At 32.9% G+C, this 232,055-nt stretch overlaps 1 protein-coding gene, 1 long non-coding RNA gene and 1 pseudogene across 6 annotated transcripts; 2 read left to right on the top strand and 1 right to left on the bottom strand.

Moving 5' to 3' along the window:
- Nucleotides 1-13,897: 13,897 nt before the first annotated feature.
- Nucleotides 13,898-230,110, bottom strand: LOC146995805 (charged multivesicular body protein 5-like). Of its 2 annotated transcripts, XM_085821817.1 has the most exons (9): nucleotides 229,345-230,108; nucleotides 215,170-215,206; nucleotides 116,610-116,747; nucleotides 28,371-28,451; nucleotides 27,072-27,176; nucleotides 26,938-26,984; nucleotides 24,148-24,232; nucleotides 20,382-20,473; nucleotides 13,898-14,036 (listed from the first exon to the last, which is right to left on the bottom strand). In XM_085821817.1, the coding sequence occupies exons 1-8, from the start codon at nucleotides 229,440-229,442 to the stop codon at nucleotides 20,420-20,422; spliced, it is 645 nt and encodes a 214-aa protein (XP_085677943.1). In that variant the 5' UTR covers nucleotides 229,443-230,108; the 3' UTR covers nucleotides 13,898-14,036; nucleotides 20,382-20,419. The 2 variants fall into 2 exon arrangements, with proteins under 2 accessions (XP_085677943.1, XP_085677944.1); XM_085821818.1 differs by lacking the exon at nucleotides 116,610-116,747 and having other exon boundaries at nucleotides 229,345-230,110.
- On the top strand, nucleotides 99,673-101,220 carry LOC146995807 (uncharacterized; annotated as a pseudogene).
- LOC146995806 (uncharacterized) lies at nucleotides 122,355-218,818 on the top strand. 4 transcript variants are annotated; one of them, XR_015042561.1, is made up of 4 exons: nucleotides 122,356-122,514; nucleotides 133,064-133,252; nucleotides 143,650-143,855; nucleotides 213,305-214,392. It is a non-coding gene; the product is annotated as an uncharacterized LOC146995806 (long non-coding RNA). The 4 variants fall into 4 exon arrangements; XR_015042562.1 differs by lacking the exons at nucleotides 143,650-143,855; nucleotides 213,305-214,392 and adding an exon at nucleotides 218,673-218,818 and having other exon boundaries at nucleotides 122,355-122,514; nucleotides 133,118-133,252; XR_015042559.1 differs by lacking the exons at nucleotides 143,650-143,855; nucleotides 213,305-214,392 and adding an exon at nucleotides 218,673-218,818 and having other exon boundaries at nucleotides 122,357-122,514.
- Nucleotides 230,111-232,055: the final 1,945 nt, after the last annotated feature.

The following is a 232,055-nucleotide window of genomic DNA, read 5'->3' as shown; positions in this document are numbered from 1 at the left end:
ACATATAATAAAAGAGTCTGTGTGTGTCTTTCGTTCGCGTTGCGCGTAAGCTAATAGACCCACGGCTACGAAATTTGGTACATAGGTGCATCTAGATAAAAGCCAGTGCACCTCGAAGCGATTTTTTCGAAATTCGAATTAGAATTTTTTTATGTTTTGTGACGAAATCGCGTCATTTTGAGACATAATGGGCTATAGGAAAGCGAGATTTTACTCTACACGCTCCATTTTTACATCGTCATGAAACGTAGGCACTGAGCTATTTTACGAACTTAAAATAAATTTCGTGTTTCAATAAATTGATTAAATACGAATTTATTTAACAAAGGGAGCTTAACACCTTTTCAACGGGATTTTTTCTGAAAACGTTTATTTAAAAAAATGTACAGTTTATTTTTCTTTGATTTTCGGACACCTTAAACTTTCATTCTTGCGACTGCTTTTGCAAAAAGAATTTTGAAAAAAAATGATAATATTTTGTATTTTTAAAAAATTTGTTAAATGAAGCTTCCGAGTACACTTCTCACATCTCACATCTTTAAAAATATGATTTTGGCAACAATTTTCCTGTCTTATTGTTGTAGATAGATTTTTGATGAAATCGCATTATTTTGAATAGTTTCATTCTTTTAGAAATATGCGTTTGGCAACAAATTTTCATCGTATTTCTGATGTCACTGTTTTTAAGAGATTGCCATACTTCATTGTCATTTTTTTTTATATAGATATAATACAATTTTATTTAATTATTTATTTATTTTTTATTTATTTATTTTTTTGATAAAGTTGTTCTGCAGAGTAAAATTCTGCGCGGAATTTTTTCTTTTGAGTTTCTTTCATGTTATTTTTTGCTTATTTCACTATTTGTAAGATATTGAAAAGTTTTGCTGATTTTTTTTCTTCAACGGAAAGTTGGTTAATTTTTTTATTAGGATAATAAGTATTTGTATTAAGGGATATAGCTTATTTCATTGTAATTTTTTCTCTTTATGAAGTTGTTCTGCAGAGTAAAATTCTACGCAGTTTTTAAATTTAACGTTTGGTGTTCCCTTCAGCCATTTTTTCGATACATTTAAAACCCAGACGAAGGCTGGCAGCGAAGCTGCTAGTAGATTATAAAGTAAATACAAAAATTTAAAATTCGGGTTTCCAGGTGTCCATGTTCAGGTGGAAGACTACGTTATTCAGAATTGGATGGTTGTCGGTACCGTCGTCTTTTCACAGTGCGCGAAACATGCATACATTCATGCAGATTCTTCTTTATTTAATTTCTTTAAAAAGAATGTAGGGCAGCAATAGTTTGAAAAGCGATATCCCGTGTAAACCTCGAAACGTAAACCCCGTTTCGAGAGCAGTAGTCCGTTTGGGCTAACGCCTCCTTTGGGCTAATAAACCAGCTAAAGATGAAGAAATAAACTATCAGACAAATGAGATGACATATGAAGTGACAAATGAGATCATATGAGATGTCACTTGAAATGGAGCGGCCAGTCCTGTTAAAGATTAATGTACTAAGAATGTACGAAGTTTTAAACAGGATATATGAAGCAGATGACGCAGCATTTAGCTTGAAATTAATATATATATATTTAAAAAATATGTATATAAAGTACGTAGCGTATTCGGAAACTAAGTACCGTTTCATTCTAGCGCCGTCGCAGCGCTGTGGTAGGCGTCCCGCGCATGGGCACTAGTCTTTCTTGTTCACTGACTTTCAATTGCGCCATTTTGGTTGCTCTATGTTGTGTTTTTAGTTTGGTGTGCACATTCAAAATGTTTAAGACAATTAGTTCTCCCGATGACTGTGAGATTCGTGCCGTGATTAAATTTTTGAACGCGAGGAATGTTAAACCGACCTAAATTTATCGTCAAGTGACAGAAGTTTACGGTGAATACGCGATAAGTGATGGAATGGTGAGAAAGTGGGTAAGAATGTTTAATGCAGGTCGAACAAATGTCCACGCCGAGGCTCGGAGTGGTCGGCCTTCAGTTTTCACCGATGATAAGGAAAGTTGATGAAGCAATTCATGAGAACAGACCAAAGAATATGTATTGTAAAGAATATGTATAGACTTTCTTTTAACAGACGCTTCACAATGACAACTCTTTCAGAGGCATTTCCACAAATGTCACGTACTGTTTTGTTCGGCGTTCCCGATGGGTTCCAAAAATGCTCACTGATGTTCACAAAACAAAGCGACTTGGTAGTGCCCTGACATTTCTCACGCGGTACAATGATGAGGGAGAAAACTTTTTAAACCAAATTGTGACAGGTGATGAAACTTGGGTGTGTCATTTCACACCAGAATCGAAACAACAATCGATGGAGTGGAGACACACTCATTCTCCGAAAAAACAAAAGTTCAAAGTGACAATGTCATCACAAAAAATCATGTGCACTGTCTTCTGGGATAGAAAAGGCGTTTTGCTTACTGAATTTCTTCCCAGAGGTGATATTGTGAGACTTTAAAAAAACTAAGGCGTGCCATTCAAAACAAACGAAGAGGAATGCTCAGTAAAGGAATTGTGTTGCTCCATGACAATGCTCGGCCCCATCCTGTTGGTGTCACTCAATCGTTAATTCGACAGTTTCGTTGGGACCCCCATCAACATTCCACAAATCCAACACGTGACTGAAACTGTCAATTTTGTCACTTGTACAGTAATATACTATTGCAGTTTTAGGTCATTAATTTCTAATTTTAAGACATAGAACAATGTGAAAATTATAAATAAGTAGAAGAAGAAATGAAAATGTCAAGTGGAAAGCAAGTAAAATGAACATTTATATTATGAAAAGAATGCGTCAAAACATCGTTTTTTCCTTTGTCTATATTTTCTTACTTCATCTATTTTCAGATACCCCGTGTAAAAATAATTGGTAATTGTAAAATTATTATAATAAGTTAAAGAAAAATCAAAAACTGCCAAAATGTTTGGCGACCCGCTGCTGCAGGACGCGACTCACAGTTTAAGAAACTCTGGTATAGATAAACAGTTAAAAATTGTACAAAATAAACTGATTTGGCGATATTGCCCTCTTTGGCAAACTTCAAAATGCAGGTTCTGAAAACTTGGAAAGTCGCCAAATTGACATATTCATGCAACGGAAATGTAAAAATAATGAAAGAAGAGCTAACAAACAAAAGTAAACATATTTTGGCTGTCAATGGACACAAATTTAAAATAGAAGGATTTAACAGAACTGCTGGAAATTTAATTTTTGAAAAATGAGGTCAGGATACAAGAAATTCTATAAATCATTTTACTGTGGACCAGGGCTTAATTTCTAAGATTAGAAGTGCCGGAGCCCTATGGAAGACCGTCAGCAGAGAGGAACAAGAGTAAATAAATAAATAAAATGACTATTAAACTCTCTAATACTTTTAAAATTAAATAGTTAGTTATTATCAAATTAATTAATAGCTATTTAATTAATGTTTATAAATTGTTATTTAATCAATAATTATTATATATCATTATAAATTAATTGATAATTATTAGATAATTAATTATTATTTATTGAAATAATTAAAGATTGAAGTAATTAACTAATTAAAATTAAATAAAATGTAAAGAGATAAATTAAAATTTAATACGCGATTTAATATAATTTTATTGTTAAAATGAAATTTTCGAGATAAAATTTCTACTGAAATTGTTATTCAACTACATAAAAGAAATGCCGAAGTCTTTTTATTCAGGGCTCCGGTGCGTTCCGGCTAGAATTATGATTTATTACAAAAACTAAGAAGCTCCGGAGCCGAGATACGGTGGGTTCCGGCCCAATTTAAGTTCTGATCGTAGGGGAAGGGGGAGTTCTTTTATCATCACAAAAATTAAACATACTTAAAGTATAGCTGATGAAAATTCCAAGGCGAAACAGAATGAGGGTATGAGTGGGTGGAAACAAAAAATGAGGGGAATCTTGGTGAGAGAGAACATTCTCTTTGACCGCAGCTCTCTGTTGGTATAATTATATCCATCAAGAAGATGGTTTTCAGGGGTAAATGAGTCCTGAATGGGACTCCTAAATGTAAAGTTGCGGGTTACGTCCCCCCCTCCCATTCGTGGATACTGTGGGAAAGACGATGTATAGGACGTGCTTGAGCAGTTTATCTCAGTATTTCACTCTTTTTGTATTCGCTGTCATTTAACGCACATTTAAGAACACGAATTTTCCTTCCTGGGAGGATAACTAACTGTAAACATCGATAACAATACACTAGATACGATGGCATGGCGAGAAATTTAGACGTTCCTAAACAAACTCCCCCAAATTTATTGCTTTGCGGAAAGGTTTCCGCATGTGAGTGAGGGGACTTTATTTGAACTTCTCATGAGTTTGTTTGTCTAGGGAAATAAGAATATTGCATGGTCTACTTATTGTTAAACTAAAACGTTAGGAATTCTAAATTTTGTTCCCTTTAAATTGTGATTCAGTTTTATAAAAAGAAGTACCGGAGCTCATCTTAATTAGGGCTGCGGTGCGCTCCGGCTAAAGTGGTAATTTATCTTAAAATTTTAGAAGCACTGCTGTGGACAGATGCGTCATATTTTTGTCATTTTAGTGTAATACAAATACTACTGCTTTACGTAATAATAAGAATGTAGTGGATTACGTACTGAAGTTATAAAGCGAACAAAATGCAATAAAAATGTGAACAAATAATTATCCGATTTACGCAATTATAGTCAGCGAAAGGAATCGAATTCCAAAAGTTAAAAAATTTCTAGGTCATCATTGGTCAAGTGCTTTTCCTCATGACTAAGGCAAATGCAAGACATTTCCATTAAAAATCCTCTCTTTCATTCAAAGTAAAAATGCTATACACTTTTCAGTGTTTCATTTTATTTTGAAGTATGTGAACTGTCGTATTGCAAGCTGCAAGCTAAATTCGATTTTTTTAAGAATCGCCAGAATTTTATCGCGTTTTCCCCTAACAGAGATATGATAAATTTTAGAGATAAAATACGATAAAATTTTCCCTTCGAATTTGAAGGGACTACTTCACATTTAAATCTGCCACCTGATTGCTTTTTAGAGCCTATCTCGTCAGCTGATGAGACGAGAATTTCTTCTATTACTTCCTCAACCGTAATCTCCACTGAACTTTCATATTCTTTCGAAATCTCAGATCAGATATTTCAGTTAAATATCATCTTCGGTAAAAGCTGTTAATTTCAAATGTCTAATGTATAATCTTGAAACAATATCCAGATCACGCTCTAGCCCACGAGGGGCCGAGCGGTAAAGTCGCTGAACACTGGAAGTTCGGTCTGAGGTTCGAATCCAGCAAACGGGTTCGCTGCATGGGTGTTTTCATGGTTTTTCCTATCTGTAATGTGTATTCGAGCCAGTTTCCCTTAGAAAGTCCTCGACGAAGGTATACCTGGAATAGGCACAACTGGACGAAGGCATTCATGGATGAGATTCAGTGCATTTTGTGACGAAAACTTTCTTTCCTTTTAGCTCGAAAGGACTACTAGTCTTCAACAGAGATGGACAAAACCTCTGTTTTCTGGGATCGAATCAGAGCCGTTTTCTCTCTGAAATGAATTAGCTCTTTTTTATGTCTCATCTTTTACCAGTAATAACATTAATGAAAAAGATCGAGAACAAGGGGTGAATCTGAGCAGTTAGCGAGTATGGATCCAAGGGCGGAAAGGATGGAATGAGCGGATCGGGACCAATTAACGAAGCTGGAGCGAAAAGAATTGCACGGGTCGTGGGATCTGAAAAATTGACTCATCAAATGCTAACTCTCTAAACTGATTTCTTTCATCTGTAGTTTTGAAGATTGCCTTTCTACACAGAACTAACAATAAAATGCTAGAATGAAAATGTTTCAAAACGTCGAGGATGATAATTATTCTTTTCTACCCTAATATGAGAACCGAACTTTCCTGACACGTTTCCAATAAGATCTCTGCTCTTTTTTTCCCGAATCCGATTGCAAAACTATATATTCCTAACACTATTCCAACTACAGCTCTCCGTGAACGGTAAAAGAGTTACGTTTTCTAGAATCGGAATTAAATTCACAAAGTAAAGTAAATTGATCCTTTGAATCCATTCCGGAGCGGATCAATCAATCCTAGCCTCGAACCTCAATTTTTCATCGAATCACTTTCGATGTCCGTATTACTTTCCAAATAAAAAGATGTTACAACATCGGTTAACCAAAAGGGAAAAAGCTTTTATCACATGAAAAGCGATTGAAAAAGTTATGTGTAAGAACAAATAAAATTGAAGCAACAAAGCATATTGGTCTGGAAACCAAACGTCGTATAAAATAAACAATTCAAGCGTCAGAATTAGAGGAGCTGACATCGAGGAAAAAACGATTTCTTTTGAGCAACGTTAAAACCTGAACCATTCCAATTTGTTTTAATCCCAAAGGGCGCTAGCCGAAGAGGGCTATTAATTTCGTTTTGGGATTTTGTGTCGAAAACTTTAAATGTCCGTTTCACTTTTCAAATTGTTGCCACCAAATAGTATCCCCCTGTGTTACATTTAAAGAAATAAATAATGAAGAATCTGCATAAATGTATGTATGTTTCTCTCATTGTGATAAAACAGCGGTAACTACAGCCATCCAGTTTTGAATAATGTAATCCTCCACCAAACATGGGCATCCGGAAACCCTAATTTGGAATTTGTTTTATTACCGATTTCATATTTTGTAAAACGTTAACGAATTTTTTATTAACGATCTCAACAATTTCAAAGCAAGCAATGGCAACGCTGTATGAAAAAAAATTACATCCAGCGTGCGAGACTGTGTATCGGAAATTCTAAAAATATGCTCATTTTAAAAATTATTTTGCGATATTGCTGTTGAACTGTATTTTATGGTGATATTTAATAAATAAATATACAGCAGTTTAACTCCTGATTGGTTCTGGGTGAGCATTGGTGTACTGCAATAACCCTCCCCAAGAGCATCCCAAGGATGTTCAGGAGGATTAAAGTCAGGATATTTGGCTGTCCAATCCATTCGGTGTATATCCTCGCTTTCCAGATAGTCATCAACTAGGTGGGCCCTATGTGGTAGTGCGTTGTCATCCATAAAAATGAACTCAAGGCAAACAGCTCCCCTGAAAAGTCACACATTGTGCTCTAGGATCTCCTATGTGTAACTCTGGGCGTTCATGGACCCAGTGTGAAACAAATGGAGCGGCTTGCGGGTATCTTGAATGATCTCTACTGAGACCATCACTTCTCCACCACCACATTGCTCCCTTTCCATTATGTTGCTGGAATGGCATCGGATCCCAGGTTCCCTCCATATCAATAATCTCTGAGAATTGGGTTGTAGGCTGAATCTGGACTCATCCATGAAGAAAACATTAGCCTACTGAAACTGTGTCCAGTGTTGGTGTTGTATGCACCATTGTAAATGCTTTCTTTTGTGAGAGGGAGTGAGTCGAATGCAAATAGCGAACTTTCTAGCATATCGTCCTGTCTCATGGAGCCTTCTGTTCTCTTGAACCTGTGGCAGTAATGAGGTCACAAGACAGGTTGTATGGCTGTAGACGTTCTCTGGCGCTTGGTTGAAGTACCAAATGCTGATCATCATTGGTCTTTCTGGCACTCGGGCAACCATGTCCTAGTCTTCTGTTTTTAAACTGTCCTCAAACTAGAGATGAAATTTGATGTTACATCCAGTTCCCTTGCAACCTGAAGTTTGGACTGCCCTGCCTCAAGCATACCCACAATTCTGATCTCATACCAGCATCCAAACGATGATGTGTTCTCATTAAAAAACAGCGAAAAACAATAAGATTATTTAAGAAAGACAATAAAAATCGTTACTGTGTTGCAAAGCGGAAAGAGTTGAGCAGCTGGATGCAGACTTGTATATCTCCTGCTGATGTAGCAACATGCACAGCAATACATAAACTCATCTCCCAGCACCACAGTGGCATTATATGGCAATAAACTGTCCAGGTTTTGCGTGGTATTTTAGGAGAAATGAGGGAAAATGTTTTCCATCTCTTAATTTTGTACACCAGTGTATTTACGAGTATTTTAGCTGAATTCGATGTGTTTTATTGTATGGACTTTTTTTATTGTTGCTTTCACCAACAGTCTGTTGTAATGCAAATTCAATTTATTGAATTTTGAAGTAACTTTGCTGTATGATCAAGTCTTGACGAAACCATGGCATCAATTGGTAGCTGAGAAAATACTGAAATACGATTGTAAATTTCAAAATTTTAAAATTTAAATTTTTAAAAACTAATTTCATAGCACAAACATATTGCTGCTGTTTAGATATGTCCTGTATTTACATTACTTTGTTTTATTTCCCACGTTCTTCTTTTAACACTATTCCTAAGCACTCCTAAACACTGCCCGCTACATCAACACCCTTCCAGGGATCTCTAGACCAGTGGTTCTTATCCTGTTTTGCCCCATGCACATCTTTCACCATTGTTAGAAGATCATCTCCCCTTCTTTCCAGAACATGAAAAATAACATATTTTTTATGAATTAAGCAGATAAAAGTATAGAAAATGTTGATAACAAAACTTAAAAGTAGTTTTTTATGTTTATAATGTAAAATTAAATATTTAATAGCCAAATAAAAGTCTGACCACATCTCCCTTGGTTGAGAACCCCTGCTTTAAACATTAAAATCCTTACCTGTAGAAGAATGGGATTTGTTGCGACAAGTTTTTTTATGGTTAATAACCTCATTTAAAGGGTGAAGGTCCATTGTGAGGCGTGTAAAGATACATCATATGGTCAAATTCTTTATTAGCCTTATCATTCTGAAAATAAAAGGTGTCATGTTTTGGTTTTGGTTTTCATTTACGTGTTGCAAAACTTTTACCTCAAATATTTTTATATGTTATTGCACTGGACCCTCTCTTAATTTTAGGGATAAATCATAAGTCTAGCCAGAGCATACAGGAACCCTAAATAACAGAGCTCTGACACTTCTTTTATATAACTGAACAACAAATTCAGCAGAAATTTGATCTCGAAAATTTTATTTTTAATAAAAAAAAATTATATTTAAAAATCGATTCTAACTTCTGAATACATGCCTTTCTTTATATGAGAAACAGTCAGTCTTTACAGTTTCGTAATGATTTTGTATCCTATGTAATTAACAAGAATTGAGAAAATTGCAAACAGAAACTGAGATGTTTAGAATTGTATCCTAAATATGCTTCATATTTTAAGAACTTCTGCGACATCTCATCAAGCAGCATTTTCCAATAAAACTAAGACTTTTAACAAATATTCATTTAATGTTGTTGTGACAAACTGAGATCTTAAGAGTTTTTGCAATAATAGCAACTTCTTTTTCAGGAGTTTCACAATACGAATATGAATATTAATACGAGTTGCGTGGCAAAAATTACTACAAATATATGGTGACATGTAAAGTATAAATCATGCAAGTTTTTAAGTAAGTACTTTTGTATGTCTAAAAAAACCTCAAATGTATAAATCATTTATCTTGACAAATTCCTTGAAGCAACTTATTGTGTAAATGTACATAGATTTGAAATGTAAAAATTTGTGTTTACTTATATTATGAAAATATTTATTTGTTGAATCACGATTCAATTACAATTATTACAACTAAAAAGTGTTTAATAGCAAATATTTATAGATGTATTTATTTTTTATGAAAATCAATAAAACTACGATTTTATAATTTTCTTTTCTGAAATACTTTATAATATTGTTTTTTAGTAAGACTTATAATCCAATATTATTCTTGTGGATATATGAATATCCCTAATTTCTGAAATACCGCAATCATTCACTTCTTCACATGATGTAAAACTGCAATCTATTAAAATATTCAGATAATGTTCTAACATCTCTAGTGAAAGCAAATCTCACCTGTCCAAATGCTCTGGCATATCATCTGATGCACTAGGCCCAACCTAGTATCTGAAATGTAAGAACAGTTCCTACTAATTTATATGAAGAAATAAGAATAATTTGTGACTCATTCACTTATCTTGGAATGTGCTGAGCATATTGTTCCATAAAAGGACTTTATTAAAAAAATTCAGGCAAAGAATACTTTCATAAAATAATATAAATCTGATTTAAAAGTTTAAACGAATGGATCTGGCAGAATCGGACAAAATATTTTCCATCTTAAATTTAGTGAATTTTGAAGGCATATGCTTGCACTCAGTTTGCCATGAGCTTTTCATCAGCTGCATTCAATGAAATTCCAGTAAAAAAAGAAAGAAAGAATATGTTCATAAAAATACATACTAACAACATTCAGAAAATTTGTAAGAATATGCTTAAATGTGCGAGTATAACAAAATGTTCGAACATTTTGAATAACATGAATGCCGTTAAGAAAGTAGTCATTAAATTGTTAACTTGGAATTCTAATAGCTTACTCTAGCATTTTCAATAACCTGTATCAGAAATTTTCCTTTTCAGCATAATATTAAAAATCAGTATTGGTTAATTATATTTAAAAGTCAATATATCAAATATATGACCATGTAGAAAAATCAAATCATAAGTTTTCCATCATATAGAACATAAAACTGTGTTATATAAAACTGTGTTAAATCCTGAACTATTCAGAATTGATTTTAAAACTATTTCTATGATGCAGCTGAGAATTTTGAAGATGATCTTTCACCAAAATTTAAATACAGTTTATCATCACAGAGCACCATTTCACTTATCCAACTAATCTGTTCGGCCTTTTGTTCTTTAGGAGGGGGAAAAAACTAATTTTGATTTGAATAGTGTTTTGTGTAAACACCTTGCATTGTTCTACTTACATATCTGACTTATCAAAGTAAATAAAAATAAATATATATTGTTTAGATTATTAATAAATTACCTATGCATATATATATTTTATTAAAATCTAATTTATTTTATGTTTATATATTACAAATCTGTTCATTATAAACCTTTATAAAATGTAATACATTGAAATTATAATACATTATAAAACTTAATCATTATGTGTATCAATGTACTTTAATCGCAATACATTGAAATAATTCAAATGTTTTAAACAGGTAAGAAACTTGCTAAATAGCTTAAAATTTTAGGAATTCAGTGATTGCTGCTGTAAGACAACTTCAATTACAGAATTATTTTTAAAATGAAAAATAAGTAATCATGATGTAATTACAAATGTTAGGTGGTTAAAAAATTTGTTATCCTAGAAATAAAATGCTCATAGTGTACTATCAACTCATCAGCTAGCTAATTTGTAATTAATCACTTAATGAGACTGTGTGCATTTGAATTCAGCATTTCACATTAAAAAAATTACTATCAATTGCTTAAGCTAATAAAACTTCATAGCAAATTAAAAATGTATTAATTTTGAATTTTAAAAGGCCATAGTTTAATCAGACTAATTTTGAAATTGAAAACTATCATGCATTTAAAAAAAGTATATTATGCTATCAAGAAGGGGAAGGAAAAAAAATTGGGAGAACCTGAAGATATATGAGAAATTTTTTTAAGTTAAAAATCAGTTTCTGCCATGTCATAAATTTAAAAAATTTTCTTTTTATAGTTATAGATGTATAAGTTGATTACATATTAAATTCTTTTATGTATTGTTTGATATTTTGATTGTACTTTTAGTACTTCTTGATCAGTTTTGAATTTTGGAAAAGTTTTGGTATTTTTCATTCTGACATACAATTTTAACAGGAGGGAAAAAAATGAATCCAGAAGAACAATTACAGTCCTGTATTTTGTAAAATGTTTCTAATCCATAATTTGTCTCCTTTCTCAGCAGCATTCACTAACTTTTAGACTTTATAAAAAAATAAGGATATTCCTCAAAACAGGTGAAAAACAGAAAAGTGAGATTATTAAGTCAAAATTAAACTAGCATATTTTTTGAACACTTTGTATATACTAAACTGACTGCTCCAACATGTGCATATTTTAGTATTTTAATATATATTATAGTTTTAAACTAAATTTATTGCAGATAAATCTTTCTATCCTACATATAAGAATATAAAACAAACAAAAAAAGAATCAGCTTCCAAAAACTATGATGTTTTCTGAAATTTTCCTTCATTATCGATACGAAGGTAATTTTTATTGATAATTCTATATTTTTCATTTCTACATGTAACCCATTTTTCATATATTTTCTATTAAATTTTAACTGATATAGAAAATATGTCAAGGAATCATAAACTGATGTATAATAAACACATTTAAAAATACTAGGGGGTGTAATTTTAACTTAATGCGCATCAATTATATAAATTCAGCCTTCTATAGATTTTTTTAGAAGTTAAAATATAAAATAAGAATGCATTAAGAAATATTAATAAATACAGAATTCATTCAGAAACTATAAACTAATATAAAAAATTAAATCACTTATGCACAGTCTACATTTTTTTAAATAAATGATTTGTATATTTTAAGGAATTTTTTACGACTTTTTTTGGTCACCAGTAAACAGCCAAACCAGCTCTTAGTTTAAACCAATCTGTCATACAGTAAAATAAATTTTCATTTTGCATCCTGTCCTCCGGACACACTCATGCATTTGCTATACCTGCAATGTACTTTTTAATTCATGACAGCCGGTATACAGCTTGCTATCAGCAAGCTACACACGGAAATAGTGGGAAAAGGAAAGGAAAGTAAAATAAACATTAAATCAGTCCTGTGTTAATTGTTTTTACACATTTAAGCGACAGTATACTAAGTAGAATCTGTTCATAGAGTTCATGAAATGGGAATGATTAGGTTTGGTACCTAAAGTCTAGGAGTAGATGTTCATAAAGGCACCAGAAAAATGAATTTTCATTCGTTTAATATTAAAAAACAAAATAGCTTACATCTGAATAGATATGAATTATGAAAATTATAACACATGTGATAAAGTAGGATGTATAAACAATACACTTATATAAATAACAGACATACAGATCATTCACGTGTACAGAAATCTATGGTGCTAAATAGCAACACAGAATACATGATACAAATCCAAAGCAGAATATTTTTTAATATACATATGTAATGGCAGCTTAACGGGGGAGAGGGAGAAAAGACATCCTTACAGATCCTTACAGCATTTACTACTACCAGGAGGATTTTGCATATTTACACTTCAAGTACCTAGCTGATACTTACCATTAGAAACAGTAACTAATAAACCCATTCCAAAAAGAACAGGACGTGAAAATAACCAAAGAATCGGTACCAATTTTGTAAAGCCATAAAAAAATGTCAAATCAATGTACAAAATATCAATAAAAAAAAAGACAACAGCATGAAATATAAAACTAGAAATAAAACATATTGCAAATATGATTTTATACATACAAGTTATCTACATTGATAAATGCTCTCTAAAATGCTGAATGGTAATTTACATGATTTAGATTTATTCTTGTGTGATGTATGAAACTATGTCAGTAACACCTGTCAGTTCATCTTCTTCGTTTTCGGGATTCCTAGCTCGTAACAAAGTATGGATCATAAATCCTCCATTAGGCTGTGGCACTGGTGTTGCTACATATGGATTTGAAATAAAAGGAGGGACTTGCTCAGGTGGACCATAGTTAGGCTGATACGATGGCCGAGAGTCTTGTTTGTCATCTTCTGATGAACTTTCCTCCTCTTCACTCTCATCTGAGACGATTTTGTTCTCCCGCTTCCTCGGTGCAGATTCTCGAGAAGTGGATTCATCATCATCTTCACTACTAATGGCTTTCTTATTTATGTTGAGTTTTATTCGATTCCCTTCACAGCTTTTATTGACTTTCCACTGATCTTCTGATTCTTGACTGCTTTCACTTTCTTCGCTGGAACTCATGCTCTTTTCAGATTCAGAATCGGAGCTGACCCATTTACCAACCTTGGGTTTTTTCTTTGGCTTTGTTTCTTTGAATGATGCTTCACTCTCTTCAGAAGATGCTGCTTTTCTTCGCTTTGGAGTTCTCAATACCAATACGAATTCCTCAAAACCAGCATTCATTTTTCTGCACTCTTTGTTCTTGTTTTTAACTTTTTTTTTCATAGCCTCAGTCTGTAATAAAAATGGAAATATTGTCAGTACTAAGCTTCAAGTTGTACAACGGAAACAAGAATTTGCCCTCAAGTTCTAGCATTGCAATTCATTGAATATTTTAGTATGATAATAAATATTACTACAAAGGCCAGTATTTGTTGTTTATCTAAATTATAGAATGATGCTAAAAATTATAGTTAAAATTGGCTACATCTGTATTAAAACAACTGTTTTATTATGCATGCATTAAAAAATTTACAAATGGTAGAACAAAACATATATTTCTAAAAGCATAAAAAAAAAGGTCAAGCTATGAAAGCAGACTATTTTCGTAAGTATTCAGAATTTTAATGAAGCGCTGACAATGTTACGACCTTATTGGAAGCATGACAAAATTTGACTTAGAAGCTAAGACGGCGGAAAAAGTTGTCTGTCTGTCTTTTGTGGTTGAAGGAATTAACATTCAGAGTAGATGGAGTTCAGCACACTAATGCCCAACATGCATAGTTAAGGATGCCTGAAGATTCCAAAAGTTTTAGTTTAGCCCCTGCCATATTGGAAGTGGGAGGAACGCTGGGAAATGCAACCGAAGGTTCAATTTGGTTTATTTCATTAATACAAAACACACGAGGACTATCTGCCTAAGGAGAGGAATACTTTCGTGGAGGAACTTTTTAAGGGAAACTGGCTCCTATTAACGTTACGCATAGTGAAAACAATGAAAATGCTCTAACATCAAAACCCAGGGAGACCTGACGGTGTTCAGCGATTGTATTACTCAACAGCTGGTGGATCCTAAGTGAAGGAATAGAGTACACTGTAGATGCCGTAAAACGATAAGGCTAATTCGATGAATCCAGCCTTCAGTTTTGATGGTAGAAGCTTTGCAATATATTTTGTGAAAGGGTTAGAAAAGTCACTTTCTATCGTATCTAGTTGGGGAGGCAGAAGATAGCAACATCAGCTTCCATTTTTAAAGGGAAGGCTCTGGGTTGATTTAAAGACATTGGTAAAAGTCTCTTAGTTCAATACTGCAGCGAGACACACTACTTTCATGTTCTGAAGGCCGCTCTAGTTAATGGCATCAGGTTGGAATCAGAATTAAACGAAAAGTATCAGGTGGTAGGGGAAGAATTAATATCGATTATATTACTGAAAGCGTTAAGTTTCTGTATGGAAGGAAGTCGTATAGTGAAGTCATTTACTAGATTATGTCGAGTTTGGCAGTACCCCAGTTTTGGGCGAGTAATTTTAAATTATCTTGTAAAAGATTTAAATAAAGAGCATGGTTCATTATGCCACCAACAAACACTAAATTACCTAATCCTGATGTGTTGACATGACCCCCCCCCACACACACAAGGACACCTCCACCCCCATGCTTTACTGTTCCAACCATGGAGGTAAGAAAGGACTTACTTCCTACCTCCATGGTTCCAATGAAGTTCTCGGGATTCGGTTCCTGATTTTCTCGTCTCCTTACAATTATACGCCCACCGGAATCCAAAACGTTAAATTTGCTTTCGTCTGCAAATAAGACGCTTCGGGCTTATTTACCATTAATAATTATTGCGATTGAAAGCCTAGGTTTTCTATATTTTCCTCGATCAGCTGATCTAAATAATCTAGCTGATCTGAGTACTCGTCGAACAGTTTCAGGTGAAACTGAAGTAGAAAACTTTTCAGTAAATTCTGTCGAAATCTTTACAACATTCAAAGATAGAGTTTTCACTAATTTTATAACTATAAATCTCTGATAAGACTTTCCCAGATGACCTCTTCTTATTTTATTTTCGATCCAATTTTCTTCTTTAAAGCATTTTATCACATATTGCACCTTAGAATGGGATAAATTTATTAATTTAGCGATATTCCGGATAGATTTTCCACTCTTATGATGAAACAATCAATTTTTGAATGCTACTAGTTGTTTCCTTATGACTACCACCCATTTTAAAATATTAAATGAAATATAAGAGCATAATCAAGCAAAGAATAAAGCGAAACACCTTTTTAAACATCTCCTAAATGCAAAAATTTTTAAAAATGGCAGACGATAATTTTATTTATGGAATTTTACGAAAATGTTTCGGTGTACGATAACTTTTCTGCTGTGTTTTATTTATGCCTCCTTATATTTTCAATTTCAGAAAAAGAAAATTTGCCAATATTTAAAACCAAAAAATTTGGTTTTATTCAAAATCAGCATGAAGATGGCATGAAAAATTATTTGAGCTCTGTATTCGAATTCAGTTCCGGGCTATAGCACTTTTTCTGCAAATTCTTAAAGTGGAGAACACTTTTGAGATCCACTGTAGGTAGTAATGTGCAATGTGAAATTAAAATATAATTTTTAGTTTATAATGAGGGCTTTTGTCTGCTTCTGAGTAGATTTTTTTCAGTAAATAAAAAATATCCCGTGATTGCTTGGATTAAAGAAAGAAAATCTTCTGACTAGGTAAGATTTTTATCTTGTTTATACTTGATATCTAGATCGGAAAACAAACGGTCTACTATTTTGGACATTATGCCTAGTATCTATTTGCGAGAAAGTCATTATTTACTCTATTACAGAAAATGTTTTTGCAGAAAAGCTGGAAGGCAGTCTCGAGAGACAAAATTTTCACCTAAGTTAATTCCTAAACATTATGATGTAAAATTTCTTTTTTTTTTTTTAATCATAGATGTAAAAGCTTTGTGAAACTTTTGGCTCAATCTGAATTTTATAGTTATAAAAATTCTGTACTTAAGTACTTAAGAACTTCATTTTCAAATTATTTAAGTTGTATGATAGCGATTGTAGTGTTTTATTTTTGCTAAACAATTATCCTATTATTTTGTATTTACTGTGACTTCTACTTTCATCAGCTCCCACTAAAATGGAAATTTATTAATACATTTAAGTACAACTAGATTTTTTGAGTTCAAGGGAAAACTTTTGGCAGCTATTGTTGGCTTTCTCCCTATTATCAATAGTGAAAGACAGTTTACATTTGAGAGCTTTAAGCGGGCTTTACTTTAGAATTCTCATGGGTTAAATTTACTTGAACATTTGTTTCTGTTTTCCCCATAAGATACATAGACTGCTTTCTCTGCTGTAACTAGGTAAACTAAAATATTTTTTTCTAAAACAACGACATTTTTTGCTCTGAACGGGATAATTTTGAGAAGACACAGAACAGAAAATAAAACTTGCTAGGATAAGTACATCAAATCAAAAGGGGGGCGGGGTCTATATCTCTCGTTCTACTCGGTCGAATGACGAAACTGAACTACAGTGTCTCACAAAAGTGATGGGACACTTGTGTTTTACAAAAGGAAACTGTAATAAAATAAATTAAAAAAAAGATGTAAACATTTTTGTGGGTGTGTTTCATACTTAAATTTAGTAACAATTATTACATAACATACATTTTCTCAAAGTATTAAAATATTAATTTAATAAAAATACAATTGTTTAGAACGGAGCAAAAAATGGCTCACATAAGTGCTGAGACACCATTAGATACTACTACGTACTACTATAAAAAATTTTTTTGGGGTATTTATTTTTACTAAAAAGCAATTGGCAATAATTTATAAAATCGTCTGCAGTATTTCTCTCCAGTTTGTTTCGGAATTTTTGTGTTTTTTAGCTCTGTACAGCCATGAATGCTAAACAAAAAGAAACTTTTCCTGAAATTCGAAAATTAGTTATTAATTTGGGTATTGAACGTGGAAAATCTATTAGAGAAACTGCTGAAACAGTTAACTTGAGTCATTCAACAGTTTTCAATATCATTAAACGATATAAAAAGAATCATATGATCCAGGATAAAAGAAGACCTGGCCGACCATCAAAACTATCCAATGGAATAAAGCGAATTATCGTTCGAAATATTAAAAAAATCCAAGAATAAGTGCTCCTTAAGTTACTGCTGATTTACAAGCATTATATGGAGTAATTGCTAATGCTGACACTATTAGAAGAGTAATTCGATCTACTGGATATCACGGTAGAGCAGCCAGGAAAAAATTCTTCGTAAGTGAAAAGAATAGAAAACTCACACTGGCTTTCACAAAATCCAACATTAAGAATTCTGATTACTGGAATGAAGTTATATTTGCTGATGAGAGTAAATTTAATATATTTGGTTCTGACAGTAGAATCTTGGTGTGGAGAAAACCCAGGGAAGAATTTCGCAAACAGAACTTGGTGCCAACAGTAAAACATGGTGGAGGAGGAGTTATGGTATGGGGGTGTATGTCGTCCGCTGGAGTTGGTAATCTTGTTTTTATCGACAGTATAATGGATCAGTACAAGTATATTGACATTTTAAATCAAAATTTGAAATCTTCAGCACGAAAATTGAACCTTCATAACGATTTTAAATTCTCCCAGGACAATGGTATAAAAAAAGCACACTGCTTTGAACGTCAGACACAGACTGCTGTATAACTGTCCTGAAATAATAAAAACCCCATCACAATCTGCAGACTTAAATCCCATAGAGAATATTTGGCAAGAATTGGAATCAAGAATTCGCAAACACACCATTTCTTCAAAACAACAATTAAAATCGGTGCTTCAGGAAGAATGGGGTAAGATCACTCCAGAAATCACAAAAAAAATTAGTCCATCTCAAGAAGATTAAATCATGTTTTAAAAGTAAAAGGAAATAAAACAAAATATTAAAACCTTTTAAAAAGTAAATTTTTTGGATAAATATTTGATGGAAAAGTAAGTGTCCCATCACTTATGCGAGCCATTTTTTGCTTCGTTCTAAACAATTGTATTTTTATTAAATGAATATTTTAATATTTTGAGAAAATGTATGTTATGTAATAATTGTTACTAAATTTAAGTATGAAAGACATTCACAAAAAATTTTTACATGTTTTTTAAATTTATTTTACCACAGTTTCCTTTTGTAAAGCACAAGTGTCCCATCACTTTTGTGAGACACTGTATGTCTTGAACGCGCGACTTATAGTATATTTTAGATTTATATATATTGTTTTAACATACGTTATTTTGCAAAAACTCTTTTTTTAGCTGTTTTTAATTGTATTTGGTATTTAATTTTTTTTTTTTTTGTATTTTACAAGTTTGAATGAAGATGTTTTGAGTTATTTATTTTTTGCGTAGACACGAATCGATTGAATGAGAAATGCATCTCTAATGGAATTCCAGAAAATAAGTTTAAATGAAGTGCAGAAAAAAAAATATATGTATATATATGTGTGTACTTTCCTAGATCTTTCAATGAAGTCGTGGGGTGCCCACATCAGATACTTTACTTTCTCCTAAGAGTTTTTCACTTGCCGACATAACCTTTCATTTTATGTTAACCTTTTCATTTTCCCATCTATTTTGCATAGTCGGAAAAAGCATTCAGTTTTTTCTTTCTTGGAGATATTTTTACTTTATCACATAAACAAAACTTTACTTTTTACCTAAAAATCATAAAAATGTTTTCACTTTTAGATATTTTTATTAGAATTTTATATTAATTATTGGAGTTGCGTGGTTGAATAATATTTCTTCAAATAATTGTTTTCAAATTTCTACTTATTCATTCGAACTTACTACTAAATAGTTATGAGGTTTACGAGAGCTATTAGCCGAATAATAAACATTTTCTCGCTGCCAGCATTCGTCAAAAAAAATTATTTGGTTCACTCTAATTGCATATACTATTCATTGTTCCTATTAGCGACCGTCACCACCTGGACATGCCGATGAAACAGCTCTAGTGGTAGACAGACTGTAGTAGTGTCTCAAAGAATGTAAACAAGGGTGGTGTGTGCAACGTGACTCATCGAACTCGAATCGTATTCCAAGCATATGTCGTAAACCACAACATGTTTGATAACTTATAACGGATTCTGTGCATCTATGTGGCTGACTAAAATAAAAAATGGTTTTTTTCAGACCTTTCTATGTACCGGTATTATTTAACTTGAAAAATAAGACGGACCAATAAATTGTGAGCTTGTTAAATTCTATAGATATGCTGCGTTTAAAAATTTTGTGTTTGTTAGGCGATTGATTTGTGAATGCGATGACCAGAGGATATACCACGATCGACGGGATATTTTTAAGTGTGTCAACTGATGTGTACATGAGCCCGTACAGTTACAAATATCCATCGTATGAGAGAATGGAATACTAAAAAATGAGTGATGTTTATAATTAACATTGAACCATAGGGTTTATAAGCCAATTAGATTTTACTTCAAAACCATCAACCAGAAGTTGATAGTTTACTTAAAGCTCGTTGCTATTCCACCAATTCTACGTCTTAACATGGAATTGGTCATTTTCTGGTCATATCATATTTTTTGTTCATGTTACGGAATAGCAAAATATAAATTTCTTACCTCAGTATCAATCTTTACTTTTCTTACAGTATTAGTCTTTACTTTTCTGGACAGTCTTTTCGTTCTTTTACTGTCATATTCATGGCATCAGTCTGTAATATAGATTGAAAAAAATTACCACTCCTAAACTCACATAATTGCACAGTCTGTACAAGAAAAGTCTGAAATAAGATTTGCTCCAAAGTTTAAAAAACTGCGTTCATTAACTATTTCAATGTGACAATAAATCTTGATACAACTCCTGGCAATTGTTATTAACATAAAATACTACGTATTTTGTTAGTCATGTGATCAAAATTTATAACTGCTAGAGCAAGAGATTTAACTCTAATAGCCTTGAGAAACTATAAGCAAGCTAATTTCAAGGCTATATTGGAGTATTCAAGGCTCTACTGAAAGATTAGCAATACCCTTTCATTTATCTCTCTCTCTATATATAAAGAAGAATGTCTGTTTGTTTGTTCATGATACACTCAGTCACTACTATAGCTATCGTCACCAAACTTTCTATAATTCTTTTCTGGGTGCTGGGAAAGGTCGACGTCCACCTTTTTTCCCAAAAAAGTTCAATCGCTTGCTACGGGCAGTCTATGGAACTGACCAAATTAATCGGTAGCGAAGGCGGCCGAAGACCATCTGAGTGCACATGCGTGGCATTCACATATTTTATCTATATTGCATATATATTTTCTCTACCTGAGTGAATACCCGCTTCTTCAAACTGCGCTTTTACCAATATTCAATATTTTTAATAATAATCTAATAATATAATCTATAATAGTTCTAATAATATAATCTATAATAATCTAATAATTTAATATAATCTCCTGTTTCTTTGATTTTGATTGGTGAAATTTTTGCTTGTCACTATCAATCTAATATATACGCATGCGCAAATACAAAAAGAAAAGAACAGTATAATAGCAGGAAAATTTTGAAGGAATGTGGGCTCAATCTGAAACGAACAACTCAAGATTCTAATATCAAAAGTTATGGAGGAAATAAAAATAAAACCACAGATTTTCATCGATTTCTAATTTGCTTTGAAACAACAATATGCAATGCTGAATTTGTATCCACTGTTTCAACTAATTTCGATTATGATGGATTAAACATGACCACAGATCATCAGTTATTTTGTCGAATTGTTTTACTGATTACTTATCAATTACGATAAATGTTTTGCCACATTTAATCAACTAAAATGGAATATAGGTTAAATACGATGGCAGATATTAATGGTGTCAGGATTTTAATAAATCATTAAAGACACCCTACTTATAATACACTCATGTCCAAAATTATGTTTACATGCATAAATTCACGGATTTCTCAGAGACTATGACTTATAATTTAATGAATTTTCGTGGAATCATACATAACATGATGACACATAAATGCAAAAGAAAAAATTGAAGATCACCTCATATGATATAAAATTGTAGCATGAAACAATAAAAATGGTAATAAAGTGTGACAAAAAGAGTTAAGAAAAAAAGGAATGATTCAGAAAAAGAATTAAGTCTTACGAATTTAATATGGAATATGATTTCCCCTGACTTGTACACACATATCACAACGTGTTTTAAGGCTGGAAATAACGTTGTTAACCACAGTTTGGGGAATTAATCTCCACTCTTCCAGCAATGCCATCTTCAGAGCATTTCCATCTCTAGGAGGAGGATGTATACATGCAATTGCTCTTCCAAGGTAGTCCCATAAGTTCTCTATCGGGTTAAGGTCAGGAGAGTTTGGTGGCCGAGGTATTCGCTTAATGTCTTCACTTTCAAGGAATTCATCAACGAGGTTTTCTCGATGTGGACGGGCATTATCATCCATAAATAAAAAGTCAGGTCCATATGCACCCCTGAAAAGTCTTACATAAGGATCTAAGACCTCATCTCGATATATCTGGCCTGTCACAGATCCGCTGCTGAACACGTGTAGGGGCGTACGTCCATCAATCATTATTCCACCCCATACCATGACACCTCCACTACCGAAACGGTCATGTTCCACAATGTTTGAGGGATCATTTCGTGTTCCTGACTCCCTCCAGATGTAAACACGTTTAGAATCACCAGTTAAACTAAACCACGACTCATCAGTAAAGAGAACATGGGACCATTGAAGTTCAGTCCAGTTTTGATGTTCTTTACACCAATTAAAGCGATCCCTCTTTTTCTGTGAAGACAGTAAAACACATACCCTTGGCTTTCTGGCATACAGGCCTTTTTCATTAAGCCTTCTGTATATTGTTTGCCGTGATGCAAGAGTTCCAGTGGCGGCTGCAAGCTCTGAATTTAACTGGCGAGCAATAGCCTTTCTGTTACGACGGGCAGTTAATGCCAGATACCGATCTTCAGAAGAAGTTGTCATTCGTTTCCGACCTTGTCCAGGCCTTCTTGCAACACTTCCATCATTTTGAAACTGTTTCCATAGCTTAGAGACTGTCTGTCTTGAAATATTCAAACATGTGGCTGTTTCCATGATTGACTGCCCTGCTTTTAAACGGCCGATAATTCGCCACTTTACAGATTCTTCCAAATGATACTTCGAAGCCATAACAAACCGCTTTGAGTCCCTACACACTGAAATCAAACGCTATGTTGCAGAAATTCACTCAAATATTCAGTTTGCGCAAAGCGCTTGATTCACCCTTGGATGACGTAACGCCTAGATTTGCATATCACAAACCGTTTGATTACTTTTGATTGGATAATGCTAATTAAGCTTGGTTTTCACACATTCCCTGCAAATACGGATCACATTAATTCGATATTTCATTGAATATCATCATTTTTGGGTATGTAAAGATAATTTTGGACATGAGTGTATATTGGTAAAGGCCGCACTAGGCCGATTGCCTCTTAATTGTGTTACGACATAGATATATAATTTCAGTTTCATCTTTACTGTTTACCCAAATATTTTAAAGCATTATTTTATTTTTACGATGATTTCTGCATTTTTACTACATTTATTTGCATCTCTATTTTATCATGATTTTGTACTTTGGTTAGTGTATAGTGATCACGTGCTACTTCCTAGGACTTACTCTAAAGTACATTTATGCCATATAAGCATTATACCTCATCTAACTACTGCTAAAACTTAAGAAAACTGCTTTTCCGTCCAAGAAATTACTTACCCGACGTATATCTTCATTGTAGTTTTTCGGAAAATTTAACTTCCGGAGTACTGTACGAACTAATAGGTGACCCTAGGGAATAGGAGATTTATGGAAGTAAAGACCGTGGTAAAAGTTTACAATTGGGTGCCCCTTGTTTTTTGGCGATTCTTTTTTGACGCCAAGATCGGCGCCAGGAAGACACAATTTTAAGATGGCCGCTACGCAGAACCAAAATAAAAAGTCAAACAATTGCATAAACTCTGTGTCCATGTACACATCGATCTATTTTCATTTAAAAAGAAAAAAACATCCCAGAATTGCACAAACTAGGCATTGCGCACTGTTTAAATTTGTCCATGTACACATCAATCTATTTTTATTTAAAAAAATCAGGAGGCAAAGTTACACTATCATGGTAACCAGAAATAAGATTTCATCGCCAAAATTTTACAAAAATTATCGCTAATCGAAGGGGCACCCAATTCTACACTAGAACCAAGGCCGTAAGGTCGAAAACTTGTCACAGATGTATTTTATTGTTATTATTATTATAATTTCAGTTTAGTTCCTTCGTTACGACAGATCATTAATAAATATCACTAAGCCTAACAGACATTAAAGAATAATACTCACAATAGCATTAAATCTCTGCACAAGAGATTTTATTTTCTCCAAACGAAAAGACTGATCAGCCAGACGATCCTTCTCCATCTCGTATCTATTAAGAGGAATTTAAATGTAATAAAATTGTTAAGAATAAAATATCAATATATTTTTAATTTTACATGTGGAGGTATTTATATCCACAGTGTACAGTAACCATATAACATATGATAAGAGTTTCACAATGAACTGTATATAAAAATATTGCTGCGTGCATACGGTTTCGTAATAGATTGAATGCACAAGTCTGATAAAAGGTTAATAAAATTTATTCTTATCACAAGTATTGTAATAAAATGCTAGATTTTTTCCCTCAAAGATATTCGTACAATATCACACAGTAGTTATATTTTAAACTAATAAAACGTTAAATAGTACGCAATCCAAAGCGCAAGGAAAGCTAATCCGATCTCACCGCGAATTCGCTACAATCAATAACAACAGTCAGTAGACAACTGAACTGAGATGTTTCTCTCCAGCTTTTTAAAGCCTTTTAATCAGTCACGAGAAGCTTCTGGTAATTTCCGTTTTCTCGAGATTTCTGGAAAGCAAAAGAATAGAATTACGAGATATCTAATTATTCATTGTTAAATGCGCGTGCTTCTGTATTTTTACTTTTCCAACGTAGCTTTCTCTTAAAAGTCTCCTGCTGCACTGTGATTGGATATAAAACAATTTTAATTACAGTTCTACTAAAAATAGCTAACTAAATACAAAATCCGTAATAATATTAAAATTCTACATGCTTTAAAAATTTCCCATAACGTACTTCCATGTTATACCTAAATACAATGGTGATCAAAAAGTTAAGATTTCAAAAAGGTAATTACACAGGATTGTTTCAAAATTTCACTTATTTATTTTAGGAATCAATTTAATCTGAGGAACGTAATATATGAATTTAGAATTACCGGTGGACTGGATTTAGAATTGTATGTATGCATGTACACTAGCCCCCCCCCTAAAAAAATGGGACATTTCTATATCTCCCGTTTGACAAATTTCAACTTGCTTTTTTCGGGTCTCAAAAGGGCGACTTAGGGTATTTATTAGATTTATATATAGCAGGCATGGTCACGTTTCTTTATTAATCACTTTTTTAATTAATTATTTATAATTCACTCAAATGAAAAATGTTTTACATAACTGTATTCTTAAAGACCAATTTATATTTTTCGGATTTTAGCTTATTTCTACTAAAATCAAACGGCAATTATAAAAGGAGGAGGATAAAGGAAACAAAAAGAAAATGTTTACCTTTTCCTGTCTGAACAGTACTACATAATACAGTAATTTCAAATTTATATTTCATTGGGACTTACTTTACTGAATACAGGCCAGCAGAAAACAAAACATGTATTTGCATTTATATGTAACCATGTTTAATTACATAAAAAATGCGAAATTCTCATTAATTTACTTCAAAAGTTTCTTTCCATTGAATACATGTCTTATTATTTTTGAAACGGTATAAATATGTATTTGCGGTTCTCGAACATTCATGAAATCTACTATGCGGCTCTTGTCGTTATGAAGTTTGACGACCCCTGATATATAGCATGGTTTTAATATAGGTATTTTGACACAAAATAGGACTTTTTCTGAAATGATATGCCAATTTTTTTTCGTATTTCGATTCCGCGACTCAAATTATGCGAAACTGCCAAGTTTTGTAAAAATCTCACGAGTACTTTTATAAAAATTAGTTCTAAAAATTTTAGCTCCTCAATGTTTAATTGAACTAGATACATATTTATTAATATCTCTTTTTTTTATTAAACTAACTTGATTCCTTCTTCCAGAATTCGAATTTAGGCTTAATCCAAATATAATTCGTACATTTTTATTATATCTTTTAAAAATTTGTATTTTTGAATACTTTTTATAAATTTTTCGAAAAAAGTTTGTATTATAACCTACAAAAATTTTAACATCATCTTAAAGTAGATGTATTTCTAAGCATATCAGCAAAAACTCAGAATTTTTTATTCAATATTTCCTAAGATATATGTAAATTTACATTTTGGTGCGTTTTGAAATTTGGCGTATTTTATATAAGCGATAATAACGAAAATGTGGTTCACGCACTTTGTTACACTTATTTGAAAGAATGAACGATGGACCTTTTTCCTCTCGTGCATCAATGAAAAATAAGGAAAGTAAGTAGGTTAATATAAATTAAGAATTCCGCCAAGTGAATTATTCTTGGCCAAACTCAAAAGAAATGCGCCAAGATAAATTTTTCAATTTCTCACCAAAAATTACAAAATTTAACATCTAAACATAATTTGTTTCGTAGAATCGAAATGAAAAAAAATGATATGTTTCTTTCGGAAAAAGTCCGAATTTGTGTCAAAATGTCTATGTTAGAATAATGCTATATATAAATCTAATATATGTTTTAAGTCGCACTTTTGAGATATGAAAAACGTAATTCTTTTTTGAAATAAAGTAAATAAGAAAAGTGGCTGGAAATAAAAAAAGTAAGATTGCAATTATACAAAGTCTGATATAAGATTTTCCACACTTAAGAGGAGATAAAAACAGCTCTATGACATATAGTTTACATTTTTATCTACTCCATATATAAATACCGGACAGGTTTCGTAGTCTCCAAAACCTCACATATGCATCCAGCTTATTTTTACATTGAAAAATGGCAAACATAAAAACATTTGTTAGGTAAAATTCAGTATGAAATATAAAAACAGGTTGTTGACAGATCATTGTATCTGAAAATTGGGGAAAAAAAGTACTTACAGTTTTTTTCTTTTTTGTACACTCGACTCTGCGATTTCAATACAAATCTACAAAAGAAAAAAATCATATAATTAAATAATCTTGAATCAATTTCACATATTTCTTTTTACTTGCAAAAGGGTTGAAAAACTCACTCTTGCTGGATCCTCTCTCATTTCTTCCAGATGATCTTTATAATTTACTAATATTTCATCTAACTCTGCTATTTTCATATCTATGGACTCAATCCTTTTATTAACCTGCATTATTAAAAAAAAGAAAAAAGGAATAATTAAATTAAAATAAAAACTTATATGGTTAATGTACTTTAAAAACGAATGAAAAGTAAATATAATTTAAATCGGGCTGTAACATACCAGACAGTTCCAATTAAAAAAATACCATTTCTGTCTGTCTTCAAGTTATCGAATCATTTCACACGAAGGACCACAGAAATTTTGTTTGTCACTCAAATATTATAACAGAAAAACTTTTTCGTTTGTAACTCACAAATATTATAACAGAAAAACAAATAATTTAATTAAATTCCCCCCTCAGAAATGAAATATGAAATATATTTTAGGTATTAAAATTTATGCATTAAGACTAAAAATTATTTTTTCAGAATTGTTTTCTTTTCATTATCAGGTGCACCTCATTCTTGGCCGAGTGATTAAGACCACTGAATTCGAGGAAGTTTGGGTTGGATCCCAGGCAAACAAACTGGCTTTAAATGAAGAAATGATAAGAACAAAATGGTGAACAAATTTGCTTCAGAAAGCTTTAAATGAAGGCATCCCTCCTGTCAGGCATATAATCCTCATGGCTTTGACCTACTTTAAATAATGAATCGACTATTATTAGGTACAAGTCTAAGTTAATGTGAGGGCTGTAGTCGTTTTGCCTGGACGAAAAGTCAATTGGATGTAGTTATATTTATAATTCAACTCGATATTCATTCGTAAGAAGGGATCGTGATTTTTAACCCTAACGGAATTTTAGTCTCGAAATGCGATTTTGATTTCTTTCACTTTAACGCCTTCTTTTACTTTTCATTCTAGTCTGTTGCCATTTGAAAAACATGAGATATTATTATTTTTTTTTATGTTCAATCTGTCTGCTGCTGATAAACAAAGTTGCTGTTATGAACATAATTCAAATAAAAATTGTAACATAATTTCAAAGAGAAATCCGTAAGTTTGGCAAAGATGATCCATAATTCCAAAAAACTCGTTTTGTCATTTTGTCTGTATTCGTTTCGACTCATAAATGAGAGCAAATATTTTCACACATAAAATTTATTTTTAAGTAAGAATAGGAATAATCAGATTATATAAAATATTAAATATGCCAATTATGGAAGAATTTCTTCAGTGAAAATAATAAGAGGCTAGGTTGATTATGAGGAAAACTTGAGTCATGTTGGAGGGAAAATTATGAAAAATGGTACTTACCATTGCCATATATTTTAACAGATTTGGTGCAACTTCTTTAGGTTTTGTCTTTCCAGATAACCGATCCATGGTTGAATTTACCTATATAAATGAGCAATAAATTAAATCTAAAATTACACGTTAAATGTAAATGAAATATAAGAAACTGGAAATGGTAGTAACAAACAAAAGCACCTGAAAAGAATATAATGTTGCTAGGTAAAGAAAACTTAAATCTGGAAAGAATAAATAGAAATATATATCAACAGGAGTATAAATTATTATAAGTAATACAATCTAGGTTACTACTCGAAAACAGGTAGAAGGTGGGAAAATGCAAAACCTTAACTTAAAAAATTAAGCAAAGGAAACCTCATATGAGAAAAATACCCTATTTGGGCTCGCGTATTTTCCCAACTAGGTGTTTTAGCGCTAGTTTCTGAAAGTTTTAAAAATATTCGCATAATTTTCTCCTTCCTTTATTGTAATTGCTAAACTATATTTCTTTGGTTATTTTTTCACTCTATTCAATTTCGTATCTGCATTTTTGTAACAGCATTTTATCCATTTTATTTTCCCTTACATTTATTATCTGAACCATTTTTTTCTGTAGATTCTTGTTAAGCTAACCGGACGTCGCAATTGTTCTCACACTTAGAAAACTTTCCAAACATGCGATTTCACCTTACATCTGTTATTTTATGCTCCAACTCATTGTAGCCTTATCTACTGCTCATGTGTTGGATCTTTCGAAATCCTGGCCCCCCTTTTTCTTTGTTCCTCCGATGTCCCTCCTGGGAAATGCCATCAAGATTCATGATTGTGAGGTGTCCCTCAGGCTTCTTTATATGGTAAATGAGCCGGATTCATGGCGCTCTGTGCAACGTGTTCGACTCAGCTACTATCGCATATTGTTATTTTAATATCACTATGTACAGAGGCTGTTCGCACATTTTTTAGACGATTTTGGTAAGCGGTAATAAAAAATCGTTTGCTGCAAAAGAAATAATTTCATTTGTACTATGTTTTTAAAAGTCAAAATTATCGTCTGTGGCTTGAAAGTTTTGTTTTTATTCAAAATGGCGAATTTAACAAAGCAGTGGTTCGAAGGTTACATTGACGCTCTTTCCGACGACAATAATGCATACTCCGTTATCCAAAAACGATGTGAGAGTCATTGTTTAGTGATATCTAAAGCGTCGATAGGTAATATCATCAACAATAAAGGAAAAAAGCTTCAAATTGGAGCCACAAGTGGGACAAAAATTCCAAACAAGTATCCAAAGAAAAAACGGACATCTTCGACTATTGCAAAGGTACGTTGTTTAATATTACAAGAAAATCCCCCTAGTCAAAGGACAGTTGCAAAATCATTAAAATGCCCGGTGTCCACTGTAAACAAAATGATAAACATTGATTTAAACCTTAAGAAAGCAAGAAAACGCAATGTGCATCGTCTTCTTCCAAAGCATATCGTTCAATGCAGGACACGCTGCAGAATTCTATATGAGAAACTCGTATCCCAAGAAAAATGGAAAATATTTATAACAATAGATGAACCATGGGTTATCTAAATGATTGTAACAAAAAAAAAAAAGCCATTTATTATCATAAAAGGGGAGAAAAAATTTAAGTACATGGTTCAAAGAATCGAAAGAAAGTTTTTCCTAAGGGATTCATGATTGTTGCTGGTTTTTCTTATAATGGCAAGTTAAAAATAAAGAGAGTGCAAAACAAACGTCAAGATTAACTCCAAATACTATCAGGAACAGATTTTATCGCCAATTTTTCTGAATGAAATACCATCGCTTTACCCACAGTGCCATCCATGTGTGAGACTCCATCAGGACAAAGCTAGCAGTCACACTACAAAATCCACTGTAAATTTCCTAAAAGAAATGGAACAAAAAACTGGTATCAAGGCCATACTCTTAGCTGATATCCCTACTAAATCTCCCGATGAGTCCCCTTAGTTTTGTGAATACAATATATATCGTCTAAAAAATGTGTGAACAGCCTCTGTATTCTTACTGCAATGTAGGTTTACAAAATAATAACTTTCTGATAGCAGCCGGTAGTTTATGCATGACTACTTTTCATTTATTATTATCGTGCTCTAACCATATCCTTCGGAAATTAAATTTCTGGCAAAATTTTCCTTTCCGAACGATAAAACTGGTTAAAATTTTGTTTGGAGCATCCCTGACTTCTTTTCCTCAGAATGTGGTAACCCCAATCTATGTTGTATTAAAAATGATGAGAATATTGATGAAAAAAATCAAGTATCTGCTTAAAATAAGAAAAATGTTAATATATGTTTAAAAGCGAATTTTAGAAACAACTTGAAGCAAATTCAGATTAAAAAGAAAGAAAGTTACACGTGCTGCACGTCCTCAAGAGTAAATATCTAATAATTGTATGTATGCGTGCATTGCACCGTTTCCTACAAAATCAATCACATACATTTGTATATCTATAGTTGCTTAATATGCATGCTAAGTTATTTCAGATATCAATCGGGTGTTGTCAGTGGATTGAGATTCTGACTTCTTTTAACAAAACTTTTCATAATAATAAGCCCCAAACGGACTTTTGTCCCGAATGGAATGTCTCGAAATGGATTTTGCATTGACTCATAGTAATTTACTTTTCAAATTGTTGTCACCAAATATTATCGCTTTAAAGAAATCAATAATGGAGAATCTGCACGAAGGTATGAATGTATTGTGGCTTGAACTTATACAGAAATTTACCTAACAAAGTCCAAACTATTGTTAATTACAAACTTCCAACAACCGTTCATGAACTCAGAACGTTGTGAGGTCTTATTAATTTTTATCGACGATATTTAAAAGAATGCATCAAAACCGAACAAAAAAAAAGCCCACTATGATAATTGCCCACGCGACAAACACCCACAACGATGAAAGCGCACATTGATAAAAGCTCGCACTGATAAAAGCCCACGTTGATATAAGCCCACGCTGATAAAAGCCCATACTGATTTAAAAGCGCACATAATCGAAATGGACATATGGTTTTTTATTACTATACCATGTATTTATAATATTAATTGTAATAAATGGAGTTATTCAGATCTGAATTTTAACGTCTCACACATATGTCTGTTTGTATACATATATTTGAGACAAATATTTGTCTGTCTGTTTATTTAATTTATTATGTTGAAAGCAAACTTTCTACTCTCTGATTAAGTGATTAGCTATAACGTTTCGATGATAAATCTGAAATTTCATTTTATTATTTATATACTTATTTAACTTTTGTATGTGTATGTGAAAATGAAAAATATCATTGTGGAGTTTCTCACATGCTATTTTTACGGTAATATGGCTGATATTAAATATAATTTTGTTTCATTATTAAAACTATTAACTTTTTAATTAAAAACAGTTGAATTTTATTTTATTTCTTCTTCGTTTTTCCTTTAGTTCCTTTTAGTTCCTTTTCAGTGTAGGAATATTAAAACAGTTAAGCACAATGAAAACTTGGTTAAGAGATATTTTATTCTTTACTTTACACTGAGCTTATTATCTAAGTTTAAATATATTTCTCATTGAAAGCTTTTTTGAATGTAACAATTATAATTTGGCGATTTCCTAGAGATATTTTCTTTTAGATTTCTGAATAAATTAAAACTATCAGCTGACACCCTGGCAGAAAATGAATTACAAATATAACCTCTTAATCTTTCAACTACAGCAATTTGGAATAGTGTTTTTAATTTTCATTTTATTTATTTATTTTTTTTGGGGGGGATGGAACAACTCTTAGAAGTCAACATCTCTACAAATTTAAGTACAATCACCTCAAAATATAGTAATAAATATGAAGCATTTTATTAGAGATTGTGAAGATTACAAAGAACTATGCATATAATAACATGTAATAAAATTTTGTAACTACATAAATATATATTTATAGAGTCATCAGATTCAAAATTCATCGTTTTTAGATTCTAAGTATACATATTATATAAATTCATCATTCATTAATAGTATTATGTATAGTAATAGAAAATTAGTATTAATGTTTCAAATTGTAATATTTTAATAATTTGTCTTGCATTTGCTGTATATTTGTTCAAGACGTATGAATATCTGTTATATAACGTGAAAAATAAACAGAAAGCAGCTAATCTTATCTAACAGCTGATTGTGAAAGAAAAATTACTGTGCTCTTAATTACAGTTACAGTGCTTTTAATTCTCCCTTTTGTAAATAACCGTTTTGTAGCTGACATTAGATTAAATTAATTCCATTATCCATTATAAAGTAAGCCCACCAGCGGCCGAGCGGTTAAGTCGCTGAACACTGGTAGTTCGGTCCGAGGTTCGAATCCCGCGAATGGGCTGGCTGCATGGATGTTTTCGTGGTTTTCCCCATGTGTAACGTGTATACGAGCCAGTTTCCCTTAGAAAGCCCTCCTCCACGAAGGCATTCTTCCCCTTAGGCAGATAGTCTTCGAGGCTTTGCCATAATCACACACACACATTAGAAAATAGTAATTATAGTGAATTATATCTGTTGAAGACATTTCTAAGACGTCGCCTTTTGAAAGAGACCTGTACTTTTTGTGAAGATAAACAAACATTGCCAGTGAATATTATATTTCTAAGACCACCATATGTACAACCAAAATCCTTTAAAACCGTGAACGGTTGCGTTTATAGAGGGCTCACTATATTTTTAGTAAAACATGTACATCTTCGTTATACACTTGCTACATTTTGATTTTCTGTCAAAGCAGAGGAACAGTGGTTCTATTTCTTTAGAAGTATGTAAAATTAAACAATGGACACTATAATGACAAAAATGGAATTAGATTCAAAAACACGCCTCTTGAACATGTCTGAAATTCATTATTCTGCTCGGAATAAATTTATTTAAAGAAAATGTTTAATAAATATTAGAACTCAAGGGCTAAGTCAGGTCAAAGTAGTAAGGGTCATTTCGTCTGAATATATCTTTTTTTAATCAAAAAGTGACTTTTTGAACAACGAATGAAACGGGAAAGACAGAATAAGATCGACAGGCCGCGGACAAACGACACTGTTTCGAACGCGGCATGAAAAGAAAACGGACGAAATGGCACTAAGCCAAGGAAAGGCATGCCTTCGTGGAGGACGTTTTAAAGGAAATTCGCTCGTATACATGTTACGCAAGGGGAAAACCACGAAAGCGCCCATGCAGTAAGCTTTTCCACCGAGATTTGAACCCTGGAATGAACTACCAGTGTTCAGCTTTTTTATCACTTGGTCGCTGGTGAGCCTTGTGCCTACATGAAAAGCTTAAGAATTGGATGAATGACGCTTTCTTAATGTACAGCTTTTAGACAGAATTAGTTTTTAATAGTGACTGAATGTACATATAATTTAATTTGTCTCACTTCTCTTATACTAACTTTTGTTATATAAAACTTCGTGCACGTTTTTTGAAAATAAAAGTTAAGACACAAATTTAAAAAAAAAAAAAAAAAAAAAAAAAAAAAAGAACTTATTTAATAAGGGAAAAAAATATTCAAAACGTAGCTCCATAATTAAGCATTTTTTTCTACTTGATCGCCAACACACGAGGTTTATAAGAAATATCTCCTAGAAGTTATGTGTCTACTATTTCTGTGTTGTCAGAATATAGAATTCGTATAGGGATAATAATACATTTCGATGTGAAAAAAATGACTTAAATTTGATAATTTTTCTAAATAAGAAATTTTTACGTGTTACGCGTTTCTTTTTCTTAATCTAGGTGAAATAATATTCAACATGTAATAACAGCATAAAACCCCCAAAAGAAGTGTTCCAGTGAAATCCAATTTTTAAATGCTGTTTAATAAATTTGCTTCATTGAAAGTTTTTGAATATAAATAATTACGGTAAATTAAAATGTACTGTTTTTTAAGTGTTTACAGTTAATCGAGTAACATAATATTTTTTATTGAAATAAAAATTATTTTTAATGCGCAAGATTACTTTTCTTACAATGGTTCATGGTTCTTAAATTCTCTTGTTCTTGAGTTCAGAAATCTTCGTTATTAAAATTATTCGAATAGTTTAACTTTTATATGGCTTCTTATTTTTCATTCTAACTTTCATATGGCTACATTTTCAACCATATGAAAGTTAAAATGAAAAATATTACTTTTACGTAAATTTTAATACATGTAATAATTTAACTTTTTTAGAAATAATTCAGTAGTTTTACTTTTAAACAATGGCTTTACTTCGATAGAACAAACAAGTTTAATTAGTTCATCAAAAAGTTGTTAGAAACACTATCGAATCAGGAGCTAGCATATTTTTCCACTCTGCAGTTTTACTGCAAAAACAGTGAATTATCCCTTTAAAAATGGTTAAGAAATATTTAATTCCTTTCGTTTTCCAGCTATTGAAATTTTTAAAATAATTGAAATGCTAACTAAATCCTTAGATAAAAAGTTATTCAAGAACTAGACTAAAGAAATGCAAGGGAAAGAGTTAACTTCAGTTACAAGCGGAATTTCAGATATTGTTATTTTCTAGTAATTAACAAAAAACATTTAAAATCCTCTTTAATTTATTCCTGACCACCCTTTAATTGCTCTTCTGCCATCCCGTCCCTTCTGAGGCCGTTCTTTGGCACCCTAGGCTCGATAGGGGATAAAGCAATTAAGCAAGGTTCTCCTCTCTTTAACTGCTTTTTCACACAGTTGGGGCAAAAGAAAAGGAACTCAATGGTTCCCCGCCTGAATAGCCAGCGGCCAGTTAGAAAGCTGCAAGAGAAAACCCCACGAGCGAATGCCCATTTATAAACAACACACATTTTCAGGAAATCCAAAATAGCTATGACTTCATGAAAAATTTTACAAGTAATAATTATTATGATTAAAAATGAAATTTCAAGTGGGAATGAAATTAATTTATTTAAAATCCAAGTTGTCAAAATTTAACTAGATTATTTGAAACCCTGCTTTTAATTCACTATTAAAACAGTGTTTGTGATAGCGCACACAAATGTTTACTTAATCATAATAGAATACGGTACTTTTATTTTTCTCCTTGAAATGAAAGTTAGGCTATAATTCTCCATAATTAATTCATTATCTGCAAAATTTTCTGCAGTGAAAATTATTCATAAATTATTCTCTGTATATGATGAAAATTTACATACATTTTATACTCCTTATAATTTTGTAGAATTAAAAGAAGCAGTGTGGCCAGTATTCCCTTTCATCTCCCTTTGTCGGACTTATACGAGGTTCACTTCCATTTGTCGCGTAAATATAAAAACAAAGTTACACATACATATATATGTTTTTAATTATATTATTTCCATTGACTCTCTGTTCTATATACATATAGGATTTTAATTCAGCCGGAGTCCAAAATGAAATGTGTTCTGCTACTTAAATTTATTGTTCAATTATTTTTATTAATTTAATTTATTTTTATTTTATCTTTATTCATGAACCTGCTTTGTGAAGCTGAAGAAAAAAGGGAAAAAATATTAATTTTAACGTAGCATATATATCGGTGTGGGTTTTTGTCAGTGTGGGCTTTTATCAGCGTGCACTTATATCTATGTGGGCTTTTATCAGTGTGGGCTTTTATCTGTCTGGGCTTTTATCAATGTGCGCTTTCATCAGCGTCCAATTACACCAGGAAGGCATGCGCAGTCGAGGGAGAAAATACCTTATAACGCACATATGCATATTTTTAAATACATTCTTTTTGTGTTTGTAATTTTTTTTTTTTATGTAATGTCAACTGGTGTCGAGGTTACAATCATTTTTCTGAATAGTTCAAAAAGGTAACCCACCGCCCAAATAAGAACTAAAACATTTTTCCCAATGGCAGATTGTGAACAATTACAAATGTAACCCAGTCCATTAATCTATACAAGACCAGATGTGGTGGTCTCTTTATTATGGAGGCACCTAATAGGTGGGCCACCATCGCCTATCCTATGAAGGGACGGACAGTTACAGTCATGCCTTCTCCGGGATTCGAACACAGGCCCTTCGGCATCGCAGTCATCTTCACTGACCACTATACCGACTGGGCAGCTTATAGTGCAAATACTGAGGTTTGCATTTCGAATGTTACATATATACGGAATATCCGAGTATATGAGAAAATAGACGCAACTCAAATGTCTTTCAATCTTTTCACGTTTAAGGACTGTTTACCAAATTACAAATACATTGAGGGTGGCTACTGTGTGGTTAATTTTCTAACGCCCTGTTTAATTGTTTTTGATTCGGGACTTCTAAAATAACGCAAACTAGTCTGCAGAAAATTCTCAAGAATTAAGTTATTCATACTGAGAAATACATTATTGATGCAATTTTTGGTTATATACATAATATGGAATCATTAAATTATATATATATGTATATAGGCATATATGAATGGAACAAAATATGTAACAAGGTATAAAATTACAAGAATTAAATTACCAGATGCCTGAAAACAAGTACGATAATTTTTATTAAAGTGGTATTATTTTATATTTGTGTAATTATTTTGCGTATTATTTTGTTTCTATATATTTCGTTATTATAATCGAATAATCAACAGATATATTTTTGAAGTATAAATCAAAGAAGTAACTAGGCATGATTCTAATACTTAATTTGGAATGAATTTTTCAAAAATAAAAGAGAACTTATGGTACACTATTTGCAGCTCTCAATTTTCAAAACATATAATTTCGAGAGTTTAATTTTGTTCATATATTTAATCTGTTACTGGCATTTCCATTAACCAACTCCAAAAATCAGTCCTAGTATCAAACTTAAAATTAAATTCATAAATGTGAATGATTCTTACAGTTTACAGTATAATACGCTTTGCTTTGGTTCACTATAAACGGCATATCCTTCATCAAACTGTTGCCGTCAAATATTATCACCCGCGAATATTTTTAAAGAAATTAAACAATGAAGATTCTGCATGTATGAATGTATGTTTCTCGCATTTTAAGAAAGCGACGGTACCTAGAGCCATTAAATTTTGAATAACGTAGTCCTTTACCCAAACATGTGCACAAATGTAAGATATTTATTTATCTTTCAGTTTTAATTAACAAAGTCGTCTCTTTGAAAGCAATCTGTTGCCGCTGCTAGAAGTAAAACTCTTTTGTCTTCCACGCGTTCAGAAAAGCCTAAGATACTTTCATATTTAATCTGGAAGGTTACTGAATAATAAACTAAGCGTTTTAAAAGCAACAAGCGCAGTTCCTAAAAACATTTTTTACCACTTTCTGATATGATTTATTTAAGTAAACGTGTTTAAAATCATGGCATGTTTAATTAGAAGTATTCAGTATTTAAAAATTATATATATTAGCTGACTCATTAAAATCATTATTCTTTTTTATGATAACTATATTATGCGGCTTGCCGGTGCGAACGGTTAGTTTTAAAAAAAATAATGTAGCGAATATAAATATGCTGTTTTTAAATATATTGTGATTTTGCTGTTGAACTGAGTTTTATATGGCGCAAGTTAGAGCGTATGTTATATGAACGTGATACTTAATAAATAAATTTAGTATATAAAAACTTAATTATAAAAAAAAATTTTGAGCCATCTTACTAAGAAAATTGGATACTGATATAAAGAACTGGAAAAAAACTGAAAAGACTATAAAAATGTATGCCAACACTTAATACTGCATCTAGAGTTCTAAACATATGCAGTTATTCAGCTTTTTAAAGAATTTTGTGATTTTGGTGTTGAACTGTATGTGGCGTAATTGCGAAGAAAACGATGCTTAATAATAAAACTAAAAAAACACACACATACAAAGGAAAAAAAGGTGCGAAAGCTAAGGTTAGCAGGAATGAGTACAACAGCAGACTGGTAGACTGCGTGCTCAGGGTAAAAAACTTTAACAAACCCTTTTGGTTGACCGTTTAAATCTAAAACCTTTCAGTCTGTTTTCTTTCCTTTTTTTTTACTACTGTATTTTTTTTGGGGGGGGGCAAGAAAATTTTTTGCATAGGGGCCCAAGAGTTCTACTTACACCACTGGTGAGAACAGGTGTAGAAAAAGAGAAAATACTCAAATTTCCCTCTATAGAAAAAACTAATTTCCTCGGTGCTTTTCTGCTACCAGAACCAGATTCAGAAATGTATATATGCATGTATATAAATGTAAACAAATTTAAATTTAAATTTTAACAAACACGTATAAAAGTAAAAAAGCAAATTTAAAGTCAAAATAAAGAAAAAAAAGCCAAAATAATTTTTTAAAAAAATTTTAAAATATGTGCAAACATATAAAAGATTTAATTCCCGAACTAATCTACAATACCATTTAAATTCATTTATATTCATTTAAATTTTAAATTCGCTATATTCTTACTTTTCTGTCATTTTTTATGTGCATAATAATGAGTACAAGAATGTTCCTTGAGTATTTTATTGAACAGTTGGGATTTACGGGACATTTCCTTTGTACTGAATTTCTACAGTTTTAAAATTTATATGAAGATACGTTTTGCAAATTCATGTCTCATTAATTGTTTGGAATCGATTATGTAACCATTCTTATTGAAATATTTTAAATTATGCGAAATTTTAATACCGACTTTCTTCCGAAGATTGACCATGCCGACGTGTATGGGAGTACAGCTCTGAGTACTGCTATAGTAAGGTTTAGATGGGATGCACTGAAATTTGTTCCAATATCTGAAAATCACTCACGTCTAGATCTGTGTATGTTTCTGATAGATTGTCAATGCAATGTAAATGCTGTTGATCGCTGGGGTCACCCTGCTTTATATTTTGCAATTGAGATTGAACATGAAATTTTAGTTAGAAAACTTCTGTTTTCTGGAAGTCATGCCGACATTTGTGACAAGTTTCGTCATACTCTATTATACTATGCATGCAAAACTAGAAACAAGAAAATTGTTGATTTACTCATCAATTTTGGTGCGAATTTACGACCACACGAATTTAGGTGCAGAAGATTTAGCCTGTTCAATTACGTTATTTGGAAATCGAAGTATTGTTCTTCCTTAGAAGACCTGTGTTATATCACAATCAGAAAAAACGTTAGATATTTGGAAAGAGATGCAACTCATCTCGGACTGCCTCTATTGCTTTTAAAGCGTCTGCAGCTTAAAGACTGATGGAAATATGTAATATGTTTTATTGGAATATACAGAAAAGTGTGTGTGTGTGTGTGATTATGGCAAAGCCTCGAGGGCTATCTGCCTAAGAGGAGGGATGCCTTCGTGGAGGACTTTCTAAGAGAAACTGGCTCGTATACACGTTACACATGGGGAAAACCACGAAAACACCCATGCAGCCAGCCTGTTCGCGGGATTCGAACCTCGGACCGAACTACCAGTGTTCAGCGACTTTACCGCTCGGCCGCTGGTGGGCTACAGAAAAGTGAGATTTAAATAGTTGAACTTCTTACGTTAAGTCTAATTATGTATAAATTACTGATTAACTTTTATTAAAAAGAAAAAAGTCATAATTGTCCATTGTCTTTTTCTACCATTAGTATCGTCTACGTTCTGTCCTTTTTTATTATTAAATGATCCTGCCAAAAAATAAAATTTTATTTTAAATTAATTTATTTTCCTAGAATTTTTTTAGATGAACTCCAACAGTAAACGTGTAATCGTTTTTACAGATCGCTTTAACAGATCTTTCATCTAAAAGGTATTTTTCACCTCCTTTCCGTATACCTTCATGGTATTGTAGAGACATTAGGCATTTTTTGTAAGCTGGAAAGATGAAAAATGAGGAAGGCCAGGAATCGAACCACGGACCTGTTAAATACGCACCCAGTATGCAGACCACTACATCACGAAGGCACTCTAAGAAGGCGGGAGAAATACATTATACTATAATTGGAAACATGTGTGACTCGTATTCGAGAGGTTCAGGATTTGGGCCCTGCAAGGGCATTACTCATTTTTCACGTCTCCTGCTTCAACAAAAACCCCAATGACATGTCTTTTAGACAGACAGCCGTCCTAAGTTTTCCGCTTTTTAGTGAAGAAATCATCAACAACAATTAAAATTCGATTAAAAATTCTATTTTCTTGCTTTAACATATGCATCACTAAATGTGACTAAAATTTGGACACACGCACAGACGTTTCATTCTTTACATTCACATCATGGAGTGCATAAAATTAATTATTTAATAAAATATTTATTTTCAACATAGATATCTGTTGACAACGCAGGCATTTTCAAATCCGTTCACCGCCTATCGACCATTTTTGGAAGGTTTAAGAATACTTTTGCATACATTATAAACAAATATTGCAAACATGAAGGAGAAAAATTCAAGAAGAAAGCTGTGGATTAAAAAAAAAAAATATATATATATATATATATATATTTGTGCTGATTTTTTTAATATAATTTCAACATTTTGCTTTCTTAATTATTATTTAATGTCATTTCTCATAAATCCTAGTGACACAAAATTTTTATCTCTTTGAATAAACTTTGTAACATTAGAAATAAAAGAAATGTACTTTTGATCAACGGCGGATTTTAAGTTAAAAGTATTACATTAGTTTAAAGTAAAAATTTAATTAATTTAGTTAAAAGTATTACATTTGTTATTTTCTATTTGTATTATTCGCAGCAACGCGCAAAAGTGTTGCTAAAATTTTTACAATTGTTCTGTAAAGACATTAGTTGCTTTGCATAAGCATTAATCCGGTCAAGCACATCTAGATTTATTTTGAAAGTAAACGCGGTGTAGTTTAGATCCTTTTAGTCAAATATGGTTATCAACACAAAGGCTACGGTAAAATTACTAAGCTGAAGTACTGCATGCCGTAGAAGCAGTTATTTAAGGAATAACTATACATTAAATTTGTCAGAAATACAGTTATATAAATAATACCTCAGCTTTGGTTTGGTAAAGTTATAAATCAAGTTTGCAATAAAATTTAGTTAAATGATATATTCTTTTTTAATCAGTTAAAATTGTTTTAAAAGTCATTAATAGATGGCGTCACATGTTAAATTGTCCTATTTGTGTTAATATTCATAAAGTAATTAATTGTGATGCCAGTTATAAATGACATTTTTTCCATAAATTATATTCGGAAGCGTTTGATATATTCTTATATGACACGGACTTCGCTAAACAGTGTCAGTATATTTTATTAAAGGTTCAAAGACTCAAAGAAAATGCTAGCAGATGGCCCCTTCTCAGGCTTACAGGAAAGCTTCCATTTTGGCTTTTAAATCAAGATATGAAAATAAGAAACTAATCTAATACTAAACTAAACTGAGCCGAAGGTAGACACAATTACTTAACGTAGTTGGCCTTAATTAAATTAGCCGGCAATTATCAACAGGCACGTACAATACGGCCGAGCGCACTTGGTTTAATAACGAAGTAGCCTGACGGCAAACACGCCACTAAGGATTCCTGAGCTCTCCTACTTAAGTAAGCTGAGCCTTCCTTAAATACTCCTTCTACCTGATTTACACGCAAAGCGATAATTAAAACTCAATCTGGTAGGACGTTGGAAGTGGAAAACAAGAATTTGAAAGAAAGGATTTCAAAATTAAAAATAACTATCATAAGATTAATATAATACTTACAGCGTTAATAAATTTATTTAAAATATTTTATAGTCACAAGGAAGAGATATTATGTCACAAGATAGTTCTTAATCGCATAATCCCCTTCACATCATTCCTGCGTGGTAATTGATTAGTTTTATATTTGGGCTCACTGGGCACATAGTCTCTTTTGGAAGAATTGTTAACGACACACGCATTTTTAAATCTTATTTTTTATTGGGGTCTTTTATTGCAATAGAAAAAGATTAATTTACTACCAAAAAAGAGGAGAAAAAGACATAGTATATTGGTTCAGAAAAATCAAGGACAATTTTTCTAAAGGTTTTATTCTTCTTATTGGATTCTTCTATAATGAGAAATTTAAAGTAAAGAAAGTAGGAACTATCAAAACTAATTCGGATTACAATCAGAAAAAACTTTAAACACCTATATTTAAGACGAAATTTCATCTCTTTATCCAAAAGATCTTGAATGTATTAAGTTCAATCAGGTAAAGGCTACAATTCATACCTCTAAATCTACTGCTTTATGGTTTGAAAAAATGAGATATGAAACCGGAATTAAAGCTGTACCTTCTAGATGCACATCCCCGAAATCTCCTGATGTGTCTCCTATGGATTAATGTGCATTTGCACGTTTAAAACAAGCTCTTTATACGTGGCATCCCCAAATATTGGATGGACTGTGGAACATTTTGAAGGAGAAGTGGCATAAAATCAACCTTGATGTTTTCAGGAATTTTCTATTGCTGATTTTAATTTTCTATTGCTGACAGAGTTTAGTAGGATATTATTTGTAGAACTTAAATTACTGTTTTGAGAGTAGAATTGATCTATCATGTGCTAATATATTTTTTTCAGTATCCTCCTGTACCGGGATTAAGGAATTCTAAGAATATCATTTAATGAGCTGTTGGGAGTTAAGCTACCATTTGGTTTTATGACACCGCGCGAACTGACATTATGTGACTTTCTTGTCAAAGAATTAAGTAGAAGTGTCTTTTCACAAGATAAAGACATAACTGTCTAGATATGAACTGAGTTTAGGATAAAATTATTGAAATTTCGTTGGATATCAATATCGTTGGATATCAATCCTGGGGCGATATGCTTCTAACTTTAAAAATATTAAAATTTAATTAATTTTGGTATCAATCGCCAGGCAGAGATTTTAAATAGGTCGACAACTGCAAATGCGGGCATGACCAAACTTTGATTCCAATTTATTTTAATTTTCAAGACATTACGACTTTTAACTTCCAGTATATATCCAATCGAGACATTTTTATAAAAATTATTTAAAACCATTTCTTCCAAACTTCATGTCATGACTGATTTGTTTGAGTAAAAGTCAGGTTTTTTGTAAAAGAAAAGAATGGTTACCTACCTGGCGCGAGGGAGGACTTTGCGGAGAACGTTCTAAGGGAAATTGCCTCATATACGTTGAGATAAGGGAAACTGCAGAAGCCAACCATGCAGCCAGCACGTTGCCGAGGATTCAAACAGGGTAAAACTATTAGCAATCTTAATGACAGAGCATATTGCTGTGGGACACATATTGAAAATACTTCGTTTGAAAAGAAAGCAATAAATTCTCATTTATTATTTCTAGTACGTTTTCACATACAGACCACAGAGAGAAAAAATCTAAAATAAAAAATAACATCCTTATTCGTGTTTTAATGATAATCTGGAGATTTTTTATGCGAAATGCCGACAAATAACTTACGAAAAACAGAAAGGAAGTGGCTGACGGTCACTTCGAATTGAGAGCACAGACAGCAAGGGAAAATATGCCTAAGAAAAATTTCAATAATAGCTACAGCTTCCCTTAATTCAATGAGAAGTTATAGTTAAAAATAGAGCATATTGGTAAATCATAACTGAATATAGTCTGTAAACTAGTAAATTAATTTAAGAACACAAGAAAAAGTAATTTAGCAATAGCATTTAACTGCAAATAATCATTTTAATTTCAGGTTAACATATAATTTCATTTTTATTTTACAGTTCTGAAATGTAGCTGCAAAAAAGCATTTTAAAATGACTTTCTTTTGTCATTTCAGCATGTTTGCATTTCAGCTGTAGCGAAATCGATTGAACTGAAAACATCCTTTCTCTCTCTTATCGAAAAAGGCAATTTTTTCCGTCAAAATCCAATGCTCAGTCAAGGAGATCGTCACTTAGTCAGTCATTTTTCAGTCAAAATCCAATTTTTATTCAGTCACTGGTCAGGCAAGGAGATCTTCCCTTTCTCGGTCCCTGTTCAGTGAATGCTTAATTTTTAGTCCGTCACTGGTCAGTCAATGAGATCGTCACTTAATCAGTCATTGCTCAGTCAATGTCCAATTTTTAGGTAGTCACTGGTCAGTGAATGAGATTGGTGTCATGGCAAACGAATTTTTGACGAATATGAATTGAAATTGTGTAAACTTATCTGAGATCTCGATAATATGCTATAAGTCCTTTGTTTATTTTTAATTTTTTAAAGCAGAAATATTTTAGTAATGGTTTTCTTAGGTTTGAAATTTTGAAACGCTTGCTATGATTCGAAGAAGGATGTTGAGTGTATTCGTCATCAATATAGATAACAGGGACGGTACCAAGGACAACATCAACAGGGTGCTCTTGAGAATCTTGAATTGGTTTGAGTTCTATTCTGTCTATTTGATCCACTTTGCCATTCATTCCTAGTTCATTATTTGTGTTAAGGAGATTACCAGAATCGATGTCACTTCGTGCTCCAAGATCGTTATGCGATACAATGCATTCAGCATAGGTTCAAAAACTTGTATAAAATGTGGCCAAAATGAAACTTTATAATATGACAGTGAAAAATAAAAATGCTTTATTTTAATGTTATTTCTTAAATATAATCCCAATATGTTACCATTTTTTAATAAAATTTATCAATGTTAGAATGTTCTAAAAAAATTGTCAAAAATTCCCAGATCTCGGAATTAAAAATTTTCTATAGAAACCGATCTTAAAATCGCCAAAATGTTGATAATCACCAAATTTAGAACCCTGTAATAGAATTCACATTCCCAAAAGCGGAAAGTTGTTTGAGGGCTCGTTCATTACAAAAAATGAAATACTTTTCAAATGCTTATGTTTCACTTCCTGCTCAGAAATTCGAGTATCCCACCATTATTTATATTACAAATAGGAACAAATTATAACTCATCAACCCATTCAAAAAATAGCCATATTTGTCAGTGAATCGCCAAAAAATATTACTCCAAAATGCTGATTCACACTCAGAATGGCAGTCATAAAACAGACAGAAATTTCAGCTGATTAAAATTAAGGACCTTCTGCTGATTTTGGCCAAAATTAAGGACCAAAAATCAATTCCAAAAACTTAAGGACTCTTAAGGACCGTACGAACCCTGCTGCTGTATCTTCAGCAGTAGTATTCCAGTTCTGTGGGGAAGAAAGCTTTAGTTCCTTAGACCTATGAAAAACCTCTTAGAGAAGTTTATCTTAATGGTATGCTGATAAGATTCAAAGTTTATATGTCATGGTCTTAGACTCTGATTGCATGCTGGCAAAATGTATAACACGAAAACAGCCGATGGACCAGAACATTTTTTTGAGAAAATTTAAATACAGTTTTAACAGAACAAAAATAAAGATTAAACTAAATTTTAAATTTCACTTATAAGGTAATTATTATTAAATAAACTTATAAAGTAATTCTAATAATAATCCATTTTGAATAACATGCAAAATTCATATTTATTTCCTACCTGAAGTTTAGAGGTTGAAACCTGCAAGAAATTTCTTTTGTTTATACTTTGAAATTGAAACATATTGATAGCAGCTATATATTAAATTTTACACTGATATTTATTTCAAGTCATTCCAGTTTATTAAAGTAACCACTAAATAAATTAAAAAAAAAAAATTAATCTAAACCAAAATCTGGGAACACCAGCATCCTGAAGCACTATTCACCTACACACTGTCAAAATAAATTTCCTTACTGTACCAAACCTGGAACATTTTAGAGCTTAGAGAATAAAATATTAGAGGAGACGAGAGTTCTGATTTTATCGTTGAAAGAGTCTAACACTAGTAGTTTTTCCAACAGATTCCAATTCTTTTTACTTAAAATAAGTTTCATTCAAAAACAAAAAATGAACACATAACAAAAAAATTAAGAAGCTTATCAGCCATACCATATATGAAAATAATTATTCTAGAACAAATAATTAGACAATCAAATAAAGCAAAATTTATTTCACTGCTGTCATATAAGAAATTTGTAATTCAAGTAATTTGTTTGTTTTGAAAGAATTTGTTTCACCTCTTTAATAACAGTTAACTTTTTCCTGAATATTCGAATACTCATCATGCAGTTAACCACATATTTTACTTAAGTTTACCAACTATATTCAGAGTTTCATGCAAATGTTTTGGTTACTTGAACAATAATCCCCATAGGATGGATTTAAAGCTTTTAAAGAACAATCCAGGGAATGAAACAATAAAAAATATGAACAACATTAATTTATAATGTAAAGGGAGGACAGTCAGAAAAGTTCTCGGAGTCAGCGAAGTTCTCAGAATGTCTGAGAATCAGCATCTTCAGGACATCCTCACATATCCAGGAGCATAGCGAATTAAACAAGACATCCTCGGTATGTTACATTACAGCGTCCTCAGGACATCTGAGAATCAACATACTCATATGTTGCGACTCAAATAGGACATCCTGAGAATATGTAAAGACATTTTGCTTTGCAATCGTACATATTTTTGGAGAATTAAATGCACTGTTATTGGATGACAATATATGTCTACCAATATATATAAATATTTATTTTGCTATTAAGCCTAAATCCTTGAAATTACCGAAATATCAATGCGTTGTTTAGTAATGTTCTATGGAGTATTTAAACAGCATATGCTTTATATTATATTTTTATAGATACTTTATTTACTTAAGTTATTTCTTGTTTAAATATATATTTTACACATTTTCACTATTTACTTACCATTTAATGACTTTTAATATTATATATCTGAAAACTAAATATGCTACTTAAAATTCTTTTTTCGTATGAAAAATTTGAACACAATTTATGTATTAGTGCCTCGGAGTAAACACAATTTATAAACTCATAAACACAATTTATGTATGAATTTAAAATTTGAACAGGGGGATCTACACACAGTACTACGTTACAGTCCTTGCATTCGTAATAACTCATTTGCCATTTGTAGGATTTTTCTTGTATTTTTTTATAAATTTAAAAGTTTAGTAATGTATTTCATCAGTTAAAACTTTGGAATAATTTAAATATCGCTTCCAAAAATTATTTCTAAATTTCTTTTTTATATATTTTCATGTAAAGGAAGAAGATACTTAAACGCTAATTTTAACATATATGATAGCTTAAAGAGCCGTCATAAAGCATGCCACTCGGAAACATTCCTTTGCCCTTATGTTTATATAATAAAAAACCACGTGTACGCTACTTTCATTTTGAGTAAAAGGTAAAATCTGCATGTATCTGAAACCATATGGACATACAATGCCATCTTGTGCCAAAAGTTATAGTTTTTAAAATGTTTTAAGACACTGGCACAAATTTGTGACGGCCGGGGATGAACGAGAAAACGCTCTGCCACGCCAGAGCCAGGTAGAATAGGTTGGCGTAGAATGGGCGATTTCTGAATCCTTTTTGGTAAAAGAATTTGGCTTATTTATTTCAAAAATAACTTCAGAATATTGTTTTAAAATTTTGTAGGGGCATGAAAAAGGAGGAGATTTTTCTGGTGTTAGGATATTGAATTTCCTCATACATTAGTAAAGCACCAGGTTTAAAATTACTTGTTACAGACCTTATCGAAAGAATTTTCCTAGCTTCTTCACTTGGTGGATACACAGCCCAATTTTTGATCACATGGTAATTTTCCATAGTAAGATGATGGAAATTTTGTTACATGCTTCCTTCTTCACTAACGTGAGGAATAATTTTATACATACAATATTGATAAGAATTTAAATTACACTTTAATCTAGTCATAAGAGTTTGATTAACTTTTTCTACTTTACCATTAGGTCTCTAGCTAATAGCTATGTAACATTATGGTTTCAAAAAAATGCTTAAATTTTGAGGTAAAGGTAGCATTTCAAGCATTTGAATTTTTCTTTTAAGTGCATATCTATTTATATTAAGTATAATGATCTGTAATAATGTGAATATACTTTTTAGTAGAATTATAATAATTCTGACTACCAACAGTATCGATAAAAAACAGTTCAAAAGGTTCACTAACAGATGAAGATTTTCACAAAAGCAATAAGAAATATTTTTTTCCTTTTTATTAAGCTCCTTACCCAGCTTAATGAAAGTTCCCTTAAAATTTTATTTTTATAAAAGGATTTTCAGTGCTACCATCTGCAGGACATTCATAAAACTAAAATGAAATCTTAAAAATCAGACAATTTTCATTTGTTTTCATTTTTAACATACTAGTACTAGCTTTCAAGCTTAAAAAACAATAAATAAGAAAATTGTTGTTATATTTTTAATTAGTACACTTATTATAACACTTTTAAAAATTTTAAATGAATTAAAAAGGTTCATTTAAGGATCATACGAAACTGCAATACGGCTTACCATCCTGGTTATGCACAGCTTCTACCACCATATCAGACGCATCTATACAGATCTCCAATTTCTCCTCCAGATTCGGAAATTTCAAGACAGCTTGAATCAAATATTTAATTGCAATTATTTGGCTTCATGTCTCAGTCCTTCGATGTGATATTTTGTATCTCAAGTAACGAAGTTGAATTTATGTTTAGACCCATTTACGTTTCAAATCAATTTCGCACTTTCTCAATGTGCCCATCAATCGAGTTATTAGTAACTATTGTGTCTTATGTCATCTAGAGAGATGAACGTTTACCTGTTTAGTTCGAGTCTTAGAGTTATGTTCCTCGCCTTCTTGAAGCGTAGTTGGAGCTTCGCATTATCCAAATGACCATCTTAGAAAGGCTAGATTTTGTGGTAAATGGCATTCTAACATATTTCCTGGCCTTTTGCTTGGCTCAAAGTGCCAAGAAGTTAAATCAAGTGTTATATATTTAATAACAGGTTCCTAATTATAGCCTCTGTTTTGAGAAGAGCGTAAATTTGTGCTGTGTAGCTTTCTGAAATCGACAGCAAAGCACAACGACTTATGCTGTGTTTGATTTATTCTTTTTCCGAAACTACTGGACTAGCTTAGAGACAATTTCAGGTACAATAATTTTGCTTTTAAGCACCTACTTGGTATGCATTTCTATGATTTCTTGTTTCATTGTTTCAGATGTATAAGGTATAGCTATACACGGGGATTGTTTTAAGCATTTATTAAATGTATTTACTACGTATAACCACGGTCTTACGGAAGGACACGGAAGTAGTACTTACCAACTTCTGAAGTTTTTCCTTTTCTTCCTCCTAGCCAAAGTTTCGCAGATATAGGTGGAAGGAGAACTCTTTACCCCCTCCCCACAAGCTGCGCTTGTAACAATCCACATCTCTACTGACTGCCTGTTCACTGCATAGTAGACTGAGTCTACTATACAGACTACTGACTGTATAGTATTCTGAGTATTCAGTAGTCTGTATAGTCTGTCTGAGTATTCAGACTACTATATAACCTCCAAAATCACATCAGCATGCCAAGAAAATTCTCACGAGTCAATAAACAACGACAACGACAACCTCTCCCAGTTGCTTATAACTGTTAATATCAAAAACAAAATTCCATCCAGCTGCGTGAGGGTCTTTCAACACAGAGCGAAATCACAATCATCGAAGATTCTATTCCGAGCTTTGAAGACCTTCATCCAGAAGACATTCAAAAACTACACTCAAACTTTCTCGGACTAACTAACACTAGAATTAACACAAGAAGAAGAAGTCCCTTTATCATCTCCGAGGCACTAACAGACGAAATCACCCCATATGCGGTCAGGTCGTAAATTTACAATACCTTTTTTCAGGGGGAGAACTGACAAGGAGGGGACAATCTTGCTCGAGATCTTGAAAAAATGTGGGGGTTGTTTAAACATCTAACTTCTCTACATTCAGTTTTATACAGAGGAAAATACAAATTGAATTCTTCGAATGAATGCAATTTTGTATTACTTAACGATATTTGTATTACTTGAAAATTTTGTATTACTTGAAAATGATGTATTACTTAACGATAAACTGTAAGATAAATAACATCATTTGTAAAGCCATAGGTGTAGAAAGACAGATATTTGTTACACGAATGAATTTGTAGTAAATATTGAGTTTTTCATTTCGAATGCTATGTTCCATGTATGCGAAGTAGCTGAGTATCTGAAAAAATAGTCATAACCGAATGGCTTTCGACCTTTTCACGTCTAAGGACTGTTTTCCAATTACATTGTGGTCGCTGCATTTGAGTTAATTTTCTAATGACATATAAACAATAATTGTTTTTATTTGAGACTTATGAATAAAATAACGCAAACTAGACTGCAGAAAATTCTTCAGAATGAAGTTAAATAATACTGAAAAATACATTATTGATGCACTTTTGGGTTTTATATGTAGTAGTATTAACTACTACTATAAACCTTAAATGGAATCCTTATATTATATATATCTATGCATAGGTATATATAAATGGAACCAATATAGAACAAGGTATAAAATATCAAAGAAAAATATCTTTATTATTTTTGTAATCTTTTGTATTAGATTCAGTATTGTATACGTATCTGAAATTTAATTTTACTTGTTCTCTTTTTGGGTTACGACTTTAAGTGAGAAAGAATTGTTAGGGCCTTCATAGGGATTACATTATATACAAACAGTTAGGATCCGAATTTTCCTTTCTTTTAATCCTTATATATATTTAAATACTCTTGATAAATATACATAAAATATAGCAGTTTTATAAGCTACTTATTTATATATCTATTGTTTGGTCTGGTTTGTTTGATTATAGCAAAACATTCGACAGTTATTTGCCTAAGGGTAAGGGTGCCTCGTGGAGAACTTTCTAAGCAAAACTTACTCTTAAGCACGTTACACGAGGGGCAAACCTCGTAAACGCCAATACAGCCATCCCCGTTAAAATTATTATTTAAGAAATGCGCTTATAATGTTTTTTAATTTTATGAAAGATACTTCCCGTTTACTATAGACCTAAAGAATGCTTTCGATACGCTGTGGTGGCCGGCTATCAAGCAGGCATTACGAAGGGCAAATTGCCCAAGTAACATATATAGTATAATAAGCAATTACCTGCAGGATTGGAAGCTATTAGCGGTGCATAATGCAGGCATTATCGAAAAGGTGCAAACTAGAGGATGTCCGCAAGGATCGTGTGCTGAGCCGCATTTATGGAACTTAACGTTCAATGAAGTACTGACAGCGACGTGGCCGGCGCACACTAAAATCATTGCATACGCGGATGACGCGGCGCTCATCGTAAAGGGTACCACGCGAGAAAAATTACAGAAAAATTGCAATGAAGTTTGCGCGATCTTTCATGACCAGTGTACCAAACTTAAGCTCACAATTGCAGAACATAAGTCAAAAGTCCTTTTAATTCCGAAAAAAGGAGGATCCTTAGTAAGACGCCCCACCATAAAGATTAAAAACCAACGTTTGCAGATAGTGGACCAGCTAAGACATTTAGGGGTCACTTTTCATCATAAGATGACCTGGATCCCTCACGTGCAGGATCTCAAACTCCGGACGGCAGCCATAGCCAAACAAATTAAACTCTTTTATGGTCACAAATGGGGGCTTAACCCTCATATTCAAAAGGTATTGTACACGACAGTCATCGAGAAAATAGTGACGTATGCTGCCGCAGTATGGGCCTACCCAATGCAAGGAAGGAAGGTCAGACATCTTAACAGCATACAACGACCATTCGCATCGGGAATCACACGGGCCTACCACACCACCTCCACCGATGCCATTAACGTACTTGCTGGTCTCCTTCCCCTGCACATCCAGGTTGAGGAGGAGGCAGCACGCCAACACATTTTGCAACTTAAGAAGGCAGTTACTTTTGACGATGAAACATACTACCCGGATGAGTACGAAACAAACTTCTGCCCTCTTGACGTCCACCCGGCAGAGAAAGGCAAAGGGATACTTATCTCAATTAATCCTACTGCAACTCATCACTCAAGGGAAATGACCATCTATACAGACGGGTTTAGATTGGACGAAAGAGTGGGATGCGCCTATGTCGCCATGAAACAAGACAACGCAATCGAGAAATGGAAGGGACAGTTAAGACAACGTAACACTGTCTTTCAAAGCGAAGCAGTGGCAATTGCACAAGCGATTCGCTACCTGCACTCGCACCAGCATAGCCATGTTACCATTAAAACGGACAGCTTATCATCGTTATATGCCATTTGGAATGCATATCATCCCTCAAAGATTATACAGGGAATCCAGAGAGATCTTAGAAGCAACCCCCAATACCGAAAGGCTCATGTTGGCCACTATGGCAATGAGCTTGCCGACCAACTCGCCAAAGAGGCTACAACTGACCCGCCTGATGCACCAATTATCATCCCATGGCCGCATTCGTATTTAAAGAAGACACTACGCCTAAGGGCCACTGGCATGTGGCAGTACGAATGGGACCAAAGCACCACAGGGAGAAGGACCCACTACTTCATCGGCTGTGTGGACACTAGCCGAAATGTAGCGAACGCACAGTTGGAAAGGTTCATTTCCGGGTATGGACCCTACCCGGAATATTTCTTCAAGCGTGGCATAAGTCCCACAAGTCAATGTGCATGAGGCGACTCAGGCTCACCAGAGCACTATCTAACGTCATGCCCATTAACAGAAGGACTGCATATCAATGTCCCTGAAACAAATCGCCAGCCATTCTGTAAATATATGATAAAACAGCAGCACCTTTTTAAAAAGCTGGTACAGTTGATGGACAGACTGTCAGACTTAGATACAGACTTGTGTCACCCAGCATGTAAAAACAACTTAAGCATTTTAAAAAGGGCATGTATTGCAATGTAGGAAAACTGTCATTCAAGTGAATTGTAAGAAACTATAATGTAGACTAGAAACTCACAGTATAAAGACTGCCTGTATTCATACCTGGAAAGTCAGTTGCATTTAACAATGTGCATGTACTGTGTAAATAAATTTCGCCAAATTATACCGTAAGTCCATATATAATGAACCGATATATAATGTAGGCATAACGAATGTATGAAAGTGCATATATCTGTAAGCAATGTAATGTAAGGGAGAGTAATATATGTAAATAAGTAAATACTTTTGTGTATCAGTAAGCTATGTATTAGTAAGTTATGCAATTTAAAGTAATGCAATATAAATGCAGAAATGTCTAATAAAAATACATGGGTAACATATATGTTTTGTATTATGAATAAGGGATATAGGATGTCTAACGCAAAGCAATGTACATATTGGAATGTCTATTTCATGTACTGGAAAATTATGCAATAACTACCCAAATAACATGTAATGTAAGTAACCTGTAAGACTATTATGTTTGTAAATATTTGTATCTCAAAATTAATCATAATGTATTTGCACGTATCTGTATGCAACTGCACGTATATGTAACCTTAAGTTAAGCAGTGTAGGCAAAAATTAAGTAATATGTGAAGCTAGCGTGCCTGACTATGTATGTATATAAAAATAATGTAACGTAAGGCACATGTAATATTGGCATATATAACTGTACATGCAAACTGTATTTATATGCAATCTACAAGTAATGTAGGTATATTTATTGAAATGTACAGCTAAAAACTGTAACTGTACACAAAAGTAATTCAACGCAATGTAAGATTAATGTAATTCAGGTAATGCATATGCATTGTATGCCGGAAATGAGAGACAAAGTCAGTATGTAACTCTGTAAATCACGTTATCCATAGAATATGTTAACCAGCAAACAAGAATGTAATACTAAATATTAACAGCCCTTGTATGGCCATGTAATTGTTCTTTTGAAAGACTCAAGGTTCAACTCTAGATATTGGTGGACGTGGCGCTACACCAATTAACCGACGGTAAAGGGGTGGTGCCCACGTCCCCCGTCGCATGTATTCAAGTCGATAGGACCAATTGAATCAAAAGATCGATTTGTTAATTCATTTCCAAGTTTCAAATTGGATGAATGGACTCGCAAAAAAAATGGCACATTAAAATACGGTCACTGAACTACAGTGAGCTAAGACACAATAGACACAGTGACATAAGACACAGTGAGCTATGAAAATTTTAACAAAGGTTTCGTACTTTATCTTATGAAAACAAAATATCAGAATCTAATTAAATGTTTCACTTATTAGAAAAATAGAAAATCTAAATATTTGTGAATAAAAAGAAATTGTCTTTAAAAAAATAAAATGTAAATGAAAAAAATAAAAGAATTACAAAATATTGCAGAAATTACATAAAATAGCGAATAAACGTAATCGGGATAAGCTCGCTAAATGTAAAACAGATTGTACACTCAGAAAGCTCGCCTTGTCACAGAAATATACTGTTCATCGGGTTTAAAGGTTATTCAGACTAACGTGCGAAGTTCAGTGAGTAACATGTATTTTCCTTTGAATGTATAAACTAGCCAAAAAAAGGGGAGAGAACTTGACAATTAGATGCAAATTTAACAGATGGATTGAAGGAACCCTATTACAACCTACCACTTTGTGTAAGCATTTTCATGGATTTCTTTAAGGTATGTAAATATGAGCCCATTTTCCCTAAAAAATTCTCCATGAAATCATGCCTAGCCAACCCTCATATGTTTTGCCATATTCAACACATAATCCCAACAAAATCATTCTTAAGATGATTAATTAATTAATTTTATGTTAGATGATATGAAGCTTTTCAAAAACTAGGATACTTTCTGTAAACAATTAGTATAATAAGCGCTGTTCAACTGGAATTGGGTCGAATTATTTGTTTATAGCAGTGCTTTTCAGCCGACTTACATGTACCTGTATGTATTGCTCAGAGGAGGGTGAGAGGAAATTCCTGAAGAACAGAGAACTCTAGCTCCATTGAAGATTTTATTTCTGATATACTGATCCTGAATGAGACCTAAAAACACTTTTCTTTTAAAATATATCTCCCCTTATGATCCCTGACACAGCCGTTTACTTTCCCCTTCCGTAATTAACGTCAGTCTCCTGCTCTGCATTTGCAAAGCCCCCTAACAGACAACCTCAGAGAAGTGAAATATCCAATACTAATGTTTGCGCTCCAGAACTCATCGCAGAGAACATCAGTTTCACAGCATCAGGAAATTCCAAGAAGCACTACATCCCAACAACAAGATATTATACCTCCCAATACATCAAGCCATCATTGCAATTATTCCGTGGATGCACACAAAAAAAGAAGAGAGCAGATTTGCTGCCACGGGAATAACCAGCACCCACCAGCAAACCTGATCACCTCTTCAGAGGTGCTAAGAAGAAAAGAAATGCACCGACCCTTCTCCTTTTCCCAACAAAATATCTCCAAAGATCACTGTAAGAAAATTTCTAAAAAGTCCTTCCTATCCATAAAATTATATTAAATAATCAAAAATGTTCCAACAAAGTTTTCAATACGTGTCGAATTGCTATTCCAAATTCCATTAACCAAAACAAAAGAAGCGAAGATGCAACAACGCACAGCATCAAGAAAAATAATGGATGTTGCATTCCTCCATGATTTCTCAAATAAAAACTCGTCACTCCAGAGTATGAGCAAAATCAACACACAACCACCAGGAACAAGCAATGAGATTTAAGTTCTCTTCCTGTGAGTTTCAAAAATAATCAAAATCTTACTGAAGCAATGAATCCGAATGGGATCGACGATCAACTCATCAAGATCCTGCACAAGAGCTTTCCTTATCTTAAAACACTAGACATTAAACTATTCAGACGCCGACAGGACCATTATAATACTTTATACACAGTTTTAGCTATTGTGTCAATGTAACTTCATCTTTTGTTTTGTTTGTCATATTGTGTGTAACTTCATCTTTTTTTCGTTTGTCAGGATACTTGCAGGTTAGTCAACAAGAAATTCCTCAGCAGTCTAAGAGATCTTCAGGAATAAAAAAAGATTCACCTAACACTGATGTACAAAATGAGTTAAAAAAATGCAAAGTTGATTCTACTCATCAGTATTTGAATAATACTGGTAAAGAGTTGAGAACTTCTCATGTTCTACCATCAGATTTAAACAATAATTTTATTAATTAAAAACAATTAAAGGAAAAGATCAAGTACTTATAATCAATCATAATTTATATACTTATAATTTAAATGATTAAGGTATTAGTATGGTATTGATTTTTCAAGTACTTATAATCAATCTGATGTAAAAGAAGAAAACAGAAATTCCTTTATTGATTATACCAATCAGTATTTGAGTAATACTAGTGTAGAGGTCATACCTTCAACTTTAAATAATAATTCCAGTATTCCTTATCGTATTCATACTAATAATCTAGTCTATAAAACTAATGATAGTAAATATTGGCTTGAAGATCAAGATATAAGGGATGTTGTTCAAATTTATATCCCATATACGCGTATCCAAGCCATTCATGATGATTATGAAAAAAGTCCTATTCATTAGGTAATGAATTAAATAGTCAATTAGAACTATTCATTGATGGCTTTTTTAACTTTTCTGAATTATCCTCAAGGACATTTTATATTAATACAGGTAACTTTCATTGGGCTACACTTGTAGTAGTGGGTCGCAATGATTAATACTATGCGTTCTACGTGGATTCTTACAATTGGGAAATTCCATCTGTTATTAAATAAGATTTAGAAAATAAAAAGATTGATTTTATAGAATTTAAGCGACAGCAATCTGATGGATATAATTGTGGTTTGTGAGCATTGCTCGAGATATTAATAGTATACTGGTAGAGTTTGATCAACAAAAAATGAGTATTCCTTTCAGGAAATTACTCCAACAGAACAGCTTTCTCAACTCTATTCTAAAATAATAGCCATGTTAGAAATGGGTAATAGAGATGTTGAAGGTGAAAGAATAAAACTTGCAGATGAATTAAGCAAAGATGATTCGGGTATTTTTATTGATCAAGAAGATGAGTCTCATGTAGCTCTGGAAAATTCTACAACAGACATATCTAAATAAGCAGGTTATATTCATATACATATAATAATTCCTATAACACTCCTATAAATGATACCACTGAAATTTTTACCGAGCGTATAAAGCAAGGAAGTATAGAAGATTCGGCGCTTAAAAGAACTGAGAGCTCTAAAAAGGAATTAACGCAACAGGATATTATTGATATTACAAGCTCTAAATATGGGTGAGAAGAAGGAGATTGTTTTAATGTTATTAACCTAGAAAAATTAGGAGAGGTATTACAAACATGGAAATTGAGAAGAAAAAGCTGACCGATGATGAAGTCCATTATTAATCTTCATAGTGAGGTAAATAATGGACATTGGGTAATGTTAGCCGTTAGATTTTGTAGTCAAAAATATAATATTAAGAATAAGAAATATTATAAATATAATATTAAGAATATAAAAGCTAGATAACTGTTTATTACAGAAAAGCCCCATAAAAATAGATCAAATTAGAAAATATTTTGTAGAAAAAGCATTTTCTAGTAAAAACGTATATCGAGTGAATTTGATAAAAACTGATCTAAATTTTAGTTCAATAAGTGGAAATAACAAACAAAAGAAAAAAAAAGGGAAAAAGAAAGGGGGAAAAAAAAGAGTCTTATTTTTGAAAAATTTTTAGCTAATGAAGGGGCAAACTATGCTCAATAAGGCATTTGAGATGAAGATTAATACCCGCATGTTCAGTATCTTGTGTGGCTCTGTGCTAGTAAATCTGCCGAGTCTTGAAAAGTCTAAAAGAAATCTATCTTGAAAAGATTTACTGCCGAGTCTTGGATTTATCTGCCGAGTCTTTTCAAGACTCTACAGATTTACTACTTTCTTTCTTTACAGATTATTTCTTTCACAGATTTACTTGCTTTCTTTCTTATTTAACCTTTGACTTGATAAAAAAAGGTAACCCAACGTACTACATAGAAAATCTAAAAGAAGGCATAAATCTAGAGAGGATGTCCAGTATCTTAAATGGCTCTGGTAGTAAATCTGTTGAGTCTTTTCAAGCCTTATATAACCTTTGACCCACTATACTGTTATAGAGTCTTGGGCTATAATTGGTAACAAATATAGTTAAGCGTAGACAGAGACATAATAGGCCGTAAGCCGCAAGGTTGAGGGATAGAGCTTCGTTAAAATCAAATTAGGAATGGTCGATAGTTTCAAGATTACCAGAAGACAACATTATCTATATCATTATAGGAGAGATACAGATAACGTTCCTGAAATCGAAGAGCACAGCATGTTATGAAAGTTTATAAGTGTACTTGGGAAATCCTTATCATTCTTCCTATTAAAGGAGTATTAATGGACAAATATAAATGCGAGGAATTTAAAAACATGATTAGGAAGTCAGATCCGGCATATTACTAATGAAGTTGGGAGGTTAGGTCGGTGGATAAATTTACCCTTAACAAGGAAACGCTATGAGTACAAAAGAAGCTCACACAATAACGGATACAAAAATGTTAAGGATAGCTTGGGTATCTTAGCACGATGCGACCAAGGAATTCAAATGTTTAATGCATTACTTCAATGAAAAATATTTAAAAAAAATGTTACTATCAAGTAAACGGTAATAAAGCTGTTGGGGTAGATAAAGTAGATAAGCAAAGTTATGGTCAAAACTTGGATAGCAATCTAAGAAAGCTAATAACTAATATGAAACAAATGCGCTATAGACCTGGATATATGTGTCAAATATCTATCCAAAAGGAGATAGGATAGGCAAGTTTCGTAATTTAGGGATTAGTAATTTTGAGGATAAGCTGGTTCAAAAGATGATGCAAAAAGTTCTTGAAAGCATATATGAGCCTATATTGCTAGATTGTTCATTTGGATTCAGACCTCCAAGGAGCTGTCATTTAGCAATTAAGGAACTACGCAATCATTTATATTCCAGACCTGTACAAGCTGTCATTGATGTCGATTTGGAAAACTTTTTCAGAAACATAAATCAAGAAACACTGCTTAAAGTATTACAAATAAAAATCAAAGACAGTCTTATACGATATATTATCAGAATGTTGAAATCAGGTACATTATCAAATGGGAAAATGAGTGTTCATGAAAGAGGAGTAGTGCAAGGTAGTTGCTGCAGCACTATCTTTGCGAATATTTTTGCTCATTATGTAATAGACGAATGTTGTTAAAATTTATTGCAAAAGCGAGGTAATATTATTACGTTATGGAGATGACATATGTTGCCAATATGAAAATGATTCCAGATGGATTAGGTCAACTTTAGCCAAACGTCTGTCTGGATTCAAATTGCAGTTGAATGCAGAGAAGACAAAAATGCTAAACTTTAATCGTAATAAAGACGGGAGGTCATCATTTAATTTCTTAGGCTTTCCATTTTATTGGGGCAAATCCCGTAATGGATTTAGGATACCCAAGTTCAAGACAGAAGGGAAAAGAATGAGATTAAAACTTTCGAAGGTGAGCCAATGGGTTAAAGGTGTTCGTAATTAATATAAACTCAAAATAATATGGCAAAAACTTTATATTAAACTTGAAAGTCACATTCAATATTATGGCTAGGCTGTAATATTAAAGGGATAGAAACTTTCCTGCATCATACAAAGCAGATCATGTTTGTTTAAATGGTTAAACCGTAGGAGTCAAAGGAAACCGATTAATTGGAAAAGGTTTCATTTATTTCTATTAGCCAATCCACTTCCAAAAGCAAAACTCATCTATACACTCTTCTGAATCTATAGCCTGATCGAGTGAATTTATCTTGAGCTCATTGCAAGAAATTTGCACGATGATGGTTCTAAAGAGGGACGTAAGTGATACTTCTACTCTCTCATTAGATAGTTCTATCAGTGAATCCATAACTGTCAGATAATCCCTGATTAAACAATACTTCATTATACTTTTCAATGGTCTTTACCGAGTCTGCAAATAAAATTGTGTAAGTGCTTATTATTAACTAAGCTAGCACCTTAAAGTACTAATGATAAATGAAGAATAAGCAATGGAACAAGAACAAATAAGCATAGATCCCAATCTACTAAATGAATTATCGAAGATTTAGCTGTTTTCAGCAAGCAACTACAAAACTCACCGTAGAACATGCCATGGATGCAGAATTAGACAATCACCTCGGCTATGCTATAGAAGGCAAGAACACAGGATTTAAATTATTGGAGCACATTAGCCATATCGGATGGAATAATGTATTGCTATACGGAGAGTACATTATAAATAAAAATTTAATTAAATGATTTAAGTCTTAGTCATTTATGCACCATTTTGCCTAATACCCTTATTAGGTCAGCATCGGAGGAAGGAAGATATCCAAGTAAACGACAAATAGTCTGACAATGCCATTTTAAACTGGCGATCGGTAGGTTCGTACAAAGAAAAAATATTATAAGGAACCCCGAGCTGTTGAAAAAAGGTACTGAATAACATCGGAACTGATATCCCAGGCTGATCCCGGAAACCTGCCATATATCTCCATAAATTTTAACTGGCTAAAAAAACCAAGGCGACCTTTATCAGTCATGCCAGTCAATAGCGAAATTTGTTCTGGAGTCAATACCCATACATCTTTCCATTCAGATTTATCTTGCCCAGTATCTGTGAATACTGTAGTATACTACTTTTTTTCCTGAAACCTCTCGCAAATGTCCCCATATTGTAGCTTCGCTCCCACTGGGCGTAAGAGCATCAGTTTTGGATTTTATTTATATTAAATGAGCCATATATATTACTTATAAAAGTTTTTTTTTTTTTTCTCTTTTAGTCCATAAGCTGTAATTATCCCATATTGGCATAAAAGCATTTTGCATATTGCTTCTGATTTGAGTAATCAGTTGTATACCTTTTTCCATGAGTTTTTTCAAACAATTCTTTACTGAAGTAAATTTATCGGCAAATACTTTGCTTACCACATTTTTAAATAAATTTTCTACTGGGAATCTATCATTGATTTTACCTGTAGTAAATTAAATAATTGACAATCAAATGTAATGATCCAAAAAACCAACCAGTTGAGGTTTTACCTTTGCTAGCAATCAATTTAAACACCTTGTGTCTAAGCTCTTTTGATGTTACATACCTTAATGGGGGTTGCATTCATAAAGTAACAACCTGTTTTCGTTTTGGAAAGACTTGTGTGAAAAAATTATCTAAATGTATTAATGTATGAAATTATTTAAAGAATATCATTAATATTTCATATATAAAATAACACAGGTGTAGAAACATAGTCAACTTCAATGACTATATTAATTTAAAAAAAAATTCATTTTTATAGTTATTAAACTAATATTTTTTTTAACTTTCCTATATATATATATAAGCCTTATATTCTTTATATATTCAATATATATATATATATAGATATAGATTTATATGATTTATAAATTTATATTTATTTTAAAAAATAAATTTCCCTCTTTCACAAAACATGAAAGACAGAAATATGTTTTAAAACATGAAACCAAAATGTATTCTCTCCACTTTTTTCTGCTACATTATTAATACTGCAGACAAACTGTAATACATAATTAACACAGAGTAAGCTTTGACTTGAACAAACTACCACAGAAAGCAAATATTTTTTTATTTATGAATAAGAAAAAGTTAATTTAAAATTTTATTTATTTTTTAATTAGTTACATTTTCTCTGACTTAAACAAATAACAATATAAAGCAAATATTTATTATTTGCAAATTAGAAAAAGTTAATTTAATATTTTATTACTTCTCACTACACCTTGATGTTTCGATTCTGATAAAGCTTGTAGTCTTTTACAGAAGTTAACTAAAAATTCATCTTCATCATGGATTGAAGATGCTCAGTGGTTAAGAACTGGGTTATTACTTTTCTTGATGTTTCTATGACTTAGTTTTTGATTACCATCTGTTGAGAATAAAGGTGTCTATGATTGTGACATTATTAAATAGGCTAACATTCTGAAAGGTGTGAAAGTGATCACAAAGAAAGACTGGAGACATTATAATATGTTGAAAAATTGCTTATGACCTGCATAGCAGAAAAACATTTATGGCTATTATCACGTGCTGTGCTTCATTTATGTATGATATGCATTACACCCACTGTATTTGCATTTTAGTATTAAGAAGTGTTATGATAATAACTATAAAATTTTCTAGGAACCAAATAATTACTTCTTCCTTTTTTTTTTTTTTTTTTTTTTCCCTTATTGGAAAAGTTTGTTTAGATCTCAAATGGGCAGGATTTCTTGTCCAAGGATATGAAACAGGTTAATGACATAATACCAAAGCACTACAGCATTCTCCCCCCCCCAAAAAAAAACTAACCTTCAAACCCACATTTAAAAAAAAAATTATTTACAGATCATCAACAGCATGAATCTGTTCTCAAACTGTAATTTTAATATGCAGTTTTTTTCCTCCCCCCATTCTGCACTTTCATATACATTAGATTTAATTCTTAGTCATCCTATAATTTTATCACTAGCTTTGAAATTGTCTTTTAAGGAAGAAAATACCTCTCTTACAAATGGGGTCCTCACAATTAAACTCAATAGTGAATTTTTTTGGGATAGGACAGAAAAACATTCGAAGTATTAGAAAGATAACAGCTAAAATTAACTGTTTAATTCTATTCAGAAATAGAGGAAAATTAAAAATCACGCTAATCATGCTTCCTTCTTTTTCCCTGCATCACTTAGTAAAATTACAGAATGAACAATCCACACCAATTGAAATTCAAAATGGCATTCAACAGGGTGATGCACTAGGATGCCTTCTCTTCAATCTGGTCTTGGAAAAAGTAATAAGAGATTCAAACATCAATACCAGAGGAAACATCTGTTACATATATGTGGAAACACACTAGTTGCTGGTCAAACTGAAGTAATTGTTAGTTAATGTTCGTGTGGAATAAACAATGTGCTATGTGAAAGTGTTGTAATGAACTTAATTATAGATCAATAAATATTAATATGATTAAAACATGGCATGTGGAATAGTATTACAACTAATTGCCAGGCAATCAATCGCCTTTGTTGTTTTTCTTCTCAGCAGACGAAAGATGGAATTTTGTCGCCCACCACAAGGCCTAAGTTTCGACAGCAATGTGGCTGAAAACTGGCGCAGATTCAAGCAGCTGTTCCAGATTTATATGAAAGCTTTAGGAAATGCTTCAAAAGATTCAGATGTGAAAGTTGCTTTATTTTTAAATGCCACTGGTGAGGAAGCAGTTGAAGTGTTCAACACGTTCAATCTTTCAACAGGAGATCAGGGTAACTATGAAAAAGTGCTTGAGAGGTTTGAAGCTTTCACGACACCTAGAACAAATTTTGTGGAAGAGATTTTTATTCAATAAGAGAAAACAAGAAGAAGGGGAACTTTTTGATTGTTTCGTAACCGACCTGAAAAAACTTGTAAAATCTTGCGGATTTGGTGAGCAGAGTGACTCTGTCATATACGTGATCGCATTGTCCTTGGAGTATCAGATGCCAGTTTACAGGAGAGGATGCTGCGAGAAAATAATCTGAGTTTGGAAAAAGCAATTGAATTAGGGAAAGCAGCTGAATTAAGCAAAGCTCGTGCTCAAACATTAAGAGAACACAATGTTGACAGCGTAACTAGAGAAAAAGTGAAGTGAGGAAGCACAGAGGATGGAGTGATGACACTTCAAATACTGAGACATCTTTATGTAAAAAATGCAACAGACATCACGTTAATGGACAGTGTACGGCATATGGGAAAAAATGCTTTAATTGTGGCAAACTAAATCACTTTTTGACTATGTGCAGACTGAAGCACATCCAAACTGTTTCTCAGCATGATAACAGAGATGTACATAGGGAATCTGATAATGAATTCTTCGTGAATTCCATAAATGTTCAAAGAACTAAAAGTCTGTGCTCAACATCATCTACAAAAGAGTGGACTAAAACTTTAATTGAAGGGACAACTGTGACTTTTAAGTTGGACACAGGGTCTGAAGTGAATGTTTTGCCTGTGAAAACTTACGAAACACTGAGTGCTAAGAACTCTAATCTTATTTTAAACAAGTATAATGTTGTATTAGAAGCATTTGGGGAGGGGGGTCCAAGGTTAAACCTGATGGGTCATTAATTTTACAGCGTTCCTCAGATGGTGTGGATCATACTCTAGAGTTTTTAATTGTTTCTAGCAAGCATATACGTCCATTATTAGGAATTGATGCATGTGTTAAACTTAATTTAATTCAGTTTATAAATAAGGTTGGAATATCAATTAAAGGTAAGTTGGATCAGTATACAATTGTTTTACCTCCATCTAAAGATCAATTTATTATTAATAATTCAGAAGTGTTTGAAGATGTGGGAAAATTTAGTGAATTGTATAAAATCATGGTTGATGATCAGATAGCTCCTGCAGTGAGACCACCACATAGAGTACCACTTAGTTTAAAACCTAAACTTGAATTAAAATTAAGCGAATTAGAGAGACAGGGCATTATTGCAAAAGTTGATCAACCTTTGAACTGGGTTAGCAATCTAGTAATAATTGAAAAAGCTAATGGATCCTTAAGAATATGCCTTGATCCTCAAGATCTTAACAAAGCAATAAAAAGAGAACATGTGTTGATTCCAACAATTGAGGAGATTTTACCAAAGCTATGTAATAAATCAATTTACTCTGTTTTGGACTTAAAGGATGGTTTTTTTTTCAAATAGCGTTAGATGGAAATAGTAGTGATTTTTGTACTTTTAGCACACCATTTGGATGCTATAAATTCTTAAGGCTTCCAATGGGTATTTCCTGTGCACCTGAAATTTTTCAAAAACGCAATCTTGAAAACTTTGGTGATGTACCAAAAGTATTGGTCTATTTTGATGACATCCTCATTGCTGCTAGCACTATACAAGAACATGATAAAATTTTAACAGAGGTCAGAGCTAAAAAACTCAATATTAAATTCAACAAGCAAAAATTTCAATATAGGGTTAGTGAGGTTAAATATTTAGGTCATTTATTTAACGCGTCAGGCATGCGACCTGATCCTGATCGAATTAAAGCCATTAGTGAGTTACAGGAACCTCAGAATAAGCATGAATTACAACATGTTTTGGGAATGTGTAATTATTTGAGGAAATTTGTACCACATTTTTCAGAGAAAACAGCCCTATTAAGGGAACTTTTGAAAAACAAAGTAGAATGGCAGTGGTTACAGCTACATTCTAAAGCATTCAAAGAATTAAAAAAATTAATTTCCAGTGCACCTGTGTTAGGAATATTTGATAGCAGTAAACCTATAACTATACAGGCAGATAGTTCTAAAGATGGGTTAGGCTGCTGCTTATTGCAGAATGGGCAACCAATTGCTTTTTTGTCTCGGAGTTTAAATAATGCAGATAAAAACTATGCTCAGATTGAGAAAGAATTTCTTAGTATTTTATTTGCTGCTAATAAATTTCACTATTACATTTATGGTAGAGAGGTAGAAGTGCTTACTGATCATAAACCATTAGTTTCAATTATGAACAAAAATATTGCTAATATGTTGTCAAATAGATTGCAGAGGATAAAAATTAAGCTCTTAAAATATAACTTAAAACTTAAATATTTGCCTGGGAAATATATGTATATTGCAGATTTATTGTCACGTTCCTTTATTGATACAGACACGAATGAAAACATGGATATGACAGAGATTGTTCATACACTGACAAAACAACTGCAAATGTCTGAGAGTAAGAAAAGGGAATTTCAGAAAGCTACATTAGAAGATGAAGGGTTAATGCTATTGAAAGAATATTGGCAAAATGGATGGCCTTTGAGTGTTGATAAAGTTCCTAAAGAAGCAAGATCTTATTTTAAATTTAAAAATGAGTTGAGTGTTGAACAAGATTTAGTTTTTTTTAATAATCGAATTGCAGTACCTGTTGCATTAAGAAAGTGTATGTTAACATTATTACATGAAGCTCACTGTGGGATTGAAAAATCAAAAGCTAGGGCTCGATAAGTACTATTTTAGCCAGGAATCAACAGTGACATTGAGAATATGATTTCTGAATGCCTAATTTGTGATAGGTTCAGGCCTCAAACAGTAAAAGAACCTCTTGTTTCTCATGAAATTCCCAGTTTACCTTATGAAAAGGTTGGTGCTGATATCTGTGAGTATGCAGGAAAAAGTTATCTAGTAATAGGCTGTTACTTAACTAAATGGGTAGACATAATTCCTCTAAAAAATAAAAGTGCAGTGGAAGTTACTAGTAAATTGAAATCAATATTTGCAACACATGGAATACCCAAAACTTTAATTTGTGATAACATACCATTTAATAGTTGAAAAATGAAGAGTTTCGCAAGGGATTGGGGATTTGAAATAATCACTAGCAGTCCTCAATATCCTAAATCTAATGGATTTGCAGAAAGGTTGGCAGGTATAGCTAAGAGTTTATTTAGAAGAGCAGGATTAGAGAAATTAAATGAGGCTTTACTGGAATATAGAAATACTCAAGTTTCAGGTATAAATTTATCACCAAGTCAAATGCTATTAAGTAGAAATTTAAGAACACGATTACCAATTACACAAACAGAATTGAAGCCAACTGTAAAAGATCAATATAGAGAAAAGGTGAGGAGTAAACAGAAACAGGCTAAAATCTATTATGATAAGCATGCAAGGGAAAGACCTGAATTTATTCCTGGGGAAAAGGTAATGTTGAGATGGGAAAATAAATGGGAGCCTGCTATAGTTTTAAAAAAGCATTCAACTCCTAGATCATATTGGATTAGAACAAAAGATAATAGGGTAATTAGATGGAATAAATTCCATTTAAGAAAAACTAAAAATCAGAATTTAGTGACATTAGACTATTATAATCTATGTAATGAGAATGAGGAAAATATAAGTAGTGAACATCCAAAAATACATAATGATCCTCACCATCAAAATAATCGCAATAATATTAATCGTGATTGTGTATATAAAACAAGAAGTGGTCGTAATGTATATTGACCATCCAAATATGATAATTATGTAATGCATTGATTCCTATGAGTTTCCCAAAAGAGGGGAGATGTTACATATATGTGGCAACACACTAGTTGCTGGTCAAACTGAAGTGAAGTAATTGTCAGTTAATGTTCGTGTGGAATAAACAATGTGCTATGTGAAAGTGTTGTAATGAACTTAATTATAGAACAATAAATGTTAATATAATTAAAACAACATCTTTCATAAACTGGTACAGATATTGGCTTTTCCTGATGACATTATCATTACAGCTACAATACAAGCTGTACTAAAATGGGCTTTTATATCTCTAGAGAAGGCTCACAGGATGAGCCTGAGAATTAATGAAAATAAAATATATGCCATGCACTAAATGAGACATCAAGGACACTTAGATACGAGAATATAAATTTGAAAGTGTTGCCAGCTTCACATATTTACGGACTAAAACTTCAACAGGAACAATACTACTACAGAAATACAAAAGAGACAGTCAATAGCTGCTTCAGTGGAATGCAAAAATATATGTACTCAAATGCAAGTCAAAGAAAAACAGAGGTTTTACTGTATAAGACCAATTTTGACATATCCATATGAAACTTGGACCATGATGTGCATGAATGAGGATATTGTTACGAAATTTCCAGGCACGGTTAGATAGCTTCCCAGCAAAGCAGTTTTAGAGTTGTCATAAAATGAGAAAATACGGCTAGGTTGCCACATTAGGCAAAAAATCGCCCATTTGGTGACAAAATAGACGATATACCATGGAAGGATGGAGAACCTCCTGGAACGAATTCTTACTGGCTTAGTCCAACCAGCCAAAACCTATATAAACCCTTCTGGTACGCGCAGAGTGAGCTAGTACCGAGTTGGTGTCTCGTCTAGCAAGTCAATCGAGTTGACAGCCGGGCAGCGAGTGCCGAGTGAGTCGTCGAGTGCACCGAAAGAGTCTTCTGTATCGCGGTTAATGCATCGTCGAGAGAGCATACGACTTAACCGAAGAGTCGGGAACTGTGCTCGGTGTGTTGTCAAGTGCATCGCGAGTTGTAGCGTGGAGAGTCTCGAGAGTACGTGGAGTTCCGAGAATGACCGAGCAGAGTCGGGAGCTGTTCTCTGGTTCTTTGCAGTGAAGCCCTCTCCACCATGATAGCCTGATAACCTGGAGGCTGTGTCGCTGATCGTGTCAGCGTGTTTATTGTAGACCTTCGACAACTATAAAAACGTGTTTTGGAGCTGTCCTGATTAATACCGGCCAAACTCTGGAGGTAGACAAAGGAACGATACTTTTCCATTTCGCCAGCGCAGATCTCGCCAAGCAGACTGTTTTCGCGACAACATACAGTACACATAAATAATGTTAACATTCTAAGAATTTTTTATTTTGAAGGCATAAACATTTGAATATTTTTTAATATTTTGTAAAAAGAAAATAAATAAAGCTGGTAAATTTGTAAAAAGACATTAATTAAGAATTTACTAGATGCTTTCATGGTACAACATCCTGATTCACCTTTTCATATCATTGTGATACCAAGTTATCTCATCTCATGTAAACTAAACTACAAAATCTAATTATCTCAGTAATTTATCTACATTAATTTCAAGTTAAATCTTAATTTGGAATACAATTTTAAATGCAAGTATTATTTCAATTCGGACGAATAGCTTACTCAGAAATTATGTAAAACCACAGTGCTTTACTTCATTAGTGCATTCTCATTAGAATGGATGAATTTAAATATTCTATATTTTCAGGTGTGTGGTGTGATTGCATTTTAATTGACCTTATTACTGCGAATGGCCTTAGGGCATAAAATTGGACTATCTGGTAAAAATTCTATTTAATTGTATGCCAGTATTCAAAGAAACAATCAATCTAATAAGAAATGGTTGCGACTTGTTTTGAAAAAGATGTGTAAAAGGTTACCAGGAAGGAAATTCTGTTTGGCATCGGTTGTACTATTTTTGGCGACTTTATCGCTTGCGCTGGCAAAATGGAAAAGTACCAAATTTTTTTATTCTCAATGTCAACTTCTTGACTACTGATATGATATTTTTTGGATTTAGAACTGTATTACAGATTTTGTCATCCATTAGTTGATTAATGATTTGGATATTGTGATCGCAATGAAAAACTTCTGTTATATTACTTCTTCCCAATTGGAAAATTTCGATTTTTGTTTGCAATATCTGAAATCTTTCAGAATTGAAGTTTGAATATCTTTTAATTCTTGACTATCATCATAAAGCTTAGCTAGCATCCACTGCAGTGTAATCACAAGATTGGTAATTAAAGATATATTGTTCTGTTAAATTCTGCTTTCCTTCTACCATCATTAATCCATTTTCAAAGTTGCATATCATGGCTTTTTTTATGCCCAGATTCCGTAACTTTGAAAATACTCTGAAGTCTTGCAGTTCCGAATATTATTTTTTTTTTCAAAATTCGGGGGAAAAATGGAAGTTACGTCCTTCATTATAAAATTTAACCATTTTATTGAGAATTAATTGAATTGACATAAAACCAAAAAAGATCTTTCGATTGTGCTAGGACGTCATGGTGGGACATTACTAATATTCTATCATACTGTTTGGCAACAGTATATATGGGTTTATAATGATGTTACAAATTTCTCATTTCCTGAATTTTTCGGGGCAAAAACTTTTTCGAAAAGTCTAAAATATTTTAGTTACTTGAACTTTCCAAGTAATTAAGTACCCAATAGTCAGGCTTTTACTATGCAGTCAATAAAAGTTTATTGTTGTCTGCAAATTATTATGCAACACAGTTTTATTGTGCATGCTGTAAAACTTCTGATGAATTTCAAACATGGCTATGGCAAAGCGATAATACAATAAATAAATTATTCCTCCAATACTGCAAATCAAGGAAATGGAAGTTCATGACAAGAGTTAAATTCAGGGAAACCACCATATGAGGTGACAAACAGAAAATACGAATAATCCGTATAGCCAATTTTTCCTCATTCTTACTGCAGAATTCAGTGCCCTTCTACTCCAACAATAACAGTTCTTGTGATGCCATCCATAGCAGCTCTCTCTATTAACTATATAGATTTCCTGCATACTCATACTGCAGGATATTAAGATTGCATTAAGATGCTCTGATGTTAATTTCTAGCATCAAGATGCTCTTTTATTTGAATGTACGCTTCCTCCAGATCAAGTTTAAGAAAACTAGCAGATTTAAAATTTTTGAAATATTAAGGTTTTTTTAAAGTATACAGTAAGTGGTTCCCGACACGAAGTCTTAGGCCTGACACAGATGCAGTGTTTAAGGATTAGATTTTGTGGTAAATTTTATTTCCAGATTGTGCTTTAATTAAGACACACACTCTAACATCCTCTATGTTTCTCCTTCATATTATCTTTAAATTTCTGTATGTTTTAATTTTCGTAAGATGACAACATAGGATTGTTGCCCACCAACAACTGGTAAGTTGAATTGATGAAAAATAAATGAGTTGTGTTCTTTTTCTCAAGTCATCCTGTCACCTAATTTTATTTATTTAAAGAGTTAAAAGTTTATTACGGGTAAAATATTAACATAAAATGCCCTCTTCAACACTTTTCTGCTATATTAATAATTCCACAAACAAAGGATAAACTATAATGCGTAATAAATATCTATAATAACATTTTTCTAATTCAAATGAACAAATATGCATGCATGGTAAATATTTGTTTAATTTTTTAACTTTATTTTATTTTTAACAATTTAATCTTTCAAGGTGCATTAACATGGAAGACAATATAAAATTAAAGCATAGCTTTATATATTAGAAAAATCTTTGGATTATTTGAAAAATATTGTTAATATCTCTGTAAATGAAAAAATATCAGGTGTAAATTATAATTGATTTCAATAACAACACGTATATATACAAGTTACCATTTCAAGCAGAATTTTTATCATATAAATATATTTTCATCATACAACCAATGTGTTTGGTTGTCCGCAAGAATACAGAGGCTTTTTGCACATATTTTACATGATTTTGCTTTGCTATAAAAAATGCCGTCTGCTGGGAAGTTCTTTATTTCACTGATTATATTTTTAAAGGTATAAATAATCATCTGCTACTTGGCAGTTTTATTCTTATGCAAAATGGCGCTTTTAAAGAAGTCATGGATGAAATGCTATACTTCAGATCTTTGCAAAGAAAATTATTCGTCTATAATGCCCCCCCCCCGAAAAAAAAAACTCTTCTCGATATCTAAAGATAAGTAATACTGCTAACACTACCAGTAAGTTGGTACTTCTTGCCGACACTAAATATATAGACTAAATACATAAAATGGGCTTACCTTACATAATCTTATTTAGCCGAATTAATTCATCACGGTCAAGAGAACAGTCAGCGTACAAGTTCTTGGACATCTTCTAGGCGACAAGGTGGCCGAGTCCTGCTGTATCTGACTTTCATGAATGCAGCATAGAAAGTATAAGTGATCTAGTAGCTACCCATTTTCAGCAAAAAAAATTCAGGAAGATCCTTTCCTGTGATATAAAACTAGACTTATTAAAGTCTTTCTAGACATATTAATTAATTAGTCTTCATGCAATACGGTCTTCTAAGAAAACACCCCTTTTTAAACATATCCTGAAACCTTGCAAAGAGCAGTCTTGGGTAATTTCATACGCCTGACAAGGTCAAAAATATTTTCTAGCCTTCTTATTCCTGTTATTAAAATGTACAGACATTTTGGTTATATTTATCTCTAAACTTGGGGGGGGGGAACACCTGGGCTAGGCCCATTCACAGTCTTCCACTTTGAGTTGTAACTATGCTAGCACTTATATCGAAGTTTTAACAGCAGGCAAAGTAGCCTCACCTTTGTTTAGTTAGGCCTTGTCCAAATTTATAGTTAAATTTCAGTTATAAATCACCAGGAATGAACCGGATATCTGTAAGTATGTATGTTAATAATCAGAGAGAACTTAACACGGTTAATTTACCAGCATGTTAAGGTTACCCTGTTAGCCATCAGGTTTAGTATTCATATTAATCATTGTGAAAATTTTCCAAATAAAATGAAAAAAAGCTGTAAAATTTGTTGCTGGAATACCATGGAAGTTTTTAGATACCAAAGACGAAAGTTGGCTCGTCTCTGGTATGAGGCAAACTTTTTTTGGTGAATCTAGGACCCATAAGATCATCATTTGATGAAATAAATGAAAGTTTTGCTTGAATTATGCTCAAAAGATGAGGCTAAAGATCATTATATATGCGGCACCATTAAGCTTTCATTCAATTTTGCTCATACAGCTCAGGTTTAAAGGTGTTAATCTAATGTAAAGTTAATAAGCATTGTAACGTATTTACGTTGCTATGCTACCAACATAATACCAGTAAGAAATGTAGGGAAACCTGGAGCATAGAATATCAGTGCGGGAAGATGCATGCGCTTAAAATGTCTCTCAGTTATTCTGTACGTTTGACTAATAAAGTTGGTTGTTCCTTCAAAAATGTGACTGAAAAACAGCCTCTGAGAACTATAATCAGAATCCAGGTAGGGATTCACACATTTTTTAACTTACTTTTTACCCAAGACAGTTCCATGCCATATTAATTGGTGGATGTCCTTTCCAAAGCAATCATTTTCTGTTTGTTGTATCAGGAATATTTGGCTATACTGAACACTTAGCTGGTCGTGACAATCTTGCTAGGGGCATTTTCAAATAAACCTGAAAATATAACTACTAACACATAAAATAGTTATATATTTATTACTCAATTTCAGTAAATTATGTAAAATATTAATCTCAGATAGATACTGCATGAGTTGGATAGTCACTGCCCACCAGCAACGCTGGACAATACAATTTGTGATGCACTTAGCTTATCAGAATCCACACTCCGTGACAGGAGATCCGCCGGATTCTGATTCGATGCCACGGTTGAACAGATGAAAAGTTCTTGAATTGTGGCCACACTATGCTGAACAAACATCTTATCATCCATAGGTTCCTTTTATATCCATTCGAGGGCTATCATTGAGTCTGTCCATAAGTAGACTTGAGACACTACTAATTTCAAGGCGATATGGGCGTTTTTCACCAACTCGGACGATAGGACAGTGGCACATAGCTCAAGCCTCGAGAATCAATAGGCTCTTAAAAGGACCAGCTCTTGATTTGCTCAAGATTAACCTTACCAATGTTCTCCCAGAAGAATCTACAGACTTGCAATAAACTGCTCCTCTGAAACAAAGTTCATAAGCATCGACAAAACAATGGATTTCAACATTTTTAGCTTGATCAACCACTACACGTCTGACAACATTGATGCTGTTTATGCTCTCTAGTGTCAAAAGAAACTGATGCCGTTCCTAATTTTCTGCAGAAGGAAGTCCATCATTCAAATCAATTTTAAGACGGCACAGTTTCTGCATAAAAATCTTTGCTTTGGCTATAATTGGGCCAAAAGGGTCAAATAATCTAGCAATTGAAGATAAGACACATCACTTATGTATGTGATATGATACATCTCTTATGTTATGATAACACTACGCTCTACTTTGAAGGAAATGCGATCCTTTATTGGTTTCCATGACACACCCAAGGTTTTTGTTTCAAATGGATCAGAGAAATTGTCGATTTCGAAAAGTTCAGAATGATTTGCACATCATTTATATGCAATTGGCTTGCCTACTTTTTGCACACTATAAGCTGCTGTTGTAACTCTTTGGGCTCGTTTAACATTGAAGCTGCGCAGCATCACCCATAGAGACTCGTATGGCAGGAAAATGTGATCCTGCTAGTTGATGGACAAAATACAATTCCCAACACGATCCTTTGGCTTCTGCTTCTGCCTAAACGGGAGGCACTTAGCTGTGACCGCTAGTGTCAACCAGCTAGTCACTAGTCTTAACTGGTCAGCAGATTGAAGTCAAGCTTTTGGAAGTTCTTGCGTTTACGAAAGCTGACTGGGGGACTTCAGTCTGCATATACGTCTGGCTAGCTCTAATACAGGACTCTTGTTGAGCTCCATGTTTGTGTCCTTGTGAGTGGGGCGGTCGGACCCGAATCCTACCTACTTAGAATATAGAAACTTTAAATTCTTCCCCCAATCACATGGAAATGAAAAATTTTGGTTAAGCTAAGTGAATGTGCACTTTTACCATTGTTAACACGAATAGAAGTCGAAAGTTCTTAGTCATTACTGGTCAACTAGGAAATCTATCACCATTCCTTGTCTACGAGTATATTTTGGCTGCAGCTGGAGGGACAAAATACATAAAAATGCTCAGTTCAAGATATTTGCTTATTTAAATGATATCTGATGCACAATCCTTCTCTCTCCCCAAAATCAGAAACGTGGGCGACCCCACATATGTGTTTGAACATAAGTCTTCTATTAATGTGTCCCCACATAAGTCTTTGAACTCAGCCTGAGGTGTTATTTCAGAAATAGACAAGATATCAGTATCTGAGGCAGACCTGTTAGAAAAACTAGCTGAGCAAAACGTATCTGAAGTTCGTCGAATTATAATCCGTAGGGACAGAACAGTTAACACAAAACATATCCTGACATGCTCATCTCCAGATCTACTGAAAGCCATAAAGGCAGGATACTTCAATTGTCCCATCAGACTTACATTCTGAACCCACTATGCTGCTTTCAAGTGCCATTGGATTGGTCATCCAAAAGCTGCATGTGGTGGAAACTTGGCGTGTGCTCGCTGCTCTGTAATCGGTCGCGAAAATCAGGACTAAATAGCCGATCCAAAATGCGTAAACCGTCTTGACGACCATCCGTCATACTCACGAAATGGCCTAAATGGAAAGAAAGAAATACAGCATATTAAGATTACTAAATAAAACCTCCTTATCCTGACGCTAGAAAACTGTACAACACAGGTCAACCAAGAAAGACTTGAAGCCACCAAATCTTATCTGTCAATCAATATGCACCCAAACTTTACACATTTTACAGAACAAAAAAAAAAAAAAAAAAAAAAAAAAAAAAAAAAAAAAAAAAAAAAAAAAAGCCTGAATCCAAAAACAAATGACAAAGAAAAAATTTTAAATCATTGCTTCTTATATATAGGTCCCTTATCCGTTCAATACTCGACTACGGATCAGTCATTTACGGATCAGCAAGGTCTTTCGTGCCCGACAAACTTGAGCCAGTACACCACCAAGCAATTGGGATCTATGCTTATGAGTTTAGATTTTCTTTAGTGAAAAGCAATGAGACTTCTCTGAGTTTAAGAAGCAAGCACCTTTGTCTTAAGTCCTATTTTAAACACAGATCCAGAATCCCATTCGTCTACACTTACTCAATGATTCATGCTCCCGTTTATATCAGGCATGCCCAACATGTATCCCGTCGCTTGGTTTAAGAGTTTGCACCTTACAATATATGACTAACCTAAATACACAGCTGGAGAATCCTTTTGAGATGCCACCATAGGAGGACTGGAACAGTCAGTCTCTAGATACCTTCCAACACTGGGATAAATCTAGCACAAGTTGTAACGACCTTATTTCTAAGCAATTGTTTTTAGTTTTGCTTTCCTTTCCCTCCTGATTTCAGTTTCCTGATGGAATGTAAATTTTTAAAGACATCATGTGCTAATCTAAGTGTGTTTCAGAAGCAGTATTTGAGCTGCGTTTCAAAAGTTCGAAAAGGAGTAGTAGCAGAGATAATTCTGAATTCGCAATTAGCTCTCTAGTCAGCGTTAGACACCTTTCAGTTCATACTGCATACTGATATTCCTAGGCCTGGCTTTGTCATGTGCAGCCAATTTAGCGTTTAGTTTTAAGCTAAGGAGCCAATCGATAGCCATCTTAATTTAATGTGCATTTCACATTTTTATTTTCTGTTAATTTCGTTAGCCACAAGTGGTGGTGAATTGTGAGCACCAAGTACATGCATCTGTTCAATTTAGTTGAAATATAAAGGTTATTTAAAACCTTCTTCTGCACTATTTATTCCTCAAAGACATAGCGAGTATTCGCTACTTTGTCTTTTATACAGAGTTCACACTGTATACTTCCAAAAAGAACACACCAACTCAATAAAGTGATGTTATTTACAGCCAGATCATTGTGAAACAGAGACACAAATACAGAAATGATATCCCTCTGTACAGATGGATTAAAATTTCGAGATCACGTTGTAGTAGGAAAAAAAAATTGGGGGTATCAAGATTACACATGGCTTGCTGCGTTTTTACCTCTGAACTCACTGCAGTTTGTCATGCTCTGACATTTATGTCAAAAGAACATTGCAGGACTTTCGTTATCTATACAGATTGAGTGTCCTAACATCATTGAAAGAGCTTAAGTATAAATTCACATTGCAGTATTACCAGAATTCTGAAGCTTAATCAGACTAAAATATCGAGGATATCAGATTCTTTATTTCTGGATCCCTGGCCAGGGTGCCATAAAAGCGAATGAACTTGCGGACATTACAGCTAAAACTGCTAAATACAATATCCAATTCCCAGATTCCACTCATAGATATTAGTACGATGATGAATCTTAAATGGCAGAGAGGCATTGGGTGACCAAATGATTAACGAGCTGAGAAGTGTTAAATCCACAATTGAATGCTGGCTGTATATGGCAAATAGAGGAGAACAAGTTATCTTGACCCAGTTGAGAATAGGTCATTTTGGACTGACTCAGGAATATCTGCTGAACGGCAAGAATCCCCATTGCACAAATTGTAATGAAAATCTGACAGTAGGCCATATTTTGTTATAATGTTGGAGTTTTAGTTATCTTTGCCAAAAACGTTTTAAATGTTTAAAATCAGATTTAAACAACTCAATAGGGGAAAACCATCATCGCAAAGTGTTACAGTTTTTAAAGGAGTCTGACTTTTATTATATATGACACATAAAATAGACACCTTTATATATGACACCTAAAATGCATACTAATTGTGTTTTTAACACACCTAAATTGTATAGTAATTATACATAAGAAACTTTTAACATACTTTGTATTCCCTGTTTTTACCATTTGTTTGGTGCAGATAACCTCGGAATGTTTTGTGCCAGAAACTGCAATAAAACAATCTATCTCCTCTTTGTCTGTTCTGTTTGACAGATGATCTTTTTTATTGATGACTTTGGATGAGGCGTTAAGCTTCAAACGACTTCCTCACTTTCTAACTAAATTTGCCAGCATTATACAAAAAAGTCATCAATGACTGTTATAATACGGCTCTAACATTTTAAACATTGCTTCAGTACACTGCTCAGTTTGCTTTGTTCATACATGAAAAAATTATTCCTATGTCTCATTTGCTAAACTGATAAGTATAAGCATTCATAATAATATTCGAATAATATAATGTTATTTATACTGTAATAAATAATATAACGTCATTTATGTAGTTTTATTACAATTTACAAAATTACTATATTATGAAGATTAGTTAAAATTTTAAAATTGTAATATTCTGAATGAAACCAAATGTTCTCATATTTAAACATGCTTTTAATTTAGCTTCATTTAAACTCTAGATATTTCTTTCTGGTACTTGTATTTTAATTTTGGATAACATCCAATCTGGAACAAAACAATGAACTTTCAGAAAAAAAAAGTAACTGTAGTGGAGGACACATCTTTAATTTAAAAAATGTGCAGATACGGAACTATACTCATTATAATAATTTGGAACACCATTTTACAGAAAATCATTGCTACTAGCAAATCCATACAATCAGCTCAATGCAACATATTTAAAGGAGCTGATTTCTTAAAATCTTTAGAAAATTTTATTGCAGGATTCCGTCATGAATTTTTTAACATAAAAGAAGAAGAAACTTCTATAACATCTCTGACATATCAAAAGCGGAATCGCAGACCACAAATAAAGAAAATATTTTTGACAAGATTATTGAAGAATCGAAATCACTTTCACAACATGAAGACTTTATTTTTAATTCTTTTATTGTTATTTGTGACAATATATTAGAGGAACAATATAATAGCTCACATAAATAACACAGAAAATTTTAAAATATTCTTTTAAATTTTTCGAGTTAAGAGCAAAAAGTCTGCACGGAAAAATTAAAATATTTATAAAGGTGATATAAGTGTTATAGAATTTGATGATGAAGTACGACAATTTTTATGATTTTTAAAGAAAGATGAAGACATATTTAGTTCTGCCACAGAAGTACACACTGCCCGAGAAATGTCATGAACTTTTCCCAATGTATTATTTTGGAAATTTTCTTGACCATTACAGTTTCCAATGCATCAGGAGAAAGATCTTCCTCTGTTTTAAAAACTATTTAAGAAGTACGAAGTGGGAAGAATGATTAAACAGTACACCTATATTATATATGGAACAAGAAGTGCTAAATGATATCCATACCTCGAAAATATTTGACGAATTTACTACAACAAAAATCAAAAAAAAAAAAAAAAAATACTAAAAACTTTGTTTAAAAGTTTTCTAATTTAATAATCAATTATATTATTAAATATTTCAGAAAATGTTTTAATATTCATTAATAAGATTTGTCGTAACTAAAGGTAATTTTTAATTTCTAAACTATGAATGCAAGACTTAAAAAATTTTCTTGTGGATTTACAATTTAATAAGTGGGATGTAGAAAATATGAAATTATGGATTACTCTGCAGTTTGAGATATCCTTTGTTATTGCATAACAGCGGCATTAAAAGGTTATTTGTTTTACATTAAATTTCAGTGAAGGTTATTCAGTTCAATTAAAAGTTATTCCTTCGTACTAAAATCCAATGCTTTATGTAATATTTCTGTTAAAACGGCTTATGAATGTACCCAGAAGGGATTAACAGAATTTGAAAACATTATTATCTTTTCAGTAAACACTGTTCTTTATATAGTATGCTATGTGAATTAATAACCAATATTGTGGAATTTAATTAGGAACATATTTTATGCGTTTTGATTAATGAAACTGGTATATCATGAATAGGGTAAAAATTGACAATTTATATAAAGTTCACATAGAAGCAGATAATAAAACAATGAATGCAGCAGACAATTTATATTTTGAGAAAATGTGGGACAAACGAGCACTGAATTTGAAGAAGAGTTGAAATGTATGTAGTGTTTAATGAAAGAAAAATATTTAAAACTCAGCATGTAAAAACAAAGTTCTGTATGTTCAGCAGAAACAAAGAATAATATTTTGCTGTACTTTCATTTATCAGGTAAATATTTTAATAAAAATCTGTAGATTAAATTCAGTATTAATGTACTGAAACAAATTGTTGGAAGAAACAGGACTCCTGCAAAATTTATTTTCTAAATGTAATAATTTTTTATGTACAAAAACAATGAAAATCAAGCAAAATTCATAATGATGCTTATATTATTAGGTCAGTTATATTTTATGCAGAAAGATCTAAATATGCCTTTTTTAAGTTCATTATTTTATAAGTCAATCTGAGGTACTGAACAGTTTGTTAAAAGATGTAGTTTTATATTAAATATGCACAATATTCAGATGTTCTCAATAACAAGTAAGTAGATATATGTCGGAACTTAGGAAAAGAATGAATTAAAAAATTAAATCTTTTAATAAAACAGACTATATTTACAAAAAGGTATTCATTATAATGAGTCTTTGCAACAATCCCAAAAAAAGGTAATTACAAAACTAATAAGGAATTCGTTTTTCAGTAATTGAGCAAAAATGGTATGTTTAGTACGTCATCACAATACCATATAGTTACAACCTAAGATCGTATGTTTTTTCAAAAGAATGTGGTATGGAAAGATGCGAAAGCAATATCTTTGCATGAAATTACATGAAGTTGCGATGGTCGCAGAAGCATGGAATTTTGCGGACTTCTGGACATATTAAAGATGACATAATGTTGCGACTTTGCAACATTATGCACAATGAGATTGCTGTGTCACTACAACATCAGCATGTAACTTTTGATATGAGAAATCAATCAGAAAACATGATACTCCTCATATTTACTTCATAACTTGGTAACCTTCTAATGGAACGACAGTATTTGCCATGTCATCTGTATCAGCTTTCTCAATAACAAATGTGCAGAATTCAAACACATCACATTTACATGATATTAGGACTCAGAAGATTGCATTAAAAGGCTCTATTATTAATTAGTTTCTAGCAATAAGATGCTCTTCTATATGAATATAGGTTTCTACTTAATTAAATTTGGGACTGAAAACAAACAGATTAAAAATTTTTAAATAATTAACAGTCTTCTTTTAAATACATATATAGTAAGTGGTTCCCTTAAATTGAGAAAAGGATAGATGACACAGATGCAGTTCTTTTTGCAGTAAATTGTGTTTCCTGGTTTTGCTTTAAGCAATTAAGACAGACACTTATTTTTGCTACTTTGTGAATTAGATAAAAATATATAATTAACACAAATATTTCTAATTTGAATGAACATACATTCAAAGTAATTATTTATTAATTTTTTTTTAAAAATTTTTAGATATTCAATCTTCAAGGTGCATTTAAACATTCAAAGCAATAAAAAATTATTTCTATTCTTAAGGCTATATAAAAAGTAGAAGTGCAGTAGAAATTGGTAAAAGCATTTACTGCTCTCTATATACTCTGCGAAATAGATGAAAATATGATGATGTTACTTACCATCCTGATACCTTACTAAGTGTCTATTACTGGCCACAGTCTTGGACATCTTCTTATAGACAAGATAACTTCCAACTCCATCCCACTTGTGAGAGAATCAACTTCTCGTAACAGAAAACTTCTCCAAAAAAGACTTCCTGTTCTGTACCGACTTTCATTACAGTAATTAACAGATTATGTATCTTACAGTGGCCATTTGTTTTAGATTAGTGTTAACTCGATATGGTAGCTATGGGCTGCAAAGTGAATTTTCACTCAGAAAGTTTCAGACTTTATACAGAAGAACTGCATATTACATGCAAAGTGCCACAAGATTTTATATATATAATATATGTAGATACAGTAGATGTGCAGTATCCCAGTAAGACCAATGAGAGATGCTTCTAGCTGCTAAGGTAGATTTAATAAGGCAGGTAATATTTTGGGTATTTAAAGTACATTATATTAATCAGTGGGTAACTGTTATTTTTGAAAATACGATGATTTCAAGCAATATAATGACAAAAAGAGATAACAATATCTTTATTAAAAACTTTTTCAGATTAACCAGTAACAAATCATTCAAGCTTACAGTGTTAGGGTGATGTTTCTAATGAGATAATTCGGAACTTATATTCATTGCATGTAGAAGCTTCTACAAGAGAACAGTTGTTTTAATATTTATTTTGTGTCAAAACGTAGGCTCCAATACTCATTATTTATGGTCTCAGAAAGTAGCTATTGACATTCCTTATGTGACAGCTTCTTAGAATTTAAGTAATAGATGTGCTTCATTAGAAATTTGTAATACTGAGCATGAAAAGAGACCTTAGCGAAAATGCCAATGTATTTCTAATACAAGTGCAAATAAAATTGCTTCTTATCAATGTAAAGGAATAAATTATGTTTATTTGTTTAAAGAATGGGTACCATTAAAATATTTAAATTTAAGGAATTAGATGTAACAGAGGGAAAGATAACATAAAAAATATATAATCCATGCTTTAATTGCCTCTGTGGTACTTAACATACTTGCATTAGTTTTTCGAAATTTAAGTAATACACACTGCTACATGAGAACAGTAAGTCAGTTTTTTTACAGCTGACTTAAATCCAGTTGTGATCTCAAATTCTTATAATTTAAAGCTTAACATGGAAAAAATAAGAAGTATTGTTTCCCACTGCAATCATTCAAGCACTTGATAGAATGGGAAACCAGCACAGTTGTTCTGTTCTGCATACTGGTTATGAATGCAGCTTTATTTTGGAGTCTTGTACACTGAAGTTACCACTGAAAAGAAGTTATGCTCTATCTACTGTTTATCCAGATGTGCTTTTCCGCTCATGATTCTAAAATTTCATTCTGCAAGAGAGTGTTATGCTAAATAAGTTACCTCTCCTCTTCCACCGAGGCATACGGATCATAATATTCTGTCATCTGAAGATTCTGTTGTTAGCTGATATTGAATATAGTGAGAAAAATTGACATTTTTATTGGCAGTTATAATGGATTTGCCTTTTGTTGCCAGGTATAAATAAAAATTCAGTAGTGGCACAACACACATATTTTGGTTGAGTACTTTCTGGAAGAATTCGAAACACATTTCGTGATAATGAAACCGCAATTGCACTAGACAACTTTTGGACTGAGTTAAACACTGACAAAGCCCTGAAGTGGTTTTGGGAAACTAGTGAGTTACTTCAAAGGGTTACAGTGCTAGCACACAAAGAGAAATATCATCTAAAGCTTTTCAAAGTGAATTCTGATTAGACTCTTCGTGAAGCTTCCGTTTTGAGATTCTGCTGAAAATATGAGAGAATATAAAGAAGTGGCAATTTCACACTTAATTGCCATTGATCACAAATTTAAGTGAAATCCTAGTTTGTAAAAAGGTTATAAAGAATACATGTCCGATTATGAAAAACTGAGTCTATGAGTCTAGTTAATTTAACACACAGGTTTACCTGATAATGCATAATACATTCCTCAACATTCTGCATTTATACCAAATAGTGCTATGGTTTTTCTAAACCTAATATAAAGGAAAGTCTTTGAATTCCATATTATTTGTAGGACTAACTATCAAGTGGGATTAGTTTTGGTACTTGGAAGTTTCATAATACATGTTGTAGTGTTTATGTCTGATACTGCCGAATTGTATGAGCACATTCTTATAGCTAAAGAAGGTAGAAATGCTTCGCAGAACAGAAGCATGGGATCGATTAATCATGGTAACTTATTTCATGCCTCCTTTTCATTTTTGCCAATGATACTTTAAAACAATTGCAATGAGTGGGGGAAAAAGATTCAGAAGTATGGGATCGATTAATCATGGTAACTTATTTCATGCCTCCTTTTCATTTCTGCCAATGATACTTTGAAACAATTCCAGTGGATGGTGAAAAAGATTCGCCACGCATCAGAGATAATAAGAAATTATTTCTATGCGATGATCTTTTCTTTAGATTGAAAAGCACTGAAAAGGCTTTTGATACTTGTAGGCAGTTTATATATTGGAAGCTACGAAACAGGTGACTAAAGAAATTAAGGAACCAAAGAAGTGGTTTAAACTAAGGAAATGGTGAACCAATTAGCTTTTCCTAAAGCCAATATTTGTTGAACCAGGAAACTGGTTCTCTCAATGTGCAAATTATGCCTAATAAATTGTCTAAATTGTTGAAATTATAATCTGATTCAACATTATTATATAATGGGATTAAGACAGTCTTGGCTGTTGAAGAAAATTACAATTACAATCATCGGAGATTTTTTAACCTTTCAATAGCTGTAAAAGCGATGGAGATTACGTATCGACATCTTTGGATTTCCGATAGTGATTGGTATGATCTGGTTCCTAATAGTATTAATGAAAAATGGATAAAGTTTCAGTATATTAAAATTCCTAGATGCATTCACTTCCAGACAATGCAGTTGAGATACATTTCGTAATGCATCAGATTTTGCATACCAAAAAGTGATTAATTATAACAGCAAGAACTTAATATTACAATAGCTGTCATGACTACAGTTATTCTTCTTTTCCTAGATTAGAACTGAATGCTATCAAAGTTTGTTGGTTCCATTCAAAATATTCTGAGTTACTATAAGTTTCAAATCTTTGCATGGTATGTTGTTGCACTAATAAGGTTATCATCACCTTGTCGCAGATGGAAAACATTTACTGTTAACTGAAGTACGGAAATCTCGGAGTTTTACTGAGGTCTCGATCAGAATTACATTCCATCAAAATTATACCCAACAGACCTTGCTTCCTGGGGAGTCTGTTAGAAAAGCTCAAAATAAACTGACTGTAGTGGTAAAAGAGGCCCCTTGAATTTGACTGAGTTTTGAATTCTGTAACATCACTGAGGATCAGATGCATTGATTGAAAAGAGAACTAATACCATACTTTCATGACACAGTTTAAAAATTGAAACTTTAAGTACTTTCTTAAATAGCACAGCTCCCTTATCGAAAAGATACAAAACTGTTTGCCAAATTTCAAGGGTGAACATTTCCCTATAACTCTTTGGAATGTAGAAAAGCATCAAGGCATTATTTAGTATTGTGGGTATAGTAAGTGCATTTTAAAGATGGCATACAATTATTAAGTTGCAAGAAACCTTTGAAAATTATAGTGTTCGCAGCATCAAATAATTTTTTTGAAGATAGCCTCCTACAAGTGGCAGGTTGTATTCAGCATACTAGAATAAATTATAATGCTAACCATTCATTTATTATTCAGTCTCCTAATAGACTGGATGAACTCTTGATTGAGCTGAATGAAATTCCATATGCAAGTTGTATAGTGGTAAATTCCATTTTAAAACACAACTGTTGTATCAATGGAGCAAAGAAAATTATTAAAAGTTTCAAAGCAAAATGCATAGTTTGCAAATTATAAGGGCCATTTGCTAACTGTAGTATTAATTATACGGTCCCAATGACTTAAAATTTAACTAAGGACATGGTAAATGGACTGCTAACAGCTATGCTGTATTACAGTCAAAAGTCGTTAATTCGGACACCCATAATCCGGAATGATCTATAATCCGGACCTCAAAGCTAAAAACTTTCTGCGCATGCGCATAAGCGTTTAAGCGTGCGCGTAAGACCTTTACGACTGCGCATTTGCGTGTGCACAAGCGCAGAATACGTTTTCACTGCGCGTTTAATGTATAACGGACGGTATAAGCTCAAATTATCTAATTGTCTATTTCAGTTAATGTTGATGATTGCGTTGTTCCTTAATCTTCGAATTGGATCCGGCTTATAATTTTTTACAGACTGTAAGAGCAATTTTATAAAAGTAAGCTTGAACTTTCGATTATGTCAAATACAATTTCCGATGCTGGAGCTCCCAAAGGATCTACGAAAACGAATGTATGTTTCGATGTCCATCAAACAAAAAGTGGAATTGCTCCAAAAAATGGATAAAGGCATATCCTTTGTTTATTTAACCGTTCGGAAATCTGTTTATCAATTTCACGCTGCTCTGCGCGGGGGGGGAAGGGGGAACGTGGCGGCGCGCAATGAACTGGAAGTTGATATGTCAACATTATCGTTATCTTCAGGGCAGATGTTTTTATTTTATTCGGCTTATAATTCCTTATTAAATGTAGTATTTCATCTCAATGTACTTCGTCTTTGATATGATTTAAATCAAATTCCTGGTCATTACAAATATCACGAATACAAATTAAATAGTTTTCTGGTTGCAATTTTCTAATTTCGGCTATGCATAATGTATGCTTTACGCATGCGCGCGTTGAAAGAAATGTTTAATAAAGTAAACAAATAAATATTAAGCTTTTTTTTTTGTAAATTTTGATACCCTTTAGATCATAATTGCTCATTATTTTATAAATTACTGTTTTATATTTTTAATTTTATAATTTCTGCATGCCATCTTACCAGATTTAAACTGATGATCTATAATCCGGAAAAATCAATAATCCGGAATCACCGAAGTCCGGATTAAAGACTTTTGACTGTATTCGTTTGCATGGCAACAACAGCTAGCTAACAACAGCTCACCAAGAAGCTGTCTGAGATTTAACAATTGACTGTTGCATTCAAGAGGTTTGCTGCAAGCCAAGGCATACCTGACACATTTAATGTGATAAGGAAGTAACTTTATTGCAGCAAAGAGAAAACTGAATGAACTTTGAAAGAATTACGAGAAACTACTACAAGTGTTTCTGAATGTGATTTTATCAGGCCTCACACCTTCATTCCAAGAAGTTTCTGTTGCAGAAAATAAAGCTCTGGAAGAGATGCTTGCAAATGCTGCAATCCAGATGAGTATGGTCAATCTTGGAAATTGGGGATATCATTCTGCTAAAAGGTGACACTTTCCCAGCTACACAGCCATTACAAAGAATAGTAGAGGTTTATCCAGCACAACAAGGACTTGTTTGTGTTTGTAACAATTACTGCTCATGTTTTATTTCAAGCAAGTTAATTCTCCTGCCTACATTCACATTTCCTGTGATAAGGAAGTAACTTTATTGCAGCAAAGAGAAAACTGAGTGAACTTTGAAAGAATTATGAGAAACTACTACAAGTGTTCCTGAATGTGATTGTATCAGGCCTCCCCTTCATTCCATGAGGTTTCTGTTGCAGAAAATAAAGAAGATGAAGAAGAGAGATGGCACAGTGAATGCTTGCATATGCTGAAATCCAGATGAGAATGGTCATTCCTGGAAATTGGTGATATTATTCTGCTAAAAGGTGACATTTTCCCAGCTACATGGCCATTAAAAAGAATAGTAGAGATATATCCAGCACAACATGGACTTGCTCTTGTAAGCTCAAGTTTTATTTCAAGCAAGTTAATTAAGAATCCACTTCTTCAGGACAGGTGTGATGGCTGTGTGCCACATGGGATCTGTGTTTTTACCCACATTTGCAGCATATTACAAGTGATGAAGATGGCTCATTACTGCCATGTCAAATAGCCACGTCATCATAGCAGTGCTGCTGTATTCTCCAGACTGATTTACACTTTCGGTCATGCAGTGCTGCTGACTGTCCATTTATTCCTCTTTACATTGTGTTAATAAATGTTCTTTTTTATTTTATAGCATTTTGTAACCTGGTTTATATTTCAAAAATTCTACATCCATCATAATTATTACATTCAGATACCAAAACATTGCAATAAACTCTCAAGATAATTGGTAAACTGGTGATTGGTAAACAAGATATGTAGATAATTGGATATCATTAGCTATCATGAATATTTATATATTCAGTGAAGAGATGTTGTTGAAAAGGTGAAACAAATTATGAATTCCTGTATTTCTTTTATGACAGCAGCAAAATAAATTTTTACATTTTTATTTAATTTAATTTTATAATTACATATTTCAAAATATCAACTATTTAATAGACAAATCTTTTCCTTTAATACATATTAAGCAGTTTAAAATGATTGTCGTCTCAGAATTTCATATTTATGCTTAATCTCATATTATTTTAATTGAAAAAAGAATTAAAAATTTGTTAAAAGACTATTCATTATTAAAGTCTCTCAACAATAAAATTCCAAAACTTGTCTCAAGACAGAACTAACAATATTTTATTCTACTAGATATGCAGTCCTCTGTCCATGAGGTTGCCTTTGATGTATTAAATTTTATTGTCATTTTGATTATTTAAAATTGTCATTAGTATTTCATGTACAAAGTAACATACGCATTGAAGCATAGTTCATTCCAATAAGTATCAATTTTTAAATGTTCAATTATATTCTGCCTATTTTCTATTCTTATTACTGAATTAATAATATTTATCCCTCCTTATTTAAGCCTTCTGCTCAAAATGTATAAATTTATGCAAATATGATACATTTTGGTATAATTAACATATGAAACCCAAAATATGTTCTATTTTTAGCAGCTATATTATTAATTCTGACATTAAATGGCAAGTAATGTATTTCTACACAGTACATAACATATATTTCAGCGTATAACATGCACTTTTGCCAAAAATATGATTGAAATTTACGAGTGCATGTTATACGAGTGCACGACGGATATAAAAATAATAAATTAAAAATATGGAAAAAAATCGGCATACATAAGTTACATTTTTGTGTTTACTTATACTGTTTTTAAAAGAAATGACACACCTCTTAAATTTAAAATCTTTTCATTATCGGATAGCATAAAATGTTCAACATGCTGGTATTCCGTTATATCCTCAGGCACATCATCGATTTCTGTTTTATCTTCACCGTCACTGCAAATCTGGTACATAAACAAACATCATTGTTGGTGAATCATTATCATTCACCAACACCAAACACCCTTGCTGCAGCACAATTTCCATTTTCTTTCACAAACTGAATGACTTTGCATTTAAAACTAGCAGTGTGTTTTTTGCAGGAACCATATTTACTACTAAAATTAACACAAGATCAACTGTATTTCAACTAAAACCTTCGATGTTCACTTGAAAATCACAGCTTCACAGAAAGAGAAAACATCTGAAATCTAATTCCATGACTTCTTTCGTGTTGGAAGTGTATTCTTTCTCCAGATTATATCCACCTTCTCTCGAAACCCTACCATAGCATTCTTTTGGACATTTGCATTGAATCCATCCTCTTTGCAGGAATATTTACTCCCTCAAGCATTTAACCCACACACATATTGTTCCTCTTAAGACTTGTCAATGCAGTACATTATTGTTCGAATGGCGCGTTACACAGATATACAAACAAAAATTTAAAAATCTAGCGTAAAATTATAGATGCACATTATACACTGGTGGGCGTCCCACGCCGAAAAATACGGTAATTAATATGCAGTAATCTTTGACTTAAATCAGCAACCATAGAGAGCAAATATTTTTTATTTATAATTTAGAAAAAGTCATTTTAAAAGTTTATTCATTTTGTTTACTTATTTATATTTTAACTATATAATTTTTCAGCGGACATTTAAATATTTTCAACAATATAAATTTCAAACATAGCTTTTTATTAGAAAAGGTGTTATTCCTGTGAAAGCCAGAAACAAAAACACATAATAACTAAAGTTATTAAATATATAACTGTTGATTTGCCTTGAGGGGTTGTAGGATGAAATATTCATATCAGAACATTTATTCATATATATTAGAACAGAACTGCATATCAGGTCTATGCATAGAAAAATAAGTTGTTCAAAAATGTCTGCTAAAATCATAGACTTATTTTCATTTTGCAAAATAAACAGTATCACTCACATTAAATATGGGGTGGGGGGAATACATTAAAAATCAAAATAAGAAGAAAAGACTAAAAATAAAAATCGTTTAAGGCTATCTGTACAATTTCCTGAGATTTTATACACAGAATATAAAAGCTTTCACTTATGAATCTGTGATTTTAGAACCTCTCCCTATCATAGAAATACTGATATAACTGCATGCTCTGTTATCTTCAACTATTATGAACTTCATATTCACATGTACTGTAAATAATTTTTAAGATTACTGAACAGTAAGGACAAAGCTAATCATAATAAAGTAACTTGCTATAGTACACAGACAGTAGCTCAGCAAAATGAAAATGATGAATGCAGAAAAAAAGTGTAGAAATTTAAAGTGGGGTAATTCTCATAAGCATAAATATAAAACACAATTTAAAAGCAGAAATTCTCAGAGTACTTTTCTTTCAAATAGTTCAAATATAGATCTAAAGTGAAAAAGTCGGATTTTTCATTCACTTCATTGCAACAGAGATATTAAGCTATCAATTTTTTAAAAAAATTACGTAAGAAGGGTTCGGAATGAATGCAACTATTATTTAATAATTAAAATCATTTAAGATTTAATTCTTAAATATCTCATGATTATTCATGCCTCACATGCTATGTGTAAGCCTGGGTAAATGATAACACATGTGAAAACTAAAGCCTAGTTTTGAGTATTTGGTGGAGAAATTAGAAAACTGCTTTAAATTAAATTTATTCTAAAACAAAAATCAACATTTTCTATTAGCAAGTGAATGGATGCAATCCTTCCATAAAATTATTTGTAAAGAAATTTTACAACTTACCAAAATAAATGTTTTAGAAATTTTATAAATTATTCTCCCTATATAAATTAAAAACTGTTGTTTTGAGTTTTATTTCAATAACACCTGCACAATGTTCAATTAAATTATTTCTTCTCCTTGCAAATTCAATTCACAGAATGCCTTTTCATTAGTTAAGCAAAAACGCACATTTTTAAATCTTTATTAAGGCTTATCATTTGTGCCCCAAAATGTTAAATAAAAACAATATGCACATGGAGAGGTAGAAATGATTTGTTTAAGACTAAACTAATAAATTATTCCCTTGAAATGATTTATCTGGTATCTCAGTAATATAGTTACACAATTAAAATATATATGAACTAAAAATTAATTCTCTACATCTTAATTCTCGTAATTAATAAACTTAATTCTCTTAATTCTCTAAGCTAAAGGGTATTTTTATGTTTCAGACATTCAAGTTTTAAAACTTTCAATCTAGTTCCTCATGAATATTAGACAAAATATTCGATAACAACATGCAAATAAATTATTTAAAAAGGACAGGATACAGTCCTTCTATAATTAATTTGTTTTTTCATCTAAATTTGTTTGACTTGTCCTTTTCTTGATACATGACACTCACATGATACATGATATTGACTGATGAAAAGGACTGCCTTCATGAAGAAATTTCCAATGCAAAATTGATCAAATTCATAGTACATATCTATGAAGGGAAAAAAGTGATTCCCCTCCTTTCTCACAATTATTTTTTTTTAATAAAATATCATTTTATGACTAGTTTTTCACAAAAACGTATTTTACAACAATTCTTTTACCTTAACTAACCATTTTAAAAAACTTGGATAAAATTATTTTGAAGCATTATTTTCCCCCCTCTCCTGTAGTGAAAATTGCATTTCATCAATTTTATTGTATGAATCGTGCTGATTAAAAAAAAAAAAAAAAAACACATGAAAGATGTTTAGGAACAAAGGAATTGAAGGAAGAAAATTACTTCATGTCTCCCTTTCACCAGGTGCATTATCCTCTGAAGAGAGTTTGATGCACATGCATACTACTCCTCAAAGATTAGCTTTGCCTCCTTACAAAATACTTATTTATAATTAAAATAATATATTTTTATTATTTAATATATAAAATAATATATATTTATTATTTAATATATTATTAATATTAAAATAATATACTGTTTTACAATTAAAAAGTATATGCAGAATGTTTCAAAGCATAATTTGTTTAAAGCTAAACGTTAAGGCACGTAAGAATGAAAAATTATATTTTTCCTTAACACTTAGCTGTGAACTCTACAGATTTCACAGCTAAATGAAGTATTTCAGAATGAAAGACAACAGAAAAGTTTTAAAAAATTCCACATGGTCTTATATTTAAAGGAAAAAATTAACAAAAAAAGTGGATTTCTTTTATCCTGTGCTTTGATTTATCCTGCATAAAAATTCATGGGTTTTAACAAAAAACAATTAATTATAGGTTGAAACACTAATATTAAAATCCTCTTAGACTTCATTTTTTAGCCTAAGATCTTATTTAAAAAAAAAAAATTAAATACAAGACCTGAAATACTTCTTGAATTCTAAAAATTAGCCCAGCTTTAAAATGCAAAACTGTCATTTCCCATTTGAAATTTTCAGAGAAATCTAGTATTTAATACTATGTAAATTTAAGTTTCACAAATATATAATTACAACAAAAAATATCAAATATATTTCTTATGAAATATGAAATAGATGCAAAGTTTTTCTACGTAATTCTTAGGTAATACATGCATTTCCATAGTAACACAAGGTACCAGGGTTTGGTTTACATAATAACAGACAATTTTGCCAGCCTCCTTAATTTTTTTTCCACAACATATAAAATTTATTTCTGAAGCAATATTTTGTTGTAATAATTTTCAGATATATAAAATAAAATGTTGAGGTAATAAATTTAATTCATATTAACAATTACTGAATATTAGTTATTAATGAGAAATTTTCAAGACAGAAGCAATTCTATGATTAGAAAAAAAAATAATAAATTGAGAAAAATGTTCCCACACTTCCTGCTTTTTTTTAATAAAACTCTTGGAAATATGAAAAAAACCTTTATTTTGTTAAATAATGTTTACAGATTTAGAAAATAAAAATATATTAATAACTTCTGAATTAATATTAGGAATTAACGTTTCTCAGTAACAGAGAAAATTATAATTAGAAATAATTTTTTTCCACAAGAAATGCTTCTTCTTTCTTTCTTTTTTTTTAAATAGCTGTCATTGTCATACCTACTGTTTAGTGCAAGATATCTTGCATTAAATATATTGAACAACATAAAGCAATTAATAAAATTCAGAATAAATCTAATAATAGCTCTTCGAAAATTGACTGTAATTGTCAAAAAGAATAAATTTTAAAATCTTAAAAATATGTCTTGTGACATACTTTTTTGCATCCATTTTTTTTTTCACAGAAAACAAAAAATTCAGATATCAAATTCAAAAATATCTTCTTTTAACAACTAATTAACATTAGATATTAATTGGAAAATTTCAAGGAGGAGGCAAAAAATATAAATGTAAGAAATATAAAGTATTGAAAAGATTTTTCTCCTTTTTCAAAATATTTGTAAAATAATGCTTCCAAATTAAGAAAATTAAACATTTCATGGCACAATTCTGAAATATTGAATTTTAGGAATTATTCATTCTGAATAATAATTCAATTCTCAATATTGAAATTACAAAGCATTATGTTGTTATTTAGTGCTTCTAATTTACACAGAAATGCCAAATGAAGTTGCACTTTTGCAAGCAGAAAAACATGATCAGATATAACAACAAATATCAATAACAAAGACAACATATATCTTGGAGATTTTTTTTTTTTTTTTTTTTTTGTGACAAATTTCATCTTTATCTCCCGATTTCTTAGTTTTCTAAATCAAAATAATTCTAAAAATAAAAGAATTATATATAATTTCATATAATATAAATTTTTAAAATGTTAAAAATAGAAAGTTATTTTAAATATGAATGTTCAGAGCATTAAATGTTTATCAACAGCAGAAAAAGTTAATAAAAATTAATTTCAATATTTAAATTGAAAATTAATCAAGATAAATAAACTTTAAAAAATTGGTTATTTATTAAATACACAAAATTATTTGCCTTCTAAAACATGTTCATCTATTCACATTTCTTTTTTTTAATTCATTTACATAAATTTTCTGTACATGTTTAAACAATACAGATCACTGGGGAGTGATGAATTTGTCACAAACATCAGTTATTTAACACAATACAAAAAGATAATAGATGCAAAAACTCATTGCCATCATGTACCTGTATCAATAAGTATTAAACAAATACTATGGGAGCTCGAAATACATACAGTTTCTCCCACTTAAATACTACGGAATCTCGAAACACAGTTTCTCCTGCTTAAGTAATGTTAGAAATACATTGTGAGTATTTCTGTCAGCAGGAGCAAGGAAACATACATTTGAACAATGCAGACTGCAAGTCCTGAGTTAAATAACAAATAAGTGTTCTCTTTCATAATAAGTGTCCTTGCCTTTCAGGTAGTTAACCTAGAAAGGAACTGCTACAAAAACACACAGTGAACTTACAAACTTAGGCAAATCACAGCTGCAGTGATACTTCGCAGACATTCAGAGTGTTTCTTACGGAGTCTGGCAGTAAAATGTACCTGATTTGATTCCTCTGTTGGGGGGGGGTATGAAAAATCAATACAGATAGGCACTTCTTGCCTGTTTGCTCAGGAACTGTCCAGGCGAATCATTATTATGGAAATTGTCGACACCTTTACAGTTTTTTCTCGAAACAATTCGCCAAACATAAGTGAACACAATTTTACAGTCTCTAAAATTTTGCACAGAAAGTCCTAAATTGTGGAGGACCTTAAAACCGAAATTTTGGTCAAATTCCTTATTTTCAAATTGTTCGACAAAGTTTGCCTCGATTTTCGGGAGTCGTTTCGATAAAGTCCAAAACTCTAGGCTTTCAGTTGAAGCTGGAATTTTCCCAGCTATGGCTGTGATGGAAAGGACATTTTGTAAAAGTCACCAAATTTGTATGAGTTACATTTTATGCAGGTATTTTGCATCTCCTGGGAACTTGCAGGTACATGATAAGCAGTAAAGACATCCAGAATGGTTAGGACATCCAGTTTGCATATGCCCAAAGTGCTGACACCTGAAACAGCTGCTGGTTGTTTGCTTCCCTGATCTGTATTTTGCTTCTGGTGGAGTCAGAGTTTTCATCCACTGATTAAGCCACATACGACAACCTTAAGTGGAAGTTGTTCTTTTGCACCGAAAGGCACTGACAGCCCGTTCTCTGCTGTGCCAGTCATGGAACATTCAGGAACATTCTCCTAAACATTTACGATTTTGTAGAGTCTCACCTTCTTTGGGAACATATAAAGGTGACACTGCAGAGGAATGGGGGCATCGATATTATTTTTGCCGAAAACAGATTTCTTTCCACATGACTTGAGGTCGCAGGCACATTACGGGAAGCAGACAACATTTCTTTTCCACGGGAGGTGGGACGCTGTATCCAATAAATCCATCTGCCCTGGGCAACAAAAAGAGTTCATAGAAATGTTGAAAGCTCTCATGTCGGAATTGATGCAGTCAAGAAAGAATGCATGATGAAGGCAACAGATTTTACTGTGGTTAAGAAGTTCATTTTTGATTTACAAAAGATCTCTTTTGAAAAGAGAAGCTTTAAAATCATATCACACAGTGTTGGCGCTCAATAACTCTCATCCAGTTTTCCAGACGATGTTGAAGTAGCAAATTCAGTCATAATTAGTAAACTGCTGGAGCTGGCAGTCCTGTGAGGTTGATGATTTCTAACATCAGAAAAAAAAGTCAAAGACAGACAAGAATTGGTGACTTAATTTTAATGCACCAGTAATATCTCTCATTTCTGGCTGAGCATAAAAGTTTTTTTTTTTTTCTCCTTGCGGTCCAAACTTGTGTATTACAGCTCACCTGATGAGTGTCTAATGCATATATGTGAGGGAATGAGCAGTGTGCCCTATTCAGTGCCCTCCCCCCACCTACTGGAGATGCATAAGCGAAAAAATGTTTTTCACAAATGGAGCAAATTTATTCAAAAATATGAATAACATTTCAAGTACATAGAGGATCATTTAAAAGCAAAATGCTTAGATTTTATCATCAAAATATAACATAAGATGAAACTGCAGAATTAAGCAGAATATACTGAGTTAATGTGTAAAACAAATACACAGAAATATAACCTAACATGATGAAAGTTATAACAGATTATGCCAGAATGGGTCAACATAGCCAAGAACTGTGTATAATTTATTCTAAATTACAAATGTTCAATAAAATGAGAAAAACGTATTAAAATACATAAAACAAAATATTTTTGCATGCAAATGTAGTTTGGCTCATCAATATATAAAGAAAAAACAATTAAAAAAAATACTCAGTTCTAGTAAAATAGAACTTTTATGGAAAGTTAGCATTTCTCATAAAATATTTTTAGTTGTAAGAGATACACAAAAAATAAAGATGGACATAATTATCTCAATAAAAAGTAAATTTGTTTTTTTTTTATATAAATATAATACAAATGCATGTTAAAATTTCATTCAAAAATTGTATTTATGCATCTTCATAATACAATAATTTCGCTAATTATTTCAAACAATAAAATCTGTTAAATTCACAAATTTTTATAAAACAACCGATTTCCTTAAACAGTCATGTTTCAACTAAGTGCAGTCATGTTTTTATATTTTACAGAATTAGTACATACTGCACATAAAAATAAGAAAATGCACAAATTAAAGCATACAATTTTATTATTTCCACTCCTCATAATAAAATGACATTTTTTTTTTTTCAACAAACATTGATATTATTAAATTGATTAAAATTTCCCCAGAAAAGATTTACACATTTCTATATATTGTGCCACGCAAATTTTCTTCCTCTAATAACCTAATAACTGACTTTTCATAAATTACTTTGCATCTATTTAATAATTTTTTAAACATGACGATTTTTTAAAACAAAAATATTTACTTAGAAATTATATGCATAAAGGAAAAGATTTTTACTAAAAAATTATTGTATAGATTTTCAATAGCCTTAACACAATAAACTTTTTCTTTAAAAAATTTTCTATGATGAATTGTATTTAAATATAGTGTCAAGAATTATAACAGTGTGCTTTGACAACTGTTTTAATGCACACACAAATTTAAAATGCCTAAAATGTTGAAATTATATAATTACAGTTTAAGCTTTACACAAAAGACATGCCAACATTTAAAATTTAAATTAATTAAGGATAAAAGGAGTAATTTATAAGTGACTGAATAGTATAAGAGGCTTTCGAATTAAAGTATTAGCTCAATACTCTGAGGTCAGCAAAACCATAGAGAAGGTAGTTTAATAATGTCATGAATAATATGAAATTTTTGTTCCACTTCATGTTTAAAAAAGTGAAATAAAATATTTGAAATAAAAATATATCATCAACCTTCATAAAATTTGTAATAAATTCTCAGATGAATACTTTACTGGAGTAAAACTCAGACAGTCTTGCATATTACAGTCAAAAGTCGTTAATCCGGACTCGTCGGGACTTCAGCGATTCCGGATTATCGATTTTTCCGGATTATAGATCATCAGTTTAAATCTGGTAAAATGGCATGCAGAAATTATAAAATTAAAAATATGAAACCGTAATTTACGAAATAAAAAACAATTATGATCTAAAGAGTATCAAAATTTACAAAAAAAAAAGCTTAATATTTATTTGTTTACTTTATTAAATATTTCTTTCAGTGTAAGTTGTTTAAGTTGCTTCGTTTTTTATGTGATAATACATTCTCTTTAATTCCATAAACAGACATAATTTCTTGTTCAGTTACAAAGTTCCGCTGTTCAAGTCCTGTAATTGCTGTGTCGAGAATACCGACTAACTTGTCAATCGAAATTTTTTCGTTTTCAATAACCTCTGTCACTTTCTTTGCTATTGGAAGCGAATTATAATGACGAGGCATTTGATTTAAATCATATCAAAGCCGGAGTACATCGAGAGGAAATACCACATTTAGTAAGCAATTATGAGCCAAATAAAATAAAAACATCTGCCCTTAAGATAAGGATAGTGTTGACAGATCAACTTCCAATTCATTGCGCTCCGCGGTGTTAAAGATAAACAAAGTTTAGGTAAACAAACGTTAAAGTTTAGATAAAAGAAGGATATGCCTTTATCCAAAGGATATGCCACGTTCCCCCCCCACACACACACACGCAGAGCAGCGTGAAATTGATAAACAGATTTCGGAATGGTTAGATAAACAAATCCTTTATCCTTTATCCATTTTTTGCAGCAATTCCACTTTTTGTTTAATGGACTCCGAAAGATACTTTCCCTTTGTATATCCTTTACATATTAGTAAATATATATCAGAAATTATGTTTGACATAATCGAAAGTTCAAGCTTACTTTTATAAAATTGCTCCAATTCGAAGATTAAGGAACAACGCAATCTGCAACATTAACTAAAATAGATAATTAGATAATTTTAGCTTAGCTTATCCCGTCCGTTATACATTAAACGCGCATTTGTAAATGTATTTTGGGCACGCGCACACGCAAATTCGCAGCCGTAAAGGTCTTACGCGCATGCGTCAACACGACGCATGCGCAGAAAGTTTGTAGCTTTGAGGTCCGGATTATAGATCATTCCGGATTACGGGTGTCCGAATTAACGACTTTTGACTGTACTATATTATATTAGCTTTTATAATATTAAAAAATTATATAAGAATGCAATTCATGCATAATAAATTACTTAACCCTTTGCGGCATGGTGGGTCAATATATGTCCCACCTAATTAATATTTATTTTCTCAGTTAGCAATTTCCGTTAGAAATTTTCTAATCTTTTAAAAATAATCTATTTTAGTTATTATTTTTCTCAGTAGATGTTACTACTATACCAGGGCTTAAGTTTATAAGCAAAAAATATTCAAAATAGGATCACAAGAGTGATATCCCTGTATCTCGCATTTTTCAATATTTTAAAAATTTTGGTATACAGTTTATGATATGTATGATACTTTTTAATATTCAAAAGTACTTTATTTTCAAAAATCTTAATTGTATTCAATATTTTATAACATTAATTTTGCAGTTGAAATAAGTGGGTTAAAATTTGTCCCACCACACACTTGAATTTCCGCTCAATAGATGGCAGCACTCACGATTATTTTTTCTTTTCTTTTTTGCATCTACTTTTTTCGTGATTGCGCGCGCTTTTACATCCGTTGTATGCTCTGATGTGCTAAAATGTCTAGGAAAAAATTAACAACTCAGGAAGCTTTGGATCTTTTTGCTGAATTGCCATCTGATTGCGACTCAAATGCTTCAGATGTCAGTTTCTGATTCAGATGAAATTGAAATCCAGTAGAGAATAACTGAGGTTGAAGTTATTGCTGAAGAAGAAAGGGAAGTAGTCATAATTTGTTTCGCTTTTTAAAGACACAGATGCATCTATGCATGTGGCACTGTAAATATGAATCGGAAGTATCTACCCACAAATTTATGTCAAGAGGATATATAGACTTTTCAGTTAGCGATGATTCAATTTATTGCATAAAATGGAAGGATAAAAGATCCGTTTCTATCCTGTCTTGCCTGGAAAAGGCAACTGAAATGAAAGAAATTAATAGAAAGGAACGAGATGGAAAGACAAAAAAAAAAAAGTACTGTGCCCAAACAGCATTATTTCATACAATAAGAATATGGGATATGTCGACTGATTGATCAACTGAAAGGACTATATGAAATAGACCGCAAAAGCAAGAAATGATGGCACATGATTTTTTTTTTTTTTTTTTACTTTTTAGATGCGAGTATAGTAAACACATTTATTCAAGTTTGTTGGCGAACCTGATCATGATGTAAAAACAATGAAAGATTTTCTCCTCTCAGTTATAGAAGGTCTAATGGCACTTGCAGGCAAAAAAGAGCTGAAAAGAAACCTGAAATCCCCAGTTCAAATAAAAACTAAAAACCCGTTCGTACAACCAGAAAAGAGACTAAAAAAATGTAAGTGAAATGCCAAAGAGAACGAGCAGGAGAAGATGTGCATATTGCAGCATATCGAAAGAAGAACGACAAACGTTTGGATGTGTGAAACATGTGAAGTGCCTCTATGCTTACAAAAGAATGAAACAACATGTTTTTCAAAGTTTCATGAAAAATGACTTTTTTTCAATTTTAATCATATATAAATGTTTTTGAATCAAGTGCCAATTTTAATATTTTATTTAGTATCATATGTACGAGTATCAAATTTTAATCTTAAAATAATATTCAAGAAAATATTTTCTTTTGTTCCTAAAATTTAAAAAGATTAAATATATACTATATGCAAAATGTGCATGTGCAAAATTTTACAAGTCATGCATATATGCAATAAGTACAAAATGCATTTTAGTGTGTTTATTATGAATATTTTAGAATGCACGCTTTATTTTGTTTATTCATTCCACATATGATTTTTTTTCCTGCTATACACCATTTGCTATGAGACATGTGCTAGTTGCATGGTGGGACAAACGGTATCCCACCTTCCACCGTAAAAAATAAAAGCGCAGAATTTTTTTCAAGCCTTAAAGGCACTTAAGTAAGTCCATCTGACTTATTCTAAGGCATTTTTTTAAAGATTAAAATATATTTTAAATATGCGTGTCGCAAAGGGTTAAACCAGACTTAAAAAATTTGACAGAAAGGTATTTTTTTATAAATCTTGTCAGTGTTTTAAAAGAAAGGCAAAGATTTCCTACACAGAATTAAAAGCGTTCTGTTGCAAAGAAATCAGAACTTAGTATTAGTTCTGGTGAATTGGGGGGGGGAGAGTTTAAACATAATTTTGTCTGTATTTTGAATGACAATAATTTTGTCTCGGTCTTTTAGATGGTTTAGTGAAGCATGTGAATCTGAAATTTATGAAAAACTGGTTACACAATTATAATATTTTATTACAAAAAATAATAGTAGGACTGGAAGGGAATTAACTTTTTTCCTTTCCTAGGTATGTAGTGTGAATATGATCTGATTTGCATAATATATTTAGCCACTGAGTGAATAAATTCCTACTAGTGCCAGACCTGGTCAAAAGACATGTTGCCATTCATACATTACTGCATTCATTGCACTGTTTTTTAAATGATTTGTTTATTTTCTTTACAACAACTATGTAATTCTGCAAAACTCAGGAATCATGCAAACATGTGCCACAGAAAGTGGCCTAAAATGCTTGGTATAAGGATGAAGTAACTTCTTTTAGATATGTTGTGGTTTATCTTATTTGGAAAAGTCTAAAAAAATATCATACCAATTTAACCCCAGAACAGCCGAGAGATGGCAGCACATGATTACAGACCACAAAATTCTATCCCAAGATTCTCAAGGAGAGAGTCAGTCGTCGAACGCGCGCGATGGTGCACGTGTGTAGTTTGGAGGTGAAGATGAAATAAAAATTGTTAAGTTTGAAATGTTGAATCTAATTTGATCTTCCTAAATAATTATCATAGATTCTTAACAATGGTGACCCGGCCTTGCAGCAACCAAGCGTTATTGTTTTAAACTAATATTTGCACGGAAAAAAAAAAAAAATTCTCTTTTTTTTTACATATTACTTGGGACTTAGCCACGTGACTGGAAATGACTGAAGGAACAGCAATAATCGGAGCAGTAAAGATACCTGTGTACAACTTCGCCGATCCTTCACTATGGTTCACTATGTGCGAAGCAACATTTGAATTGGGAACACCGAAAGCGATATCGGAGTCTCGCACGAAGTATAATTACATTGTTTCGCACCTGCCCGCCGAAGCCGCATCAATTGTGAGAGATGTAATCAAAGCCCCCAACTCCACGGATCCTTACAATCACATTAAAACTGAGCTAATCAAGCGGTGCGGAGAATCGACGCATCAAGAAATGAAAAAACTCCTCGGCGGCGAACAGTTGGGAGATCGCCGGCCAAGTGAACTCTTACGCATAATGCGACGACGCGCTGAGTCATACAGCATTTCCGATGAACTAATGCTAACTGTTTTTACAGCATATCCCGAGTTTCGTACAGGTCGATACTCGCAGCGAACACGCCTTTAACCTTGGATAAAGCTGCGGAAGTTGCGGATCGTGTCATCGATGTATCACCATCTCCTGTAGCGGTAAGTGCCACAAATATTTGTTCTGCTAATATTTCAGATTCCATTGAAGAACGTTTACTCGCAGAGATAAAAAAATTGCACGTAAGAATCGATAATATCTCGCGTGATCGTCGCCGCACTCGTAGTCAGAATAAATATCGCATCGCGGCTAAAGAGAACGCAGCCCCTCTCAAAATAAAAACAAGTTTGATACCTGTTGGTACCACCTTAAATTTGGTGAGAGAGCTATAAAGTGTACCCCGCCCTGTAAATTTTCAAAAAACGGCCCAGGCGAGGCACAGCGGCGACTACAGCCTTGCCCTCCAATTCTCGTCGCCTTTTTGTTAGAGATGCGCGCACAAATGTCAACTTCCTCATCGACACGGGTTCTGACGTATCTATAATTCCAGCAACAGCATTGCAAAGGCGAAATCGCATCCAAATGACCCTTTCAGCAGCAAACACTACACCAATTTCCGTCTACACTAGCCAAAATCTCTCCTTAGACTTAGGTTTAAGACGCATATTCAGATGGACCTTTCTTGTCGGCAGTGTTTCAACCCCTATTTTTGGTGCAGATTTTTTGCATAATTTCAACTTGATGCCTAAACTCCACACAAAAAGATTAATCGACGGTAACACTAATCTTGGCTCTAAATGCAGTTTACGAGTTAGTGCAATACATTCAATAAAGACAGTATCTGGCGACAGTATATACCATAAATTATTATTAGAATTTCCAGAAATCACAAAACCACCCCGTGCTGACCAAGAAATTAAGCACACAGTAGTGCATCACATCCAAACCACAGGACCTCCCGTCACTGCTAAAGCACGACGTCTTGCCCCAGACCGCCTACGAATCGCCAAAGAAGAATTCCAAAATATGATAGAATTAGGCCACATTCGTCCTTCAAAAAGTAACTACGCATCACCTTTGCATATGGTTTCTAAAAAGGACAGCACGGAATGGCGTCCTGTAGGAGATTACAGAGCCCTCAATGCACAAACAATAAAAGATAATTATAACATTCCTAATATCTTAGATTTTACTTCTGAACTACATGGCTGCAAAATTTTCTCGCACCTTGATTTAATTAAAGCCTATCATCAAATCCCTATACATCCTGATGATATCCACAAAAGTGCTATAATCACCCCCTTCGGCTTATTTGAAAGCTGTCGCATGCAATTTGGCCTATGTAACGCTGCAGCCACATTCCAAAGATTCATCGATGAAGTTACTCGAGATTTAAAATTTGTTTATGCATTCGTAGACGATATATTAGTAGCATCTAAATCTGAGGAAGAGCATATCTCGCATCTAAGAATACTTTTTGAAAGATTGCAAAATTATGGCCTTAGCCTTAAACCTTCTAAGTGTGCTTTTGGTGTTTCCTCAATAAATTTCTTAGGTGTCAAAGTATCTGAAGAAGGAACAGAACCCCTGAAAGATAGAGTAGACTGTATTTTGAATTTTCCTAAACCTACTACCATAATTCAATTAAGACGCTTCTTAGGTCTATTCAATTTCTATAGACGTTTCGTTCCTAGAGCAGCACACATATTAGCACCCTTAAATAAATTTTCAGAAGGTATCAAAAATAATAAAAAGAGCAGAAAACCTAAACAAAACGATCCCAAAGAAACACTTCAATGGTCTGAGGCTAGCGAACAGGCATTTACAGATGCCAAAAATTCACTAGCTACCGCAACTCTTCTTCGTCACCCAATTCCAGGAGCCAAACTTAGTGTTTGGGTTGATGCCAGTGACCTGGCAGTTGATGGTTCCTTGATGCAACTCAACACAATCAACTGGGAACCGATTGCATTCTTCTCTGTTAAGCTCACCAACAGTCAACAAAAATTCTTCACCTATGATCGAGAACTATTGGCCATTTACACTGCGGTGAAGAGATTCCGGCACATGCTCGAAGGTCGGAACTTTATCATTTTCACTGATCAAAAGCCTCTTATCTACGCCTTTAAGCAAAATCCAGAGAAGTGCAGTCCGCGCCAATGGCGTCGACTTGATTTCATTTCTCAGTTTAGCACTGACATTCGTCATACCAGTGGTGTTAATAATAGCGTTGCAGATGCATTATCCAGAATTGAGATAAACAACATCTCAAATTCCTCATTTCTTGATTTTGAAGCCTTTAGTCACGCTCAGAATGCTGATGATTTACAAAATCTGCAAAACAGCAATCATTCACTAGAAATAAAGTCCATGACCAGCCCAGTGTCAGCAACAGAACTCATCTGTGATGTATCAACCGGAATTCCAAGACCTATTGTGCCAGCATCTTTTCGTAAAATAGTGTTTGACCATTTTCAGAACCTCTCGCATCCAGGAACAACAGGATCTTGCAAATTAATTTCTGCTCGCTATGTTTGGCCCAATATGAAAAAGAATATTAAAGACTGGGTAAAAAGTTGTGATGCATGCCAGCGATCCAAAGTTCACAAACACACAAAAACACCTCTGGGTACATTTGCTACACCAGACGCACGATTTTCTCATCTGCATGTGGATTTAATCGGACCCTTGCCTGCTTCAGAGGGCAAAATGTACTGCCTCACCATCATCGACAGGTTCACCAGATGGCCTGAAGTGATACCCATCGCTGATATGACAGCAGCAACAGCATGCAGAGCCTTGTTCGAAGGATGGATATCCCGCTTTGGATGCCCATCTAGCATCACCACAGATCAGGGTCGCCAGTTTGAGTCACCTCTGTTCAGTGAGCTCACACAAATTATGGGAACAACAAGAATTCGTACTACAGCCTTTCATCCCCAAGCAAATGGCTTAGTAGAACGTTTTCACAGAGTCTTGAAAAATTCTTTAAAAGCCCATGAAAACCCAAGATGGACTGAATCATTACCAACAGTTCTCCTTGGCATTCGAGCTGCTGTTAAAACAGACATACAAGCATCAAGTGCTGATCTTGTGTATGGAACTTCACTAAGACTTCCAGCAGATTTATTTTCCCAAAGTGCCCAAAATACAACTCCATCTTATGAGTATGTGCAGAAACTCCAGGCACAAATGCAGCAGTTAAAGCCATTTCCCAACCAAAATCACCAAACAAGAATCTTTGTGCACCCAGAATTGCAAAAGTGTACACATGTTTTCCTTCGTGTGGACAAAATAACACCACCGCTCACTCAACCATATACAGGTCCCCACAAAGTCATAAGTTGAAGCGACAAAGTTATAAAAATATCCATAAATGTCAGGCAAAGCAATGTTTCCCTAGACAGAGTGAAACCTGCATTCATATATAATGATGAAATACAACAAATTCCTCACGAGCATGAACCTAAAGTCCCAGGTAATACTACTGGAAACTCTGTCAACAATTCCAAAACCACAAAATCTGGATGAATTGTGAAATTTAGCAAGAGACTCATCACAGAAATTGGTTAACTTGATCATAATTACTCTTGAGTTACTCGATTTTCAATGTTCATCATATCACAATTATTCTCTACAAATTTCAGAACTGAAAAACCTTTATTTTCATTTATTCATGTCAATTAGATTTAACCTGTATTACTTTATTTTGTTTTCTACTTTTATTTAATTTCATGTATGTAAGTGATTTCAGCAACTGACACAACCCAGCATCCCAATTCCCTTTTGTTTATGCTATGTATGTGTAAATACTGTCGTTCTCTCACTTCGCTTGTTCACTGGGGGGATACTCTTGTTGTGGTTTATCTTATTTGAAAAAGTCTAAAAAAATATCATACCAATTTAACCCCAGAACAGCTGAGAGATGGCAGCATATAATTACAGACCACAAAATTCTATCCCAAGATTCTCAAGGAGAGAGTCAGTCGTCGAACGCGCGCGATGGTGCACGTGTGTAGTTTGGAGGTGAAGATGAAATAAAAATTGTTAGGTTTGAAATGTTGAATCTAATTTGATCTTCCTAAATAATTATCATAGATTCTTAACAGATATTTCACTTGTCACACAGAAAAAGAAAACTCAAAAAATAATTTTCAATTTTTTTCTTAAAATTATCCATTTGCCTTATAAAATAAATATTTAATTAAACTAAATTTTAAAATTTACATTTCCATGTGCATATTATGAAGATTATTATTATTTTATATATACATACTGTATATATAAAATATGTAGACCCAGATTTAGACTAAGCCTCATATACATTTACTTCTCCCCCCCCCCCATTTCTTCTTTCTTGGTCTTGGTTCAATCCACAGTAAAACTGGCATAAATTTTTTTTTATGCCAGTTTTACTGCATCCTTTCCTTTAAAAGTACATCCTTTCCTCGAGTTTCTAACGATGTTTTGTTCCTAATGACCATTTCCTTGTTGCCCTAAAAATATGCTTATTTTGCTAAATGGTTTATCCAGTTCTAACTGTTTGCATGTATCATATAATAACAGAGCTGTGACAGACACATATACTAGTGTTAAAATATTTTGTTCTTGATGTGAAATGCCATTCATGTTACAATACTGAGGATAATAAAATTTACATGTCTTTTTTTTTATTATATGCTTGCCTACCTACTGAATTTAATTTTATATTATCATTTTTATTTTTCAAAATTGTATTTTAGAACGCCCCTCTCATTCTTTAACTTCATTTTTCTTTACTTTGAAATTCTTCATTTGAGACATATACAATTTCCTCCAATTTTAGTACAAAATCGAGGGGAAAAAAAAAGTACCTGGAAAATCTCAGTAACGATGGTGAGGTCGAAATTAAGTTAGAAATTAAGCAATTCATTTCACAGCTGCATTTTCAGCAGTGAAATTTCTTTTAAGGGTCAAAAATGTTACAACTATTAGGTGTTTTGTTAGAAATATTCTGTGTTTTAATAAATAAATGCATTATTTTCTTGACGAAAAGGAATTTCTTATAATGCTTTGTATCCATATTGTTAATTACTGGACATGCATTTGTTTTTTTATTTAATTCAGTTGGGGAAATATTCAACCACATTTTTCTGTATATCTTGCATAGAGATTGCTCATATTTAAGGTTTTCATAGATGCTAACTCTACTGGTTTTCAATCACGTTACAAAAATCTCCAGTTTTTGAGATTTCATTGTTGACAGCTGTGGATTTTCTTCAGATGAAAAATAGACATTTTTATGACTTTATTGTTTATCAATTATTTTTGTATGCTTTTGTAATTTTTTTATTATTAAAATATTTTCCCTTTTACAAAGTTCTAAACTTTTTCTTTTTTCAGATTCACCTCACCGATGATATCGGAACAACATTATTGATGTTTGTTGTATTCAGATCTGCTTTCGACGAAATAAATTCAGGTAGTGAAAAATATTCATATGCAGATTTATTTACGCTCTTCATAGAACGGGGATGTGACGTTGATGCCACTAGGTTGGGTAGTACTGTTCTTCACTTGGCAGTTATCGAAAAACAGGAAATTTTAGTGCGAAAATTGCTCATTTCTGGAGCTGAAATCGACAGGCGTGATGAGTATGGTTTTACCCCATTGTTCTATGCATGTAAAAGAGGTAGCCAGAGATTTGTGGATTTACTTATAATTGCTGGTGCTAAATTATGCACACAGAATTGGAGAAATAATTTGATAATCTCTGGAAATGAAGAAAGCATTAAGATGCTTATATATATAAATGATAAATCCAAGCAGTGTCATACGCTGGAAAACTTGTGTTACATTAGTATCAGGAAAAGACTTCAGAATGTAGAAAGAGATGCCTTTCAACTGGGTTTACCTCCATTATTAATAAGACGCTTACAACTCAAAGACTGTTCTAATTATGTATGATGTACTGAGTTGTAAAGTTTAATAAAGGGTAAAATATTGCGAAGTATGCATTTTCCTTTTTTGAGGGGGCTGAAATAACACTTCTTTTATTATTTTACATTCTTACAATATTTGCTGTCATAATTTATAAAAGTTGCGCTATATCTATAGTATAAACAAGCAAGAAGAAAGGTGTGCATATATCATATGTTAACAACGAAACAATGCACAAATGGAAAAGTTTGTAACCCAATAAAAGCACTTTTGTTATAAATAACACCAAGCAAGAAATAACATTTGCATGGAAGGAAAGCTTTTTTAGAATTATATTTAAATTATCTGCGACAATAAAAGCATGATCAAGTTTTCTTGCCAATTAACAGAACCAGTCCAGTCCTCCTGTATACAGATTTGGGAGATATTTTAAAATTTTATTGCCTTTTAGTCCACTTTCACATTACTTTGATTACCATTAAAAATTAACATGAGTCCGGCCTCTGAAAATTTACATCTTATTCAAAAATTACAAATCTTTGGATAAGATTACAATCACAGATACAAATCTTGTTCAAAGAGTTGAAGTTATATATTTAATTATTTATATGACTTATCGTTATTATCGTTGCTAGAATATTTTATTTTGATAATTATATTTTACTTTTATTGGAGCTGGAATAATGATTGCAGTTTGTGTTTTCCAGCAGTTAATTAATTAAACTAAAAAAGTATTGCTTCTTATCATCTTTCGTTTTTTAATATAACCGTTACATGAAATTAATTCAGTTTCAGAATCCTTACTTCTTCAGAAATATTTGCAAGAAATTTCTGAAACAAAGTATACAAATGATTTCAAATGCTAAAAACTGAAAAATTCGAATAACTAGATAAATAATTATAAAATAATACAGCAAACAATTTTTAATGCCTAATCTTTTATACCTAATTCATTTTTAAAGCATCAACAGTCCAAGTCTTCTCAATTTTACTCACAAGATAAATATGTATTACTATTATTTTGGCGTGTGTTTTGGGGTTTGGCTGTATTATGAAACGCTAATACCACACAACGTAAATTGTTGGTACATCACATGATATTCTTCCGAGATGTGAAGAACACAAGTCCGGCCCACTCAGTCTCTTTCGTGCAAGGTCCAAAGAAGCCACTATTGAGATTGATGGAAGAAATTTTTTTTTTGTTAAAGTATATTTTGCCAAACAGATCTCTTCTAAATATCTGATATCACGTAATAGAAAATAAGGTAGAAAAGAAATCTCATAGTCTTCTGAATAGAAGCTCAACGTTAAGATAGGATAATCATTCTTTTTATAAATAACAGAGGTCGCTTTCAACACAAGTGCCTCAACAAATCACTTCGCTGTTAGTTTTCTATCGCTGATATCTGTCACCGTTTTTCCTTTATACAGAACAACATGTCTCAGGTATTATAATTATGATACTAAAAAGATTTTTTAGAAAGTTTTAGCATTCATCCAATAATCATGTAAATCACAGCTCAAAATAGCTCTTTAAGCTAAATCATTTAATAACAGGTAGCACATTGAAATTCGGACTGTCTCGTTTAACTAACCAAAACCCTCAAGTAACTCGAAACTCTCCTTCCCTCCGAAAAAGCCAACAGTAGAAACATTTCTAAGAAAACGACTCATGTTCCATATACAGAAATTTTGCCTGGGACCTAATAATAATTTAGAGTTGCTCTCTGAGTGTCATGTTTGTTTATACTCTTTTAAATTTTGTTCCACATAAATGTTTCCTCAGAATTGTTACAACATTAAGCATTTCCCCCCCTAACTCTTATTCAGGTTCACCTGGCTCTAGAACTTAACAGCAGAAACTCAGTATAATCACGTATGTGTCAAAGTACTAATTACATCTCACTTGATATGAGCTGGTAAAGCGCGTGGAATGAAACGATATTTAAGATAGTAGGTGCTTGGAAATTTATATCGTTGGTCCTTTGGTATTTAATTAGGAAAATTCTCAAAGATCCATTGTGGAAGTATTTCAGATTACTGAGAATTACCTGCTATGTGCAGTATCCTTATATCTGCATCAAGGTATATAACAGGCCCTTTAATTTCTCTTTCAAAGTTTCCATGTAAACGTGGATTGCAGATAAAATTCAACTAGTTTCAAAAGAATAAAACTTGCAAATTTATTTTGAGACTAGCGGAAGTACAAGTTGGATTGAGAGCAATGCATCTAACAGCACAGATCTGTAATACCGCTATAATCCTTCTCTAAAAACGATAAAAAAAAGTACAATTCACATTCATACATTTTTCAGTCTGATGCGATATGGAACCCACATAAAAATTTTCGATAGAAAAATAAGCTAATTCTGTTTCATTATATCAGCAACAATGGCACGCAGTTTTGAATGATTTTTGTTTTTCTTATCAAATAGTCCTAAAAGCTTAATTTCCATTCAATATTTCACCTATAATTAATTTTAGTTGATTAAATGTGGCAAAATCTTGACCTTTATTCATCAGAAATTAATAACATGAACAAACAAACATACATTCTTCTTTATATGTATAGATTTTGTAAAACTTACAAATTTTTATTAAAAAACTCCATGATTTGAAAGCGAGCGGTAGCAACACTTCGAAATAAAGCATTTTTATCTCCAAAGCTCGAGACTGTTGCCACTCGGAAAAATGTGTGTGAAAATCAGCGCTTTCAGAGTTTCTAATTAGTATGTCAGCTGATTAAATTCGAAAGAAGATGGAACCAGTCGAAATGGCTTACCACGGATTTTTGGAATCGGGAATAATGTATTTAATGTTTGGCAATTCTATTTTTATTTCATTGTCAAACTTAGAAATTTTTTATTAATAATCTCTAGGACTTGATTGCGAGAGGGTTGCCACTCGGAAATATTAGGGCGAAAATTATCATTTTCCCAAGTTTTTAATTACTATCTCTGATATTAGCTACTTCATTTTGGAAAAAAGTGGTGGTCGACCTTTGCAAGACCCAGAAAACAATTGTAGAAAGTTTGGTGAGAAACGCACAAATTTTCTTCTTTATATATATAGATGGTGTGAAAACAGAGTTGTTGTGTTATCCAGCTACATTGACCTATGAGCAGCCGTGCAATAATGATGCTGAACACTGGTACTTCGACCTGAGCTCGATTCTAGACAGACGGGCTGATTGCATCGGCGTTTTCATGATTTGTCTACTGTTTAAGGAATATACTAGCTAGTTTCCCTTAAAACTCCTTCCAAGAAGACATTTCCCCTTAGGCAGACAACCCATGCATGTTTTGTCGTAATCAAATAATATACATATTATGTTACACAAATCATTTTGCCAGTGGGTATATTTTTGTCTTAAAGATATAAATTGAACGAATAGAAAACCTCATTACTTGCAACCGTAATGTATAATCAATACATTGTAAATAAAGGTTTCTCTTCAACAGACTTTCTTCAACTACATATAATTAAGTAAATATTTATTTGCTTGTATAATACACTGCTGACAAAAAATTGACAAGAAATGCAATTTTGAACGTTAAATAAGTACTTGAATTTCATTGCCATTGCAGAAAGGAATACTGAAGTATCATACAATATTATCAACGCAACTGGATATTCTTCACAACTACACATCAACAGCATTCAGGGCAGAGATACTTTCTTGATTTGAAAAGATGTGTCAAATAATGTTGCATCTTGAAATTTTCCAAAACAGATAAATACGTCATCTTGAAAGACCCAAATAGAATAAAAGTATTGTTTTAAAGCTGAGAAATGTAAACTTAAAGTACATGGGCATTTGGCGTTAAAAACTATAAACGGCGAATCACTTTTCAAATTGTTCCCACCCAATATTATCGCCCTATATTATATTTAAAGAAATTAAATAGTGAAGAATCTGCATAAATGTATGTATATTCCTCGCACTGTAAAATAGCGTAACCTAAAGCCATTGAAATTTGGAATAACGTAATCTTCCATAGAATATGGGCATGTGGAAGCCCTAGTTTGAATTTGAAATTTGTTTTATTATCAATTTCTTGTTCAGAAACACTTCAACGTGTTATTGACCAAAACACTAAACGATTTGAAGCAAGTAGTGGCAACACTGTGCGAAAGAAAAACATTTTTATCTCCAGGGCACGAGACTCTGTATCGGAATTTCTAAAGATATACTCATTTAAAAATTATTTTGTGATATTGCTGTTGAACTGAGTTTCATGGTTTGAATACAAAGAACATGATATTTAAAAAATAAGGAAAACGTTAAAAAAGTAATTTAACGCAATTAAATTTTTAATTAATTTAAAATCTGAAACCTTTGAATTTTTTTTCTTACTGCTTTTAACCTTTTTTCCACTTTTCACTTCACCATATTTCTTCATTCGCCTCATATACTGGTGATTATTTTATTGTCGGCACACATATGCAGTTTCCAGTGACATAATAATTGTTACTAACGCTGAATACTGTAATTTTTTTATTTCATTTTACGTAATATTGACTTTCATAGACTAATATGGTCTTTCGTTGTGTTTTGCATCGGAACGCATATATATTATACGAATCACAGCCAACTTATAAGGAGATTTTGAAGTATAGAAGATATTCCTCGTTGAAATCGTCTCTGTTAAAGACAAGTCTGAAAATGCGAATGTCGTCCGTTTTCAGACATACAAAGATAAATTTTGAAACATTTTAGAAAATTATCAAACAGTTTTGAATCGAGCATGAATAGTTATTCCTATAAGTTATTGTACAAAACTAAGCGGAGAGATTCCAGATGAACGTTAAAATAACCAAAGAAATAGTAGAGCAGGTATTAGTGCAATCGCGATGCGCGTGTGAAGGGTCGCAGAAATATGGCTCCACACTTAACCATTGCGGTCGCAGTTCAAAGCTGGGTTTCAGCATAATAAACCTCATACAAATGGCAACCACTTCAATCGAAATGAACATTAATTCATTATTTTCTCAAACTTCGAAAGTAACTCAAATTTTATGGGGTCTAATCATTGCCGCTGAATTTATTATAATGTTTTATGTATAAAATGTCAAACATGTCAGCAAATTAACTCGATGTTGCTGCCATTACTTTAATGTAGGGTTCTTCAACCCGTAGCCCGCTGAAGGTGTTTTAGTGGCCCCACATTTGAATTTGAAGAAACATTGAAGAATTTTTGATTTCAAGAAAACTTGCCTTGTCAGCTTTTTCTCGTAAAAAAAAAATCCCTCCTATTCTTGATATTTAAAACATTTTATTGACATGCCTCATATTATTTGAGGTAAAATTTTCTGAAAATGACGAATTTTAGGCAGTTTGCCTTATTTGCAACGGCAGTGTATCTGTGATGAAGGAATACAACATTAAGAGATATGATACTAAGCACAGTGAGACACATTCTGCACTGGAAGGTCATTTTCGAAGTGATAAGGTGAGTGAATTAAAATCAAAACTAAATTTTCAGCAGTCTTTCTTCACCACAGCGAATAAAGAATATGAAAATAGTGTTCGTGTTAGTTACGTAATAGCAGAAAAATTGCTAAGGGTGGAAAACCATTTTCTTATGGAGAATTTCAAAAGAATGTCTTCAGAGTGCAGTTGATGTACTTTGGCTTTCGAGTCATATCGAATATTAGCTTGTCTGGTGTGACAGTAGCCAAGCGCATATAGGATCTCGTAAGAGATATATTCAGAAAATTAAAATGTAAATGCAAAAAATTTGAGTCTTATTCTGTAGCGATAGATGAATCGACAGATGCAACAATTTAGATATTGCACAAGTAACCATTTTTATTCGTTGCGTTGATAGAGACTTCACAATAGTAGAGGAATAAGCCAGAGTTGTTGCACTTAAAAGTACAATACGAGGAATGGATTTATATTCCAGTCTGACACAAACTTTGGATAAATGTAATGTTGACTTCGGTAATATATCTGCTATAACCACGGATGGTGCTACATCTATGACTGGAGACAAAATGAAATTAAGAACATTACTCATATCTCATATGAAGGCTAGTGGAAATAATACTATGATGATTTTCCACTGCATCATTCTTCAAGAAAATTTGTGCAAGAAGTTATTCTCAAACTTTGAACAATGTGATGAGTGTTGTTGTAAAAGTGGTTAATTTCATTCGGTCTAGAGGACTTAATCACAGGTAATTTGAACAGTTCTTGATTGATTTGGAAGCTGAATATGGTGATGTTGTGTATTATGTGGAAGTACCTTGGTTGAGGCCACTCTTGCTTGATCTTGTCCACTCTTGAAGAAAGATGCTTCAGCGTCTGTTTTGTTTGAAGAGCGAAATTCAACAATTCATGGAATCTAAAGGAAACTCTATTCACGAGTTCAGTGATGAGATATGGTTGAGAGACTTTGCATTTCTTGCAGACATTGCAGGTCATCTCAATGATATGAACTACCGCTTACAGGGAAAAGATCTACCTATATTAATTTAGAAGTCAAACAACGAAAATCAGCGTTATATTTTCAAATATCGCAGGACTAGTTTCGATGGTTTTACCGAACCATCATATTCAGCTGCAAAAGAGCAAATGAACGAGATAAGATATAATGACAACATAAGACAAGAAAAGCCAGGACAAGAAACAAGCTACTGGCGCCATCTGTTGAAGAAACCAGAACTAAAACATAGTTTCTTTAAAGGCTGAAGGCAAGTGGATTGGAATCAGGGTCATTAACTAGAACAGAAAGATTTTTTTAATGTGAAATGCCTCTAGAAAATCCAGTTCACCAATGGAAGATGCTTTTTGAATAATTTTGGCAGCAGAAACATTTAAATTGTGATTTTCATACCAACAATGTTGGGCAACAGAAGACTTCTGTGTTTCCTTTTTCCTAACATATGCCTCATGTTCTTTAACGCGAAATTTTAAGGCTCTCTTAGTTTGGGCGATGTAATTTAAACCAAACTGGCAAGGAATCCTATAAATACCCCAGGAATTCATATCCGGAATGGGGTCCTTGAGTATAGAACTCGGAATTTTATTGATCGGAGAATAAATGACCCAAAAGTCAATTTTCTGCAAAATACGTGCAACCTTATAGCCAATTGATGGAAAGAAGGGAATGGCAACAGAATTTTTATAATCTCCTAAAACAAGAGTGGGCTTTTTTGTGTGTTGAGATGAGAAGTTTTTAACTGCTTCATTAATAATGTTGGGTGAAAAGCCCCTGTCAATAGCTATCGCTTTTAAATAATTTAGTTCTTCATCAAAGGATAGTTTGGAGGAGCAAACTTGAAGAGCCCGGAAAACATAGGAATAAAATGAAGCTAACTTTTGTTTAGTCGGATGACATGATTTGAAGTGAGGTGGAAGGCTTCAGTAAACCGTAGTACTGAAGATGGATGTGTTTTGCGTGACTAGAGTGTCGAGAAACGGAAGAGATTTTCAAGTCTCAAGTTCAAAAGTGAATTGAATAGCAGGATCAATGGAATTCATTGTTGAAAGAACTTTATTTAAATCATCTTTATTACCTTCAAACAGGGTAAAAGTATCGTCTACTATATTTGTTCGACGTTTTATTGCGTCTTAATTAAAAGATCTACTTGTTCATAATCTTTGTTATATTGTAAAAAGCTTTTAATACAAAATTAATCCTCTGGGAAAGTCAATAGTTAAATAAGAATCCCACTCACTTTTCTAAAATTGGTGGAGTGTGCAAAGAACTCTACAGCGTGGAATACAAATAATTATGTACAATGCATTTCAAATTTCAATTCAAAAGCAGATTTTGTGATTTTCGTAAAAATGAAATTAGATTGTTCTCCTTACCATTTTCAGTAGACGTTGCAAGTGTTTCACCTGAACTTCAATTAGAATTTATAGATTTAGAGTGTGACTGCAGTAAAACACAAGTTTCTTGAAAATCCTACACTAATTAATTTTTATTCGAAGTACGTGACCGAAGACAAGTATCCAGGGAATTCGTAAACATACACACTTCTTGTCTTCTTTCTTTGGCAGTACCTACATATGTGAACAGCTCTGTAGTAAAATTAAAATCCTAAAATCGAAAACAAGAACACGGCTGACAAACAGACATTTGGAGGAAACTCAGCAAGACAGATTAAACCGGATATTGAAGCTCTAATCAAGCAAAAACAACGTCAAATTTTACTTTAAAACTAAAGTATCTACCATATCCCGCCAGTAATGTAATTTGTTTTCTTTTTTTATTGTAAATGCATTTTGTAACATCGTTCCGTACAATCATCTTTACGCTTTTTTTTTCATAGTTAAAAAAAAGTTCCAAAACGTTTTAATTCAATTTCCATTTGATGTTTTGGTTCCAAAAAGTCATATATATATATATATATATGTGCAAATCTGTAACACTATATCTTTGGCTAGAATGAGTTATAGTCTTACAAAACAAAGCTCCCTTTTTTATAAATTTTCAGACTACACTATTTTTTTGTCAGACACGTGGCCAGCGGATCTTTATGAATTTATCCATGTGGCTCTCAGGCGTGAAACGTTGAAAACCCCTACTTTAATGGAAACATGAAATAATACAAAATTTTAATTTCTTAAATAAATGTTTGATTTTTCTTATCAGATATCGTAAGTGACAGGCAGTGGCGGCTTGCCATATGGATCAGGCAAATGACTGATTTGCAAGTTCATCATTAGATGTGGGAATTAAAGCAAATATGTGGAAATATATTAGTAATTAATTTATCTAGCTTAATGAGCTGCATGAGGTCTTCAGGTGGAGAGGTAAAGTGTGATATTCTTTGGGGAGGAAATCCCATCAGTCATGAAGTTCGTAATTTCTTGATCCAGAGGGTTGTTAGCTGGAAAAACGTTTGGCTTGAACTGATTTTTGAGAGAGTTGGCAAAAAGCTCTGCTTTTTCTTAATCAGTGCAAGCAGTATTCTTGTTTCTGGCAAATATTTTAAAATTTAATGGGGACAGCTAAAGGTTTTTCTTTGAAAGGAAATATAAGCAGTATTGATATTTGAAATCACTTTCAAACTTCTATACAGTTAAATGTTTGATATAAACACTCTATTCACTTCTCAACCCATAGTAAACATGTTTCAGTCAAAGAAAAATAATCTGCGAAATTATTTTAATTGTAGATATTGGAAAAAGTAATTCTTCCATAAAACAAAAAATATTTTAGATTCCCATTTTTAATGACTTTACATGGAAAAGAACATTACCATCTTATAAAAGCATGTCATATATCAGTATAATATAAAAATTCACTTTCCTAGAAGGACATAAAATCTGCAAAAATTTCCAATGCTGTTATTTTATTTATTTTAGATATCATAGACCAAGAAGAAATTGCAGCATCTCAGATGCTCATTTAAATCGTCAAATCGTTTTTCCTAGAGAACTACAGTAGTCCCTGAATACAGTTGCAATACATTTTGCAACTGTATTAAAAAAAAATGGCACTCAAAAGTCAAATTTAGCATCATGTAAAACAAAAAAGTCTGTTTTTAGCATGCAAAAATTCATAAATTCAATTCAACTCAATAGAAAAAGACTTCCATAAAGGATTTAAGAAAAATGTCTTATTTATGCAGTTAGGAAGCATCTTGTGTCAAATCATAGTCCTTTCTCAGCACAAGGGACAAAATTAATTTAATAACAAAGGAATTCTGGAATGCTTGTTGCTAGTTTATGAAAGATTCCCTATTAACGCAATTTGAAATTGAAATTAACCAGGCCTTTTCTAAAAAGAGTTTGTTATTGAGAAAAGATGGAAAAATTACTATTCCAAACGTTTAGCTTATAAAAGAAAGCTGTTCATGAAAAGTACAAAAAGAAAAAGTTAAAATAAAGTATTAATTTTACCCAGGTCGCTCCTTGGAGGCACATTTTGTGTCTCAGTCCCAACTCGAGGGGACATCGGTGGTGTCTCCTCTGGATCCTCACATCACCTCCTACGCCACCAGGTTTTGAAACGACAGGGAGTCTAACATCCTGCCTGGCCTAAATTACACAGTATTATATTATAATTCGTTTAAACAGAAGAATTTGTAAAGAATACTGTTCAGCAATTGTAAAAACTACAATATGAATTATAATAACATTAATACATACTCTTTTCTTACAGAAATACTCAATGGATCAAGAAAATAGTTAGCATCATAGAAATTAGAGATGAATTTATTAGTCCAAATGGGCCAATAGTCTTGAAATGCAATTTTTATGTTATTTTACTTTAACACATTTACTAGCCTATGGCCATTCGAAAAAATACAAGATAATTATGTTTTAAAGTTATTTGGTCTCCTACTGATGAATAAACTAAGACATTAAGAAACAGATTAATAATATTAATAACAAAGCAATAGATTAATTTTTTTAACTTTTGAATATAATTCAGTTAAATAAAAATTCACAATATAGCTAATTTAAAACATTTAATTCATGCAGAATTATTTATAATATATATTTTCTCCCTTTTTAGGTATAACCATTGTTCCCATGTTAGTCTAAACGCATATTCATCTAGCTGCTAGCACAGACTCTTCATCTAGTAATGCTACCGAATGCCAAAGATTCATGTTACAATCTCGAAGCATAGGTCACTTCCATAACGTTCAATGAATGGTTTCTAAACATATTTGTTCCAGATGTCAAAAATTATTTAAGTAAAAAGGGATTGCCTTTTAAGACTCTTCTTTTAATTGAAAATGCGACTATTCATCTTCAAGATTTACAACACAAAAAATAGAAATTGTCTTTTTACCCAAAAAATACAACTTCCTTATTACAGCCATTGAATCAAGTAATAATTCCGACTTTTATGACATTGTATATCAAACAAACCTTTGGGTATATTTGAGAAAAAATGGAGAATGATGAATCTCTTACACTTATGGATGGCTTGGAAGAAATTTACAATCTTACATTGTGTTAAGCATGTTGGACTGCCATATACTGAGATTAAACAATCAATGCTCAACGCATGCTAGAAAGCAATATGGCTGGATGCTGCTAAAGATGAGAATGATAGATTTCCATTAGAGTATGAATATTCTCAGATCACTAAATTGGCCCAAACTATAGGAGGAGAAGGTTTTTGAGGATTTAGCTCAAGCACATATTGAAGAAAAAATGGTTGACGAAGAACTAAATGAGGATGAGTTAACATGATTCCCGAAACAAATAAACATGACGAAGACCAATTCGTACCAGCTGCATTCACAGCTAGAGTCATCAGCGTAGGACTTGAATTGGGAAGAAAATTAGGTATCATTTTTTGCAATATGACGCAAATGTTGAACGAGCTCTTCGATTCCAATAGCAGCTTAGTAAGAGTTTAAATCAATATGAGGATGTTTACAAAGATTTAGGGGAAAAAATGATAGTATTTGTTTATAAAGCATAATTTTAAGTTTTAATATTTTGGCAACATTGATAGTAAATTGTAAAATGAATAAGTTAAAAATGTATCTGGAAGACGGAGAGTTTCATTATAACTTTCAGAACATTAATGTTGTTTAGGCTTAACAAAATCGCCAATTTCTCTAAGAGAAAAATTAGACTTGTATTATAATTAGTGAATATAAATCAGAAAATATGGCATATAATATGATAAATTTGAGTCATACAGAAAAATTAAGTGATGATAATTATTTTATTTGGGCCAACAGAATTGAAAGTGAATTAAAAAGTTTAAAAATATGGAGAAGTATGATAGAAGCTGATGAACCACCAAAACCATATAAAAAGGATGATGTTAATTTCGAAAATGAAATAAAAACTTGGGAAATATGGGATGATAATAACGCGATAGCAAGAAATATAATGAATCAAACTATGACAGCTCCACAAGCGTTAAAACATGCGAATGAAAAGAACGCAAAGAAGTTATGGGAGAAAATCAAAAATGAAATGGCGGCAAGAACAGACATTTCATTCATTTGGTGTATTTAATTATGGCAAAGCACACTAGGGCTATCTGCCTAAGAGGAGGGATGCCTTCGTGGAGAACTTTCTAAGGGAAACTGGCTCGTATACATGTTACACATGGGGAAAACCACGAAAACGCCCATGCAGCCAGCCGGTTCGCGGGATTCGAACCTCGGACCGAACTACCAGTGTCCAGCGACTTTACTGCTCGGCTGCTGGTGGGCCCACAGCAAGAACAGAAGATATTCAAATCAAATGTAGAATAGAATTAGTTCAACTGAAAATGACTCAAAATGAATCAGTAGATGATTATATGAATAGAGCTGTAATTCTAAAGTAAAAGTATTCAAGTTGGAGATGAAATAAGAGATAAAGAATTAATTTACTTCATACTAGAAGGACTTAGAAAGGAATTTGATGTTAAAATTATTAAAAGCAATAAAGAGAAAGATCTAGCTTCAATTAGACAAGCTTTAAAAGAAACAGAAGGAAAAAATAAACAAAGAGGAAAAGAAATAGAAGTAAGTTCTAAGGCAAAAGAAAACTGGATAAAATTGAAATATGAAAGAAGATGCTTTAATTGTGGAAAATTAGGACAATTAATAAAAGAATGTCGAAATAATAATAATATTATAAAATGCTTTTGCTGTGGAAAATTCAGCCACAAATCAACTGAATGTAAAATGAAAACTAAACAAGAACACCGACAGCAGAGAAATGTAACAAATAAAACTTATAGAATGTCAAGGAAAGAGAATATGAATCAGCTACATGCTTATTTGAAGTACCTAAGAAAATAGAAAGCACATATCTTAATCAAGATAGAAATGATGGAAAGAATAAAATAAATGAACAACAGAATAGAAAAATTAAATGGATTATTGATTCAGGAGCCACATCTCACATGGCAACTAATAAAGAAATATTTACTCATTTTAAAGATGAAGAACGACAAATAATGACGGCTGAAAAAGGGGCCATGATCAAATAGAGTTGTATTGGTAACATTAAAATGCAAACTGATAGAAATAAGAACTGATAGAAAATGTTCTGCAATTTAAGGGAAAATCTGCTGTCAGTATCAAAAATTGTAGATCATGATTTAAAAGTAATTTTTATCAAGAATAAAGCAGAAGTGATCATAAACAGGGAAACATTCTATATATAGCTAACAGAAATGGAAATAAATTTGAAGTTGAAGGAAATATTGTTGAAGAAGCTAAAATTAGTTATGTTAATGATGTACTATGGCATCAGAGACTAGGTCATATAAATTATCAAAGGCTGATAGAAATGAAAAAACACTCATCGGTCATTGGGTTAGAAAATGTAAAAATTTCTGAAAACAATTGTCAACCTTATACATTAGGTAAAATAACACAAACATCTTATAAAAGTGTGAAATTTAAGCAATCTGAAGATATTTTAGAATTATGGCACATAGATTTAGTTGGACCAATTAAGAAATCAATAGATGGAAGCTGTTATTTTTTAACAGTGGTAGATGATTACAGTAATTTTATATTTGTGATAACAATTGAGAAGAAGAGTGAAACTTGAGAAGCTCTAATCAAACTTATCATTCAAGTAGAAAGACATACAGGAAACAAACTAAAAAGAATTCGTAGTGATAATGGTAGTGAGTTTTTAGCTAAAAATATAAGTTTTTTTTTTTTTTTTTTTTTTTTGAAAAAATGGGAATTAAACATGAACTTACAACGCCTTATACTCTGGAAAGTAACGAAAACGCTGAAGGTTTTAATCGTACTATAATTGAATCTGCTAGAACTATGTTAATTGATGCAGAATTACCGATAAAATTTTGGTCTGAAAGCGTTAAGGTAGCTGTACATGTGAATAACAGGAGTCACAAAAATGATAAAAGGTTTACACCATATGAACTATATAAAGAACGCAAGCCTAACATTACTTATCTTACAAGATTTGGATGTGAAGCATATGTTCATATAAGACGAGAGAAACATAGAAAGATGGATCTAAAAGTTAAAAAAGGAATTATGATAGGCTATAGCATGAAGAGAAAAGCATACAAAATTTATAGCCCTGAACTAAATAAAATTCAAGAAGTGAGGGATGTAAAATTTGATGAACAGAAACATAGATCACCTTTACTAAAAGAAAATTATTTAAAATTCGATAAAAATCAAATATTAGAAGAACTTATTATTTTTTATAAGGAACAAACTAATGGAAATGTAAATAATTCAGAAATAACTGACAGATACTATAGAGAAGATAATACAACAGATGAAGAAGCTGAGAAAATTTTGCCATCCAACAGTGATGATGAACACGATGATAACAATTCATTGGAAAAGCCAACCGAGTATCCACAAATAAATGAAGAACCTGGAAATGATAGTCATGGAAATTCTGTACAGAAAAGACCAGCACGAACTATGAAGCCCCCAGAAAAATTAAAAGATTCGTGAGAAAAAGTCGGGAGAAATATATTGTAAATCGGATTGGCGGGAGAGCGGTCGAAAATCGGGAGTCTCCCGCCTAAATCGGGAGAGTTGGCAACTCTGCATTTCACAAGTGATTTCAATATACACATTCCAAAATTTTCCAAAAAGTTAATGTGCATTGGATGTACACGTATTATGATGTGTATTTTATAAACTATTTGTTATTCTTACTTATTCATTGCATTAAACAACAGTCTGTTTCTTATTCTATCTTACTGACACACACAGTTATACTTTATATTAGATAATTTTTATTTTTTGCCATTTACTGTTATGTTTAATGTTTATCAAAAGAAGCTTTAATGATATGCATGGACTGGTTAACAGACAAAAGCCCACAAAAAAAAAAAAAAGGCCCACTATGATAATTGACCATGCGACAAATACCCACAGCGATGAAAGCGCACATTGATAAAAGTCCACACAGATATAAGCACACGCCGATAAAAGGGGCTTATTTTTTTATTACTAAATCGTGTATTTATAATTTTAACTATAATAAATGGAGTACTCAAATCTGAATTTCAATGTTTCAAATATATGTCTAGTTTGTATTTTATCACTTCTTTATTTGTTTAATTTATTACATTGAAAGCAAACTTTATACTCTCTGATTAAGTGATTAGCTATAACGTTTGGATGATAAATCTGAAATTGCATTTTATTATTTATTTACTTATTTAACTTTGGTATGAGTATGTGAAAATGAAAAATATCATTGCGGAGTTTCTCACATGCCATTTTTAAGGTAATATGACTGAGATTAAATATAATTATGTTTCATTATTAAAACCATTAACTTTTTAATTAAAAACACTTGAATTTTATTTTTAGTCCAAAGGGATTTGAATCCCGAAGGACTATTAGTTTCGTTTTGGCATTTTGCGTCGGACTCATAAACGTCGGTTCACTTTTCAAACTGTTGCCACAAAATGTTAGAGTCCTGCATTATATTTGAAGAAATTAAATAATGAAAAATCTGCATAAATGTATGTATATTTCTCGTATTGTGATAAAACAATGGTACATAGAGTCATCGAATTTTGAATAACGTAATCCTCCAACGAATATGAGCATGTGGAAGACCAAATTTGAAATTTGAAATTTGTTTTATGATTGATTTCCTATTTTTTAAAACTTTGACGAATTTTTGATTAACAAACTCAAGGATTTCAAAGCGAGCAATGGCAACGTTGTGCAGAAAAAACATTTTTATCTCCAGCGCGTGAGTCTCTGTATCGGAAATTCTAAAGATATGCTCGTTTTAAAACTACGAGTATTTTGCGATATTGCTGTTGCACTGGATCTTATGGTTTAAGTGCGAGGAACATGATATTTGATAAAGAAAGGTAACACACAAAATGTTAAAAAACGCCCCTTCGGACGTAATTTAAAATCTGAAACATTTCAGATTTTTTTTTTTTTTTTAAATTTCTTTTTAGTTTTTCCTTTAGTTCATTTTAGTTCCTTTTTAGTTTAGGAATATTAAAACAGTTAAGCACAATGAAAACTTGGCTAAGAGATACTTTATTCTTTACTTTAGACTGAGCTTATTATCAAAGTTTAAACATATTTCTCACTGAAAGCTTTTTTGAATGTAACAATTATAATTTGGTGATTTTCTAGAAATAGTTTCTTTTGGACTTCAGAATAAATTAAAATTGTCAGCTGACACCCTGTCAAAAAAATGAATTCCAAATGTAACCTCTTAATCTTTAAACTACAGCAATTCGGAATAGTGTTTTTAATTTTTATTTTATTTATTTATTTATTTTGGGTGGGGATGGAACAACTCTCAGAAGTCAGCATATCTACAAATTTAAGTAAAATCATCTCAAACTGTAGTAATAAATATGTAACATTTCATTAGAGATTGGGAAGATTATAAAGAACTATGCATATAATAACATCTAATAAAATTTTGTAACTACATAAATATATATTTATAGAGTCATCAAAGTTCATCGCTTTTAGATTCTAAGTATACATATTATATAAATTCATCATTCATTAATAGTATTATATATAGTAATAGAAAAATAGTATTAATGTTTCAAATTGTAATTTTTTAATAATTTCTCTTGCATTTGCTGTATATTTGTTCAAGATTTATGGATATCAGTTACATAACATGAAAAATACACAGAAACCAGCTAATCTTATATTACAGCTGATTGCGAAGGAACAATTACAGTGCTCTTAATTACAGTTATAGTGCTTTTAAATCTCCCTACGGTAAATAGCTGTTTTCTAGACATTAGATTAAATTAATTCCATTATCCATTAGAAAATAATTACAGTGAATTATATCTATTGACGACATTTCTAAGAGGTCACCTTTTGAAAGAAACCTGTATTTTTTGTGAACATAAACAAACATTGCCAGTGAATATCACATTTCTAAGATCACCATATCTACAACCAAAATCCTTTAAAACCATGAACGGTTGCGTTATAGAGGGCTCGCTATATTTTTAATAAAACATGTACATCTTCGTTATACACTTGCTACATTTTGATTTTCTGTCAAAGCAGAGGAACAGGTGTTCTATTTTTATTTAGAAGTATGTGAAATTGAAAAAAAAGACACTATATGACAAAAATGGAATTACATTCAAACACACACCTCTTGAACATGTCTGAAATTCATTATTCTGCTCAGAATAAATTTATCTAAAGAAAATGTTTAATAAATATTAGAACACAAAGGCTAACTTAGGTCAAAGTAGTAAGGGTCAGTTCGTTTGAATAATATCTTTTCTTAATCATAATGTGACTTTTCGAACAACGAGTGAAATGGGAAAGACAGAATAAGTGCGAATGGCAGCAGACGAACGACACTATTTCAAACTCGGCATGAAAAGAGAAAAGACGAAATGACACTAAGCCAAGGGAAGGCATGCCTTCGTGGAGGACATTTTAAAGGAAACTCGCTCGTACACATGTTACGCAAGGGGAAAACCACGAAAGTGCCCATGCTGTCAGCCTTTCCATCGGAATTTAAACCCCGGACCGAGCTACCAGTGTTCAGCGTTTTTTAGCATGGAGGTAGGAAAGGGAGGAGGGGCCATTCCGCGGTAGAAGTGAAGCACTGCTTTGAAGCTTGGGTCACCAGACGGGGTGTTCTTTGTTTACATTCAGAAGCTCGCTTGACAAGATTCTGATAGTATTTCGACACACGACAGTTCCATAGAAATCGAAAAAGGGACACTTTCGCATGAAAGAAACATTCATAGTGTGATGGATAATAGCAATTTGTATAGTTTACTGACATTTACGCAAAAATCGCATCTTGGTTATTTTTCGATAACTAACAACAGCGATTTTGATTATGAATTTGTTTTATAAAATTCTAAGCTGTTGCACTACAAAAATATAGATTTTAAGAAAATTGCTAAAAGAGATCTGCCAAAATTTATTTTCTAGAAGATTTGAAAAGTTTGAAACTTGATGGCTAAATGTAAATATAAAATTATGTATGTTAAAATATTTGTAATTAGGCACATAGGTCAGATTAAGATTTTATTAAATAGAGTAACGCATGCAAGGGCTATCTGCCTAAAGAGATAGATGCCATCGTGGAGGAATTTTGAAGAAAAACTGACCTTTGAGTGGGTATTAAAAATAATACTTATAATTTTCATTCAAATTATATTCATATATATTTTTTATGTAAAACTTTCGGGTGTATGCTAAATTAGTGTAAATTACTTTACACGAAAAATATAGTGAATGCACAGAAATTAAAGATTTGCACATGCCGGAAATGATAAATAGGAAATATGTATGGGTATTTATGCACGTGCTTGCAAAAAGCATATATCTGCCTTTGACAAAATACTTAAATATTCATTAAATTATTTATAAATGTATTTGAAATGAAGAATTTATTCACTTATAAACAACTGTGAAAGTACTGTGAAGAAATCTAATGATTAAATGTATCTAATTTATAATGATTATAAATGTTATCTAAATATATAATAACTTTAATATTGAATTGTAAACATAAATTGAAATCCTGTTGACAAATACGTTATAAAACTATTTAAGCAAGAATTGTTCGTATTGGAAAGCAATCTGCTAAAAGGTATTGTAAAGCAAATGCTATGAGATGTGCACTTAAGAACGTAATAAAGAGTTTTGGAATATGTATTGTTGAAATGAAGGGTAAAAAAAAAAAAAAATCTGATAAGTATAATTAAAAGAATTATTCCCTTTTCGCTAATTCCTAATAATTCTCTAATTTAAAATGAACCGAATAGAGCATTAATTATAAATTGACTTACATTTTTCGATTTAAAAGAAGCCAAAAAACCATGTCATATTTAAGAAAGAATTTTAGGAAGAAGCTCTATAAATAGAAAAGAAATAATGCATAATTTTAATATTAATAATACAATAAACTTTGATCTTAATTTTTGTACCTTAACCGAATAAAATCGAATTACCTTTATTTTTTTTCCTAATGTAATTAACGAAAACTTGTGAAAATATTTCATTCAAATTAAACCGTCCTGTTAAAAGTATAGCATTTAATTCAGTTCAGAATGAAATGCTGTTTAAAAATATGTTGTTTTCACATACTTAGGACTCTGAAGTGTTGTAGAAAAAGAAAATATATACATTTATATGTATATTTGCGACGTAATTACAAAATATTTACACCAGAACGCGTCAAATCCCATAGAACTCAATGGTAAATGACCCAATTTTTTGGTCACCACGTAGGGATCGCCGGTGCTTCAGAGCAGGGTACGGAGAAACTTGTTTAGGGCGACTCCATCTTACTTCCTACCTCCATGTTTTTTACCGCTTAGCCGCTGTTGAGCCTTGTGCCTACATGAAAAGCTTGAGAATTGGATGACTGACGCTTGCTTAATGTACAGCTTTTACTCCATTATTTATTAATTTTTATTTGTCTAACTAATTATTTATTTTTTCTGATATTTGAACTTTTTCTCAGATTTATTTTCAAAGGAACAATGTCTAGAAAGTTTTGCGAATCCAAAATAAATGATTAAGTCTTAGATGAGATACGTTCTACCAATCAAAAAATTTTTTTTCACGTTTAGAATGTAACATATGTAAGTTGTTATGCATACTGCTTATCTCAACTATTCTTATCTCAAAAAATGCTCAATTTTTTTTTCTCTTTTGAAATCAATAGAAATTTTTTTTATGAAACTAACCCCAGTAAAACATAGAATTTTATGTTTGAATGTTAGCTTCAAGAATGGAGCTAACAAACAAGTTATAATCCTTCACAGGAGCATGCAAACTGTCAATGACCTTCTGTAAGATTGCTGGTGACTTCTCACTAGTCAAAAGAGTCCGCCAAGCGGTAAAGTCGTGGAACACTGGAAGTTCAGTCAGAGTTTCCAATCCCGCAGACGGGCTGACTGCATGGGCCGTTTCGTAGTTTTCCCCATGTGTAATTTGTACATGAGCCAGTATCTCTTAGAAAGACTTCCACGAAGGCATCCCTCTACTCAGGCAGATAGCCCTCGAGGCTTTGCTGTGCTCACATACACTAAACCAAACCAAACTCACTAATCAACTTGATGTTCAGTAACAATAGAATAAGGTTAAAGGTTGAAACCTTTTATTCAAGAGTACACCTTGTGCTTAACATATAGACTACTGCTTGTGATGTTATGTTACGTAGAAGTAAAGGAGCCACCTAATATTTACCTGAAGTAAGTACACATTAGCTCTAAACACAAACTAGAAAAACAACAACATTCCGGCGTCTTCGAGTCACAATGAAATTGTGACTCCAGCCAACACCGCAAGTTCTGCACCGTCGGGCGTTAAATTAAAATGCATTACATTACATGATATATATAGCGATACACAGTTGTACATGTATATGTTTTATGGCATTATTTATTGTATTGGTACAGGCATCATCTTTCAGGACATTGCATATTGCAGTAGATAAAGGCATGATGTAGATGATGTTCTTTTAGGGCGTGTTTGCAAACATGATCTGTTTACATGAGTGTTTGCTATCAAAATTAAGTTAGCTATAAAATTGTTTACAAAGCTTATTTCATTCTGCATATTTATGCTTACTGCTTACATTTAAATATTGTTGTACAGATGTGCTGATACTTTAGCTACTCAGTATTGACGAATGAGTTGCTAAAGTTTCAGCACAACCATACAACAATACTTAAATTGTTGTGTTGATATTTTAACAACTCAATCGACAAAATATTGAGTTGCTAAAGCATCAGCACAACCAATAAACCTAAATTTTCAAGGTAATAAATAGAGGATTTCAAGATTAGCCTAACAGGCCTTTTCAGAAAATTAACTTACTGGTGCACTTAATGCAACGGCTAAACCCTGACAGCAAAAGTTGACATAGCCAATTCTCGCAATTCCTTTCAATCGCAAAAGCTTCGCCATAAATACTCTTCACTCATTTGCATTCTAAACATGTTTACTTACTAACTTATTTACATCCGGGTGAGGAAGCGGAAAGTAGAATTGACAGTACAGGCTGAAATAATACATAACAGGATAGTATTTTCTCCCTCCTTCCAGCATGCCTTCGCGGTGTAATGGTTAGCACACTCGGCGCGTATTCGAGAGGTTCAAGTTAAGAGTCCAGGCAAGCACATTGCTAAATTTTCATATCTCCTGCATGATGCCTGAACTAAAAAAAAGGTGGTGGATGATGATTCTTCTCCACCAAGATTTGACGACTGGGTCCCCTAATACCCAGTGGCCTTTAAAAGGGGGAGTAAATAAGGTATTTTCTCCCTCCTTCTAGAATGCCTTCATGGTGTAACGGTTAGTACAATCGGCTCGTATTCGAAAGATCCAGGCTCGAGTCTCGAAGAGGGCATTGCTTATTTTTCCTTTCTCCCGCATATATATATATATATATATATATATAATAATTTATTTCCTAAACAGTATTGATTAATTGATTATATTATCTCCTAAGTTTAATTAAAGTAGAATTATTTTAAAAGCGTGCATCCATACTGGTAAGTTATATTTTGAAAGATGTTTTGAAGTAATTTGAAAGCAAAATGTTAATAATGTTTTAACGGGGACTGAAGTTAAATCATCATGAAGAATAAAATTTCAATTGTAAAAGGAAAAATTAAAACATGTAATCATTGTCATTGATCGGAAATTAGTTGACTTTTCAAGGGGAACAAACCAACTCCCGTTCAATGAACAATAATTGATAAAAATACGTAAATACGAAAGTGTTTCGTCTTTACTCGAGTTATAAGTTAAAGCCAAACCGGCAATTCTAGTCAGGCCAAATATTTCCGCGAATAGAAGGAATTATGAACCAATGCTGATATTCAAAGAACTTATTCTTATGAAGCATTTTAGTCAATTCAATTTGGAGTAAAAATCAATTACTGTAGAGAAATCCTATTTAACTCGAGTAATCGTCCCCGACACTTTCACGTTTATGCATTTGAGTACCATATTATTTGTAGAAATTAAACATTGGAAATTGTCATTATGAAATCGAATTCAAAGTAAAGTTGAAATAAACATAGAAGATTATAAAAAAAGATAAATAATGCATAATTTGTAAAAACAAATCAAAGACAATATAAAAATAATATAAAAAATAATATAGAAAATAATATATAATAAGAACAGTGAATGTACAGGAAGATATAAAGGCCAGAAAAGGTATTAAGTAACTTACATTCTTTCTAGTGGGGGAGTTGGCAAAGTGTTCTCTTCGTGTCTGACTCAGAAGTGTAGGGTGTCCGAAAATTCTTAACGGCAGTAGGGGCTTTGAATAATATCAGTCGGTAAAACTTGAAGCAATTTATGGTAGTGGGTGGGACTTGGAATTCTTGAGGGATGTATTTTGTGGAGTTCTTATCTGAGAGACACCATCTGTTAAGATTTTTTTGAAAATACTAGTGAATGGAAATTAATTAATTTCTGGCTAATTGTCGTGTCGCAATGATTAAGAATTTAAGAAAGGAAAAAAGCATTTTCACTGTCCAAGAGCTAATAGACAGTTACTTAATACCTTTTCTGGCCTTTATATGTTCATGTACATTCACTGATCTTATTTATATTATTTTCTATATTATTTTTTATATTATTTTTATATTGTCTTTGATTTGTTTTTACAAATTTTGCATTATTTATCTTTTTTTATAATCTTCTATGTTTATTTCAACTTTACTTTGAATTCGATTTCATAATGACAATTTCCAATGTTTAATTTCTACAAATAATATAGTACTCAAATGCATAAACATCAAAGTGTCGGGGACGATTACTTGAGTTAAATAGGATTTCTCTACAGTAATTGATTTTTACTCCAAATTGAATTGACTAAAATGCTTCGTAAGAATAAGTTCTTTCAATATCAGCATTGGTTCATAATTCCTTCTATTCGCGGAAATATTTGGCCTGACTAGAATTGCCGGTTTGGCTTTAACTTATAACTCGAGTAAAGACGAAACGGTTACAGCCGAAAACATCGCGGACGAAAACATCGCGGAGAAAACAACGCAAGGCGAAAACATCGTGGGAGAAAACATCGCAGTTCTAAAAGATCGTGGTACAAAACATCGTCGTCGAAAATAAAGCGGTTCAAAAACTTCGCAGTTTAAAAATATCGCCGTCGAAAATATCGTGGTAAAAAATAAAGTATCTATTAATCATCGCATGACGATAACATCGCAGACATGCTTTTTTCAGGCTTTAATAACTGTAAATGGATATTCCCATAATGATTTGTGAGCGCAAGTGATGTAAGGAAGGATAATTTTTACTTTCACATTTTTTTATTAACTAATAAATTTTTGCTGAAAAAATAAGAAGGAAACTTAAGCATAGAAAATTAAATGCAACTTAATAGATTATACTTTTTATGAAAAATTACCTGTAAAATCTTTATTAAAAATAATTTATTATGGTCTTTGTTAGTTAACTATGTCGATTTAAAATTCTATTAAGTGCTATAAGTTGCATTAATTTTCTATGCTTAAGTTTCCTTTTTATTTTCTCAGCAAAAATGTATTAATAAAAAATATGAAAGTAAAAATTATCCTTCTTACCCTCTTGCGCTCACGAATCATTATGGGAATATCCATTTACAGTTATTAAAGCATGTCTGCGATGTTATCGTCATGCGATGATTTGTAGATACTTTATTTTTTATCACGATATTTTCGACGACTATGTTTTTAAATTGCGAAGTTTTTGAACCGCTTTATTTTCGACGACGATATTTTGTACCACGATGTTTTAGAACTGCGATGTTTTTCTCTTTGCGATGTGTTCTCCCACGATGTTTTGTAGCACGACGTTTTCGCCTTGCGTTGTTTTCTCCGCGATGTTTTTGCCGCGATGTTGTCGGCGGACACCAGACGAAACACTTTCGCGTTTTCAACCATATGAAAGTTAAAATGAAAAATATTACTTGTACGTAAATTTTAATATATGTAATAATTTAATGTTTTTAGAAATAGTTCAGTAGTTTTACTTTTAAACAATGGCTTTGATATAACAAGCATGTTTAATTAGTTCATCAAAAAGTTGTTAGAGACACTATCAAATCAGGAACTAGCATATTTTTCCACTCTGCAGTTTTACTGCAAAAACAGTGAATTATCCCTTTAAAAATGGTTAAAAAATATTTAATTCCTTTCATTTTCCAATTATTGAAATTTTTAAAATAATTGAAATTCTAACTAAATCCTTAGACAAAAGGTTATTCAAGAACTATACTAAAGAAATGTAAGAAAGGGGTTAACTTCAGTTACAAGCGGAATTTCAGATAATGTTATTTTCTAGTAGGTAACTAACAAAAAACATTTAAAATCCTCTTTAATTGTTCTCCTGCCACACCCTCCCTTCTGAGGCCTTCTTTGGCGCCCCAGGTTCCATAGGGAATAAAGCAATTAAGCAAGGCTCTCCTCTCTTTAACTGCTTTTTCACACAGCAGGGGGCAAAAGAAAAGGAAGGCAATGGTTTCCTGCCTGAATAGCCAGCGGCCAGTTAGAAAACTACATGACAAAAGCCCACAAGACGAATGCCCACTTAAAACCAGCACACATTTTCAGGAAATCCAAAATAACTACGACTTCCTGAAAAATTTTACGAGTAATTATTATGATTAAAAAAATTAAATTTCAAGTGGGAATGAAATTAATTTATGTAAAATCCAAGTTGTCAAAATTTAACTGGATTATTTGAAACCATGCTTTTTATTCACCATTAAAACGGTGTTTGCGCTTAATCATAATAGAATACTGTACTTTTATTTTTTTTCGTTAAAATGAAAGTTCGGCTTTAATTCTCCATATTAAATTCATATAATGCAAAATTTTCTGTAGTGTTAAATTATTCATAAATTATTCTCTGTATATGATGAAAATTTACATACATATTATACTGCTTATAATTTTGTAGAATTAAAATAAGCTGTGTGGCCAGTATTCCCTTTCACCTCCCTTTGTCACACTTATACAAAGGCACTTCCATTTCTTGCGTAAATGTAAAAACAAAGATACATACATGTATATGTTTTTAATTATATTATTTTGATTGACTCTCTGTACTATATATATATATAGGAATTTAATTCAGCCGGAGACGAAAATGAAATGTGTTCCGCTACTTAAATTTATTGTTCAATTATTTCTTATTCATTTATTTTTTATTTTATCTCTATTCATGACGTATATATCGGTGTGGGTTTTTGTTAGTGTGGACTTTTATCAGCGTGCCCTTCTATCTATGTGGGCTTTTATCTGTGTGGGCTTTCATCGGTGTGGGTATTAGTCGCGTGGGCAATTATCCCAGTGGGGTCATTTTTGTGGGCTTTTGTCGTGTGCACTTTCGTCCTTTTGTCTGGTCACCGCATGGACTTTATGTATTTCCTTCACAATGCATTTTGCTGTGAAATGACAAACATTGTACAGTTAATAATTAAAAATAAAAGTATGTTTTGACTAACAAAACTAAAGAAAGGAATATTTATACATGATTAATAAAAATTAATTATTCATGTAATATTATATCTAGAGTAAGGTACCATCCTTATACTCATTATTGGAATTGTCGTATATTGATACTTTGATACCCCCCTTACTTTGTTTAAAAATTTGAAATTAGATTCCATTTACTCAAAAACCAGTATTATATTTATTTGTTCCATCTGCTTAGTTACACTTAAGTGCTTAAAGTTCTAGTCATTGTACAAGGCATATATAATAAATATGTTTTTCTCCTATCTAAAATATCTATTTGTAAAATATCTTTTGAAGTAAATCTTTTAATTATAATAATGATTAATCTTTTATGTGGTAAGATTATGTAAATTATGTATGGATATTAGATTTAAGTGACTGAAATTTAAAAATTTCAATGGGAAAGTGGTGTTTACTTGGAATATTCCCATGATTCTCGAGTTACCTGGAGTCTTGTTAGACAACAATGCTGCATAAATGTACTAGACCCGTTTGGCAGATGAAGCTACTATGTATTTTTCTGCACTGCATGGAAAATAGAGGTGTGTTCTTATACCTGTTACCCATCATCTGGCTCGTAAGTATGAATAAAATATTAAGATACTTATTTATTGATCTATTATTTATTGAAAAATATTTTTATGATATAAATCCAGATGTATTGCATAGTTACAAGAACTATCTATTAGTTTTCATGTTAGTTCTAAGCTTTATTGTAAATTTTATTTTTTTACTTTGAAAAAGAATAATTGTGATGAAATATTATATTCTGGACGATTATATATCTCTAAACCACAGAATTTCTAGCAGCAATTTGCCATCAGTGTCAACATTAAAAAATCATTATACTGAATAATTCACCTTATAGCTGTAAACTGCTAATATTTTGATACAATTGGACATATTATTTTAGGATATGTCTCTTAATCTTCTCTTAACTCGTTCCATACTCAAATCATCCCCTTAGAAGCTAAGATTGAGAATACTCGTCTCCTCAAGCAACAATTGGATGCTGTACGAGTCGCATCGGACATGGACCAGCATACACCTCTTACGGCAAAAGCAAACTGTGATACATTGAAAGTACTGGAGCCCCTTAAGGGTAAGTGTGTTTTTAAATATCTCAGTATGCTAAAAAAACCCTTAGATAGCCTTGCTAATGCTTTTAATGATAATTTTAAGTTAAATATAAAAAGAAAACAACATGAAATCTCGGATAATTCAAACGCTAATTCTAACCACGAGGATGGTAAGCCTATAAGGCATACATACGTATAGTATATTTTTCAGTTGCAATACCTTATTACCACTGAGAATTTTTTGCGATTCCCAGGACGCCATAATACAGTCAAAAAGTCATTAATTCAGACACCCATCATCCGGAATGATCTATAATCCGGACCTCAAAGCTACAAACTTTCTGCGCATGCGTCGCGTTTACGTGTGCTCGTAAGACCTTTACGGCTGTGACTTTGCCTGTGCACATGCGCATAATACGTTTACGCATGCGCGTTTAACGTATAACGGACGGTATAAGCTGAGCTAAAATTATCTAATTCAATTAATGTTGCAGATTGCGTTGTTCCTTAATCTTCGAATTGGATCAGGCTTATTATTTTTTGCAGACTGTTAGAGCAATTTTATAAAAGTAAGCTTGAACTTTCGATTATGTCAAACAGAATTTCCGATATATATTTACTAATATGTACAGGATCTACAAAGCAAAAGTATGTTTCGAAGTCCATTAAACAAAAAGTGGAATTGCTGCAAAAAATGGAAAAAGGCATATCCTTTGTTTCTTAACCATTCCGAAATCTGTTTATCAATTTCATGCTGCTCTGCGGGGGGGACATCGCAGCGCGCAATGAACTGGAAGTTGATTTGTCAGCACTATCCTTATCTTCAGGGCAAATGTTTTTATTTTATTCGGCTTATAATTCCTTACTAAATGTAGTATTTCATCTCGATGTATTCCGTCTTTGATATGATTTAAATCAAATTCCTTGTCATTATAAATATCACAAGTACACATCAAATAGTTTTCTGGTTGCAATTTTCTAGTTTCGACTATGCTTAATGTATGCTTTACGCATGTGCTTGTTGAAAGAAATGTTTAATAAAGTAAACAAATAAATATTAAGCTTTTTTTTGTAAATTTTGATACCCTTTAGATCATAATTGTTCTTTATTTCATAAATAACGGTTTCATATTTTTAATTGTACAATTTCTGCATGCCATCTTACCAGATTTAAACTGATGATCTATAATCCGGAATCGCCAAAGTCCCGACGAGTCCGGATTAACTACTTTTGACTGTATTTACAAAAATTCTGTGGAACCCAATAAGTACTGCGCAAATCCGACACATGCGTGAGTGAAACTGTCAATTTTTTCTTTTGTACACTTGCAGTTTTAGGTCACTACATTTAATTTCTAATTTTAAGACATAGAACAATGTGAACATTTTAAATAAGTAACAGATGAAATGACAGCGTCACGTGCAAAGCAAGAAAAATGAACGTTTCTATTATAAAATGAAGGCGTCGAAACGGATTCATTTTTTTTTTCTTTGTCTGTATTGCCATATCTATTTTAAGATGTATTGTATTATGTAAAAATATTTGGTAATTGTAAAAGTATTATAATAAATTAAAGAAATATCAAAACTGCTAAAATTCTAGGCAACCCCCTGCTGCAAGTCCAGCGACTCCAGTTTAAGAAACCCTGGTATAGACAGACAACCCGGCGAAATTACACCCTAATTGAGATACAGACATAAAACTTATATCAAAATGATGGGGCATGCATTTGCAGTTGAAAGCAGCAAAACGCATCAAAATGGATCATTAACTTTCGAGTCGTGTGATTTTGATGCGGCTTGCTGCTTTCAAAAGCATTTTCCTACAACTTGCATCCTATTTGAGATGCAGATATAAAATTTGTGGAGCATGAAATTGCTATTGAATGCAGGAAACCGCATCAAAATCGGACAATCGGTTCCCGTGTAAAACAGATTTTAAAAAACTGTAATTCTTAGAGATGCATCAAATTTCATTGCCATGAAAAATATATTTCGTCCTCTGGACCCTGAAAACGATACTAATTATGTCCAGAATGCAGTTAACACTGTAAATCAACGAAGCACTTCAAGTCAAAATTTACCTACACCACCACAACCAAAAGTTGTTCCTCCAGTCAAAAATTCTACAATGATATAACCAGGGCAAACAAGTCCACAATACCAATTTTAAATCATATCAAATCCGAAGAACACAGGAAAAGGCCTAAAACCATCCTCAGAGACATACAATAAAGGTTTTTGATAAACGTTTAATTACTGTAAAGGCCCTTATTTTTGCAGGCCGTAATTTTCACAAAAATGAATATATCGGTGATTTCGCGAGTTGAAAATTTCACGAATTTTATATGAACAGAACAGAAAGTTGAAAAATTTTAAAAGTACTTAAGTAAAGTTGGGGGGAAAAAAAAGTATTTCGCAAAGCTTTGATTTTTGCGATTACGACGGGCTCACGAAAATAAGGGCCTTTACACCAGTTTAAAAAAGACCCAAAAAACTAACTAATTATTCTTTAACTAATTATTGTAATATACCTAATTGCCTAGCTTAGCACCAAAAATTGGGAAAATTAAAATTTTTATTCCTATCGGATCACTAATTAATATTGAAGCAGGCTTAATTTAATTTTTCCATCATGTCCTCTACCCCCTCATTCACTCAGCCATCCCTTTAAATTAGTATGGATTGAAGACAAGAAAGAATTTCAACCAATCACAAAAATGCTGGTGGAAAAAATTGAAATAAGTGAGAGATGGAGCGCTTAACGAGGATCCTTAAGCGCTCCATCTCTCACTTTGTAATCACAGTTCAACAGCTTTCGGCCATGAAGGCGGTAGCTATCATAATCATACCACACACTCTACAACCAATCACGTTCGTCTCGATCTAGTTACTCAACCGTAAACCACAGAAGGATTTTTCGCCGATTTAATGGCTATATCCAAACTAAACAATAAAATTATCATAGGTAGAGACTTTAACTCACACCACAAAAATCGGAACTGCAGAAATGATAATTCAAATGGTCACATTGTTAATCAATTTGCCTCAACGGCCAACTTTACTGTTGTAGCTCCCTCCTACCCAACATGCTATAGATCTGCAAGCATTATTGAATTTTTCCTGCTAAAAAATATTTATCAACCATCAAGGATAGAAAGATTACGTGAACTATTCTCTGATTATAACCCTGTTTTAATGGAGGTGAATATCAGTAGCTATAGTACATCACACAAAAGAGCCTTTATTATGAACTGGGTAGCTCTAAACAACACTCAGTACCCGTTACCCGCGATACACAGTGAAGACGAGTTAGACGCAGTTATCGAAGATTTTACTAGCACACTTAACCGTGCTCTGAAAAATAGCAAGGTGGTCCCGTTGACTGGTAGGGCCAGAGATCCTGCTATTAGAGAACTTTTAGCTAACAGAAAGAGAGCTAGAAAAATATGGCAGAGGACCAGATGCCCAGAAGTTAAGAGAATTTTAAATCGGCTGAATCAGGAAGTCAGTACACGCACAAAACAAATGGTCTAGATATTTAGAATCACTCTCTACTGATGATCATGTATATGGAAAGCTGCTTCTAGATATAATAGATGCTACACAAATATTCTGCCCCTTAATGGCCCCTCTGGGATCACATACACAGAAACTGAGAAAGCTGAGTCACTAGCTGATCACTACGCTACTCAGTTTTACATTAACATCTCACACCCAGACACAGAACGCACAGTTAGTTACACTAACAATTTATACTTTTCATAACCAAAAACAGACAACATCCGTCTTGCTAAACCTTCGGAAGTTAACACCGCCACCTCCATACCTGTCCCTTTCAATGATGTTCGATCGACTATTGCGGCTTCCCCGCTCTCTTCAGATGAGTATGCGATGAGAATCGCTACTCAGACTGAATCTGCTCTCATCTGTAAAGAGTACTCGTCCCCATTCATTGTCTCTCCAATTCCGGTGTTCCCGGCACCACAGAGAACGCCTTCTCCGATGGGCAGGCGTTAGAGGTACACACCGTACAGGGCGTCGTGCAAACAGACCACCACCCTGCAGTCTTCTGACCACGGTAAAACGCGATATCTGTCGTCCAGTCGCCTGCATCGTGTGTCTAGCGATTTCTCCCGCTGTCTGCCGCCTGTTTCTTCTGGCCTGTAAGGCAATATACCGGTCATCTGCAGGTGTGGTTCCTCGTGAACGACCACTACTAAACCCCCAGATAGCTGTTCCTGTAGTTTTAAATTGTCTCCAAAGTCGTGAAACGATGCTGTGAGCAATTCCGATCTCTGCAGCCACACTTGTCACATGGCGGCCTTCCTCCAACTTCCCAATGACCTCGGGTAAAAGCATCCAGATGTCATCTAACAGATTGATTATTCGCCATTTCTCGCCGAGGCAGCAACTCAGTGTGATTTTAACTGCTATACGGTGTGCAATCTCTTTGCCAGAAATACTGATCTTTCACCGACAACATGCTTTATACAACTCAGACACTCCCCCATTATGTCTACCTGCATATCTGCGCAAGTGCTACCGTAGATCACCTTACTTAATCTCGTGATTGGTCTTTCTGTCCGCTCTGCCTCTTCGTTCAGCTGATATGCTAATTTTTCGACTTCGTCCTTAATTTTTGCACACCAGTGTATTTCACATGCTATACACAGGATAAGGTACAACCCAGGAACATGCTTTATACAACTCAGACACTCCCCCATTATGTCTACCTGCATATCTGCGCAAGTGCTACCGTAGATCACCTTACTTAATCTCGGGATTGGTCTTTCTGTCCGCTCTGCCTCTTCGTTCAGCTGATATGCTAATTTTTCGACTTCGTCCTTAATTTTTGCACACCAGTGTATTTCACGTGCTATACACAGGATAAGGTACAACCCAGGAACCTGGAAATGATGTGTGTCTTTGTACCCTTCTAAAGGAGTATGGATTGAAAACAGCCTAGGCCTTCCCCGTAGCACACTGTAAATCACACTTCACCCAATAGGATTACTCCTCTGCCAGCCAACAGAAGTTCAACAAGCTCCCGCCTACCACCTGACTACTGAACCATTCAGCCTTGAATACTCGAGGAGAGGGGGAAGAAAAAGGAAGAAAAGGGCTTTTTCTTCTCTCTCCGCCCCCGATTGCCTCTGCTGCTCACACTCCAACTAGCTCTAGGTTTTAACTTCAAAACTCATCATCTTATATTTGCTGCAAACTCTGCCATTACTACTGATTATAATGTCACAATTGCTTTCATTTCATTTCACTGCCATAACTGCTTTTCGAATTTTTATTTTTACGAACTTCAGCAACATTATTTCTTTAACATTCGTAAAAGTATTAACTTACTGCACTGGGATAAGGCTATGCCCAGGAACCCACTACAACTGAACATTAGTTCATCGAGGAAGGGCATACTCTAAATGAAGCTGCAGATGTCCAAATAAAAAAGGAAAAGAAAACCTATTCACAATAAATTGTTTCAACAAAGGAAACGATTGTGTGATTTTAGATGACAGTCGGAGAGTATTAGTATCAAATATTTTATTTCATCATACCACCAACAAATATTTTCTTTTGTTTCAGAAGCCCATCAAAAACTTACATGACAGCAAATGCAAATCTAGTATAAATAACGTTTATGTTGCTAAAATAAATTCTGATTTCCAAAGATGGCCTGTTTCTCGCATTGTTGGTAAATCATGGTTGATGGGCATTAAGAATGGTCTTTCCTCTAATTCACTGGACACACACAAATTAGCAGCACGTTGGTGTTAATTCTTTTTAATTCTGTATTAAAATATACAACTTTAAACTTAGTTGACATATGCGGCATTTGAAGTGCAAATAATAAAAATTTTTCTTAAATACTATGCTTTGTTGCTTATCTTTTAAAAATTTAAAGACCTGGAATTCTGCAATTCTGAGTAAAAAATGAAAATAAAAAACAATTAACACCAACAAAAACTTGTGGTAACATGACAGACAAATTATTACAAATACTACAAAAGATCATGCCTTTTCATTTTATTTAACCATATGTTAAAGCAGTATTCTTTATTAGACCTGGAAAAGTTAGAAACAGGAATATATTTTACTACAAAAACTACACGACAATTTTGAAATTAGAAGCTTTTCTGTATGAATTCCACTCTAAAACAATGCAAGTGCAGTCTTGACGATAAGAAAGTCAAATTTATTGAAATTTAAATTTGTATTTCCATTTTAATTTTCATTTTCCTAAAAACATTTGTCAACTTTGCAGGATTTCATCTTCAAGTATATATGTACAGACATTTAAAGTTCTGATGTATTAACATCTCGTGGAAATACACCTATCCCTCGATTTATACAGTACTTACCTGTTTTACATGATTTCAGTTTTACACAGTTTAAAAATTAACAGATTTCAAAAACTTAGTAAAATAGTATTTGCTGCATAAATGCAAATACATACATTTGAAGTCATTTTTTAATCTCATTTCTTTGGTAACACTGGTGGCAACAACAAGGATGGGGATTCCCCGTGTTAGGGGAATCTCAATAGTATGTATATGTATTTCATAACAGTAAAATTTTAAATTATATGGTTCACGCGAACTAATGCAGTATCAGTATTTTAGCAGCAAGGATTACATCATTTTTATCTACATATCTGAATGTTTACTAGCAAGTTTTCAACATTTATAGTTTTTGTGGCATTTTTTATAAATTATGTAAATTTTTTAAAGTATTATAATGCCAAAACGATTTTTAAAAAAAAATCAAAAATGAAATTAGAAGCAAAAATTAAAATATTAGATCATCTATGTAATAGAGAAGGAGTAACAAATGTTACTAAATTTTACTCCATGAATGAAGCCACAATAAGGACAATTAAAAAAAAAAAAAAATGAAGACTCTACTAGAAAAAGAATTAGATATGGGTAGAAGACGAAAATTTAAAATGGATTCCAATTGATACTGATGCTATTAGAAACAAGGCTTTAAAAATTTATAAAGCACTTAAGAATCGGTCACTATCGACTTTGTCAGATGAAAAAAAGGTATCTTTTTCCACAAGTCATGGTTGGTTTGAGAGATTTAATAATATTTAAACAAAGGCATTCTTTACATAATCTAAGATTGAAAGGAGAAAGTGCATCTGCTGATTCGAATGTAACAACAATATCCAGCAAAATTTGCTGAAATCAATTGCCACGATCTCCTACATTTCTGATCAGATCTTCAATGCTGACGTGTCTACGTTGTTCTGAAAAAAAAAAAAAAAAAAAATACAGTCAAAAGTCGTTAATCTGGACTCGTCGGGACTTCGGCGATTCCGGATTATCGATTTTTCCGGATTATAGATCATCAGTTTAAATCTCGTAAGATGGCATGCAGAAATTCTAAAATTAAAAATATGAAACCGTAATTTATGAAATAAAGAACAATTATGATCTAAAGGGTATCAAAATTTACAAAAAAAAAAAAAAAAGCTTAATATTTATTTGTTTACTTTATTAAACATTTCTTTCAATGTAAGTTGTTTAAGTTGCTTCATTTTATGTGATACTAATACTTTCTCTTTAATTCTATAAACAGACATAATTTCTTTTCAGTTAAAAAGTTCTGCTGTTCAAGTCCCGTTAATTGCTGTGCCGAGAATACCGACTAACTGGTCAATGGAAATTTTTTCGTTTTCACTAACCTCTCTGTCACATTCTTCATGTCTTTATCCATTTTTTTCAGCAATTTCACTTTTTGTTTGTTGGACATTGAAACATACTTTCGTTTTGTAGATCCTTTGGAAGTTCCAGCATCGGAAATTCTATTTGACATAATCGAAAGTTCAAGTTTACTTTTATAAAATTGCTCTTACAGTCTGCAAAAAATAATAAGCGGGATCCTATTCGAAGATTAAGGAACAACGCAATCATTAACATTAACTGAAATAGATAATTAGATAATTTTAGCCTACACCGTCCGTTATACATTAAACGCGCAGGCGAAAGCGTATTCTGCGCTTGCTCACACGCATATGCGCAGTAGTCAAGTTCTTACGCGCTCGCGTAAAACGCCTGTGCGCATGTGCTAACGCGGCACATGCGCAGAAAGTTTTTAGCTTTGAGGTCCGGATTATAGATCATTCCGGATTATAGGTGTCCGAATTAACGACTTTTGACTGTACCTTGCAAATCAGCTAGTGGTCATAAGGTAGTGAAAAGTCATACAATTTTTTTCTGTTGCAATGCTTCAGGCAATTATATAATGAAACCATTGGTTATTAACAAATCAAAACACCATGTTCATTTAAAGGAACAAATATAAATAACCTTCCCTTTTATTGGATGCCTAACAGGAAAGCACGGGTCACTGCCATAAGGTTCAATGAATGATTTCTTACCATGTTTGTCCCAGATGTCAAAAATTATTTAGGTAAAAAAGGATTGCCTTTTAAGACTCTTCTTTTAATAGATAATGCACCTGGTCATCTTCAAAATTTACAACACAAAAAAGTAGAAATAGTCTTTTTGCCCAAAAAATACAACTTCTTTATTACAGCCATTGAATCAAGTAATATTTTCTGGCTTTTACAACATTGTGTATATCAAACAAACCTTTAGGTATATTTTAGAAAAAATGGAGAATAATGAATCTTACTCTTATGGATGCTTGGAAGAAATTTACAATCTTAGATTGTGTTGGACTGTCATATACTCAGATTAAACAATCAATGCTCAACGCATGCTGGAAAGCAATACGCTGGATGTTGCTAAAGATGAGAATGATAGATTACCATTAGAGTGTGAATATTCTCAGATCACTAAATTGGCTCAAACTGTAGTAGGAGAAGGTTTTGAGGATTTAGCTCAAGCATATATTAAAGGAATAATGGTTGATGAAGAACTAAATGAGGATGAGTTAGTTAACATGATTCATGAAACAAATAAACATGATGAAGACCAATCTGAACCAGCTGCATTCACAGCTAAAGTCATCAGTGTAGGACTTGAATTGGGAAGAAAATTAGGTAATCATTTTTTACAATATGACACAAATGTCGAATGAAATCTCCGATTCCAAGGGGAGCTTAGTAAGTGTTTAAATCTATATACGGATGTTTAAAAAGATTTAGGGGGACAAAAAAAAACAACAGGCAATTGTTAATTATGGATTTCATCATGAAGTCTAGTCGATGTGAGATCTCCCCTAATTTATCATCTATTGAAGCAGAATCGTATCACGAATACTCAAGTGATGAAAGAGACATCATACCAATCAAGAAGAAAAAACTAATAATTCATGAAAGTGATGTCAGTCCAAAATCAACTCTAAATATGAGAATATTTGTAGAAATTTCCTGTTCTTTCAATTCGAGCCACAATTTTTCATAAATGCTACATACTTTCATTACATTATCAGGTTGCATACTTCTGATGTCTGTGTAATTTATTTAATTGATGATGTAATTTATTTAATTGATAACTAAATATACTCGATTATGTTTTCACAAGGCTTGCTAATGTTTTTTTACATAACACGAAAATAATCATGCAATGCAATAAAAATAGAACATCACTTTCCTGCCTCAGAATATACTACTAATAACAGGTTGTTTAAAGAGCAAAATATACAAAATTTAAATTAAATAATTATTTCCTTTTACTCAGTTGAATATACATTTAATTCATAAACATGTATATGCAGATAAAATTAGCTATGTCAATAAAGTTCTGCAAAGAATCATGAACGTGATCCTATTAGTTAAGTGTTGCAACTTTATTTCATATGAAATATTTTCTATATAGTCATTCCTTAAAAGTAGTCTCTGAATAATTAAACCAATTAAATTTGTTTCTAAATGTACTTGGGTTAATTGATAAAAGCAAGGCTTTTTTTTAAATGGCAAGCTGATTTTTAATTGATTTCATACTTAGATACATCATTATACATACATTAATAAAATAAATAAAATTCTAATTATGTTAGGGCAGTTTCCATTTTGCTGGTGTTTACTAAAGAAAATTTTACAGATAGCATTTTTAACAAAAACGCTGTTTATGATCATTTAAGATTTAAAAATAAATAAATAAATAAATAAAGAGAGAGAGAGATTATTTTGTAAGTATTCATCAAGAATATTTCTTCCAATTTATGTTTTCGAAGAAACGCCTTTATTACACCAAAGTAAAAAAAAATTATCCCTCTACCAAAACTTAAATCTGTATCGATTAAAAAAGAACAGTAATGCGTATTTAATAAGAACACAGGAATAAATTGTATTAAAACTCAAATCTATTTGTAAATTGTTCTTCTCTAAACTTATGCTTTGAACCTGAAATATTTTGAATGAAATAGTGCTTTTTTATTTATTTTAAGACTTGATCTATTTTAAATTTACCTAAAATACCTAAAATAATTATTTTAGCTTTTCAAGAGTTTCTTTTACATTGCTGAATTTGATGAAGGTGTACAAACGGTGCCAAATTCTTGGTTTTGGGCTGATATGGATAAATGACATATGTAATATGAAAAAATGAATCAAACTGAACAAAATGATTGCATCACATCAAGCCCCAGATTATTGAGAACTTTGGCAATTTCACCGGGTTCTCTAAATTTTTGCATCGACAAGTATGATATTTTCTATAATTATGTGTTCTTGTTGCTCATTTTTCTCACTGTATAATTTAGAAAGCTGAATAGAACATGGAAAATGCTGTTATGAATGACATCAGTACCAAAATATTTTTAAAATATAGTAACATCTCCATTTTTAGTACTTTTATCCATAAATTATTAGTACGAGTTGGTAGTTTGGTTTTTGAATCTTAACATTATTTTAATTACCAGACTAGTTGTTTAAAAATAGGAATGCATGTATTAAAAAATTCAAAAATTAACAATCATATCAGGATATAATATATATTTGCTTTAACATTTAACTGCATTTTTTTTATACAAATTTGATGCTCTCAAAATCTATTCGGTCACCTTAATTTTGCAGTGGAAAAATAATGAAATAGTATAATCCTACAATTCGAAACCATAAAAATTCTATTTGAATTTATTTATTGAATAAATTGTTGCAAAATATCTGAAATTTGCAGAATTTTATAAAATAATGTAGCCATGACTGTTAATTTAATTTTACATCAAATATTTCGATAATTATACATGAGCAAATAAATGCTGCTAGAACATTTAGATGTTTAATCTAACATTAAACGATTATTTAATTCATTCTTTTTGCTTTATGTTAAATTATTGTTTATGAGTGATAACGGAAATTTAAAATTTTCAGTGAAAAAGGCATAGAAAAGTTAAAGTTGGCTATGAAGTTTTCAGACATCGAAAAGTGCAGAATTTGGTGCGGAAACAACAACAACAACAACAACAACAACAAAAAAAAAAAAAAAAAAAAAAAACCACCAGCGATTTAAATTCTCCGATTCTTCAGATGAGTAAAAAAAGTAAACAAGTAAAAAACAGTAAAAAAGTACTATAGTAAAAAAGCTAGCAGAGCTGTGCTTGCCATTGCTACCAGAGTGCACACAAGGAAAATATTTTCAACCAGAATTTTCTGCATCAGTTTTAGCTAGTCCTCACTGCAAATCTGAGGACTAATACTCCAAAAGCAGGCTCATCAGAAAGACCCAATAAAGGTTTCGTACTGTTGCATTCCTGTACAGGTTCATGCAATTTGGAGTGATTAACGATGACACTTAATAAACACACAATGTATTTGCCAGTATTATTCAGGACATCTCCAAAAACATGTTTACAGTCGTCCAAAAACTGCGACAAGCACATTGAAACAATCAGCAACAGAGCCTTTAGGCTATAACAGTGAAGACAGCTTCACAGCAAAGTGCTAGAGTACAGCTCCCGACTAGGTTCAGTCTTCTCAGAACTCGACGTACTGTCGAGATTCTCGACGCTACAACTCGCGATGCACTCCACAATAAGCACTAGAATACAGCTTCTGACTCAGTTCAATCGTTCTTGGAGCTCAACACACTCCAAGATAAGACTCGATGATGCACTAACTCGCGATACATTAAGAGACTCTCTCTACGCACTCCCCAATCAACTCAATACTAGACTGAAAATCAACTCGATAGACTCGAGATACTACTGCTACTCCGCATACAGGCAGGGTTTATATAGCTTTTAGCATGCATTCGAGAACATTCTAAGTCAAACCAGTAAGAACTCGTTCTAAATGGTTCTCCATCCGTCTACGGCATATTGCCAATTTCGCTGAAAGATGTTGCCAAATGGGTGATTTCTCGCCAAATCTAGCAAATCCTAAACCTGCTTTGTGGGAAATCTATCTTACCGCAGCTGGAAATTTTTTAACAGTAACTTTCTGAATTTGCCAATAGTCAATTTTTTAAAAGTGTTCTGTTTTCAGGTTTTTAGAATAATTCTGTAATAAAGACACAATAACACGCTGAATAAATACTAATTCAGAAGTCAAACAACAAAAATCAGCGTTATATTTACAAAATTTTCACAGTAAACAGTCACTGTGAAAATTTTGTAAATATAACGCTGATTTTTGTTGTTTGACTTCTGAATTAAATATGTAATACCCTGACCTTTTCTCTTCCGCAGAACTTCAACATCTAATCTTAAAAAATTTAAATTCTTTATCAAGTAGATTACAAATATTGCAAGAAAAGGTGGAGTTGCTGAAAACTCCTAACTGTGCAATCAACCGAAAAATTCAGAATTAAATATATTCCAATTAAAAACTGAATTAGAACTTCAATTTTTAGAGAGAATGTTTCTCAACAACATAGCTCCTGTGGTATTGTAAAATAATATTTTACATTAATCCTAATAGTTTTTTTTTTTTTATTTTTATTTTATTTTTACTTTTTGCACACATTTTCATTTTATAAAGTAATTTCTGTTACGTTTTTGCTTAAATGAAATTTTCTATTTCAGTATTATCTTATTTTCTTTACATAAAAACTAACTGCATAAAATGTACTAAAATACAAATATGGAACTCAAAGCAATGAAAACGTTATGATTTTATAAATAAGTTTCCATTACATTTGCATTTTATTTTGAGGAAAGTTAGATTTCTTGAGTGTTCTGTGAAGTTGAAATAATTTTCTTAAATGATAGAATAAGAAATCTTGTTGGTTATGCATTTATAGATTAAAGTCAATTTTTATTTATATATTTATTTATTTAGGTCAATGAATTGAAACATATTAATGTTAAAGGAGACTAACGTAAACATATTAATAGTAATCGTAACAAATATTTTGAAGTGATGTCGGACACGCTAGCCGAAGAGTACAGTTGGGTAAGTGAAAAAAAAAAGGGGGGCATTTAAATCCCTGAAGTTATCATAGGTTATTTTACATAAGTCAACATTTATAAATATATTTTTATGTACATCATCATTTACAAAATATCTTGATAATTTACATTACGTATAATATGAAATCTGCCAAATTAAGTCACACCCAGCACCCGTAGCTCTCAGCCTGAGTCAAATCTTAATTATTCAAAAAATAAAATAAAATAAGACCAGACTTCCATGAATAGTGCATAGTGCTACTAAATGCATATGTGACCATCCCAGAAGAAATAAAGCAGGTAGATATTAGCATCTGGAAAGATATCCCAATGCATGAAGGAAGAGTAATATATTTAGTGTATGAACCTGTTATGTCAAGAAGACTTTAAATGAATTAGAAGACAACATAAAATAGCAGTTTTATCTCATCGCAAATGTTTAAAATGTTATTTAAAATGTCTAACTTTTTTTTATTCTTAAAATGATGTTTAATCCTCATTTGTTCTGCTATTTAATTTTTATGATGTATTGTTACTTAGTTTGTTATCTATCCATTTGTCAGTAATTGAGCTGAATTAAGTAAAGCTTTGTTCTTTTACATTATATTTTACCGCTCGATCAGGCCGACTGCCGTACCAAAGCACTCGGGTTCGAATCTCGAAAAAGGTTCGGGGGTTGTAAATGCATAGTGTCTGTGCATCATGGGGGCACCGAAAATATGCTGCAAGCCGAAAAGTTCTTTCAAGAAGCTGATCGTAGGGAAAGAGAACTTGAAAATCCTTGGACTCGTCCTCCGTGTGATAGTTGCATCGCAAAAATGTTATGGTTTTTAATTAATTGACTTTCTGTTTAAATATGCAGTAATTATAATTAAAAATTCACAAGTAAATTTTCCATTTAATGTATTTTTTAGAGATAGTGCAAACTCATCTCCCTGCAACAATTGAAAAGAAAGGTGCTACTATAACAGTTAATCTCAAAAAGGTTGGTGGGTGGTAAATGTATAGTGTCTGTGCAGCATGGGGGCACCCAAAATATGCTGCAACAAAGTTGCTACTACACTCATGTCCATAAATTAAGGATAATTCGGAGTCACGCAGAAATCGAACTCTAAAATATACTAAAATATCACCTGTAACATCACTACACACATCTTCAAGAATCATATGCAAATTTTAGGAAGTAACCAGATGACACCGATGGTACTTCACAATGACGAGAATGTAAGAAAGTGATATATAACGAATACAGGCAAAGAAGTAAAATTGTTCGCAGGCACTTTATAAGCATTTCAGTGCAATAACCAAATAGTTCGCAGGGGCTTTATAAGCATTTCAGTGCAATAACCGACAAAGGACGCATTTGGATGATTTTTCACGTGGTAGAATTATCGGCCGTCTGGAATGTGGGCATACCCAACTGGAAGTATCAGACAAACTTGGAATTGCCCAGAGTGTCATCTCCAGGCTTTGGCAACGATTCCCAGATGATGGTAATGTGAGTAGACGTTACAACACAGGTCGCCCCAGAGTTACAGCGCCGAATAAGGACCGGTATTTGGCAGTTACTGCCAAAACAAACAGGTGGAGCACAGCCTGAGACCTGCCTCGTCAGCTCTCTTCAGCCACTGGTACGACAATTTCAAGGCAGACCGTGTACAGACGCTTAGGGCAGATTGGTTTATATGTTCGTAGACCTGTCAGATGTGTTCCACTTACTGCAACTCACTGTCGCCTGCGGTTAGCCTGGAGTAGAGAGCATGCACTGTGGACACCGCAACAGTGGGCTTGTGTGATGTTTTCCGACGAGTCCAGGTTTAGCTTGCAGTCTGATTCTCGCCGGACTTTCATATGGAGAGCTCCAGGTATTCGTTACCACCAAGAAAGCATCATTGAACGACACCGTTACGGTGGTGTAGGAGTGCTCGTTTGGGGTGGAATTATTCTGGGTTCCAGAACTGACCTTCATGTTCAAATTGGAATCATGACAAGCCATATCTATCGGGACGTCATTCTGGAACAACATGTACATTTGTTTCGGGGTGCCATGGGCACACAATTTGTTTATGGATGACAACGCCCGTCCTCACCGTGCAAATATCGTAAGCGAATGCCTTCAATCGGAGGATATCACCCGTACAGACTGGCCAGCATTCTCACCAGACTTGAACCAGTAGAACACGTGTGGGACATGCTTGGCCGACGAGTTGCAGCCCGTCAACCTCCTTCTACATGTCTACCGGAACTTCGGAGTGCATTGCTTTTTGAGTGATGTAATATCCCCCAAGATCAGATCGATAATTTGATACTCAGATGCCTAGGCGTTGTACGGACTGTATTGCATCGTCTGGGAGACATACAATGTATTAACAATCAAACCAACCATGTAATATTGGTTTTTTGTAAATAAGTTTTTTTTTTTTTTTTTTTGGTAATTTGCTCCAGGGAGAAAAAAAATCGCTAATTTTTTTAATAATATCAAACATATAGCATCTGTTTTTGCTCTTTACCTTTTGTTTAATATATAAGCTTTACAAATAAGTCAAATTTGTTTTGCTTCTAACTTTTCCTTTGCCTGATTTTGCATTATCCTTAATTTATGGACATGAGTGTATAACAGCGAGTACTTTTGTGTACAGAAGCTGTCTTGAAAGCTTAGAATCTAAAATTTTAAGTTTGTATTTGTTTTTACTGAATTGTAAGTATTATAAATTCATATGTTTGGAAGCGTCCGAGTTTCAAAAATAATAAAAGTATAAATGATAAATAATAAAGCTTCAAAATAGTAAATCAAACAATCATCAAAATGTTTAGTACCTATTTAAAAATTTGGAGCTTTCTTTCAATTTTAAAGTAATTTAAAATTTAATAAATAGCTTTAAAACTCTTGCCAGTCACTGCTCATCTCAATGCATATAATAGCATTATAATTTTTTATAATAATAATGCATATTTTGTTTAATTTCATGAGGCTGAAGGAGACATTGTAAACTTATATTATGAATACGAGTCATATTTTGTAAAATTCGATGAAAGGCCATTCGAAAAACATGTATACATTGACAGAATTGCCGATATAAATAAAATATGTTATTAACAATATTAACTTCTTATTAATTAAGAAAAGGCTGCATTAAATATATTAAAAAGATCTTTTAAAATTTTTGCAGGAAATGAATTTAAGTTTCTCTTAAGTGAATGGATATTTTTATATCTTTATTACCGTATTTGCAGGCGCATAAGGCACATCCCCCTTTTTTTATACACATTTCATTATAATGAATTTACAGTATTTTAAATATAAATACAAAGTAATACTTTATACCCACAATTCATCTGGGGAAGAGCTTTTAATTTTCTTCATCAAAACCTAAACACTCATCACCATAGCTAAATGAAAAGTCACTTGAAACTTCTCCTAAATCAGCATTCGAGTCCTCATACAACAGATTGTCCTCTGTACCATCCAGTGTATTAATAATGCCACACTTCATACATGATTTAACCTCTGCCTCTGTTTTCACAGCATCCCAAGATGCTTTGACCCATTCACAAACTTTCCAAATGTTAGGCCTTCCCCTTCTTCTTGATGGTGTAACCTCAAAATTTGAAGCCTGCATCCAGCTTGCATGCTTTGTTACAGCAATTTCAACTTTTTTTTTGAACCATAATTTGCCAAGAAACTTAAGAAACACCAAACAGATGAAATTTCCCACACTTAAAAGTCGTTCGCAAAAATTGCAGTTTTCATGCCAGATGCACATTTACTAAGCTCTCTGTAACTGTAATATTCCCACACATCGCAAGGAAACAAGAAAAAAATCACATAACTCCAAAAAAAGAGGAAATTTCCAGAAATTAATGCAATCAAAAACTGAGTATCGACATACAAGATGCACCTCCTTTTTTTCTCGACTTATTTTCAAAGAAAAAAAGTGCGTCTTATACACTAGAAAATTTGCTATTTAAAACTTTCTTACATTTATTGGAAAACAAATTGTTTTATATGCTTAATTTCATTCACATAACTATGCTCACTGTAGTTATTGGCTATACTAAATATTTGAATGAAGAAATGTAAGTTTTATTTGCACAAAAACTATTAGCATATGTTTTATAGCAATACACGCAAGTACACAAAAGTGATACACAAAAACTATGAGCATATAGTTTTATAGCAATTTATGAGAGCAAAGTTTTACATAAAAATGTAAATTAATCATAAACGCATCTGTTATATAATTTCAATACAATGAGATATAACAATAATCACTGAGGAAATCTGATATGATTGTGATGACTATATTCAATAATTAAAAAATTCCAAAGATTCCAGTAAGATTTTAATAACTGGAAGAGTAACTTCTTACTGGATCAATAAAACGCTTTTCTGCTGTTATCAGTTTTACTGGAGGAGATGTCTGAAATACTGCTATTGCGACATTATACTGATTACACTAATGTAACACTGTGCGACACCCACACAGATCTTTAAAGCAGCAATTCTCAACAGGTGGTACACAAGATAAAAAATAGGTGGTAGGCAAAGAAACAAAGTTCAAAAATTCTATGAAGAAAAAAAGAACAATTGTTAGAAAATTCCTGTGATTGCACTTCCACTGAAGATTTCATAAATAACAACTTTTGGCTACACCGAAAAAAAGAATTTAAAGGCATTTCAAATAAAGCTAAATTTTTATTGCCTTTTCGCACAACCTATTTGTGTGAACAAGGATTTTCTTCCATGTTTTATTTGAAAAATAAATACAGAATAAAATTAAAAGTTGATCACACTTAAAGCTAAGTGAAATATGGCCAGATAAAGAAATTGATCTCTCTTAAACAGGCCCAAATTTTACACTAAATTTAAGTATATAACTTAAATTTTGAAAATTAAAATGGTAACCAATTCTTAATTAATATTTTTTATGTGTGCCTATTTAATACAGATAGCCAATAGCTTGTGCAAATGGCAAAACGTTTATTTTTTCTATTTATATTGAGAAACTGAATAAGTATTATAAAATGTACAATAATTATACTGGTTGTACTAAGGTTTTTAAATTTTTGTTTAGATGGTATGTGTTAGTCAAAAGGTTGAGAACCGCTGCTTTAAAGCAATTAAATTTATGTCACTTTGTGAAGTTATACAAAAGTCGCAGTGTGACATTAACATCATTATCGCAGCATGACTTTACTACCATACTCAAAGACAAAGAAGCAACAATAACAAAAAAAAGAAGCCAAGAGAAAAAATTGGTATCTTACCTCTCAGCCTCCACATCCACAGGGCTTGTTTGCTCACATCCTCTTCTTGGGCGCTTCGCATTCCTATAATAAACAAAAATAGGTACAATTTTATTACCGAGACCATAATAAACCACAGTGACAGTACATGCATAAAAGCACCAAACTTGGCACACACATCCATTTAAATCATAAATTGACATCACATAAATTTAGATACTTCTAAATGCAAGTGAATTATGACTGCACATAAATTTAGATAGCTCTAAATTTTAATTTACCACTGAAATACTGGTATACTTTTTAAACTTTTTAAAAGTGCATCGAATCTATCTATTTAGAAATTGCCAGAGATGAAAAATTTGCAATAAAATTTTGACAAAGAAAAGGCATCATTCATGATTGTGTGTGATTATGACAAAGCCTCAAGGGCTATCTGCCTGTGCCTTTGTGGAGCACTTTCTAAGGGAAACTGGCTCGTATACACATTACACATGGGGAAAACCACGAAAACGCCCAGCCCGTTCCTGGGATTCGAACCTCGGACCGACTACCAGCGTTCGGCGACTCCACCGCTCGGCCGCTGGTGGGCCTCATTCGTGATAGAAAATTAGGCTTAAACTATAGTCCAAGAACCATAAAATGAAACCATTTCATCGATAACTCAACAACTAAATGGCACCTTTAATCTTCTAGGTGTATCTACGGATTATTTCGCATTGAAAGATGGCTTTCCAAATCACGACACGCAGAATATTCTTGTCAGATTTTGATAAATACGAAATGGTTTCGAATGAATGCGGCAACTGGCAGTAGGGAAATAGCAATCAATAGAGAAAGATGTTACAGCGCGAGGTTCATAAATAAAAACCTCGTATCCAGCCACACTATCTGCCGACCTGTAGGCGATTTTCGTGCCGAAACCGAAAAGTACTAAGAAGCCTTCGACCGAAAGCTTTGTGTATGCAAAAAGTTTGTGAAACAAAATTTCTTCTATAAAATAAAATGCAATTTGCACTGAACCCATGAATTACTTTTAAAGAAATTAATATCACCTAATTTACAAATAATTTCTTTTAGCATGGAATAAATACTTAAACAGGTATCTTACAATTACATGAAATAACGTAATCTTTAAAGGCATTGATGTATACAATATAAATATTTGCTTGTTATTTTATGAAATAACAGTGTCTGGGAAGCCCACTCAAATATCCTGTAGAATTTTAACAAATTATTTTATAGGATACAAATATGCATCTGTTTTTTTATGAAATATGTGAAATTCATGCAAATAAAATTAAGGATTATGAAATTTATTTTAATATAAATAACTCTGCAAAAAGAAATATTCAGGAGACTTTATTCCCCTTATTTTCCTATTATTGTCATCATAAAAAAATAATAGCATTTATCTTAAAGATAATTAGCTTATTTAAAAAATACAATCTGTAAGCACTTTCTTTAACTCGATATAAGATCCATTTATTTTAAATACTTTTCTAAAACTTTTTATAAAAAATAAGAAAATAATGTAAGCACAAACCTTGTGGTTGAAAAGTTATGCAAACCTTGGGTTCAGTACCCCTCAAATAAATAATGAAAACAATCTCAGATTTTATAGGATAAAAATTAGGTCCAAACGGGCAATTTTTTTCATTTACAGACAATCATTAGATGTTTGGGCTAATGCTACTTTGGACTAAAAGTATTTAAAAGCTACAATTTCAGACAGACTGTCTTGCACACTTAAAATACAAATGTTTTATTAATTACACTGCTTGCCTTAAAAATATGTTTCTTAATCAAAAATTTGCTAAATTTTTATAAAACATAAACTAATACTTATAAAAGAGCCTGAGGCAATTTGTTACAATTAATTAAATTGTTCAACGTTGTTTAATTAATTGTTTAGGCGGTCAGAGCCGGAACAGCTAATGAAGTTTATGAGACTGTGATATTACTTTCGGTTTTGTGAAATGAAGAATTACATAGGATACTTTCAGATTGAAGTTCTGTAGAAACAAAAAAGTAAGTACCATCCCTCTTTCTGAAGCTCTTTATTTGTTTATTGACTTTTGGTAATTAAAAGGTCACTAAAGGAGATATCAGCGAAAAAACATACATTGAAAACAAAGTTAAAACAAAACGTTGCCGACAAAAATATCCAAAGAAGTGATTTGGAAGTGCTGAAGAATAAGTTTAAAGTGTTCGAGACAAAGATAAATTCCAATTTCGATTCTTTGTTCGGGTTATGTATTGAAGAAAGTGCAGTCAAAAGTCTTTAATCCGGACATCCATAATCCGGAATGATCTATAATCCGGACCTCAAAGCTACAAATTTTCCGCGCATGCGTTTACGCATATGCATAATACGTTTACGCATGCGCGTTTAATGTATAACGGACGGTATAAGCTAAGCTAAAATAATCTATTTCAGTTAATGTTGCAGATTGTGTTGTTCCTTAATCTTCTAATTGGATACGGCTTATTATTTTCTTTTAGACTATTAGAGCAATTTAATAAAAGTAAGTTGGAACTTTCGATTATGTCAAACACAATTTCCGATACTGGAGCTGCAAAGAATCTACAAAGGGAAAGCATGTTTCGATGTCCATCAAACAAAAAGTGGAATTGCTGCAAAAAATGGATAAAGGCATATCCTTTGTTTCTCTAACCATTCCAAAATCTGTTTATCAATTTCAAGCTGCTCTGCGGGGGGGGGGGGGGACGTCACGGCGTGCAATGAACTGGAAATTGATCTCTCAGCACTATCCTCATCTTCATGGCAGATGTTTTTATTTTAATCGGCTTATAATTCCTTATTAAATGTAGTATTTCATCTCGATTTGCTCCCTCTTTGATATGATTTAAATCAAATTCCTCGTCATTATAAATATCACGAATACACATCAAATAGTTTTCTGATTGCAATTTTCTAATTTCTATGCATAATGTATGCTTTACGCATGCGCGGGTTGAAAGAAATGTTTAATAAAGTAAACAAATAAATATTAAGATTTTTTTGTAAATTTTGATACCCTTTAGATCATAATTGCTCTTTATTTCATAAATTACGGTTTTATATTTTTAATTTTAAAATTTTTTTTTGTGCCATTTTACCAGATTTAAACTGATGATCTATAATCCGGGAAAACCGATAATCTGGAATCGCTGAAGTCCTGACAAGTCCGGATTAAAGACTTTTGATTGTATTGATGCTTATGTAAAAGAGAAAGAAGAGATTGACGATATTGTCTTAGATGTAGAAGTCGAATTAAATCGTAAATTAGCTAAGCTTTCCAAAGAAATTGAATAGGAACCTTTGGTTTTCACGAATGCTTAGGTCAATGTTAAATTATCCAAAATTATTTTGCCAACGTTTTCGGGTAACTTACACGAGTAGCTTTCACTTAAAGATATTTTTTAGCCAGTGTTGATTCAAATCCTAATTTAACAGATGTGGTCAAATTACAGTACTTAAAATCTGCACTAAGAGGAGATGCTAATCGTATTGTTCAGTCAATATCCATAGTTGACTCTAATTATAAATTAGCCTTTTCATTACTAGAAGAAAGGTTCTCTAATCACCACGAACAAGTGTATGTTCATCTGAAATGATTTATGAATATGCATCCTACGCAAAATGAGTCTGCGTCAGCAACATTAAATGTAATTGACATTTAGAGACTCTTTCACTGAACTGTGTTATCTTCAGTACAGTGGCTTTGTTTTGTATTAGCTGAGAAATACTTGGCGACAGAGCAGAATCTTGTCTAATAGCGCATGCGCCACTAGAATCGCCGCTGAAATATATTTTCGATAAACTTGATTCTTGTTGTACACATTCGGAGTTGCGAATCATATGTTACTCTGTAAGAAAGAAAGCTAGCGCTAGACTGTCGCCATGGAAAATAAATGTATTGAAAGTAAAAGTGTTATTTTCTGTAATGTGTGTGTGGTGTTATTTTATTGCGATATATAGCTATTGACGAGAAATAGAATAATTCAATTCACCAAACACACTTGAATTGAATTATTCTATTTCTCATGAATAGCTATATATCACAATAAAATAACACCACACACATTACAGAAAATAACACTTTTACTTTCAATACATTTATTTACCATAGTGACACTCTGGCACTACGTTTCTTTCTTACAGCGTAACATACGAATCGCAACTCCGAATGTACGTTTTTCTGCTCATATCTCCTTTAGTGACATTTTAATAAGCAAAAGTCAATAAACAAATAAAGAGCTTCAGAAAGGGGGAGGGTACTTAAACTTTTGTTTCTACAGAACTTCAATCTGAAAGTATCCTAGTAATCCTTCGTTTCACAAAACCAAAAGTAATATCACAGTCTCATAACCTTCATTAGCTGTTCCGGCTCTGACTTACTGAGTTGGATCTTTTAATTTCTTATTTAACTACTTTTATTAAATTTCAGTTTACAATATAAAATTAGTTAAATTTTTACAAAATGTAAAATAATTACACTGCTCACTTTAAAACTATGATTTTTAATCAAAAATTTGTTAAATTTCTACAAAGTATAAAATAGATAATAAAAATATGTTAATTCCAAATTCAGGCTTCCAAGTGCCTATATGTTCGGGTGGAGGACTATGTTATCCAAAATTTAATGACTATAGGCAACATTGTTTTTCAACAATGCGTAAACATACCTATGTTCATGCAAATTATCATTATTTAGTTTCATGAAATATGATACAGGGTGATAATATTTGGTGACAACAATTAGAAAAGTGCTTCGGACATTTAAAGTGATTTGACACAAAATGCCATTTTGAAACTAATAGCCCTTCTGGGGTAATTCACATTTGTGCTTTAGAAAAAAATATAAAATTAAAAATATTAAAATAAAAGCTGAAAGATTTCAAATTTTATATTACACCCAGAGGGAATTCTTTTAATGTTTTGTGTGTTACCTTTAATTCTCAAATAGCCTGTTCTTCGTACATAAATCACATAAAATTCAAGTAAACAGCTATATAAAAAAAATATTTAAAAAAGGCCTATCTTCAGAATTTCCAATAGCCTTGCGTGCTAGAGGTAAAGAAATTTTTTTCCCATACAGCAATACCATTGCTCACTTTTATTCCATTATAACTGATGAAGTCACTTCAAATAATAAGGAAACTTTATGATGGTGTACAAGATGATTTGTGAACAGTCAAAAAATATTAGATAAGAAAGACATCCTACATTTTCTCAGACTAGCTAAGATTACAGGTCCACTCAATAATAATTCTATAATCTCAATAATTTCAAAATCCGGGTTAGATGGTAGCAACATTAGCTATGAGTTATGATGGAGCAGGTAACGTGATTAAAAAAGGGAATTGGAGCTCAGATTAAAGCTTTTGCTCCAAAAGCAATCCATATGCACTGCACTTCTCATTACATGAATCTTGTGTTCATATACTCATGCAACATTTCTGAAATTCACAATATGCTGAACAAGCTTTAAAAAAAATATTCAAATCGGCAAAAAATATTAGACCTTTTCCGGACAAGATAGATAGCCTATACGGCATTGAGGCGTACCGCCACTTCTATCACAGCTTTTCCGATATCACCGAATTTAAAGGATCCGAAATTCGATCGAAAGCAAGTCTATCGAAATACTGTTCATTGTGATTCTGTGTTTTGTTAATACAAAGCTGCATTTTAGCAGTACCTTAACTTGTCTAGCTCATTTTCCAACTAAAATCTCAGTTTTCAAATTTAGAAAAGATTGTATATCACCGTTTTGCATCAGTTTGCGCTGATCATGTAAATGAAATTTGTGTAATTTGTGACATATAAAGATGATTTACCCTATCCGGTAACACATCGACGTATTTTCACTTAAAAAAACATCAGAGAATTGCACAATATCGGCAATGTGCATCTTCCTTTGTTCAAGTACACATTGATGTAAAAAAGTCAAAGGAAATTGACAAAAATCCAGTTTTTCTTACTCTTGTAAAAAGCGCCAAATAAGTGGGCGATTCTGCACTTCACACCCTAATTTTATATTTGCTGCGTTGTTTCAAACAGAGAATAAATAGGATTAAACCAATTGTTTCCTTTTCCTAATATACTGTGAAAGCATCGATTTATCCGTTTATAGTTATATTTATAGTAAATTAATTGAATTCTGCTGCTATGCTCAACGATATATATAGTTAACAAAATAGCTCTAGACAAACGTTACGCAAATCAAACGACGCCAACTGTACTTTTAAATACGATGAAAATAAAATTAATAATCATGTACATACTAATGAGTGGATGAACTTTCGTTAAGTAACAATTACTGATGTAAAAAATTAAACACAAATATTAACACTTAATTAAATAGATAACCAATAGAATAGACTGATGCAATACATTAAAAGAATTTAACTACAGTTTATTATGAAAAACTTAATGCAGATAATTTAATTTTCATCAACAAAGATTTAACCGGGACATTGGTAGTACCGACAAACCGAGTGAAGTGCTAAAAAAATAAATAAAACAATATAAATACGCAAATATACATTACCTGGAGCTGAAAGGCTCGGACTCCATTTCAGAAATTTTTATTTTTATTACACAAGTAAATTACAATATATATACTACAATACAAAAATTTTAATGGCAAGAAAAAGTATTTATTACAAAGATTATTTACAAAAATATTATGTACAAATGTTAATAGTTAGTAAGAAAAATTAGTATTTATATACAAAGATATTATATACAAATGTTAGTAAGGTTAGAATAAATATTTATGTACGAAGATATTAAAGCTTAAATATCTGAAAAAGAATTAGAAAATTATATAAAAAAAATATATCAAATACAAAGATAAAATATCTGAAAAAGGAATTAGAAAATTTATAAAAAATATTAAAGATTCTTAAAAAGAATTAGAAAATTATATTAAAAAAAATCAAAAATACAAAGATATTTAAGATTAAATATCTTAAAAAGAATTAGAAAATTATACAAAAAATATATCAAACAGAAAGCTATTAAAGATCTTAAAAAGAATTAGAAAATTAGATCAAATTAGACAATGAAAAATATATAGAGAATTTATAATCGCAAGAATAGCACCTAGATCCAACAAAGTTAAAGTCTAGTATGAGCTAAGGCTCCTCTAAACCTTAGTATGAGCCGTAAAGCTTTTGCACTTCGTCGCGAAGTCAGTGGCGAACGGTCATGTGCCCTTTCTAGCCAATCAGAAAAATCAGTTAAAAATTACACTAAAATTTCATTGGATGGATTTGCACCGTTTGCTAATTGTAAATTTCGGCCCCCTCCCAGACCCGAAGCACTTGGCGACATAAAGTTCGAGCGTTTTCACTCTGCTCTTGTTAACAACCACTGATCAAGGAAACGTCGATGCTTGTCAAAATTCATGATGTAACCCCTCACAAAATTGATCCTGGCCCTTTTTTGACACAAAAAAATTTACTAAATTAAGTCCTTCAGTGTTTTTACCTTTTTTTCACTGTAGAAGGCAGTTACTCTTGTTAAATTTAACATTTGGCACTAAATTTTACCTCTTTGCGGAACCCTCTTTTTGGCGATAAAAATAATTCTTTGATGATGTGGGGATAAAGGCATTGGTCATTGCAAATTCGAATCCTTTGTTACCATTTCAATTAATGCTGGTGATTTTTTTAGTCTAAAACAAACACTTCGCTTCCGAAAACTGTCAGATTTAAATTGAAATGAGTTTCACTTCAGTTTTAGACAAACGAAATAATTTGACTAGCTACTCGGGAGAGGCGGAATATCTTATTGTAGCAAGTACGGTTATATAAATGGCAGGGAAAACTTTCTACTACCACCTTGCAATAAACTTTCATTTAAACCTCAGGACCCCGTAATATTTACACAAATTTTGTGGGACTCCATAAGTATTGCGCAAATAAGACACACGCGTGAGTGAAACTCTCAATTTTTTTCACTTGTACTGTAATATACTATTGCAGTTTCAGGTCATTCCCTTTAATTTCTAATTTTAAGACATAGAACGATGTGAAATTTTTAAATATGTAACAAACGAAATGACAGCTTCACGTGCAAAGCAAGGAAAATGAACGTTTATATTATAAAAAGAATGCGTCGAAACGTTTTCGTTTTTCCCTTTGTCTGTATTGTATAGCTTTTTTTATTTTCAGATACATTGTGTAAAAATATTTGATAACTGTAAAATTATTATATTAAGTTAAAGAAATATCAAAACTGCTAAAATTTTGGCAACATCCTACTGCAGGTCCCGCGACCAACACGGGAGTCGTGACCTACAGTTTAAGAAACCCTGTTCTAGGTAAAATCCTAGTATACGGAACAGCATTTGACGCGACTTTAAAAATCGTCGCCAACACCAAAATGACACGTTTACTGCTCATCATAATGCCGCCGAATCCCGTATGTACTGCAAACTAGAATTAAAACGTGTTCTCTCTCTCACACACACACATACCATATCCATATATATATATATATATATATATATATATATAATTTATTTACTAAATAATATTGATTATATTTATCTTCTAAGATTAATTATAGTAGATTTATCTGAAAAGAGTGAATCCATACTTAGTAAGTTCTATTTCGAAAGATGTTTTTAAGCAACTTGAATGAAAATTGTTAAAAATGTTTAACGGGGACTGGAATTAAATCATGAATAACAAAATTTCAATTGTAAAAGGAATAAATTAAAAGCAAGAATTAAATTAGATACAAATATACATATAAATTATATGCGTTGCTCTAGTTATTTCGTGCACTATTTAGGAATTTTTTACTTGTTGTAGAAGGGTTAAGGCGACTGTGCCTGGGCACCCTGTTGTGTCCAAACACCGTTCCATCGTGATACACCAAGACTCCATTAAATGTGATCACATTTTTCCAACCGGGATAGTGATTAGTGACTCTGAGTACCGTACCGAAAGACTCGCGCTCGAATCCCGGAGACTGCATGGATGTTTGTAAATGTATAGTGTCTGTGCGGCATGGGGGGCACTCTAAATACGCGGCGGGCCGAAAGTCTTTTTTCGTTTTGGAATATATGAAAGATGTTATATTATATGTTAGTCTAAACGCATATTCATCTAATATCCTGTAGAATGTGTCGCTATTCCACTTGACCCATGTCCATCCATAAACTCTATTGATATACCATATTAAAATTTAAAAGAAACCTTGTTTAAAAAAATGTATTTGTAATATTTGGATCGTATTAACCGAACTGTTGATCACAATAAGCGATGTATTTTCCATGTTTTCGTATACAAACTGAAGGGCGTTCTGCAATTCGATAACAATATCCAAATGATAACATTATTTTTCACATTGGACAGCTGATGTTTATCCATTTTCACAGTCGCACTTTCCCGTAATTCTGATAATACTCTGTTACATGCAGTTGAAAACAAGTCTGAAATCATTTTTTCCAAATGCAATTGAAAAATAGATCACTTGTACTGTTTCTGACAGAATTTAAACCACTTCAGAATTAATCAGGTTTACATGAATACAAAGCGTTATTATGGCAATGGTACGCAAGTCGCGAAGAAATTTTGGGGGGTCGCTAAATTCAAAAAAAATTTATTTGACAACAAAAAATATAACGGCATTTGAAAAGAATTTTGGATGTTTAACATTTACTAGGAATTTTAAATTAATCATTTCCATATATTAATTTTGATTGTATTGTTTTCCCCTTGATTCAGGCGTTATGCTTGAACAATTCGAGAATCGAATTTCAAAGCGCGCAGCGATAATTGTAATATGCATAGTTTACACACTTGTGTTCCCTATTTCTAACCAAATTTGTTGTCAAGCAAGCATATAACATTTTCGAAGTATTGGAAAATTCGATTGCGTGCTTGAAGGATGATAAAAAAAAAAAAAAAAAAAAAATTCAGTTTTATTCGATGGATAAATGGCTACACAAAGAGGGTACAATCCTAGAACGCGGTATGGTCTTGGCGCGAGTTTGAAAATTTTCGCCAACACCAAAATGACCCGTTTACTGCTTATAATAATGTCGCAAAATTCACCCAATCCCGTGTGTAACGTATACTGGGATTAAATCGGCAAGAGTGAAAATGGGAATGATGGCCAGACATCTAATAAACATTTTTCTTTCTACTTCTAATAAAAAATCAAGTAAATATCAAGAAGAGTTTATTAGATACTGTTTTACATGTTGCATTATCAGTGGAAAATGAATATCCGTTGTGTGTTAAATGCAATGAAAAATCAATGCATGAAACCTGTTAAATTAAAACTATATTTGGAAACTAAACATAACGATTTAGTAAATAAATCTGATTAATTTTTAAGAAATTAACTAACAGCGTGAAATATCAAAATGTATTTTTGAGAAAATATACAACAGTTCCTGAGGTTTCATCGGCATCCTTACAAATTTCATATTTAATTACGAAAAATCTAAAACCTCATACAATTGGAGAATCGCTCAATCTTCCTTTTCGGCAATAAAAATGACATCAATTATCCATGGAGAAAAATACAATAACGACTTAAATGATACGAAACAGTCACGATTTTATTTGAATTCGAAAAGGGGGTGGGATAGAATTCGGAAATATGCAACCGGGAAAAACCGGCAACTATGAAAAAACGAAATAAATAGGCGTAAAATGGACGAAATACGTTAGTCTAAACGCATAATTCATCTAATATCCTGTAAAATGTGTCGCTATTCCACTTGAGCCATGTTTATACATAAACTCAAACTGATAAACCATATTAAACTTTAAAAAAAACCTTTGTTTAAAAAATGTATTTGTAATATTTGGATCGTATTAACCGAACTGTTAATCGCAATGAGTGATGTATTTTTCATGTTTTCATATACAAATTAGAGGAATTTCTGCAGTTCGATAACAATATCCAAATGATAACATTAAGGGGCATTTACTGTATTTTACAATTTCTGATTAACAGGGGGGGAGATTCAAACTCTTGGTTGACAGAATGACAGTTTGCATGATTTTCCTTTCAAGAAAATATGATTTTTTTTTTCATCTGGAATTGGATCATTATCCATTTTTTGGCGCATGGCTGTAATATTCTGTCACTAAATTCCAAATTCTTTAGAAGCAAATCTGGCTCCACTGTACCCGAGTAGTTAAAACTGTTGACTACTGCGTTGGCTTTTGTGATTTTTACTATGCAATCAGTTTTCCTTAGAAATTACTCCACGAAATCAAACCTACGTTATTTGGCCAATGTGCTTGGCCAAATAACCTAACCTAACATTTGAAGGAAATCAGCGTGAAACCAATTTTGAAAAATACATAAACAAATAAGTAAGTAAAATTTTAAAAAAATTCTGAAAGTTTTCAGATTTTATATGACATTCAAAACTGCGTCTTTTAACATTTTGTGTGTTCACACTCAGGCCACATAATATTCAATTCAACAGCAATATCGCAAAATGTTTAAAAACAGAACATCTGTAGACAGTGTCGCGCGCAGGAGATAAAAACACTTTTTTTCTGTACGGTGTTGCCACTACTGGCTTTAAAATCGTTGAGTTTGTTAATCAAAAATTCCTTAAAATTTTCCAAAATATGGAAAAAATTCGAAATTCAAAATTCGGGGGTCCAGGTGCTCATGTTCGGGTGGAGGATTACGTTATTAAAAATTGGATGACTGTAGGTACCGTACTTTCTTCACAGTGCTAGAAACATGCATACATTCATGCAGCTTCTTCATTATTTAATTTCTTTAAATATAATACAGGTCGGTAATATTTGGTGGCAACAATTTAAAGAGTGATTCGCCGTTTATAGTGAAACGCCATAAAATGCCGTTTTGAGACTAATAGCCCTTCTGGCTCACCGCCCGCTCGGGTTAAAAAATTAGGTTATGTTAACTGAATACACACAGTACTGTAGGGGTATCACCTTCAGGGATGGGACGCCTTTGTGGAGGTCTTTCTCAGGAAACTAGATTATACTCATGTTACAGACAAGTGAAAAACCAAGAGAAGTACTCATGTAGCCCACTAGTTCGAAGAGGTTTGCAATTTTAGTCGAACTACCGGTATTGAGTGGTCACTCGTGGGGTTTTGGAAAAGCTAAGATTGATTTTTAAAAAAAAAATATTTTTATTTATTTATTTAACCAAGATTAAACTAAATGTGTTCCACATTTTCAAAGCAACTGAATATGATTCTTACTTCGTTACTTGTTTACAGATCGTTACAGCTAGCTCAAGACAGGGATAAAAACTAAAGATAACTAAAGACAGCTTTAGTTTAGAAACTAAAGATAACTTCAGTAACTAATTAAAATAGAGATTTCTAAACTAAACTTTAGTTTAGAAAATTAACCTTGATCGAAACTTAGTCTAGAGAAAATTGTTTGGCGCGTGTTGTCTTGCCTCTGTCGTCCCCCCCCCCCCGCTTGAAACAAGATTTTTCGTTGTTTCACTTTTCATGCGAGTCAGTTGCCTTTCGGAAAAACGGAAGATATAATTCATTCGTTTGTCCAGTATTAACAACTAAGCTATTTAAAAGAAATAGATGCAATTCTAAAGAATATTATCTATTTACATTTTAATATGTTTAAGTAAAAATGCACTTAATTCATGATACATCTAATTATATAGAATTGCATTTTATATTTCCTTCAGTTTTTAAGTACACAAGAGATACAGAACATTCCTGTGTTACCCTAAATGTATTATGTACCTGTATTATCCTTTAAAATATTCCGTTATTCCACCTGGGACGTCTCTGCCCATAATCTCCACTTTCAAAGGGAAAAAAAGGCCCTTCTGGACGATCGGTAAAATCAACCCTTTCAGATTTTTCATTATTATTTTTTAAATTGGCGATGTTGGCGACATAAACAATTTCGAAAAAAATTAAAAACTGAAGACCATTTTGACACTAAATCCAGGTAGTCGTAAATTCTAATAAAAACTAGCTGAAGTGGACTGAAGTTTAGCTTTCCTATTTTTTTTAGCCCAAAGGGCGTTGGCTCAGCAGGGCTATTAATTTCGTTTTGGCATTTTGCGTGGATTCACTATAAACAGCGAATCACTTTTTAAATTGTTGCCCCCAAATATTAGAGCCTGTATTATATTTAAAGAAATTAAATAATGCAGAATCTGCATGAATGCATGTATGGTTCTCGCATCGTGCGGGAAAAAAAAGGGGGGGGGGGTTACTTAGAGACGTTAAACTCTGAATATCGTAGTTCTCTACCCGAATATGGATACCCGGAAACCCGAATTTAGAATTTCTTTTATTGTCTATTTCATATTTTGTAAAACTTGTCAAAACGAATTTTTGATTAGCAAACTCAACGATTTCAAATCAAGTAACGGTAACATTGTATTGAAAAAACACTTTTATCTCCAGCGCGCAAGACTATCTGTCGGAAATTCTAAAGATATGCTGTTTTTAAATATTTTTAGCCCAAATGCTCTCGAAATGTGTATGTGTAACGTAATGTAATATATACGAGTGTACTGCAACCCTCCTGGCCGATAATAATAGGCCTCATGGTTAACGCAGCACAACCAACACAAACGTGTATATGTACGTAATTAAAAAAAAAAAAAAAAAAAAAAAAAAAAAAAAGAGCCCCTTTGAGAGTAATATAAAACGTGAAAGCCTTTCTATTTTATTTTATTTATTTTTTTTTTTTTTTAAATTATGGCGGGCACTAACCGATTATAGGCGTTGCCCCCTACTAAGGTCAGAAAAGGAGGTCGTTTTATTATGGGGCCGGCGGCCACCGTTACGTCCTATGAAGGCACAGACAATTTACATACATGCCTTCTCCGGGATTCGAAATCAGGCTCTTCGGTTACGGTTACGTTACCGTCTGGACGGCAGGTTTCCTAAATTAATGTTTTGTTAAATTACTGCAAAGTACACGAGGACTATCTGCCTGAGAGAAGGGATGCCTTCGTGGAGGAGTTCCTAAGTGAAATTGGCTCAAACTGGGGAAAACTAAGAAAACACCCATGCCAGCCCGTTAGCCAGGACTCGAACTACCAGTGTTCAGCGACTTTAGCGCTCGGCAGCTGGTGGACCTCCTACGTTAAAATTTAACTGCTATGAATAGGAATGGCATAACTGTTAAGCATTGATAGGGGATGTTTACAGGCTACATTTAAAATGGTTTATTTTACTCTGACAAAAAATGAATAAAGTTTTTGGAACCTAAACAATGAGTAATAAAAAAGATGTAAAACCAATCCTTTTTATGCCAGTCATATTTTATGTTGATTTTACTTTCTTACTTATATCATTTTCTTCTTTCACATAATTTCAAAATTGAGCGTGAGTCATTGTAATGACAAATCAGAATTGCTTCAACTGCCTCCACTGCAAACTTGTTACTTTTATCCGATTCCTGAGGACCATTAATGAAAATATTCTCTGGAAATTTGCATCGTGGGCTAGAATGACAATTAGCTTAGCTTTCTTGGATATGATTTCCGATCAGTATGCTTTGTATCTGTAAGAAATTTAGCCATTTTCAAAGTAATCACACAGTTTTAAATAGTATTCTTTTTTTTTTTTTTTCCTAATTAATCTTAGTTACCTTATGGCAACCCTAGCTACTATACGAAAACGTTGGAAACGAAAAGGTAGATGTAAGGAAATTCATGAATCACGAAGTTAGTTCACTTCAACTGCAGTGTTTTAAAAGGCAGATGCAAAGCTCATAAACAGTATCTATTTTTCCGCTTTGGCGCGTATCGAAAGATGCAAAGTCAACAGAATTTTATTCGTATTTTCTGTTATTATATTCAGACATGTCCTTTAGTTACTCGCTGGGAATTTAACTTTGCTCTTGCTGTTGCCTTTCACCCTAAAGAACTCGGATATATCTCTAACGAAATGAAAGAACTTTGTTTCTTTCTTCTTTTTTCCGGTTGGCTAGGTACAGTGGCTCCCAAAAGTGTTCGAACACTTATGATTTTCATTGAAATAGGGCTCTATCCATTAATCAAAAGTAAACTTTTTCAATGAGATTTTAATAATAAGATCTATAACATATTCATAACAAAATTACATGATTTTTAAAATATAGCGAAACTTTATTTTTAAGAAATTAATAATAAAAAAATGACAAACATTTTATCTCACAAAAGTCTTTGTACACTGAAATATTTTTAGATAAAATCAAAATTAGAATTACAGTTCGCCGCTTTTTTTAACTTTTGCAATGTGGTGACATTTAAAAAATCGCTTGCTTTAATTTTTTTATTGTTTACTTCATAATATTCTATTTATTATTGAAAAATGGGTTGCAGTCGTAAAGAAATTACAAACAGCATTCGAATATTGATAATTTGTCACCACAGTAGAGTTAAATCAATTCGAAATATCGCTAAATTAGTTAACGTATCACATTCTACAGTGCAGTATGTGATAAAACGCTTTAAAGAAGAAAATCGGATTGAAAACAAGGTAAAAAAAGGTCGACCGAGAAAGTTAACTAAACGTGATGAGACTATTTAAACATGATATACGAACTATTTAAACGTGATGAGAGATTTATTATTAGAAAATTTGTGAAAAACCCACATTTGAGTGCTGTAAAAGTTTCTGCAGAAATTAATGCAAAGTTTTCTACTTCAATTTCACCTTAAACTGTTCGACAAGTTCTCAGAGAAGCTGGATTACATGGGCGTTCACCCCGTAAAAAAATTTTGTTAGTGAGAAAAACAGAAAGCTTAGGCATTCATTCGCAAAATCAGAGATAAATACACCCGAAACGTACTGGAATAATGTCCTATTCGCTGAGGAAAGCAAATTTAACATTTTTGGTTCCGATGGTCGAATAACTGTATGGAGAAGAAAAAATGAGGAACTTTATTCTAAGAACTTAGTTGGAACAGTTAAGCAAAGCGGTGGAGGTGTACTTGTGTGGGGGGAGGGCATAACAGCATCAGGACTAGGTAATTTGGTATTAATTGATGCATAATGAATCATTCTCTTTATTTAAATATTTTAAGAGACAATTTAAAATTATCAGCCCAAAATTTGGGTATTGGAAACAACTTTATTTTTATTCATGATAACGATTCTAAGTTCTCTCAACGTTCGCCTGTAGAGTCTCTACAATTGTCCACAGGTTTTGAAAACACCAACTCAGTCGCCAGATTTAAACCTCATAGAACACATTTGGAAAGAGCTAGAGGTTAAAGTACAAAAACACGACATCAAAACGAAAAGCGAACTCAAAACAGCCATGATGGAAGAATGGATGAACATTGATACAGAAATTACAAAAAAAATTAAAATCTATTCCCAGACATTTAAAAGCTGTTGTGGATGCTAAAGGATATCCTACTAATATTAATTGAACGAAAAATGAAAATATTTAATAATATGTCAAGATTTTTTTGAAGTGTACGAAGACTTTTGTGAGATAAAATGTTTGTTATTTTTTGATTATTATTTCCTTAAAAATAAAGTTTCGCTTATTTTAAATATATTACATGTCATTTTGTTACGAATAGATTATAGTTTCTTATTATTAAAATCTGATTCAGAAAGTTTACTTTTAATTAATGGATAGAGCCCTATTTCAATGAAAATCATAAGTGTAAGAACACTTTTGGGAGCCACTTTTGGGATCAAGAGAAACAAAGTATTTTTAAATATTAAATTCAAAAATCTCGTTGTGATAGCCCTCGAGGCTTTGCCATAATCACACACACACACAAAAATCTCGTGAAGAAAACTGGCTAACTAGCGGCTCAACCGGGGAAAAAAATTAAAGGCATTTCAAATAAAGTTATTAAAATTTTATTGCCTTTTTGCAAAACCTATTTGTGTGAATAAGGATTTTCTTCCATGCTGTATTTTAAAAATAAATACAGAACTAAATTAAAAGTGGATCCTAATTTACGGTTAAAACTAAGTGAAATAAAACCAGAAATAATGAAAATTATCTCTCTTAAATGGGCCCCAATTTCGCACTCAATTTTAGAATTTAATTATTATAACTTAAATTTTGATAATTAAAATGGAAACCCATTTTTAATCGAATATTTTTTATGCGTGCATATTTAATGCAAATAGCCAACAGGTTGTGCAAATGGCAAACTTTTTTTTCCTCCATTTGAGAAATTGAAAAATAATCAATGTAAAATGTAGTGGTGGAACTAAAGTTTTTCAATTTTTGTTTAGGGCCTACCAGCGGCCGAGCGGTAAAGACGCTGAACACTGGTAGTTCGGTCCGAGGTTCGAATCCCACGAACGGGCTGGCTGCATAGGCGTTTTCGTGGTTTTCCCCATGTGTAACGTGTATACGAGCCAGTTTCCCTTAAGTCCTCCACAAAGGCATCCCTACCTTTAGGCAGATAGCCCTCGTGTGCTTTGTCATAATTAAATAATCCAATCCAATCAATTTTTGTTTAGATGGTACGCGTTAGACAAAAGGTTGAAAACTGCTGTTCTAACGTTTCACACAGGGCTTAATTTCTAAGATTAGGAGAGCCGAAGCCCTACCGTAGACCCTCAGGAAAGAGGAACAAGAAGAAATAAATAAATAAAATAATTAATAAAATTGTTAATCATTAAAATAATTAATGATCAAAGTGATAAATAATAAAAGAAATATATTAAAATTTATTTCTTTGGTGATTTTAAATATAACTTAATCTAATAACTTTATTATTAGATAATAATTTAATCTAATAATTTATTATTCGATTAAATATACGAGTACTATATATTAGATTATTAGTCCAAAGGGGCTTTGTCTCTGAAAGACTATTGTTTTCGTTTGCGATTTTGTGTCGAATCACTCTGAATGCCCGCTTCACTTTTCAAACTGTAGTCACCTAATATTATCGCCCTGTATTATATTTGAAGAAATTAAATAATGAAGAATCTGCATAAATGTAAGTATGTGTTTCGCATTGTGATAAAAGAACGATACCTAGAGCCATCCAATTTTGAATGACGTAATCCTACTGCGAATATGGGCATCTGAAAGCACAGATTTGAAATTTGTTTCATTATCGATTTCATATTTTGTAAAACTTTAACGAATTTTTGATTTACAAACTCTACGATTTCAAAGCGAGCTATGGCAACGTTGTACAGAAAAGACATTTTTACCTCCAGCGCGTGAGACTGTGTCTCGGAAACAAAGATATGTTCAATTTAAAATTATTTTGCGATATTTATCTTGAACTGAATTTTATGGTTTAAGTGCAAAGAACAGGATATTAAATAAGTAAAGGTAACACACAAAATGTTTAAAAAAACGCCTCTTTGGACGTACTTTAGAATCTGAAACCTTTCAGATTTTCTTTTTTGTCTTTTTTTTTTTAATTTATCTCTAATTTTAATAAATCTAATAAGTAATTTTTAATATAATTTTATTGCTTAAAATAAAATTTTCGATATCAAATTTCCACTGAAATTGTTGTTCAGTTCCATAGAAGAAGTACCGAAGCCTTCTTTTTTAGGGCTCCGGCTAGCATTATTATTTATCCTAAAAACTAAGAAGTACCGGAACCCGGTACTTAATAGCCGAGTTCCGGTAATTAAGTACCAGAACCCGTGCAATTTAAGCTCTGATTTCGCAACAATATAAAGGTATGTGAGACAGCGGCCAGCCGCTACCCGACTTTTTTCGTATCCTCTAAAGAAGCGGCCTACCAGCGGCCGAGCGGTAAAGTCGCTGACACTGGTAGTTCGGTCCGAGGTTCGAATCCCGCGAACGGGCTGGCTGCATGGGTGTTTTCGTGGTTTTTACCCATGTGTAACGTGTATACGAGCCAGTTTTCCTTAGAACGTCCTCCACGAAGGTATCCCTCCCCTTAGGCAGATAGCCCTAGTGTGCTTTGCCATAATTAATTACACCACCACCACCTCTAAAGAAGCAAACAGCGTTGCCATGTATTACAACATACCTTGAAATTTGTTAGACAGTTCCAAGAATTAATGGGGCCCACCAGCGGCCGAGCGGTAAAGACGCTGAACACTGGTAGTTCGGTCTGAGGTTCGAATCCCGCGAACGGGCTGGCTGCATGGGCGTTTTCGTGGTTTTCCCCATGTGTAACGTGTATACGAGCCAGTTTCCCTTAGAAAGTCCTCCACGAAAGGCATCCCTCCCTTTAGGCAGATAGCCCTCGTGTGCTTTGCCATAATTAAATACACCAACACCAAGAATTAATGGCAAAATGCAAAAACGGCAAAAATTACGGAAAAAGAACACTCAAATCCTTGAAGAGAACAGGAAAGATAAACAATAATTATATGTACTGTACGTAATATTTGCTCTGTTTGGCCTAGAAATATCTTAAAAAGGTTGTCGAGTTATACGGAATGTCTGGATATGGGGAGTCATGTTTGCGGGATTCTACTGTATTTAATTTTAATTAGATTTATACGCATTTTCGCAATCCATTTTGTTATCACACATTTAGAACATGGGTGTCTAAAGTGCGGCCCAAACGCAAATTGTGAAAGTATTTAAATTTATACTTTTTTATTAAAAAATAAATGTTTGAACTCGATTCGTTGGCATTTATTTTAAAATAAAAATTTAAATAAAAACATCTTAGTATGTCATGTTGATATGCAAAGTGACATTCAACTGAAAGAAAAATTTGAAATTTTTTTTTTACTGGAGTTTTATAAAGATTACCTACCCCGCGATAAATATCCTAATTTTAACAATCATGCTTTATTAATGTCTTCACTTATATTCGTGAACAATTATTTTCAAGAATGAAGTATACAAATATAGAACAAAGATCACTGACAAACATCCTGAAAATGCATTAAGAATTGCTATCTCGTCTATTGAACCCGATATCGATTTGCTTGTTCAACAAAAGCAAATTCAACCATCTTCATTAATTCGAACTTTTTCCATTTGTATGAAATCCGAACTAAATGAAATGAAACTTTTACTAATTAATAATAACATAAATATCTAATTCAAATATTAATAAATTAATAATAAAAAGAAATTAATTTATTTTAATAAAACAACATAGAGCTAATTTTTATTTCAATTTGTTAAAAATATTGTACGTGTGGCCCAGCAAATTTTTCTTTCTTTGCAATGCGGCCTCGCAAATTTTTATCCTTTACAAAGTGGCCCTCAAACGGTCATAGTTTAGATACCCATGATTTAGAACAAGGAAGAGAAATTGAGCCATGTGGATTTATGTGTCGTCGACATCGTACCAAAAATCAAGAATATTTAAAAATGTTTGCTTCAAGAGACTGAAAACCGAACAAGTTATCGTTCCTAGAAAAAATATCTCTTCTAATACTATCACAAAATATGCGTGTTCCCTTCTGATACAATGCGAAGCATTGAAAATAATACAAGAAATGCGTTTAAGTGAAAATAGTAAAAGTACAGATTAGGCGACTTTGGCGTGATGTTGGCGAAGTACACTGCGCAAAAACACAAAATGGGACACTTCCCGTATCTGCCGTTCTACTGAGCCGATTAACAAAATTCAAATTGCGTTTTTCATGTCTCGAAAGCGCGACTTAGGATACGTACAGTGGGTACAAAAAGTATTTGCACACATACATTTTTGTTCACAATTTATAAGAAAATGCATTAAGAAATACAAAAATTGGCATTTAAAAATAGAATAAGCTTATTTATATAAATTAATTAAAAAATACAATAATATTAATAAAAAAAAATTTTTTGCAACAATATTAAAATAGCTTATGTCAAAAAAGTATTTGCACACTCAACTCAACTTTAGCAAATTTGCATTTTTATGCTATTATTTGACAGTCATCCCGCAGTAAATAACGTACGTAAGACGACTAGGTGTTGTCGAAACGTTATCAGTTGATTGTCGATTCAAATTGTAATGGCACCTAAGAAATCTGAATTGCCGATTTCGTTGCGAGAAAAAATTGTGTCTCTACGTGAAAATGGCCTAAGTTATCGAGAAATAGGTAAAAAAGTAAATGTTTGCTTCTCTACTGTTCGGTATATTATAAAACGTTATAAAGAAAGAGGATCTACATCAAATAACTTGCGCTCTGGACGCCCAAAGAAACTTTCACTGCGAATGAAGCGAAAATTCATAAGAGAAGCATCAAAAAGTCCATTTGTTAGTGCAATTACTTTAGCCAATGATGTCGCTTCAACATCTGGAGTTCAAACCTGTGCCCAAAGTGTTCGAAATGTCCTGCATGAAGCACACATTTATGGGAGATCACCAAGGAAAAAAAACCTCTCATAACTGAACGAAATAGTCTGAAGAGACTTGAATTCGCTAAGGAATATAACAATAAGCCAATTCATTTCTGGAAAAATGTCATATTCTCCGACGAGAGTAAGTTCACTATCTTTAAATCAGATGGCAGGAAAATAATTTGGAGAAAACCTTGTACTGCTTTTCATACCCAAAATGTGTTACCTACAGTTAAACATGGAGGAGGTTATGTTATGATTTGGGGGTGCATGGCTAGCAAAGGAGTTGGTAATTTGTGTTTTATTGATGGGAATATGATAGCTCGAACCTATATTGATGTGTTGCGAGATAATTTGCCACAAAGTGCAATAAAATTGGTATCAGTAATTCGTACTATTTTCAGCAAGACAATGATCCCAAGAACACTGCTGGTATAACACGTATGTGGTTGCTTTATAATGTACCCAGAAAACTTGCCACTTCACCACAATCACCAGACTTAAATCCTTTGGAAAATTTGTGGAATTCTTTGGATTTAAAAATAAGAAAAAGGAAGATTTCAAGCAAATCTGCTCTTAAGCCCTTATTGAAGAGTGGTCGAATACTGACCCTACTGTTACAGAAAATTTAATTAAATCAATGCCAGCAAGATTACAAGCAGTAATAGATGCTAAAGGAATGCATACTAAATATTAGTTATTTGAAATTTGCTTATATATTTTATTTCTTTTGTATTCATGCAGGTGTGCAAATATTTTTTGATATGAGATATTTTAATTTTGTTACAAAAAAGCATTGTTATTTATATTATTGTAATTTTTCTGTTTGTTTCGGATGATTAAACTTATTCTGATTTGGAAATACCAATTTTTTTATTTCTTAATGCTTCTTTTTATGAATTGCAAACAAAAATGTAGGTGTGCAAATACTTTTTTTTACCCACAGTATGTTACTTCTTTCCATATTTCGATTCTACGACTCAAATGATGCCAGATTGCCAAGTTTTGTAAAAACTCGCACGGGAATTTTTAAAAAATTCGCTCTCAAAATTTTAGCTCCTCCATGTTAATTGAATTTAATATATATATTTATTAATATCTCTTTTTTATTAAACTTTTTGTATTTTTCCTTCCACATTTCGAAATTTAAGTTCATTCCAAATCAAATTCACCCATTTTTTATGATTTATTTGTTAATTTGTATTTTTAAACAAATTTTATCAATTTTTCGAAACAAATTTTGAATTCTGACCTATAAAATTTTTACCATCATCTTAAAGTAGTTGTACTTCTAAGCATATCTACGAAAATTCGAGTTTTTTTTATCCAGAATTTCCTAAGATATACGTGAATTTACACATTGGGGCGTTTTGAAATTTGGCATATTTGCTATAAGCGATAATAACGCCAAATCTCATTTACGCACTTTGTTAAAATTAGTTGAAAGTAAGAACGATGACTTTTTCCCGCTCCTGTATAATTAAAAAAAAGGAACGGAAAATAGATTGCAATAAATTAAGAGGTACTTACGTATTATCGCAACCAGGCCAAAATTCGCATAAATTGCCAAATTTGGCTACCCTACTTACGGCACCCCTACGTGTTATACGTAGTTTTGTAAAAAGAGCATGTGGAAATTCACAAAATTTTCCTGCATTTTCGTGCAAATTTTTGTAATTTATGAGAAAATAGCAGTGTACATGGATAAAGTCAACAGTGTGCGCAGTGCCATTTTTGTGCAATTCTGGGATGTTTTTTTAAGTAAAAATAAGTCGACGTGTACATGGTTATGGCGAATACGGTTTTCAATCAGTGCTAAAAGCAATAGCCAAAAGATTTCCGCCGAAAAAATAATTCTGCAACTTATTCAAATTCGAAACCGGAAGGGTTTAATTGCTATTTTATATTTTAAAACAAAATAATATAAAAAACTGTATTAAAAATTATCTGTAATTAATAAATGTACATTTTCTTTCTATTCATACTTTTTTACTCAAACTTACAAATAGCGCCAACCTGGTTGCGATAATACGTAAGTACCAATTAAGAAGTTCGCTGAGTGAATTAATCTTGGCTCAAACTGGGAAACAAAAAAAAAAAAAAAAAAAAAAAATGCTCCAAGGTGGATTTTTGAAATTTCTCCATAAATTTTTCACCAAAAATTAGAAAATTTAATATTAACTCGTAGAATAAATTAGAAAATTTAATATTAACTCGTAGAATCGAAATATAGAGGGGAAAAAAATTGGTACGTTATTTCAGAAAAAGTCCGATTTTGTGTCAAAATGCCTATGTTAGAGCAATGCTATATATAACTCTAATACATATCCTAAGTCGCGCTTTCGAGACATGAAAAACGCAAGTTGAATTTTGTCAATCGGCCCAGTAGAACAAGGTATAAAGAACTCCCCCCCCCCCGCTTTTCGCGCAGTGTAAAAACGTATGCATGTCTGTGTATACACGCACACATACAGGCACCTACATACAGTTAGTCACGAAAGTCTGCATACAGACTAAATTTTAAATTAAAAAAACACTTAAAGCATAGAAAAATGCATTTTAATCATTGCATTTTTTTTCTTCTATTATCTAAAATTGTAAGCTTAAATAAAAAGTAAATAATATCAGTGTAATACTTTTTACATTTTTTCAAAAATATATTTTGTCAAAAAAACTCAGAAATTCCCTCCAGTTAAGTCTGCGTACACTTTAAAAAAAAAGCAAAATATAAGTTTTTTACATTACTTCAATACTTTGTAGGATATCCTTTATTCTTCAAAACAGCTTGCAGACGTCTGGGCATTGACTGAACTAGTTTTTCAGTGTCATCCGACGTAAATTTCGCCCATTCTTCCTGCAATTTACTAATTAGCTTATTTCGCGACGTAATATTGTGTTTTCGAATTCATTTCTCCAATTTTGCCCACAAATATTCGATTGGATTGAGGTCTGGTGACTGTGGTGGAGTACGCAACTGTTTTGGAGTGTGATAGAGGAGATATTCCTTCACAATTTTAGCTGTATGTTTCGGGTCGTTGTCTTGTTGGAAAATAAAGGTATTAGAAAGGTTTAAATTTCGGGCACTGTCTCGTAGATTTTTCTTCAGAATATCCAGATAAACATACTTATCCATGACTTCATCAATAATGTGAAAATTTCCTACTCCTTTCGACGACATACACCACCATACTACCACACCGCCAACTCCATGTTTGACAGTTGGATTTAAATTTCTCAGATTCAGTTCTGTTCATGGTTTTCTCCATACAATAGGGTGGTCATTAACTTTAAATATTGTAAATTTACTTTCATCTGACCAAATTACATTGTTCCAGAAGTCCTGCGAAGAGTTTAAATATGTTTTGGCAAAAGCAATTCTTTTCTTTCTATTTGTCTCGGAAATGTATGGCTTAGACCTAGGTTTGCGTCTATGATATTTGGACTTTCGCAGCACTTTTCGTACAGTTTCAGTAGAAATTTCCTTGTTGCTAGTTAAAAAAATGTCTTTTGCAATGCTTGCAGAAGAAAGTTTAGGATTTTGTTTAATTCGTAAAAGAATTTTTCTTTCTTCTCTCTGCGTTAGCTTCTTCGGTCTCCCACATCTTGGTTTTACAGCAAGACTACCAGTGTCAAGATAGTTTTGAATAACTCTTTGCACACTAGAAAATGGTTTTCTAATGGTTTTACCAATATAACGAAGAGTTTTACCTTCATCTCTCAATTTGATAATTAGTTGTCTCGTAACTAAAGGAATTTCTTTATTGGTTGTCATTTTCGTCAAAGAAAATAGAAATAGCAACTTCCAATCAACGTGAAATTTGCTTCGGAAGTCAATGACCTTCAAAGTGTAACCTTCTTTGCATTCTCAAGTTTGAAGTTTAAAAGTTAGATAAGAAATCCCCTGCCTCCTTCGCGTTGTACGCAAACTTTATAGGCTTTAATTTCTGGCCACTTATCTTTTAAAAATTAGTGTGCATAAATTATTAGATATGAAAATATTACAGTTAAATAATTTCAAAGTCCCTTATTGAAACTAAATATTTAAAAAATAAAACTTTAAGAAACTACCCTTTTCGCACCTTAAAATTTGGATTTGATATTACTTTTCTTGATGTACGCAGACTTTATTGACTAACTGTAAGTCCGCACATACATATACACATATAAGCACATACATAGTATGTATGCCTCTTAAAGAGGAGAATGAAATTCCGACTTTTCCAGATTTTCCAGGTGTGTTTTGAGAAAATTCCAGTCTATTCGCATAGTGCGTGTTGGCTGCGCTGAGAAGTAAATTAATTATAGTACCATTTGTAAACACAAAAGTTTGTCAATTGCATCAGAGGCATTATATAATAAAATCCTGAAAGAATTACTATTATAGCTATAATAGGAGCTGTTTTCTCCACTGAAGATTGAGATTAGAATCTGCCCGATCTGGATTAAAAAACGAGTTTTTTTGCAGACATTTTGCAGCTAAACGAAATAAATAAATCTATTTAATGATATTTTAAAATAAATTCAGGTATTTTATATTTATTTAGCAGCATACATAAACAAAAATATGTGCATTAAATTTCGTGATAGTATGTCATCATACTGCTAGATTTAGTTTCAGAATTATGCCAGAGAAACTTGCCTAAATTTGAAAGTATTGTTAACTAATAATAAATAAATTTAGAGGATTTAAACATTAAATGCTATAAATAACATTAAAATGAAGTTAATTACTTAAAAATTGAATTACCATAATCAATGATATTTTGGCGAATATAGTCAGATTAAACGATTACTATTTTTACTGACTGATTACGATTTTTTATTTTACTGCAAAATGAAAAATAAGGCATTTATTAAAATGAAAAAAAAAAAAAGTTTAAAAGATTTTGCGATAAAATCCTAGTCTTTGCTACGGCCTTGGTAGAATTTTGAAAACTGCCGCCAACACCAAAATGACCGGTTTACTGGCCAACATCTTCTTAAACAGAGACTAAGAGACAGAAAAAGGTAACTGTTGTTACTGCTCATCATAATATCACCAAATCCTGTGTGTACCGTACATGGAGGTTAGAATAAACTAAATATGTATTGTTAAGATAAAAAAAAACTTCTCTGCAACAGAAATGGCTCCGTCTCAACGTTGAGGGAAACAGCTCCGTATGCGCGAAATATCTGTCGCCGGAGCTCGCGAAATTCAAAGGTCAAGTTTATCAAGAGTACATAAAACGAATATCGTTTTAAATTTCCTTTAAAGGAAAAGAAAATAATTTTTGTGCGAGTAAATTAATTAATAGATTAGCTATTTTGAGCAAAAAAAAGTACGAAAATCCGAGTATAAATTATCACGAAAATCTAAGAACATCGCGGAAAGGGAAATTCTGGCCGTCAGGTTCCGTCGCCAAATCCCCTTGGCATTCTTTGCCCTTGGCGAGTTTTTCCCTCCGCTTTCTACCGACACTCTAGCAAACTGATTTACATTACGTCTATGGAACCTTTCTTTCTTTACATAGACATTCTTACATTAGATCAGAGTCCATGGTACCGTATATTAGGATTAAACCGATTTTGTTGCATACGAGAATGGAAAGGTATTTTCTTCAGTTCAACATAATCTGCACAAGCGAGTCTTTAGGATTCTCGCGGTTCGAAAACTTGCTTTGCCTTTCTAAAAGACAATGCGAAAATTGGCTCTACGCCAGCTGGCCGAATGATACTCATCCGATACATAAGTCGCCAACAAAGTGATCGTTTCCAACATTGGCGCAAAACTCGCTTTTTGGAGGATCACCGTATGACATAGCAAGCCCCGGCACTGCGACCTGCATCACAGCCAGCACCACCGGCCCAGGCTCTAGCCCCAACTCCTGAGGACTGCAGCTGTACCGACACTCTCCGTTGAGTATTCCAGATCTCATCTGAGTTCGGAATCGACCACAAAACCTTACTACAAGCCTTCAGAAATGCCCTGCCTCAGCTACGGACAGTCTCCACCGGACCTGAGCGAGCATTTTTTATCTACGAGGCCTACGTTGGACTCCTCAACTAAACCAGCACGTTCAACGATCCAAATAGAGATGAAGAGCTACTGATTTCGTTCTGGAATGCCAACGGAATAAAGAACAAAATCCACGAAGTCCGGGATTTTATTAATGAGCACCACATGGACCTCTCCCTCGTACAGGATTGTACATCTGGTTGAGGGACTTAGCGCGAACATCGCGAATTATGTTATGCTACCGAAATGATAGAGAGGTATGCATCAGTGACACTGTTCGTGCTAGTGGCGGTACTAGCATATATGTAAAACGCTCATTAAAGCATTCTAGAATACCCACGCCACCACTGGAGGCCCTAGAAGCGACAATTATTCAAATTCATATTCAAAATTCCCCCCCCCCAATAGCAGTAGCGTCCTGCTATATGCCTCCGAGACAGGGACCTGCCTTTCTCTCTGATCTCAGAAAATTAAGTGGTGTAGCAAATAACCTGATTATCGCAGGAGACTTAAATGCCCGTCATAGAAGTTGGGATTGTGTCAATGCCAACAACTATGGCGATAAACTCAAAATTTGGGCTCAGGACGCCCGTACCCAAATTATAGCGCCGAACTCACCTACCCATTACCAGTTTCCTGGGGGGTTAGGTGCTCCTTCCATTATTGATTTGGCTTTATTTAAAAATATTCCATTAGATTATTCGATCAAAGTGATTCCGGAATTGTCCTCTGACCATTATCCGGTTCACCTCACCCTTAAAACTACCAAAATCAATCAAAATTTACCGGCGCAAGTCTCGACTAACTGGGACAACTTTCGGTATGTTTTGGAAAATGGTATTCTCCCCCCTATCAAAATTAACGATAATCAGGAGGTTGACTTAGCCATTGACAGGCTCAACCAAACCCTGGGAAGTGCGTTCACGGCTGCTTCCAAACCCAAATTCAGGCCTAATCACTATAAATTACCTGACTTCATTAAGGATAAAATCAAAATTAAAAACCGTCTTCGCAGAGATTGGCAAAACACACTTTTAGAATCCTTTCGAGTACAACTGCGAAGAATCCAGAATGAGATCAAGTCTGACATTAAAAAGTACGCAGATGATAAATACTCAAATTATCTTAAGTCCTTAAAGACTTCTGACAATAGCCTTTGGGTTGCTAGCGCACGGCTTCGCAAACCTAAACATGACATTCCCCCCCTAATGAGCACGGTCAATGACCGGATGGCATTAACAGATACTGAGAAGGCTGAACGCATAGCGGACAGTCTTCAAACACAATTCTCATTAAACACTGGACTCATGTTCGATACCTGTGCAACGCACACGCATGAAGTCCAACACCAAGTTGAAGAATTTCTCTCCTCAGATACACATTCTGAGGAACCCATTACCACAACCATGACTGAGATTTCTGCAATTGTCAAAAATCTCACCCCTGCAAAAGCACCTGGCCTTGATAGGATTTCTAATCGCATGATTAAAAATTTGCCTATTAAATTCATATTTTACCTAGCAGTTTTGATTAACTCAATGCTAAGGTTAAAATATTATCCTAATAGCTGGAAGAATGCTTTAGTCATTCCTATTCTAAAACCTGGTATGGACCCAAAGTCCCTCAAAATTACAGACCGATCAGCCTCCTGTCTTCACTTAGTAAAATCTACGAAGCTATACTGCTTAGATACCTGAATGATTTCTGCCGAAACCGAAATATTATTATTCCTCAACAATTCGGTTTTCGCGCAAAACACTCAACTCAGACCCAGCTACTGAGGGTAGTAGAAATCATTCACACAGGATCTCGCAGTGGAAAGCCTACAACTATAGTCTATTTAGACGTAGCAAAGGCTTTCGACAGGTGTTGGCATATCAGAATTTTATTCAAGCTCATGCGACTTGAAATTTCGGCTAATTTCGTGCACATAATGCACTCTTACCTCAATAATCGTACCTTTTCTGTCAAAGTTAAATATTCTGTTTCTTCTCCTCGGCCTATCCTGGCGGGGGTGCCTCAGGGAGGAATTCTTAGCGCTACGCTCTTCAACTTGTATGTAAATGACATACCACAATCACCAAGTGTCGATCTAGCCCTTTGTGCGGACGACACAGCCATCATTTCTCAGCAGCCAACACTTAACGCCACTCTCAATCACCTTCAACTTTATTTAACAGACTTGGAGTCCTGGCTCATTACCTGGAAAATCAAAATTAACGTCGCAAAAAGTGCCGCCACCGTTTTCTTTTCCAGAAAGAGGAACGTCCATAGTCAACTCCAACCACTCAGGTTATTTGAAGAGGAGATACCCTGGGTGGATTCCTATAAATATCTGGGAGTTTATCTAGATGCGAAGCTGCTCTGGAGTACCCATATCAACTATACAATAGCCAAAGCAAGAACTGTCAGAACCCAACTAATGTCACTTATCAACCGAACCAGCAACCTCTCTCTCAGCAACAAGATCCTCCTTTATCGCAGTACCATCCTTCCCATCCTCACCTATGCAGCTATCATCTGGTCAACCGCAGCCAACAGCCACCTAAAGAAACTCCAAGTATTCCAGAGCGTCACGCTTCGCATACTCACCAATGCTCATTATTTCGTCCGGAATGAAGTGCTCCATAACGATCTCAAAATTTTACCCCTAGATGCCTTTTTTCGGCAAAATTCGGCCAAGTTTTTCAATAGACTTTCTCAGATTGAAAACCCAGTCTTGCATTCACTTCCTGCCTATAATCCAGCAGAGCCCAGCTCTGCTAAGCGACCTAAGAGCGTTCTTGATAGAACATTTAACATCTTTCCTAGGAAGCCAAAGCGGAGGTGCTTGCTTGACTAGGAATTCTTTCTAATCTTAAACTTTAAACTTTAACCAGCACTTCACGGGCCTAACCCGGCGGACCCTTAACTAACTCTCCTTTTTACATCACTGCCCGCCGGATCTAATCTGGCCTCGTTCATCGCGACCTCCCCCCATTTATCAGGACCTCACCTTTTCATTTTTCACGGACCAGACTTATAGCATTAAAGTTAACTTTAAAAATAAGCAATATTAAACATCAACTTATTAAACTAATTTAACTTCTAGTAAAATTTCGTTAAATTTGAGACTTAAATAATCCTGCAATAAATTATCTTTAATTTAATCATTCCTGCAGACCACCTTTTACTTAAATTTAAGTTCCAATTCCTTATTTTTTCACAGGTATTACAAGCTTGCATTTCATCACTTCACGACCCTTTTCCATAATTAAATTTAATATAATTTCTCTTTTTAATCCTTCCTTTATTTTCCCTGCTTTCCTTCTTTTGCTCAATACCAGTCCCTTTAAATCCTCTTCTAAAAATTTCTCCGTCTTTTTCGCAGTTAACTTTCTTCACGGTTCTCTTCCGCTCGAAAAGTTGCTCCCATTCTCTACTCGCCACGGGCGGTCGGAGAACTTTTCGCCTTCCTGAATAGGCTATCCCCTCCCTCCTCTTCGCATGGAGGTAGGAAGTTCCTTTCCTACCTCCATGCCTCTTCGCTCCTTCTTCCCTGGATTCCAGTTTAGTCGCAAGACTCTTCCCCCCCCGCTCATCCCCAAGGCATCAGCCATCACTGCGGCTGTCCGTATTACCTAATATTACCTTTCCCAAGCCCTGGAACAACATGTTTCCCGGCTGTTCTCTTCCAACCTTTCCGATTCCATTAATGCAATGCGTTCTGGAATTCGCCTCAATCAACACCTCTCTCTCTTTCAATCTTGGATTACAAGTTGAAAGCAGAGAGAATTACTCGTCCCTTGCGCGGACTCCTTATTCATTTCTTTCATAGTAAACCCTTAACGGTTTGTTCATTTTTCTTTAGCCATTGCTTTTTCTTATTCAACTCAGTTTTCCTTATCGAAGTTGTGGAGTTAATTGCATTAAGTTGCGAAGGTACTCCGGAAGTCAAACGCCTTGGGCCGTATGACATTCCCTGACTTTTCCCGATTTTGACTAAAATATTTAAATTCCCTGACTTTTCCCCGACTTTTTTGGTCAATTTTCGAATGCCCTGACTTTTTCCGGTTTTCCCGATTTTGCAGGTAGCGTGGCAACTCTAACATATATACGTCCATACATACATACATACATAGTATGTATGGACGTATATATGTTACATACACACACATACATTTCTGAATACATACATTTCTTACATGCATACATACACACACATACATACATTTCTGAATCCAGTCCCGATAACAGAAGAGTGCCGTTATTGTTTGATATTTTAACACTTTTATCAGTATTTTTAATTAATATTCCTGTACACCTGAAAAAAAAAAAAATTCTCAGAATTTAAAATTTGAGTTTCCCTTGAAGATTTACTACGCTGGAAGAGCATAATCTGCAGAAAACTCTGGTCAGTGATGGTATCAGCGGAAAACTAGTGATGCACCTCCTTTTACGTCAGAAGCAGCGAATCTTCTGTAAAAACTAACTACGTCGGGAAAAACAAAGCTTATGTGGGTCCAAGCTTTGTGTTTCCCAACCTCGGAAGTGAATAATTTATGAGGTGGGGTGAATTTCTCTTTCGGTCAAGAAGAGCAATTTTAACTAAGGATAAGAAACAACTGCAGGATAAAAAATACAGTAAGACCCCGCTTAACGCGGGGGATACGTTCCATCAAAGTAGAGCGTAATGCGAAACAACGCTAAACGAGGCTATCTTTACATGTAAATATTGGGGTTAGGGGAAGATGGCTAGGAAATTGGTTAGGTATTAAATTTAAAAAGTATGTTTTTTTTAATAAAAATAAAACCAAACATTTATTTCTTAAAGCCCAAATTAATACCACATTATTATTTCTTGCAAAAATAAAAACAAAATATAAATAACAAAACGAATATTCTTAAAAAAAAACAAATAAAATTCTCAGTCAGTCATATTTAGTTAGCCTTCCGCGTTTTCAGTGTTCTGCCTTTTGTGACAAAAGCATCTAATGTTGTTTGCTTTTTTCTTTTGCGTTGTTCTCTTAAAAGTTCTTCATAAACGGATAGAGCATCTCTAACACCACGCCTTACTTTTGAGCTCCTGTCAAAATTCGGATCATTTTCAATGAATTGATCCATTATTTCAGTTATGGTAGACAAACTCCTTTTTACAAACGCCATCGAAAGTTCTTTTTGCTCTTCTTCTGAATCACTGCTGTCAACATTTTTGTTTTCTTCTTGTTCAGTTAATTCCTTGAGCTCATCATTAGAAAGACTAGCCGCTGCTTCTTGAATTATTTCTACGACATCTTCCACATTTACCCCTTCAAAACCGGTTTGCTTCGTTAATTTCACTATCTCTTCCACTATTTCATCCACATCGACAGAGTGTCCAACGTCATCGCTCTTACTTAAATCCGGCCAAATATTCTTCCATACTCCTTTCAAAGATCTTTCTGTTACCTCATTCCAAGAAAGGCCTATGTTTTCTACAGCATCCACGATGTTGTAGTTTTTCCAAAATTCTCTTATGGACTGGTTCTCTTCTCCGTCTGTTTTTTCAAACATTTGCTTAAAGGTTCGCCGCAAGTAATAAGCCTTAAAATTTGATATAACGCCTTGGTCCATTGGTTGAATTAAGGCAGTTGTGTTAGGCGGCAAGAAAACCACTTCGACTGGAATGCATGTTGTTAAGTCTGATAAATTTGTTGGGTGGCTTGGAGCATTATCAATTAACAGAAGTGCTTTTTGTTCAAGTTTTTTAATTTTGCAATAACGTTTAACAGACGGGCAGAAATGTTCAGTGAACCAATCCTGGAAAATTTTCGCAGTTATCCATGATTTTTTATTAGACTCCCAAATTACAAGTAAAGTTGATTTAGATATGCCTTTCATCGCTCTTGGGTTTTTGGAATGGTAAATTAGTAATGGTTTTAATTTAAAATCTCCGCTTGCGTTACCACCTAGTAGAAGGGTTAAGCGATCTTTTGCAGCTTTAAATCCTGGTGCCCGTTTCTCTTCACGGGATAGAAATGTTCGTTTCGGCATTCTTTTCCAAAACAAGCCTGTTTCATCAACATTAAAAACCAATTCTGGAGGATAGTTTCCTTCTTCAATTATTTTTTTTTTTTTTTTTTTAATATCGCTGGAAATTCAGCCGCCGCTTTTGTATCACCACTTGCTGCTTCTCCTGTAATCTTTATGTTGTGAAGGTTATTTCGATGTTTAAATCTATTAAACCATCTTCGACTAGCAACGAAAGTTTCACTTTTGTCAATTGTCTCAGCCTGAATGTAATAAAAAATTCTTCTAGCTTTTTCCATTATGATAGATTGGCTTAATGGCATATTGCGGTCAATTTCGTCGTCAATCCATATAGACAGTCGTTTTTCCATTTCCTCTATGATATTATTTCTAGAACGGGTAATTTTAGTTGCAGAGCTTGACGTAGTTGCAGTTGCCGATGACAGTATTTTTTCTTTATTCTTCATGATGGTCCTTATTGTTGAAGTTGGCAAATTCAATGAAGCACTAATTAGAGTTTGACGTTCACCAGAATCTAATCTTCTAATCACTTCCATTTTAGTTTTGAGTGAAATGCTTTTTCTGGTTGCTTTCTTTTCTTTTTCATTATCACCCATAGTAAAAAACTAAAGATCAAAATATTTGACACTGTAATATAGTATTAAATATGTAAATTAATACTTACAATAATGTCAACAAATGTTTTCAATAATAAAAATATGTCTGTACAATACCGCACCAAACAAGAAATACAAGTACACTCTTTCGGATATGTATTTAAAACCTATCGCTGCATAATATTTCGGGGAATCCCCTTATGCTGCGAGCGATTTCGTGGAATCCCCGGGTTGAAATAAAAGAGCGCTAAACCGAAACAGCGTTAAGCGGGGTCTTACTGTGTATATATATATATATATATATATATATATTTATTTTTTATTTTTTATTTTTATTTTTATTTTTTTATTTTTTTTTTTTTTTTTTCTTTTATTTCCCTGTACAGCGTTGCCATTGCTCGCTTTGAAATCGTAGAGTTTGTTAATCAAATTCGTAAAAGTTTTACAAAATATGAAATCGATAATGAAACAAATTTCAAATCTGGGCTTTCAGATGTTCATATTCGCAGTAGGATTACGTCATTCAAAACTGGATGGCCCTAGGTCTCGTTGTTTTATCACAATGCGAAAAACATACTTATATTTATGCAGATTCTTCATTATTTAATTTCTACAAATATAATGCAGGTCTCTAACATTTGGTGGCAACAGTTTGAAAAGTGAAACGGACATTTATAGTGATCCAACGCAAAATCGCAAAGCGAAAACAATAGTTCTTCAGGGACAAAGCCCCTATGGGCTAACTGTCTCCAGCGCGCGAGACTGTATATCGGAAATTCTAAAGATAGGCTCATTTTAAAAATTATTTTGCGATAGTGCCGTTGAATTGAATTTTATGGTTAAGTGCGAAGAATATGATATTTAATAAATAAAGGTAACACACAAAACGTTAAAAAAAAACGGCTGTGTGGCCGTAATGTAAAATCTGAATTTTTTATTACAGTCTCTCTTTCTTACGGAATTAAAAATCTGATGTGTACACCATGACTTCCTTGTATTGGAATATTAAATTATACGCATTTTTTCTTGCATTTCATTTAAACTTATTGGATTGAATTAAATCTACTTCGCCGACAGCGCATAAACCACAATAGAATAAATGCATTCTTTAAAATTAACTCTAGTATTTGTTTACCATAGCGACACTCTGGCGCTAGGTTCACTTAACAGTATTAATAATTATATAACAGTTAACTTATATAATAATTTTATAACGGAAACTAAGTTAACTGTTATATAATCCAATAATTATATAACAGTTAACTCATATATTTCGTTCATATTATAACTCATAATGCACAAAATTTATATCATTTAAAGAATAGAATTATCTAATCGTTGCCACATGTTCTATTCAAATACTATAATAAAGCTAGAATGATGTATAAAAGAAATTAAGCAAAAAAAAAAAAAAAAGAAAGAAATAGTTTTTTACAGATGATTGAGTGTTTCTCATTTAATTAATTCAGTTCTCACTTCGCGAGAAGGCAAAAATACATAAAAACTCAAAATATCTATATTAAAAATTACGAAGTAAATTTTAAACGCTTATTTCCTCGAAAAAATTCCAGAAAGGATTAAACATGATTTAAATAATAAATGAAGGCGTTATCTTTGTTGTTGCGAAGCTAAGTTTCTCTAGATTGGCAACAAATCCACTAGTCTCCTGTTTCAAATGTAAACATCAAATGGCCGCCATTAAAAAAAGCTTAGCGGCAATTAAATAACTTTAAAATTGCTGATAATTCTAAAAATATTGCACACAGATTTCCTAAAGGCATAAAATCCTTAACCGGAAGATAAAAACAACATAATTCAATTATTTTTAAAGCAAAAAATGTACAATTTACAAACATATAAGAGTAAAGAAACTGAGATTACTGAGCCGGGTAACATAGTGGATATATATATAAATATACGTTTGGTGCGCCGATTGCACCAAAATACGAGGTGCACATCTAAATGTTATAGCAGTCCTATATACAAGATTTCAACGTTCTGAGGCTACTCGTTTTTGAGTTATGCGAGATACGTACGTACGCATGCACGTACGTACATACGTTCGTACAGACGCGACGAAAAATTCTCTTCAGAATTAATTTTAAAGCAGTTTTATAATTTTTTTGAAGGAAAAGAGTATTTTATTCTGTCCTCACGTACAGATATCGCGCAAAAACATCGTTAAATTGCATTCGATAGCGGTCAAAATGGATATTTTCGTTGAAATATGCTGCCTGAAACTTTTCGCGATTACAATACTTCCTTTTTACTTCGTACAAGGAAGTAAAAAGGGCTTGCAAAAAATTCTTACACAGTATTTTATTATTAATACTCTAACATGTTTTACTTCATCAGAAGCATTTAAGCCTTATACATTGACGAGAGAATATAGCCTCTGAACATAAACAACGTGTTCCAAAATTGTATTTCTAGAACTTTTTTTTGTTTTTCACTCCAGTCTGATAAAGGAAATGGCAATTTGTTATCATTATATTCCTAAAATATTTTCTAAATTTATTAGTTCTTGAGAATAAATAACGCTAAGTGCGGTGATTTTAATGAACTAAACAATTACATTCTGCTTGACATCATCCTTTTTAACGGAGCTTTTACCTTATAAAACTATTTGAAAATCTGTAGCATCAATAACGTTTAACTTTTTAAATTACAATTTATTGTTTTTAGATAAGATAAATGTAAACGATTTCGTAAAAGGAAAACAGAATTTCCAAGTAAGAGTGATTATTACTCCTGATTTTATTTCTAGGAATCAGGCAAACAAAAATATTTATGGGAAAAAAGATGTTTTTTTTTAATTATAAATCTGAAAGCTTTTAGATTTTACATTACGCCCTAAGGTGCGCTTTTTTAAAGTTTTGTGTGTCACCGTTATTTATTAAATAAATTTTCTTCGCACTTAAACCATAAATTCAACAACAATAACGCAAAATAATTTTAAAATGAGCATATCTTTAGAATTTCCGATACACAGTCTCGCGCGCTGGAGATGAAAGTGCTCCCCCCTCTCCCTATAGTGTTGCCATTGCTCGCTTTGAAATCGTTCAGTTATTAATCAAAAATTCGTTAAAGTGTTGTAAAATATGAAATCGATAATAAAATGAATTCTAAATCCCAAATTAGGGCTTCTAGATGCCCATATTCGAGGGAGGATTACGTTATTCAAAATTAGATGGCTCTAGGTACCGTTGTTTGAAGACAGAGCGAGAAACATACACACATTTATGTAAATTCTTTATTATATAATTTATTTAAATGTAACGCAGGGTGATAATATTTGGTGCCAAAAATTTGAAAAGTCAAACGAACATTTAAAGTTTTCGACGCAAAATGCCAAACGAAATTAATAGCCCTTCTGGGCTAACGCCCTTTGGGCTCAAAAAAAAAAAAAAAAAAAAAAAAAAAAAAAAAAAAAAAACAGATTTTTATATTACGTCCAGAGGGGCGTTTTTTTAACGTTTTGTGTGTTACCTTTATTCTTTATTAAATATCATGTTCTTACTTAAACCATAAAAATCTGTTCAATAGCAGTATCACAAAATGTTTTAAAGAGCATATTGTTGGAATTTCCGATAGACAGTCTCGTGCGCTGGAATTTTTTTTTTTTTTTTTTTTTTGTAATAGTTTTCAGTTATGTGATTATAGTTTAGATTTCTATCATAAATTATTTGAGATAGACCGAGTTCTTCTCTTAAAAAATTAACTTTTCTCAAATGCGAATTAAATGAAAAAAAAAAATCATCTGAATTGTAAAGAGCGATTAACGATTTTCAAGAAGTAAAGCTGGGATATTACAGCCACAAACACTTGTATGAATATAATAAACATGATCTTAATGCAAATTTTTGCAGAAAATTTCGCTGAATAAAATTTGTTTAAAGACATATACCATTAATTTCATGTTCAATAGACTAGCCTGTTCAAATTCATCGAATTTCTAAACCTAATTTACGTAGAAGGAAAGATTTATTTGCAGAAGTAAAAAGATAATAAAAATAATATCTATCTGTAGTTTAGAACAGTGTTTCTCTACTAGATTTACTCCAAAAACCGGTAAAATATTTCGGTACGTTCTAGAGGACCGGTAAGTTTAATAATTCGACCCATTGGCACAATTTTTGGACACATAGCTGGATATTTCGCGGACGGCAAATATTTTTTTGCGGACCGGCGGTTGAGAAACATTGGTTTAGAACACATTTTGTGTCTTGTGCTAATTAACATACGATGTCATTTTTTTTTTTTTTCCTTTTGTAGTATGAAGTATATTAGCAACTGGGTGCGTAATCTAGAGGTCCAGGTTCGAGTCCCGGCGACGGCAGTGGCGGGAGACATCTGTCACCGGGCGCAGCAACGAGGGAGCGCCAAATTGATGTTACCGAATTTTAAAATGAAATGTTTTCCATTCTTGCACACAGAAATGGGCGCAAAATCTTCAGTTGTCCCCGAGCGCTCAAAACCTTAGCTACGTCTCCGGGAGAGGGCACTGCTCATTTTTCATGTCTCCTTCAAAAATCCCAAGAACTCTACACCGTTATGCAGCGAATATACCTAAAAATTAAAAAATGCAATTTGAAATTACAGGTGCCTGTTATGCGCGGGAATATGGTATGTATTCCTGGTAAAAAGGGAGTAAAATAAATATGTACACTGGGAAAAAAAAAAGAGACAGTTCTAAAGCTCCCATTTCTATCTAATATATATCATAAGTCGCACTTTCGAGACATGAAAAATACAGTTTGAATTTCGTCAATAGGCCCAGTAGAATGGGAGATTTAGAATTGTCCTTGTATTTTTATTTATTTATTTATTTGCGCAGTGTACAAAGGGACCAAAATAAGCAAATTTTATAATAGAATACGCTCGCGGAAATCGCGCGCTAAGGTGGTACAGGACTCTTTTTAATCGGTAGATAGAGCATTTTGCTGGCGTAAATCCTGAACTCCATGCGCATATCGAGCCAGTTTACCTTACAATATCCTCAATGAAGGCATCTCTCCCCTTGGACAAGTGCGCTTTACCATATTTATAACCTAACCTGTAGAGACATTAGGTATTTCTTGGATAAAAAATGAGCAATCGCCTTCGCCGGGAATCGAACCTGGACCTCTGAAATACCGGCCCAGCGTGCAGAACCACTACACCACGAAGGCAAGCTAGGAAGCTGGGAGAAATACCTTATACACTCCCTTTTTAAGGGCGACTGGGGTTTTTGGAGGGCCCAATCGCCAAATCCTGGGTGTGGAGAATCCTCATCCAACACCCTTTTAGTTCCGGCGCCACTGTAGAAACATTAGGCATTTTTGGAAGCAGGCAAGATGAAAAATGAGCAATGCCTTCGCCGGGAATCGAACCACAGACGTCTGGAATACCGGCCCAGCGTGCAGAACCACTACACCACGAAGGCACGCTAGGAAGGCGGGAGAAATACCTTATAAATGTAAAATTTTCATTTGAAGTTCAATATGGGGTTTTTTTTCCATACCTCACACCATTCGATTTCTATCACTCCCAAAAATGCTGACTTCATTTTTACCTACAAATATCATACAGTTTTACTTACATAGAAGCTTATGTTAACTCAATGTGAAAAGCTTCACTTGTAAGACAATAACAAACTTGTAAGACCTATCCCAGATCCTATTATAATGACAATAAGTTATCGCTCCAGCTTGAATTCAAATGACAGAAATTTTTTTAAGGTTTCTTAAAAAGGTCTTTTTTAAAGTTTTTTTTTTTTTTTTTTTTTTAAGGCAATAACGTTTTTATTGAACTGTTGAAATTAACAGGAGGCACTGCTTGTGTACAGATGAAACTCTACCACCTCCGGTACTTAAAATAACATAGAACTGAGCGTTTAAATTCAAGTAAAGAAGGCTGATACTACACACAAAATAGTTTACTTAAGTAAATAACGGCGCGCTTTTTCAAAAGTCGGCTAGCAAAATATCTGAAGCCGGATTAAATTCTGGCAGAGCTGGCGATAATATGTAACTGTAAGCGAGCTCTAATTCTGAAACATTCAAAACATCAACTTAAATAATCATCAAGTTTCATTTTGATAAAGATTAATAGTAAAATTTCAAATCATAACCGGTTAATTTTACCATAAAATCCTACAATTTGACTGAATACGAAGAACCTTGAAGGTTTTCAAAACATCTTAACGAAGTGTAAATTTGCCTTTCAATTCGCTTCAACGAGAAATGGTTATTTCAAGTTATTTGGTCATGAAGATTATTTTTTCTTAAAATAGGCCCAACGGTTTCTTAATTAGCGGATTTTCTAAATATTCGTTCAGTTTAACTGCTATCGTTTTAAAAGATTACTAATATTATTTTTAATGATCCAGCTTCCACGGCTATTGAAATGCCTTGGACGCTTTGTTCGCAATTTATTTTTTTAAAAAAAATTTCTGCTGTATTTCGAAGTAAATATTTTGAATTAGTAGATTTCATGCACGCTTACTTTACACTTATTTTTCTCTTCAATTTTCCACGATTATAAAAAGCAAGTTGTATATTTTCTCTCGTCAAAAAAATATCTCAGAATTTTTTCGACGCATTTTAACAAAGAAAAACTAGAACCTTATATTTTCAAAAGTTTAAAATTCTTCCAGCTGTTTTACAAGAAAAGCCTATCAGAACTGGTTCTTTATCATACCTATTACCGCAATGTTCCAAGACATTTTTAACTTTAATTTTCCAACGATAAAATAAATAAAATAAACAAAATACTTAAATACACAAAATAACTAATTCCTTTATTAGTTTTATTTAATTTCATCCTTTATTAGTTTTATCAATTTCATCGTAAAAGATTTAATACAGTATTACCTACAAAAAACATTTTTTTTAATAATAGTTGAATTTTTAATTACTAAATGTCCTGTACCCAGTTACCTTTCTCTTTTTTTACTTAAAAGGGCTATTGGTCTCGAAAAGAAATTTTGCGTCGTTTCTATTTATTTCGAGTCTGTTCCCGTTCGCAAACGTGACATTCTTATTTCATATTTAATCTATCTATTATTCATGAACAAACTAAACTGTTTAAGAGAAATATTATTTTCCTCCCTTTTTAATCCGACTTATTTAAAAAAATAAGCATATTTCGTTCATGATATATATAATAAAAAACATTCAGTACTTTTATAGAATTACTTTCCACACCTTGTCATTTTTTAAATATAGAGAAGATACATAACGTCCCCATGTTATCCATGGACATCTCGATCGATAATTCCTACTGTTAAAAAATATTAACTTTAAAATAGTCCATCTGGGCAATCATTAAAATCTGAACTTTTTTTTAATTTTTTTTTTACTTACTCTATTCAAACGCGCTTATTCCTACAGATAAACACATTTTTAGCCCAAAGGGCGTTAGCCAAGAAGGGTTGTTAGTTTCGTTTTTATATTTTGCGTTTATTCACTATAAACGGCGAATCACTTTTTATATTGTTCCCACCAAATATTAGAGCCCTGTATTATATTTAAAGAAATTAAATAGTGAAGAATCTGCATAAATGTATGCTTGTTTCTCGCATTGTGATAAAACAACGGTACGTAGTGCCATCCAATTTTGAATAACGCACGTCTCCATCCGAATATAGGCAACTGGAAGCCCAAATTGGGAATCTGGAATTTGCTTTATTATCTGTTTCATATTTTGTAAAACATTTATGAGTTTTTTGATTAAGAAACTCAACGATTTCAAAGCGAGAATTGGCAACAACAACAAAACAAAAAAAAAAAAAAAAAAAAAAAAAAAACACTCCAGCACACGAGACTGTGTTTTGGAAATTCTAAAAATATGCTGATTTTAAAATTATTTTGGATATTGCTGTTGAACTGAATTTTATGGTTTAAGTGCGAAGAACACGATATTTAATAAATAAAGGCAACACACAAAATGTTAAAAAAACGCCCCTTAAATTACTTAAAAGTTGCATCTGCATGTGTGGAAGAGTGAATCATGAGAAAAGAAGTGAAATATTTGTTTATATTTGGTGAAAAATCGTCCACTGCAGCAACTATGCTTTAAATGAGAAGAGTGAAAACGCGAAAAATTATCACTATGATTGTATCGTTGACAGTTGTACCGCTGGGTAGGCCCAGGTTTAGATTTGTATTTAATAATGCGGACCCATAGTCCTCGAAAAAATCATAAGACTATGGGTCCGCATTATTAAATACAAATCTAAACCTGGGCCTACCCAGTGTTATAACTGACAACGATACAATCATACACAGCGAGCGTGTCATAATACACCTCGCTGTGTTCAGGCGCGGCAGGAATCATATGGTACTATAGTGTCTGTTCTTTGTAAGATGTGCTGAAAATCACAGATCCCATCTCTGCTCTTTTAAGGGCACCCAAAATTATAATGCAAAGTGTATCCTATGCCTGGGACCGCACCTAGCATCCTCTATCTCTTGCCCACGCAGACCAGGAAATCTAAATAGTAACGATAACCACAATGAAGAAATAAAAAAATATTAAATATTCTGAAATGGAAAATATTCAAAGCAATGCTACCTCAGAAAACTCTCAAAAAAGTTATGACAGGTCACGTGATACTGCTAACCAATCTGAAAACACTAACTCATATGCAACTGAAGTTTAAAATAAAATAAATCCCATCAAAAATTCCAATTCTAATGCCAAAAAGGAACAATCCCGAGAAAAAATATAAATAACAGGCATGAACGTACAGGGGAAAACCTAGACAAATTCATAGCTTTCATGGCTTCAATATATGATCTTTATGATGACTTCTGTAATGCTAAATTTGTCACTGACAAAATGACTGTAGGATTTGAAGCACTCAGGATCTACAAAAATATCAATAATGACTAATACAAACAATTTCCAAAATTATTCAAATTTTAATAGACTAAACTACACCAAGATAATTTTCTACAATTGTGATGGATTACTAAGGCAGCATTTACAAAATACTAAATTTTTGTTTGAAAACAACCTAGATATGATGTTACTCAATGAAACATCTCAAGCCCAATAAAAAATTCAAAGTTGCAAATTATGGAGTCTATAGAAATGATAAAATGCACAAAAGTGGAGGAGGTACAGCTATCATTGTAAAAAATTCTGTCAAACATACTGAATATCTTCTGCCAAATTTTTCTACAATAGAAGCTTGTGCCTGCCTAATCTAAAGCAATAATTATACTCCATATCTAATTGTTTCAGTGCACAAACCACCTCAAAAAATTATCAATACTGCCGAAATTGACTATATCTCCAACTTGGGATACCCTATCATCATTGCAGGTGATCTAAATTGCAAACACCCAGCATGGCACTCCAGACTTACTAACAGTAATGGAGTTAGATTGTATAATTAATTATATGCAAAACTCTCCTATCAATATTCTAGCTACCACAGAGCCAACACACATTTCGGCTAATAATAACCACATCTCTTATGTTATAGACATACTTATTACCTGCAATATCCCTCAAATTCCAGACCTTATCAATATCACAGACCTGGACTCTGATCATAATCCCATTATGTTCATTTTGAATAATATTAAGCATTATATGCCCCCACAGCCTACTCAAGTAAACTCGACTGACTTTAAATATACTAGTTTAATATCTTATACAACAATATCTCTGCTGCAGCTAAAATGACTACTCCAGACTTAATAGAAGAAGCAACTACTAAATTTAACAATAAAATTCTGGATGCCATCAATAAAGCAACTAGAAATTCATCCAAAAAAGACTACTCCCTTCCTATCAATATTGTAGAAGAAATTAGAAACAAGAACAGATTAAGGAAGATCTGGCAGAGAACTAGAGACCAGAGAGATCATAATAATTATAAAAGATGTGACTACACAGTCAAAAAATTATGCTTTGAATTTAAAAAAGACAGCTGGAACGACTCTGTAGAAAACTTATCTCATACAGATCATTCTATCTTTGAATTTAAAAAAGACAGCTGGAACGACTCTGTAGAAAACTTATCTCATACAGATCATTCTATTTGAAAATTAGCCAGAAAACTAAGAAATACCAACCAGAAAATTGGACCTATTGAGAACAACAACACAGTTATTTATCATCCTGTAGATATTGCCAATGAATTTGCAGATGTCTATGAAGAACAATTCAAAAATAACTTTTCGCATCCGGAAGACAACAACATTAAAGAACAAGTTCATAACTTTATTAATTCCAATAGGAGCACAGCTAATCCTCCTAACACTCCCTCTGAAGTATTCTATCTGATTAAGCATTTAAATCCTAAAAAAGCCAGCGGTTATGACAAAATTTCAAATACTGCCATACAGAATCTTCCTAAAAAAGCTATGATCTTTCTTGTCAACTTATTCAATGACAGCCTGAGGAATAATTACATCCCTAATGTCTGGAAAATTGCTACTATTATTGTCATTAAAAAACCTGGAAAGGACAAAAAATTAACCACAAGTTACACCGTTTTCTCTTTTACCTACTATTTCCAAATTATTTGAAAAAATCATTCAAAAAAGATTGCAACAATATGCTCAAGATAATAGCATAATTTCTCCTTATCAGTTTGGCTTCAGGAAAAATTACTCCACCACTCACCAAGTCTCCCGCATCGTTGAAAAGATCAGTGAAGCCTTTAATAAAAAGGAAACAGTAGCTGCTCTTTTCCTCGATGTGGAAAAAGCATTTGACAAAGTTTGGCATACTGGCCTTATATTCAAACTTATTACCTACAATTTCCCTCCTGCTCTAATCATCATTATCTTCAATTATCTGCAAAACAGATACTTCCAAGTTAGAATCAACTCTGACTACTCAAACAAAAGAAAAATTAATGCTGGCGTCCCTCAGGGAGCAAATTTGGCTCCTTATCTCTACATTATTTATATAAATGATTTCCCAAATTATCCAGGTACTGAGTTAGCTCAGTATGCTGATAGTACTGCTATCTTTTCTACATCCATCAACCTTACCTATGCTCAACACAAATTGTAAAATGCTGTTAATAATATCCAAGATTGACTCCAAAAATGGAAGATTAAAATTAATTCACAGGAAAGTACTAATATCATCTTCAAACGCACTAATAGAAGACCTGTATGCGATCATCTGTACATTAATAATCAACCGGTCAATACAGATAACTCAGTCAAATATCTTGGCATTAACCTAGATTCCAAACTTAATTTTAAAATTCATCCACAAGCTACCAAAGCCAAAACTATGCAAATATGTGTATATTCAATAATCAATAGACACTCGAAACTGAGCATAAATACAAAAAAAATTATCTATTTACAACTCATAAGTCCTGTAATGCTTTACGGTTCGCCAGTGGGCAGCAGCAGCACGCACGAACAGAAAGCCTCTGCAAACATTGCAAAATAAAATCATAAGAACCATGCTGGGTGCTCCGTGGTTCGTAAGAAATGAAGTCCTACATAGACATATGAAAATTAACACAACTAACGAAGAAATACTAAAGACCGTCTATAAATTCTACAATAAAATCGAAAATCATCCCTCAAATCTCGTCAAAAACATGGGCAATAACGATTACATTCTAGAACAGCCGTACAAAAGACCAAGGACAATTCATCACAATGTTCGTTGGTAACATATGTATATACTCATCATCGTATTTTATTATTTTATTATTCAGTATTTACTCAAGATTTTTGCTATACTTCAATTCTTTTGAACCTTGAATGAACTTTTATTGAAGGAATTACCTTATTTATCTGCAACTGTATTGGCCGATTAGCAGCTACACCTCTATACTCAAGTTATATTTTTCTTTAATCATCATGCATCAGCATCATCATACTGATATTTTTCTAAGTTTACTGATAATGTTAGAATACAATTCTATTCATCAGATTTGTAAATAGTCTATTATTTATTTTAATATAAAGCAAAATATGTCATCTTGAGCATCTCTCGACTCTGCCAATCAACATCACGGAAATAGCACACGTGACCAGCACCTCTGACTTACGTTAGTAAATTGAAATTACATCCCTGGCATAGATGTCACTTTTGTAATCAACATCTCGAATTAACACTGTGATTCAGGAATCTATTTTACTACTTACATGCATCCTTATGAGACAAGCACCAATACATTTCTAAGGCCTTTAATGGATAATATAACAGGTCAAGTAATGTACTTTTATTAGTACAAAACTTGAAGTATAACGTTATGACCTGACCTGACCTGAAAGGTCAGATCCCACTCCAACATTCAGAATAATCAATTCGGCTTTCGTCAAGGACATTCAACAACTAATTCTCAATTTTAGCAGAAAAAAATTGCAGAAGCTTTTAATAATAAATCTTGTTTCGTTGCCTGCTTCCTGGACATCGCATTTGACAAAATTTGGCCTAATGGTTTACTCTACAAAATCATCTAAATTAAAAGCGACATTAATAAAGCATGTAGAATCATTAGGATTTTTTGGAAGCCAGAGAGATGAAAAATTAACAACCGCCTTCGCCGGGAATCGAACCACGGACCTCTGGAATACCGGCCCAACGTGCAGAACCACTACACCCGAAGAACGCTAGGAAAGTGGGAGAAATACATTATATACTCCCCTTTTTGAAAGGGTGACTAGGGTTTTAGGGGACCTAGTCGCCAAATCCTGGGTGTGGAGAATCTTCATCCACAACCCTTTTAATTTGGGTGTCACTTGTAGAGTCATTAGGTTAATTAGAAGCAGAAAAGATGAAAAATATGCAACCGCCTTCACTTGGAATCGAACCACGGACCTCTGGAATACCGGCCCAGCGTACTACTATTACACCACGAAGGCACGCTAGGGAAGTGGGAGAAATACCTTATAAGCATTTCTGAATAAATTAATGTCCCAATATTCCGCTTTTCGTTCCCATCATTGTAATAAATTGTATTTTTATTTTTCCAAAGAGGCGATTTGCCCAGAAGGACTATTAATTTCGTTTCAGCATTCTACGTTGGCTCACTATAAATGTCGGTTCACTTTTTAAATTGTTGCCGCCGAATATTAGAGCCCCGTTGTGTTATATTTAATGAAGAGTCTGCATGAATGTTATGTACAGTGGATGGACAAAAATATGGAAACACCTTGTGAAATGCACGTTTGAAAAGAAAGATTGATTTTAATGAAATATGTAGGTGGCGCTGGCATTTTTGACTACTGACGCCACCTATACAACTTCGTAAATGTGGTAAACAGTTCAGTTGTTGTCGGAGTACAGTTATGTGAGGTTGTCATTGCATTATGTCAGAGTTAAGAGACTTCGAACGTGGGCAAAGTGTTGGAGCACGTATGGTAGGTGCTTCCGTAAGCAAGGTAGCCGAGGTGTTTAGTGTTTCAAGAGGTACTGTATCAAAGATTTATTCCGCATATTTGAAAAGCGGAAAAACATTATCTGCTAAATCACAGCGCGGACGAAAGTGTGTCCTGAGTGATCGTGACAGACGATCATTAAGGGCCATTGTGACGAAAAATAAGAAGACCACAGCTGCAAAAGTTACTGCTGAAATGAATGTTGTGTTATTAAACCCTGTGAGTACCAAAACAATTAGAAGGGAGCTTCATAAACAGGGAATTGCTGGCCGTGCTGCAATTGAGAAGCCACTCATCAGTGATGCTAATGCCCGTAACAGGAAAAGGTGGTGTTTAAGTCATAAAGCCTGGACTACAGAGCAGTGGAAGCGAGTAATATGGTCTGACGAGTCTTCTTTCACATTGTTTCCCACTTCTGGCCGAGTTTACGTCTGAAGAACGCCATCTCAAGCCTATAATACAGACTGCTTGTTGCCAAGAGTGAAACATGGCAGGGGTTCTGTTATGGTTTGGGCAGCCATATCGTGGTTCTCTGCTAGCCCCATGATAACTGTGTCAGAGCACATGACTGCCAAGACTTATGTGAACATTTTGGCCGATCAAGTTCATCCCATGGTACAAACTTTGTTCCCCGATGGTGATGGTGTCTTCCAAGATGACAAAGCCCCTGTTCACACAGCTCACATTGTCCAGGACTGGTTTTCTGAGCACGAGGATGAGTTGTCCCATCTCCCCTGGCCACCACAGTCACCAGACCTGAATATTATCGAACCTTTGTGGTCTACATTGGAACGGAAAGTGCGTTCTCGTTATCCACCGCCAACATCGTTATCTGAACTTGCCATCGTTTTGCAGGAAGAATGGTATAATATTCCCTTGGCAAACATACAGGAACTGTATTTATCCATTCCGAGAAGACTGCAAGCTGTTTTGGATGCCAACGGGTTTCCTACCTCATATTAAGCAAAGAAACATGTTTTTTTAAAGGTGTTTCCATATTTTTGTCCAACCCCTGTATGTTTCTCGCATTGTGATAAAACAACAATACCTAGAGTCATCAAACTTTGAATACTGAACATTTCCACCCAAATATGGGCATTTGGAAGCCGAAATTTAGAATTTGTTTAATTCTCGATTTTATATTTTGTAAAACTTTAACAAATTTTTTATTAACAAACTCCACGATTTCAAAGCGAACAACGGCAAGACTGTAAGGAAAAATCATTTTTATCTCCAGAGCGCGAGACTGTGTATTGGAAATTCTAAAGCTATGCCCCGTTTAACATTATTTTGCAATATTGCTGACGAACTGAATTTTATGGTTTAAATGCGAAGAACATGATATTTAATAAGTAAAGGTAACATACAAAATGTTAAAAAAGCGCCCCTTTGGGCGTAATGTAAAATCTGAATGCTTTCAAAATTTTTTTTATTTATATTTATTTGATTTTTTCCCTCACAATTATTATTTGAAAATAATGCTACTACTTAGTAATTTTCTTTCAAATAATAAACAAAAGCAAAAGATCAGATTTTCACTTTGAAGGTAGGCAGTTAAAAATACGACACAAATTTTGCAATCGACTTTTTTACAACTTGCTAGAAAGAAACCTTCCTTATGGGTGATACTCGTAGGATAAAATAACACTCACTGTAAAAGTTAAATGATACTACCAGATAAAATGAATTTTAAACCATCAATTTACACTGTATTAAGACACACACTTCTTTAATAGCATATATAAGTAAAAGATATTTTTTTGCCCTTATAACACAGAAAAGAGACTTTTCTTCGCGATTTTTTAACCTTTTTCCAATTTGATTCTTTATAGTGAAAGCATATAAACCGTATCCCAAATGATCTAGTTTTCGAAATATTTCTGTTAATTCCCAACAAAAAGTGAATGGTTAATTAAGTGTAATCGCCTTGAATGAGAAGAAATTAATACATTCCAATCAAACATTTTTTTAATGCAGTATTTTATCTGGTCTTTAAAAAATTCTGTATTAAAATGCTGCACAATTAGCTTTCTCTCACACAGAATTTCCCTTTGTTCGCTCTAAGCTTGATCTTTCGACCTGCGAGGAGAGGCCCACTAGCGGCCGAGCGGTAAAAGTTGCTAAACACTGGCAGTTCGGGCGAGGTTCGAATCCTCTAGCTGCATGCACGTTCTCGTGGTTTTCCGCACGTGTAATGTGTATACGAGCCAGTTTCCCTTAGAAAGACCTCCACAAAGGCATCCCTTTCCTTAGGCAGATAGCTCTAGTGTGCTTTACCGTAATCTCAATACATCAATCAAAATCAACACCCTGCGGGAAGAAAGACTTCTGTCTGTCTTAGGTTGAAGCATAAACAGAAAACTTGCTGCTTAATATGTTGTGCGACTTTTAAAAAGTTCATACATGGACGATTAAATAATTATAATTTCTGTCTAATCACTTATTTAAGTAAATTACTAATCGAACGTAATCAACTTTTAGCTAACAGTTTATAATTTAATATTTCAAAGACCTTAGCGGGGACAAAGAGCTCTTTACGTTCAAACATAAAGAAAAGGTTTGCTTGTTACGACATGAACCTTTAAAAAGTCTAAACGTAATTTAGTTATTAATTCTACAAACTGGAAAGGAACTAGATCGAAAGAAAACGCAGCCGATTTTTGTTTTATTCAGGGAGAATTGTTTATTTTTATTGCTTACAAATCTTGAGATATATCATATAAAGTCAAATAATTTCTTACATGGCTTTACCGCTTCTATCATGTTTAGCAACATTCAGTCATATAATCTTAAAAGTCTTCAATTCTGCCAGTTCCTTAATACAATTCATTTCAAATTGTATTTAGCTCACCAGAGGCAAAGCGGAAAAATAGGTGAAAACAGGTAGTTCGAACAGGGTTCATATCCTAGCTGCATCGCAGTTTCGTCGTTTTCTTCACATTTTTGGCTTGGTTTATTTGATTACGGCATAGCACACTACCTCAGTAAGGGCAGTGATACTTTCCTGGAGAAATGTCTAAGGAAAACTGACTCATACCCACGTTATGTATGGGGGAAAAGACGATAACGCCGATGCAGCCAGCCCGTTCGCCCAAAATTGAGTCCAGGTCAAACTACTAGCGTTCAGCGACTTTACTGCTGTACTGCTATGACCCGTTTTTCTCAACTATAAAGTGGCCGGGAGCCAGGAAAGGGGTATTGTCGTGACTTGCGATGTGGCGAATTTTGGTACTTAGTTATTACTTTTGTAACAGACAGCGCCACCACTTTTTCAAGTCATTTCATCACACAGTTGCCATTCGCCAATGTAACAGCCAATTAAAAAATATTCAGAACTACCTTTCAAATTTGCATAATAAGATTTATTCTTATTAAATATTAATATATATATATATATATATATATATATATATATATATATTGTCTGTTTTGCAAAATATTTATTTCTTGTGCTGTGTTTTATATTACGGATAAGAAAATTTTCAGTGTACGAAAATACAAGTGTGAATTTTTTTTATTAAATTAGCTGGTTTAAGTATTTCACTGAATTATTTGGTATTAATATAACTGAAAGTGAGCTCCTAAATGTGATGGATATAGATAATATCAAGAACTTTACGCATATAGTGAATGAAACACACCCAATTTTGTACTGCTATATTTACTTGTCAAAATCTATTTCAAACGATTTGTTGTAAGCACAGCATTAAAAAGTCTGATATGTAGACCACGACTTCCCTTGCGTGGAATATTAAATTATACGCACATTTTTTTTCTGCATTTCATTGAAACTTATTTCCTCTCTCATTAGAGATAGTTTTCTCTTTCAATTAATTCAATTCTCACTTTGCGACAAGACAAAAATACATAAAACCTCAAAATAGCTTTATTAAAAATTGCAAAATATAGAGACTTGAAACACCAAATACAATTAAAACAATTAAAAAAAACAATTTTTACAATTAAAATTATTGTTTCTACGCAAAAACAAGTAGTTATGCCAGCGACAAGAAGGCAGATTTTTCGGTGCACAAAACTTTTACTTTGGGTCCCACTTGGCAAAAAGACACTAAAAGTGCAGAAACTGAATTCACTATTTCACTAAGTTTCAAATGCAAACAAATATGGCAGCTATAGTAAAAAAAAATTAGGCTTAGCCGCACTTAAAAAACTTTTAAATAGCTAATAATTCTACAACTATTGCATGCAGATTAACTAAAGGCATAAGAACTTTAACTGGGAGATAAGAACAACATAATTCAATCATTTTTAAAGCAAAACATGCACAATTTACCAATATATAAAAATTATTTTTAAAAAAAACTGAGCTCACGCAGCTGAGTTACAAAGTGGGTATATTTGCTTATTTATACACTTTTGGTGCAGCCGAATCCAACCAAAAAGGTAGGTGCACAACTACATGTTATATCATATACAAAATTTCAACGTTTTGAGTCTACTCGTTTTTGATTTATGCGAGCTACATACTTACATACGTACATCTAGACATCACAAAAAAATCTGTCCTGAATCCATTTTAAATCCTTTTTGCAAACCGTTTTGGGAAAAAGAGTCCTTTATTCTGTTCTTACCTACAGATGTCATGCAAAAAACATCGTTCATTGTATCTGATAGCAGTTAATATATGGGTATTTTCATTGAAATATGATACCCGAAAATTTTCATGGCTGCGACACTTCTTACAAAAGTACAACTTACTTCGTTTGATTTACTTACAACTTACTTCGTTCACTGTCTGTCTCATTATTTACAACTTACTTCGTACAAGGAAGTAAAAAAGTGAGTTCTCAAATATCAGTAAATAATTAATTTTATTCCTTTTGTTCTTTCATATTATAATAGTTTATCATTTATCAGTACAAAAACTGAGGTAATTAAAAAATTAACTTTTTAGATATTTTTAGTATTTTTTCATTAACGTTATAAGGTATTTTCTCCCTCCTTTCTGCATGCCTTCGTGGTGTAACCGTAGCACACTCGGCGCGTATTCGAGAGGTGCAGGTTCAAGTTCCGGCGACTCCTTTGCACATTTTTCACAGCTCCTTTAAAATAACCTAATGACTCTACAGTGGCGCTCGAACTAAAATGTTGTGAACGATGATTCTTCACAACCAGGATTTAACGATCGGATTTCCTAATTTCCATTTGCCCTTTAAAAGGGATAATGTATTTTCTCTCTCCTTCCAGTATGCCTTTGTGGTGTGACGGTTAGCACACTAGGCGCGTATTCGAGAGGTTCAGGTTCGAGTCCTGGCAAAAGGCATTGCTCATTTTCAAAAATACCTCTCGGCGTATTATAAAAAAATAACCTAATAGATTCTAAAACGTAATTAATGAAAATCATTTCAACCCAAAATAGGATTTGCGTTAGTGAATTTTAGTTAAGAATAGTGGCTCCCCACTATTCTGAATATTATTGGAATAATTTAAAGATTAAATCCGATAGTATCTTAAGATGGTTTTGCAATCAGAAAACAAACTCATATTGATTCATCCTTATTTTCTTTACAAATGCCGAATATCTGTTTGCAAGTCTAATCTGTTTTCAAATCAAATGCCGAATATCTGTTTTCTATTTGAACTTGATCAAATAGTGTGTTAGTGTTTAATTCAAAAGATAATATTATGCATTGATTAACATTTCCTCTAACTTCTTTTTAACTAAGGTTGCCTATGAGCAACCCCTTTAATTCTGACTCGCAGCTTTTATTTTTAGGTCAGGATATGAATGTAATGTTAAGGCCAGGATATGAACGTCGGAAGGTTAAGGATATGAACCTTTAAACAATAGGATTTCTTTTGAAGCACAGCGGCATGACAATGATCAATAATCTTAGCATCACTAAGAATAATTTTCTGGGTTCTCATACTGAAATTTTCCCAGAGTATTAAAAACTGTAAATGAAAACGTAAGCATATTATAAAGGAAAATGTAGCCGAAAAATGCTGTGACTGCTATTTAACTCTAAAGAGGGGTTATCAAAGAGAAAATGAGAATTAATATTGATTAAAATTGCATTTTAGGTAATTATTACTGATTATAATAGACTGCAATGTTTGAATATGAATTCTTTGAATATTTTTTTTAAAAATTATGATTGCGAAAATAGAAAAATAGTTTCTTGGATTGATTCCTTTCTCACAGAAGCCAGATGAATTCTGTTTTACTTAATGAAAACTAAAATTTATTTGCATATTAATCTGTCCTCTATGAGCACTTTATTTCAGTGATCTCTATTAATCTGCCATTTGTTTTTCTTAATTTAAATGCTTCAAGAATAATTAGAAAAGGACCTAATTCTCTTCTTGCCTTTAAATTCTTCATTTGTAAAACTGCATTTTCAGCTATAATCATGTGAAATAATTCTCTAAATATAATTCAGTGCAGAAAAAATAAGATATATAAACAGCTTGCAAATGGGATCACCACTTAGATTCTGTTTTAGAAATATGATGAAGCTTACGAAAAATATAGGAAGCGAAGTAATTCCGTACAATATTTTATAATTTTTTATCAATGATCAACCTGTAAATATAATTTATCGACATGCAAATATAATTTAATAATTTAATGTGTACGTATATGTTACCGTGAAACACCGAAATTGGAGAATATCGACTTTCACCGGAGAATGACAACATTTACCACATACATCGGTGAAAGATCGAATATTGCATTACATTCTTGTACATTCGGACCCTCACCGGTGTTATGTCGACAATCACAGATATGCTCTGGTGTAGGTCGAAAAGAGAGTTCATAAGAAGTCATAATAGTTTAAGTTGTTGCAATAAATAAGATTTGAGTCACATAATTTAGTAAGCTTTTTATTACTATTATTTTATTTTCTCATTTAGAACGCACTGTATAATTAAGTAAGTTTTTAACTTCTATTATTTTCCTTTCTCATTTTTAATGTACTGTGTGTTTTAAGTTCTTATTTTAAGTCTCAAGTGCTTTTTTTCGTGACTGAATTACGGAGAAGAAATATATTCTTATATGTTCAACATTCACCGGTGAAAGTCGACATTCTCCAGATTTCGGTATTTCACCATAACATATGTTCTACATGTAAATATTATAATATATATATGCATGTATATGTGAAGAGAAGGTTCATTAGCGTCTGAGTGGTAAAGCCGCTAAACAGTGATAGTTCGGTCCGGAGTTCGCATTCCAGTGAACGGAATGGCTGTATGGGCGTTTACGCTCCCCGGGGAAAGCGATTAGAAATACGATTTGTATGCGATTGAAATGCGATATTAATGTGCAAAATTGATATAATTTTGAATATTTGTTTCACCTGTTCATTCGTGCTTTCCCAGTGCTCGGGTACCTTGGCAAGGTCGGGGGCTCCCTCTCCAAGGAGGGTCGAAAGCCTGAGCAAAAGTGCCTACTACTTACTGACTTGGTGTGAACCCCAGGGTACCAGGTCGGTCTACAGACCCAGTGCATCTTATTTAGTTAAGCGTTGAATAACTCTACCTACATCAAAATGAGTTCTAAAGACATTCTCAAAGAAGGACAGGCATATATTGCCACCTTAGAGACAATATTGACAAATAAAGCTTCTGGCATAAACAAGGCAGTAGCCGCTGATATTCGACATCAATTTCAATTGATGTTCAACCTTCTAACTGAACAGTGTGTCGAGATGGCACACATGGAAGGACAAATTCATCAAACGCCAAACATTAAAGACTCTTATGCGGACGTACTTAAACGTCCAGCTCGTGACCGATCCAAAACATGGAGAAAACCAGATAAACAACATGTCACTATTTTATACCTCACAAATGAAGGGGATAAACCAGACAACATCAGAAAGAAGCTCTTAAAAACTATTGATCCCACAAAGCTCCACATTGGAGTGAAAAGACTTAAAAATGAGGCAAAAGGTGGTCTCTTAATAGAGACCAATAAAGCGGAAGACATAGAGACGCTAGAAAATGAAATAAATACTGTACCAGAACTTAAAAAGGACCTACAAATTGTTCGTCCTACACGTAGGCTTCCTAAAATTATAATATATGATATTCCAAGGGACTTGACTAAGGAAGAACTTAAGGAAGCCATTTTAGCCCAAAACGAAGGCATCGATGGTGATGGCCTACAGGTTAAATTTCCTATCAAGCATAAGAACGGAAATCATTGGGTTTGTGAAACCTCACCGGAGGTTTTCAAACACTTACTAAGTTACGCAAACTGTGCGTTAATTGGGAACGTTTCAATTTAAGAGAATACATCAGACCAACGCAGTGTTTTAAATGCTGCCAATACCGACATATTTCTAAACAATGCCAAACAGAAGAGGCATGTGGACATTGTGGAGAAGTGGGACATTCCCACAAAAATTGTGACAATAACTACCAAAGATGTATTCATTGTGCAGAAAGAAATGCGAATAGTGATAAGCACCTTGACGAGCAGCACTCAAGTTTCTCAAAAGACTGTCCTAGCAGACAGCTAGAAATTGAAGATCTTCGAAGAAAAATCAATTATGGCTAGAGAACTTATTCAAAATATAAAAGCGTTGCAAATTAATTTAGCGAGATCACATGTCGCAACAGCACAACTAAAGACTTGTATCTTTGAATACGACTTGATTTTTATTCAAGAACCATACTGTATCAATGACAAGCCGTCTGGCTTTCCGACTCAAACATTTTTTCTCCAAATGACCACCCCAAAACAGCCACAGTGGTGGTTAACCCACGACTTACGGTTCTGAATACTTACGCTTCTTCTACTTTAAATGTTATTACATTAAAGATTGAACATAGGACAATAACCATTTTTAACTGTTATACTCAACCTATAACGGACTTAACAGATTTAACTACTCTGTTAAACTTAGCTGAACGTTACTTTGACGATCAACATGATCTTCTTCTCCTTGGCGACTTAAACGAGAAAAGTGTGCTCTGGGGCTCCCCCTTCAAGGATCCCAGAAAACGCACACTTAGAGAATTCTTAACAATGCATAGACTGGCTGTTGAAAACGATCCGGATGGTCCCCCTACCTACAACTGCACAAGGGGAAAGAGCTGGATTGATATTACAGCTTCCAGATCAATCTCTTCCACGTCTTTCATTCATAATTGGAAAGTTATGGACTGTATCACTTTAAGTGATCATTGTTATATCTCTTTTGAAATTACGTATCAACATTCTAGCTCAACTCAAAGAGTCAAATATAAACTTACATGGATTGGCTCTTACTGAAGGCAAAAATTGGTCACTTTTTTGGTTCAATGGAATCTTACTTGCCTAAAGATACAGTTGATCTTAATCAACTTATAATTAAGTGGACTCAGAAAATACAGGAATACTGTGACTTGGCAACCCACGCCAAGGGAAAATATGTTAAAACTCAACACAAAGGTGTCCCTTGGTGGACCCCGGAACTCTCAATATTACGAAAAAGAATCCTCGCTTTGAGAAAGCGTTATCACAAATGTATTCATGATGACGAACTAAGGGCACACTATAAGCAAGTCTATGAAAAAGATCTTGCTCTCTATAAAAGAAAGCTTATGCAAGCCAAAAGAACAACCTGGAAAAGATATCTGGAGCGTCTAAGTCCTAGTTCACCCTTCGGGGTACACTATGACATTGCTAAGGGGACTATGCAATCCCCTCTACAATTAAAAGCGTTACTCAAACCAGATAAAACCAAGACTTCCACAATAGAAGAAACTATACGTTTCCTAATGGATTACCACTTTCCTAAAGATATAATCAGCGAAGACACGGAGTTTCATACGACAATTCGTAACAACTTAAGGAATCCATATAATTCAATAAATGATGTTCCGTTTACGATTCCAGAAGTGGAAAATGCTATCAAATCCCTCAATCCAGGCAAAGCACCTGGAATGGACAATATACCTAAAGAAATTATAGCTGAAGTTTTCTATGCTAACCCACAATTACAAGTAGCGTTACTTAATGAACTCTTCCGTCGAGGAATATTTCCTAACTGCTGGAAGACAGCGAAATTAGTATTATTCTCAAAAGAAGGAAAAAGTGGTGAGCTTCCTGATGCTTACCGCCCTATTTGCTTGCTTAACGCATGGAGTAAAGTCTATGATAAATTAATCACTAACAGATTGACTTATTTCTTAGTATCGAATTCCAAATTAAGTGAACAACAATATGGCTTCACGGCGGGAAAATGCTCAGCAGATGCCATCAAGGACATAGTCTCACAAATAGAAGCAAACCGACGTAATAATAATTACACCAATGTTATCTCTTTGGATATCAAGAGTGCATTCAACAATATTTGGTGGCCGTTCCTACTACAGGAACTCCGCAATCTGGGATGTCCTCTAAATATTTATAAAGTTATTGAAAGTTTATTGGATAATAGACATATAATCTATGAAATAAATAATGTTCAATACTCCATAAAACAAGAAAAAGGATGTGTACAAGGATCCAACTCTGGACCACTATTCTGGAATATAGTAATGAATATAGCTTTAAAACTCGAATTTGAAGATGGAATCCACATCCAAGCTTATGCGGACGACGTTTCACTCCTAGTAACAGGATCTATGCATATGCAAATTCAAACCAAGGCAAAGTTGGCGCTTCAAAAACTATCAGAATGGGCACTCAAGTGCAAACTTCAATTCTCTCCCAAAAAGTCTAACAATGTCTATGTTTATAGCAATCAAAAAGCGTGGTGCAGCCTATTCAGCACCGACAATAAAGATGAACGATCATACCATTAAGCAACAAAAATCCATTCAATATCTTGGAATAGTCATAGATGAATGCCTTACCTGGCTACCTCATCTAGATTATATTAAATCTAAAGTTTGTAAAATAATGAACAATCTTCTTAGATTACTTGGGATGCCCAAACCAGTTCTGAAAGAACTTTATAAACGTGCAATAGAGCGTACCATAGTATACGCATGTCCTGCCTGGTGGTACCCACCTACGGTAAAAATGCGAAACAAAACAAACTCTATACAACGCATAGCACTTCTTGCAATGACCAAAAGCTATAAGACTGCCCCTACTGCAGCTCTTCAAGTGATTGCTGGAATTATGCCGCTTGATCTTAAATTGGACATGGAAAGCATCATCCAACGTACCAAACGAGGATGGACTGACTTTAAATATGAGGACTTAGAACTTTCACGGGATCAGATTGAATTCCCAGTACCTAAATGGCATTCTCATCCAGCTCATATTCAAGTCTTCGGATGGGACAACAAGCCTCCAATCAATAAAGGTTTAGAAATTTATACGGACGGTTCAAAAAGTGAAGACGGCACTGGAGCTGGCTTCTGTTCCTTCATGAATGGAGTTTGTCACGATCAATTTATGTTTAAACTGGATAAGACTAGTACAGTATATCAAGCTGAAACTTTAGCATTAAAGTCGGCATTACTATGGTTAAAATCACACCCCAGTCCTGCGCATATATATTCGGATAGCGAGGCTGTTTTAAAGTCTATCCATAAATACAATATCTATAATCAGAACATTATCGCCATAAAGAAATTACTGGCTTTTACAAAAGCAAAGCTTCATTGGATAAGAGGACACCAAGGCACTGCCGGCAATGAAAAAGCCGACGAGCTAGCCAAACAAGGGATTTACTCGAACACGTACCTAGACTGCAAGATCCCTATGAGTAATAGCATCAGGACGACAAAGATGAAAGCTCTCGATCTATGGCAAAGACAATGGAACGATGAAGAAACAGGACGACATACGTTCACACTTCTACCGAATGTTTCGGAGAAACGGCATTTCAGTGATTTTTTTTAAATCAAGTTATCACTAATCACGGAGCCTTTCCGATTTATATTAACAGATTCAAACTAAAGGAATCTACATGCAAGTGTCAATGTGGTAGTGAATCCGCAGATGCACTTCATATGATTATAGACTGTTCCAGTGTATCAACAAAACGTAGAGAAATTTTCAAACAAAATATAACTTTAGAAACTCTAAAACAACTAATTAAGAACGACAAGGGACGATCTTTGTTATCAAGTTTTATGGAATACATATACCATAATGAATCAGATCTGTACTTATAAATTGATTGTATTATATAATATTATTGTACTTATATTGGAATACTCATATCACAATGAATTAGATCTGTACTTGTAAATTCAATCGTATCATGTAATATCTTTGTACTTTTATTTGCCATGTTATTAATCATTTAATTATTGTAATACTTAATATTGATTCTTTACTTTGTTCTTCCTATCATTCTATGTTGCATTGTATAACTCAATTTATGTTCAAAAAATAATTTGTTTTGTAAATATAAAAACATGCTATGTAATGTATTTTTTCAATAAAGACGTTGGCGAGGCCAACACATCTCCTAGTCAGAAGACCTCAAAATTCTAACTAGGTCTTTCAAAAATTCTAATTGGCATTATTTGATCTTTGAGCTCTTGCTCCAAAATTGAAAATTTCCTTAGCCTATTGGCTCTGGTGATACTTCTGCTTAAGAAGTGCGGACCAGACAATCCATTTTCATGTTGTATGGGCGTTTACGTGGTTTTCCCCATGTATAACGCATATACTATCCAGTTTTGCTTAGAAAGTCCTCTACAGAGGCATCCTTACCCTTAGGCAGATAGCCGTCGAGTGCTTTGCTATATTTAAATAAACCACAACAAACCATATAAGTAATTTTCTAATTGCTTCAGAACCTAACATTTATATTGATATTATATACATATACATACATTAATGAACATTGTATATTTAAGATTTTTTTCTTTGATATTTTATACCTGGTAGAGACATTAGGCATTTTTTTCCGGAATCAGGCAAAATGAAAATTAACAGAGCCTTCGCCGGGAATCGAACCACGGACCTCTGACAATACCGGCTCAGCGTGCAGAACCACTACACCATGAAGGGATGCTAGGAAGGCACGAGAAATACCTTACATACTCCCCTTTTGAAAGGGCGACTGAGGTTTTTGGGGGACCCAATCGCCAAATCCTGGGCGCAGAGAATCCTCATGAAACACCCTTTTAGTTCGGGCGCCACTTTAGAGACATTAGGTATTTTTTTCTGGAAGCAGGCAAGATGAAAAATTAACAACGCCTTTGCTGGGAATCAAACCACGGACCTCTGACAATACCGGCTCAGCATGCAGAACCACTATACCACGAAGGGATGCTAGGAAGGCAGGAGAAATACCTTATAACCTTGTTCTTTATTTTGTTGCATTTATTTATGCCTATATACATACATATAAAAAAACATAATAATAGGCTAAAAATTAAAAGCAAAAATTTTAAACCCGTCCTGCACTATAGATATGTGTGTATTGGACGGCAGAATTTAGGGAAGTTGAAATTTTTGGAATTTGGGAAAGCACCGAGTGTCAAAATTAAGGGATGAGAAGTATTTATGATTTAGGGAAAGCACTGGGATCCAAAGTTTAGGCATGGTTAAAATTTAGAACTTACAAAAGCGCTTTGCAGCAGAATTTAGGACCTGTAGAGGCGATACCAGGCGGTTTCAAGCGCCAGCCCTAGATAAAGCCTTAAGTATATATGTGGGAGTTTATTTATTCAGGACTCATATTAGTTTGAAGCATGTGCAAGAAATAAACGTAGGTATAGTAAAAAACTAAACTATTACAATTCAGGCTTAATTCAGAACGCTATAGGAGCAAGACAAAATTTAGCGAAACCACTTGGGTTTCGTTGCCAATCTTGTGATACATAGCCAATAACGTATAACACACGCTATTAAGTTAGGCTAAAATTATCATTACTGATTCTAAGGCATTTTAAATTAATGTAGCAGACTGCGCTGCTCCCTGACCTTCTAATTTGACCCAGTTTATTAATTTTCGCAGACTGTTATTATTACAGAAATTTTATAAAAACTAAGCTTGAACTTTCGATTATGTCGAAAAGAGTTTCCAATTCTGGAGTTACAAAAGGGATCTACAAAGCGAAACCATGTTTAGAAGTCCATTAAACAAAATGTGGAATTGCTGCAAAAAATGCATACAGGCATATTCGTCTTAAAATTATGTGAGGAGTATGGCATTGGAAAGGTTACTGTATATGACACAAGAAAAAAGAAAAAGGAACTTTTTGAATTTTTTGTGGGAGCATCTTAAACAACTTGCATTGAACGAAATGTTTAATAAAGTAAACAAATATTAAGCTTTCTTTTGTAAATTTTGATACCCTTTAGATCATAATTGTTCTTTATTTCATAAATTACAATTTCATAATTTTAATTGTATAATTTCTGCATGCCATCTTACCAGATTTAAATTGATGATCTATTATTAGGGGGACCAAAAAGTAATGTCGTTTCTACGCATGTCGACAACAACGATAGACAACAACATGCTAAGGGCAGAAGTGGACGCAAATCAATGTCAAACAATCGAGGAACTGTCAAACACTCTTAACCAACCTTGGTCGACCAAAAACATTTAAAGCAGAATGGAAAAATAAGCAAAGCAGGTGTTTGAGTCCCCCATAATCTGTCCGAAGAGAACAAAGCCAACCTATCCATCACACGCAATGTATTGCTTCAACGGCACCATACAGAACCATTTTTTGATCGCTTGATTAGTGGAGACAGAAAAATAAGTCCTATATGATAATCCAAAACTCAAAAGGCAGTTTTAATAGGGGTTACAAAGGGTTTACATCCCGAAAAGGCACTTCTGGGTATTTGGTGGAGTATTCGTGGAATTGTTCATTTTGAATTGCTGAAATCTGGAAAAACTGTTAATGTAGACCTTTATTCTGAACAATTGGATCTAGTGAACCAATCTTTAATTGGAAAATATCCGGCGATTGTCAACGGAAAAGGCGTCATTCTGCAACACGACTGTGCAAGACGAACACTGGAAAAACATAATGAATTGGGGTGGGAGGTACTGCCTCACCCACCATATTCGCCCGATATCGCACCCTCGGATTTCCATTTATTCCAATCCCTACAACATTTTCTTAGTAACAAAAAATTTCAAAATTTTGATGATGTCCAAAATGCCATCTTGAGATATTTTACTCAAAAACCAATTGATTTTTATTGATCTGGGATTGAAATCTGCATACTAGATGGCAAAAGGTTGCTGATAACGAGGGTGATTATATTATTGCTTAAAAATAAAAACTTGTTACAAATTTATTTGTTTGAATTTAATGTAAGAAAGCAACATTACTTTACAGCCCCCCACAGGATTTGGAAATATCCCAAATCCGGAATCGGCTAGTGCGGATTTCGAACTTTGTACTGTATTTATTAATACTATATGAAGAGATACTTTTTTAAATTATAAAAAATATTGCTTAAATTTTTAATGCATTTTATTCTCACTTTTTTGAAGTGTTTGTAAGAGTAAATTTTTAATTTTGCAATGTTATTGTCTGTTATTTTACTTCAATATTTATAATTAAATTTTATATACAACAAAATTTATTTTGTAGATTTCAAAATTGTGCATCATATACATATTTAATACTTCTAAATATGTCAAACAATACATAAAAAGTATTATAAATTAAACATGCTTATCTTCTACTACAGAAATGTTTAACAGCAACAAAATTTAATTATAAGATTTTTCTTTTCTTTCATGTTTGCAGCAAATGCAAGAAATAAAAATAATTCTGAAGATGTTTTTTATGTTGAAAGGTATCTAGTGGCATTAACTGCATAAGATACTTTTAAGCAAGTTGTAGCTTATATTTAAAAGAGTCGCTGATATTATCATCCAAGACTCATATTTTCAAACTACAGTAAATTTTTTTATAAACATGAGGTTTAGAATAATCACTTTCCTAAAAATCAAATAATGACACACACATCAAGTTCTTAGGAGCCTGAATTAATCAGAATCACAGAAATTCAGTGGTTATGTAGAAATTATCCGCAGCAGGACAACTCAGAAAGTTCTGGGGACAAGTAAAACATGCACCAAAAATTTTGGAATCATTTGCCATGATCTTTATTAAATAAATTTAAGATGATTTCTGAAAATAAAAATTCAACTTTTTTTAAAATTAAATACTGGAAAGCACTTTCCTGTTTTCTCACATGTGCTTAAAATTCTAATTTAGAATGCAGTTGTCAAGAACTGAATTTATTGCCTATGAAAAAATATTTCATTTTCAGATTAGATATAAAAGAATTTTTTTACCTCAGTAGTACATAGAGACTTCAAACTGCAAAATGTCCTGCAAAAAAGAAATAAAAATGCATTTCAATAGTCAGTACATAACAGAATATGCTATACAATATTTACATATAAGTTGCTTCAAAGGACTAAACTGGGAAGTAAATTTCTTCTGAAATTTCAGATGAATATGAAGAAGGTATACAATAAATAATTATGAAACTAAATTGAAGACCTTTAACTAAGAATTTAAACATGCTGCTAATTAATGTATACAGAATCATAGCCTTTAGTGCAGTAATAAGGAATAGCAAATGTAATAAACAGTAACTCTTTAATCAACACTAAGAAAACTGCTGAAACTGAACATAAAACACTAAGTTAATAATTTCAGAAACAGTTACAAAAAAATAATTGTTTAAAATCTTTACATATAACAACATAACACTGTTGGGCATAATAACAATTCAGCCTTTTAGGGCATAGTACATGCAGCAGAAAAGGTTTGAGATGGCACACAATTTGCTCTCAGTTCAGTTTTATATCCCTTTGGCCAGTGAAGGCAAACTCATTAGTCAACAGAGTCAATTATCAACAGTTCAGCACTGTATTTTTTAATACTTGTATTCTCTTTTCAAGTATCTTCTTCCATTCATTCTCTGCATATGTCCAAACCATCTTATACCTTTCTCAACACTACATCTTTTTTCGCTCCACAACACTCCCTAAAATTAACTCAATATTTCAGTTTTTAAGTCTTAGTTAAACTATATATATATGTCGAATAAAACTTGATATTATACTTAATAACGATACTATTTTATTGATAAAAGAGAATTGCAATATATTGAAAAACTTGAATCGCAATAATGACTAACAAAACACTAATGTAAACAATGGCCTTGCATCTTCTTGAAAAGTTTGCATTTTGTATGTTGTTTTTCATTTTAAGCCTTATTACAAGTTTTCATGAATAAGATGACTTCTCTATTTACTCTTGACAAAAAGTTCATGCTTGAAAATTATTGATCGTATGAATATGTAGACTCGAATAAGAAAAACATCAAACGTTAGTTTTTTAAGCTGATTACATGAGTCGGAAATAATATTATTCCACATGTTTTCCTTCTCCAGATTACTTGTGCTGTGAACTAAGCACACATTTATTTTTCTCCAATGTTTCTACATCAGCACTTAAAATGTTCAAATTTCAAGTTTCATAATTTTTTTTTTTTTTTTTAAATTCAGCAATTGATTTCAGAGTTGCCAATGTGAATATTAAACAGAGAAATGCAATTCCGTTGCACTAGTATTAAGAGGTTTTTTAACAAAGGCTAATGTTGCTTTGCTGATTCAGAATTCCTGAAACCTGCTGAGAAAAACTTCTGTCATAAAACTGTTGTTTTGAAATGGCAAATGTCAATATTAGATCTATTTTCTTGAGAATGTTTCAACAGGCTTGGAAAGTGAACCAAAGTTTCTGTTTCAAAAATCTTGAGCAGAAAAAGATAATTTGCTTTCAAATGAAATAACTTCTTCCAACATCAGAAAAATTGTGTTTCCTCTTCCCTATAGGAGGTTCGAATCCCGCGAACGGGCTGGCTGCGTGAGCGTTTTCGTGGTTTTCCCCATGTGTAACGTGTTAAAAACGAGCCAGTTTCCCTTAGAAAGTCCTCCACGAAGGCATCCCTCCTCTTAGGCAGATAGCCCTCGAGGCTTTGCCATAATCACACACACACACACACACACACACCTCTTCCCTATAGTTTTTTGATTAAGCTGATTTAGATGAGATGTAACGTCTACCATAAAATAAAATTTTTGGATCTACTGATCATTCATTAGTTCTGGATTATAAACACTCATTTCAAGGAGTAATGCTTTAACTTCTGTTAATAAGGATGCAAACCATTTCAAAACATTTCCTCTTGATAACCAACGCACTTTATTATTCAGCAGAAGATCTGAGTACTCGCTCTCCATTTCAACTAAAAATTCTTTAAACTGGCGATGATTAAAAGCTGTAGTAATAATGAGGTTAACAATAATATAATTATGAATTCCATAACTTTGCAAATTTCTTCTGGAAATGTCGAGCACAAAGCGCTTCTTGATGAATGATACAATGGTAAGTAAGATCTTGTCACTGATTTTTCCTTTCAAAATAATAACAAAAACGTTTCTTACCCCGGTCATTCTTTTCGCCCTGTTTGTTGCAACTGAGACAAGTTTATCGAGATTTGGTGATCTACCAGGAGACCAGAAGAAAAAGCAGAGTTGGCAGCTGTGGTTTATAAATATAAAAAAACTATTTTTATTCGAATCCTGGTATATACCAACATTTTCTGTACTTTTTTTGGTTTAATTTATAAAGTAAGTTCAAAAGCAATCTAAATAAATATATATATGCATTTTTCAAGTACTGAAAAGGAAGGGCATGATGGGAATGATCTTCTAGCAATGGTGAAAGGGGTGGAATAGGGCAAAATAGGTTGAGAACCACAATGTTAGATCTTTTAAGTATTAGTTAAAAAAAAAATAAGTTTGAAGCTTTACACGGCATTTAATTATTATTAAATGAAATTTGTTTACATCTAATTAGAATTTCGGAACACTTCCGCAAAGAACCCGGCAAATGTAAACATCGCCAACTTTGGCGATAATAGTTCAAACCTGGTAATCCGGCAGATTCAACCTATTCGCTTGTAAGAAGGTTGCAACCATTCCTCTAACGTTTATTTTGTTGAATTATCACCGTCATTGTTCGCATTTGCCAATTTAAATTATTCTTCACTTATTTATTATTATTTTTTTGTATTTTCACGTTATTATTTATGAACTTTTAACAAATAGATAGAAATATTTTCATATAATAAAGGAAGTTTTCGGTGACAGATGCTAGTTTGTGGAAGAAAATATGGCGGGAGAGGGGTTAATGATAATTGGTAACATGGCTGTTAACGTAGCGTTAAGCACACAGAATCATGAGGTTTCCAACCGATAAAATATTTTGACTTCATCACCTGCCAAAATATGCATTTTAAATAATTAATTAAGTAATGTCTTTATTATTGGTATGGTCATCTAAAATTATGAGAAAAACAATATTTATGGCTTAAAACTTTAACCAGATAATATATTGTTAATGCTTTTCCAACAATAACATTTGAGAAGATTTCAGGTGTGACACACAAAGAGATGATTAAACTGAAATAAAAAGTATTATTGATTCTCTAAAATGACAGAATAGTTTTATGGATACTCAAAGTCATCAAAATTAGCAAACCACTACTTGTGTAATGAATCCAAGTGCAAATGACTCTTCAAAAGTTTTATTAACAATGCTACTGAATAGAATTTCAATACTGAAAATTATTGGCACTGTCAAATATACTATGAAAGACAGGCAGTTGTTTCAACATAAAATGCTTTAAACTGTTTACAAGTAAATTGATAAAAATAACATTGAAAAACTGTTTATGTAAAATGGATGTATTAAAAGTCATGCATTCATTAATTTATTACAGGCACATGGCTCTTATTGAACTAAGACTGTCACTGAATGATTGTTTGGAATCGACATTTCTTGCTGTCTGAAACCTACTTCACCTATGATGTAAATATGCAGTTGTGGTTCTCACTGACATAAAGTTTAGCCACTCCTGATCGATTATATATGTCTACTGTATTTATACCTATTATACTAATTATCAGATACAATTTTGAGAATATCAACAAGCAAAACACTTAAAAATTTAAAAAAGACACTTGTAGTAGAAATATTAATATTCTATATGAATTATGGAAAGTACATGTAATGAATAATACCATGACCAAACACTTAAAAAAAAAGAATAGATTAAGTATTTCCTATCTTGATACTTGAGAAAGCAATCCTGTTACACAACACATTGTTAACTTTTGATTACATGATATTACATATTACATATTTAGTCCTATGAGTGGTTAAGAAGGCTGAATAGTGGTAGTTCAATCTCGGCTCAAATCCTGAAAAACGAGCTGGTTGTGCAGGTTATTTTTTTCGTATGTGTTTTGTGAATTTTGTGACATTTTCGTGGTTTTCCATGAGCCTATTTACCCTAGAAAATATTCACAAAAGCATGCCTTTTTCAGCTAGCTCTCACATGCTTTGTATATTGAATTAAGTACACACAAACCCTTCTTATTTTTAAAATGATAAAGTTATTAAGTTCACATTACATGCAACGAAGCTTTTTACAAGCCAGGATACTTTCTTTAACAATTACAGTGCTAATTAGTGCTGTACTTCTCAGTTATATGTGAAATAACATCTCAGTGTCACTGCTTGTGACACATTTGTTTCACTTAAGTCTTCTTATGCAGTCATAAGCATGAAATAAACAAAACAATAACATTTGAGAAGATTTCAGGTGTGACACACAAAGAGATGATTAAACTGAAATAAAAAGTATTATTGATTCTCTAAAATGACAGAATAGTTTTATGGATACTCAAAAACTCATGGTTATGCATGAAAAACCTAATCCATACATCCTTGGTGACTGATATTAACATAGTTTTTATGCTGCATTTGTGAACTACGCGGTTAAATTGAGTGAAATTGTGACTAAATTTCAGAAGACTTATAAAATTATGGTGTGAAAATTTAAATGTGAAATTAAAATCAAGGATACATTGGACAGAACAATCAAGAAAGAAATGTTGTCCATAAATATATTAATAATAATTAATGATAAAATGGACATTTAAAATATTCATATAATAAATATATACAATTAGTGTAATTAAAATAAATATATGCATTTAAAAATGATCTAACTTGGACCATATTTGCAATTTTTGTAATGTTATTAAATATGGACTTTAAATAAAATTTTTAGCAGCATACATCATTTGGGTTTGTTTAAATTATGGAAAAGCATGGGAGAGATATCTGCCTAAAAGAAAAGATGCCTTCAAGGAGGTCTTTCTGAAGGACACTGGTTTGAATCCACGTTACATATTGGGAATACCATGAAAACAATCATACAACTTGCCCATTAGCTTGGCTAACTAAACTACCAGAGTTCAGTCACTTTACTGTTTAGCTGCTGATGAGCTGTATATCAGTTGCAAAGCAGTGCACAAAAAATGATATATTCCTTGGTTCTCGTTATGAGTTACACAGGGTTCATAGCCACATTTTAGTTAAAAAAATAAGCACTTTTCAAGCACATTTTAAGAAAAAAAATAAGCACCTGTCTAATGACATTATACACAACTGCATAACCTTAATTAGACTTGCAATTTAAAATATGAGAAATGCAGTATTTATTAAGAGAGAATAAGCATTACCTCAACCATGGAAAATAATTACTTTTTTTTTCCCTTTAAATTTTAAATAACAGTTCAATTTACAGAACTAGTTTACAATGAGAGAAAAAAAAAAAAAAACTATGCAGAACTAAACTATATTACAAGATTTAATGATGAAATTTCAGTTCAAAATAGAGAAAATAAATAATAATAAGGCATATTTATTGTATTTGCTTGGAACCTAATAATAAATACAATTTATTTTTCCACTCATATTAATATTTAAATAATTTAAATCTAAATTCTGAATATTTTCTAAATTTTCATTGTATATCAGTTTTCTCTTAACAGATATTGCAAGCAAAGTAATTTAAGTAAAAAAGAGGAACATTTCTGAAATCAGAAGACAGAAATTTGCTTCATGCAGTCATCCTTTAACAGTAAAAGCTTAACTAAGCCGCATACTTGGAAACTGGCGAATATTCGGACAGTTGAGCGTAACTTGAAAAAGAGGAGCGGAGGGGGGGGGGGGTTGACTGTAGCCACTTTTTAGATTTTTCCGCTAAATAAATGCTTTTGACATTTTGATATGTGAATCATATAAAAATAAACCAATGGAACTGAAAAATATTCTGCTTAGCAAGCACAGTAAAACTCTTTTAAGTGTTCATAAACAAATCTCAAACAGAACATCAAAATTAATTAATTAATTATCTCTGCGAAATATCGCAAACGTTATTGCACAATACGTGTGCCATAATTCTTCCCTACGTGATATTATGCAATCGGAATCAACAGCTGCTGAAATTGGGAGAATAAAGAACTAAATATGAGTAACTGGGGTGTTTTTCATTCTAATTTTCAACAGACGGCGTTAAATTTCCGCAATAGAATCATTCTTCGCTTGGGTTGGTAGACCGCAGAACTTTTAGTCCTATTCAATCCAGATTGGAAAGTGACAAAAAAAAAAAAAAAAAAAGTCCGTTGCTTGTTTTGCAGCGAACTTGTAACAGTTTCAATATTTGAGATTTTGCGGAGAAAGGGGAGAACCTCCCAATCTTCGCACTATATAATGTATTGGCCAAAAAAAATTAAATTATTTTGACTATTCGATTACTTTCCCTTTATTTAAGCCATTCCGAGTATTATTCCTAAAACGCTGTGTTAAAATACAACCATTTTTGGAAGTTTACTATACTTCAGCAGTTACTGCAAGTGTTATTATAAACATTCATACATATACTCATAATATAAGCATAATGATCATAATAAACACAAATATGAACTGACCAAGCGGAACGAGAATGCAAATTATTAAGATCTGGATAGAAATTTAAACGTGTATAGTATTTGGGTGGGAGGAAAAGAATGCCGAATGTACCGAAATTTTCTACTGCTTTCGCAATTCTTTGACCAATATAACGACGGGCACCTGTCTGTACTCTTTGTGCGCACCAAAGGTTATGTTAATGCAGAGAAAGGGGGAAAAGCTATTTCCGGGAGTATGATTCACCACCTGACATTCAATATTAAGAAAAGTTGTTTATTTAGTTTCGGCTTTGGTAGGGGGAAAATAGCGCCTTCATTAAAAAAAAAGCACTAAAAGCAAAAAATAAGCACTAAAAACAAAAAAATAAGGGCTTTAAAGAAAAAGTAAGCACCTATAAGGGCCTTTATATTTTATTTTCAAATATAAGGACTTATAAGCACTTATAAGGACCGCTATGAACCCTGGTTACATGCAAAAAAGCAAGTCTTAATAAAAATCGATATGCCAAATGTAAAGTTAATATGTTGGTTTTTTCGTGCAATACATGAACATATACATAAAATTTAAAAAAATAAGTCAGAGCAGAATATAATTTATTACTAAAAAAACTTTTATGTAATCAGTTGCAATTAAGTTTCTATTTAAATGAGAATATCTATTCATTTCATTTATGCGATCACAATGGATTTTCAATCGTAGTTTTGGAAGTACTTTAAAATTATGCAATGAAGATATTAATCGTAAATTCACAATTTCTTTAGAAACTGCACTGTTAAAAACATAAATATTTTGGAATTTTATAATACTGAAAGATATTCAAAGACAGATCTCAATTTTCCCAAGAAATTGCCAAGAAAAAGGGTCATTATTACAAAGCTCAATATTACATGATTTTTCTACTTCCATTAAGCTTTACATATTGTTTTCTGTGCTAACTTGAATTAAATACAAATTTATTTTCGTGCATCGTGTTTAACCAGTTAATTTTGAATTTTCACTTTCATATGCTTAATATATTGTTTTCTCTGCTAACGTGAATTTATGTTACTTATTCTTTAATTACTTTGATTATATTCTTTAAATATCATGTTTACGCGGCTTACTTCCATGTGTTTTAATATCTCATAACCAACGCCCATCAACCATAGGTGAACTTGGCGAGTAAAACAGCAACGGCGCCAACGGGTTCTCTGTGGATGAAAATTCAGAATTTCTAAATCAATCAAACACATTCATGAAAACAAGCAATTTCAAAAGTCATTATAATAACAGTAGTCAAGAAAGCATAAAGTTACCAGCAAGAAATCTCTAACAAAGTTAAAGATCATCCATATAATCCAATTGCTATATTAATCAAAATAAATAAGAAATTCAGTACAAAGTCTGAAATCCAGACATCCATTATCCGAAATGATCTAAAATCCGGACCTCAAAACCACCAACAACATTTTTCTCCTAGGTTTTACGCATGCACATTTGATTCCACCCCCCTCCGAGCATAATAAAACATCTGGAGTGTGCCAATTCTTAATTTCACTTTGACACTAAATGAAATACATTGTTATTGAAGAAACAAACCTTTTAGCATAAATATGTACGATCAGGATCAGTAACTTGGTTTCATTCCTGCGTATCCGCTTTATGGTACACATCTCAAACTGAAACATTCCACATAGATACATCATTGATCTGACGCCAACCTTGGGAATCATTATTTATTATACTTTCCTTTCATCACTGCATGTTTATCAAAACATGACAACTTCAGTAATGACTCATATAGCGATGCCTAAACAATTTTTGGTACTTTTCCGTTTTGCCGGCGCAAGCGATAAAGTCGCCAATAATGGTACAATCGATGCCAAAAGGAATATTCTCGCTGGTAACCTTTTACGCCTCATTTTCAAAACAAGTCGCAGCTTTTTCTTATCAGATTGATTGTTTTTTTCAATACTGGCATATAATTACATAGAATTTTTATCAGATAGTTCAGTTTTATGTCTAAGGCCATTTTCAGTAGTTAAGTCAATTAGGATGCAATCACAGCTCTTACCCGAAGCCGAAAATATAGAAAAGGTAAAGTCAAGGGTTAAATTCATCAATTCTAATAAGGATACATTAGCGAAGTAAAGCACTGCAGTTTTACATAATTTCTAAGTAAGCTATTCGTACGAATTGAAATATTTCTTGCATTTAAACTTGTGTTCCAAATTAAGATTTAACTTGAAATTAATGTAGATAATTACTGAGAGCATTAGATTTTTATAGAGTAGTTTACGTGAGATGAGATAGCTTGGGGTCACGTGATATAAACCGGCGAATTAGGATTTTGAACCATGAAAGCATAGTAAATTCTTAAATTAATGTCTTTTTACAAATTTATTGTCTTTATTTATCGGCTTTTTATAAAGTTTTAAGCAATATTAAAATGTTTATGCCTTCAAAAAATGAATTCTTAGAACTAAGATTTTTTTAATATTTTTTATGTGTATACTGTCTGTTGTCGCCAATAAAGTCTGCTTGGCGAGATTTGCGCCGGCGAAACGGAAAAGTACCCAATTTTTCTTGTTAGTAATTGAATAATAAAGGTGTATGGTAACCTTATATGTTGACATTACGCTTGGCGATGATTACAGATTTAAGTTAAATGTGCTAAAAAAATGTTTACGAGGAAACATTTACCAAACATTTCTTTCCATGTGATAAAAATAGATTTTGTTGATGATACTCATAGACTCAAAGATTAAATTTATGGCTATTTGAATTAAGAATAATTGATTTGTTATTCACATAAACCCAGAACCAGCACCAGGGCTCGTATGGCTGCAGAGACTCGGAGAATTTAGGACCCACAGAGACTGCATCAGGCGGTAAGATATCTAGCGCCGGCCTTCAATAAGGCTGAAATATATGTGGGAATTTATTTATTCAGAACTCTAATAAGCCTTAAGCACGTGAAAGAAATAGACATAAGTATGATAAATAACAAAACTAATATAATTCAGGCATAATTGTCTCAGTGCGTGATAGAAGCAAGATAAAATTTAACAGAACAACTTGTCGTTAGTCACCAAGCTCATGATGCATAGCCAAATATGTACAGTGAAGGATAGCTAAATTTGATGATGATAGCCACTAATTTTAAAGGTTTTCGGATATAGCAAAACAAAGGCGAAATTTTCCAATTAACGGATTTTGTAAAGAAATGTGGACAAGCTGTAATAAATGAGGATGATATAAAAGAAGTTTTCATTGTGATGACAATCCTTCTCAATCATCAATCAATTAATGAATGGCGAAATCTGTAGTATAGTTCTAGATCCAGAAAATACTCTACTGATAGTGAAGAAAGTGACAGAGAAGTTACTGACAACGAGAAAATTTTGATTGACAAATTAATCGGAATTCTCGAAACAGCAGTTACAGGACTTCAACAATGTAACTAAGCAAAGGATTATGCCTGTCTACAGAATTAAAGAGAATGTATTAGCGCAACAAACGGAGCAACTTAAACAACTTGCATTGAGAGAAATGTTTAATAAGGCAAACAAATCAATATTAAGCTTCTTTTTTTTTTTTTTTTTTTTTTTTTTTTGTAAATTTTGATACCCTTTAGGTCATAAATACTTCATTATTTCACAAACTTTATCCATGTACACGTCGATCTATTTTCACTTAAAAAAAAAAATCCCCGAATTTCACAAAAATGGCATTGTGCACTCTTTTAACTTTATCCATGTACACGTCGACCTATTTTCACTTAAAAAAAATCCCAGAATTGCACAAACTTGCATTGCACACTCCCTTTACTTTGTCCATGTACACATTGATATATTTACACTTAAAAAGTCAAAGGAGCACCAAATTCTACAATATAGGGGAAAAAAATGCAAAATCTCAATAAAATACATTTTAAACCAATAAATAAAATAACATAGAAAAGAAAAAACATGTTATATATTTAAGCACTACCAAAAGCAAATATTCACTTACCATGATTTTCGAGTTCGCTTCGTACACCCCGAGCCACGTAAAAATCAAAATATCAATCATACTCAAATGACTTTTTTCAAACCAGGTACTCTTTCTGATCGAACACTTCACATAGTGACCATCTGAACTTTTCTTCCTACAAACCCATTCAAATCCATCTAAACAATTTTTACGTTCGACTAGACGCATATCCTTCCTACATACAGAACACTTATAATGGCTACTAAGTAAACCTACATTTACACACCAGTCAATTAAAGCTCTTTTCCCCTTTTGCTCCAAATTGTACAGAAACTTCAAATTAATCTTACTACATTCGGCCATTCTACTGTCTAAAGAATCAAACCAACACACACCACAAAAACGCTTACAAAACATCCCATGATTCAAAATTTCCCAGAATCATGCACCCAATTATGTCACAATAGGGTTTCCATAACATTCAACTACTCAGGCTACCATAAATGAAACATCAACTTGGTGATAAATCAAACAACAACTTCACCATAATACAAGCGGTACCTTAAAGTCTACTCTATCCCAATTTTTTTACTTGCTATTTTCAAGTTGGCAATTTTGAGAAACGTGCGGAGCAGTGGGTGATTCTGCACTCTCCCAGTTTGTCGCCAAGGGCTCTTATAGGATTTTACCCAAATTTTAATTAACATAATCTAATATTTTAAAGTTGCAATTGCATAACATTATGGGAAGAAACGTATTCATGGAAAGGTTGTTTCACATTACGGAAAGCTTCTATCAATCTACAACTTTTATTTATTTTTAATTAAAACAAATTTTAAGACTATTTAACAGGAAGAAAGAAATAAAATAGAATGGAAATATCCCCATTATAAATAATCAATAAAGATCCTGAATTATTAAAAAAAAGTGTGGAAATTTTTCTCTTCCTAAATATTTAACATTACTGGATAAATAGTAGCATTTAGGCTGATTAGCATATTTCAGCTAAATATCCACTGTATCCTTAATTCTTACTCATCTATTACAATATAAATATACCAAAGTTTGAAAAATAATATTAGGTACTTTTCCGTTTTGCCGGCACAAACGATAAAGTCGCCAATAATGGTACAACTGATGCCAAACGGAATATCTTCGCTGGCAAACTTTTACCCTTCATTTTCAAAACAAGTCGCAGCCATTTCTTATCAGATTGATTGTTTCTTTCAATACTGACATACAATTACATAGAATTTTTACAAGATAGTTAAATTTTTTGCCCTGAGACCATTCGCGGTAATTAATTACGATGCAATCACACCACTCACCTGAACGCAAAGATATAGAAAAGGAAAATCAAGGGTTAAATTCATCAAATCTAATGAGAATGCACTAGCGAAGTAAAGCACTGCGGTTTTACATAATTTCTGAGTAAGCTATTCGTACGAATTAAAATAATTCTTGCATTTGAACTTGTATTCCATAAGATTTAACTTGAAATTAATGTAGATAATTACTGAGAGAATTATATTTTTGTAGCGTAGTTTACATGAGATAAGATCACTTGGGGTCACGTGATATGAACCGGCGAATCAGGATGAAAGCAAAGTAAATTCTTAAATTAATGTCTTTTTACAAATTTATTGTCTTTATTTATTGGTTTTTTACAAAATTTTAAACCATACTAAAATGCTTATGCCTTCAAAATAAAAAATTCTTAAAACTAACATTGGTTAAATTTTTTATGTGTATACTGTATGTTGCTGCCAATAAAGTCTGCTTGGCGAGATTTGCGCCGGCGAAACGGAAAAGTACCCAATATTATAATTAAATTGTCTTGGACTAAATATCTCACAAGATTAGTAAAGTTCTGCTTCAAGTAAGAGAAAAGCAGTTATGTAATTAATTGATAATACTGTATTATATTCTACAAGACATCTTTGTGTGTTTTCCAAGAGGTTTCACCTTTCAAATTCTGCCCTGCTTCAGAAAATATGTTATAGTGTCAAAAGCTGTTAAATACATGATTTTAGAAATTTTCAGAAAGATCATTTCAAAAATTTGGTTAATCTTTGGAACATGGTAACAGGTAGTTTGGTGACATTTTGGTAAGGTGATAAAGGTTACTAGCTAGGATTTTAGCAATAATCTGAGAAGTACACAGTTCGAATCACAGATTATTTTGTCTCAGAGAAATGAGAGATCATGAGACATGTCATGTGACATTTTCCGGAAAATTCCAAACAGGATTTTAGCTAATAAGCACTTAGAAACAATTTCGCTGCTAAAGTGCAGAATCGCCCACTTATTTGTTTGGTGCTTTTTACAAGAGTAAGAAGAATTGGATTTTTGTAATTTTTTTTTTTTTTTTTTAATTTTTATTTTTTAAGTGAAAATAGGTCAATGTGTACATGGATAAAGTCATTTTTGTGTGCGCAATACCAAAGTATGCACAATGCCATTTTTGTGCAATTCTGGGATTTTTTTTAAGTTATAATAGGTTGATGTGTACATAGATATCGTGTATATGCAATTCTTAAAAACGCAGCAAGCAGTGGGCGATTCTACACTTCCTCCCAATTTCGCACCTAATCTTCATCATGATTAAGCACTTTTGTTCCATAAAAATTCTAGCATAAGCGTAATTCGGCTAGCAGATTGTTGGAAAAAATTTTGAGTAAAAAAAAAAAAATAAAATAAAACATGGCTTTACTTCGTGAAAACAAAATGGCATCCAAAAAAAAAAAAACTAGCAGGTTGCTGTAGCAGGGATGGTCGCCAAAGTTTCGCCAAGTTACCATAATCCAAAGATTCACCAAAAATTTTACTAAAAAATTCCCTTTTTCTACTTGCAAACTAATAACAAATTTAAGAGTTTCTAGTTTATTTACAGTGTGAGCTCCATCTAAGGTATTTTGTGCGTTATGGCATTTTGTCCCATTTTTAACGAGCATTTTAAGCTAAACATACGGTTCTGAAGAATAATGGTCAACTTAATATAACATGTGACATGACGAAAATATAGTCAGCCTATTTTTGAACTTATACTTAACATCTGGATTTATTGTAAAATGAAGACTAAGAAAACGCATAATTCAAGGAAACTAACATTTTATACTTTTAGTTTCGCACATTTAAATATTCTGGCACTTTTTTAGGAAACTACACATATTCGATTACATTTGGATATCAAACATTTTACTTTAATTGTATATTGAATTCCTACATACAAACAGATCACGAATATAAATATTTTCGCTCTAGTGTAGAACTGAGTGACCCTTCGCTTCACGACAACTTTTTTAAATTTTGGCGATGAAACCTTACTTCTGGTTACCATGATAGTTTTAACTCTGTTTTAGCTTCCTGATTTTATTTAAATGAAAATAGATTGATGTGTACATGGGCAAATTTAAGGCAGTGCGCAATGCCTAGTTTGTGCAATTCTAGGATTTTTTTTTAAGTGAAAACAGATCAATGTGTTCATGGACACAGAGTCTGTACAATTCTTTGACTTCTTATTTTTGTTTTGTGTAGCGACCATCAAGAAATTGTACCTTCCTGGTGCCGATCTTGGCATCAAAAAAAGAATCGCCAAAAAACAAGGGGCACCCAATTGTAAACTTTTACCAATATTTTGTGTATTTGAAAAAATATATATATAAGTGAATACATACACAGCAAGCCTTTTGAAGCGTTCTTCTTCATCACCCGCATCAATATCCATTGAAGTCTCGGAACTTTTAAAAAGAAAAGCACACGGTAAATAACACATTTGTTCATTGGCGCAAACACAACCAGCGAATCAGCTTTACGTTTCAACGTTGCCAAATCGCGCAATTTTCGACAAAACTATGCTGCCAAAATTCATGTGCTTGCGTTTTTGGGAAATTTTCGCTGCTCTTTTTTCTTAAACGCACATATGTTAAAATAACTTTTCTATTAAAATTAATTTATAATAAAAAGATCTTGCCCCCCAGATGGTATAGTGTTTAGGAGCTACTCTAATTTTTCATTATTTAATTTCTTCAAATATAATGCAAGACTCTAACATTTGGTGGCAACAGTTTGAAAAGTAAAACGAACATTTATAATAGTGATTCAACGGGGAGATCAGAGATCATTATTCGTTAAGCAGTGTTCGACCCGAGGGCCTTTACCACTACATGTTTATCAATCCCCTAAGGACCTGTAAAAGTTCGTTAAATTCCATAAACTGGAAAAGTCGTATGCATTTGTAATAAAAGTGCAAAGTCTTCAGTAGTGAAGAAGTTGATCAGGGGTGACGCTGTAGCCTTGGCTACTAATGTTTAAAATTAATTTATGACTAGTAACAGCATGAATTATAAACAAATAGCTAAGTTATTGCATTTTATTTTCCAGCTATCGAAATGCGACGCTACGAGCAACGTTTTGAAACCAAAACCTAGCAATCATGAATCAGAACTAGAACTAGTTGCCATTCAGCATAAAGAAATTTAAATATAAATATGAATATTAACAAAATATTAAAGTTAATTTTATAAAATAATTAAACACATGAACAAATATATGAAATAAAAAATAATTATTTCTCATGCAATAACTGGGCCACTACACTACTCCCCCACCAGTAACTAAGTTACGTTACGAAGATGGAGAAATAGGTAGTAACTAGTATTGCAGTGTTAACCACTATCAAAATAATTTAGTCAGTCCTTGAATCTAACAGGTAAACGTATAGTTCTGCCTGTGCGAGAAGGTTTTTGATTCACATCCGAATTTGAGTCCGGTCTCTGCAAATTACTGTAGTCAGGTTGTATCAACTGAGAATTTTCCTCAGCTAAAATATATGCTGGTTTCAGGCGATCCAGGGATACATTAACATGTTTTCCTTTTGTGCTAATAGTAAAATGTTTGTCCTTGCGATCAATAACAGGAAATGGTCCTTCATAAGGAGGTTCCAAAGGTTTTTTTTATCCGATCTATTCGCTGGAACACATGAGAACAAGTTTTTAAGTCTTTATGGACAAATATCTGTTCAGATGAATTTTTACGAATTAGTCTCGGTCCAACAACTTCCATCTGTTTCTGGAGTTTATTAGCAAAAGTCTCCGATGCTGTCTGGATACTTGGTTCGCTGAAAAACTCGCCAGGAAGTCTGAGACTCTGGCCATAAACTACTTGCGCAATAGAATGATTGGTATCTTCTTGAATAGTACTGTTGAATAGTTTACAAACCCAAAAGTACTGTTGGTAACGTGTCCGTCCAAGATATGTTGTTGTGGGCTTTTAATGCTGTTTTCAATGTTCGATGAAGGCGCTCAACATTGCCATTACACGAGGGGTGGTAGGCAGTAGTGTGTTGTAAATTGATGCCACAGATTTTGGACAAAGCTCGTAATGTATCACTTTTAAATTGGGATCCACGATCACTGATGAGTTTACTTGGCGTTCCGAAACGCGCAATCCAGTTGCTATAAAAGGTTCTTGCGACGTTCTCAGCAGAAATATTTTCTAAAGGAATTGCTTCCATCCGATTCGAAAATCTATCTATGCAAGTAAGACAATAAATATTCCCTTTAGATGGTGGAAGTGGTCCTATGAGATCGATATGGATGACAGAAAATCTTCCTGGTGATACTTCAAACTCACCTAATTTTGTTTTGGTGTGCCGATTGATTTTAGCTTTTTGGCAATGAATGCAGGTTCTTGTCCACAACTGTACATCTTTTTTTATGTTAGGCCAAATGAATTTTGATGTCATTAATTTCATAGTCGATTTTATTCCTGGATGTGATAAACCATGAATTCTTTGAAAGACGTGTTTTCTGAAAGCCTGAGGAATATACGGCCGAACATGTTTAGTTGATGTATCACACCACAAATATTTCCCCGATGGTAGAGAACATTGCTTGAAATTCAAGGAAGTAGTGGTTTGCAAACTCTTCAGTTCTTCATCTTGAGTTTGTTCATCAGCTATTTTATCATAATCTATCGATGAAATTTCATTAACTCTAGATAACGTATCCGCCACAATATTATTCTCACCTTTTAAATATTTGATATCAGTCGAAACCTGGGAGATGTATTGAAGTTGGCGAGCATGTCTAGGTGTTGCTTTGTCAAGTTTTTGACGAAAGGCGAATATTAAGGGCTTGTGATCTGTATAAATTGTAAATACTCTTCCTTTTAGATAATGCTTAAAGTGTCTAACTGAAAGATATATGCTTAATAGTTCTCTATCATAGGTGCTATATTTTTGCTGAGTATCACTTAATTTTTTAGAAAAAATGCTATTGGCTTCCACGAGGAGTTTTCATATTGTTGCAACACTGAGCCAATCGCCGTATCTGAAGCATCTGTAAATAACGCCAGAGGTAATTCAGAATTGGGAAAAGACAACAGT

This window comes from Stegodyphus dumicola, chromosome 8 (genome assembly GCF_044657685.1).
Source record: "Stegodyphus dumicola isolate Sdum_Otavi_A_Nest chromosome 8, ASM4465768v1".
In the NCBI taxonomy this organism is placed as follows: domain Eukaryota; kingdom Metazoa; phylum Arthropoda; class Arachnida; order Araneae; family Eresidae; genus Stegodyphus; species Stegodyphus dumicola.
Note: the sequence above shows the minus strand (reverse complement) of the source record. Positions and strands in the feature narration are given on the sequence as shown.

Excerpts from the sequence above, each read along its gene's own strand:
- LOC146995805 (XM_085821817.1), bottom strand. The coding sequence starts at position 229,442 with ATGTGTTATTTACCGTGTGCTTTTCTTTTTAAAAGTTCCGAGACTTCA. Across the intron at positions 215,207-229,344 it reads CGCTTCAAAAGGCTTGCTGT|GACATTTTGCAGTTTGAAGT; the intron begins GTATGTATTCAC and ends TCTTTTTTGCAG. Across the intron at positions 116,748-215,169 it reads AGTCTCTATGTACTACTGAG|GCCAGGCAGGATGTTAGACT; the intron begins GTAAAAAAATTC and ends TGTGTAATTTAG.